General features: G+C 39.0%; 1 protein-coding gene across 1 annotated transcript; it reads left to right on the top strand.

Annotated features, from left to right (window-relative positions):
• Positions 1 to 79,236: 79,236 nt before the first annotated feature.
• On the top strand, positions 79,237 to 233,421 carry FREM1 (FRAS1 related extracellular matrix 1). Its single transcript, XM_060101238.1, has 36 exons — positions 79,237 to 79,476; positions 84,345 to 84,439; positions 87,383 to 87,684; positions 89,060 to 89,256; positions 93,610 to 93,933; positions 94,332 to 94,440; positions 111,591 to 111,722; positions 113,822 to 114,166; positions 119,974 to 120,116; positions 131,825 to 132,021; positions 132,926 to 133,016; positions 134,363 to 134,530; positions 138,058 to 138,266; positions 140,928 to 141,021; positions 144,387 to 144,639; positions 154,296 to 154,475; positions 158,514 to 158,699; positions 164,175 to 164,371; positions 168,065 to 168,287; positions 171,778 to 171,922; positions 177,137 to 177,278; positions 179,916 to 180,111; positions 184,357 to 184,621; positions 192,210 to 192,624; positions 198,268 to 198,469; positions 199,425 to 199,569; positions 208,344 to 208,473; positions 211,480 to 211,552; positions 218,357 to 218,506; positions 220,200 to 220,438; positions 221,134 to 221,181; positions 221,455 to 221,619; positions 221,799 to 221,927; positions 222,365 to 222,477; positions 231,321 to 231,406; positions 233,222 to 233,421. Exons 1-36 carry the CDS (start codon positions 79,237 to 79,239, stop codon positions 233,419 to 233,421), a joined length of 6,528 nt encoding a protein of 2,175 aa, XP_059957221.1.
• Positions 233,422 to 247,680: the final 14,259 nt, after the last annotated feature.

Below are 247,680 nucleotides of genomic sequence, written 5' to 3' on the forward strand. Positions count from 1 at the left end.
AACTTCATTTCCTTCACTAACAAGCTGTGTGACTTTAGGAAAGCTAATTAATATCTCTGTGCCTCAGTTGCTATCCCCTCATCTTTAAAATGGGGTTAATACTGATATTAACCCCAAACTCTGCACAGAGTTGTAAAGAGGATAAAATGAAATAATTTGTGTGAAGTACTTAGAAAAGTGCCCACCTATAGTAAAATATGAATTGTTAGCTTTATATTACTATGTATATTAAATAAAAATCAGCATACTGTAATCTTTGTAAACTTTTGACTTACTATACTGTGAACATTATTTTAGGTAATAAATATGCTTGTACCACATCATTTATAGGACCATACAGTATTCCACCTCTTTGAATATACTGTAATTTATGTAACCAATTTCCTGTTTCTCTAGGATATGAGCTTCACGAGATGGGTCCTGTTCCGAGTACTGTGGCAAGGCTAGCAAAAGGTAGGTCCTCAATAAATATTTGTTGAATGATTGAATGAATGAATATTATTGACGTTATTTCCAATTTTTCACTTTTAATCATATTTTTAAGAATTCCTGGGCTTCCCTGGTGGCGCAGTGGTTGGGAATCCACCTGCCAGTGCGGGGGAAATGGGTTGAAGACCTGGTCCAGGAGGATCCCACGTTCCGCGGAGTGGTGAAGCCCGTGCGTCACAACTGTGGATCCTGCACTCTAGAGCTAGCGAGCCACAACTGCTGAACCTGTGTGCCACAACTACTGAGGCCTGCATGCCTGGAGCCTGTGCTCCACACAAGAGAAACCACTGCAGTGAGAGGCCCGCACACTGCAGCAAGGAGTGGCCCTGGCTCGCTGCAACTAGAGAAAGCCTGCGTGCAACAACGAAGACCAGACGCAGCCAATAAATAAGTAAGTAAGTAAGTAAGAATTCCTTTCTTTGCAGGAGGTTTTGAAGTTTTAAAATTTCCCTAACCTTCTAATTATTGCTTAAGAACCAAAATGTAATTCTTACACTGAGGTAAAGATATGTTTTTTTAAAATTAATTAATTAATTAATTTTTGGCTGTGTTGGGTCTTTGTTGCTGTGCGCAGGCTTTCTCTAGTGCTGGAGACGAGGGGCTACTATTCGTTGCGGTGCACGGGCTTCTCATTGCGGTGGCTTCTCTTGTGGCAGACCACAGGCTCTAGGCGCATGGGCTTCAGTAGTTGTGGCTTGCAGGCTCTAGAGCACAGGCTCAGTAGTTGTGGCACATAGGCTCAGTTGCTCTGTGGCATGTGGGATCTTCGTGCACCAGGGCTTGAACCCGTGTCCCCTGCATTGGCAGGCGGATTCTTAACCACTGCGCCACCAGGGAAGTCCCGTACAGACATGTTGAGTCTAAGGATACCCATTTGGTCCAAGAGAAAAAATACTGCAGCTAAAGTAAAGGTGCATGGTTACGTTTAAAATAATAACTTTTAAAAGTCTCTTCCATGAAATTGTTTTCAAAGATTATTTTCCCATGGGGTAAATTTTAACAAAAATTGCTCCAGTTAACTCCAAGTGACATGCATAATGCTTTGATTACACATACGAAATTCATTTAGTCAAAGAGATTGAGTAGGAAAAATGCAAGTTTGTGAGGGAAAAAAAACCCCATTATGATAATGATAGAGTAGTTCCCCAAGATCTAATCACATGCACATTTAGAAGAAAGCATTTTAGATTCTTTGTCACAGCAACATGTGGTGACTTTCTAACTATTCCCAAACAGCTTCACTCTTGCCTTCAAAATTCCATTTTGTGTTATACAGATCTGGGAAGTTGCCGGCAGAGACTTACGAAACTTGGACATTTTTCAATTTAACTTGAAAAATGTGCTACTTTTCCTCATCCCTTGACCTAGGGTGGAAAATAGTGATGAATGGAGAGTAAAGATGAATTGAGGTGAGGAGAGCCACTTGACGTATTGTTCTGATGTAGTAAACACCTCAGAGAATTTCTTTAGGGAGGTGATGAGCCTGGCCAACAGAACGTATTGACCAGAAGGAAGATAAATAGACAATGACTACCTTGAGGAACAGCTGTAGCAAAGGGTTGCTCCAGAAAGGGAACAAATCTAGAGTCCAGCCAAGAATATCCTTTTTGTCAGTTGAGATTGTGTCATGGTTTTATTATGCTTCTGGGTAGATTTAATTTAATTTTATTCTGTGGCCTTGAGCTCAAGTGTAAACGACATAGTCCAATCTGCGTTGTAGGATAGCATTGAAGTTGCTTTGGATTTGAGTGTCAGTTTCGCTTTCATTTTGGTTTTGTTCAGTGTAAAGTGGTAGTCCCTGGCTACCTGCAACTGTAGTTACATCACTTGGAGCCAAGACTCTGAAAACATAATAAGAGACATTGGAGACCTGTGAACAGTGGTTAAACAGTTCACTAGGCATCTTAAAGGGAGATAACTTATGGATATTTTGGCCTAAAGTCCACTCACAACCTAACTGAATAGCAGAGTGTGACGTAAAAATAATCTTCCTAGGTTTGCCTTTCCTTTATCTTTTCCTCTTTTTGTCTGCTTCTCAGTTTTTTCTCTTGTTCTCTCCTTTCGATTCTTTCTCTTTTCTCCCCTTCTCCCACCTTTAAATGTGTTTCTCCTTTTTTCCTATATCCTCCTTGTCCCCCACTCCCTCACTGCTGCTGACCTTTGCCTCTCTCCCTCTCTTATGACTTCCCCTTTCTTCTCCACGCCTGCCCGGTTTTTAACTGCCAACTTTTTAACTTCATGGAGCTGAAGTATTGTTTTGATGGTAATTGTGAAAAAGAATTTTACTGTTTGTAATTTTAAAAATAGTTTGAGGAAAGTGTTTATTTTTCCAAGGAAAAAATTGTGCTCCACTTTTTCTGATCTTAGTTTTATTACCTAATATAAAGCACTTGAATAAAGTCTGGCACAGGAAAAGCACTACATTAAATCTCAGCGATTAGTATTCCCTTGATTCAGTTTTTCTCTATGGATCGGTCAACCTTGAAAGAAAAAAGATTTCCTCTGTTTTCCTTAAGCAAATCAAGATGGGCTGTTGCTGTTGCCCTTATAGATGCTCTTAAGGATGGAGCATTCACCCTTTTTCCAGCCCCCTGTTTTAGTGGATCATTATTAACTTGTCTACCCAAACTCTTTCCACGTAATTTAAGCTCACCTTCTTTTGTTTGAGCCTTAGCAGAAAGAACAAATAAATAATGCCTCCATGAGGTAACAGTCCAAGTTCTAGAAAATCACTCTTAGGCCACCTTTGGACATGTTGTAGCATAGTCCACGGACAGAGCATGGGCTCTGGAGCCTGACACTCGAGTCCATGGCCAAAGCATTTAACCCTCTCAGCATATGATTCTTCATCTGTTGGGAAACATTCAGAGGACTGTTGTGATAATTAAAGAAATCCAAGCTGACAGAACACTTAGCATAGTGCCTGTGTGTGGTGAGATCCTGATAAATTGGCAGCATAAACCCCTGGAGCTCCCACTGTGGGAGATTCTTCTCATGAAAATGCTACCAATTCTCTCTCCTACCTCTACATAACCCATAAATAATGAGTGTGGTCTGGGAATATTAAAATCAGAGAGATCAAAGATCATTAGTTATGGAGAGAGAGGGAGAAACAGAGACAGTCAATCAGCCTATGTACCTTGTGCCTCTGGGCACAGAGACCGCCTCTTTCACACCTGAGTGACTAAACTTGGGGGCTTCCCAATATAGAGCCAGGAGAAGTAGTGGGCCTATCATTTGCTGAACTGACTTCTTTCAAAAAATCTTGTGGAGGAGGGTCTGCCCCTGGGGTTACCCCTCCTCCATTTCCCCACAGGCATTGCACAAGTATCTGGTTGTTGGAGAAACCAAGCAAAGGTGATAAACTGTCTCTTTTTCAAGCATAAGGGTTACACAAGACAATGTCGTGTGTGTGTGAGAGACAAGGTAATAGAATTAAACCCTTCTCTTAGCAATACTTGAAGTGCCCCTAAAACTTAATCTCAGGTACAGTTTCTTGATACTTTCCTCAAAATAACCTAAAAATGCTGAGACCAAAACTGATCCAGTCAGGAAATGTTTTTTATAAAAACGTACATTGGATACACTCCTAAGGTTTCAGTGGTTCTTAATTGCAGGTCAGTGTTCACTGCTGTGCTGCCTGCCGTCACCTGTGAGCTGCACTGCCAACTGTTTAACTTTGGGTTTTGTTTGTTCTTCTTTCTCTAGTTGCTTTCTCTAGGTGTAAGGATAGGTTGTTTATTTGAGATGTTTCTTGTTTCTCTAGGTAGGACTGATTGCTATAAACCTCCCTCTTAGAACTGCTTTTGCTGCCTCCCATAGGGTTTGGATTGTCATGTTTTCATTGTCATTTGTCTCTGAATATTTTTTGATTTCCTCTTTGATTTCTTCAGTGATCCATTGATTATTTAGTAACATGTTTTTTAGCCTCCATGTGTTTGTATATTTTATAGTTTTTTTCCTGTAATTGATTTCTAATCTCATAGTGTTGTGGTTGGAAAAGATGTTTGATATGATTTCAGTTTTCTTAAATTTATCAAGGCTTGATTTGTGACCCAGCATGTGATCTATCCTGGAGAATGTTCTGTGTGCACTTGAGAAGAAAGTGTATTCTGCTGCTTTTGGATGGAATGTCCTCTAAATAGCAATTAAGTCTATCTGGTCTAATGTGTCATTTAAGGCTTGTGTTTCCTTATTAATTTTCTGTCTGGATGATCTGTCCATTGGTATAGTGGGGTGTTAAAGTCCCCCACTATTATTATGTTACTGTCAGTTTCCCCTTTCATGGTTGTTTGCATTTCCCTTATATACTGAGATGCTCCTATGCTGGTTGTATATATATTTACTATTGTTATATCTTCTTCTTGGATTGATCCCTTGATCATTATGTAGTGTCCTTCCTTGTCTCTTGTAACAGTCTTTAAAGTCTATTTTTTCTGATATGAGAATTGCTACTCCAGCTTTCTTTTGATTTCCATTTGCATGGATGCCAACTGTTTAATAGTAACATGATTAGTAGTTAAAGTGATCAAGCTTGCAAATGATTTAATTTCTAACCAGATAGATGAAAATGAATTCAAAATTTTCTCTATAATGACATCACTTTCACTTGCTTTCATTATGCTTTCTGGGTGAAGAAAAAGAGGTTGGCATTGTGGCTGGCAGGTGGGAATCTTTCTTGACCCAAGATGTGAACATCATTGGTCATGGCTGTTGTAAACAGTGGTATAAAGATGAACCTGGCAGAAAATGGGATGCATTGGGCCACTATTGATTCTGAGGTGAAACCATAATGCTTTAATAATTCACTGTTTTGCTTACTCAAATTCATCTTTCTCAGGTATGCCTATAGATACAGTGTCTTGATGATGAGTCGCAGTCTGAGGAAATAGATCTTTTGGAGGATCTGTATATGGAGGTTTAAGATGTTTCTAGTTCTGTGAGGACAGCAGGGGAGAGATGAAAGTTAGACACCAAAAGAGGAGCAGGTTAAATCTGTAGGCAGCTAGTCTTTAAAGAAGCCAAGAGAAAGAAGCACAGCCACCTTTCCTCCTCCGTGATCATAGAAGAGATCCTGTGACATGATGACCCATTTCTCAAATCTGAAATGGTATAAGAACCTCTGAGTCTGAGGGATTCTTCGCAGGCTGCAGACTTCAAAGATGTGATGAGTTAGGCTGGGGAAGGGGTCTGAGTCTATTCAGTAGAGTTTTCTTTTTCCTACAGTTTCAGGAGGATTGGGTAAGAGAATGGAATAGTGAGAGGAAATAATGGGAGAGACAGTCTTCCATAGGCATCCTGTACTCCTATGCATCTTTGCTGAGCATGCCAAGAATGCAAGGCCAACATCACTTTATACCCAGGCCATTGCTCAGGACGGTGTTTGCACTGAACAGGCTTGAGGCATGAAGTAAAATCTCCCTCTGGGACGAAGCAGGCTTGGTTATTGCTTCCTATGACATGGTAAGTTCCATGGAGCTCAGTGTTCCTCTCCTGTAGAGGAGTGCCTGCTACCCACTCTGTGTGGGCATCCATCTGGCCTCCATGTTACCTCTATTTGGAAGCCAAGTGGAACTGATGCAAACATACTAATGCTCACACTGCTTGCTGTGCCATGAGTAAAGTCCCTTTTCTCTAACCAGATATCTCGTGTCTTTTGCTAGCATCCACGAAAATGGTAGCAGGGTAACTTGTTAGTTTGTAGACAGGTTAAAATCAAATCTCACCTAACAGGAAAGGAATACAAAAGTTTACAGAAATGTCTTAAAACTTGAGCCTTCACCAAAGCACTTTCTTTTTCTCTGTCCTTCATGAAGTTGTTCACCCATCCTTAAAAACCAACAATAAACTCTGAGCTTCTTGGCAAAGCTGTAGAATTCTTGGACTCCTTAAATTTGACCTCAAAAGTCACTGAACTTCCTGAATTCTTCCCTAGGCACAAGAAAGACGCCATGAGACCACTGATGCCGTGTGTTTGATAGTGGGCGACTGGGGTCTTGGAGAGGTCAGCCAGCCCTTCTTGCCCTCAGGCTATACTTAAGTCAGTCCAATTTTCAGACATCTCCAAAGAGTGAGTGTGTTTAGCCACATTCCCTCAGTAGTCCGTTGTAACATTTTCCCTTTTCCCTTTTAGGACATTTCTCTGTTTTATAATTTAAATAGAATGAAAAGGCTTATCATTAAAAATTTTTCCTTTTGTGGACTTCTATGGGTGTTTAGAAAACTGGTCAGACCCTGAGAGAAAGACAGAACAAAACCTCTTGATGTTCACTGTCATCGTCTTTTCTCAAGGCTGAATGGTGTTCCAATTTTCTTTAAAAATCTTTCTCTGTGAATCTCATTCCCATAACTGTTCTCTCTGTTGGTTTCTTCAGGGAAAATAGGAAATGAACTCTACTTATACCATCTCAAGATCTTCTTTCCAGCCTGCTAATCCTTACATACACTTTTCTTTTTCTGCCAGAGACTTCCATGAGTACCATCTTCTAGGGATTGTATTAAGTGGATCCCTCAATTGGGACACTGGAATGATCAAGTTCTAAGACTATTTCCAACATAAGCGTTTTTTTGTTTGTTTGTTTTGGGTTTTTTTTTGCGGTATGCAGGCCTCTCACTGCTGTGGCCTCTCCCGTTGCGGAGCACAGGCTCCGGATGCGCAGGCTCAGCGGCCATGGCTCACGGGCCCAGCTGCTCCACGGCATGTGGGATCTTCCCAGACTGGGGCACGAACCCGCGTCCCCTGCATTGGCAGGCGGACTCTCAACTACTGTGCCACCAGGGGAGCCCCCCATTTGCCTTTGTTTTTACTCTCATTATTCTAGGAGGTGGATCAAAGAAGATATTGCTGTGATTTATGTCAAAGAATGTTCTGCCTGTGTTTTCCTCCAACAGTTTTATATTGTCCAGCCTTACATTTAGGTCTTTGATCCATTTTGAGTTTATTTTTGTGTATGGTGCTAGAGAATGTTCTAATTTCATTCTTTTACATGTATCTGTCCAGTTTTCCCAGCACCACTTATTGAAGAGGCTGTCTTTCCTCCATTGTATATTCATGCCTCCTTTGTCATATATTAATTGACCATAGGTGTGTGAGTTTATTTCTGGGCTTTCTCTCCTGTTCCATTATACATATTTCTGTTTTTGCACCAGTACCATACTGTTTTTTTTTTTTTTTTAGTACCATACTGTTTTGATTGATTTAGCTTTGTGGTATAGTCTGAAGTCAGGGAGCCTGATTCCTCCAGCTCCATTTTCCTTCCTCAGGATTGCTTTGGCTCTTCAGCATCTTTTGTGTTTCCATACAAATTAAAAATTTTTTCTTCCCAGTCTGTGAAAAATGCCGTTGGTAATTCGATAGGGATCGCACTGAATTTGTATATTTTCTTTGGTCCACATCCACATTTTAAATCTCCTGTTTGGCCAATGCCACAGACAAAAGGATTTTGGAGACTAACAGTGGATTTTCTTAATCTTAATTAAGAGATGACTTCAACTGCATCCTGAATATAGTGGCCAATGCCACAGACAGAAGGATTTTGGAGACTAACAATGGATTTCCTTAATCTTAATTAAGAGATGACTTCAACTGCATCCTGAATATAGTTTCCTTACCTGGAACAAATTGATTCTGTCTTGGCTACTGGATTTAACAATTGAACTGGCATTTCTCTTCAGTATTCAATTAGTAGAAAATATCAGGAAACATTTGCTTCCAACTGGAACAACAATAAACTTTGCCTAAATTACATCAGCTGATACCAACTTCATGACTTTATGCCACTCCACAGTGGTCCTGGGACCTTGGCCATTCCCACTTTTCAACAAGATGTTATATTGGCCCACTACACTGATGATGTCATACTGGTAAGACCTGAGGTGCAGGAAGTAATGAACACCATGGATGCTTTGGTAATACACTTATGTGTTGGTTGTGAGACAATTGTATGTCAAAGGGTAGGAAACAAAGTCCTAAAATATACAGGGCTTTCTTGTTTATACTTTAAATCCTCTCTGCCTCATTGACCACTGTAAAATAAGATCACCAGATGTGTGTGGGCAGTGACCAGCATCATGCAGTTACAACCTAACAATGCCTCACCCTGGGCCTCTGGCACATGCCTCTTACTCCTCACACTGGAGATTGTCTCACACTCTTACCTGGGATACCTGCAGGTGCCATTGTGACATTCATGCATATGTAAACTGTTAGGGTGAGGGAGTTATGGCTCCATAGCAATGTGACCCTGGATTAATTCAGTTGGCCAGTCCTGCCTAGGACTTTGACTCTTCCAGGCGTAGCACAGAGATGCAAGGACAGCCAGAGATTATTCATACGGTAGTGGAGGTAAGAGTCCTTGGGTGTAATGATGAGTGTTCAGTGTTGGCTCCCCCAGTGGTAGAGTCCAAAACAGTTCCTGTGGAATGAATTTGGCTGTGTCTCACTTGGCTACCTTCCTTGGTTCCTGACCATTGTTTCAGCTTTGTTTTTCAGTCTTCATGTTGATTCTATGAGCTATCCAGTACTTGTTGTTTCCAACAACTTTTCTGCTTAAGTAGTTTCTACTGTTTGCCACCCTGAACCCTGGCTCTGTAAAGAGAGTTAGACTAAATGACCTCTGCAATGATTACCTCATCTTTTTTTTTTTTTCACTCTATTACTATGCTGTTCCATTTCATCAATGGGTATGCTTTTGTGAAGTTTTTTTAAGAAATAAAAGCACCTGAAATTAATATGATGTTGTAAATCAACTATACTTTGATGATAGTTAATAAAGAATTAGAAGTTATGCTTTGATAGGCTTAAGTTTTTAATTTTTCTTGGGGTTGTCTTTTGAGAAGATGTGTGTAAAAAGCAGAGAATTTATAAATATCAGTATGATTCTTAACACTCATGAGGCTTTTTTTATTGGACGTTTTGAAATAATTTTATTAATTAAAATCCAACTGGGTGATTTATTTTAGAGTTAATGGTGTGACATTTTATCAGGAGGTTAGTTCTGGTTGTTAATGACCACAAAGGTAGAATGTAAAAATTTCCATAAGAAAATTTTGTGAGCAAGAAAAAAGCAAGATTTTGTTGTTGTTGTTGTTGTTACTATTGTTATATACTATTAACTCAATTTAACACTTGGTGACTGAAGGATCTGATGTTTGCTGGTCTTTTCACACATGAAGATAGTATGAAGGATCTGGTATGGACCTAAATTGCTCTGGTTAAAACAAGAGAGAGATGCAGGGAGGCCCAGAGGAAAGATCACAGCCAGGTGCTACAGCTTGAGGCGATTTGAAGTCTACATGGGGAAAGCTAGAGAGAGAGGCAATCCTTTGGATGGTAGCTGAGGATACATTTTGGAGAAATGGAGATGTAGGATGGGGATTTTTGGAGAGAAATACTTTGTGTGTGATAAAAACAATCTCCATCTCCCCCAAGAAATCATAAATTCCATATTGCTTACTGACACCTGTGGGTGGAAGTGTCTTCATTTTAAAGGAGATAGGAGAAGTGTAGGGTGAAAATAGAGACAACATGAAAAGGCAGTCAACACCTGGATTACAGAAATCATATTTATAAAATCCTGTGTCATTTTTCACTGTCCTTAACTGAGGATCAGTTGAGCTCTAGTAGGATTCTTGCTCAGAGGCTCTTTCCTTAAATTATATCTATTTTCACAGATTTGGCCCATTTCCACCAAGAAAGGAGTAGCATTTCCTGAGGTCCTACAATGCACCAGTCACTAAGCCAGTTGCGTACCAAGGTGGGGGAGGAGGACAGTGGGAGTTGCCTGCCTGGGTGAGAGAAGTAGCTGATCACAGCTTCTTTAGGGTTGTCTGTGGATTATAATAATAAAAAGAAAGTAAATTTTAGTCGGTTTTATTATTGTTTTAAAATTCTCTGTAGATAATGTACCCCCTTTTGACTTGCACCTGGGTGCACATCTTCTAGTACCCCTTTGGTATGCCACTGCTCTCTATATTATCTGTTTTACCACTTAGAATAACTCTACAAGGCATTGTCACCCCATATTATAGATGAGCCTTGAAGAGATTAAGAACTTCATTGGAGACAAGAGCGGAGTCATGATTTCAACCCAGCATCTTGGCATGAAAACCTTTTCTGTCCCCAGTACATTGCCCTGTCCTCCTCAAGGCAGCCCGGACAGTATATCTGCGGGCAGGTTTTCTTCTAGTCTAGAATTTGATAGATGACCACGCCTCTTTCTTCCACTTTACCCTCATGAAGGGTAGAGGACCACTTTGGGCAATGGGCAAGTACTCATTCTGTCCCTGGTGACAAAAATAATTTGGTTGTCTTTGGTCTATAAAGCTCTTAGAATGTCAGCTTTGATTGTGAAAAGGACTTTATAAAAGCAGTGACTAAATTCGGAGCCACAGGACAGGAAAGCTGTCCTACTTCCTAATGCATTTAGCTCATCCTCAAGAAATAAACATAAATAGCACTGTAGCTTGTTTACGATTAAAGGCAAGTGTCTTGCATGCAAAAGTTGATCTTTTAAAAAATAGCTTAAAGCAATCCAACTATCCTGATAAAGTATCAAAACTAATTTACCCTTGGTTAAAATGTGCCCTTTATATATGCCCCCAGTGAAAGGATGGATGCACTAGAGCAGTAAATTAAGAGTTCAAAACACTTGGGAATGTTTGCTTTGAACTGAACTAAACATTAAGCAGCAATAGAAAAAAACGCTTCTTAACTGCTTTTGAATTGCAACCTTCTTTTTCCTGTTTTCCCCATTTTAGGCCCCCTGTCTTCAATTCTGAATATTTATTGTTAAAATATACTTACCAAAGATAGATTAATTCTTCTTTGCAGTTTTCTTGGTGAAGTGTTTCTCTTGCTTATAAATTAACAGGCAAAATATTTTTGACTCAAGTCTGAACAAGACAAACATATGGATTATATTTGTTTTGAAATAAACATGGCTTTAAGGCTTGTCTGTGGCAGTAACAGCACAAACAGAGGGAGAGAAAAATACATTCTGGCCTTTTCTAACATCAAAACACTTAGAAATATTTGGGGTCAGTCATAACCCCAGCAGCACAGATGTTTTCATTCTTTGAGTTATCCTGCCATTCAGCCAGAATCCTACAACTCGAGTCAATTGTAGGGGATTGGTTGGAAACTTTCCTGCTCACCTTCCATCTACCTCCTACCCCCTGGCCCTCCTTATTTTATGGTGGAAGTTAACTAGAACTATCAACTTCTTAATCTAATTTCAGATTAAATTATGCTGCTGCCCTTAGTATCATTTTTGTCCAAGTGTGATCTATAGACGCCCTGCATCAAATGACCCAAGGAGCATATTAGAAATGCAGAGCCCCAGGATCCACGCCAGTCCTAACGAATCCATACCTTCATGGGTAGAGCTCAGGGATCTGCATTTTAACCAGATTCCCAAGCACACCAAAGTTTGAGATCTACTGTTCCAATCACTTAGTATTAGCTAAAGGTTTCCTCTTGTTAAATTGTTAGCCTATTGAAATCCTTGGGCTGTTATCTAGGTAACAATAGTTTTAGTACTGCTTAAGCTTTCTGTTCCACTAGTATTTATTGATCCCCTACATTTGTGCCAAGACTTTTCATGTTCATGATTTCAGGTAATGATAAATTGGCCAGTGAAGTATTTTATTCCACAATAAAGATGAGGAAACTGAGGCTCTCAGATATTAAGTGACTTGCTCACCCAAGTTTACACAACTAGCTAACAGTGGAAGTAAGATTTGGATCAGGTTTCTGACTTCATAGCTCAACTTATGTTTCTATTATAGCTGTTCTTTTGGTGAAATACAGGTGTTTATTGAGCTTCTACTACAGACCAGGCACTGTTCTAAATGATGGAGGTGGAGTGAGAGCAGATGAGACCCCCCAGACCACATTCTAATAGGAGAAGACAGACAGTAAAAAGCTCAAATGCACGTAAGTACCCGCATTAAAGAACACGTGACAAATGGAGATTCTAATTCAGAAAAAAATGTCATTCTTATAATCTTTATTGTCACATAAAACTAAATAAGACATTATTAGTGTTTAGGGCTAATAAGGTTCTCAGTTATTATATCTAGCAGACGATGTAAGAATTACCCATAAATGTTAATTAATGAGAATTGTTACCAAGGAAATACATAATCTGGAAATTCACTTCTATCTCATCAATAGTCTTAGTTACCATCAACTTGTCAGACTGGAAAGAATTTTCAAAGTTTTTAAGCACTTAACCATGTAACACATCAGGCAAACATTCTTCACCGATCACCTTGAGCATCTCAACCTCCAGAAATGGATTTGAAAAAGGACAGAAGTAACTGTCTCCATGCTTGAATTAGTCATGGAGTCACATGGGCTTAATGCTTATTATATTTTGAAACAAGCTTGAACAAATGCCTTTCTAGCACTCACCAGAGAGCACTTTTATTTATTTATTTTACCTCATTTGTGTTTCCGTTCCTCCTGAAAGCAAAATTAAGATGAGTGACTAGTGAGAGAGAGAGAGAGATCTCCCACATGTTTCCTTGAATCCAATGAGGTTGCCTGAAAACAATGCACTTAAATTCCCTTCACCTAGTTCCCGGCTGAAGTTCCTTCTTTGAGTTTCACTTCTCCATGCTGTTGAGGGAGTCTATGCAAGAAATAATTAGTTGAGGACTCTTTCTGCCTCCTCTCAAAATGGCTTTTGAGACATTGCTCCTTCTGTTTTCCTGAGCTGTTCTAAAGAGTTATTGGAACTTAATGCTCAGAGCAGTTTTGTTGTCCTGACGAACTCTGCCTGGAATGTCTCTCTCTTTGTGAATGCCTGGCTAAACCTTTCCTTCAGCTCAGTCCCCTCTTAATTGCTGTCCCCCTTCTAAGGAGCTAATCATCCCACCTGCCTACCCAGGCTCTGCATCTTGAACACAGCTTCTGCAGCTGAGATTTTCACAGTTTCCTTGTCTGTCTTCTTCAGTGTTACCCTGAGTTACCATAAGGATCATAATCATGACTTAGCCATCTCTGAGTTCTTTGCATTCATCACAGCAGGAGCCACATATAACATTTTTTGAATTCAATCCAATTGGTGTAAGTTTGAGAAAAGGATTAGGCTTTGAATACTGGGAAGAAGTTGTTCTGATAATTGAGAGCAACTGGGAAGGTATAGAATCTGTCCCAGATGTCACCAAGGGACCTACAACTCGGTGGGAAAGGGGGCACAACACAATCAGGGGGTACCTAATGGAAGAAATTGATCTCTTTCCTGTGAATACTGCTAGACGGTTGAGACTGCTCAACAAACTGGTTGCAGTCAGGGTGGCTGTAAGTTACTTTATTCTTCTTGCTGCAGTGGTAAATGGGACTGTTTCCTTAATTTCTCTTTCTGATCTTTTGTTGTCAGTGTATAGGAATGCAAGAGATTTCTATGTATTAATTTTGTATCCTACAACTTTGCCAAATTCCTTGATGAGCTCTATGAGTTTCCTGGTAGCATTTTTAGGATTTTCTATGTATAGTGTCATGTCATCTGCAAACAGTGACAGTTTTACTTCTTCCTTTTCAATTTGTATTCCTTTTATTTCTTTTTCTTCTCTGATTGCCATAGCTAGGATTTCCAAAACTGTGTTGAATAAAGGTGGTGACAATGGACATCCTTGCCTTGTTCCTGATTTTAGAGGGAATGCTTTCAGCTTTTCACCATTGAGAATGATGTCAACAATGTGTTTGTCATATATGACCTTAATCACGTTGAGATAAGTTCCCTCTATCCCCACTTTCTGGAGAGCTTCTATCATAAATGGGTGTTGAATTTTGTCAAAAGCTTTTTGTGTATCTATTGAGATGATCATATGATGGTTTTTATTCTTCAGTTTGTTAATGTGGTGTATCACACTGATTGATTTGCTGATATTGAAGAATCCGTGCATCCCTTGGATAAATCCCACTTGATCATGGTGTATGATCCTTTTAATGTATTGTTGGATTTGGTTTGCTAGCATTTTGTTGAGTGTTTTTATGCCCATGTTCATCAGTGATATTGGCTTGTAATTTTCTATTTTTGTGGTATCTTTGTTGGGTTTTTGGTATCAAGGTGATGTAAGCACCGTTCCTCCTGAAAGCAAAATTAAGATGAGTGAGCCTCATAGAATGAGCATGAGAGTGTTCCTTACCCTGCAATTTTTTGGAAGAGTTTCAGAAGAATAGGTGTTAACTCTTCTCTGAATGTTTGATAGAATTCACCTGTGAAGCCACCTGGTCCTGGACTTTTGTTTGTTGGAAGTTTTTTAATCATTGTTTCAATTTCAGTACTAGTGATTGGTCTGTTCATATTTTCTATTTCTTCCTGTTCAGTCTTGGAAGGTTGTATCTTTCTAAGAATTTGTCTATTTCTTCTAGGTTGTCCATTCTATTGGCATATCATTGTTTGTAGTTGTCTCTTATGAGCCTTTGTATTTCTGTGGTGTCAGTTGTAACTTCTTTTTCATTTCTAATTTTATTGATTTGAGTCTTATTTATCTTCTCAAAGAACCAGCTTACTACAGTGTACTTTATGCATAGTTGAAGGCTAAGGTCCATCACTGGACTATGGCCTCCCCAACACAATGTTTGAGTAAGATGGGCCACTAGCCCCAGTTTTCTGGATGTTTCTGAAGTTGCCTCATCTTTGAAGTAGCTGGTGGAAGAGAAAAAGCTATCTGTAGCTTAACCTTCTTGCTGTACCTCAGTTTTCCCTCTATATTCCATCTACTCCTCGATCCAGGAAGGGTGGATATTTTTGTGCCTCTCCTTCCTGATAGGCTGGAACTTTGCCTCTCTCATTTTCTCCTCCTTCCTAGCCTCATGGCTTGTTTATCTTTTATGGTAAAAGGGGATCAGGAAGAAAAACTAGCTTCTCCATAAAGGAAAAAAATTGGGAAGCAATTAAAAATATTTGCTGTACTTGTCCCTGATTATAAATCAGAAGCTCCTAGAATAGGTAGCCTACTGAGTCATACCATTAGTATTTACCTTACTGGGAACAAATGAACAAAGATATTTTCTTTGAGAGCTGGTTTTAATAGAAGGAGGGGAAAAGAAATGTTAAAGTCAGAAGTATCTATGACCAAGAAAAGTGCAAATGAGAGGTTAGGGAGATAAACTCACACACTTCCTGCTGAAGATACCAAATGGATCTGACCCTACTGGTAAAATTCATGTTTTCCTCCCTAGATTCAGATGTGGGACAAGCCTTATCCATTTATAATATTTATTTAGGACAGTGCTTCATGCTGAGCTGTTTGAGAATCCAGTTGTGTTTTATTTTCTGGTATTTTGAGCTAAGTCAGGATTTTTCATCCCCTAACATTTCAGTGATAAGAATACTTTATTTTCCAGACACTGGTTTTTACAGACATTTCCATTCTGTGCATTGCCTGGTCTGGTTTTTGTCTAGAAAAGACAGTCCAGTCAAGCCCTTGCCAAATGAGAGATAACGATGGAGACTTTCTTTATGCCCCTGGGGGTAGCACTTTGAGAAGAACTAATGGGGGAGGCATGATGTGTGTGTGTGTGTGTGTGTGTGTGTGTGTGTGTGTGTGTACACGAGGTCTTTGGTTTCTCCATTCTTTAAATCTCAGTTTAATACTTTAGTTGGGAGTAAACATGGGAATTTCCTGATTTACCCATAGGAAGGATGAGAAGCCTGGGAAAGCAGAGTCTTCATATGTTTAGGAATAAGTGAAGTCCTAATAGCTGTTCATAAAATTAGTGGTGGGTTATTTTTCCTGATGGAGAATAAGTGATTCCATTACTGGTACAAATAACAGTATAGGTAGAAGTCTGGCCTCCACTGCTTCACTCCGGTGGGTAAAAGCCATCTTTCTCTGGGAGTGAAAGGGAATTATCAATTGCTTTAGAAAATGTGGGGTCATGGCCATTACCTGGTGGATGAGAAAGGCATGGTCTTTGGGTTCAGACCTGGGTTCCAGTCCAGGCTCCATTACACACTAGCTGAGTGACTTTGGGCAGGTTACACACCTACTCTGAGCTTCTGTTTCTTCATGAGTACGAAGGCAAAAATAGTACATACCTCACAGAATTGTAAAAGGGGGATAGTTACAGAGCCTGCTTCCTAAAGGGGCTTCATTGAACACCTTTCTATTGTGGATGCTGCTTTTCTTTGCAAAGAAGGAAAGCTAACATCCAGAAAATTAGTGAAGACAAACTCCCAAGGGCTGATTTTCTCTTAATAATCATCTACAGTAAATGGCGACTCTTTTCTCAATGCAAGGAGTTTTATTCTATGAACTTCCCTCCTAAATAATCTTAGAGGTCTCTCTGAAAATTTGGTGTGTCATGTGTCATAGAAGTTAGTTTTAAGAAAATGCTAAAAGTTTCATATTGTGCTAAAGGGGAAGAAAATGAGAAACACTGGGCATGTACATAATAAATGGTGTCTTAGTTCAGGCTGTTATGACAAAGTACCAAGAACTGAGTGGTTTATAAACAACAGAAATTTATTTCTCACAGTTTTGGAGGCTGGAAGTTTGAGATCAGGGTGCCAGCATGGCTGGGTTTTGGCGAGAGCCCTCTTCCGGGTGGCAGTCTGTCATTTTCTCATTGCATCTTCCCATGATGGAAGGCGCCGAGTGAGATTTCTGGGGTTCCTTTTCCATTCATGAGGGTGTTGCTCTCATGATCTCATTACCTCGCAAAGGCCCCATCTGCTAATACCATCACACTGGAGTTTAGGATTTTAACAATGCATTTTGTGGGGGGCAGGAGTACACAAACATTCAGTCCGCAACAAATGGTGATTTTGTACCAAATTTGCCCACATTTGGTAGTTTCTCCTTGGAAAGGAAATCACCAATAATAACAGGCCATCTACTACATGCTAGGTATTTTCATTACACATACCCTCTTTCTAATCAATGTGAAATACATACAAGAGTTATTTTTAAACATTTGCCTGTGACCCTTAGCAAGAAATACATTTGAATTATGCGTGTGTGCATATGTAACATAATTATATATGAAGTTAAAGCAAAAATTTCAGGAAACAATACTGACCCTTATGCCATGGAATGCAGCCTTGATATTTTCTATTCTATACCATTTCATTTGGTTAAAATGTTGATTGTAACTCAAACTGGTGTTATGACCTGCTAATGTGTAGCAAATTGCATTTTGAAAACCCCTGCCCTACATTCTAGGTACTGGTATCCACGTTTTGTTTTTTATAGTGGAAAGGACGTTCCAAGAGTGTGTAAGGTGTGCCCGAGGCCACATGGCCAGGAGGTGTCAGAGTATGGATTTGAATCCAGAGTTCTGATTCTGAACTCCATGTTGCTTATACCATACTACGCTGCCTTTTGTGGAATTTTCCTCTCTTCTTTTGTGTGTGTGTATGTGTGTGTATTTGTCTCCCAAACACACTTAGCTATTCAGAGACCATGAAACCATTTGTTAAACCAATCCTGGCAGCTATTAAAATAATTCCACTAGACACAAAAAGCATGGCCTCTAGAACTTTTCTCCTTTGCAGGGTTCTCACTAAACATGCTCTATATGCAGAAAAACTGGTCTCTTTATTCAGAAGTTTAAAAATATCATTTTATTTTCTTCCCAAAGGGAAGCACAAGTTGCTGGTTTAAACTGAAGAGAAAAATACTGCTTTGTGTTTGCCTTTTATTTTGCACCCACTTGGCCTATAAAAATGAACGAAACTGACACCAAAGTAAAGAGGGCAATGTTGCACCCCTGGATTCATTCTGATGATGTTTTACTAACACCTTAAATCAGATAATATGACACACCCACATTTTATGGCTTATCCTTTTATTACAGTACCATGTTATTTTCTGGAATTCTTAAAAATAATAAGGTTTTCAAATACAATGTGAAAAATAGCTAGTGTGTTTATTTAAAAAATATTTTATTTGAAGAGTCTGGAAAGACCGTTACATGGCCTTTCCCCATTTGCAGTTACATGGAGAGGCTTACCTTATCTGTGTGATTTTTCATTAAAGAGCTCGAAGAGTCTGACAAGCGAAAGCCCACCAATACCTCACAGACAGCAACTGCTTTGATAACTCTGTTATGTCCAGACCAGAGCTAAGCCTGGTTAAGTCAGGCATATATTTTGACATTCGAATTCTAAGCCTTCTAATTGAAATGGCCAAAATGTATATGTGATTACTGCAAAATACTATAGTTTGTTTTAAAAAAAGAACAAAAAAGAAATGAAGAAAGAGATTGCAGGCTTTGATATAACTCAATAGCTACTAAAGATTGGACTACTGCCCAGAAGACCAGAAAAATCTCCATTATGACTGGTCGTTCATTCAGTCAATAAATATGTATCAAGTATTGGGACTTCCCTGGGGTGCAGTGGTTAAGAATCCGCCTGACAATGAAGGGGACACGGGTTAGAGCCCTGGTCCGGAAAGGTCCCATGTGCTGTGGAGCAGCTAAGCCCATGTGCCACAATTACAATTATGCTCTGGAGCCTGCGAGCCAAAACTACTGAGCTTGTGCACCACAACTACTGAAGGCTGCATGCCACAACTACTGAGACTGCGTGCTGCAACTACTGAAGCCCTTGCGCCTAGAGCCCATGCTCCTCAACAAGAGAAGCCACTGCAATGAGAAGCCTGTGCACTGCAATGAAGATCCAATGCAGCCAAAACAAACAAACAAACAAACAAAAAACACATTATGTATCAAGTATTCACAATGAGCCCTTCATATTCCCAGATCCTGCATCCATGGATTCAAGCAACCATGGGTAGAAAATATTCATTAAAAAAAATTACAGAAAATTCCAAAAAGCAAAACTTGAGTTTACTGCATGCTGGTAATTATTTACATGGTATTTACATTGTATTTTCAACTATTAACATAACATTTACATTGTATTAGGTATTATAACTAATCTAGAGATGATCTAAAGTATATGGGAGGATGTACCTAGGTTATTATGCAAATGCTATGCCATTTTATATAAGGAAATTGAGCATCTGTGGATTTTGGTATCCACTGGAGTCCTGGGACAAATCACCCATGGATATTGAGGGTTGACTGTACTATGTGCTGTATTCTGTGGCAGGCTGTTTATTCTCAAGGAGTGTATTCATTGCAAAATTAATTTCTTTATGCCTCCTCTGTTCAGAAAGCATTTTGGGTGATTGGGAGCTTCCTCTGAGCACATTTCTGGTTCTTATGCAAATGATGCAATGGTATCTCATGGGAGGTCACTGGAGGCAGAGTTGGGGTTATAGCAGAAGTGGAGTTGAGCAGTCTTCTTTCCTCTTAGCTCGTTTACTGGGTAGTTGTCTCCGTGCATGAGGATGAGAACAGCGACTATTAAAATTCACTTTGCTCTGTAGAGTAAGAGCCCTTTTCTTAGACCTTTAGAGTTCAGAGAGGTTTGGGAAGGGATCCTGATTAAGTATAGCCTTCGGGATCTGTGTATGTGTGTATTTTCATTCATTCATTTATCTTTAAAAAAGAGACAAACAAAATTAAAAACCAAAACAAAACACCTCTACCCTCAGGAGCATCTGTTTACTTTTGACATGGTAGTACTTAATCCAGGAGCCATGTTCCTGGGGAAAACTAGTTGTTTCATAGGCTTCTTTACAGACTTTTGGTTTCTTTGGAATAAAGAATTCCAGGAAACAATGGGCTACATGTAAGAGAGCACAACAGGGCTTTTTAAAGGTTCACTGAACCGACCATTGTGTTGCAATTGAGTTTTAGGGCCAGGATCAAGAGTTCTTTTAAATAAATTTTATTGAACTTCTGCTTTGTCTGAAATAGATCCTACGTGGGCAAAATACCTGGAACACAAGAGAAGCCTAATAAATATGTTTTGAAAAAATAGATGGATGGTTAATTCTTGGTCCCAATCTCAGTGAAGCTCGAAATCTAGTGTTGAAAACAGACACTGATTTTCAGTGAATCATTTATTCAACAAATATTTATTAAGTGTCTACTATTGACTGGTACTTTTCTGAGTTCTAGGCAACAAGATTATGTTAACAACTAGGAAAGTATTACCTTTGTGACCATTAACCAACCTTGAAATTGTAAGTTGAAACCTTAGTGTCATAGTAATGTCTGTAATAGATAGCTATTGTTCAGTAATTATTATGTACCAGCTACCATACAAAATGTTTTACATAATTATCATATGTTTTACATAATTGTCATATGTAATCCTTATGACACTCCTGGGGGGTATTGTTGTACTATTTTAATTATTATGTCATTTTTACTGTTGAGGAAACCGAGGCTTAGAGAGGTGAAGTAACTTACCCAAAGTGATAAAGCAAAGAAGCAGTGAAACTAGGATTTTAATCTTTGTGGTATTTTTCCATTCCTAATAATTTTTTAACCTAAAAGCTAAAAGTAACTCTTTGCAATTAAAAAGTAGTCTCAAAAAAAAAAAAAACCCTAAGAAAAAAGTAGTCTCATATTCTTTTACTGAAATCATTCTGTAGGTGAAGAAGCAACACTTTAGTTGATGGTTGATTCTGCTTGGTCTTATTAACATAGGAGTCCAGGCCAGTGCCCGCATTTAGAGACCTTGAGTAATACCACATGAGTTTTATTAATGACTGCTCTTTAGTTAAACTTTATGAGTCTATGTAAATCTCATCACAAGTGAGACTGAGCCTTGTTTTGAAATATTTCCTTTCTTTTTTTTTTCAAGTACTTAAAGCCTTCTCCTGCCAAATCTGAAGCTTTTAATTAAAAGTGCAGTGCCCTGGAAAGGATGAATTCTCTCCCTGGCCCTGCTCAGACCTACAGTTTATGGCCTCATTGGAGGAGAAAGAGCTTATGCAGCTGTAAGAAGAGTGAAATGGTGGTCAGAGAGAAATAGCTTTTGGTTTCCTTCATTTTCTACTCATCTGATCCTCAAGCAACCATGCCAAATGCTAGGGTGGCTGCAGACTGCTGTTAGGTATTGAAGTTTAGTCAGATCATAGGCTGAAAAAACTACTGGTACAACTACTGGGGAGAGTATCTGTGACTTTCAATAGTCTTGCTTCATGAGAAGCAGAGAGAGAAGATTAATAATATTTATAATCCTCCGTGCTGGGCTGATAATTATTTCCTTGGGTTACACTCTCTGAAACCATTTACTCTACCTCAATCCCTCTTTCCCTATCAAAGGGCAAAAAAAGAAAGGTCCAGCTGAGTTTTATTTATTTTTATTTTTGATATATTTAAAATTGAATTGTAGTTGAGGTACAGTATTATATAAGTTGCAGGTATACACTGTAGTGATTCACAATTTTGAAAGGTTATATACTCCATTTTATAGTTGTTATAAAATATTGGCTACATTCTCTGTGCTGTACCATATATCCTTGTAGTTCATTTTACACATCATAGTTTGGACTCTGCCTCTGTATTGCCCCCCCGCCCGCCTTGGGGATTGGTCACAGTGGCACAGGTACCTCTGGCTCCTCTTCTCCATCTTCTCTCTCTCTTCCTCTTCTGGTCCTTCTGTCAGTCCCTTCCCACCATTCACTTAGAGCAAAACCTTTCTTTGTTGGATGCCTAAATGTCTAGTTTTTATAAGTATCTACCTCATGCATTAATGAGAATGCAATGAAATAAATAAGAAGTGAAGAACTTAGAAAGAATTCTGAATATGTCAGTCACAGGATTGACATTGTGGTTGGAAGTCCTGTGAATTTGCCCAGAAACCTGGACTTAGTCTGATGCCCTGTTGTCACTGTCTTGAAATTATTAATAATTTTTGAATAAGGAGACCCACATTTTCATTTTGTAACTGCATTTCACACATCCTGGAGCTGGTTCTGCTTAGCGGTAAAGAGGCAAGATCATGCTTTTCTCAAGTGCTGTCATTTAACGCAATGACTGTTTTTGACAGTAAAATGACTTAATATCCTAAAGATTTACCTTTGTGAATGTGTGTTAGCACACCAAACTTCCTTTCCCTCTGTGACCACTACAAGGGAGCTAAAAAATAATTGCCTTGTGGTATGTTTGACGTAACTGGCTTTCACATACCACAAAGAAATTTGAGCTCCTTTAAAATTGAAGGATCAGCATTGTTAGGGGATTTACAGCATTTTCAAAAAGCATGCCCCCAGGTTCACATGCTTTCCTGATTCCCAGGACAGAGGAAATTCTGTAGAGAAGCAGTGAGAGCCCCTGCTCTCACCTTATAAAAAGAACCACTGTGGAGTGTCATCTTTATTCATGAATCCATAAATCCCACACATATCTTTTGGGTGCCTATGAGGTGCAAGACACTCTCTTACCCACTGGGGTTCTAACCATGAACAGGACAGACCTGGCCCCTGCCCTCCCCAAGCTCCCAGTCTAGTGGGAGAGATCAGATGTTACAAGAGGTGCTGTGAGGAAGAGGTATTGAGTGCTATTGTTACTGAACCAAACTTGGGTTCGCTCCCCTGTATGCAGTAAAGCCAATCTACTGACACCAGGTTGTGGTGAAGGAAAATGCAGCGTTTATTGCAGGCACCAAGCAAGGAGTCCAGGGCAGCTAGTGCTCAGAACACTCAAACTCCCTGATGGGTTTCAGGAAAGCATTTTTAAAGGCAAGGTGAGAGAGGGGAGTCCCAGGGTAAGTCATCAACTTGTGCACAATTCTCTGATTGGTTGATGGTGAGGTAACAGGGTGGTGTCATAGGCTTAACATCAATCCTTAGGTCTGGGGACTACATGTTCATGGTCATCAAGTAGTTAATTTCTTCCATTTGGTGGTGGTTTTAAGATCTGTAAAACAACTCAGGAAATGTGCCTCAGATACTATTATCTAGGTACTTCAGAGAGGAGCTACAGCAGAGGGTATGGACGAGGGGATCTGTCCTGGAAAGGCCCCATATGGTCCTACTCAGTTACACTATAGGAGTACATGAGGAAGCCTAAGGCAAGTAGGGAATCAAGGGGGACTCCTGGAGGAGGGGACTTCTAAGTTGATACCTGAAGGATGAAAGGAAAAGAGAAATGTGATCCCCTTAGAGCTGACTTTAGGGACAGCTGGCCCAGGGGAGTGTAAGGACCTTGTATAGCGCTACACTAAGCATGGTTTTGAGGTCAAGTTGAACTGAGTTTGAGTGTTCTTTTTGCTGCTAACTAGCTGTGTGACCACATAGAAGTTACTTAACTTCTCTGAGCCTCTATTTTTCATCTGTGAAATGGGCATAATTATGGTACCTACTTCACCTGGCTGTGGTGAAGATTGAGGAGCTAATTTCCCCAAAATCTAGCAGAGTGCTTGGCAAAATTTAAGTGTTAAATAAATATTGGCTGTATTGTTTCAAGACATATTAGCTGTTTTCCTGGCATAGCAGCTGTTACTTTTATGATTAAGATATGAAGTTCTAAAGCAGTACCACAGAGACTTACTAATAAGCTTGGCTTCTTGTCATTTATGGTTTGGGCACACATTCACTGCTTTTTAGTGCCTCACCATATCTGAGCAGCATTTCTACTGCAAGGAAGGGATTTTCCCTTGTCAGTGGGGAAATGCAGTGGCCAGGGACCTCAATGAGAGGGTCAGTCAAGACATGAGATCTGCTGTCCTGCGGGAGCCAGAAGTCTGAATCTCATTCACTGTGCTCAGTTGTGTTGCAAACAGGAAATGATGTGGTCATTCTCAAAGGATTAAAACCAGGGATCCTTTTTAATATGGGTATTCAAGATGTTGAGGTCATAGCCCTGAGGAAGAACTGGGAACCCTCATAATCCCTTTGAAAAGCATTGGTTGTATGCAATTTAGTTGTGGTTTTAGCATATAGCATCTAAAGGATGCTGGAAACATAAACATCAGTACTCACCCCTGTCACCTGGCCTCCTAATTATTACTGTCTGTCGTCACTTCATTGATTCCCTGTGACAGAGTCATACCTGCTCCATGATGGCCTAACCAGGTCAGTTGGAACAACAGCAAAAACCATGACTGATGTTTGTGGCGCTCTGCCTAACAGTCTGCACATCAGAGTTGATTTCCTCCCAGAAATAGGATGCAGGACTGTTTGGTTTTTCTGGCCTAAGGTTTAAAAAAGTTCTGAGAGTAGGGCCAGGAACCTTTGGCTCTGATCTGGATCATCTACTTTGCAGAATTTGTTCTGAAATATCAGTTTCAGTTTCTTGAAACACTTTGGACTTTCTGTCCATAGCTTTTTTTTTTTTTTTTTTTTTTTTTGCTTCTTACTCATCCACTGATAAATAATAAAAACTTATGTCCAAAGCACTCTAGAAAAAGGAAGCTCTATTCTCTGTGATCAAGGAGGTACAATCTGATTGCAGAGATGGAGCAAGCTCGTATGAATGGTAATTTGTCCATCTGTGGCTGATGTATGGGCTATTAAATCCCTCAGTTAATACAATGGAAGATGGAATTCATGCTGCAACTTTGATTCATATGTAATTCTAAGATTTCATTGGTCAGGAATCCAAGGGTCTGAGGGAGAAGGCTGATTCACCAACTTACTCAGTAAAGCTGAGTGACTTAACAATGGTACTGCTGCTGGTAATAACATCTGGGTTATCTGTTACTAACCCAGTGCCCATCTCAGCTGTTATATGTGTAATCTTCCCAACAACACATGTACTATTATTACCTTTTCACAGAAGAGGAAGTCATCTCAGAGAGATTGAGCAATTTATTCAAGTCCACACAGCAAAAAAGTGGCAAAGCCAGGGTTGGAACTCATGTCTACCAGTCAGCGATTCATCAAACGTGTTTCTTCCTGTCTGTGTGATGTTGTAGACACCTTGAAGACCGCATTTCCTTTTCTGTAAATGGGATAAAAAGACAGTTGGGTTGTTGTGAAGATTAAAAGAACTGATACATTTAAAAGGGCTTGGAAAACTGTAGAGTGCTATCAATATATAACTTAATATTATAAAGAAAACTTACATATGATCTACCAAACTCATAAAGTGAGCTGTTTTATGCCAAAGCAGGCCTGGGCTCCCTCCCTTAGAATCTGTTGGTGACACAGCTCTACACATGTTCAACAACTTCTGTGATATTTGCCACCAGATGAATAGGTCACTGGTCACATTTGAGAAACATTTACTGAGCTCATTTGTGTCAAGCAAAATGCTGGTTGCCTGCTATGTGATGGGGCAGTCCTGCTTTTCTGGAACTTGTAGCTCTATGGGGGAGGTTAGGAGTAAGTCCATAAATTTGCATATATATATATATATATATATATATATATATATATATATATATATATATGAAATTTTTGATGGCTTCTCCAGGAGGGAAAAATGCCATTTTTTTTTGAGAGAAAACCAGGAGAATAGGCATAATTAAAATGGGCCAGGAAGTAACTTTTGAATAAATGATGTATAAGCTGAAACTTGAAGGTTGAGTAGAAGTCAATTGAATGCAGAGCAGGCAGCATAATCCAGGCATAAAAAAGGGCAAATCTGAAGGCCCAGTGTAAGGAAATAATAATAATACTTAATTATAGTAATTATAAAAACTAACATTTAGTGAAATCTTACTTGTGTGCCAGCTACTATACCAAGTGCTTTCCCAGTATTATCTCATTTCAACCTTAAATGCCCTCTGGGGTAGATGCTATTTTTATTCCTGTTCTACAAATGAGAAAACTGAGGCTAAAGAGATGAAGTAACTTATCCAAGGTCATATAGTATGTAAGTCCTGGAACCAGGATGATTACAAGCTCACATTGTAAGCCATGATCTTGGTTCAGCTAAATAATGAAAAGTTGGCCAGTCCATCTGTTAGGGCTCAGTTGCAGACAACAGAAACCACCTTAGCTAGTTTGAGGAAGGAGAGATTTACCAGGTACTCAGTGGTTTACAATATCACTGAAGGAGCTGAAAGGGAAGCTCCTGGGCTTAGAGTCCAGGCCAAGTTTGCAGAGACAACCTCTTACCCCCAGAACCACATTGTTACTTCTGTGATTAGGAAAACTGCTGCTGCAGCAGCAAATAAAATCTGGAAGCCAGTGACTGCAGAACTGTGCTGATTCCGGCCCAGTTTGTACCAGCAAAAGGGATGCCTCATCCTCTGCCTCTCCCCTGCTTAACTCCCCTCAAGTCAAGTCTCACACAAGTGCTTGTGATTGGCACAATGAATTCACATGCTGGTTTCTAGCAGCAAGGGGGATCCAGGAACTGCAGTTCTTAGCTTTCCTAACATTCATTGCAGGGAGGCATGCTCAACGGGAGTGGGCTCCCATCAGTGGGCAGTCAGTCCATAGGCTCCAGCTCACCAGTGGGGCTGGTCTGCAGGAGTGATGGGAAGGGTAGATGGGACCACATCACGAAGGCCTTTGGGCTATGTTAAGGAATTTATATTCTGTGTAGAATACAAGGGGAAGCAGGGGACTGTCAAAGTCAGATAATTTTTTAAAAAGACTAAGCTGGCTGATGTGTGGAAGGTGGATTGGAGGAGACAGGAGTGAATGCAGGAAGATTATTTACAGGCTGTAAGATGGAAAGAATTGGACAGATTTGAAATATGTTTTGGATACTGAATCAATGTGGTATGGTGTTGAGTTAGATATGGGAAGATGGGAAGACCAGTTTTCAGGCTTGAGAAACTGGGGAGATTGGGGAGAATTTGCTAAGACAGAAAAGGCTGAGGAGTGACTTGCTTAGGTGAGTGTTGGGGCAAGAATTGGAGAATCAGGAGTTCTGCTTTGTAGATCTCAAGTTTGAGATCTCTCTTATGCCAGTGGAAATGTTAAATGATCAGTCGTGAATGACTCTGGAATCCAGAGAATCAGGACTAGAGACAGAAATTTAGGAGTCATCAGTGTATTTATTTAAAGTCAAGAGACTGGATGGAATCACCTACACAGGATGGTGCAAGAGAAGGGGGCACAGGGCTGAGCCCTGAGCCATTCCAGCTGTTATGCAGTTAAGGTAGAGGAGGTGGGACCAGCACAGTACAATGAGAAACAAACACAGAGGTAGGAGGAGAACAGAAGAAAGTGGGAGAAAGTGAAGGAGAGTGTGACTTTTTAAGAAGACAATTGTTAAGACATATTTTGGTCCCCAGTTTCTATGTTCTTTCCAAAATCTCCATCTCGATTATTCACAGCTTCCTTCTTTCCTGGTGGGGGAACTCCTTCTCTGAGGGTGGTAGAGAAACTCACTAATGAGAAATATTAGAATATTAAGAGCAGAAGACAAGCATTACAGAGAATCTTCTGGCAGTGGATCCTAATAGAGGAAATGCTGTATCTCCATGTGGAGAATAAAGAAATCACATCCCCTGAAGCAGTTAAAAGGAGCAAGTAGCCAGACTATACAGGGTGTGGGTACCCTGTCCTGGCCCCAGGCAAGATGTCAAAATGACTGTTTCCAATCAGAAGTTCCCAAAATATTGATACTATGATTTAATGCCTGTTAAAAGGCCCGTGTGAGTTGTGATTGAGTATGAAATGGGACACATGATTTGCTTTATAATCCATCTGAAGCCCTTATAAAGGCCAAATGTTTTGGAGAATATTTTAAGCTCTGGTGAAGGTCACAAGGTTTTAATTGGCAGGAAACTCAGGCGAACTTTATTAAAATAGCAGTTCTTGTGTAGCTCCCTGAACTAGAAGAAATGGTACAACAAAGAAGAGGGGGAGCACGGGTAATTATATTTCGTTTACTTTTTCCAGTCCCTTTCTTTAATTTATTAGTCAGTCTTTCTTTAGAAACTGCTTTTGCTATTACATTAGCTGTTGGCTTGTTACCTCAGCGATTTGTGGTCAGAAGACATCTCACTATCTCACTCTGGATAGTTTCACTGTGTTTCCTCCTTCCTCACCTCGACAACATGGGGTGTCAACTCCTCTGCCCCTTTTCAGAAGATTTGTCATTATTTTGTACATGAACTTGGGGGAAAAATCCTATTTTTTTTTTAGTGTTTTCTTCCCTCTGTCTCCTCTAATTATTGTTGTTGGACATCTCTCTGGGTTTTCTGTTTTTTGCATTTTCCCCCCTTTACAATTCACTTTGAGTGTGTTTCCTTTGAGCTGAAATCCCCAGAAGCTGGAGGACAGGTGAGGTGGCATCAGCTATACCCTTTCATTAAGGCTAAACTAAGAACTGGGGAGCAGTGCTCATTTCTCCAGCCTGCATCAGGAATGGAAGGGGTTCCTGGGAGCAGGTGGAAGCTCTTCTCCACCAGATGACTCAAGGTCACTGGGATTTCTCCTTACCCTTCTGAACTCAGGGCCTCACAACTCCCAAACTTCCAGTCCATTTTTAGGGTATGTGAGGTTTCCTGGAGGCTGATTGGGTAATCCTTGGTCCTTTGATGCCTGTGTAACCCCACCCACTCCACCCTATAGCTCTGTGATGTTCAAGACAACTAGGGAACAGAGGAACGGCTGATTGGTTCAGGTCCTGGGGCTTGGTCTTTAGTGAATTTTCTCATTGCTTAAACCTCTGAATGTTTGTAAAGTAGGGTGTTTGTGCATATGTATTTTTTTTTTTTTTTTTTTTTTTTTTTTTTGCGGTAGGTGGGCCTCTCACTGTTGTGGCTTCTCCCGTTGCGGAGCACAGGCTCCGGACGTGCAGGCTCAGCAGCCATGGCTCACGGGCCCATCCGCTCCGCCGCATGTGGGATCTTCCCGGACCGGGGCACGAACTCTCGTCCCCTGCATCGGCAGGCGGACTCTCAACCACTGCACCACCAGGGAAGCCCATATGTATGTTTTTTAATAGCAGTATTATAATTACAAATTTTGAAAATGGGATATCTTCATGGGTACAAAGGAAGGAAGCCAGGATGGTGGTGTGTGTGCAATGCCCCGGTCAAACTCCCTTCCTGAACTTGGTCACGTTTGAGAAGCTAAAGTGGGCTCTTAGTAACAGTTGAAGCAAGAGCCTTTGTTTTTCTCTAAGCCTGTTCCTAGGATTCTCTAAACTTTCCCCAAAACATGCCACAGAGGACACCACTTTTCATTTGGAAAAAACAGGTTTGGGAATAAATATTCCTGGTTAGGAGAAACAGAGACCTTCCTCTACAGAGGATGTGGTAATGTGAGAATGAATTCATTTTCTCTAATTGCATTTCTTTGAAGAAACTTTTGCTACAGGTAGGGGTTGGAGGAGAATTTGCTGACTCACCCAAGAGACAGAGTCTGGGGCTCTGGTGAGTGTGGCATTATGGCTTGGGCATCCCTGGTCTAGGCTGTCAAGGCTTAGCTGGGGACATAGGCTCCCAGGGAGCATGGAAGAGGGTTGTTTCAAACATAGATGCTCATGCTGTGTGGTTTTCTGCCTCTCTCTGTGATCAGCATTATGCTTAGTGCACTCAGACCCTTAGGTTGCAGGATGTGGTCCTCAACCCTACCTTTGCTCAGGGAAGGAAGGAGCCCTGTCATTGCAGGAATTTGTATATTTGGCTCTGCCGGGTGCTCCAGTTCTTCACTCAAGGAAGAACTCTCTTTCCTTGAGTTATCTTCACACACACACACACAAGTGCCACTTTCTTCCTTAGGATCTGGCCATAGATGGACTTGTTCTTTGTGAGTTTCAATATTCCCTTTGCCCACAGAGGCAACTCCAATATCTAGTGGGCCTGGGCTGGGCACAGAGATGGCCATTGTTTAGTCTTTGAGCTGTAGGTCTCCTTGTCCCTTCTCTTTCATCTAAGGATGAAACCTGTGAAACAAATGCCTCGTGCTATTCTAAAATTTACTCTTTGATGGAAACTCAGGCAGGACCTGGGTGTCAGGTTGTGCTTTCCTTCCTACATGCCTCTCGTTGAAGGGCTCTGCTTTTTAAGGACCAGCTCTAGGAATTGACGTCTTCAGTCATGGTGGCCCTGGGACCTCATGGAAAGGAGAGATGAAAGATAACCCTGTTAGAGACAGGGGTTGAATAGTAGAACCTTACCTTTTAAAGTTCCCATTTTGTTCTTCCTGCCTCTACATTGATGCTGAAAGACAAAGAAAATGAGAGGCTGGGACCCATTATTCACTGTCCTCTTCCTAAGCAGGTAGAAGACATTCATTATGGAATGAATGATGTGATGTTCATTAATGAATTATGTGACTTTCTGCATTGATTTAATTGTGACTCTCCATGCTATTCATTGTTAAAGTGGATAAAAATATTTTCTACTGACCTTCCTGGAAAATTCAAATGAAGAAGGGTTTTCTGCATGTGGTCCCGATTGGTATTTCAGACAGTGGTCCTCTACCAGAGAAAGATAGAATCTCAGGTCTTCAGGAACATGTGTGCTCCTTTCTATAGGATTCTGCTCCCTTAGCACAGGTGGAATAGTATCTGATCTCAGGGGCTCAGCATTGCTCACAGATCAGCTCTAACAAAATGGGGAGGCTTGGCTCACAGACACCTAAGATGAGAAGATGGCTGATGAGCCATTTTGAGGACCCGTTCACCTCAGGTGTTCTGAACTCTCCTAATAAGCCATTCAATGGCCCCTGAATCACAGTGTTTGGGGTTACTCTGGAGCCCTCTGCCACATGCAGGTGGATGGTCTGTGAGCTTTGGAAAGAAGCCCTGGTCCCCGTTGCCTATTCCCAGCTATTCTCCTTGACTAGATGTCCTCATCTTTGCCTGGAGTTCCCATTCTTGATGTCATTCTGTTTCAATGATTGATTTAGAAAAACATGAAGAAAGAGAAAAAGAAACAAGAGTCAGTCTCTTCTGTGAGATGGACCTAGAGTTCCTCTACCTGATTGGTGTCATGGTCTTTTTCAAACGTGGAATGCCACTGAATTCAGTAGCAAGACAAAAGGAAGACCCTGACCCCACACAAAACAAAAGCCCCAGGACTCACTAAAAGGCAGAAGAAGCCAGCCAACGTTCTTCATCATCTGACGTGCATTGCTGTCTCAGGTGATGGGGCACAGAGAATGCATGCTCCAGTCTGAGGTTCCAGGCCCCCATCAGAAGGCTATGGGATAGTCGCAAAGGGCTCCTGAGGACAAATGAGAGGCCAGCCCCTCTGCCACCATCCAGCCTAGCGCATCCCACCACCAGCTCATGGCTGCTAGATATCTCCACCCTCCCCTGGTCCTTCCTATTTTCCTCAGCATTCTGTAAATTTATATGTATACACCTGAAAACAAAAAAAATTAATCGTAGTCAACCTAAGAAAGTAATGGAAAGTTTTATTCGAGCCAACCGGAGGATTATAATCCAGGAGACAGTCTTTCAGAAAACTCTGAGGACTGTTCTTCCTGTTAGAGGTCAAGGCACAGTTCTATGAGTTTTGGAGACAAAGGGTTATATACCAGAGTAACATATTGACAGTTTGCATAGTCCAACAAGGCAAGTAGTGGGTTATTGTGACCCTTTACAGGATTGAGACAGGAATGTTTTATCTTAAGGTGCTACCTTGCTGGTGTCAGGAGGAAACTGCTTTTGTTTTTGGCGACTAGACATCCCTGTGTCTCCTAAGGGGATCTAGTTAATGTATAATCAGATGCACAGTGCACACTAAAGGGGAAGGGGTAGGGGCTCAAATGGGCAGAGAGAGGATTTCATGTTTAAAAATGTTCTTGTCCTGCTTTAAAATAATTTTATTTCATCACACCTTAATGTAATTTTCTCTCTACTCCACCTATAATCCAGTTACTACTTGGTTCCCTTTTACTCCTTCAAAATACAGGTTTGGACAACACCATTTCCACAGCCTTTGGAGGTCTGAAGATCTCTCAGGAATTTTTACTAATTCCCAGGGACCGTTTTTTGTTTTTCCTTGTATAAAGTTCATTATTAGATGGGAAAAATACTATAGACTCTAGGGTTTGAAAAAGTATAACAGGTGACAGATGAAGAAACGTGAAATTAAAGATAATATTTTTATAAAACCTTTCATTAATGAATATTGTCAATCATTAACACTATCTTCTAAATACAATTATTACATTTATATGGTACTGTGACTTTTTTCCTGATCATTTTTACACTCATTATCTGGTTTGCTTTCACAACTATTCTATATTATAACTACTATTATAATTACTTTCCTCATCTTAAAGTTGAAAAAACAAAGGACCTTTGTCAAAGATGTTATAATGTTCACAAAAGTATATATACACACACACACACACATACATGCACACATACACTCAGAAGTATATTCTAATATATTGGAGGCATTCAGAAAGTCCTGATTTGGTTTTGCTGTTGATTATTTAAGATCAACTATGTCTACAAAATTTATTTAATACTGTTTATTAAGTGCATGCAGTATGAATGGCATTGTTCCAGAGACTATGGTAAATATAGAAAGAATAACGTAGCCTCTGATCTCAAGACTTATATAACTTAATTGGAGAGAAAGCCATATGAATATGTGATTTTAAGGAAAGACTAAACAAAATAAGTAGCATAATAAAATATTAGTCCAAATTAGCAATTATAGGGAAATTAAAGTTATGTTATCTTAGTTGACAGGGATCGTTGTTTTAAAAATGTTCTTGGGAAACACAATACAGTTATGATCTAATCATGTATAGAATCTACAGTATATTTTATTTGGAAATAGATCCTACACATTAGATTTATAAGGATCTTGTACACATCTTAATAATGGCTCTTATTACTTTCCTGATTTCTTCTAAGTTTTTTTCTTTCCACTATAGCAGCCAACATCTCCGATACTCCCCACCTCTCCAAACCTTTTCATTCTCTGCATTTTTTTATTTAGAAAGGCAAAACCATTTCTTCCAAAATATTAAACTTCTTGAAGATTTAGATATTGTTGCATTTCCCTGGGTTAGGGATAAGAGTAAATATTTGCAGGTTGTGCAAAGAACTAAGAATGAGTTGCTTGGTACAGATGGAGAAATGTCAAGGATTCACTCAATTCTTCTTGGAAGAAGGTGGACATGCATATTTACAAATAGAAATACATATTGAGTGAAGTGGGGATTTCTGGCAAGTCTCCATTTCCTTTTTTCATATGTTTTCTAACTCAGTTTGCAGACTCTGTTTTGCAATGAAAAGTTTCCACCCAGATTCCATCAAATGCTAGCAGTTCTGAGTGCCCGCAAACTCCAATTACTACGGGAAATTGTATGGGATGGGAGAGACTCTGGATATCTCACATTCAGGTGTTCAGTTGGTATATCTTAGTTTGTTGTTTTGTTTGTTTGTTTGTTTTTTTAGATTTTCTCAGTGAATAATAAAACAGGAGCGTACAAGCTCCTGGAAGCAATGAAACCCTGCATGTCATGAAAAGGACTGTAAGCTCAGATCACATCCATTATCATGGGTAAAAAGTCTTTGATACTGTCTGTGTAATTCCTTCTGTGTAATTACATACACGACTCGGGTTTATGGTATATAGAGATTGAATTACAATCCTTGGCTACATGCTTACGAGTTTTTGTTGTGTCCATCCGAAAGAAGTTTTTAGAGTCTATAACTCATGTACTACATATTTAATAAGCGCCACTAATGATTCTTTCAATTTGTGTGCAGAACTGGCTCTAACTGACTGAACAAGTTATTTTTGCTCCAGTTTCTTTATACTTGTTGAAATAGGCAATTGTTACTAACTTAACTACGGGAAGAATAATTTCATTTGTATTGCGTGAAAAATATTGACTGGTTTCTAGTTTTATTATAGGTGTTTCCAGTAAAAATTATTAAAACATGTAGATAATGCTTGCCAGTGCTAACTCAATAAGTAGAAAATAATTAGGATTATCATTAAGCTAGAGATCTCTAAGTGTACTGAGCAATTTTGGAGGCTGCACTGCTATACCCTCTATAACACTAGAAGCTATCTAGCAAATTGTAGATGTTGTAACAGATTTGTAGTGTAGAAAAGAGTTAGTGCAAAACTGAGTGAGAGGATGACATAAAGAGTAGGTAAAAGCTTAGCAAGTCAACAGGGCTCTGATGAACCCACAAAAATTGTATTAAACTTTTTCAGGGATTCTTCTACTGATGGCATTAAAAGAAAAAAAAAAAAAGAAACACGCAAACAAAACAAACCAAGAAAATCCCCCAAAGAAAAAACAAAAATCATCCCATACATCCCCAGCTCCAAAGGGGAAAGAGGTATCCCTTGGTTTGTGGCCACATGATTCCAGTGTCTTCCTCTGTGTTCATGTCACCTGCTCCTCTTCTGTGTCTATTCTTCCTTTGCCTCCCTCTTATAAGAGCTTTCGTGATTGCATTTAGGACTCACCTGGATAATCTGTCTGTTTCAAAATTCTGAATTTAATCACACTTGCAAAGTCTCTGTTCCCATATAAGGCAACATTCACAGGTTCCAGGAATGAGGACGTGGATGTCTTTGTGGGTCTTTATTCAGTCTACCCCAGCCCCACCTCTATCTTTATTCTTTTTCTGAACGCTAACTAGTTGGATTGACTCTTTACTTACCTTCTCTCTCCTATTTCCCTCATCTGTCTTTGTGTTCTAACTTCTGTCTTTCTTATTCTCAATTATATTTTCTAAACCTTCTTTTGAAATTTTAATTTCTCCTGTCATATATTTAGTTTCCAATATTACTTCTTGCTTTCTTAATACTCTTTAAAGTATGGCATTGTGTTCTTATTTCATGGGTGTAATATTTCCTCAAATGTCTTGTGGATTTTTGGCTATCAATTTCATTCATATTTAAGAGTGAGGCATCTAAAGGTCATTTCTGTGTATGGTTTATTGACAGGTAAGAAGGTGCTAAGACTTCATGGGTAATTATTTTTTACTCAGCTGTTAATTTTCCCTAGAGAAGAAACCTCCTGCATTGCACATGTAAGTTTTCATTTACTCTGTAAGTCAATTGTCATTTGTCCATTTATTTGCCATCTTCTAGATTTTGTATTCATCTCTCATCTGGTGTCATCTTTAAAGAAGTGAGATAAAATTCACGTAACATCAAAGTAACCATTTAAAAGTATGTAATTCATTGGTATTTTGTACATTCACAATGCTGTGTGACCACCACCTCCATCTAGTTCAAAATATTTTTATCATCCCCCAAAGAAACTCCATACCCATTAAGCAGTCATTCCCCATTACCCCCATAACCACCCCAGCCCCTGGCAACCACTAATCTACTTTTGGTCACTATGGATGTACCTTTTTAGATATTTCATATAAGTGGAATCATAAAATATGTGACTTCTGTGACTGGCTTCTCTCGCTCAGTGTTAAGTTTTCAAGGGTCACCCATGTTGTGGCATGGATTAGCATTTCATTATTTTTATGGCTGAATACTATTCAATTATATGGCTGTGGCACATTTTGTTTATCCATTCATCAGTTGATAGACTCATCTGCTGTCATCTTACTATTCTGTTTGCCTGAGTGGACTTGTGCCACTTTATACTTTTATTGACATTTTTGTAGGATTTGGGAAAGAAGCAAAGAAAAATGTATGTGTTCCAATCTGCCATATTTAACCAAAAGTGTATGCCATTGTTTTAAACTAACAATACAGACATATTGTGCTTCTCTTGAATAACACACAAATAAAAAATTGAGCTTGTACAAAACAACCTGGAATGGGCATTGTCCTCTAACAGACTACAGCTGCAAGCAACAAATAATGACTCATACTGGTATTCCTTATCAAAAATTCATATTCATATTCTTTAATATACTAGAGTTAGCTTTTCAAATAGCCCCTTTAAAATATTTTATTATTTGTTTGTTTTTACTTTTCAGTTACATGTAGTTATATGTTACGTCATCATTAATTTTCAAATTAGAGAAGACTGGCTCTAAAACTGGTCCCACCCAAGAAACTTCAGTTACTGGAAGAATCAGACTAACTTAACAGCCCCACTCACCCTCCAGCATAATTCTGGATCATAATAATAGGGTGGATTCTAGATAGAAACTGTTAGATTCATTTAATTGGAAATATGTTGCATAATGATTTTAAAGATTTTATATATATTGTGTCCTTAATAATTCATTGTCAAGACAATACTGTAACAATAACGATAATCGAATACCCAAAAATCAGCCACAGTCTCTCAATTACAACAGATTAAGAGTTTTTAACGCTCCCATCTAGCTCTTAGTTATTAACATTCCTAATGCTTACATAATTATAATCATTTAGATAGATATAATTCAATATTCTGCTTTATTTCACATATATTATATCATAAGCATTTGTTTTTATTGCTTTAAAATCTTCATAATCATCATTTAGTGGCTGAATTATATTTCATTATGTGGGCATACCATAATTTACTTAATCATTCTCCTAAGATTAGGCATTTGGGCTATTATGAGTTCTTTTGAATAACTGTGAGGCTTGAATGGAAGCAGTTAATACAGAGCTAGAAGGAAAGTGGTCCTATTTATAGATCTTAGGCTTTGTCTCAGACAAGCCTGGGTTCTCTTGTGTTGGCTCAACCACTAGCTTTGTGCCTTGAGTGAGTTTCCTTTTATTTACTTTTGTAATTACAGCACTTGATTGAGGTCTTTTTACATGCAATAAAATGCACAGATCTCAAATGCCTAACAATGAACTTTTACATATGTACACACCTATGTGACCACATAAACACCTCCCCCCAAGTGTAACCACTCTTCGATTTCTGGCACCTTGAATTAATTTTGTCTTTCAAAATTCATATAAATGGAATCACACAGTATGTGTTCTTTTGTATCTGTCTTATTTTCTTTGAAATGCCTTTGAAATTTGTCCATGTTGTGTATATCAGTTTGGAAGTTTGTTCCTTTTAATAGCTGAGTATTTTTTCAGGATGTGGATATCCCACAATTTGTTTATCCTTTCTTCTGCTAATGGAATTTTGTGTTGTTTCTACTTTGGGGCTATTATGGATAGAATTGCTCTGGTTGCTATGAACATTCTTGCACAAATGTTTTTTTAGATACAGGCACTCAGTTCTCTTGGGAGTCTATCTAGGAATGTAATTGTATTATAAAGTAAGTATAGTTGGTGATGTTGACAAACATGGAACAACATGGTGCAATCACAGTACTGAATGAATGGAAAATATGCCAAGACCTGACTTGAGTAAATCTTTTAATCTCTCTGAACTTTAGTTTCATCAGCTTTAAAATAAAAATGATAATACCTTCCCTGAAGAGTTGCTATGAAGATTAGAATATATGTGAAGAGTGTAAAGTACCTGGCATAGGACCCGGGGCACAGTAGGGATTCACTAAATGGGAGCTATGATGATGATGACGGTGGTGTTTGTGTGGTGGTAGTGGTGATGGTGGTGGTGACGATGAAGAAGAAGATGATGGTAATATGATCTCTTTATAGGCACTGTTGAGTAGACTTGTTGAATTAAATATAGAGCTGACCTCTTTCTCTAAACCTTGAGAGAAAGTCTGAAAACGTTCAAGAAGGTCCCTCTTGCATTATACATCGGCTAGACCTATGGTTCTTAACAGGATGCCAGCAGCCCATCCCTGAGATTCCTCTTTAATTTTCTGAAGATGGGGCCCAGTCTAATGTATGTTTTAGATGTTCCTCTGATGGCATTAATCTGCTGTCAGGGCTGAGGACCACTGCTTAGCAGAAGAATTAGTTTATAGCTCACTGTGTCAGACTTTGCCATTCCTCAGTTCTTCGAGGTAGCAGACTGACTGTGTTACTTTTACATTCTTCTCTATGCTGACCACTTCACCCTCGTCACCTCTGAGACCCTGAAACCATCTCTGAGATTTATGTCTTTTTGGTAAGCTGCCTCTCCTCCTTTTCTCTTGTTTCTCTTACGAATCTCAAGCTGTTGATTTTAGAAGACGTGCCTTTGTTCCCCATTTGCTGCTTGGCCTCAATATGCAGTCTCAGTCTTCTCAGATGTCACCTTCTCAATATTTTTTTCCTATTTGTCCCGATATTTTTACCTTTTCATTTAAAATAAACACAAATATGGCAAACTCCTGCAGCCTCTGGCAGCTGGCAGCCTGCAAGCCTGGCTGTTCCCACCTTGGAGGTACAGATTATCCTGGCAGACTGTTGAAATTTGTTGTGACTTAAGGAGCAGCTGGTTTTTCTTCTCTTTCTTTCTTTTTTAAAATATTTAAAACTTAGTTTATTTTCACTTTTAATTGTCAAATTAATGTATGTTTACTGTGGCAGAAAATTTGGAGAGTTAAGTCTAAAGATCCAAAAACAACAACAAAAATAATTTGTGCAACTTTGTCCCTTATATAGTCAACATCCAGTTTCAGCTCCAGCAATTCCTACATGTATGGCCCTGGGTTACTTCTCTTCCTGAGTCTGTAGCCTCATATGTTAAAGAGGGAGGATAACAAAAACCTGATAGAAAAATGGGAAAAGACATGAATGATAACTCACCAAAAAATAGATAAAAATGGCTACTGAACATATGAAAAAACATTCAATTTCTCTTATCTTCAATAAGATAAATGCAAGTTAATGGCAAAAAGTTTAAGGCTTGACAACACACTTTGTCAGTGAGGTAGGGGACAAACAGGCACTCTCAGATACTGCACACCCTTATAGAGAGGAATTTGGCAACTCTTAAACAGACTACATATATGTTTACATTTTGATCCAATAGTCCTACTGCAAAGAATTTACTCTGAAGATGTATCTTCACAATATGAAATATACATGCACAAGATTACTCATTGCAACATTATTCATGATTGCAAAATATTGAAAATAAGCTAAATCCTCAAATGTAGAAAATTTTTATTGAATAAACTATGAAACATTTAAATTAAGAGGAGCCATGCAAGTTTAAGAGAAAAGGATAAATAGCTCCACAAACAGAAATGAAGTGACGTCTTGTGAAAGAAGCAAAAGGCAAAGGAGTACTATATATACAGTATACTACCTTTGTGTAAGAAACGTAGGTAATAATAAAATATACATTGCAATGGGCTTCCCTGATGGCACAGTGGTTGGGAGTCCGCCTGCCGATGCAGGGGGTACGGGTTCGTGTCCCTGTCTGGGAGGATCCCACATGCGGTGGAGCGGCTGGGTCCGTGAGCCATGGCCGCTGAGCCTGCGCGTCCGGAGCCTGTGCTCCGCGATGGGAGAGGCCATAACAGTGAGAGGCCCGCATACCGAAAAAAAAAAAAAAAAACATTGCAAGAAGGATAAGTCAGAAACTAATGAGACTGATTACCTACGGGGGTGGATGGGAACAGAGTAGAAAGTACAGGACAGTGAGTGACACTTCTTTGAGTATATTCTCTTGTGTAGTTTTGATTTGGAGCATCATGCTGATGTTATTTCACTCTCAAAAAATTTGAATCAATAAGAATGTAGGGGAAAAAACCTTAAAATGGAATATAAATAGAAGTAGATGAACACAATTTTCAATAAATTAATATAACTGCTTAGAAGGGTGAAGAAGAGCTAAACTGAGTAACTTTGAACGTGGTATTTTGGCTATTGTTAGTCAAAAGACTTTTTTTTCTTTTATAAATTTATTTATTTTTGGCTGTGTTGGGTCTTTGTTGCAGCTTGTGGGCTTTCTCTAGTTGTGGCGAGCAGGGGCTACTCTTCATTCCAGTGCACAGGCTTCTCATTTAGGTGGCTTCTCTTGTTGTGGCTCTAGGTGCGCGGGCTTCAGTAGTTGTGGCATATGGGCTCAGTAGTTGTGGCACATAGGCTTGGTTGCTCCGTGACATGTGGGATCTTCCCCTACCAGGGCTCGAACCCGTGTCTCCTGCATTGGCAGGCGGATTCTTAACCACTGCGCCACCAGGGAAGCCCCAAAAGACATTTTTGAACTATACTTATTAGGTTACTTTTTTTTTTTGCATTGTATGGGTTTAGCAATTCTGAAATTACTTTCTGTATATGGTAGGACTGAGCAGTTAAGTAAATATATTGATGATGCTGGCAGCCAGACTTCTCACAGTTGGGGAAGAGGGATACAAGTGTGGAATAAGGGAAGGCTAGGAAGAACACTGTGGTGATTGGTGTTGGACTGCAATTAGTGGTATCAGTAGGAATGTCTATATATCTATACATATACATATGTGTTGTTTAAGTCTGTTAGGCCACTATAAAAAATTACCATAGAGTAGGTGGCTTGTAAACATCAGAAATTTCTTTCTTACAGTTCTGAGGCTGGGAAGTCCAAGATCAAGGAGTCAGCATATTCAGTGTCTAGTGAGAACCACATCCTCATAGACAGCTGTCATCCGACTTTAATCTCACATAGCAGAATGGACTAGGGAGCTCTGTGGGGTCTCTTTTATAGAGCACTAATCCCATTCATGAGAGCCTCACCCTCATGATCTGAGTACCTCTCAAAGGCTCCACATCCTAACATCACTTTGGGCATTAGGTTTCAACATAAGAATTCTGGAGGGAATAAAAATGTATGTAATCATACATACATACATATGATACATATGTAAGTGTATTTATATATACTCATGCTATTTATATATACATATATAAATAGTGTATATTTATATATACATATATAAATAGTGTATATTTATACATATGTAGATACACACATATGTGAATGTCTACACACACAAGCATTTCTTAAATACACACTGAAAAGACATAGAAGCAACCCCTGCCCCCAACAGATTTTGGTTTTCAAATATCATACCACATTAAAAATAGTTAGTGCTTCTTGTATTAATGGCCAATTCCAGGGCCAGGGAAGAGAAACAGGGCCTGGGACATATTTTTGTCTAAAAAGTAAGGATGTACTTAAGGAATAATGGGAACTTGTATTACTCAGAGTTCCCCAGAGAAACAGAACCAATAGGATTTATATATTTATATAATATAAAATTTTGTATATTTATTAGAAGGAATTTAAGAATATATTTGGTAGTATATTTATTGTAAAGAATTAGCTCATGTGATTATGGAGGCTGGCAAGTCCCAAGATGTGCAGAGTGAGTAAGCAAGCTGGAGATTCAGGGGAGCTGAGGTATAGTTCCAGTCCAATGGCTGGCAGGCTTGAGACCTAGGAATAGACAGTGTTTCAGTTTGAATCCAAAGGCAATAAAAAGATGATATCCCAGTTTGAAGACCACCAGGCAGGAATTATTCTCCTTAGCTGGGAAAGGGTCAGCATTTTTATCCTATTCAGGCCTTCAAGTAATAGGAGGTGGCCCACTCACATTATGGAGGGCAATCTGCTTTACTCAGTCTACTGATTTAATTGTTAATAACATCCAAAAACACCCTCCCAGAAACACCCAGAATAATGTTTAACCAAATATGTGGGCACCCTGTGGCCAAGTCAAACCAAAATGAAAATTAACCATCATAAGAGCTATGAAAAAAGAAAATAATGAGAACAATGGATTATAATTCATTGAATAAAATATAGATTGTGAGTCCATATAGACAGTAAATAAACAAATAAATAAGTAAAAGAAAAAGCAAATCTCTTCATTAAATGAGAAAGCCAGGAATGATGGAGGTAGCTCACTATTTTATGACCATTATAGTAAAAACTGATTCAGACAAATATCTATAAATATTACAATAGTAGGTGAAAGTTTGATGAGGTGATGCATATATACATACTCTCAAAGAATCTCCCTAAAAAGAAAGGTAACTATAGTGGAGAAATCTGGCTGACACTACCTGATGGTTTCAGCCTTATTTAACATCTCCAATTATGTGATAAATGGACATCATGTACCTCCTGATGTGATGCATTGAGGACACAATATCACATATATAGCATTCTTGCCAAACATGAAAGAAAAACAAATTGTGGGGAAATCTACACAATACATGGCCCATGCACTTCAAACATGTCCATGTCATGAAAAACAAAAGTTGAGGAGCCGCTTCAGATCAAAGGAGACTAACTCTTTGGTCCAAACATCTGAATGGAGTGAGTGATCCTGGATTGGATCCTGGATCTGAAAAAAAAAAGTGCTATGTAAGACATTATGGGGACAATATATTGTATAGTATGAATGTGAAATTTTCTGACTTGATCATTATACTGTGGGTATGAAACAAAATGCCTGTTGTAAGGAAACACACAGTGAAGTGCTTAGGAGTAAGGGGGCATCATATATGCAACTTACTCAAGTTGTTCAGAAAATGTTTGTGTGCCTGTGGAGAGAGAGACAAAAAGAGAAAGATAAAGCAAACATGGCAAAATGTTAGTTGGTAAATCCAAGTGAAGGGTATAGAAGTGTTCTTTGTAATATTCATGAAAGTTTTCTTTAAGTGCAAAGTTATTTCAAAATAGTTATTAAAGTTAAAGACAGAATAAGAGTACCTATAGTATTTTTATAAGGATTAAATAGAATAATCTATAAAAATATTTCAACACAGGGCCTGGCATAGAGGGGGAAACTCAATTAATTGCTAGATATTATTAAACTAAAATGAATATAATATCACCATATTAATATTTTATTAATATTGCAATTGATAGTCACTATCAATATATTAATATCAACATATATATCAAAGCACTTGATATCAATATTATATTAGTATTTGGTCAACATATATATTTACTATATTGATAATAGCATTGATACATTAATATTACTACTATTAATATCAATATAAAATATTTACTGTTGCAGTAACTAATTTTATTAAAATAATATTACAAAATAATTATGCTTTTTCACTTAAATTATGAGTAATTTTTTAATGATGTGTGATATTTTATTGTTTGTATATTTCACAATGAAAATCTTTTCTAATTTTGAATGTTTATGTTGTCTCTACTTTTCTTTTTTAATTCTTTTATAAGTAACATCTTGCTTATAAATTTATAAAATAATTTATAAAAAGTAATATAAATTTCTGTCCCTCTTCCTGATTGTGTAGGACAGGGAGTAATATTGCAAAGTCAAAGGGACAAACATTTTAAAAACTCTTTTGTTAGCTGCCAGAGGATTTCCAGAAAGATTTTTCCCCCTTTCTCTTTCACCAGCAGGATATAAATATGTCTGTTTTATCTGTCCTCACCAACATTGCATATTATCAATTATTTTGCTCTTTAGAAGGAGCTGATTTTTAGGAATTGAACTGTTTTTGAGTGGTAGAATTCTGTTAGTTTTTAAAACTTTCCATTTTATACTTTTGCTTATTGCTTGACATTTTCCTAAGAAGAATTACCAAAAAAGAACCCCAATGAAATAATTTTAAAAAAAAAGATGACCTTAGTAAGCCAAAGTAATAATGGGACCAACGTAGATTGTATAGTTTCTATATTCACAAGGAAAATCATGCTGTCACCCAGGAAAATTAGCTTCACAGGTGACTAGACTTGAGATAGATTCCCCATGAGGACAATAAGTTTTTGGCATCCGATAGACATGGGTTCAAATCTTGATTCTTTCATCTACTAGCTTCTCAGTTTGGGCAAATTATTGGACTTTTCTAAGCTTTTGTTTTCTACTGGCAAAATAAGAATAAAACCACCTTCCTCATAGTGTTTTTGGGAAGTTTAAGTAATGTGGGAAAAATGCTTGGTAACTTACTGAATGCTTTATAAATATTAGTTTAAAATTTTATCATGCAGTTGACAATGTTTTCAGTTACAATCTTATAATAAATAAAATAGTGGGTACTGTAAGCTTATAGGCAGTGTCTCTTAATCTGAGTCAGGAGGAGAATATTGCCAAAGTGTAACACAGAAAGTGAATTATCTGGGAGGTTAAAAGTTGTCCTGGTATTAGGATCCATGACTCCAGTAATTGTAGTTTAATAATGCACTGAACCAAAGGTCTGCAGGTTGGATGACCACATCCTAAATGTTTAATTATCTTCCTGCACTTTCCCAGGAGAGAGACCACCAAAAAACAACTTCTTGCTAATTTGATGCTGACCTAAGACTTTTAGATAGGAGAACATTGATTTGATTTGATTCTGAAAGTAACAAAACCAATGGCTTTGTTTGTATCTAAAAATGCTATAAAATGGTACTTAGATTGCTTAGGAATCAAACATGTTAGAAAAGATATGGCCATTTCAAGTTTCTGTAAATCAACATTGCCTTGGGGTTAGATTGAAAAAATGTGTAATATATTCCACCACCAAAGATGTCTTCAAAAGGCAATTGTCTACTTTTAAGTGGCTGGAAAAAAAAAAATTTCCCCTACCACTAGGTTATCATTGTAAAGCTGGATTATCAGTTGTAAAAGTGCTCTTAATTTAAGGTTTAAAGGGAATGGATGTTGAAAAATTAAGTTTCTATTTATCTTTCCAGGAAACAGTCATCATAAAATACATTCCCTTGCTTCTTGATAATTAGCAGATGCTACTAACCCCCCACAAAATATGCCCCCAAAGCCTAAGCCTGTGGAGCAGAATCTGCCACAAATGTCAGAGGATATTTACCTGGCCCAGATTTACGTTACACATTGAAATTAAGTCTTATATTAAGGGAAATAATCTATTTGATTAATATTTATGCATACTAGTGAATAATTTGAAAACACATGCTACAAACTTCTAAGATAGAGTGGTAAGACAGTGTGCAGAAATATGCATTGATGCATAGGTGTAGAAATGGAACTTGGTTTGAAAAAGAAATTCCATCCCTCTTTGGGTAGTGCCTCTTTTTTGAATTCCTGTTTCAATCTGTGGAATAGGATGCCATTAATCTACACTGATGATAACTTGTTTTAAATGTCAAAATAAACTCAGTGATACCTGAAAATACCAAGGTGAAGGGCCTCTTTTTGTGGGAAGCTATGGAAAGAGATGGAAATTTTCATCAGAGTCTCTAGTAAATTGCCTCCCTCACTAAATATCCAGGAGCATTTCATTATGGTGGTAGTTTGGGGAGTGTGCAAAAGCAGTGTAGTTCACAATTTCAAAGCTTGCATTATCTTCAAATTCCACAATGATCAAATGGCCCAACCTGTGACTGTGGTGGTTGGCCTTTCAAAGAAGGGAATTTATGATTATTTTTGCTGAAACTAAATTACTTCTGAAATGTTGTGACTTGCTTGGGGGAGAGTACAACTTGGTGTTGACTGGCCATTCCCTTGCAAATCTAAGAGCACTTCATTAAGAGACTGAGGGGTTTCTCCCTTCCCACTCTCTTGTTTTGTTCTTGGCAAGTTGAGTGTTGCATCATTCTGTTATAAAAACAGCTCCAAAGCACCAAAATTTGGCAAATTCGTCATCTTCCATTGTAATCATGATGGGGATAGTTTGGGATTACTCTAGTCAAATTTGAGAAAGTAGTTTCAAAAGAAAAATTATTACCTCACTTTCCATTCCATCCCTCAAACCCCACTCCTTCTCTCTAATTCCAGTTTTAATTATAATACCAAGATGACTAATATCATCTGAATTTTTTCAAATATAAAAGTTGGAAATTCACACTTCACGTTTGACATTTATTTGGAGAAGTCAGAAAAGCTCCTTGTTAGTCCAAGGTATTGACATATTTTAAAAGTGATTGATAATTTGTTAATAAGTGTTAAAATTGAAGAGACTGTCTTTCCAGTGTAGTCTTGCTTTCTTTGTCGTAGATTAATTGACCATAGCTGCATGGGTTTATTTCTGGGCTTTCTATCCTGTTCCATTGATCTATATTTTTATGCCAGTACCATACTATTCTGATGACTATAGCTTTGTAGTATAGTTTGAAGTCAGGGAGCCTGATTCCTCCAGCTCTGTTTTTCTTTCTCAAGATTGCTTTGGCTATTCAGTGTCTTTTTTGTCTCCATAAAAATTTTAAGATTTTTTTGTTCTAGTTCTGTGAAAAATGCCATTGGTAATTTGATTGGGATTGCACTGAATCTGTACATTGCCTTGGGTAGTATAGTGATTATGACAATATTGATTCTTCCAATCCATGAACATGGTATATCTTTCTAACTGTTTGTGTCTTCTTCGGTTTCTTTCATCAGCATCTGGGAAGACTGGACAGCTACATGTAAAAAAATGAAATTAGATTATTCTTTAACACCATACACAAAAATAAGCTCAAAATGGATTAAAGACCTAAATGTGAGACCAGACACTATAAAACTCCTAGAGGAAAACATAGGCAAAACACTCTCCGACATAAATCGCAGCAATACCTTTTGCAATCTGTCTCCCAGAATAATGGAAATACAAACAAAAATAAACTAATGGGACCTAATTAAACTCAAAAGCTTTTGCACAGCAAAGGAAACCATAAACAAAATAAAAAGACAACCCACAGATTGGGAGAAAATATTTGCAAATGACGTGACTGACAGGGGATTGGTCTCCAAAATTTACAAACAGCTCATGAGGCTTAATATCATCAAAACAAACAACCCAATCAAAAAATGGGCAGGAGACCTAAATTAGACATTTCTCCAAACAAGACATACAGATAGCCAAGAGGCACATGAAAAGATGTTCAACATTGCTAATTATTAGAGAATGCAAATGAAAACTACAATGAGATATCACCTCACACCAATCAAATTGGCTATCATCAAAAAATTCACAAAGGATAAATGCTGGAGAGGGTGTGGAGAGAAGGGAACCCTCCTACACTGTTGGTGGGAATGTAACTTGGTACAGCCACTATGGAGAACAGTATGGAGGTTCCTTAACTAAAAATAGAGCTACCATATGACCCTGCAATCCTACCCCTGGGCATATATCTGGAGAAAAACATGATCCGAAAGGATACATGCATCCCAGTGTTCATTGCAGCACTGTTTACAATAGCCAACACATGGAAGCGACCTAAATGTCCATTGACAGAGGAATGGATAAAGATGATGTGGTAAATATATATGATGAAATATTACTCAGCCATTAAAAAGAATGAAATAATGCCATTTGCAGCAACATGGATGGACCTAGAGATTGTTATACTGAGTGAAGTAAGTCAGGCAGCGAAAGAGAAATATCACATGATATCCCTTATATGCAGAATCTAAAAAGAACTGATACAAATTAACTTATTTACAAAACAGAAACAGACTCACAGATTTAGAGAATGAACTTATGGTTACCAGGGGGAAAGGGTGGGGAGTAAGGATAGTTAGGGAGTTTGGGATCGACATGTACACACTGCCATATTTAAAATGGATAACCAACCAGGACCTACTGTATAGCACAGGGAACTCTGCTCAATGTTATGTGGCATCCTGGATGGGATGGGATTTTGGGGGAGAATGGATACACGTATACGTATGGCTGAGTTGCTTTGCTATGCACCTGAAACTATCACAACATTGTTAATCGGCTATACTCCAATATAAAATAAAGAGTTTAAAAAAAGTTAAAAAAAATCTTAGTGATTATGAAGCTTAATTAGAAGAAATTTTACAAAATAAAAAATATGGAATAATGAAAGAAAAAATGTTAAAATTCTTTTATATTTAAGAATATTTGAAGCCTTTCTATCAGCCTTGTCATTTACCTATGTTAAAGATTATCCTGGCTCTACCTGGTTCAGTCTCTTCAGTTTATTGGTATTCCTGTGAATATAGAAATAATAGAACTTGTCTTCATGATTTGAATCTCTTGTTCACCTAACCTCAAATTGAAAGTAAGATTCTTGTCTGCTTAAAGCCAGACAAGCTTAGTCAGCAAAGAGGATTAAATTTTTCTATTTATACGCCATTTTTTTGTTGATTCCTTAAATTAGAAGTTGGCATGCCATTAATCTCAAGCAGAAATAGAAGCATCAGGCATCACTTAATCATTCATTTAAGAAATTAATCATATTATAGGGGAAAATCCATCAAACTATGCAGAGCATTAGAGAAAAAATAAAATTATCAGTATATCACAAAACAACCAATGGCTGATTTTAGAAAATAATTGCAAAATCTGACTTTTTAAATTTAAAAACTCACTTGGTTTTCATAAGGTATTTAACTGCTATCAGTTTGCTGTGTTAAAGAGACAGCTTGCATTCTTTTTATCCAATATATAAGCTTAACATGTAGTCTGTCTCAGAAGATATATATTTGCTTCTAACCCAAATTAGACCATACTTACTTCTAGTGAATGCAAAGACAAAATGGACATCTGATTTTTTATTTTTACCCTTGAAGGATAAAGATACTTCCAGATAATTCGCTTCTTTGAAGATACTTTCAGGTTTGGTAAAAGTAGGTTTTAGAGAAAAGATTATCTTGATTATTTAGAGAATATTCAGATACAGTTTCTTCCTTCTGCTACATGGAAAGCACACTAGATTGGGAATCATAAACATCTACATTCCAATCCCAGTCCAGCCAGTTGGTCTCGCGGCCATGGATCCATCATGAATTTCTCTAGGTCAGTTTCATCATCAGTAAAATTGGAAGGATAATGCCTTCTCTATTAACCTCAAAGTTTTGAGGATTAAATAAAATCATGAATATAAATGTGGAATCATGAACCATGACACTATTTTGGAGGCAGGAAAAAATATATGCCCAATATTCTTTGAGGGGAAAGTATAAACTCTATATTCTTTAATTTATTCCTTGCTTTGCAGAAGCCCTATTTTCTTTGAATCAATCTTGGCTAATGTAATCACAGCTAAAGCCAGCCTGTTGATCCAGGACTCGTTACATAAGGAGATTGGGAATGTTTGCAAGACATTGGCTTAGATCAATAGTTCTCAAACTTTTTGGTCTCAGGGTTGCTTTACATGCTCAAAAAATTATTGAAGGTCCTGGGACTTCCCTCATGGTCCAGTGGGTAAGACTCCACACTCCCAATGCATTCGATCCCTGGTCGGGGAACTAGATCCCACATGCATGCTGCAACTAAGAGTCCGCATACTACAACTAAAAGATTCTGCATGTTGCAACGAAGATTCCCAGGTGACCTGGGGCAGCCAAAATAAATAAATATTAAAAAAAATTATTGAAGGTCCTAAAGAGCTTTCATTTATTTGAGTTATACCTATATTTAGTATATTAGAAATTAAAACTGAGAAATATTTAAATACTTATTAATTTCAAAGGAACAAAAATAAATTTATTATATGTTAACATAAATAAATATTTTGGTGGAAAATAACTATATTTTTGAAAGCAAAAATACCCTGAAAAAGTGGTGGTGTTCTACATTTTTGCAAATCACTTTAATGTCTGACAATGCAAAACAGCTGGATTTTCACAGCTGCTTCTGCATTCAATCTCTTGCAACATCACATAGCCTCTGAAAAACTGTTTTATACTCATGAGAGAATGTGAATGAATAAGGAAGAGAATATCTTAATATCATAAAAATAATTTTGATATCATAGAGGCCCTGAAATGATTTTGAGAACCCCCAGGTATTCCTGGCTACTTTTGAGACTGCTGGTTTAGAAGGTACTTAAAAACATTCATCCTGTGTTGTGATGAGGGTAAATCCTATTAGCATGATACTTGAATCTGATTTAGTAATCAAAAACATTTTTCTAGGCTGCTGTTTAAAGACCTGTTAATGATAATCTCCTATGAATTTAACAATTATTCTTTTTAAAAATTGAGAGGTAATTGAGATATAACACTGTAAGTTTGTGTACAATGGGTTGACTTGGTACATTTGTATTTTGTGAAATGATTACCACCGTAGTGTTAGCTAACCCTTAACAATTATTCTTATAGCTAAACATACTAATTTGTTTTCAGGGAAGTGAGTTTTCTATACTTCACTTGTATATAAAGGGATTAAAACTATCTTTTTATTGTCAGAGAACTATCAGTACTTCTCTGACTTATTTCTCTAGTGGCTTTTTGTATAACTGGTGACTAGATTATAGACTTATTTATCCAAACAATTTAAGAGGAACAATTTACTTTGATACAAATGTAAAATGGTATTATTATTGTGAGTGAGACCCAGGAAGGCAAGAGATTTGCCTCAAATCACACAGCTGCCTGATGGGAAAACTACAATAGAACCTGATCTTCTGACACCTGATTTAGCACTTATATCACAACTCATTCTTAACTCTGTTGGAACTCTTTTAGTAGAAGCAGGGAAATCCCCCCGTCTTCAGACCAGTCAGACCCCTTGTTTGTATGCTCCCATAGTGCCTTGCACTTCCCCCTTCATAATACTCATCATGTTCTAATTTCTAGTTCTGTTCACCACCCACCAGATGGTGAGCTTCATGAAGGCAGGGTTCACATCCACCTCTTTCACTGCTATGTTCCTGATATGTAGCAGACTCTGAACAAATTTTTATGGAGTGAATTGCATTGTGCAGAATCCACAGAATTTAAAGTCAGGCTAGGTTTGACTGGACTTCAAAGTTAATATTATTATTTAAAATTCTGCTTAAAATACTGTAGCTAAAATATACATTACTTTATGACATAGCAATTTCAGACCTGAAATATACCCAAGAGAAATTAGTACATAGGTCCACCTAAAAACAGGTACAAGAATGTTCAGAGCAACTTTATTCATAATGGTCCCAGCCTGGAAACAACCCAAAAAAGAGAAATAAATAAATTGTTGAATATTCATACAGTACTATAATATACTATAATAAAAAAAGAGAAACTATTGGTGAAAAACATGGATGAATGTCACAGAACTTATGCTGAGTGAAAGAAACCAGACACAAGATAACATACACTGTATGATTCCATGTATACAAAGTTCAAGAAATGGCAAAACTCATCTATAGTGATTGAGGCCAGAACAGTGGACACCTCTGAGTTGGGGAGGAGGGTGTTGACTGGACAGGGAAATAAGGGAACCATTGAGAGTGCTGAAAATGTTCTCTGACTTGATCTGGGTGGTAGTTACATGAGTGAATGTGAGCGTGTAAATTCATCATGTTCTATACTTAAGGTGAATGTACTTTACTATATATGGATGGTCATTTTGGTTGTTTCCACTTCTTGGCAACTGTGAATAGTACTGGTATGAATACATGTGTGCAAATATCTCTTAGAGATCCTGCTTTCATTGTTTTTGGGTGGGGATATATATCTAGAAGTGGGATTGCTGGACCATGTGTTAACTCTATGATTAACTTTTTTGAAGAACTTCCATGCTGTTTTCTATAGTGGTTGCATCATTTTACAATCCCGTCAACAGTGCATAAGGGTTCCAATTTCTCCATGTGTAATTCTTAAAGACTGTCTTTCCTCCTTGAGAGATTCTCTGGGGATTGTGAAGAGAGGTACCATTTTTTTTGACACTTTTGAATTTTAAAAATATGCTTATTAGATTTTTTTTTTTAATTTATTATTATTATTTTTTTTTTGCGGTACGCGGGCCTCTCACTGTTGTGGCCTCTCCCGTCGCGGAGCACAGGCTCCGGACGCGCAGGCCCGGCGGCCATGGCTCACGGGCCCAGCCGCTCCGCGGCATGCGGGATCCTCCCATACCGGGGCACGAACCCACGTCCCCTGCATCGGCAGGCGGACTCTCAACCACTGCGCCACCAGGGAAGCCCTGGATTTTATTTTTTGAAGAAGTTTTAGGTTCACAACAAAATTGAATGGAAGGTACAGCGATTTTCCTTATACCTACTCTCCCAACACATGCATAGCCTCCCCCATTATAAATATCCCCCAGCAGAGTGGTATCAGTATCACCCAGAGTCTATAGTCTATGTTAAGTTTCACTCTTTTTAAAAAAAAAGATTTATTTATTATTTATTTATTTATTTTATTTTATTTTGGCTGCATCAGGTCTTAGCTGCGTCATGTGGGATCTTCGTTGAGGCATGAGGGATCTTTCGTTGCGGCGTGCGGGCTACTTCTCTAGTTGGGTGCGTAGGTTCCAGAGTGCATGGGCTCTGTAGTTTGCAGAACGTGGGCTCTCTTACTGAGGCACACAAGCTCAGTAGTTGCGGCGTGCAGGCTTAGTTGCCCCGCGGCATGTGGGATCTTAGTTCCCTTACCAGGGATGGAACCTGTATCCCCTGCATTGGAAGACGGATTCTGTACCACTGGACCACCAGGGAAGTCCCACAAGGTTCACTCTTGGTGTTGTATGTTCTATGGGTTTGGACAAATTTATAAAGACATCTATCTACCATACAGAGTAGTTTTGATGCCTTAAAAATTTTCTGTGTTCTACTTATTTATCCCTCCTTTTCCCTATCCCCTTATTCTTTTTTATTGTCTCCATAACTTGGCCTTTTGCAGAAGTCCTGCAGTCGGAATGATACAGTATGTAGCCTTTCAGAATGGCTTCTTTCACTTAGAAGCATGAACTTAAATTTCTTCCCTGTCTTTTCATGGCTTGATTACTCACTTCTTTTTTAAGCCCTAGAGATCTAATGCACAATGTAGTCAAAAGAGAAAATAATTTTATATTATAACCATCAAACTTGCTAAGAGACTAGAACTTAATTATTCCAACCACTAAAAGGAAAAGATATGAAGTGATAGCAGTGCTAATTATCACTACAATAGCAATCATATTACAATATATAAGTCTAACAAATTAACATGTTGTACACCTTCAATTTACACTGCGTTATATGTCAGAAATATTTCAATAAGAAAGGGTTCCTATTGCCTCAAAGATAGAAATGGATGTCTCTCATGGTGCCTGACTGTCCTGCCCAGCTGCTTCCCCATCCCTATTCCCTGTTCCCATTCAGAAAATCTTTCCCCACTCTACCTTGTCCTGTTGAGCCCCTAGATCCATTCAAGGTATTAGAGTTGTCTAGATTAAATGAATTAATAAATGCATGTAAGTAAAAATGTACATTAGGGATACATGTTCAATAATTATTAGTGATCCTTAATCATATCACAGTATATAACATCTCTATATAGTTTTGTTTTTCCAACTGCGCTGTAAGGTTTTTGAGAGCAGGCACTAGGTCCTACTCATCTCTGTTCCTCCCAAGATTAGCATGGGGCCTACCTTACACTAAGGTACAGTAACTCTTGTTGAAGAGAATTTAACAGATCAGCATGTTCTGATTTCTGTGAGACATATTTGTGTGACTTTAGCCTCATCTTTCTAAACAAGTCTTGGATTTAGTTAGTAGATTTGCGCCGTTTACTCCTAAAATGAGAAAATCATCTTTTGCCTGTGGGTGTGTTTTGTTACTTTCAGTGTACTCTGCTTAGACTAAGCTGCCATGAATTTTTTAAATGTAATAACTGTTTTTATTTTGACTTTTTATGTTACAAAATACATTGTCTTTTGAGACAGTTGGAGTTAGACTTTTTTTCGGAATCAGTAAGCAAAGACTCCCAACTGCTTGAGTTATGCTTGGAAATATAAAATTGTTCTTGGTGCTAAGCTTGTAAAGAGCAAATAACTCCCAAATCTCACAAAGACAGTGAAACGTAAAACATCTTAAAATTAAATTGTTTATGCTGCTTTTGGTGCATTTCCCCCTTTGCTGTAAAAGATGGAGATAAAAAGAATTCTTGATGATTTTTTCATGTTTTTAATGTATGTGTGGAAATCCTAATGTCTGTTTACTTTTTTCTTATTTATTTATTAAAGTATATTTGATTTACAATGTTCTGCCAATCTCTGCTGTACAGCAAAGTGACTCAGTTATACACATATATACATTCTTTTTTAATATTCTTTTCCATTATAGTTTATCACAGGATATTGAATATAGTTCCCTGATGTCTTTTTACTTTAATGCTAGCGTTTGAAGCTGTGTTCAAGTTAATTATTAATGAGAAAAATGCAGCACACTGGAATGAAATGAGTCAGTTTATTGTGATTCCTGCCTCAATTTAGTGGACAAATGTGGAAATGATAATGCGATGAGTAAAATTTTTAGTCTAAAGTTTCCACTTCCACAAGCAATAGCCTTGAATATGGAGGATGGGAAATATTTTCTCAAATAGATTCCATGAAGTACATGTAATCTGAGTATTAGTCCTCATAAAATGAAAGAACCTGAATCTTTCATTCTTTCAGATCTCCAGCTGGACCCTGGCTCCAGACCTAAAACAAAGTGCTAGGAGAAGGATTTCTTTGTTATTAACAGCTGTACTGCTGAGTGTGTGCATGTGTGTATTTGGAAAAGGCTGTCCTTCAGTGTCTCTCCTGTCAGGACACTCTCTTCCAGTACCCTCGTTCAGAAGATTTCTTTAATATATTTTATAAGGAGATTCTTTTAGAAATCTTTTATAAATATCTTTTAGATTTAAAAAAAATAAAGTCTATTTTAAGAAAAAGTTTTAGAAATAAAAGGCTTATTTTCTTCCTTTCCAATCCTCATGCCTTATTATTATTTTTTTTCTTGACTTATTGTATTGGCTAGGGTCTCCTATCCAATATTGAACTGTGGGCATTATAGTAGACATTTCTGTCCTCTTCCCTCTTTAGTGGTTACTAAAAATTTACCATTAAGGATGAAATTTCTGATAGGGGTCTTTGATTTGGTAAAAAGTTTTCCATTCTATTCTTAGCTGGCTAATAGTGTTTTTTTGTTTGTGTGTTTAGTGAATCAGTGTTGACTTTTACTGAATACCACTTTTCTGCATTTATTAAGATGATCAGATGGCTTTTTATCTCCTTTAATATATTAAACTGCTAGATGTTTTTATTTATTTATTTATTTTATTTATTTATTATTATTATTTTTTGCAGTACGCGGGCCTCTCACTGTTGTGGCCTCTCCCATTGCGGAGCACAGGCTCCGGATGCTCAGGCTCAGCGGCCATGGCTCACGGGCCTAGCTGCTCCGCGGCATGTGGGATCTTTCCGGACCCGGACATGAACCCGTGTCTCCTGCATTGGCAGGCGGACTCTCAACCACTGCGCCACCAGGGAAACCCTAGATGTTTTTATTTTTGAACCATCCTTGCAATCCTGAAATAAACCCTGTTTGGATACAGTATATTTAAAAACACATAGGTAGATTAGATTTGCAAATGTGTTATTTAGAATTTTGCACTTATGTTTAAAAAAGTGATCTTGGTCTATACTTCTCAAATTTCAGGCAGAGTGCATGGCTCCTCTTCCTTCCTTGCTGGGGTTTGTTTCATTCCCTGTTATCCCCTAGCCACCCTGAACTTTGAGGTCTGCAAGCCTCTGTCTCTAAACACACTCGCTGGGTTGTGTTTCTGTTCTTTTCTGGTACACAGGGGGTGTTGATCTTACTTTAATTTCATTTACTTTTTTAAAAAAATTTTTATTGGAGTATAGTTGATTTACAATGTTTACTTATTTGTTTTAATACTTTAATTTCATTTACTTTTTAAAAATTTTTTTTATTGGAGTATAGTTGATTTACAATGTTTACTTATTTGTTTTAAGTTGATCTATTTAAAGTGTGAGCCCTTCCACTCCTGACCAATAGTCTTTTTTGTTTCAGCATTGCTTCCCATGGCCATCGGGTTTTATAGATTCAGTAGAAAACCATCTTCACAATGTGTTGGATAACACCTCGGTGCTTGGTGCCATCAACAACATTTAATAGAAACACTCCTAATATTTTTATACGGGTTTTCGGTGAAGGTGTTGGCTGTGCTCCTTACAGAATGCTATATTCTACAGCAGTTCAACAAAAATCATTCATGTTTACAATCCAAAAAGGTATGGTCATCTCCAACACATTACATTTTATATTTTTCATATCACGTCAACCCTAAGGTTAGAAATAGAATGATTTCTTTAAAATGTGTTTCATTTCAGCACTAAGTTCAATGACACATGCTTTTAGGGGAAGAATTCTTTGTTGTTTCTATGGCTAACTCTTTTAAAATATTCTGGCTTTGCACTTCAACTTGTTTAAAGATTATTTTAGTAAAGTTGATAACTGTATTATTTCAACAGCCCCTATCCATCTGTGGAAGATATAAGAGAAAGACTGTATTTATATAAGCAGGTACTTCAAATTTCAAGATATTTTGGCTAACCTAAGTCTAGCTCTGTCTATTCTAGAATATGTTCAGCACAAAGTTAGGCCAAGCATCATGTATATAATTAACTTAATGAAAATTACATTTCTTGCAGATATTTTGAAATATGTTGCAATTTAAATTTGGGGGTTTTTTTTGCTTAGAATGCTAAAGGTATTTTTCCCCATAGAAGTGGCATGAAACATTTATTTCTGTTTCTAGATGCATCCATAAACTTTATTTAGCCCAGATGTTACAAGAAGCACATCAACGCAACTACCTACTATCATTCCTTTATCAAAAGAGTTTTGTGTCTCGACTAATAGCGTCTAGAATCATCTTCATTTCTTTTCAGGTGAGATATTCACAAGCTGGGATTTTTTTTTTTTTAGCTTTATTCTAGACATAGAATATTTATTTGCAGATAAAAGGACAGATAGAACAAAAATTAACATACTATAATAACATTTTGAAATAAATAAAATAGAATTTTACTTGGAAGAAAAGAAATTAAAGCTATGCTGAACTTTAGATAATTAACTTCCTTATCCCATGACATGTTAGTTCTATTTTTTAAAATTAAATTAAATTTATTTTTTTATACAGCAGGTTCTTATGTCATCCATTTTATACACATCAGTGTATACATGTCCATCCCAATCTCCCAATTCATCCCCCCCCCCGCAGCTTTCCCCCCTTTGTGTCCATACGTATTTTCTCTACTTCTGTGTCTCAATTTCTGCTCTGCAAACTGGTTCATCTGTACCATTTTCTAGGTTCCACATATATGCGTTAATATAAGATACTTGTTTTTCTCTTTCTGACTTCACTCTGTTTGACAGTCTCTAGATGCATCCACGTCTCTACAAATGACCCAATTTCATTCGTTTTTATGGCTGAGTAATATTCCATTGTATATATGTACCCCATCTTTTTTATCCACTCATCTGTTGATGGGCATTTAGGTTGCTTCCATGTCTTGGCTATTGTAAATAGTGCTGCAATGAACATTGGGTTGCATGTGTCTTTTTGAATTATGGTTTTCTCTGGGTATATGCCCAGTAGTGGGATTGCTGGGTCATATGGTAATCCTATTTTTAGTTTTTTAAGGAACCTCCATACTGTTGTCCACAGTGGCTGTATCCATTTACATTCCCACCAACAGTGCAAGAGGGTTCCTTTTTCTCCACACCATCTCCAGCATTTGTTGTTTGTAGATTTTCTGTTGATACCCATTCTAACTGGTGTGAGGTGATACCTCATTGTAGTTTTGATTTGCATTTCTCTAACAATTAGTGATGTTGAGCAGCTTTTCATGTGCCTCTTGGCCATCAGCATGCCTTCTTTGGAGAAATGTCTATTTACGTCTTCTGCCCATTTTTGGATTGGGTTGTTTTTTTTTTTTAATATTGAGCTGCATGAGCTGTTTATATATTTTGGAGATTAATCCTTTGTCCGTTGACTCGTTTGCAAATATTTTCTCCCATTCTGAGGGTTGTCTTTTCACCTTGTTTATGGTTTCCTTTGCTGTGCAAAAGCTTTTAAGTTTCATTAGGTCCCATTTGTTTATTTTTGTTTTTATTTCTATTACTCTAGGAGATGGATCAAAAAATATCTTGCTGTGATTTATGTCAAAGAGCGTTCTTCCTATGTTTTCCTCTAAGAGTTTTATGGTGCCTGGTCTTACATTTAGGTCTCTAATCCATTTTGTGTTTATTTTTGTGTATGGTGTTAGGGAGTATTCTAATTTCATTCTTTTATACATAGCTGTCCAGTTTTCCCAGCACCACTTATTGAAGAGACTGTCTTTTCTCCATTGTATATCCTTGCCTCCTTTGTCATAGATTAGTTGACCATAGGTGTGTGGGTTTATCTCTGGGATTTCTATCCTGTTCCATTGATCTATATTTCTGTTTTGCTGCCACTACCATATTGTCTTGATTACTGTAGCTTTGTAGTACAGTCTGAAGTCAGGGAGTCTGATTCCTCCAGCTCTGTTTTTTTCCCTCAAGACTGCTTTGGCTATTCGGGGTCTTCTGTGTCTCCATACAAATTTTAAAATTTTCTGTTCTAGTTCTGTAAAAAATGCCATTGGTACTTTGATAGGGATTGCATTGAATCTGTAGATTGCTTTGGGTAGTATTGTCATTTTCACAATATTGATTCTTCCGATCCAAGAACATGGTATATCTCTTCATCTGTTGGTATCATCTTTAATTTCTTTCATCAGTGTCTTATAGTTTTCTGAATTCAGGTCTTTTGTCTCCTTAGGTAGGTTTATTCCTATGTATTTTATTCTTTTTGTCGCAATGGTAAATGGGAGTGTTTCCTTATTCTCTTTCAGATTTTTCCTCATTAGTGTTTAGGAATGCAAGAGATTTCTCTGCATTAATTTTGTATCCTGCTACTTTACCAAATTCATTGATTAGCTCTAGTAGTTTTCTGGTGGCACCTTTAGGATTCTCTATGTATAGTATCATGTCGTCTGCAGACAGTGACAGTTTTACTTCTTGTTTTCCAATTTGTATTCCTTTTATTTTTTTTTTCTTCCCTGATTGCCATGGCTAGGACTTCCAGAACTAAGTTGAATAATAGTGGTGAGAGTGGACATCCTTGTCTTGTTCCTGATCTTAGAGGAAATGCTTTCAGTTTTTCACCGTTGAGAATGATTAGCTGTGGGTTTGTCATATATGGCCTTTATTATGTTGAGGTAGGTTCCCTCTATGCCCACTTTCTGGAGAGTTTTTATCTAAATTGGTGTTGAATTTTGTCAAAAGCTTTTTCTGCATCTATTGAGATGATCATATAGTTTTTATTCTTCAGTTTGTTAATATGGTGTATCACATTGATTGACTTGCATATATTGAAGAATCCTTGCATCCCTGGGATAAATCCCACTTGATCATGGTGTATGATCCTTTTAATGTGTTGTTGGATTCTGTTTGCTAGTATTCTGTTGAGGATTTTTGCATGTATATTCATCAGTGATATTGGTCTACAATTTTCTTTTTTTGTGTATCTTTGTCTGGTTTTGGTATCAGGGTGATGGTGGCCTCATAGAATGAGTTTGGGAGTGTTCCTTCCCCTACAATTTTTGGGAAGAGTTTGAGAAGGATGAGTGTCAGCTCTTCTCTAAATGTTTGATAGAATTCACCTGTGAAGCCATCTGGTCCTGGACTTTTGTTTGTTGGAAGATTTTTAATCACAGTTTTAATTTCATTATTTGTGATTGGTCTGTTCATATTTTCTATATCTTCCTGGTTCAGTCTTGGAAGGTTATATCTTTCTAAAAACTTGTCCATTTCTTCCAGGTTTTCCATTTTATTGGCATAGAGTTGCTTGTAGTAGTCTCTTAGGATGCTTTGTATTTCTGCGGTGTCTGTTGTAACTTCTCCTTTTTCATTTCTAATTTTATTGAGTCCTCTCCCTGTTTTTCTTGATCTGTCTGGCTAATGGGTTATCAATTTTGTTTATCTTCTCAAAGAACCAGCTTTTACTTTTATTGGTATTTCCTATTGTTTTCTTCGTTTCTATTTCATTTATTTCTGCTCTGATCTTGATGATTTCTTTCCTCTGCTAACTTTGGGTTTTGTTTGTTCTTCTTTCTTTAGTTCCTTTAGGTGTAGCGTTAGATTGTTTATATGAGATTTTTCTTGTTTCTTGAGGTAGGCTTGTATAGCTATACACTTCCCTCTTAGAACTGCTTTTGTTGCATCCCATAGGTTTTGGGTTGTCGTGTTTTCATTGTCGTTTGTCTCTAGGTGTCTTTTGATTTTCTCTTTGATTTCTTCAGTGATCTCTTGGTTATTTAGTAATGTATTGTTTAGCCTCCACGTGTTTGTGTTTTTTACGTTTTTTCCCCGTGATTGATTTCTAATCTCATAGCATTGTGGTTCAAAAAGATGCTTGATGTGATTTCAATTTTCCTAAATTTACTGAGGCTTGATTTTTGATCCAGGAAGTGATCTATCCTGGAGAATGTTCTGTGTGCACCTGAGAAGAAAGTATAACCTGCTGTTTTTGGATGGAATGTCCTATAATATAAATTAAATCTATCTGGTCTATTGTGTCATTTAAAGCTTGTGTTTCCTTATTAATTTTCTGTTTGGATGATCTGTCCATTGTTGTAAGTGAGGTGTTAAAGTCCCCCACTATTATTGTGTTACTGTCAATTTCCTCTTTTAGAGCTGTTAGCAGTTGCCTTATGTATTGAGGTGCTCCTACGTTGGGTGCATATATATTTATAATTGTTATATCTTCTTCTTGGATTGAACCCTTGATCATTATGTAGTGTCCTTCCTTGTCTCTTGTAACATTCTTTATTTTAAAGTCTATTTTCTCTGATTTGAGTATTGCTACTCCAGCTTTCTTTTGATTTCCTTTTGCATGGAATATCTTTTTCCATCCCCTCACTTTCAGTCTGTATGTGTCCCTAGGTCCGAAGTGGGTCTCTTGTAGACAGCATATATATGGGTCTTGTTTTTGTATCCATTCAGTAAGCCTGTGTCTCTTGGTTGGAGCATTTAATCCATTCACGTTTAAGGTAATTATTGATATGTATGTTCCTATGACCATTTTCTAAATTGTTTTGGGTTTGTTTTTGTACGTCCTTTTCTTCTCTTGTGTTTCCCACTTAGAGAAGTTCCTTTAGCATTTGTTGTAGAGCTGGTTTGGTGGTGCTGAATTCTCTTAGCTTTTGCTTGTCTGTAAAGCTTTTGATTTCTCCATCAAATCTGAATGAGATCCTTGCCGGTAGAGTAATCTTGTTTGTACATTCTTCCCTTTCATCACTTTAAGTATACCATGCCACTCCCTTCTGGCTTGTAGAGCTTCTGCTGAGAAATCAACTGTTAACCTTATGGGAGTTCCCTTGTATGTTATTTGTTATTTTTCCCTTGGTTCTTTCAATAATTTTTCTTTAATTTTTGCCCTTTTGATTACTATGTGTCTTGGTGTGTTTCTCCGGGTTTATCCTGTATGGGACTCTCTGCACTTCCTGGACTTGGGTGGCTATTTCCTTTCCCATGTTAGGGAAGTTTTCGACTATAATCTGTTCAAATATTTTCTCGGGTCCTTTCTCTCTCTCTTCTCCTTCTGGGACCCCTATAACGCGAATGTTGTTGTATTTAATGTTGTCCCAGAGGTCTTTTAGGCTGTCTTCCTTTCTTTTCTTTCTTTTTTCTTTATTCTGTTCCACAGCAGTGAATTCCACCATTCTGTCTTCCAGGTCACTTATCCGTTCTTCTGCCTCAGTTATTCTGCTATTGGTTCCTTCTAGTGTAGGTTTCATTTCAGTTATTGTATTGTTCATCTCTGCTTGTTTGTTCTTTAATTCTGTTAGATCTTTGTTAAACATCTCTTGCATCTTCTTAATCTTTGCCTCCATTCTTTTTCTGAGGTCCTGGATCATCTTCACTATCATTATTCTGAATTCTCTTTCTGGAAGATTGCCTATCTCCGTTTCATTTAGTTGTTTTTCTGGGGTTTTATCTTGTTCCTTCATCTGGTACATAGCCCTCTTCCTTTTCATCTTGTCTATCTTTTTGTGAATGTGGTTTTTCTTCCACAGGCTGCAGGATTGTAGTTCTTCTTGCTTCTCACAAGCTGGGAAATTTTTAAATTTAATCTGAGAAACGATTGTCTGTCACACGGTGTTTCCTGTTATCATTAAGGCTTTATTTCTTTCTTTTTCAAGATCAGTACATGAATCATACACTGTTACTATATTTTATGTGTTTAGTAAATAGTGTTTGTTTACTTATAAAGAACCTAGTGGTTCTTGGAGAGGTTTCACGCATTTATTCTTCGAGCAAATGGAATGAATCAAGAGATTCTTGAAGATCTTAAATTTCTGGTGACTTTGAGTAAGTGCATATGTACCTTTCCTTGCTAAAGTATCTATAAAGCATGTTTTAAAATGAAATAATTGTGCTTCCCTGGTGGCACAGTGGTTGAGAGTCCGCCTGCCGATGCAGGGAACGCGGGTTCGTGCACCGGTCTGGGAGGATCCCACATGCCGCGGAGCGGCTGGGCCCGTGAGCCATGGCCGCTGAGCCTGCGCGTCCGGAGCCTGTGCTCTGCAACGGGAGAGGCCACAACAGTGAGAGGCCCGCGTACCACAAATAAATAAATAAATAAATAAAATAAAATGAAATAATTGTTTTCTCTCTCCTTTTGAATTATTTTTCATTTTTTTCTTTGCTTTATTCCTTCTTCACGTAATATACTTCTCTTTCTTTTCCATTTTCTTTTCTCTTCCTCTCATTTTTCCAAGAGAGAGTGTAGTATGTGGTGACCTTGTTAAGGGAAACCACAGTCTAGGCTTAATTGGATTTACAGTGCCTTGTACTTCTGGCTAAGGTTTAGAATAGCTAGACATGTCTCGATATAAACATTTTCCCCAAAGCAAGATAATACTCCTACTCCTCTGTTTATGGTCAGTTTGAAAGTTAGCCCAGATACTATGCCATTATTATTAGTTTTTTTCTGGTGGAGATGAAATACAGGAAAGCATTTTATTATGCAGTTGTTAAGGAACAAGACTTTCACTCACCCACGGAATCCTGACCAGTTTAACTGAATGAATCTCTGCTGAGAGGACATGTCTTGACCTGTGATAGAGCTGAATCAGTGCGGTCATAAACTATATGCAAATGAGCTGGGATTAATAGAGTTTTTCTGGATTTTTAAAAAAGAACCAGACACATTAAAAGCCTTATAAACTGAAGAACTAAGGTGGTACTTAAAAACAGCCCCCTAGAATCTCCTCTTTTCCTTTAAAGGCTGTGACCAAAGTTCAGAGGGGCCAGGTCTCCTCTCTCCTCCCTTCTGAATGCTGTACATCTTGTCTGAATTTGAATAAAAATCTTTCTGGATGGAAATTTGTTCCAAGAAAGGTTCAGGAAGAGTTTGAAGTTTCTGGACAAAAACTTGTGTGAGTATGAGTGTGGGTGGGTATGAGCAATGTGTGTGTGCACCTACGTGTATGTGTGTTTGCATGCACATTGGTGTGAGGGTGTGCACACGTGTGTGCATGCCTGTGAACTCATTTGTTTGTATGTGTGTGTGTGTGCGTGCACGCGTGTGGATGCCTGTGTGTGGTGTGTTTGGGTGAGTGTGTGTATGGGGTGTGGGTGTGTGCCCATGTGTGTGTCTGTGAGCGCGTGTGCCTGTGCACTGAGGGCGGGAGAGGCAGCTTCAGCTCAGCCAGTGGCGGAGCAGTTAGTACAGAACTAATAGTGAGAAAGGAAGCTGGGGAGAGACTAGGAAGAGATGCAACCAAACTTATTAACGAAAGCTCAGTTTTGTCCCTGCGGACCCTGCCAGCAGAAGGGACTGGAGAGCTTGGCTCTCTGCCAGGGAGGTCGGGCTCCCTGCAAGCAGTTGCAGGCATCCTTGATCATGCCCTTCTCCCAGGGAGCCCTGAGCTTGGCAATCGGGAAGTTTTCAAAGCCGCAGAAGCTGCAGCCCCGGAGAAGACCAGCAAAGACAGTGGAGTGTGTATGTGACCTTCAGTTTTCTATTTTCTTGTTGGGTGGGTTAATGGATTTTTAGTACAAAGAAAGCTAAAACTCAGCTGACCTGAAAGACTGGAATTTCAGCTCTCTTTCCCTCCCTGGGCTGTTTTTCCTCCCCCTTCCTCTCAAAGCCCTTTAAACCAGAGATTACCGGGTCAGTGACTCTTATCCTGCCTGCCTGCGCCAATGGTTTCTAGCTCTTTGGCTTGGCAAGGAAAACCACTACCTGTAAGTATCTGCTTTATGTATTTCCTCTCATCTTGACTATGAATATTCTGCTAGAATGCCCCAGAGGTTATCTGTGTGGTAGCTTCACTCGAGTCTACTTGCAAAAGTTTAATTCTCATGTAAACTCCCAAGGTGGCAAATTGCGGTGTTAAAAAGCCATATGCCCCAAGTGGGAGGCTCTTTATTATGTAACACAAGTTTATAACTCTCTTCTGAATCCATCCCCAGTAGCACTCACCAGTGAAATAAACATTTTTACATTCTGTAGTTGTCCCCCTCAAATCAGAATGTTTCTTTTCAGCTAAATGAAATGGCAAAAAGAAAAGATGCCCAAATTAACAAAATAGATAATATTCTCATGGTATAAAGATATAGAAATTTGGAGGAGGTGATTTTTGGATACCTTTGCTTTAGTTTAGTTATATTTGGATATATATTTTTTAAAGCATGGTTTCTGTTTTTATGGGGATGAGAGCCGGTGTTGGAGAGGTAACGAAATCATATTGTTCTGAAGTTTCTGACTGATTTTTAAGCTCTTTCTTCTCATTCCTCGGATTTGATCCAGAGACTTTGGTGCTGTAGTAAATAGTTTCCTTTAGTTGTCATGTGGTTCCCCAAAATAATTTTCAAGGCATTTAAATTTTGTTTCTGTATTTTTTTTTTCTTTTAAAAACTATTGTGTGCAGTCTTGTTGTGTGGTGTGAATTATAAAGCTTCAAAAGAGCATTTCCGAGGGCTGGTTGGAGTTTATGGCCTGGGAATCTTGCTGGAGAGATTAACCTTTTCAGGACTGTTTCACAGACCAGAACTAGAGATCCAAATGCTTTTCAGGTTTCTGCTCCTCAAAACTGATACCACCATACCCTGCTCCGGTTAAAGCTTGAAGATTTGCTTCTTAGTCCCCTGCCTTCCTTTGACACAAGTGCCTTCAGCATAACACTAAGAAAATGTTAACTACTTTTCCTCTTTCTCTCCATCAGAGATCCTCATAACCCAGTGTACCTAAGAACCACTTGGGTGCTTGGTGTAAGGCAGGTGCTTAGGCCACACCCCGAGAAGAGTTTAGACTTGGGGTGGAGCCAAGAACTTACCCAGGTGATTCTGAGGCAGGCGCGATCACACTTGGATGAGCAGTGCTCTACATCGTCCTTGGCAATTAAATTCTTGTCACGTCCTTGGTTAATGTTAAACCTCATACCTAAATAATAAACTTGAGTTTGAGCTGATGTTGAACATAAGTTACATGAAGCATGGTTTGGCACGCTTGGCCAGCAAACCAGAACTTTTAACCAGCTCTCCCACCAAACTCATCTTCTTTTTTTTTTCCTTTGCTCCCCCTTTCCATCCTGCCTCTCCTTCCCATGAGTGAGAAAGGGAGTCAGGGAAAGGTACCCCAATTCTGTGTGGCTATGTGGTCTGACCTGCTCCGCATGGATAAGCTATGTTTGTCTTGGAAACTTTAAACCCAAGGGTATTCTTAATTCTTTATCAACTTGCAGGGAATACTGTGCTCCTGGGGCTGAGGCTGAACTGAGCTGGATTATTTCTGGGGACTGTTCAGGATCAGTTTAATTCCTAGAAATTTGTTTTGATTGGACCAACCCACAAGGATCGGGAAAAATAGGAAATGATACTTCCATCATGTTGAGGTCCTCATTTAACAGCATATGAAAGTAAGAACTCAGCTTCCATCCCCATCCCCAATGACATTGAATGGCTTGTATATTTATAGTAAAAAGAAAATAGGATGTGGTCATCAGCGCCCCTTCCTTTTTTTCCCTCTCCTCATTCCAGATATTTGTAGGTGCCTGCTACATGGCAGGCTCTGTGCTAGTGCCAAGGACTTAGAAAGATCAGTGTGTATAATATGGATAGACTCTTTGTTTTCCTGGTGTTTCACATCTTAGGTGTTGCTAACCAATCTTGGATGAATCACCTATTCTTTTTCTTTTTCCACATTTTACAACATCTTTATTGAGATATAATTTCTATGCCATGAAATTCATTATAAAATGTACAATTCAGTGGTTTTTGTATATTCACAAAGTTGTGCAACCATCACCAGAGTTTGTTTTGAACATTTTTGTCACTCCAGGAAGAAACCCTATATTAACAGTCACTCCCCATTCCTCCCCACCCCCTCCCCTAGGCAACGCCTAATTAATTTATTTTCTGTCTCTATAGATTTGCCTATCCTTGACTTTTCATATAAATGCAGTCATGTAATACGTAGTCTTTTGGAATCACCTATTCTTGCTAACCTTCTCTTCTTCTCTTAGTATAACAAAAGGGTTGAATTCAGTGAGTTTTGATATCTTTCTATCTCTGACATTCTGACATTGATGGATATAGCTCAGTTTCACTGTTTGCTTTGACAGCAGGCCCAAAGATTTGGCTTACAGCTTTTCTTAAAAATTTTTAGAAATACCCTTTAAGTTTTTTTCTCTCACAAAGAACCAAGACCACTGATCTAGTGAGTTAGACAAATGCCACCTTTCAGAGCACACAGTCATTCCACACAATGGGATCCTGTAACTCTCTAGAAAGGCTTTTCCCCTGGGCCAGGTTACATGGGATGGCAGCCTCTTATCTTGTCTGAATCTGGTGTTGCTCCCCCTTTGGAGAGCTGGGTGGTCTGAACAGGGCTTGCTGGCTTCCATACTTGCACAGCTTGCTCCCTGACCCTTTCATTCAAGTGATTTAATAGCTTTTGTGCAACTAGGTGAGAGGCTCAAACAGAGACCTTTGAGGGGCTGGAGAAAAAAAAAACAACAACTCCCTAATGAAATCTCGCCTTTTGTCTGTACTCGAGTTTCTCTTACTGCAGTGACTGGGGCAACATTTCAAAGGGTTCTAAAACTTGGCCATCAAGATAAGAATATCAAAATATAGCTGTGATCTATGTATTTTTCTGACAAACGTAGCCTCCAGCTGTCTGAAGATACTGTGTTTGGATGGGAAAGTGCTCACTGGTGGACAGAGTACAGGGATCTTGCAAAGTTAGGATATTTTTGACAAAACGTTCTTGGCTTCTCATTGGTAAGCTTAATGGAGATGGCAAAATAGACTTTGGTTTCCCTTTTATCCCTCCCTATTTCTGGATTTGCTGATACGGTGTCAAAATACTCCTTTGGTGCATCATCAAAGGCTGCTAAGATTGTCACTCTTCACTCTCAACTTTATCCTTGAAACCTTCCTATCTGGCTTCCTTAGAGACGGGGGCAGGTAACACTCCAGGACTCACTAAGCTCCAAGTCCTTCCATTGGCGCAGTCCACTTCCCTGGGATCCCATCTCTGCATCCTATCAAGTGTTACCAGCTGCTCAGTCCTTATAGATGCTCCCTGAATCCTTCTCTTACAATAAATAAACCAGGGCTTTGCCTCATGAGGTCACACTCAATGCCATGGTGTTTTCATTCCAAAGTCTACATTTCTTGTTAGCACAAAAATTCTTAATAAGTTATTGATATAATTCTTATAAATTATTGATATAAGCCAAAATCATAAGTAGTTAGGATAATTTCAGAAAGGATCAGAATTCCCAGATGAGGATTCATCCAAATGTTTAAGAGTTGTTTCCTATCAAATCCTGTTCATTGCCTAGATTTCCTTTTTTTTTTTTCTGTGAAAGTGATTCTTCTCATAAAAACAACACAGCAACAACAGAAGACCAGTGCTTTAGTTCTGTTTTATATAAATCTTCTCTTTTGTTATAACATGGTAGGATGAAATAGTTTGTCAAATAGGCATTAGTGATTGTTTTGAAACCAAAAGGTAGTGTTGATAGGAGAGCCCTATCAAATATTGAATCAGAGGGTGGTGTAGTAGAAAAAAAGGATGGCCTTTGAATAAATTTCAACTGGGTTCCAACCTTAGGCTGTGATGTTCTTTGGTTCTGTGATGTTGGCCAAATTACATACCAGTTTCCTTGGGAGTAAAACAAATACATTGATACTGACCTCACCAGGTGTTTGGAAGGGCTAAAAGACATTTGGAAAGCACCCAACATGGTGCATGGCATATGATAAGTTCTCAATAAATATTTCTTCTTTAGGAGAGGACTAACAGGTGTGAAGGCTGGAAAGAATCAAACATGTGGCGAGCCTGGCAATTTATAGGCGAAAAGAAAAGGGAAATGGGAACTAGAACTTTCTTCCAGACCTCATGGACTGGGCAGGATAGGTCTCCATCCACCACTTCCTCTGCCTATAACTCTGGGCAGCAGCCTCGTACTCCCTTGATTCCTTCTTCCAGATTAAGTGGAAGCATGAAACCAATCCATGAGCTCACACACTACCAAAGGGATTTGTTAAGGAGAAAACAAAGGCAATGTGAATATCATTTTCTCCTTTTCTTCCTGACCCTTCAGAACTGGAGACTTGTATAGCCATTGCACGTAAATATCTGAGGCGAAGAATCATTTTGTTTCTCTTGGGATTTTTCTCCACTGTAGCAAGCGACCTAACCTCAGGGGAAAGTATTTGTGTGAGATTTTGAAGCTCTGCAATTGCCCCATGGTCAGCTTACGAGCTATCACCAAGTGGAAAGACACAGCCATTCAAGCATGTGGCATGAGCTCTTGCTCTCCCTGTCTCTGTCTCTCACTCTTCTACCAGTTTTTCTTTTAAGTCCAAAGTTTGCACTGGGGTAAGTCAGTCTCTCAACTGATATGTATTGATCTTCTCTGTACCAAGCCCTGTGACCAGGTCTGGAGATGTTTGAGTGAGCAGAACAATCATGGTTGTTATCTTCAAGAAGCTTACGGACTAAGGTCAAAGGCAGACATGTATAAATGACTGCAAATAAACATTTAAATGCCTGTAGGTGTGCAACATGTGATAAGGGGTATTGCAGGATTCTATGCAAGCAGTGAAAACTGGTCTGGGAGGTTGAGACCTGAAGGATGGGTAGAATTTAGCCAAATGGAGTGGTAGGTGGGAGAGGGGAAAAGGGCATTCATGGCAGATGGGACAGCATGGATGAAACATGTAAAGGCCTAGAATGGGCAGTGCCGCGAGTTTAAGGAAGGAACAAAGACCTGAGTGACTAGCTTGTCCATGGCAAGGAGGAGAGTCATGTGAGAAGAGGCTGGAGAGGTGGCAGGGGACAACCACACAGGGAAATCCAGTCTCACAGTTAAAAGGGACCCCAGAAAGCACCTAATCCACACTCCCTCCCTGAGACAAAGACCCCTTCCTGTGTCTATACCTCAGCCCTCACCATTACTGGACAGCTCTGAAGGAAAGTTCTTTCTGAGGGGAAGCTGAGATTCACCCATCCTCCCTGTTTCTGCACACGGGAACCACAGAATAAAGTCACTCCTCCTGCAGGTGTTTGAAGACAATTTTTTTTTCATAAATTACTGCCCAAGTAGATCTTCTCTTTCCCATATATTTGCAATTGATTTTTTGGGATGTAAATTTATATGTTTGTGCTTGTTGAAAATGAACTTGCTGGCTTCAGCCCATCATTCCAACCTCCATTATCCAGGACGTCGATCTTGATTATGCCCTCGGTGGTAACAGTTAACCTTCCTGGATTTTTGCTGTCTGTGAATTGGATAAGCTTGTCTCTATATCTTTGTTTAGGAATTTGGAAAATTGTTTAACCAGAAGGAGCCAAAAATGGATCTATGGGCACCACTCAAGATGTTACTCACAGAAATGTCTAGGTATAAATGAGAAGAGCTCAAAGATGTTACTGTGTGTTGATAGTCTTGTTTTGACAAGAATGCTAAAAGCACAGTTCAACTATCATTGCTGATTTCATTTATTGATACATGTGTTGAATGCGTATCACATGCAACAGACAGTTCTGTCCTCCTGCCTTCAAAACACAGAGTCACACCATCATGTAGGACATGATAAATGCCCCATGTTGGGTTTCAGTAAAATGGGACTTTTCTGCAATCGCAGAAACCAAATGGAATGATCAGGTCTTAGGGTATCTTGGAGGAGGCATTTCACAAGGCATTGATATGTGAGAAAGATTTTAATCAGGATGGAAGCAAGGACATTCCAGGCAGTGGGCAGACATGAGCAAGGGCTTACAGGTGGGAAGTGTCAAGCCAGTCACCGTGAATGTGTAACTGAGGTTATGGGAGAGGGAGGGCTGTGGTTTGGGGCTACATGAGCCTAGAGGTGATGGCCAAAGACGATGGGAGTGGATATGTAGTGAGAAGACAGTTGAGGTCAGATTTTTAAAAAATGTCGTATTTTCTATGATACAATGTGACCAAGAGAGGAGAAAACAGAGGGTGGAAAGAAAAGGAAGAGAAGATAAAAGAGACAGAGGCATTGGTGAGGTAGAAGGAGAAGTGGGGAGTATACTGAGTCCATAAACTAGGGGAGAAGAAATTGTGCAGAAAGTGTGGGTGTAGCACATTGTTGGGCGCTATAGAGATCAGGGAGGATTGTTGGAGAAAAGTTCAATTTGCTGTAACAATTAGGAGGTCACTGGCAGCCTTTGAGACAGCTATTTCAGTGGACTGGGGGCAATCAAAATCAAGGGTCCTTTTAGGAAATACAAGGCTGGTGAAGGAGTGGGTAGAGACAGCGTTTTAAGGAGATAGGATAGTTGGTCAAGACGAGGTATATAACGGGAAAGGGGAATAGAAAATGTTTGATGAGGATTAGTAGTTAATAGTCACAATAAGAATGTGCTTAGATGTGCCCACCCTAATGACCTCATTTTAATTTTAATTTTCCTCCTTACAGACTCTATCTCTAAATATAGTAACATTCTGAGGTACTGGGGGTTAGGAATTCAATATATGAATTTTGGGGGAACAAAATTCAGCCTATAACACCATACCAGCACATCAAGGCCTCCTCCTGGCGTTAGTTCGCTGATCTTCCAAATTCTCTAGACATTACTGCAGCAAAAGAAAATAGAATAAAACCTGTAGCCACATAAACTCACATTTAAAAATCAGTTTAGTTTCTGCTTTAGATGTTAAAAAAATCAGTTTATAGTGCACTCTGGATTTAGAGTTTTGCTTCAGGATGAGGTGACAGAGAAACTTCCTCAAGCAGGACTACCTTTGCACTTTCTGGTTTTTTTTATTTAAAAAAATGGTTTTCTATAAGTTTGCAAACTTTGGGCTTAAAGGTTTTCTTTCTGCAGGAATTCTTAGAGCCTTTAGTAAGCTCATATTATATTGTAAATCTTTAAAAGAAGATTTTGGCATTTTGTGCTTCACATATATTTGGATATAGAAGACTTATGTGGAAAACTTTTTAACGTCTCCAACATGTGCATTTTAAAAAACACAGTTTGCAAAATGTGGCCTTTATCAGCCAGATAGACATTGAAGTGTTGAAAAATCTAGGAAAGGAGACCTTCTAATGAGTTTGTGTGGTGGTCAAAGATTCATCTTTGCAATTTTGCCCTTGAAGGTACAGCCTGAGGGACACTTTCTCTCCACAGAGTGAAAATTAGGGTGTAAATTAGTACCATCTTTCCAAGTAGCATGCATATCAAGAGCCTCAAAATAAGTTTTATATTCTTTGATCTTATGATTCCACTTCCAAAAAACTATCAAAAGGAAATAACTAGAAAAATAAGCTGATTTAATGAAGGATTTTTTCATCACAATCTATTGACATAGTAACTAGTTCAACACAACAATGAAATGACTCTAGAAATCCATGTAGAGGATGTAGTGCACAGATGAAAAGTAAGATCACAAGGAATGTTTAATAATATGGAAAATGGTTAGAATAGAATGTTATGTAACTGGAAAAGAATGGTATACTACTCTTTTTGTAGTGTGGTTCTAATTAAGTTTAAAAACTGTAGATACATATACATACTTATGAAAACCGAAGGGCATTTTCTTTGAGTGTTGGGAAAGTGTAATTTTTTCCTTTTCTTTATGTCTTTATATTTTTATCCTTTAGTTAATGAGCATGCATTTCTTTTATACACATAAAAGGAAGTTATTTTCAGAAAAAAACAGGTAAATAGATAAAAAGAAGGATATGGACTAGTTGATTTCTGAGTTTTCTCGTAAACCACACATCTGTGATTTAGATTACATTTTAGAAAAAGTTGCAGAGTGGAGGAAGCAGAATGTTATAAACAAAATCAACATGTATTTTATTAATTTAATAGACTGGAATTTTGAAGTGGCCTGTTTGCCTTGAGGCCTTTAAACTGCTTGAAGTGTAAGGAGTTGGAACACTCAGATGCTGGTAGGCAAGGTATCTGCATTAATTATATGTTCTTAAAGTAACAGCTACTTCCTTGAGAGAACATTGCTTCCACTGAAATATTTTTTTTTATAATTTATTTTATTTATTTATTTTTGGTTGTATTGGGTCTTTGTTGCTGTGTGCAGGCTTTCTGTAGTTGCGGCGAGCGGGGACTACTCTTGCTGCGGTGCACAGGCTTCTCATTGTGGTGGCTTCTCGTTGCGGAGCACGGGCTCTAGGCGCGTGGGCTTCAGTAGTTGTGGCTCGTGGTTTCTAGAGAGTAGGCTCAGTATTTGTGGCTCACGGGCTTTGTTGCTCCGCAGCATGTGGGATCTTCCCAGACCAGGGATCGAATCCATGTCCCCTGCATTGGCAGGTGGATTCTTAACCACTGAGCCACTAGGGAAGACCACCTCCAGTGAAACTTTAACTCCTGCAACAGCCATCAGTTGCTGTCTGGGACCATAAAGGAAGTTGTTAAGGGTTTGCATACTGTAGGAAAAAGACTCCAGGGATAGTGAAGGAATTGCAAAGAGTATATGATTTTGTTGTAATGCAAAGTGGTATAATATAGTAGTTAAGTGCACAGGTCCTGGGGTCGGCAAATATGGGTTATAAGACTCTGGAGTCAAGCTGATGACTTCAGGCAAGTAACTTAAACCTTTTTGTACCTCATTTTCCAAATCTGTAAAATCACTGTCTACTTTCTAAAACCATTATAGGAATTAAACAAGATAATGTATGTAAAGTCCTTTGAACAACGCCTAATCCATAGTAAGCACTTAATAAATGTTTGTTTTTATTATGATTATGATGTCACTTCCTTAAGTCACTGTTTATAAAATCAGAATAATAATAGAAACTGCTTTATAGGTTTGTTGTGAGAAATAAATGAAAACAAATATATAAAGAATATAGCCCAGTACCTGTATACAGTAAGTAAAAAGTACTAGTAGACAAAAAATGAGAAAAGGAAGATACAGTCAGCCTTCCATATCTGTGCATTCTACATCCGTGGATTCAGCCAACTACGATTGAATATATTTGAAAAAAAAATTCCAGAAAGTTCCAAGAAGCAAAACTTGAATTTGCCTGGCAACTATTTACACAGCATTTACATTGTATTTACAACTGTTTACATAGCATTTACATTGTATTAGGTATTATAAGTAATCTAGAGATGATTTAAAGTGTGTGGGAAGATGTTCATAGGTTATACGTAAACACTTTGCCACTTTATATAAAGGACTTGAGCATCATCGTGGCGTTTGGTATCTGTGGAGGGTTGGGGGTTACTGGAACCAACCCCTGTGGATACTGAGGGACAACTGTACTATAAACTGTTAAGGAAAATCAATCTTAGAGGTCACAAGTTATTTTTTTTCTTCTCCACGATTCTATTCTCCCTAGAAATCCTGTGTTGGGTAAGATCGCCACGGATTCTCCACCCCTGTGGGGGGGGGGGCATTGAACCATTAAAGCTCCATAAGAGGTGATGAGCTTCTTGAAAGAGAAGAACCTGCTTTGTATTTGTGTGTTCCCAGGGCTGCTTTTGCAGTGAGACTGTCGGCATAGAGGAGGAAAGAGCCCTTCCCCAGGGTGCCAGAGACCTGCTTCTCCCAGGCTGTGCTGCCTCCGGCTGTGACCTTGGGCCAGCCTTAGACTGACTCCTTGTTGCTTATAACAAGGTGCAGTTAGACTTCTCTGTCTCTCTCAGGGAAGGAAAGTCAGAGGAGGCAGTGGATCTGAAGTCCTTGGTAAAATCCAAATCTTAATTTCCTCAACTACTACACAAAGAAGAGAACCACTTTCTCTGAGTTTAGACAGTTAGTTGTTCCCTTGGGGGACAGTTCTCCTGATTTCCAGTTCATTGCTCTTGGGTGAATCAATTTATGTCACATATGATTTAGAATCATTTCAGTTATTCTATGGATAATTATATTCAGCTATGAGTTTATGCTTGAAACTTTTACATTTGATTCATATGAATTATTTTGGAAATCAATTTGAGTGAAAATCATGATGATTTAAAAAATTCATTATAAGTAATTCCACGATGGCTTCTATGTTTCTTCTGACTGGTATTTTAAAGATTTTAATGTAGAATACAAGTCAGAAAGTCTTCACGGGCTTTCTTACCAGTCTAGTCAAGGATATCAAAATCTCTCTATGTTTGAGTGGGTGGGAATGGGTTGATCCCGAGTTGCTATTTTTTTACTCAAAATGCCACTTCTCTATTAGTTTATTTTCTTTCTTAAAGACTATAGGGGGGCCTCCCTGGTGGCGCAGTGGTTGAGAGTCCGCCTGCCGATGCAGGGGACACGGGTTCGTGCCCCGATCCCGGAGGATCCCACATGCCGCGGAGCGGCTGGGCCCGCGAGCCATGGCCGCGGGGCCTGTGTGTCCGGAGCCTGTGCTCCGCAACGGGAGAGGCCACAGCAGTGAGAGGCCCGCGTACAGCAAAAAAAAAAAAAAAAAAAAAAAAAAAGACTATAGGGTACTTGTAAGATCTGAAGCTGTGAGTCATGAGGTGCTTCAAGCACAGGGAAGATAAAATGTTCCATTGTTTACATCATCTTTAGTTGATTGGTAATAACTACCTGGAGTGCTGAGAAGAGTATCAGACCAGTAGGAGTTCTGCAAATAGCAAAGCAAGCCAGCAAAAGGCTATGATAGATTATTGATATCTTTTGTTTTTTTAAATTAATTAATTTATTTATTTTTGGCTGCATTGGGTCTTTGTTGCTGCGCGTGGGCTTTCTCTAGTTGCGGCGAGTGGGGACTACTCTTGCTGCGGTGCGTGGGCTTCTCATGGCGGTGGCTTCTCTTGTTGCGGAGCACGGGCTCTAGGTGCGCGGGCCTCAGTAGTTGTGGCTCACAGGCTCTAGGCACGTGGGCTTCAGTAGTTGTGGTGCACAGGCTTAGTTGCTCCGCAGCACGTGGGGCCTTCCCGGACCAGGGCTTGAACCCGTGTCTCCTGCATTGGCGGGTGGATTCTTAACCACTGTGCCACCAGGGAAGTCTGATTATTGATATATTGATATCTGTGCTGCGTGCAGGATGGGGAAGGTGCTTCTCTTGTGTCATGTAGCTTCCATTGTAAAATTCCACAGAGGAACAATAGTAAATATGATTCTCTTCAGGGCACATCGTTAACATTGACCATCAAGAAGTTCCATTGCAGAGAGAGCCTGGGAGGACAGCTGGGATCCTGCTTTTCCTGTTGTGCACAGATTACCTAAGATAAATGACAGGAGTACCATGTTTATATCAGCATGGAGAATACATCTTCCTGTGGTTAAACTGAACGTGTAATTATGAAATAAAAACCAGCTCAGCTCTACCAGATGAAATGTTACTGAATCATTTTCTTCTGTTCAGGAATTTACTAAGAAAGAAAGAAATTTACTAAGAAAGAAAACTTCTTGAATTTTTATAAGGAAGAACTCAGAGCAGGATGGTTTTCCACTTTCCAAAACATCTTTTCACATTTTTATTGGCTTGTAGAGATATCCTTCAAATACATGATTTCCACATGAAGAAAAAAGGCAAGGGTGGGAAATGGCCTGTAAGAGCATAACTGATTTGCAGGATGACGTGAGGACTGTGAAATGCTGAGAAGCAGCTGAATCACACAAGCAAGCAGACAGGATTTGTTTCTATTGCAGCATCAAATTAAGTCCCATGTGGCTAAAAGTCAGTTGGTTTACAAGCTCCCTTGTAGAATCTGGCCACCTTTCTACTTCCCCTTCCAAAGCTCCCACTGATTCTGCTGACACTGTGGCTGCCCACATCAGTGATGAGAGCAAGCTACTGACAGCTAGATTCTGAGGATCTGACTTGGCCCTATATTGGGATTAAGCAAACAGAGTTCTCAAGATGTGTTAGGTTTCCCACTAGGGTGTTGTCAAGTAAATGTTGGCTGCCTCTGGACATTGTAATTTTGTACCAGAAACAAGACAATTCTGTCATCTTCTTTGGTGGAGATAAAAAATCCATCATCATCTGAAATCTTGTTTGACTTAGAATCCTGATTTCCATTGCTATTGTTCTGTGTGGTTTTTGTTTTTTTGTTTTGCCTTTTCCCTCTCTGTTCATCCAAATCCTTTTCTCTTTCCCCTCCACTGCCACCTTCTTCATGTGAAAAATCAGAGCAATATTTTCCATGCAATGTCTACATACTTGGCATTTCCTAACACCAACAGAAAATGCAAGCGCAAAATTAGAATGTAAATAAAACACAAATAAAGCATACTCTTTTTGATCTTTATGGCAGCTAATTTGGTAGCCCAGTTGATTGAAGGCTGAGTTTTGTTTGATTTTGAACTTAGAAATTGTTACTCTTGCACTCTTTACCTCCCAGCAGTGTTGCTTCAGGTTGTTTCTGAAATATTAGCATTCAGTTTCTTACTTCGACCTCCTGTTTTAAGACTGTGAGGAAGAAAAAGAGAAATTCTGAATGTCATTAAAACACACTTTGACTTTTACTGAACCTAATTCTGCCTCCTTCATCCAGGACCAGGTCCTGTCATTCTATTTTTCTCGAGACAAGCTTTACTCTCTTATTCCTTTGACATATTTTATAATAATAACATTACATTTATATGGGGCTTTGTAGTTAAGAAAATATTTCCACATGGACTATTTCATTTGGCCTCACAGGGGAACTGGAACAGGCAAGACGGATGGCCCCATTTTTGAAAGAGAAAACAGATGTTCAGAAAAACCAGGGTTAGAATCCAGATCTTCAGATGCGGGTCTTCCCTTCCCATATCACTGTGGCATGGGGAAGCCACAGAAATAGATTTCCTTTTCTTTCTCTCTTGTCTCTTCCTGGTAGATGAACATTAGAATCTTGGTCTTTGACCTTATCTGCTCATTAAGGACTTACTATGCTATGATTAGAGAATGAGCTATTTCCCCATATGCTGTAGATAAGAAGTTAAAATATTTACCTGATTTGTGACTAAACAAAATTAACAGAAAAGCTTGAAGAATAAGGTGGTTATTAACAGTGTAAAGTTATACTGGTTTATTATGCCCATTGGAAGGTCTTGCATTTTCATGATTTTAATGATCTCTGCACATGGATACTGAAATATTTGTTAGAAGGTGTAGAAAAAAATGCCATCTTTCCTGTTTAACAGTAGGTTAAACAGGAAAGAAGTTTACATTCTCTGCCATGTAAAATTCTGGCAGAGTGGGCTGGTGTGGTGACTTCACTTTGCAAATGTCCCAAACACCCAGGCTCCTTCTGGCTCACAGCTCTGCTAGCCTGAGGTGTGGCTCTCTTTTTTTATGTGCAGGGCAGCCTCCTCAATCTGGGTAACAAGAGGGAGAGAAGCATAAGGATAAATCCATGCAAAAAAAAGGAAGAACGAGGTCACTAGGGAGTGAGTGTAGACAAAAAACAGGTCCCAGTACTGGACTCTAGGCTCCCCAACATGAAAGATTCAGGGATTCTAGGAAGAAGCAGCAAAGGAGAAGAAGGGAGATGAGAAGAAGGCCTGAGAGTATAGAGTCCTTGCAGCCTTTATGGGTTAATTTAATTCATTTAAATCTCAGAAAGCCAAGTTTTTTCTCTTATCTCTCAGTTTTGGGTGATGCCTACCCACCCTGTTGCTTCTCTTCTTTGTGAAAGCACTGCTTTTTTGAATGATCTTAGATGCCAGAGGTGAATGGAAACAAGTTGTGAAAGTTCAACAAGCAGGTTTGCATTCTTGCCCAAACAAGCCAACCTAATTCAGCCTGAGCGTGGGCAACATGGTCAGTGGGAGGATGGGACTGTTTTATTTGGGGACCGACACCATAAAAAACAGGCTGCTCTGTGAAGTGTGCACCCGCCCGCCCCCAGGTGTTAGGTGACATGTCACGCACTGTCTCAAAAGTGAAAGGTTTCAAACAGGGACAAGAGAATGAGCCTTCCCTTAATATATTAGAGGTGGGCAATAGTGGCATTTTTGTCTACACCTTCTGACAAACATTTCAGTATCCATGTGCAGAAATCATTAAAATCATGAAAATGGAAGACCTTCCAATGGGCATAATAAACCACCATTATGGTCTATCATGGATAACTAATTGTGGATATGATTGTTTCACCTAATCATATCTTGGAATTAAAGATATATTTCAATACCTTGCACTTTGGATAAAATCATTTCTGTTCTTATATGACACAGAGAAATAATCATGACATTCTAAGTGGTTAAAATAGAAAAAAAGACTCCACTTGTGCGAATTCTATACTTTCTATGTAATTAGCATTGCAGATGATGTATAAATGCATGTACATCGCCGTGTCATTAGCTGTGTATGTTGAAGCTATGTTACTGGATTCCTAGTCCTTGTTACACCTAAACAAAACGCCAAATGTTCACTTAGAAAAAATATCTTTTCTCCAGTTTCCACTCAAGCGTTTCTTAGGTGTCTTCATTGCCCAGCAAAGTCAAAATTGTGCCCATACGACAAATTATTAAGCCTTTTTTTTTTGAGTGGGTAGCACTGATTTAGAATTAATCATGTTTTCAAACAGTGGGTAAGTAATTCTATCAGCTCTCTTGCACAAATGAGGTTACAGTCCTCATTTATCAAGTGAGAAGACAAAAGCAAAGAGTTCAGCAACTTTCTCTGAACGCAGAGGAGCAAACACTGCCCGTGGCCGTGAGTCGGGCTGCCTCCTGTCGGACCACACAACTGACGTCCCGGTTGGGACCCGTTGAGTCCGGAAGCAGGAGTTACCGCCAGGGAATGAAATGGCTGCATTGCCTTTCAGATGCCCCTGGAGGTCAAGTTAGTTTATTTGTTTTTAATTTAGCTGAAATTACAGGCTGGTTGAAAGATTCCTTTGTCGGTGGGGGTCTTTTGAATAAGCCACATAAACCTTTTGGTTTCTCTCTCTTTCCTCCAACTCCTCGTCCCATTTGCAGGATTAAAAAAGCACTTGGGAGGCACATTAATCTTGCCGGGCGTTGTCAGGAGTGATCAGCGAGTTTTATTAAAAGCTCTGGGACTGCCTGAAAGACCTCCTTGTCTGAGTTTGAAATGAAAGGGACGTGTTAAGATCTTGGGGCACATTGTCGGGACCCCTTGCCCTGCCCCTTGGACTATGAGCTGACACCCCCGGAGAAAGCACAGAAGCCCTCCTTTGTTGAAGGGATTTCACTGGTGGATGGAAACGAGTTGGCCCCTGTCGGCATGAGCTCTCTACGCTGGGGTGGGCTCGGTGCCCTGCTGCTGCTGCTGAGGCTGCTCCCAGGCTGGGCCAGCCCCACCCTCATCCGTGTTAACCGAGGGGTCAGGGTGATGAAGGGCAGCTCCGCCTTCCTGTCTCAGGATGACCTGAAGTTCGCCATCCCCAAAGAGAAAGATGCCTGCAAAGTGGAAGTTGTGATGAATGAACCAATAACCCAGAGGGTTGGGAAACTCACTCCACAGGTAGGTCACATCCGAGATTTGCTATTTAGTAGTGTGTGTGAATGAGAGTGTGTGAGAATGTTGGGGGGGGGGAGAGAGAGAGGGAGGGAGGGAGAGAGGGAGGGAGGGAGAGAGGGAGGGAGGGAGGGGGGGAGAGAGAGAGAGAGAGAGAGAGAGAGAGAGGTGGAGGGAGAGAGAGAGAGAGCGCGCGCTCTTCCTTCAAGCTACCAGAGGTGAGTGTTGTAAGATGTTCAAATTTGAAACGGTGGAGTTGCAGTTAGCGGGCATAATACTGCACTGTTTTTTCTATGCAAGGTGAAACCTGTTAAAAAATTTTTTTTGAAGTATAATGACATATAACATTGGTTTCGGGTATAGGAGGTAATGATTTGAGATTGGTCAAACCTGTTTTTTGAAGTTCTTGGCTGACTGTGGATTACAGCCTTGAAACCAACAGGAGTTACTCCTATTTATGTCAACCCCTCTGGAGGAAGAAGGCTGGTTCAAACAGATATGGATGGATACATTTTTTAAATTAGTAATGCACCAAATTGACAAGTCTTTCCAATTTATCCTCTCTTATTGACGAAAACTTGTGTAAATATTACCAGCTCTTTGACCTTATAAAACAGCTAGTCACCCAGGAAAAGGCATAATGGTAAGGGAATCACATACTTCTTATTTTAGGTACATGGCCACTCTATGAGAATCTTAGGGGAGAGAGAGAAAAAAACAGAGCGAGGGGGAGAGAGAGAGAAGTAAATGAGAGGGAGAGAGAATGAAAACGGGTTAGAGTGGGCAGTCTCCTGTGTGGTGTGATATGGTCAGTCTTTATGGGACTATTCCTGCCCCCAAATTATCTCACCCATGGCCAGAGTGCCTTTGGATAAGATATCAGGGTTTCAGGACATCTTTAGGACACATTTGTGACTGCAGAATAGCAAAAGTTAAACACAAAGACATTTTTATCTATTACCATCCCTTGAACATTCCCTTGAGTAAGGGAAGAGATCTGGAAAAGATATATGAAGACACTTCATTTTAAATATTCATTGTTCTTCAAAAATGTCTTCATAAAATTTTTTTTCCCTTTAATCACCATGGAGACCTTGTCATTTAAGGGTGTTCTGTGCTCAATCCTTTTGTAGGGTGGAGTTACCCTCTAATTCATTGGGTTTAGGAAAATCTGTATTATCGTACATTTGCTTAAAGAGCTTATCTCTATACACAATAGAAAATTGCTTCTGGTCTTATTACTTGTTCCTACTGTAGTTTAACCTTCTTCTCAAGGCAAACAGTTTTCATAATATTCAACGCTGGGTGTGGCTGCTGCTCCTAGCAAAATACAGCATTTCTGTTTGCTGAACTGTGAGCATTAATGTTCTTCCTCTCTATTTGGCTAAAAAAATAATTCCATCGGCTTATTCAAAAGTGGTATTAGATGTCATAAAGATGAACTAAAGAGACTGAGATAGATGCTAGCACAAATTGACATCTCTAGACATTTCCTTTACTTCTGTTACAGTTATAGTCTGATTCTGAAACACATCAGAATGCTGTGGCAGGCTCTCACATTGGGAGTATGGCTCATGTGACTGTGACTAAATGTCTCCCTCCAGTTTCATGTGAGTTTTTCTTTTGTCAGTCAATGAGCTTCAGATGGGCATCTAAAAAATGTTAGTATATGCTCATGGCCCCAGGTCACCCTGGTATTCCCATTTGTGTGGTAATTGCAACATCTCCCCACTTTCTCCCAACATAACTTATGCTGGAAAGTGTGTTTGATTGGCACCTATAAGTTAGGGAAAAAGGAGACGCCTGGGATAGCTCATGTCTGGAGCCCCAATGCAGTAAATGTGATGAGTAGGTGACATGAATAGGCTCAGCAGCAGGCCGTGGAGCCCTAACTACAGGCACTGGGGTCAAAAGCAAATGCTTGGGGTTTTGGGGAGCAGCTAAATAGGACCCAGATCCTAGATGTCTGGGATCCCTGATAGAGCAGGGACCCAGGGCTATATGGAAAAAGGTGGATGCCTTATAAAGACTGATGAACTGATAATTTGGTAACCCTTCCAATCAATATATTAAAAAATGTGTTCAACATTTATTTAGAAGTAAGGCTGAATATAGTTTGTGAGGTAAGAAGAGAGGAAAAATTCCTCCTTGTAGCGCACTGGGGTAATCTATGGTCCAGCTGTATTAAGCTCTGGCCCCAAGCATGCAAAACCAAAGGCCTATTATTCACCAGATTCTCCCTCCTTAGAAAGCATTTTGGGGAGGATCTCCTGTTACTTAAACCAGCCTCTGGGGATATCCTTTCCCCATCCCAAATAGCCTATGACTTCTAAACTTTATGACTTCTAAAGTGCTTCATATAGCACTTTCTATGAGAGTAATGAAAAATATCATCATTTTCAGTGATATTTTAATGGTCTTCACCATGTGGCTAGCTCTGAGGCACTGGAGAGCAAAAAGGGATCCATGTGACTAGAACTAGGTAAAACATTTATTTGGTCACAAGGGTCAAGTGTTGTGATAGATCTCTAAGTTGTCTAATTTTCAAACTTTCTCTGATTTTCTGGCAAAAATCCATTACTAGAAAGACAGTGTGGAACAGAAACAACATATCTGTCTGATTTAGGGAAGTCTGCATTGCAAGGCAAAGGGACAGGGCTCCAAACATCCCCAAAGTGTCCCCTAGTGTGCTGATTAAAAGATAATGTTTAGTGTATGTCTATCCAGAGGTACATCTGACATCTCAAACAGATTTATATCATCTAAAATAAATATGTGATTTATAGCTGCTAAAAGTTATTCTGTGGAAAGGAGTCCATTAAAATGTGGAGTTTCATTGCCTTTTGGTCAAATATGAGAACTGTGTACTATCATGAAATCTGTATGTCCGGAAAACTTTGTTTCTCAAACCACCTGGTGATCTTCCTATTTTTTCATTATGATAATTTCAACAAAAACAAAATCCCTAAGTGAAAACTGCTCTTTTGCAATATGTAGCTGTACTAAATCCAGGTTGATGCAGTTCTCCCCAGGGATTTATTTCTTATGGAGTTTTTGAAATTAAGCACAGCCAAGCATAGCCAAGCCAATTATGCACACACAGACACACACACACACAGCCTAAACATTACTCTTTAATAGAGCTTACTAGTAAGTTGAAAGCAGGCTTATTTGGGCCCATTCCTAGCTAGATGACTGTATTAACAACACCCTGCTGTGTAATGAACCATTTCATGTGAGTTGTACAGAAAATGTTTTGTTTAACATCTGTTCAACCAGTGTTTTCATTCCATTACTGAAGTTTGTCTTAGGACCAACAGGTTCATTTTCCTATTGGATATTTGGAAAGGGATTTCGCTTGGTGCACACGAGTACCTTCTGTCTCGATAACCTTCTCGAGATAGTCAATTAGAGAAGGTCGATGGCAATATGTTTTCCTCATGTTTTAGGACAAGACTTACCTACTCACAGTACTTCTCACACCTGACCCAAAGCAAGAAATTTCCTGGGTGGAAAAGCACCCCCGTTAAGCACTGAGCTTGCTCTTTTGAATAGGAAATGCAGAAGTAAGAAAATATCTCTAGTTTGAACCAGTTTGCTGTCATTAAAGTGAGTAATGAGTTAGGAATGTGTGACAATTTAATTATAAATTGTAATTGAAAAGCAGTTGAAGTGGAAAAAAACAAAGCTAGACAGTAATTAGGAAAGGATTTAGCTCTCCTTTGTTTTAGTTAGTAAATTTATGGAATTATGGTTGTCACCTTTTATAAAAGGAGCACATATTATGAAACATAAAACAGATGTTTCTTTTAACAAAGCAGATTGTCTTTTTATTACAGTGACTATTTGTCAATGATATGGGAAAGGTCTTTCCTTTATCTCCTTCCCTCTTGTCAATTAAAAAGAGGAACCAAAGATGTCTGTAGGAAAAGATCATTTGTATTAGTGAGAAAGTCTTCTCAGGGAGGATTATGTTGTTTGTAAATGTTTGAGGCTGTAACAAGGTACAGGCTAAATAGCATGAACTCAACAATGATGATATGTGAATACCTTGAGGGTATTTCTTAGAACTCTACCAAGTCAGATCCGGCAGAATGAGGGTCATGGTGTGAATGGAAGAGAAAACTCTTCTTTTAAAAACTATGACTCCCAGAATCTAACAATTAGCAATCCTTAGTAGTTCTGAGTGAGGTGATACAGTTAATTATAATTTTGTTTGAATAGAGAAAATTGCCTTGACATTGTTATTTGTCTCATCAGTCATTTCTGCTATTACATAACTAATAAAAGCAGTCTTTTGCAAGTAAATGAGAAACATCTGTGGGTCGTGTTTGGCTCTGATCGACAACAATAATGTCTGTAGTAAGTGGCTTCATTTTTAAATATAAAAACACTATTTGGAAAAGAAAGCAATAAAAGGAGAAGAAAAAAATACAGAGCTAATACAGCGTGTTTGTATGTGGGGTAATGCATGCCTGTTTCTACATACACAGAGGTAGACCTCTCTGACTCAGTTGCTATGGTGTTGGTAAATAATATTTTGAAAAATGGAACCATATTTTAAATGTACTATACACTGGGAAAAGATAATTATTTAGAGATAATCACTGCTTAATTTATCTGCCTGATCTGCTTGGATTTTCATAATTCAGATATTCTCAAAGCAAAACACAGCTATATAAGCAGGATGGTCATAAGCATGGAGGTGGGTAGAGGTGGTGATGGTTAAAACACACACACACACACACACACACACACACACACACACACTGCTAAGAGACCATAATTTCTTCAGGCAGTACTTTACAGCTGGAAAAATTAAAAAGTGTACCAGTTTTCTCACAGATATGTATCAATTTCTTCATGTGAACTAGGTCTTTGACTGCCATTTCCTTCCCAATGAAGTAAAGTATACTCACAACGGTTGCCCAATTCTTGATGAAGACACAGTGAAGCTTAGACTTTACAGGTAAGCAGCATAGAAGCATTGTTCATTCCTTAGCAGATAACCGCTCTGTGTACTTCTTTTTCTTTGGATAAGTATTATCATGATGGGAGTTACTAGATTTCAAACAAGTAATTCACAGTAGGAACTGGAGACCCGAGTGGGTGAGGCAAGAATTGTAGCAACCTTTCAGTTACTTTTATTTATATCTTCCTTGGGGCATTTCTGTGGCAAATTATTAGCCCTCTCCTGTTTCCCTTTAGAGTTCTTGTATGGGTATCTCTGGTCATTCAATTCCCCACTTATGATAAAAAAAATGGAGATTATAAACTACAAATTTTTAATGAGAATTAGGAGGAAAATATATTCCCAAAGTGAATGAAATTCTTCTTTTTGATTATCAACTGCTTATTTATTAGAAGTGCAATATCTTCTATTTTTCAACATACTATATTTTAAAAAGGTTCAAAAAATCAATTATAGAGTTGGACAAAGTGACCATATGACCCAGCAGTTCTACTCCTAAATATACATATATACATAAGAGAAATAAAAGATATGTTTACACAAAAATTTATACACAAAGGTTCACTGCAGCATGTTTCATAAATGCCAAAAAGTTGAAACAATCTAACTGATGCATGTGTAAACATGATGTGGTATATCCATACAATGGAATATTATTCAGCCATAAAAAGGAATGAAGTACTGATACATGCTACAACATGGATGAACATTGAAAACATTATGCTAAGTGAAAGAAGTCTGACACAAAAGGTCACATATTGTGTAATTTCATTTATGTGATATGCCTAGAAAAGGCAAATCCATGAAGACAAAGTGGATTAGCGGTTGCCAGCTGTTGAGGGAGGGGTGAATGGGGAGTGAATGCTCATGGGTGTGGACTTTTATGGGGGGCATCATAAAAATGTTCTGGAATTAGGGAGCATGATGGTTGCATAACCTTATGAATATACTAGAAACCACTGAGTTATAAACTTTAAAAAGGTAAATTTTAGGGTATGTGAATTATATCTAAATAAAAAGTTAATTTAAAATTACATAGCACAGGGAGATCAGCTTGGTGCTCTGTGACCACCTAGAGGGGTGGGGTAGGGAGGATGGGAGGGAGACTCAAGAGGGAGGGGATATGGGGATATATGTATACGTATAGCTGATTCACTTTGTTATACAGCAGAAACTAACACACCATTGTAAAGCAGTTATACTCCAATAAAGATGTTAAAATATATATAAGCTCATGGTTATGGTATTGCTCACTTCATAGAAGCAACTGAGAATTCAGTGTAGGTGGAGTAGGCCTTATATAGTTTTTTACTTGGTTTTTGTTGCTTTTAAGAGTATTTGGGGCTTCCCTGGTGGCGCAGTGGTTGAGAGTCCGCCTGCCGATGCAGGGGACACGGGTTCGTGCCCCAGTCCGGGAAGATCCCACATGCCGCGGAGCGGCTGGGCCCGTGAGCCATGGCCACTGAGCCTGCGCGTCCAGAGCCTGTGCTCCGCAACGGGAGAGGCCACAACAGTGAGAGGCCCGCGTACCGCAAAAAAAAAAAAAAAAAAAAGAGTATTTGGCTAAAATATGGCAGCATGAATTTGCCTTAAGTACTAGGCTAATATGAGTCGAGAGTTTTGTAGCACAGTGAATCATCCTATGAACACTTATGATCATCTGCTATAGGTTAGGCCCATGCTAGACATAGGAAACAAAAACAAAACAAAAACAAAAACATGAGGAGACATAGACTGGTTCTTATGGGCTCATGCAAAAGATGGGTCGCTAACTGTGATTCAGAATGACAAGTGCCGAAAGAGAGGGGTGAACCAAATGCTGTGCTCAGGAAATGCGATGGCACCAAAGGATTCCTAAGGAATCTATGCAATCAGCATACAAGGCTGTTTGATTTTCCTAAGACTTTAAAGTTAAAAAACAAATTAGCTTCAAAGAGCTTGCTGGGAAGGGCTGGAAAAGCTAATGAATTCTAGCTGTTCCTACTTCTTTTTTTCCTTGAGTTTCTAAGGGATGGGGAGGGTAGAGGAGCACGCATGAAGGGCAGAGTTAGAGGACCTGTCAATTTCCCTGGTCTTGAGGATTTAAAATAGAATATTCAGAGGAGTTGGAGGCAGAAAATCAGAGAGCATGTTTATTACCCTCTTACCTCGTCTCTAGCCCTTTTGACAAGCTACTTGACCTCCCTGTGCCTGTTTCCTTATCTGTAAAATGGGATTAACAACACTTATGATAGATTCCTGTGAAGACTGAATGATATACTCTTCATAAAGAGTTTAGTATCTGCCCGGGCCATCATGAAAGCACATCAATTAGGAGCTGCATTATTGATACACACCCATCACCCATTAATTTTCTCCCTTCAGTAAAGAATGACAACCCATATCTGCTAGTCTCTGTAAGTATCCAGAAAACATAGTCGCTAAGGGAATGAAGAGAATGGAGGTAACAATCACTGAATACCCTTTATATGCCAAGCGCTGAGCAGCTCACCCCAACTAGACTATAAATGACTATTCATGTAGTGGCATTTCTGTAGAGCAAAAAGGCCTTGATGCTTCAGAAACCCCTCACCCTCTCACTCCTGAATTAAAAGTCAATCCATAAATTATACATGCTGGATACTCTTAAGTTGCACACATGCTAGAGAAGGGACTATGAGCTCATAGCAGTCATTAAATACCATTATCGATGATAGATTTGAGAGAAGGTGTTAAAAGAAGGGTCATTGGAAAGGGAAGTAACAGAAAAAGGAGTTGTCACCAAGGTAAGGAGAAGAAGGGAAGAGAAGAGAGAGGTTGAGAGTAGAGTATAAAATAAAATCCAAACTCTACCTGATACACTGTGTGAAAGCCAGTCTTTAAGCTTCCAGCCAAGTTAGTACACAATATCAGAAGTACCTGGGCACCAATAATATTGCCTTTGCTCTGTTCTGTCCACAGATTGACTGAGACAGACACCTTCACGGAAACCTTTATCCTGCGGGTCTATCTCCTGGAACCAGACTGTAACGTCATCCGTATAAGTGACAATGTACTGGAGGTGTCTGAATTCTATGGCCTGTCCCGAGCCATTGATAAAAACCTGCTCAGATTTGATTATGAGAGGACGGCTAGTCTGGAGTGTACAGTCAGGCTGGACCCTGTGGGAACTCGGCTGCCAGCCCATGGCCAGCTGGTTCTGGTGGAGCCCCGGCCGGAAGAACCTCGTGGAGATCACCCACACAGTTTTTTCCCTGAGTCTCGTATGATATGTTTTAATACTTATCTGGATGTTACTAAAACTGACAGATCTGTAAATGGTCATCTTCTACCATGACAAAGAGTTTTACTTAATATAATTTGTAGCTGGTTGAAAAATGTAAGTTAGTGGTTAAGAGTGCAGACTTTGGAATTGGAAAAACCCAGGCTTGAAAACTGCCTCTGCTATTTATTCCCTGTGTGCTTTTAGGAGAGTTATTTAACCTGTTTAAGTCTCTGTAAAACGGGCAAGGATAGTGGCTGTTCCATAGGGTTGTATAAAGATGGGAGTGAATGAGATCACACACACACACAAAGCGCTTAACACAGTGTCTGGCTCATAGCAAGTGCTCAGTAACTGTCAGCTGTTATTATTAATAGTAGGTAGCAATAGCAGTGGTAGCAAAAGTAGTTGGTGAATTTACTAAGTATTACTAGACTTGGAGCAGGTTTGAGGTAGAGCTGGTGGGCAGCAGCCATGGTTTAAATCAGGAAGAGTTAATGGATAACGTTCTTTCTGTTATTCATTTAATTATCACATTTTGGGCACCTCCTAGATGCATAATAGTATTCTAGGCACTGTGGGAAGACCAAAAAATATAAGGGAAAATCATGATAACAGTAATACCTTGAATTTGGACAGAAATTTATAGCTGAAAACATGCACAATAAGTCGTCTCATTTGGTCTTCACAGCCTTCACAGGGTAGGAAGTAGGATACCCATTTTGTACATCAGGGACATGTGCAAAAGGCCACTAGAAAAATAAGTGGCCTGTGAGTATCATATACTGTGCAGGAGTGAAAAATGCAGTTGGACAGAGACAAAAGACTATGTACTGGAGAGATGACTGTGGTTTTCAGTGGGAGACAGCAGGATGGCTCAGGTGGTCAATGAATATTTGAAGAAAGGTTTAGTAAAAGATTAAGTCGACCTGAAAAGGTTTGCAGGATTTGAGTGTGTGACAAGCACTGAGGGGAGTGAATTTCAGTGAGTAGAATATTCTAGCAGAGATGGCATGATGGTACCATGGAAGTGGATGCTGTAAAGGAAGACAAGAGCAGGACGGTGGAAGGCCTACAGTGAGCCTATTAGTCAGAGATGGTCCAGCACCAGAAAATGCATTTTATATATTTTTTCTCTTGGTCACTTTTGGTGGTTAAGAACCTGATTGGATAATTAGTCAACTGTTCTTTTCAGTAAAAGCAATGACAGGTTTTCAAGAAAATGACAACCTACTCAGTGAATGATTGGAGGGTACATGTGAGTAGTCTTTGGGCAGTGAGAGGGAATAAGTACCCATGGGAGGGAGGATGGGTTTTTAAACTTTACAATCATTAATGTACAAGTGACTCTCTTAATTCACTGCTGTACATTCTAGAACTGGGAACAGAACTGAAGTGTCCAGGTGGCAGATGTCCCCTGGGACTGAAGAAAATAGGAAGTCTCAAAGTGAGCTGTGAGGAATTCTTGCTGTTGGGGCTTCGATATCAACATCTGAGTCCCCCTTCTCCGCACATTGATTACATCTCCATCCGACTGGACCTCACAGATAGCAGGAGTAAAATCATATACAAGGTAGAGTCTGTGGGGTTATGTGTCTGTGTCCCCAGCTGATCCACAGCAAGAAAGCCAGTTCCACGGGGGCGCTCGTGCTGGTTCCTGTACGGTTGTGGGTAGAACAGCTCAGCGAACTGCAGACTTGTTCTGCCAGTAAGTGCTTGAAACAGTAGCTTTTGTATATAATATCAGTACGTAGTTTCCCTTCTCTGGCTCTCTTGTAGCTCTGTCATCCCTAAAGTAACTTAGAAAGGACCTGGGTCAGGTTACATGCTAACTTTCTTCTCCCATTCCCTTCAGTATTCTTCAGCTTCCCATTTCTGCGTTTTTAACTCCTACTCTTTGATGCTTCATTTACTCCTTTATTAGAACCTCTTTTCATCTGTTAGAGGAAATCAGAGGGTCCACACACCCACTCTGCAAGGCCACAGGAATCTGGGAGAGAGGGGGAGTTCAGTCCCACTTTTATGGCTGTAGCAGATGATATCATTTTCACTCTTTCAGACTTTGAGATGGAGGACTGGGTTGTCAAGGAGACAACCCCCCAAGGGCTTCCTGCATTTTCCAATCTCTTTTACATTCTCCTGCCCTTTCTTTCCTTTGATCTCTTCCCATTGAAATGACGACAGAAAGTGAAATCAGCCTATATGAGAGATTTGACATGCTATTCTCTTAACTCATGTACGCTGTAACGTGTTTATTTGGGAAGCTGGGGTGACTGTATACCTGCTGAAACAGCTCAGATTTTGTGCTGATTTAAGATGATATGAGATGACATTTGTGGAAGACCTCCGTCTTTCACAGGCTGACTTCTCACTAGGATTCCTCCTAACAGACCCAGTCAAACATTGAACATTATTACCGCAGGAATTAATAAAACATGGAATGATAAGGAAATGAGTAAACAGGATTATAGAATTTTATAATTGAGATTTGGAAAAACCGTGGGGTAATCTGGTCAAACTGATCAGGTAAATCACTTGGGGAGCTTTGAAAGAATAGATTTGAGTCTAACATTAACAGTTAAGAGCATGACTTTGGGCCCAGGTTGCCTGAGTTCAAGCGTTAACTAGCTGCGTGACTTTGTACTTTATGCCTCATTTAAAAAATCTTAAAATGGGCATAGTAGTACTTACTTCTTATCGAGAGGATTAAATGAGATAATGCTTACAAAGCACTTGGCACAAAGTTGGACACATAATAACCTCTATACATATTTTGCTAGTGAAAAAACTGATCATCAGCCAGGTTTGGAAATGGCTTAGCCCAAGCCCCTTATTTTATAGTGGTAGCCAGAGAACTCGTGAACCTCGCAAACCTTGACTATACATGACTGGCTGAGTCAAGACTAAACTTTGTCTCTTAACGACTAGTACATGTCTTCTGTTTGTTTTGACATGAAAGTCCTTTCCCTTTTAATGCTTTTTTATATCTGTAAAAAAAAATTAGAGCCATTTTTCTTCCTAATTGATTTTTCTTCTTTTTCCTCTGTATATTGATATAGGGTTTTATGTTTTCAGATCAGTTTTATTAGGAGTTTCCCCTTTAAAATGACCTTCCTGTATTATTTAGAATTAACCTATTCCATAGTCAATTTGGCATGTCACAAACAGATATAAAAGTAGGTATACAGGTATAAAATCCTATGCTCAACAGCAGAGGATTTTTTTTAAAAAGCACAGAAAGAAAAATAAGAAAACAAAACTAGGGGTATTTCTACCATTTTTATATATATACACACTTACACACACATACAGAAACACACACACAGAGTGAGTGGGGAGGCATGCACACCAGAGTTAGTTTATGGAACTGAATTTATACTATATTTGAAGTTTTGTATCTTGTTATTTTTTTATTTTTATGCTGGTATAGTCCATCCTCATCAAGTGACTAAATGACTGTTCACCCATTATTTCTTATAGATTTAAAAACATTTTCCTGTTTATATTTGCCTTTTTATTCTGCCTGAAATGAATTTTATCATATTGTGAAACACAGAACAGTTTTTTCCAAGTAGCCAAAATTTTCGACACTATTTGTTGCATAATGGACATGTTTCCCATCGATTTTAGATGAGTCTTCTATTTTATAGAAAGATATTATGTGTCTGTTTCAAGGGTAGCTCTTTTGTTCCTTAGATTTGCCTACCTATTCTTGTGCCAGTACCATATTATTCTAAATATAAAAGGTCTATAATAGACTTTAACATTTTATAGGCAAGTCCTTCCTCATAGCGATGAGTCCTTCCTCTTCAAAATTTTCTTATCCATTCTCACCTATTCTTAGTTCTAGGTAAATAATTAAATATTTATGATAGTTTTTTCAAAAAGCCCCTAAATATTTTTATCAGGATTGGATTAAAACTATAAATTATTTTGGGAAGAATTGGAATATTGGAACATTTACCACATTGAGTTGTCTCATCCAGACAAAAGTTATCTAACTTCATCGAAGCAAATGATATTTGATATGTTTCTGTAAAGTTTGTAGTTTTCTTCATGTCAGTTGTGCACACTTAAGTCCAGTCCTAGACAATTTGTTTTTGTAGAATTATTATGACTAGTCTTCTTTTCCTCCACTATTTCTTCTCATTGGTTACTGATGATAGATAGGAGAGCTATTTCTTGGACTAATCTTCTTTTGTCTGGCTTCTTTCTTGAATTCAATTATTCTAAAAATTTTTCAAGTCTTTGGGCTTTTAAAGACCATAATTACATCTTTCACTAATGATGATAATTTTTTCCTTTCTTTTTCAATAATTATTCCTCTTTTTTCTACTCTTTTCTCCACTGGTTTGGCCAGAATAGTATTAAATATAGTGATGCTTATAAGAATCTTTGTCTTGTACATTTTATCACTGTCAACTGCCCACACTGTCCTTTTTAATGTTTCTTGCCTTGAATTCGTCTCTCTTTGAAATTCTTACAGTTACAACTGCAAACTTTACATGATAAGTCAGGATCATTCTTTTACTTTTAATCTTTGTATATAATTTTAAGTGCCTGTCTGGTAAGGCAGATATAATTGGATATTTAAATTTCAGAATATTTGTCTTGAACAAGAGAATATAGGCTATAATTATGTAATAATGGATATCTGTGGGTATTTTTCTATCATCTTGTTTTCTGCTTTCTTGCTAGTTAAAAGAAATTATCCTGCACTCTAGTTTATATTTCCTTAGCCTTTATCTTTACTTATTTGAAAAACCTTTATCCCACTTTAAAATTTATTTCTAAATTAAAAAAATTCTTTAACCTATATTTTTAACATTTAAAGTAAAAAATGAAGTCTTTTGCCTCCTTCCTATATGTTATGAGGATTGATCCTATTTATCCTTTCTCACTGCAGTTACTCACCAACAGGCTTGGTTAATATAATCTGCAACTTTAGTTCCAGTTTATCATTTTTATACCTTATGATTGCTTGCATCGTCTTTTATTTCAAGTACACTCTTTTGATATTTGTATCCATTTTGTTAGTATGTTTCAAATAACATTTATTTAGGCTTAACTCTAGGTTTAATTGGTCTTATTGTTCGGCACCAGTCCTTTCATACTGTAATTTCCCCATTCTTGTTTAAATTATAAATCTTCAAATGTTTTTCAATGGCTCATGAAGACTAAATAGTGTAAACTCTGTGCTGTCTCAGCATATCACTCCTTTATCTTTATAAACCACGCAGTGAGAAGGGGGTGAGGTTGTCTTCTTCTGTTTCTCTCTTTCTTTGAGCCTTGCTGACTAGTTTCTGAACTTCCAGACTTGGGGGTGGGTGGTTTGGAGAAGTTTGGAGAGAGAGGTCTTACTTGACCAGGCACTGATGGAATATGACTTCATGCTCTCTGAGTCTGGCAGATATTTCAAGCTGCTTCTTAGTCTCGGGGCAATTTCATGGTTCCTCTGGAGATCCTCCATTGCAAAGGCCTCTCATCTTGGGAGAGTACATTTCTAGCCTTATTGGTCAATTGTAATTCCTCCCGACACTCCTAGGATATGATTTCCACTTCCAGGTTCTTTCTGCTCAGATCCTTTGGCTTCTCACAGATGCACCCTAAAGGTCAGGGTCCAGGATGACCCTAGACCAACCCTCTGTCCCACTTGCTCCACATCTGAGAGCACTCGTATATTCCTTCCTGCTGCAAACAAGGACTAGAGACTGATCCCAGCACAGACACCATTATTCTTCTGCCTCTGGCCACTGAGCTTCCTCAGGTATGAGCCCAGCATTAGTTCTCTGTGTGCTCCACCAGTAAAAGACACATATTTAGGCTGGCGTGAAGGAAATTAGTGTTAAATATCATACTATTTACCCTGATTTTACAGCATCATTTATATTGTTTCCCCTTTCATCTTTTCTTTCTCCTTCAAAAGTCAGAGAGTGTGTGGTTACCCGTCTATATGAGAGCTGGCATCCCTAATCAGATTCCAAGGGCTGCATTCATGGCCATGTTTATTCTGGAAGTGGATCAGTTCATCCTGACCTCTTTGACTACATCAGTTCTGGACTGTGAAGAGGATGAGACCCCCAAACCCTTGCTGGTGTTCAACATTACTAAAGCCCCGCTCCAAGGCTATGTGACTCACCTGTGGGATCACACCAGACCGGTGTCCTCCTTCACCTGGAAAGACCTAAGTGACATGCAAATTGCCTATCAGCCACCAAACAGCAGCCATTCTGAGAGGAGACATTATGAGGTAAGAAGGAAGAGAGACAAAGCTGCTAGCCTATTTGGTATTCATAGAGTCATTGAAGAGGCTCTGCCAGTGGAGAACCACTGCTTTGAGAGAGGCTCTAGTGGTCTGATGCTGGACTGACATAGTCTTCTGAGCAAATGCATGGAAACATGTCTAGCATATTTGCTTATTTTGGGTTAAGAACTTCTTTCACAGAGAGGAAAAGTTAAAAACACTGATAAACTAAGGAACAAGACCTACAGCCTGAAAAAGTGAGAGTAGGTTGTCATAAATGAGATCAGGCAACAGCAGAAACCTGAATCAGTTTTGCCTCCATCTGTGGTGTATAGCCCAGAAATAATGGTATTTTATATTATAAATGGTCAATGTATGGTTCATAAGCAGTTGTTTGTTTACAGGTGGAGTTGGAAGTGTATGACTTCTTCTTTGAAAGGAGTGCACCTATTACCGTCCACATCTCCATCAGAACAGCAGACACAAATGCCCCGAGAGTGTCCTGGAACACAGGTGAAGTGCAATATAGGAGTCAAGCAACATAGCCTTGAAGGGAAGACAAGAAAGTATATGGGTCAGGAAAAAAAGGTAGCTTTATTCCTATTTTACACATGAGGCAACTGAAACCAGACAGGTTAAGGGTATCAGATAGTTATTTTTTTGGTTTTGTTTTTCCTGCTGTCAGGGTGAGAAATTTAAATCCAGGATTCTTGTGTCCTGAAACTAAGTTCTTTCCTTCAGAGGAGATAAGCCAAAAGATCCCTTTCCACTGATTGAGGCAAAAAAGTGACTATTTATGATACTGAGCATAGTTGGACTGGGAGAGAAAAGGTCTCCAACTCAAAATTGTTCAGAAGCATCGAAGGAAGGCATAGACTGTAATCCATTGTCTTATTGTTAAGTGGGTTGCATGGAAATGAAAATGCATAAATAAGAGTTTAAACTGCTTTGTTTTATTTTTTATTTTTTTTAAATTGTGTAACTGACTTACAATTTTATATTAGTTTCAGGTGTACAACATAGTGATTCAATATTTTTATATGTTATACTCCATTTAAAGTTATTATAAAGTATTGGCTGTATTCCCTAGGCTGTACAATATATTCTTGTATCTTATTTATTTTATACATAGTAGTTTGTACCTCTTAATCCCCTCTCCCTATCTTGCCCCTCCCTGCTTCCCTTTCCCCACTGGTAACCTGTAGTTCTGTATATCTGTGAGTCTGTTTCTGTTTTTTCATATTCATTTATTTTTTAGACTCCACATATAAGTGATAACATTGAGTATTTGTCTCTCTCTGACTTATTTCACTAAGCACGATATGCTCTAAGTCCATCCACGTTGTGGCAAATGTCAGAATCTCATTCTTTATTATGGCTGAGTAATATTCCATTGTATATATAAACCACATCTTCTTTACCCATTCATCTGTTAATGGACACTTGGGTTGCTTTCATATCGTGGCTATTGTAAATAATGCTGCTATGAACATTGGGGCACATGTATCTTTTCCAATTAGCGTTTTTGTTTTATTCAGGTATACCCAAGTAGTGTAATTGCTGGGTCACATGGCAGTTTTATTTTTTAGTGTTTTGAGAAACCTCCATACTGTTTTCCTCAGTGGCTGCACCAATTTACATTCCCACCAATAGTGTACGAGTGCTCTCTTTTCGCCACATCCTTGCCAACGTTTGTTATTTGCATTGTTTTTGATGATAGTCATTCTGACAGGTGTGAAGTGATATATCATTGGGGTTTTGATATGCATTTCTCTGATGACTAGCAATGTTGAGCATCTTTTCATGTGCCTGATTGCCATCTGTATGTCTTCTTGGGAAAAATGTTAATTCAGGTATTCTGACCTTTTTTTTTTTTTAACATCTTTATTGGAATGTAATTGCTTTACAATAGTGTGTTAGTTTCTGCTTTATAACAAAGTGAATCAGTTATACATATACATATATCCCCATATCTCTTCCCTCTTGCCTCTCCCTCCCTCCCACCCTCCCAATCCCACCCCTCTAGGTGGTCACAAAGCAGCGAGCTGATTTCCCTGTGCTATGCGGCTGCTTCCCACTAGCTATCTATTTTACATTTGGTAGTGTATATATATGTCCATGCCACTCTTTCACTTTGTCCCAGCTTACCCTTCCCCCTCCCCGTGTCCTCAAGTCCATTCTCTAGTAGGTCTGTGTCTTTATTCCTGTCTTGCCCCTAGGTTCTTCATGACCTTTTTTTTTTTTTTTTTTTAGATTCCATATATATGTGTTAGCATACGGTATTTGTTTTTCTCTTTCTGACTTACTTCACTCTGTATGACAGACTCTAGGTCCATCCACCTCACTACAAATAACTCAATTTCATTTCTTTTTATGGCTGAGTAATATATATATGTGCCACATCTTCTTTATCCATTCATCTGTTGATGGACACTTAGGTTGCTTCCATGTCCTGGCTATTGTAAATAGAGCTGCAATGAACATTGTGGTACATGACTCTTTTTGAGTTATGGCTTTCTCAGGGTATATGCCCAGTAGTGGGATTGCTGGGTCATATGGTAGTTCTATTTTTAGATTTTGAGGAACCTCCATACTGTTCTCCATAGTGACTATATCAATTTACATTCCCACCAAGAGTGCAAGAGGGTTCCCTTTTCTCCACACCCTCTCCAGCATTTATTGTTTGTAGATTTTTTGAGGATGGCCATTCTGACTGGTGTGAGGTGATACCTCATTGTAGTTTTGATTTGCATTTCTCTAATGATTAGTGATGTTGAGTATCCTTTCATATATTTGTTGGCAATCTGTAAATCTTCTTTGGAGAAATGTCTGTTTAAGTCTTCTGCCCATTTTTGGATTGGGTTGTTTGTTTTTTCTGATATTGAGCTGCATGAGCTGGTTCTATATTTTGGAGATTAATCCTTTGTCAGTTGTTTCATTTACAAATATTTTCTCCCATTCTGAGGATTGTCTTTTTGTCTGGTTATGGTTTCCTTTGCTGTGCAAAAGCTTTTAAGTTTCATTAGGTCCCATTTGTTTATTTTTGTTTTTATTTGTTTTTATTTCCATTTCTCTAGGAGGTGGGTCAAAAAGGATCTTGCTGTGATTTATGTCATAGAGTGTTCTGCCTGTGTTTTCCTCTAAGAGTTTTATAGTGTCTGGCCTTACATTTAGATCTTTAATCCATATTGAGTTTATTTTTGTGTATGGTGTTAGGAAGTGTTCTAATTTCATCTTTTACATGTAGCTGTCCAGTTTTCCCAGCACTACTTATTGAAGAGGCTGCCTTTTATTGGCATATAGTTGCTTATAATAATCTCTCATGATCCTTTGCATTTGCAGTGTCAGTTGTTACTTCTCCTTTTTCATTTGTAATTCTATTGAGTCTTCTATTTTTCTTGAAGACTCTGGCTAATGGTTTATCAATTTTGTTTATCTTCTCAAAGAACCAGCTTTTAGTTTTATTGATCTTTGCTATTGTTTCCTTCATTTCTTTTTCATTTATTTCTGATCTGATCTTTATGATTTCTTTCCTTCTGCTAACTTTGGGGTTTTTTGTTCTTCTTTCTCTAATTGGTTTAGGTGTAGGTTTAGGTTGTTTATTTGAGATTTCTCTTGTTTCTTGAGGTAGTATTGTATTGCTATAAACTTCCCTGTTAGAACTGCTTTTGCTGCATCCCATAGGTTTTGGGTCATCATGTTTTCATTGTCATTTGTTTCTAGGTATTTTTTGATTTGCTCTTTGATTTTTTCAGTGATCTCTTGGTTATTAAGTAGTGTATTGTTTAGCCTCCATGTTATTGTATTTTTTACAGATTTTTTCCTGTAATTGATATCTAGTCTCATTTCAATTTTCTTAAATTTACCAAGGCTTGATTTGTGACCCAAGGTATGATCTATCCTGGAGAATGTTCCATTAGCACTTGAGAAGAAAGTGTATTCTGTTGTTTGGGGATGGACTGTCCTATAAATATCAATTAAGTCCATCTTGTTTAATGTATCATTTATAGCTTGTATTTCCTTATTTATTTTCATTTTGGATGATCTATTGCTGAAAGTGGGGTGTTAAAGTCCCCTACTATGATTGTGTTACTGTCGATTTCCTCTTTTATGGCTGTTAGTGTTTGCCTTATGTATTGAGGTGCTCCTATGTTGGGTGCATAAATATTTACAATTGTTATATCTTCTTCTTGGATTCATCCCTTGATCATTATGTGGTGTCCTTCTTTGTCTCTAGTAATAGTCTTGGTTTTAAAGTCTGTTTTGTCTGATATGAGAATTGCTACTCCAGCTTTTGATTTCCATTTGCATGGAATATCTTTTTCCATCCCCTCACTTCCAGTCTGTATGTGTCCCTAGGTCCGAAGTGGGTCTTTTGTAGACAGCATATATATGGGACTTGTTTGTGTATCCATTCAGCCAGTCAGTGTCTTTAGTTGGAGCATTTAATCCATTTACATTTAAGGTAATTATCGATGTGTATGTTCCTATTACCATTTTCTTAATTGTTTTGGGTTTGGTATTGTAGGTCTTTTCCTTGTCTTGTGTTTCCTGCCTAGAGAAGTCCCTTTAGCATTTGTTTTAAAGCTGGTTTGGTGGTGCTGAATTCTCTTAGCTTTTGCTTGTCTGTAAAGGTTTTAATTTCTCCATCGAATCTGAATGAGATCCTTGTTGGGTAGAGTAATCTTGGTTGTAGGTTTTTCCCCTTTATCACTTTAAATATGTCCTGCCACTCCCTTCTGGCTTTCCGAGTTTCTGCTGAAAGATCAGCTGTTAACCTTATGGGGATTCCCTTGTATGTTATTTGTTGATTTTCCCTTGCTGCTTTTAATATTTTTTCTTCGTATTTAATTTTTGATAGTTTGATTAGTATAAGTCTTGGTGTGTTTCTCCTTGGATTTATCATGTATGGGACTCTCCATGCTTCCTGGACTTGATTAACTATTTCCATTCCCATATTAGGGAAGTTTTCAAGTATAATCTCTTCAAATATTTTCTCAGTCCCTTTCTTTTTCTCTTCCTCTCTGGGACCCCTATAATTCGAATGTTGGTGCGTTTAATGTTGTTGCAGAGGTCTCTGAGACTGTCCTCAATTCTTTCCATTCTTTTTCTTTATTCTGCTCTGCAGTAGTTCTTTCCACTATTTTATCTTCCAGGTCACATATCCGTTCTTTGCCTCCGTTATTCTGCTATTCATACCTTCTAGAGAATTTTTAATTTCATTTATTGTGTTGTTCATCACTGTTTGTTTGGTCTTTAGTTCTTCTAGGTCCTTGTTAAACGTTTCTTTTATTTTCTCCATTCTATTTCCAGGATTTGGGATCATCTTTACTATCATTATTCTGAATTCTTTTTTAGGTAGACTGCCTATTTCCTGTTCATTTGTTTGGTCTGGTGGGTTTTTACCTTGCTCCTTCATCTGCTGCCTTCTCATTTTTCTTAACTTACTGTGTTTGGGGTCTCCTGTTCCCAGGCTGCAGGTTTGTAGTTCCCGTTGTTTTTGGTGTCTGCCCATAGTAGCTAAGGTTGGTTTAGTGGGTTGTGTAGGCTTCCTGGTGTAGGGGACTAGTGCCTGTGATCTGGTGGATGAGGCTGGATCTTGTCTTTCTGGTGGGCAGGTCCATGTCTGGTGGTGTGTTTTGGGGTGTCTGTGGCCTTTTTATGATTTTAGGCAGCCTCTCTGCTAATGGGTGTGGTTGTGTTCCTGTCTTGCTAGTTGTTGGGCATAGGCTGTCCAGCACTGTAGCTTGTGGGTCGTTGAGTGGAGCTGGGTCTTGGTGTTGAGATGGAGATCTCTGGGAGATTTTCGCCATTTGATATTATGTGGAGCTGGGAGGTCTTTTGTGGACCAATATCCTGAACTTGGCTCTCCCACCTCTGAGGCACAGCCCTGATGCCTGGCTGGAGCACCAAGAGCCTGTCATCCACACGGCTCAGAATAAAAGGGAGGAAAATAAAAGAAAGAAAGAAAAAAGAAGATAAAATAAAGTCATTAAAATAAAAAGTTATTATTAAAATTTTTTTTAAGTAATAAAAAAAGAAAGTAGATAGCAACCAAACCAAAAAACAAATCCACCAATGATAACAAGCACTAAAAACTATGGTTAAAAAAAAAAAAAAAGGACGGACAGAACCCTAGGCCAAACGGTAAACGCAAAGCTATACAGACAAAATCACACACAGAAGCATGCACATACACACTCAGAAAAAGAGGAAAAGAGAAAAAAATATATATATATATTGTTGCTCCCAAAGTCCACTTCCTCAATTTGGGATGATTCATTGTCTATTCAGGTATTCCACAGATGCAGGTACATCAAGTTGACTGTGGAGATTTAATCCGCTGCTCCTGAGGATGCTGGGAGAAATTTCCCTTTCTTTTCTTTGTTCGCACAGCTCCTGGGGTTCAGGTTTGGATTTGGCCCCGCCTCTGCGTGAAGGTCGCCTGAGGGCATCTGTTCTTCGCTCAGACAGGACGGGGTTAAAGGAGCCACTGATTCGGGGGCTCTGGCTCACTCAGGCCGGGGGGGGGGGGGGGAGGGAGGGGCACGGAGGGCGGGGCGAGCCTGCGGCGGCAGACACCGGCGTGACGTTGCACCAGCCTGAGGCGCGCTGTGCGTCCTCTCGGGGAAGCCATCCCTGGATCACGGGACCCTGGCAGTGGCGGGCTGCACAGGCTCACGGGAGGGGAGGTGTGGAGAGTGACCTGTGCTCGCACACAGGCTTCTTGGTGGCGGCAGCAGCAGCCCCAGCGTCCCACGCCCGTCTCTGGGGTCCGCGCTTTTAGCCGCAGCTCGCGGCCGTCTCTGGAACTCCTTTAAGCAGCGCTCTTAATCCCCTCTCCTCGCGCACCAGGAAAGAAAGAGGGAAGAAAAAGTCTCTTGCCTCTTTGGCAGGTCCAGACTTTTTCCCGGACTCCCTCCCGGCTAGCTGTGGTGCACTAACCCCTTCAGGCTGTGTTCACGCCGCCAACCCCAGTCCTCTCCCTGTGCTCCAACCGAAGCCCGAGCCTCAGCTCCCAGCCCCGCCCCCCCCCCCCCCCCCCGGCGGGCGAGCAGACAAGCCTCTCAGACTGGTGAGTGCTGGTCGGCACCGATCCTCTCTGCGGCAATCTCTCCGCTTTGCCCTCCGCACCCCTGTTGCTGCGCTCTCCTCCGTGGCTCTGAAGCTTCCCGCGCTCCGCCACCCGCAGTCTCCGCCCGTGAAGGGGCTTCCTTTTGTGTGGAAACCTCTCCTCCTTCGCTGTGGGTACCGTCCCTATTCTTTCGTCTCTGCTTTTTCTTTTTTCTTTTGCCCTACCCAGGTACATGGGGGTGTTTCTTGCCTTTTGGGAGGTCTGAGGCCTTCTGCTAACGTTCAGTGGGTTTTCTGTAGGAGCTGTTCCACATGTAGATGTATTTCTGATATACCTGTGGGGAGGAAGGTGATTTCCACCTCTTACTGTTCCGCCATCTTTAAGCTCCTCCTTCTGACCTTTTTTTTTTTTTTTGCGGTAAGCAGGCCTCTCACTGTTGTGGCTTCTCCGGTTGCGGAGCACAGGCTCCGGACGCGCAGGCTCAGCGGCCATGGCTCACGGGCCCAGCCGCTCCATGGCATGTGGGATCTTCCCCGACCGGGGCACGAACCCGTGTCCCCTGCATCAGCAGGCCTACTCTCAACCACTGCGCCACCAGGGAAGCCCCTTCTGACCATTTTTAAATCAGATTGTTTGGTTTTCTGCTGGTGAGTTGTGTGAGCTGTTTATATATTTGGATATTTAGTAAGTTGTCTTTTCATTTTGTTGATGGTTTCCTTTGCTGTGCAAAAGCTTTTAAGTTTGATTAGATACCATTTGTTTATTTTTGCTTTTGTATCTGTTGCCTTAGGAGACAGATCCAAAAAAATATTGCTATGGTTTATGTCAAAGAGTGTTCTGCTATGTTTCCTTCCAGGTGCTTTATGGTTTCCAGGCTTACATTTAGGTCTTTAATCCATTCTGAGTTAATTTTTGTATATGACATGAGAAAATGTTATAATTTCATTCTCTTACATGTAGGGGCCTGGTTTACTGTAGGACTTTGCCTGAATTGAGCCAGGGACCTGTTACTGTTCCTTCAATCTCTAGACTGACTTACTTTATAGACCCAGAGCCCTTTGAAATGGAGGCAGGCACACTTGAGGAAGAAACTTCAGTAATATCACAAACATATAAGGGGACTCCCCTTCCCCAGTGGGACCTGTAGACATTTTTCATGGTCACTGCACACTGAGACTAGGCAACTACCTCCAACTTCTAGGAATTATTGAACAGTGACTTTGCAACAACACTGGTACCCGGGGACACAGGATGCCATTGTAGCGTGAGTTCACGGAGTCTGCGTTTAGGAGATAAATGGATTTTTAACCAGGATATCTGTCAGCGGTCTCAGTGGAACCCTGATTATCACTCATGGTTTATTTTGTAGTTTCTGCGTGGTAGTTTAAATAGCGACCCTCAGCAGATAGTAGAATCCTCGCTTTAGCTCCCAGACTCTTACAATAAAGGCTATTATGGTCTAAAAGACCAAAGGAAGCATGTGGTATTTCACGTGCCTAAAAAAATAATAAATCAAAAGCAATACTACATTCCTTGGGGGAACCGCAGGTATTAGAACCACCACCAAAGATGTGAAAAGAGTGGTGCGGTCTTACCACATCCTCATTATTTATTTATTTATTTATTTACATTTCATTTTTCAGAAAAATTTATTACAGTATAGCTGATTTACAATGTGTTAGTTTCAGGTGTACAGCAAAATGATTCAGTTATACATATATTCATTCTTTTTCAGGTTCTTTTTTCATATAGGTTAACACATAATATTGAGAAGAGTTCCCTGTGCTACATAGTAGGTCCTTGTTGGTTATCTATCTTATATATAGTAGTGTGTGTATGTTAATCCCAAGCTCCTGATTTAATCCTTCCCCACTTCTTTCCCCTTTGGTAACCATAAGTTTGTTTTCAATATCTGTAAGTCTGTTTCTGTTTTGTAAATAAGTTCATTTGTATCATTTTTAAAAATTAGATTCCACATGAGTGGTATCATATGATATTTGTCTTTCTCTGTCTGACTTACTTCACTTAGTATGATAATCTCTAGGTCCATCCATGTTGCTGCAAATGGCATCATTTCATTCTTTTTTTCTGGCTGAGTGATATTCCATTGCACATCTTATTTATCCATTCCTGTGTCAGTGGACATTTAGGTAACTTCCATGTCTTGGCTATTATAAGTAGTGTTGCAATGAACACTGGGGTGCATGTATCCTTTCAGATTATGGTTTTCTCTGGATATATGCCCAGGTGTGGGATTGCTGGATCATATGGTAGTTCTGTTTATAGTTTTTTAAGGAACCTTCATACTGTTCTCCATAGTGGTTGTACCAATTTACGTTCCCACCAACAATGTAGGAGGGTTCCGTTTTCTCCATACCCTCTCCAGCATTTATTGTTTGTAGAGTTTTTGGTAACGCCCATTCTGACCAGTGTGAGGTGATACCTCATTGTAGTTTTGATTTTCATTTCTCTGATAATTAGTGATGTTGAGTATCTTTTCATGTGCCTATTGGCCATCTGTATGTCTTCTTTGGAGAGGTGTCTATTTAGATCTTCCACCCATTTTTTGATTGGGTTGTTTGTTTTTTTGATATAGAGCTGTGTGAGCTATTTGTGTATTTTGGAGATTAATCCCTTGTTGGTCGCATCATTTGCAAATATTTCCTCCCATTCTGTGGGCTGTCTTTTCATTTTGTTGATGATTTCCTTTGCTGTGCTGAAGCTTTTGAGTTTAATTAGGTCCCATTTGTTTTTGTTTTTATTCTCATTACTCTAGAAGGTGGACCAAAGAAGATATTGCTGTGATTTATGTCAAAGAGTGTTCTGCCTTTGTTTTCCTCCAACAGTTTTATATTGTCCAGCCTTACATTTAGGTCTTTGATCCATTTTGAGTTTATTTTTGTGTATGGTGTTAGAGAATGTCCTAATTGCATTCTTTTACATATAGCTGTCCAGTTTTCCCAGCACCACTTCTTTTTTCCATTGTATATTCTTACCTCGTTTGTCATGGATTAATTGACCATAAGTGTTTGGGTTTATTTCTGGACTTCCTATTCTGTTCCATTGATCTATGTGTCTGTTTATGTGCCAGTATCATACTGTTTTGATTAATATAGGTTCGTAGTATAGTCTGAATTCAGGGGGCATGATACCTCCAGCTTTGTTCTTTTTTCTCAAGATTGCTTTGGCAATTCTGGGTCTTTTATGGTTTTATGTTAATTTTAGGATAATTTGTTCTAGTGTGAAAAATGTCATGGGTGTTTTGATAGGGATTACATTAAATCTATAGATTTCTTTGAGTAGTATGGACATTTCAACAATATTAATTTTTCCAATTCATGAACATGGGATATCTTTCCATTTCTTTGTATCATTTTCAATTTCTTTCAGCTTTCTGTAGTTTTCAGAGTACAGGTCTTTCACCTTCTTGGTTAAGTTTGTTCCTAGATATCTTATTGTTTTTGATGCAGTTTTAGAAAGGATTGTTTTCTCTTTATGATTGTTACTATTAGCTTATAGAAAAGCAACAGATTTCTGTATATTAATCTTGTATCCTGCAACTTTACCGAGTTCACTTATTAGTTCTAATAGTTTTTTGGTGGAGACTTTAAGGTTTTCTATATATAGTATCATGTCATCTGTAAATAGTGACAGTTTTACTTCTTCCCTTCCAGTTGGATGCCTTTTATTTCTTTTTCTTTTCTGAATGCTGTGGCTAGGACTTTCATTACTGTGTTAAATAGAAGTAGGGAGAGTGGGCATCCTAGTTTTGTTCCTGAGTTTAGCAAGAAGTCTTTCAGCTTTTCGCTGTTTAGTATGATGTTAGCTATGGATGTGTCATAAATGGCCTTTATTATGTTGGCACATGTTCCCTCTATATCAACTTTGTTAAGAATTTTTGTCATAAAAAGGTGTTGAATTTTATCAGATCCTTTTTTTGCACTTATTGAGATGATCATGGGATTTTTATCCTTCCTTTTGTTAATGTGGTATATCATATTGATTGATTTGTGGATCTTGAACCATCCTCACTTACCTGGAATAAATTCTACTTGATAATGTTGTATGATCCTTTTAATATATTGTTGATTTGGGTTTGCTAACATTTTGTTGAGTAATTTTGCCTCTATATTCGTCAGGGATATTGGCTGGTAATTTTGTCTAGTTTTGGTATCAGGTTAATGGTGGCCTTGTAGAGTTAATTTGGGAGAGTTCTCTCCGTTTCAATTTTTTAGAAATAGTTTAAGAAAGATAGGTATTAGCTGTTTTTTTATATATGTTTGGGATAATTCCCCAGTAAAGCTGTCAGTCCTGGGCTTTTGTTTGCTGGCAGTTTTTTTTTTATTATTAAAAAATTTTTTTTATTACTAATTCAGTTTCACTACTGGTGCACAATCTGTTCAGATTGTCTATTTCTTCCTGATCCAGTCTTGGAAGAGTGTATGTTTCTAGAAATTTATCCTTTTCCTCTAGGTTGTCCAATTTGTTCGCATATAACTGTTTGTATTATTCTCTTATGATTTTTTTCTCTGTGATATCGATTATTTCTCCTCTTTCATTTCTTACTTTGTTTATTTCAGTCCTCTCTATTTTTCTCGGTGAACCTGGACACAGGCTTAGCGTTTTTGTTTAACCTTTCAAAAAAGATTTTGGTTCCATTGATTTTTTTCTTTTTTTTTTTTTGTTCTCTATTTTTATTTATTTCCTCTTTGATCTTTATAATTTTCTTCCTTCTGCTGACTTTGGGCTTCCTTTGTTCTTCTCTTTCTAATTCCTTTAGGTAGTAGGGTAGGTTGTTTTTTAAGATTTTTCTTGTTTCTTAGGGTAGGCCTGTATTGCTATAAACTTCCCTCTTAGAACTGCTTTTTCTGTGTTCCATAGATCTTGGAAAGTTGTGGGTTTTTTTTTTTTTTTTTTCATTTCTCTAAAAGTATTTCCTGATTTCCTCTTTGATTTCTTCATTGACCCGTTGGTTTTTTTAGTAGCATGTTTTTTAGTCTCCATGTGTTTGTGTTTTTCTCATTTTTCTTCCTGCAATTGATTTCTGGTCATACCACTGTAATTGGAAAAATGCTTGATATCATTTCTATCCTCTTAAATGTTCTGAGACTTGTTTTGTAGCCTACCATGTGATCTATCCTGGAAAACATTCTCTGTACACTTGGAAAGAATGTGTATTCTGCTGTTTTTGGATGAAATATCCTGTAGGTATCTATTAAGTCCAACTGGTCTAAAGTGTCATTTAAGACTATTATTTCCTTGTTGACTTTATGTCTGGATGATCTGCCCATTGACGTAAGTAAGGTGTTAAATTCCCTTAATATTATTGTAACATTGTCAATTTCTCTCTTGATGTCTGTTAATATTTGCTTTATATACTTAGTTGCCCCTATATTAGGCATATTTGTTAGCAAATGTTATATCCTTTTCTTCTGTTTATCCCTTTATCATTATATAATGCCCATTTTGTCTTTTGGTAAGACTTTGTTTCAAAGTCTATTTTGTCTAATATGGGTATGCTTACCCCCTGCTTTCTTGTCATTTCCATTTGCATGAAGATATTTTTTCCATCACCTCACTTTCAGTCTGTGTGTTTTTAGCTCTGAAGTGGACCGCTTGTAAGCAGCACATGGATGGATCTTGGGTTTTATTGTGTGTTTTTTTTTTTAATCCAATCAGCCATCCTATGTCTTTTCAATGAAACATTAAGTCCACTGGCATTTAAAGTGATTATTGATAGGTATGTACTTATTGCCACTTTGTTACTTGTTTTCTGATTCTTTTTGTTGTTCCTCTCTGTTCTTTTCTTTTAGTTTCTTCCCTTGTGTTTGATGATTTTCTTTAGTGGTATGCTTGTGTTCCTTTACTACATGTTTGCATTTACTAGTGGGATTTTTCCTTTCCTACAGATTCTTACTTCTTGTTGTAGCCTATTCTTTTCCACTTAGAAAAGAACCTTTAACACTTCTTTTAGAATTGGTTTTGTGTTGATGTACTCTTAGTTTTTGCTTATGTGAGAAGTTCTTTATCCCTCCTTCAATTCTGAATGATAATCTTGCTGGATAGAATATCCTAGGTTGTAGGTTTTTCCCCTTCAGCACTTTAAATATATCATGCCACTTCCTTTTGGCCTGCAAAATTTCTGCAGAAAAATCCATTGGTAGCCTTATGGGGGTTCCCTTGTATGTGATTCTTTGTTTTTCTTCTGATACCTTTAGAATTCTCTTTTATCTTTAACTTTTGCCATTTTAGTTATGATACGTTTTGGTGTGGTTCTCTGATTTCATCTTGTTTGGGACGCTCTATGCTTCCTGTACCTGGATATCTGTTTTCTTCTTCAGGTTTGGGAAGTTTTCAGCTATAATTTCATCAAATAAATTTTTTTTTTTTTTTTTTTTTTTTTTTGCGGTATGCGGGCCTCTCACTGTTGTGGCCTCCCCCGTTGCGGAGCACAGGCTCCGGACGCGCAGGCTCCAGACGCGCAGGCTCAGCGGCCATGGCTCAAGGGCCCAGCCGCTCCGCGGCATATGGGATCCTCCCAGACCGGGGCACGAACCCGTATCCCCTGCATCGGCAGGCGGACTCTCAACCACTTGCGCCACCAGGGAGGCCCTCATCAAATAAATTTTGACCCCTTTTTTTTCTCTCTTCTCCTTCTAGGACCTGGGTAATGTGAATGTTATTATGTTTGATGTTCCAACAGTCCGTTAAACTGTTTTCAATTTTTAAAATTTGTTTCTCTTTTTGCTGATCTGATTGGATGTTTTCCATTATTCTGTCTTCTGGAACACTGTGTGTTCCTCTGTAGCACTTAGTCTGTTGTTAATTATTTCTAGTGTGTTTTTCATTTCAGTTATTGTATATTCAGTTTGGACTGTTTTTTTCATATTTTCTAGTTCATCTATTCTTTTCCCTAGTTCAGTCAGCATTCTTATTACTAATCTTTAAACTCTTTTTCTGGTAATTAATTCATCTCTGTTTCACTGGTTGGTTTTTCAGTTTTTTTTTTTTCTTTCGTTTGAAATAAAATCCTCTGTCTTCTTGTTTTGGTTAACTTTCTCTATCTCTATAAAATTAGGTAAAAGTTACCTATCCTGGTCTTGAATGTGTGTCCTTGTGTGAGAGCATCCCTATACAGTCTGTGTGTTCCCAGTGGATTTCACGGGAGAGCTTGATTTGGTGTGAACATAAGTCATGTCTTTCCCCAGAGTGTGCTGGCAGCTATCAACTTTGTAGGGGTTGGGGCTGGAGATGGAGGAGCTAGAGCCAGAGCCAGGTGTGAGTGGTAGCTTCTCCTCTGCTCAGTGGCCAACACCACCCTGGAGCTGGAGCAGAAACCCTGGGCTGGGCTCAAGCCAGCTCCCTCCCCCGCAACTGTGCACTCTCCTCAGCTATGGCAGCCCTGGTTCTAGTGGGGAACTGTGCCTCAGAGCAAGAGGGGCTGGAAAGGGTGCTTGGCATGGGCCAGGGCATGCACTGAGGCAGTTGTGGGAAACCAGCCAGAGTCCTGGGCAGTTTCAATCTGCTTTCTCTCTCTTGTTATGGGAGTGAGCAAGAATGTGTTCTTCATGAGCAGAGTCTAGATTTCTTACAGCCCTGTTGTCAGTCCTATTGGTTTTCAAACCATCTAAGGGCACTTGGCTTCCCACTGTTGGACCCCAGGTCTGGGGGACCCAGTATGTGGTTCAAGCCACTCCCCAGGGATATCTCCACCCTTGTAATCCCCCTCCTCTTCTGTGTCCCCTCCTAGGGGTGTAGGTCCCAACCTGATTGATTCTCTTCCTTTCCTACCCAACTCCATGTGGATCTTTTTTATAGCCCTGGTTGCATACGGGTCTTTCTGTCAGTCTCCAGTCCATTTCCAGTGAGAATTACTCCACATGTAGATGTATTTTTGATGTATTCACAGGAGTGGGAGGAGGACAGGAGGTGAATTCTGCATCTTCCTACTCTGCCGTCTTGACCTCCTCCTGCTTTATTTCTTTTAAAAGAAGGCTTTGCACTGCCTCTCATTCCTGAGTAGATTTAAAATGCAATGTATATATCTAGATCAAATGTAAATGTGAAATGTAAATGAAGATTTTTTTCCTTTCCCATTAATACCATCAAGAGCATTCAAAACATACTTATAAACAGTGTTGGTAGGTTCAGTTAACACAGAAAATATCTGTCTGATTTAAATACTCAGGTGGCAGCTTAAACCTATTACCTCTTGTGCTTGTGTGTGTGTATGTGTGTGTGCTTGCACATGGGTAACATACTATGTGTGTGTATTTGTATGTATGTGAGTTTCAGTAGAGATGGACAACGTTGGTTGGGCATCCTTGATTTATAATCTGGCTCTCTGTCCTACTCTACCTCTGTTTGAGGGATAATGAGAGAAAAGAATGAATTAGTGATCTAAAGTTTAGTAATAATCAAATATTAATTACATTATTGCTTGAGTATAGAGACTTAATGGTCTGCATGTGTGTGTGTGATCTGTGAAATCAGGCTTGTTAAGAGCTCCAAACCTGGTTTTGACTAGTTTGGACACCAGAGTTCTTTTTTTTTTTTTTTTTTGCGGTATGTGGGCCTCTCACTGCTGTGGCCTCTCCTGTTGCGGAGCACAGGCTCCTGACGCGCAGGCTCAGCGGCCATGGCTCATGGGCCCAGCCACTCCATGGCATGTGGGATCCTCCCGGACCGGGGCACGAACCCACATCCCCTGCATCGGCAGGCGGACTCCCAGGCACTGCGCCACCAGGGAAGCCCCAGAGTTCTTTTTAAAATGAAATTTTATTTATTATGAACTTAAGTTCATCATTGAAAACTTGGAAAGCACAATAAGTAGGATAAATAATAATGAGTTAATAGTAATGAATAAATGAATGAAATAATAATGGGTGAATAAAATCACTCATTACTCCACTACAAAGACATAACCACCATTACTATCTTGCTATATAAATTGCTAGTGTTCTCACTTGCTCCTTTCCTGCATCCCATGATGCCTTGTCCTGTGTTGTACTGTGCACTCTTGGCTTCAAAACCCTTATTACCAGTCGCAGAGATTCTTTATATGTGCTTGTCCTCCCTCTCTCCCTCTTTCCCTGCTTCCCTTCCTTCTAACCATCCTTATTTCTCTCTCCCGCACTACCTCCTCCCTCCCTCCCTTCCTTCCTTCCTTTCTCTCTTTCTTTCAATATGCCATATGTCTTAGCCCAGGTACCATAGCAAACAGCCCCTTAGGCAGATTACATGCACTAACCCTTTACTGAAAACTAGAGTAAGGGGAAGGGAAGTTGGGAGTTTGGGGGCAGCAAATAAAAAGGTGGTGTGACTGAGCTGGTCATAGGTTTACAAGAAAATAAAGCTGATTGCTCGATAGTGCTGATACCTCCAGTAGGAGGTGAACCCACTCTGTGTGGGAAGAGTCAGGGGTGGGGTTGAGAAAGTGTGAACAAACACATGTCAGCTCCTTCCATCTCCTCTCTCACCCTGGTCAGTTTGCCTCACTGGATCTTAACTCCCCACACGCCTAGGTTGTGTTACCTGGCTCTTCTTAACAGCCACTGTACAAACTCCTTGAGTCCCATGGTGTGGGACCTGGCCATGGTCACAGGGAAGGTCACGCCAAAACCTCATCTGGTGGGCAGTTGAGGGCAGCAGCAGAAGATGAGGCAGTGGTGGCAGCCAGGGCTTTACAGTGTGGGGACTGTGGGAAGCTTATTGGAACTGCTGCAGCTAGAAAGCAGGCAAATGGTCAACATCAGGAGGAAGGGGAGCTGCTTAGATTCGAGGGGAAGCATTAACTGGGTCCACCAGTGCACTATCTTTAAATTTCATCACCTTGCTTCTTTAAAAGGCTTTGCTCCTTTTCGAGCGTCTCTTCAGTCTGTTGGCCCCCAGCTCTACTGGGTAATGGGAATGGGATGATGCTGCTGCCTGTCTCTAATGGCCGTGTTCAGTCTGGAATCTGTATTCTTGCTCCGAGCAGCACTCATTCTCTCCCCATTTTCCCTCCAGCATGCTGGGTCCAAGGAGAAGGTTTTATTTTTAATTCCTTTAGTTACAAACGTCCCTTCCTTATTAGAGTCTAGATTAAAACACAGCCCTCATTATAAAGTGTCAGAACTTTCCTGTCTAATCTCATTAAATATTCCCTAGCACAGTAACTCTGTATTTGACCACTTTAATTCTCTATCCCATGGGATACTTATGCTCTTATAATTTATGTGTAAAAGTACTTCTGACTCTTTCCCACTTAAAATATGTGAATGCAGCCTTTGAAAAATTCCTTGTGGACCTTTTTGAACTAGAGACCACTGTGAACATAACATCTGTTATTTCCTTCTAATATTTATTTTTGGCACCATCATGCCTCTAAAGGATATGTCATAAGGAACCAGTTGTCAGGTTGGAGTTAATAGTACTAATAGTAAAAATATTACTTAAAATAAACACTAAATTCCAGTTTCTCGAGAAGCTTTTGAAGATACAATTTTTACCTAGTTTTGTGAGTGAAAATTCTTTAATCTTGTCTTAAAGTAGGCATCTTGGCATGTCATAGAACTTTCCAGGACAATTTTTATGCTTTCTTTTGTAGGTCTGAATCTCCTAGAGGGACAGTCTCGGGCCATCACTTGGGAACAGTTTCAGATTGTTGACAATGATGACATTCATGCTGTCCAGGTAGTCACTGGGGATGGCCTGCAGCATGGACAGCTTACTCTGAGAGGTGAATGAACAAACTTTGTAACTTAGAAAAAAGCCCAAGGAGTATTTTCTCCAAAAGCAAATCATATTTAACAGGATATGTGTAGTATCTCTTGGGCTTCATTTCTAAATGAATTATCATAATCCCCAGATCCGGAGATCTTGAAACCATTGGCTTTTGTATTAGGATGCTCAAATCAATGGATGACATTTTATGAGTGCTCTTTTGTACTTGAGTCATTATTTAAATCTCAGATTTGCTTTCTGGAGCCATGTAGGGCTCCTTCTAAATATACTCCTTAACTGATTATCTCATCCTAGTTCAAAGACAAAATATTTCCTTTTCATTTCTCTGCTCCAGAGAGATGCAGTGAAAAACAGGAAAACTTATGTTTTTTAATTAGTCATAATTATGCTATTATGTTATTAGTAGCAGTTGCTGCAGTTTAAAAGAAATGAATTTATAGTTATAAGGATGGTAGTTAACAAGGTAATGGCCCTAATAAAAATATCCATACTTAATGATAATATAGTCCATTCCTTGTAATGAGCTCAGAGGATTTAATTCTATTATCTCTTAGTTTGCCTAACTGTTAAGTAGAAAGAGAGCTCTTATTTATCATTGTTTGTGATTAGGAAATTCTGAAAAAAATAAAATCAAAAATAAAATGATAAATTCTCTTGCCTAATCCCAAGACAATGGGAGTTTAGCTTAAGCTGGATGTATTAGTTAGCATGGATGTTCAGCTGCATGTAAGGAAAACCCAACTACAGCAGCTTAAAAATTCAGGAGTCACTCTCTCCTTGTGACAAGTTGCACAGAGGTAGGTATTCTGTATCCATGATGCCAGCGGCTCTTTTCTGCTCTGTCAGTGGTCACAGGATGGTGCCTACACCTCTAGGCTTTTAATCAGTGTTAGGGGAAGGAAGAAAGAGAAGGAACAATAAAAAAAATTAGGCCATCTAAGTTTGCTCTATTTTACAACTTTTCCTAGGAGCCTGATACAATGAAGTCTGATTATATCTCTTATCAAGTTACATACTATCCCCCTAGGTGCAGCAGAGTCTGGGAACCTGAGTATTTTTAAATAGTCATATTACCATTCTAAATAAAACTAGGATTCTTGTACTGAGGAAGAAACAGAAAGTTCCTGTTGGGCAAGTAACTCATAGTGTTCATTATACTCATGTTTAATCCATAAAACCATATGGAGTGGGGAAAGAAATAGGACACCTGCCATCAAGAATTGTAATAGTTTGTGCAGAGTGAAGCAATGTTTATCAGTACTATAGAAATGAAGTGGAGAGTCATAGCCCATAATGCAATGATGTTCTGGCTCAGAGGAAGAAAATGGTGTAAACATTTATTAAGCATTTACTTTGTGCCAGATCATACAAAACATTCTACATACTTTATCTCACATCAGCTTTATGAAGCAAGGTACTATTATTACACTCACTTTGCATATGGGAACCTGAGACTTAGAGAAGTTGACTTGTCTGTCTGGAAAGTGGCCGAGCTGGGATTCGAACCCAGGCCATTTGCTACCAGAGCTCTAGCTCTTGCTCATTAAGCTATTGATTCTCAAACTTTAGTGTGCATTAGACTCCTGAAGGGCTTGATAAAACATAAATTGCTAGGACCCACCAGCAGAATTTCTAATTCAGTAGGTCTGGGGTAGGACCTGAGAACTTGCATATATAATGACTTCCCAGATGGTGCTGATGCTGCTAGTTCGAGACCACTACTCTAAGAAGTGCTGTCGGATGATGATAATGAGTCGAAGAAAAATTAATACTTATTGTAGGTACACTATTGTTTGAGTTCTCTCATCCTTAAGAGGGAATGTTAGGTAGGTATTATTATCTCTGTTTTATAGATGAGTCTCAAATAAATTAAACACCTTGCCCAAGTCCACCCAGCTAATAAGTATTACAGCCAGTATTCAAAACCAGGTCTTTGGAGCCCCAGAACCCACTAAACAATCTATGGTTTTTCCAGGCGAGGGAAGCATTGGCTGCACCACTTTGCATTTCACACCCTCTCCTGTAGTGCTGCTTTCACTAACCTGCTGCCTCCACACCTTTTTCATTCCGCTCCACCTCTCTTCTTTCCATCAGGGGGGAAGGGGTTTCTCTTCACCGTGGCTGACCTTCAGGCTGGAGTCGTTCAATATCATCATGACGACAGTGACTCCACCAAAGACTTTGTGGTCTTCAGGATATTCGACGGCCAACACAGCATCCGACATAAGTTTCCCATCAACATCTTGCCCAAAGATGATAGTCCACCATTCCTCATAACCAATGTTGTGATTGAACTGGAGGAGGGGCAGACCATACTGATCCAAGGTTCCAAGCTGAGAGCTTCAGACATGGACTCCAGTGATGACTACATCTTCTTTAATATCACGAAACCCCCGCAGGCTGGAGAGATCATGAAGAAGCCAGCACCAGGACTGATAGGTAAGTTCTGGGCATTTAAGATCATTTGTGTCAGAATTTGTGCTAAGGGGGACATCAAGTTAATGGTGTAAGATTCTATTATTATTATTACCATTTCGTAGATGGGAAGCCTGAGATTTAGGTTAAGTTGATCTATCCATATGGAATCTAGAAAGTTCCAGAGCTGGGCCTCAAGATAACTGTTACACCATGAAAAATTAAGTCTGCTATGCAAGGTAAGAGAACAAATAAGGTTGAAGAGATATGTTTGACCTATTCTAGATGATTGATAAAGAAATTTCATGAATAACGTTTATTTACATTTTGTTAGAATAATTTCATAACTACTTTTTGAAGTAAGTAGGTCAGGAGCGTGACAAAATAGGTATCAAGCAGTTTTACTTAAGACTGTTTCTTTTTTTAAACATATTTAATTTTATTTTTAATTAATTAATTATTTAAAAATTGAGATATAGTTGATGTACAATATTATATGTTTCAGGTGTATAACATAGTGATTCACAATTTTTAAATGTTATAATCCATTTATTGTTATTATAAAATATTGGCTATATTCCCCGTGTTATACAACATATCTTGAAGCTTATTTATTTTATACATAGTAGTCGGAACCTCTTAATCCTATATGCCTATATTGCTCCTCCCCCTTCACTCTCCCCATGGGTAGCCACTAGTTTGTTCTCTATATCTGTGAGTCTGTTTCTTTTTTGTTATATTCACTAGTTTGTTGTATTTTTTAGATTCCATGTGTTAGTGATATCATACATTATTTGTCTTTCTCTGACATTTCATTTAGCATAATACCCTCTAAGTCCATCCACATTGTTGCAAAATTTCATTCTTTTTAATGGCTGAGTAGTATTCCATTGTATGTATATATATGTGTGTGTGTGTGTATACACACCACATCTTCTTTGTCCATTCATTTGTTGATGGACACTTGGGTTGCTTCTGTGTATTGGCTATTGTATTGTAGATAGTGCTACAATGAACATTGGGGTGCATATATCTTTTCAAATTAGTGTTTTCATTTTTTTCAGTCATATATCTAGGAGTGGAATTGCTAGGACATATGGTAGTTCTATGTTTAGTCTTTTAAGAAACCTCCGTACTGTTTTCCACAATGGCTCACCAATTTACATTCCCACCAACAGTGTACAAGGTTCCCTTTTCTCCACATCCTTGCCAATATTTGTTATTTATGTTCTTTTCGATGATAGCCATTCTGACAGGTGTGAAGTGATACCTCATTTGCAATTCTCTGATGATTAGTGATGTTGAGCATCTTTTCATGTGCTTTTTGGCAATCTGTATGTCTTTGGAAAAATGTTTACTCAGTTCTTCTGCCATTTTTTATTCAGGTTGTTTGTTTTTTTGCTGTTGAGTTGTAAGAGCTGTTTGTATATTTTGGATATTAACCCCTTATTGGTCATATCATTTGCAATATTTTCTCCCATTCAATACGTTGTCTTTTTGTTTTGCTGATGTGCAAAAGCTTTTAAGTTTAACTAAGTCCCATTTTATTTGTGCTTTTATTTCTTTTGCTTCAGGAGACAAATCCAAAAAAATCGTTACAATTTATGTCAAAGTGTGTTCTGCCTTTGTTTTCTTCTAGGAGTTTTATGGTTTCAGATCTTACATTTAGGTCTTTAATCCACTTTGAGTTTATTTTGTTTATATGGTGTTAGAGAATGTTCTAATTTCATTCTTTTACATGTAGCTGTCCAGTTTTCCCAGCACCATTTATTGTAGAGACTGTCTTTTCTCCATTGTATATTCTTGTCTCCTTTGTTGTAGATTAATTGAACATAAATGCATGGGTTTATCTCTGGGTTCTCTATTTTGTTCTATTGATCTGTGTGTCTGCTGTGTGCCAGTATCATACTGTTTTGCTTATTGTAGCTTTGTGGTACAGTCTGAAGTCAGGGAGTGTGGTTCCTCCCAGCTCTGTTCTTTCTCAAGATTGCTTTGGCACTTCGGGGTCTTTTGTGTTTCCATACAAATTTTAAAATTATTTGTTCTAGTTATGTGAAAAGTGCCCTTGATATTTTAATAGGGATTGCATTGAATCTCTAGGTTGTCTTGGGTAGTATGGTCATTATAACAATTTTAATTCTTCCAATACATGAACAGTGCATATCTTTCCATCTCTTTGTGTTGTCTTCAATTTCTTTCATCAGTGTTTTAATTTTGGATACATTTTAACAACCCTGCATTTGTACTCTCCTCCCCTCACAGCTACTGTTTTTGATGTCATATATTACATCTTATTTTTTGTATATCCCTTAACTGCTTATTATGGATGTAGATGATTTTACTACTTTTGTCTTTTAATCTTCCTCCTATCTGTGTGTGTGGATGATTTACTACCTTTATACTGTGTGTTTGCCTTTACCAATGAGCATTTTGCTTTTGCAGTTTTCATGTTTCTAGTTGTGGTATTTTCTTTTTCTCTTAGAGAAGTTCCTTCAACATTTCTTGTTAAGCTGAACTCTTTTAGCTTTTGCTTGTCTGTAAAGCTATTGATCTCTCCATCAAATCTGAACAAATCTGAATTGTACCCTTGCTGGGTAGAATATTCTTAGTTGTAGGTTTTTCCTTTGCATCACTTTAAATATATTGTGCCACTCTCTCTGGCCTTCAGAATTTCTGTTGAAATTGAGCTGATAGCCTTATGGGTGTTCCCTTGTATGTTACTTGTTGCTTTTCCCTTGCCATTTTTAATATTCTCTCTTTATCTTTAATTATGCCATTTTATTTTTATTTTATATTTTAAAAAATATTTATTTTATTTACTTATTTTCCTTATCATTATTATTTTTTTTGGCTGTGTCATGTCTTAGTTGCAGCACATGGGATCCTTGTTGAGGCACTCTGGATCCATTATGGCATGCGGTCTCTTCATTGCAGTGCTCGGGCTTCCTTCTAGTTGTGGCATGTGGGTTTTCTCTCTCTAGTTGTGGCGAGTGGGCTAGAGGGTACGTGGGCTCTGTAGTTGTGGTGTGTGGGCTTGGTTGCCCCATGGCATGTGGGATCTTAGTTCCCCGACCAGGGATCGAACCTGCATCCCCTGCATTGGAAGGCTGATTCTTTACCACTGGACCACCAGGGAAGTCCCAATTTTGCCATTTTAATTATAATATGTCTTGGTGTGTTCCTCTTTGAATTAATCCTATATAGGACTCTCTGTACTCCCTACACTTAGATATCTGTTTCCTTTACCAGGTTAGGGAAGTTTTCATCTATTATGTCTGCAAATATGTTGATAGGTTCTCTGTTTCTTTTCCTTCTGGGACCCTTATAATGTGAATATTAGTGTGCTTGAGGTTGTCCCAGAGGTCTCTTAAGCTGTCCTCATTTCTTTTCATTCTTTTTTCTTTTTTCTGTTCAGCATCAGTGATTTCCACTACTCTGTCTTCCAGCTTCCTGGTCATTTCTTCTGTATCATTTAGTCTACTGTTGATTCCTTGTACTGTATTTTTCATTTCAGTTATTGTATTCTTTATCTCTGTTTGGTTGTTCTTCATATTTTCTAACTCTTTGTTAAAAAGCTTCTAACTTCTTGTTCTATGCATCCATTCTTTTCTTGGGTTCTTTGATCATCTTTATCATCACACTACCCTTATCTCTTTCTCAGGTAGATTGCCTATCTCCACTTCACTTAGTTCTTCTTCTGGGGTTTTATCTTGTTTGTTAGAAACACGTTTGTTCCTTTGTTGCCTTATTTTGCCTAGGTTGCTGTTTTTATTTTTATGTATCTGGTAGGTTAGTTACATTTCCCAATCTTAGAGAAGTAGCCTTTTGGAGGAGACATCCTGTGTGTCCCAGCAGCACATCCCCCTCTCATCACCTGGGCTATATGCTCTAGGGGTTCCCCCAATGAGGACTGAGTGTGTCCTTCTCTTGTGGTGGGCTGACTATGTAGGCAGTCTTGTAGGCTTGATTTGCACCCTGTCCAGTTGGTTGCCAGGCCCTGCCTTGTGTGGAGGTTGCTGACTGCTTGTTGGTGGGACCGGGTCACAAGGTGGTGTTGACTACAGAACCCCAGGGGGCCCTGGGGCTAGTGCTGGCTCATTATTGGGTTGAGTCAAGGTCCAGGAGACTCCAGGGCTGTTACCCACCCACTGTTGTGTTGAAACAGGTCCTGGGGCTAATGCTGGCCTACTGGTGGGCAGAGCCAGATCCTGGAGTCTGCTTGCAGGACCCAGGGGTCCTAGAGCTGGTTTTGGATCACTGGTGGGTGGGACTACTTCCTGACACAGTTGGGTACAGGGTCCAGGGAGTCCTGAAGCTTGTGTTGGTCTACTAGTAGGCGGAACCATAGCCCAGTTGGTCCCCGTGCAGGTTCTGGCCTATTAGTGGGCAGGTCATGTCTGCAGGCCGCATATCTGTGGCTTTCTTTCAGCTAGTGTCTGCCCCTTGGTGGATGAAACTAGTCTGGAAGCTAGAGCAGGCTCCCTGGAGGGTGGGGCTGGGGCCCAGGCTATTCTGGAGCTGGTGCCTGCCCAGTGGTGGGTGGAGCTGGATCCTGAGCTCTCTGGTGGACAGGGCAATGTCCAGAAACAGCTGTTCACGCAGGAGGTCTTATGACAGCCTGTCTGCTGGTGAGTAAAGATGCGTCCCCACCCAGTTAGTTGCTTGGCCTGAGGCATCCCAGCATTGGAGCCTACAGGCCTGTGGGCTGTGTCAGGACTGGGTCTTCACCCTAATAAGCTAAAGAGAAGATTCCACAATGGCATTTGCCAGTGCCAGTATCCATGTGGTAGAGAACAAGTTCCCAAAATGGCTGTTGCCAGTGTCTGTGTCCCTAGGGTGAGCTGCAGTTGCCTCCTGTCTCTCCAGAGATTCTTCTAGATCAGCAAGTGATTCTGACCCAGGCTTCTATCAAATTACTGCTTCTTCCCTGGGTCCTGGAGCATGAGAGATTCTTTATGTACCCTTTAAGAGTGAAGTCTCTATTTCCCCCAGCCCTCTGGGACTCCCAAAAGTCACCCCACTGGCCTTCAAAGCCATATGCCTGGAGGCTCATCTTCCCAAGTGTAGGACCCCTGGGCTGGGGCTTGGACCTCTTACTCCTTTGAGAGACTCTGCAGTTGTAATTATTTTCTTGTTTGTAGATTGCCCACCCTGGGGTATGGGACTTGACTATTTTGTGACTTTGCCCCTCCTACCTATCTTGTTGTTGTTCCTTCCTTATATCTTTAGTTGTAGAAGCTCTCCTCTGGTGGGTTCTGGCCTTTTTCACTGATGGTTGTTCTGCAGATAGTTGTGATTTTGGTGTGCCCATGAGAGGAGGTGAGCTCAGGGTCTTTCTCCTCTGCCATCTTGGCTGATGTTAAGACTATTTCTTGAAAATATTTTTCTAATGCTAATTTTTCTATATATTAAGGCAGATGTAGTAACTTTAATTTTTCTGCTTTATTATTTATAAGCTTTGATAAGAGCATTTAATAATGATTCCATGGACAAACTACTATACATGAAATAGATAAGCAATAAGGATTTACTGTGTAACACAGTGAACTATATTCAGTATCTTCTAATAATCTTTAGTGGAAAAGAATCTGGATATATATATAAATATATCTCTCTATATATCTATGTATGTATATATCTGAATTCCTTTGCTGTATACCTGAAACTAACACAATATTGTAAATCAACTATACTTCAATTTAAAAAAAGGATTCCTTGGGTACATACAACATACTAGACTGAGAAAACTTCTGGAGATAAATCCAATATCATTATACCCCAACACCTGGCAGACTGTTACAAAGGTATGTGATATTTTGTGGACCCAATAGGCTATCCTGTCCCTGGCTTCCTTCAGATGGATCTGTTCAATGGCATCATTTACTATCGTCATTTTGGTGGAGAAATCTTTGAAGATTCGTTTGAATTTGTGCTGTGGGATAGCCACGAACCTCCAAATCTCTCAGAGCCACAGGTAAGAGTCCATCTCTGAACTCTTTCCCAAAGTCTTGTCCACAGATATCAGTTCTGGAAGATGTAATTAGAAACTACAGGAAAACAGATTTCAAAGCTCGAAGTTTGAGAAGCAATGGAGTAAGCAAAATTAAGTCAGTTTCTCTGCAACATAATTGCTCTCTTACTTTTCCACAGTTATGTAAATTACCATGTATGCAGTGATTCCAAGGTTATTTAACCATCAGACCCTTCTATAAAGAGCACCTCACAAAATTTGCTTGCTTCATAACAATAACAAAACCCACTGACTTATTTTGTGTGTAGTGGTTAAAACATAGGCTCTGTAGTTAGACTGTCTTTGTTTTTGTCCTGTTCTTGACATTAACTGACCTGTGACTCGGTTTCTTTATCTGTAAAACAACATCCTTATAAAGTGATTGTGAGGGTAAGTGGCATAATACATGTAAGTATTGAGAACTTTCTGGCACATAGTAAGTACTCAATAAATATATTAGCTATTATTTATCATTGCTTTTGAAGAACTAAGAGTTTTACTACCACTCAAGGATATTATTTAAATATATAGAATACAAAAATAGGCTTAAGGAGCCATCATCCTATACAAATTACAGATGAGGAAGGGTCTGGGCAGCTATAAAGGAGTAGATGCCTTGCAAGAAGAGGATGATTGGTGGTAAGGATGGGAAAAAAAGCTTCTGAAAACAAGTGGTACCCACTACATATAGTGTCCCTATTGCTTATATAATATCATCTTATAGTGTCATGGTCACTGACATTAGCCAATGCATAGATGATTGAGCTATTCATCTGTCTGCCAAGATAAAGTTAACAAATGGAAGAAGGACGTTTAGACCCCAGAAACTGAAGGAAGTAGGTGCTCCTATTAAGAGGGAATGGAAAATGAATCAGAAAATTCTCAATTCTCCTGCTTATTGACTGAAAAGAAATCAATTCCTTTATAAATAACAGCCTCCTCTTTTCATCAATGCATATAATTGTGCCATTTCTAGATTACATTTTTGCTTGAGACCTTAGATGATTTGATAATCCAAAATGGAAACTATTAGTAGAATTTATTTCTAAATCTTTTGTTGTATCCATTCAAACTGAGCTATGTTTCTGACTAGAATACCGTATCGTTTTTAGCAAACTATAGGCCTTTTTAAAAACAGAAAATTCAGGACTCCTTTTTCCTTTTCTGCTATTGTATATTTTATAGGTCATATTTTTCATACCCACAAACACGGATGTCAGTTTCCTCTACAGTAAAGACCACAGTAATGAAAACTTTATTGAAATAAAATTATTTTTAAATCTTGGCAAATATGTCAGGCTGAATTCTACAGATCCAGTTATTCCTCATGATGGATGGTCTTCTAAAGAAGTCATAATCATATTTTTCTCTACTTTTATTCATCTTCTTAATTTATGTTGGGGAGAGGGAGGGAGGGAAGAAAGAAGGGAAGGGGGAGAGAGAGAAAGAAAGCAAGGATAGGGAGAGGGAGGGAGGGGAAAAGGAGAGAGGGAGAGTGAGAGAGAGAAACAGAGAAACAGAGAGAAAAAGAAAGACTTTTGCTCTGTTTTCATGTACTGCCTATTTTTTGACTCCTAAATATTCTCCAGCTCAGACTTGTGTACGAAAATCTCTACCTGACATCTCTACATTCATTTTATTTATTTATTTATTTTTCTATTTGGAAGATTTATTTATTTTTTAACATCTTTATTGAAGTATAATTGCTTTACAATGGTGTGTTAGTTTCTGCTCTATAACAAAGTGAATCAGCTATACGTATACATATATCCCCATATCCCCACACTCTTGCGTCTCCCTCCCACCCCTCTAGGTGGTCACAAAGAACCGAGCTAATCTCCCTGTGCTATGTGGCTGCTTCCCACTAGCTATCTATTTTACATTTGGTAGTGTATATATGTCCATGCCACTCTTTCACTTCATCCCAGCTTACCCTTCCCCCTCCCCATGTCCTCAAGTCCATTCTCTACATCTGCATCTTTATTCCTGTCCCGCCCCTAAGTTCTTCGAAACATTTTTTTTTTTACATTCCATATATATGTGTTAGCATACGGTATTTGTTTTTCTCGTTCTGACTTACTTCACTCTATATGACAGACTCTAGGTCCATCCACCTCACTACAAATAACTCAATTTCATTTCTTTTTATGGCTGAGTAATATTCCATTGTATATATGTGCCACATATTCTTTATCCATTCATCCATTGGTGGACACATAGGTTGCTTCCATGTCCTGGCTATTGTAAATAGAGCTGCAATGAACATTGTGGTACATGACTCTTTTTGAGTTATGGCTTTCTCAGGGTATATGCCCAGTAGTGGGATTGCTGGGTCATATGGTAGTTCTATTTTTAGATTTTGAGGAACCTCCATACTGTTCTCCATAGTGACTATATCAACTTACATTCCCACCAACAGTGCAAGAGGGTTCCCTTTCCTCCACACCCTCTCCAGCATTTATTGTTTGTAGATTTTTTGAGGATGGCCATTCTGACTGGTGTGAGGTGATACCTCATTGTAGTTTTGATTTGCATTTCTCTAATGATTAGTGATGTTGAGTATCCTTTCATATATTTGTTGGCAATCTGTAAATCTTCTTTGGAGAAATGTCTGTTTAAGTCTTCTGCCCATTTTTGGATTGGGTTGTTTGTTTTTTCTGATATTGAGCTGCATGAGCTGGTTCTATATTTTGGAGATTAATCCTTTGTCAGTTGTTTCATTTACAAATATTTTCTCCCATTCTGAGGATTGTCTTTTTGTCTGGTTATGGTTTCCTTTGCTGTGCAAAAGCTTTTAAGTTTCATTAGGTCCCATTTGTTTATTTTTGTTTTTATTTGTTTTTATTTCCATTTCTCTAGGAGGTGGGTCAAAAAGAATCTTGCTGTGATTTATGTCATAGAGTGTTCTGCCTGTGTTTTCCTCTAAGAGTTTTATAGTGTCTGGCCTTACATTTAGATCTTTAATCCATATTGAGTTTATTTTTGTGTATGGTGTTAGGAAGTGTTCTAATTTCATCTTTTACATGTAGCTGTCCAGTTTTCCCAGCACTACTTATTGAAGAGGCTGCCTTTTATTGACATATAGTTGCTTGTAATAATCTCTCATGATCCTTTGCATTTCTGCAGTATCAGTTGTTACTTCTCCTTTTTCATTTCTAATTCTATTGATTTGAGTCTTCTCCCTTTTTTTCTTGAAGACTCTGGCTAATGGTTTATCAATTTTGTTTATCTTCTCAAAGAACCAGCTTTTAGTTTTATTGATCTTTGCTATTGTTTCCTTCATTTCTTTTTCATTTATTTCTGATCTGATCTTTATGATTTCTTTCCTTCTGCTAACTTTGGGGGTTTTTTGTTCTTCTTTCTTTTATTGCTTTTGGTGTAAGGTTAGGTTGTTTATTTGAGATGTTTCTTGTTTCTTGAGGTAGTATTGTATTGCTATAAACTTCCCTGTTAGAACTGCTTTTGCACATCACATAGGTTTTGGGTCATCATGTTTTCATTGTCATTTGTTTCTAGGTATTTTTTGATTTCCTCTTTGATTTCTGCAGTGATCTCTTGGTTATCTAGTAGTGTATTGTTTAGCCTCCATGTGTTTGTATTTTTTACAGATTTTTTTCCTTTTGTTGATATCTAGTCTCATAGAGTTGTAGTCAGAAAAGATACTTGATACGATTTCAATTTTCTTAAATTTACCAAGACTTGATATGTGACCCAAGATAATATCTATCCTGGAGAATGTTCCATGAGCACTTGAGAAGAAAGTGTAGTCTGCTATTTCTGGATGGAATGTCCAATAAAAATCAACTAAGTCTCTCTTGTTTAATGTATCATTTAAAGTTTGTGTTTCTTTATTTATTTTCATTTTGGATGATCTGTCCATTGGTGAAGGTGGGGTGTTAAAGTCCCCTACTATGATTGTGTTACTGTCGATTTCCCCTTTTATGGCTGTTAGCATTTGCCTTATGTATTGATGTGCTCCTATGTTGGGTGCATAAATATTTACAATTGTTATATCTTCTTCCTAGATTGATCCCTTGATCATTATGTAGTATCCTTCTTTACTTCTTGTAATAGTCTTTGTTTTAAAGTCTATTTTGTCTGATACGAGAATTGCTACTCCAGCTTTCTTTTGATTTCCATTTGCATGGAATATCTTTTTCCATCCCCTCACTTTCAGTCTGTATGTGTCCCTAGGTCTGAAGTGGGTCTCTTGTAGACAGCATATATACAGGCCTTCTTTTTGTATCCATTTAGCCGTCTATGCCTTTTGGTTGGAGCATTTAATCCATTTACATTTAAGGTAGTTATCGATACATATGTTCCTATTACCATTTTCTTAATTGTTTTGGGTTTGTTATTGTAAAGTCTTTTCCTTCTCTTGTGTTTCCTGCCTAGAGAAGTTCCTTTAGCATTTGTTGTAAAGGTGGTTTGGTGGTGCTGAATTCTCTTTGCTTGTCTGTAAAGGTTTTAATTTCTTTGTCGAATCTGAATGAGGTCCTTGCTGGGTAGAGTAATCTTGGTTGTATTTTCTTCTCTTTCATCACTTTAAATATGTCCTGCCACTCCCTTCTGGCTTTCCGAGTTTCTGCTGAAAGATCAGCTGTTAACCTTATGGGGATTCCCTTGTATGTTATTTGTTGCTTTTCCCTTGCTGCTTTTATTATTTATTCTTTGTATTTAATTTTTGATAGTTTGATTAATATGTCTCTTGACATGTTTCTCCTTGGATTTATCCTGTATGGGACTCTCAGTGCTTCCTGAACTTGATTGACTATTTCCTTCCCATATTAGGGAAATTTTCAACTATAAACTCTTGAAATATTTTCTCAGACACTGTCTTTTTCTCCTCTTCTTCTGGGACCCCTATCATTCGAATGTTGGTCTGTTTAATGTTGTCGCAGAGGTCTCTGAGACTGTCCTCAGTTCTTTGCATTCTTTTTTCTTTATTCTGCTCTGTAGTAGTTATTTCCACTATTTTATCTTCCAGGTCACTTATCTGTTCTTCTGCCTCAGTTATTCTGCTATTGATTCCTTCTAGAGAATTTTTAAGTTCATTTATTTTGTTGTTCATCACTGTTTGTTTGCTCTTTACTTATTCTAGGTCGTTGTTAAATGTTTCTTGTGTTTTCTCCATTCTATTTCCAAGATGTTGGATCATCTTTACTATCTTTTCTCTGAATTCTTTTTCAGGTAGACTGCCTATTTCCTCTTCATTTGTTTGGTCTGGTGGCTTTTTACCTTGCTCCTTCATCTGCTGTGTATTTCTCTGTCTTTTCATTTTGCTTAACTTACTGTGTTTGGGGTCTCCTTTTTGCAGGCTGCAGGTTCATAGTTCCTGTTGTTTTTGGTGTCTGCTCCCAGTGGGTAAGGTTGGTTCAGTGGGTTGTGTAGGCTTCCTGGTGGATGGGACTGGTCCCTGTGTTCTGCTTGATGAGGCTGGATCTTGTCTTTCTGGTGGGCAGGACTGTGTCCATTGGTGTGTTTTGGGGTGTCTGTGACCTTATTGTGATTTTAGGCAGCCTCTCTGCTAATGGGTGTGGTTGTGTTCCTGTCTTGCTAGTTGTTCGGCATAGGGTATCCAGCACTGTAGCTTGCTGGTCATTGAGTGGAGCTGGGTCTTAGCATTGAGATGGAGATATCTGGGAGAGCTTTCACTGTTTGATATTATGTGGGACCTGGAGGTCTCTGGTGGACCAGTGTCCTGAACTTGGCTCTCCCACCTCAGATGCTAAGGGTGGCACCCGGCCAGAGTACCCAGATCCTGTCAGCCACATGGCCAGGTACGTGGGGAGTTTCTTGCCTTTTGGAAAGTCTGAGTTCTTCTCCCAGTGTTCAGTAGCTGTTCTGTAGGAGTTGTTCCACATGTAGATGTAGTTTTGATGTATTTGTCGGGAGGAAGGTGATCTGCACATCTTACTCCTCTGCCATCTTGAACGTGCCCTCTCTGGCTGGCGGGTGGCTGCAGCCAGCCATCTCCAGGTGGCAGTGAAGTCGGGCAGCTGGTCTCGCTGGCTCTGGCCGACCTCTGCCTTCAGTTTAAACTCAACATGTTCACAAGACATTTAGCATATTTCCCTGAAAATTTGCATGAAACCACTGTAACTAGAGTCTTTGAAGTCATCCCTACCCCCTTTCTCTTGAGTATCTGCATAACCAGTTGGACAGCTAATCTTAATAAATCTACTTGAGAAATTTCTCTCATCTGTCTCTACTTCCCCACCCCACCGTCATTGCTTTAGTCTCAGCCTTCATCTTTTTTGGACTAGATTATTCTCCAAATCTGTCACATGGTCTCTTAAGAATAGACGAGATTAGCCACATCCTTTTTTTTTTTTTTTTTTTTTTTCTTTTTTGCGGTATGCGGGCCTCTCACTGTTGTGGCCTCTCCCGTTGCGGAGCACAGGCTCCGGATGCGCAGGCCCAGCGGCCATGGCTCACGGGCCCAGCCGCTCCGCGGCATATGGGATCCTCCCAGACCGGGGCACGAACCCGTATCCCCTGCATCGGCAGGCGGACTCTTAACCACTGCGCCACCAGGGAGGCCCTAGCCACATCCTTTTAATTGAGGATAATTAAAACTCATTGATGCAGTAGCAGTATGTTTAGTAGAGTACATCTAGTGTCCATTTTTTCCCAGCTCTCCCTCTTCTGATGTGTGGAGGCTTTAGCTTATTCAGACTGTGGACTGGCTCTCAGCTATAGAATCACCTGCTCCAGGAATCATCCTCTGATGCTCCTATTCCATACCTGTTTCCCCAGGCTTGATCATCTGGTCCTTTTATATAATCTGATATCAAATTACTATAATGTGAGTCCATTATTTATTTTATTGGATCAACTGTGAGCTCATTTATGACAGGGATCCTGATTTATTCATCTCTCTGTCTTCAGATCTTGGTATCTGACTCAGAGTAGAACCTCCAGAAATGTGTGTTGGTTCCAAAATAAACTCTGGTTCTTTCAACTTTTATTGAAATGAGGGGGAAATAAGAAGACCCAGACATGTGGTAGGGACTGGGGAAGGAGTAAGATGCAGAAGTAATAAGTGTAAATCTTTAGTTTTCAGAGTTTCCAGGAATTAGTCGTGTGCATAACAACAAAACAAATATTTTGTATGTGTGAGTGCTGTTAAGAATTACTGTGTTGTAAAACCCTGATATCATCACTGAAGCTCCAATTTTTAAGGGACTCAAATGATCAGGTGGTCTGTTTGATGACTGCATCTTCAATTTGGATGAGTATCTGGTCATGTCTTACAAATATAAATGTATTTAAAATATTCAACAAAATCTGTAACTTTCAGCTGTTCAACTACAAGTACAGATGAAATGGTTACTTGATGGGAGATTTTGTGATCAGAAGGTTCCCCAGTCACTGAAGATTAAACTCAGGCCCAGGATTGTTTTGGCCATGCTGTTAGAACACTTCCTTTCATAGGGGCAGAAATCAAAGATCTCAGGTGAGAATCTATTTAAAATAGGAAGGAAGTTACACAGGTGGAGATGCTTCTTACTTCTTCTCATCTTTCCCATTTAGATACTCCTACTGAGAGATCTACCTACACATCAACAAGATGTTAGCAAGAACCCCCCTCTCTTTCTACCTTGGTTGCCATGACTGTCATCAAATAAAACCTCACCTACTCAATTTGCTTTTGAAAAATATTTTCTTAGGTTATTACAGAATTGTTTGTATCACTACCCAAGTGCTTATCAACAGAAGACTGGTTTAAAAAACTATATCTATATGATGAAATACTATCAAACAAACCAACCAAAAAAACCAGTAAATCCATGGAGAATATTCTGTATCTTAACTGTGGTGGTACCTTGACAGGTATATAAGATTGTCAAAACTCATCAAATTATATACTTAAACTGAATGCAGTTCATTGTATGTAAAGTAGTTCTGACCAGAAAAAGGAAAAAAAAAAGAAACATATTTTCTTCTTTATTCCTCTCAGTAGTGGGCTTTATAGAATTTATACCTTAGATTTTAACCCGGGAGAGAGTAACGTTAGCAGTAAAATGGAGAGCGAAACAGAAGGATAGAAGAGAAATGGAGAAAGAGGACTAAGAAACAGGAAGAAAGGAGCAGATGCCACAAAGGCCTGGGGGCAAAGTGGGAAGAAGGAGTGCATCATGACCAGAGGAGAGAACAGGCACCCAGAGTGGGCATTTATCAGAAGTCAGACCGGAAAGGGGAGTGGGCAAAACTATCATTGGAAATAACTCCTGGGGGTGAGAAATAGCACTGGATAATCTCAAAGGAAGATGCAAAAGAAGGGATCAGGCAGAAAGCAAAGCTCAGTGCAGAGAAGGGATCAAGAACCCAGGTCTATAAGGAAGGCAGATAGTAGCCAGTGGAGTATCATATTGTGAGCTGGATTCTGAGGGTCAAGTTTAGTGGTTGTCATTTTATATACTGATTTATTACTTTATGTTCCAATTCCCTGCAGATCTGTCTGTGGGTGCTTGTGGCCGTAAGTAGACTGGATGCATGTAGGGGAAGGCAAGAGTCCAGTGACTAGTATGGGCACTAGTTTTCCACTTTGTGGGAATGGGTATTTAATTAGGTCTTTTTTACAACCAAATATCAGTTAAAATGAGAACACTTTATTTCTCTATGGAGTTTATTAAAATAGGATCTTTCTCACCCGCAGAACACAGACACAGTAATTATTTGGGCATGCATAAATATGTAAAGACACATCAACTTAAGCGATCATAAAGCATGTTGAAAAATGTGCCCACCATGAATTACTACTGGGGTATAGAAAAGCATGCTTGTACATTCTTTTTGCACAAAGAACACACTGGAGAATAAATTAGCATAGAAAATGGTCTCATTGAAGGCACAATAACTATTGTTTCCTTATTAACTCTAGTTTTTCAATTAAGTGGAGCCTCACTGATCCACACCATGGCTGGGATGTCCCATAGAGAATTTCTGAACTTTAGAGATTAGCAAAAAACCGTAACTGGAAAAAAAATCATGACACAGGTTCCAGGAACTGGAGAAATGACTGTCATTGTGTTCCTTTATTTTGATTACTGAGTTTAGTTTCTAATTATTGAAATGCTTCATAATGGAATAGTAAATATGCTGTATGCTTTTGTAAAAGTAATGAAGGATGGAGACGGAATTAATTTATTGAACACTTACTATACCAGGTACTCACTGTGCTATCAGCTATCTCATTTGATCTGACAGCACTTCACTATAATAGTCATCCTTATTATTCCCAGTGTAAAGAGAGAAAAAATGAGCCCCAAAAGGGTTAAATGATTTGCCCCAGGCAGCAAGGTTTGTAGGTGGCTGAGCTGATGTTCCAGTCTTTTTCGTATCATAGCAAAAGCTTAACCATGTTTTAGTTTTTGCTTTGTATGTTAACTTAAAAAAGAAATTCTCTTCATTTTCAAATTGGTTATTGTGAACACCATTATCTTAGACAAAATTGGCATTGCTGATCTGTACTTCAGTGACAATATTAAAATAAATCAAAACCAGAGTCAGAATACTTTCATGCATCAGGCTGTGCAACGACTCATGATGCCAAGCAAATGTACCATTTCGAGAGAGAGTAATTGCTTTCTCCCAACCAATCATGGATTTTTTTTTTTTTTTTTTTGCGGTATGCGGGCCTCTCACTGCTGTGGCCTCTCCCGTTGCGGAGCACAGGCTCCGGACGCGCAGGCTCAGCGGCCATGGCTCACGGGCCCAGCCGCTCCGCGGCATATGGGATCCTCCCAGACCGGGGCACGAACCCGTATCCCCTGCATCGGCAGGCGGACTCTCAACCACTTGCGCCACCAGGGAGGCCCCAATCATGGATTATTGTAAAAAAAAAAAATGTGATGATAAAAAGCTGTTTGGCAAAGTCTCCTTGCCCTCTTGCAAGATCCAAATCTATGAATGTTTGAGAAAATTCTTAACATCACAAACAGGGCGTGTTGACTCATTCAGTGAGGAAACACTTATAAGGTGCCTCCTACCTACAAAATACCATGCCAGATGTGGTGGAGTTATAGAAATGAACAAAATATTTATTGAGCACATAATATATGCCAGACATTTTATCTTCATAGTGATGTTTGATCCTCATAAAATTCTGTGAAGTTGTTGATATTATGCTTAATTTACAGATAGGAAAATTGACACTCAAAAAAGTTGAGTGACCTGTTCAAGATCAGTAACAGCTACTTAGTGGTTTACCCAGGACTTTAACTGTCTGTTCACTGCCAAATTCCATGTGGTTTGCGGTATACTATGATCCTCCTCGTGGAACTTTCAGTCTAGGAGAGATTTACATGTAAACTACTAACTAATAATACAAGACAATGAAATAATGGTGTTTATCAAGGGATAACCAAAATTCAGGAAAAATTAATTCCAACTGAGAAATTGGAGAACGTTTCAAGAAGAACCTTCAAGGGTAAGAAAGACTCAGGTTGCTGGAGAGAGCAGGAGAAAAGCATTCCAGACTGAAGGAACAACAGGATTCAGAGCATAGAAGCATGTTTGAGGACTAGGACTGGGTCCACTGAGTGCAATCAGGATTCTGGATTAGTGTTGAAAGGTCGTAAAAGATAAAGTTGAAATAAAGAGTGTGTTTAAATTGTGAGGGGTCTTGAATACCATGCTAAGGAGATTGAATAATTCTATTCCTCCTGGGGGGTTAAAATTTTTTTTTAACTTTCTTTTTTAAAAAATTTTATTGAAGTATGGTTGATTTACAATGTGTTAGTTTCAGGGGTACAACACAGTGATTCAGTTATTCATATATATATATATATATATATATATTCTTTTTCAGATTCTTTTCCCTTAGAGGTTTTTGCAAAATATTGAGTGTAGCTCCCTGTGTGATACAGTAGGTCCTTGTTGGTTATCTATTTTATATATAGTAGTGTGTATATGTTAATCCCAGCCTCCTAATTTATCCCTCCCCTGCCTTTCCCCTTTGGTAACCATAAATTTGTTTTCTATGTCTGTGGATCTGTTTCTGTTTTGTTGATAACTTCATTTGTATCTTTTTTTAGATTTTTGAGGAAGTGAATAACCTGATTTGACTTGTATTTTTTAAAAGATAACACCAGAGGTATGAAAAGTCAAAATGAGTTATTGGAGTTAGGGCTGATGGAAAGCCGTTGTGATGATGTAAGGAAATTATGAAAACTGGAGCAAAGTCAGGGACAGTGGGAATGACAGCTGTGGGACTAGGGTGTGGTCACTATTTAGAAAATTTTGTAAGTACAAACTCTGGGACTTGGTGATGTGTTATATGTGGGTAGAGAAAGAGGAACCAAAAGTAATGTCGAGGTTTCCAGGATCTATGACTGAGTGGAAAGAGGAAGAGAAAGCCCAGGTTGCTGGTAAAGGGAGGTGTAGAAATAAAACCAGGAACATATTTTGTGTATTATATGCCTATTCTATAGCACTCATGACTGCATTAACTATAATTGTGATAATCATATTCTTAAGATAGGATGAAAAATGGGTGGAGAATATTCCATTTTTCACGTTCCTAATAACTCCCCAATTTTTTCACTGGAAGTGTATTACAAAATGGCAGTTTTTGAAAATCATAACTTGACTGGATGATAGTGGGGTGGCTTTCTTTGGTGTCTTTTTGGTATTTCAAGTTAATGGTAAAGATAATTTCTTTCCAGGTGGTGACAATCCATATCACTCCAGTAGATGACCAGCTTCCAAAAGAGGTTCCTGGAGTTTCTCGACATTTGGTTGTTAAAGAAACGGAGGTGGCCTATATCACTAAGAAACATCTACATTTTGTAGATACGGAATCATATGACAGGGAGCTGCTCTACACAGTAACCACTCCTCCATTTTTCTCCTCTAGCCTCAGGTATCTCTACGAAGAGTCATCACCTGGGCTATTAGTTGAGGGTTGCGTTCTAGGATTGAGTTGAAAGTGTCAATGTATACTGCTGTGGTTCACTTGCTTTGTTGGTCACACATGAACTTATATTCAATTCAGCATTTATTCTAATCTCAAACTTGTCTCATACCTCCCTTCAAAAGCTGTATTAATTGGTAAGTGGCCTGCAGCTTGTAGTGTCTTCAGCTTAGGTAGGCTTAAAACAGTCTTTAGGGCCTCCCTGGTGGCGCAGTGGTTGAGAGTCCGCCTGCCGATGCAGGGGATATGGGTTCGTGCCCCGATCTGGGAGGATCCCATATGCCGCGGAGCGGCTGGGCCCGTGAGCCATGGCCGCTGGGCCTGCGCATCCGGAGCCTGTGCTCCGCAACGGGAGAGGCCACAACAGTGAGAGGCCCGCATACCGCAAAAAGAAAAAAAAAAAAAAAAAAAAAAACAGTCTTTAATCCCTTTTTCTAAAGAGAACACTTTTTTCTCTTTAGTAAAATGTACTGAGTCTTCATCACTTTATTTTTAGATATTGCAGCCCACAAAAGTGGTCATATTCTCTGATTCCAATCCAGATAGTGAGGAAACATTTTTAAGATGAGTATCTAACTACATCTTATTGTAGTTAGATTCCCTTTCATGATGTCAGAGCAGAAATTCTGTACATACTTTCTGCAGTCATGATGAGAATGGCATTCATGATACTAGACTTAAGGCTAGAACCTCCCCCCGCCTTGATATAAAGAGAGAATATAAAGATGGGACATTTGATTTTTTCCTACAGTGAGTACTTTTAGCTTCAGGAAATTTGGTTGTGGGCTACTCTTTGATTTAATTTTTCTTACTTGGAAAGTTAGCTGATGTGTTCTCTTGTATTTTTGTGTAGACACTTGGATGCTGGGAAATTATTCATGGTAGACAGCATACCAAGGCTAACCAAAAACCCTGCAGCTCCAGGGTTGAAGTCATTCACTCAGGTATGATGCTATGCTCAAATGTTGACAAACATGATGGAAGTGTCCTCTGAGAAGGTACGGTGCTCCTAACATTGCACTTGAGAGTATTGGCCTTTGACATCTGTCACAAGCAACAAATACTTGATGTCTGTATTCTTTCTGCTTGCACATTTCCATTAAGCAAGTGACATGTAACATTTGAAAATGCTTGATCAAGCTGGATATGATTGTAAAATCTTGTTATAATTCAACACAGTCTTTTGCATCAATTTAGGTCCCTGGCTTAGGGCTCTGATTTAGGGACCTGGTGCATATGTTTTTACTCTGTCAAAGTCAGTTCATCCAATATCCTACCATCTTAGTTTCCTAGGGCTACTATAGCCCAGTACCACAAACTAGGTGGCTTAAAAGAACAGAGATGTATTGTCTTACAGTTCTGAAACTAGAGGCTAGAAGGCTAGAAGTCTGAAACCAAGGTCTCAGAAGGGCCACCATCCTCCAAAACCCTGTTTGGTCGGGGGGCAGTGGGGTCTTACCTTACCTCTTTCCATCGTCTAGTGGTTTGCTGGCAATCTGACATTCCTTGACTGGTAGATCATCACTCCACTCTCTGCCTCTGTCACACCATGGCTGTGTTCTCCCTGAGTCTCTCTCTTCTTATAAGGAACAAGTTATATTGGATTAAGGGCCCACCCTACTCCAGTATGGCCTTACCTTAACTAATTACATCCGCAACAACCCTGTTTCCAAGTAAGGTCACATGCTGAGGTACTGGGGGTTAGGACTTCAATGTATCTTTTTTTGTGGGGGACATAAGTCAGTGCATGCTATCTACTGCTTTCCAAAATCCTTCATTAGCCCTCTCCCTGCTCCTGTGGCTTCTGCTCTGCAGGCCTGACTAGAGGCACAGTAATGATGAGTGCTTAGGCAGCAGCTACCGCTGAGCTGCTGAATCTCACTGTAGTTAGAGGTTGTATTAAATGAGTATGTCAACCTATGTGCTAAGTACTGTTATTTTTTTCATTTTATAGGTAGGGAAACAGAGACCTCGCAAGTTTAAGTAGCTTGACCAATATCACACAACTACTTTGTGGCAGAGATGGGTTAAAATGCAAGTCTCCTGTCTTTCACAGAGTTGCCTGGCTTCAAGCACTTGATGTAGCCCCTTAATTTCTTTGTTCTTTTCCCTCCTGCTTTTAGAAAATGCGATTTGTAAGATAGAGCTTTTTAGGATCTTCAAATTGATGATGGTGGCATTTACAATGTTCCCTATCAGTGAATGAGATGGGTATCTTAGACTTAGGTCTCTAAATGTCTCTCATCCTGGGAAATCGGCACCCACATGTCTGTCTTGATTTGCTTTGCAGCATGCTGTGAACTATATGAAAGTGGCCTACATGCCACCCATGCAAGATATAGGCCCCCATCCCCGACACGTCCAGTTTGCCTTTTCTGTCAGTAACCAGCACGGTGGCACTTTGTTCGGGATCTGCTTTAACATCACGATTCTTCCGGTGGACAATCAGGTCCCTGAGGTAGGCATAATGCTTGATGGGAAGGATGAAAAGGGGGGGAAGACCTAAGGAAAGAAAGTTTTTTTTTTTTTTTTTTTTGCGGTACACGGGCCTCTCACTGTTGTGGCCTCTCCCGTTGCGGAGCACAGGCTGCGGACGCGCAGGCTCAGCAGCCATGGCTCATGGGCCCAGCCGCTCCGTGGCATGTGGGATCTTCCCAGATCGGGGCATGAACCCGTGTCCCCTGCATCGGCAGGCGGACTCTGAACCACTGCGCCACCAGGGAAGCCCGGAAAGAAAGATTTTGTTACTCAAAATGCTAACTTCTCTTTAGGCTCTTTTAAAGAACTTTTTTATTTTCCAGCTACAGTGTAGGGAAAAAAATCATGGAGTGGGGAGTCCTTCACCTCCTATGGGACTTTCTATCTAAAAGATGAGATTTTCTAGTTGCTGAATTTGGCATTATTTTCAAAGCTTTATCAAAATCTCTTTCCTTTCCTTTCCGCTGAGTTTCATGTGTTGATCGGGTGAAGGGGATTAAATTAGGAGTCTCTTAGCAACCAGAAAGGCTTATTTGCTCTCTCCGCAGGCCAGCTATGCTGTTCTGTCATCTAAATAAGCTCTTTAATTTTCTAAAATGAATTAAGATGGACCCTTGCATCCTATGCTGTTCCACTCCCCAATGTTTGTGTAAGCTTTAAAGCACTTGGGTCTCTCATTAAAATCAAACTACAAAGGCGATGCTACCTTGTGCATCTTATCTGCGAGGCTGGGATTCATGGTGAGAATTTGTTCCCTACCTGCTCCCTCCCCATCAGAGCACTAGAGTTAATGAGGGTGGCTATTCCTAGGTTTGCTTTTTCCCTCAAAAGCGGAAAGTGTGATTACTCACTCATTAGGAGCCAGAGGGGACTAGAACTCACATGTGTCATCCCTAAGGAAAGAGGCCACCTTCCCAGGCAGCCACCTGGAATATAGCCAAGAAAGCACAGATACTCCTTTTCCTTTGCCCTCCTCACCATCTCTACAGCTGCCCAAAGTTGTGGAGCAGTCTCACCCTGCAGGACCAAGAGGCTTACCCAAACCACACAACTGTTTTGATGAGTCTAAATAATATTTGAAAATAATGAGTTGCCAACACTTGAACATCAGGAGGTTTTGTATCAAGTTTGGATTTCTGGCTTCTCTTGAAAATTTGGAAGCTCTGGCAACACTGAGTCCACTTCCCTACCCCCACCCCACAGCAGCTGAACAGGGCACATTCCCCAGTCACCCAAGTCCCCACCCAACTCAAGACACCCATTTACATCACTGGCATGACCCCACCAGCCTCTGAGCTTGCAATATTTGGTAGAAGATGGGCCCAAGAGCTCACAAAAAAGGAACGTAAACTATGTTCTTTGCCTCCTTCCCTGTCAGGGACCAGATCACGTTCCCTGTATAAAAAATAGTTTAGAATGGCTCTTAATTTGATTAGATTTTATTCAGACCATCCTTTTCTATGTATGAGATACATGCCCTGAAATAGCCCAGCATCTAAAGAAACTAATGTATGTTATAGAACAACCACAGAGAAACAATTTTTTATGCCAAGCTGTCCAGCCTCTTGCTAGAGAAAGATGATCTGTGGAAAAATGAGAAAGGGTGAAGTGAATAGTTACCTCCATCATTTGAAGGTAAATGGAATAGTTACGAGGACTTGGGGCTCAGGAGGCTTAGTGGCTTCTGTCTTTTTTCTACAGTGGACGGGACAAATGAAATAGTACTGTAGAGAACTGAGAATAGTAGAAATAAAATTAATTGAGTGGCTTCAGTGAACCTAGTTATGGGAGTGGTTCCCTGGTGTGAAAATCCAGTTATCGCTGGCTAAGTGATAACCATTAGGGGATCTTGACACCATGCTGACCTGAAGTTCCAGAAATCCAAGCACTGGGTTCAGTCAGGGACTAGAAAGTGAATAATTAATGGGGGGGCAAATTAGCTTTTAGTTTTTTAAAGTTGTCCTGAAATACATATATGTTTAAAAATCGTCTAATGAGGCAAAGTATATTCCTTGAAACTTAGCATCTTGGGATATTAATCGATGCAACTCAGGACAAAATGAGATTGGCGGACATGGACCGTGTTTCAGTGGTAATAATCCTCTTTAAATAAGAGCTCCATTTATTTCTTTCTACTACAAACGGTGAAAATGTAGTTTTGGCAAAATCAGAGCAAGGCACTTAGGAAGGGTGTGGGTGAGTGGCTGCAGGGAGAAAAGGCTCTTACTTTATGTCGTCCTTTGCTGGCAGAAGTAGTTTATTACAGAATACAAGGCAGCTGTCCCAGGGAGCATGGTCCCATCATTTCCATGATCCAAGGAGCTGCCCTTGGGGCGGCTGTGCCCTGGTGGGTGGGAGGATGGAGCAGGGCTCTGGGTGGAGGCTGTGATTTCTTGCTCATTTCCCTTTCCTCTGCCCATTTCTCAGGCCCCCCCTCCTCTTTACCAGCTCTTGCCTCAGGGAGTGCTCTCCTTTCTAGGAGTGGCAGCTGCTCTGAAGAGAGTAGCTGCTTCCTTGGAGAACCCTGTGTCCTCACGTTAGCAGAGTGCTCGCCCCAGACCATGTGTGAGGAGCCTTCAGAGCCCATGACTTGGTAGCCCAACTGTATCTCCCTGTTTTTGCTTCTGTGTAGTAATACAAATGTGAGAAAATGATGGGTTAAACAAAGTTAGCAGATTTTCCTACTGTAGGGTCTCAGAATACTGAATACACTTACGAATCTTATAAATCTCCAAGGTGAAGATACCGTATGTGACTATTTTCTAGATGTGTTTGACCATGGAACACTTTTTGCCAACTCCCAATGTGATGATAAAATAGCCCAAGCCCTTCTAACTTACTTTTTACTTTCAAGTAAATTTTTATTGAGCGGTGAGTTTTTCTGTTAGAGAAAGTTATCTTTATGGCTTTAATATTTAAGTCTAATGCTTGAATAAATCTATTTCCTATGAAATCTTCAATTTCTAGTCTTTAATTTCTCTGTTCTACTTCCATATTTAAAACACTCACTAGCTTGATGCTTAAAAGCTCCAGTCAATTTCCCAAGTCTTTAAGAATTTTTAGGATGTAAAAAGAGATGGATTCTTTCTCTAGGGGAATTTGATGTAGGTTTTGTTCATTTTGTAGATGAAGGTACATATGTGCCGAGCAATGGTAGGTGTGGACATGATGAGGAATGTTATTATTTTCTCAATTTAGCACCAGTGATAGTAAATCTGACAGCTGCTTCTACTCTACAGGGTCTGAGATCAATGAAATGCAGATGCTTTCAGGTTTCTAGATCTGCCTTGTTTCTTTGTGTCCATCAATGTTTAGAATTGGAAGCATTTAGTAAAAAATACTTTTCAGCCAGGATGTTCAGCTATGAACTTGTTCCCTTTAGCACATTCTTGAAAGTTTGATTGACATGTGAAAATGGTGCTGGAAGTTTTCTGTTGGTTTCATGAGCTCTGTCTTCAGGTACACCTCATGTAACAAGGCTTTAAATGTTTCCTTCCTTCTTTCTAGGTATTTACCAACCCTCTGAGAGTGGCTGAGGGAAGTCAGTGTGTCATCAGCACAGAGCATGTCCTGGTTTCTGACGTGGACACCAAACTGGACAACATCCACCTCTCCCTGCAGAGACAGCCTCAGCACGGAAGGGTGGAGCTGAATGGATTTCCTCTAAACACAGGGGCCATATTTTCTTGGGGAGACCTCCAGGCCTTAAAAGTTAGGTCAGAACATTTCCTGGCTTCTTTGTTTTACATGCTTTGGCTCCCATCTGAATCAATTGTGAGGCAGTGTAAGAAGTTTGTCCAATTCTTTCAGGTGTAACAACATGCCACCTAATACTTTTCCAGGGTCAGTTGAAAATTAGAATGACAATCCTTTAGTTTTCCCCCCAAGACATTTTCTTTCCCTCTGGCTTGCTGTACTGGTAGGAATGACATGAATATTTGAGCAACAAAAATTCAATTATCATGAATATTAAATTTGCTGCAACTGCACATATCACAAGGGGTAACAATCAAACTAGGTGAATAGAGTCTGAAATAATCTATAAGGCTTACCTACATAATTGAACTTGGTTTTAAGAAAAGCCAATTTCTTAAGCCTGGCAACTGGGGGATAGAATTCTGTTGATCGAAGTCTTTAGTGTGAATTTTTAATCCATTCTGCTGGGGAGGAGATTTGAGGGCAGATAAGTAGGGTAGGTTGGGTAGGTAGGACATGGAATAGTACTTGGGTCTCTTAACAGTCAGGGGTGGAGTAATCCCTGTCTTATGGTCCTACAGTAGTTCCCCTCACCTTGAGGACTTTAATTTCTTCTACCTAATGCAGTTATGTAAGAAACATTTTCTTTAAAATCTAGTAAAACACCTTCTCTGTAAAACAATGCAAGATACTCAAAAGCAGTGGTCAGGTAGACAAACATACTGGTTAATTTCTCACTTGTACAAGTTCAAGTTACAAAGGGGAATTTTGGCCTTTTTGATAAAGTGTAGTAGAAGGTATTAGGCATCAAATGCTTAGTTCTACATTTAGAAATTGATGAGGAAGGAGGATTTGTGTACAGGAAGATCATTTTCATCCAACAGTTTATTTACACTGCTTTATTTACAGTTTCCAATATCTTAACCTCTTTTCACTACTCTTATCCTCATTAAAATTTCCTTTTTCCCCCCAAGATCTCAGCTCTTTCCTACCTGTTAGAAAGACAGCTCTGTTTAGGTAATTCTTAGTAGGGAACGAATGATGGATAGAAAAAAAAAGTACCAGTGTTTGCCAGCACGTATATTTCAAGCATTCTTCTAGAGACTTGCAATTATGGTTTTTTTCATTAAACTTCACAGCAGTCAAACCTGATAAGGTAGATGGTTCTATTCTCATATTATAGTTGAAATAACTAAGACACGAAGAGGTTAAGGTCACTTAGCTAGTGTGTGCAGGACTCTGGTTTTGAAAGAAGTTCTGTTTGATTCCATAGCCATGCATTTGGATGTGTACTCCTAGACCTATTTGGCCCTTTTAGAGGTATTAGCATGGTAAGTATATTTGAATTAGCACATTATCACATACCAATCTATTTTTGATGAAGATATCAGGGAATATGACAAAATAAAGCATATGAGGCAGTGTTGGGAGGGAAACTGGGAGTAGGAGGTGGGCTTTCTCCACCACTGGAATCGAATCCCTAGCTAGTGTATGAGGGAGTCTAGTCCTGAGTAAAACACGTTTTAGCCCTGGAATTTTTTCATATGTAAACTTTACATATGTTCAATATACAGTACAATTTTTAAAGCAACTTTTAATTTCATTTCCTAGAACTTACTTCCATAACTGAGTGTCTTGAACGGATCATTGATAAGCTGAAAATTTGACTCAATTCAACAATTATTTAGAACTTACTGTGTATCACTACAGTGGACTGAACAGTAAATGGAAAGTGTAGAATTAGACAATTCCTTTAAGAAACTTGACTGAGAATTAAAAGGAAATAGGGTCAAGGCAAGACCTAGAAAAAATATATATATACATTTTTTGTAAATTTATTTATTTATTTTTAGCTGCGTTGGGTCTTCACTGCTGCGTGTGGGCTTTCTCTAGTTGCGGCGAGAGGTGGCTTCTCTTGTGGAGCACGGGCTCTAGGCACACGGGCTTCAGTAGTTGTGGCACATGGGCTCAGTAGTTGTGGCTTGCAGGCTCTAGAGCACAGGCTCAATAGTTGTGGCATGTGGGATCTTCCTGGACCAGGGATTGAACCTGTGTCCCCTGCAATGGCAGGTGGATTCTTAACCACTGCACCACCAGGGAAGTCCCGAAAAAATACTTTTAAGTCTAGAGAAATTCAAGAATCTTTATAGGTTGAGAGGAAAAGAGTTAGTAAATGGCAAGGGGGAAGTGGCAAGAGAGAGGCAATGAATAATCCATAGATAAAGTTTTAGGGCAGAGCTGAATCAATCCAGAGCACAGGTAGAAGGAATAACCTTAAAAGTGGGGGAGGAGGGAGAATTACCAAAATCCACTTAGTGTCCCACTTTTACCTGTCACTGCTCAGTCTCAGTGTCCCCTTTGCCCCTGGCAGTGTTTTCAGTAAGTAGGCAGAGCTACACCCACTGGTTCCCATTTTTACAGTGACAATTTGAAGAGCTGCTTTTTGATTTGGGGACAAGTTATGAATGCATAAACACATTTTTCCAGGGTGGAGCAATTTTACATTTAAGGATACTTGAGTACAGTAGTTACATATGTGACTTCATGATTATGCTGGGGTTTTGGTTATTTATTTATTTGTTGAACATATGGCCAAAACCATGGAAAAGCTCTTGTCACAGGAATCTCAGTGCACTCTCACAGTGGCCTTGAGAGGTTAGTGACAGCTATCATCCCCACAGGTATCAGCATGATGGATCTGAGATACTTCAGGATGACATACTACTGGAGGTCACAGATGGCATAAATGCAGCAGAATGTGTGCTATACATTGAGGTACGTGGTAAGTTTCCTCCATGGTTCATATAGAAACAAACCTTCTAGTTTGGAAGCCTCTTGGGGTCTCTGATAGAAATTGAAGCACATGGACTTCAGAGCAAGAAGGTGTCTGCTTACATCTTTGATTATGTCAGGACAGGCAATAGAGAACAAAGTTATATTGGTGAAATGGGCATATGAGTTTCTTGTGCCAATCGATTTAAAGGTAGAACTACTCTGACCTCAAACCCAGAGACTTAATTTAAAAAGCCGTCATTTCCATGTATAAATTATTCCTAATATTTTTGAGCTGTAACGCCCAGAAATATTTAGCAGTTGGACAGGTTAGGCTAGCGTCGCTGGGCTTTTCCCTGTTGTGTGCAAGGAGCCATATCTATATGTGCAATGTGACCCTTTGTGAATTCCTGTACTATATACTCCTGGCCTGTTTGAGATGATTATTTTCCCCCTTTTAACAAATGAAGGAAAATCTGCACATAAAGGTTGAGTACATGCTCAAAGGCCTGATGGGAACCCCCGAGTTTCTCTGTTGGGTGACCATCCACGTCCACAAGCATAGCTCACAGGATTTGCAGGTATTTATAGTTAGTGACAAAGGAAGGTCAGCAGAAGACTTATCACACTTCATGAAGATCCACTAATTATTCTTACCGTACCAAATTTTATTTCTGTTTCAATTTTGTCAGTTCTTTGTAGTATGAAATTATTATTAATGGTCATAATAATGTGTTTGTAAGATATTTTACAGTTAATAATAGAACGATCACATCCATCTAGTGTTTTAAGAAGTACACAGAAAAGGAGTTATCCCCATCCTATAGCAAAGGTCTGAGAAGGTTGAATGACTTGTCCAAAGCCATTAACTTGACCATGTAGACCTGGGCTGGCATCTCCACTCTGGTACTCAGGCCAGCGTTCTTTCCTCCTTGCCACTGCCCAGATCTAAATTAACAGGTGATTGTAATTACCATCCTTGCTAACATTTCCTGAGCACTTATCCATGCCAGTCATAGTGCCTAGCCCCTTCTTTTCATTTTTTCCAGTTAGTTCTGATGATGTTCTTATATCGAGATGAAAAGCTGTATGTTATTTCAGCCTCAAAAAGGAGAGTTTTCTTTATTGGCAGACTTTTGCATATAAAGAAAGCTTTTCTGAGTTAACTTTTTTCCTGAAAAGCAAATTTCCAGTGAAAACCCCAACTCTGTCTTCTGTCCATGACCATCTTCTCATTAATGACCCTAAGCAGTGAATTTGGGGAAAAGAATTTGTTTATTATTACTTTTGAGACAAAAGGGCATAGCCTTTGGAAACCAATCAGAGCTTCAGGAAATTTTTGGACAATTATGTGTGATTTTTTTTTTTCATTTGGGAGGAATGTTTTTAATTCTATTGCCTTTGGACTTTTTATGCATTTGAAAGCTGAGGATATTTTGTGAACTGCTGCAAGGTGATGATCATGAATGTATTGGTGAGATTGATCAGATGGAGTCAAGAACAATAATAAAGAAGGTCTTCACTGAATCTACGTAGAGGACTTGAACAAAGATATTGTTTCCTAATAAGCCAGTAGAAAATGGAATAGAGTATTGCATACTTTTCTATCTTTAGTTAAATAAGTAAACCTGGGTTTCCATCACCCCATCTCTCTACCTTTTAAAGGAAAGTGTCTTCATAACTTCATGTATATTTGTTGTTGAGTTGTTAGCCTGTTGAAACAGTAGGGTAACCAGGGCATATATACATAGTTACATTCATTCATTCATTTATTCCATAAGTACTTAATAAGTGCCTGCTATATGCCAGGTCCTATGTTAAATTCTTGGACTATGTTGATGAACAAGATAAATAAACTTCCTCTTCTTTTAGAGTTATGGGCAAGGGATGAAGGCAGGCTTTAAACAGACTATCACTGAAATAATTAGTTAAAATGTGGATGTGTTCTACAAGTAAACAGGGTACTAAAAGAGAGTAAACAAGGGAAGTTTCTAAGTGAGTCTGAGTTGTCAAGAAGTTTTCCTGGAGGAATCCATATGTAATGTGAAGGAGGAGGTAGCCAAGCAAAGAGCTACAGGAGAACATACCAGGCAAGGGACAGAGAGAGGATGCAAAGACGGGGCAAACGCCTGACGTGTGTGGAACACAGTGTCTTGGGGGTAGAAATGGACAGGAGTGGCAAAGGAACCCCATAGCATGAGATGAAGCCGAAGACATCCTAGGAGAAGCTTTGGGAAGCCATTGAAGGTTCCCACAGTGTGATGACTTGATGAAAGCCACGTTTTAAAAAGATCACATTGGCTGAAGCGTGGGGCAAGGAAATGTAGGGGTGAGGGTATTCACAGGCCAGACTTGATAAATAAATGTGCAGCACACACTGAGTTGTGGTCGTGAACTCAGAGGAGGACTGTCCTTCATTCCTGTTTAGAAGACATACTTTTTCAAATTTCTACAAAATCTTTAAAATTTGGACAGCCAGTGTGATCCAGTGTTGCTTTTTTTTTTTTTTTTTTTTTTTTCTTTTTGCGGTATGTGGGCCTCTCACTGTTGTGGCCTCTCCCGTTGCGGAGCACAGGCTCCGGATGCGCAGGCTCCGGATGCGCAGGCCCAGCGGCCATGGCTCACGGGCCCAGCCGCTCCGCGGCATATGGGATCCTCCCAGACCGGGGCACGAACCCGTATCCCCTGCATCGGCAGGCGGACTCTTAACCACTTGCGCCACCAGGGAGGCCCAGTGTTGCTTTTTTTCCCTTTCTACTTGGAAATTTATTTTCATGACAGTGAGAGAAAGATGTTTTATCAAGTTGAAAACTGGTATTGATTTAATGGTTATGGGGTTTCAGATTTAACTCAAAATGTTTGAAATGCAGCTGCTGCTTATTATAAGTCCAAAGAAACTTCCTGGGTGGCAGGAAGTTGAGAGTAGAGGAAAGCCTTGTAATCATCAAGTAATTTGAAATATAAATAACTTTGATGTGGTAAATGTAAATGCTCAGACCACAAGGACTAGATTTCCTCTGGAATATGGGTAAATTTAGCGAAGGAGGATAGGGGTTTGGGTGAAGGATGCTTTATATCACATTTGTATTTTGTCTGTCTTGAAACAAATGAGAGCTTTGAGTCCCAAACCATAACCATACTCTCCCATTCCTACCTAAAATGTCTCTCATGTGGGTCATTTCTTGCAAGTTGGTTCATATGGGGAAAGTTAAAAGATACAGATGGCTTGGCCAAATTCCATGGCTATTGTTTCACGTGTCTGGAAGATTGAAAATGCCTGTCATTCCAATTATGAGCTATGAGTTACCAGTTGGGCAATTTGTCATTGCTCTTTTTTCTTGAAAACATGAATTTTTTTTCCTGCTTAGGTGTTCCCTGTAAATGATGAGCCACCGGTCCTAAAGGTAGACCTCATTCCAATGATGCACTGCTCAGAGGGCGAAGAGGTGGTCATTACCTCTGAATACATTTTTGCTACTGATGTGGACAGTGATGATATGAAACTGATGTTCATGATTGTTCGAGAACCTCAGCATGGGACAGTGAGGAAAGCTGGGGTCACAGTGCATCAGTTTTCTCAGGGAGATGTTATGGCAGGGGCTGTGACGTACAAACACACAGGTAAGTGACAGTATTGTGACTAGTCTGAGAGTGGGGATGCAGCAACATGACAGAGTCAGCCCACTCCTTGCTGTGGGCTCTGATAATCTAACAGTCTTAATGCTTGCTTCCACTAAAAGAGTGGCAGCCCATCTCCCATTTTCAAGTATGATCACCATATTCAGAAGTATTTCTTGATCTCAGTAATATAATGAATTTCACAGAGTTGAGAAAGATCAAGTGTTATTGCTGCTGTGCTCCTGATGCTTCCACATAGACCTTCAATTCACCCTGGCTTGTCCTCATTCATAGTTTGGTCAATATGAAGAAGACTATTTGACCACCTCAGCTTCTGGCTCCCTAAATCATAACAGAAATGCCTGAAGTAGGCTCCCTAAGATAATTATCTTATTAATTGTAAAAGTTGCCTGATTATCAGCTAGCTCCTAAGAAGTAACCAGTCTGCCCCTTGAGTTCTTGAAAAGCAAAGATCGTGTCTTACACTTTTGTGTAACTTGTCCACAGCCCATGACAGTGGTGGACATAGATGAGAGATACAGTAAATGCTAGTTTATTAGCACTGTAATTACATTTCTGGCATTGCATTATATTGTTATCTGGATGGCATTTGTTCCTTATGTAAAATGTTCATGTAAAGAAGATGTGAATTCAACATTTGATGTCTGCGAGGCACAGTAGTAGGCACTGTGGCTTTACAAAGGAGTATAACCCAAACCCTAATATGAAGGACTTCTGATTTAAAGGAGTAAGACAAACACATTCCCATGTAAAGATGACAGTGTGACACATCTGCCCATCATCACATCACCACCCCTCCCACATCTGATTTCTGGGTTGGGGGCACTTCCTCAGTAATAATACCATCTACTTCCTCTACCTAAGTTTTATCACACTCCATTACCACTTCACGTTTACTCATCCATATGCCTCTCTAACCTGGAAATTGCATGGGGGAAGTATGATTGGGTGTGGGAGGCCAGGTGAGTGATACAGACTTAAGAGATATCAGAATTCAAATCATTTTCTTATTTGAAGAGACAGAGAGAGAGAGAATACAAGCAGGGAGGTGGGAGGGAATTCAAGGAGGGGGATTGAGATAGCTAAGGATTCATTTGGACATGGGAGGAAACATTTGGAAATATTTTTATGTGTATTTTCAAAAACAGTGATTCATTGGGATACCAGTTCTTAATCACTCCACTAAACATCTTTTTTCTTTCAATGGTATCTCCTTATCTTCTTCTCTATGTTAAGTCTTAGGAAAGCTTTCATTGGCTCTTTTCTTGTCCTGAGGAGCTTAGCCCACTTGTTCGATGTCTCTCAATGTAAGAGTTCCCAGCTAGGTGCTTCTTTTTAATTTCCCTAATAGTTCTCAGACTAGCAGAAAAGTGATCCAAAGACCAGTGATTGTTGATTTTTACATAATTTTAACATCTTTGGCAGGCTCACACAGCATAGATAAATTAGTAGTGAGATGAATCTGTCTTCTCTTCCTGCGCTTTGTTCCAGATGTTAAGCAACAGGTGTACATATGTATAACTCTCTTCTAGTGTGGTGGCCATAGAAGAGAGTGTTGACACATTTTTTTCATAAGACATAGTGGGACACTGGGGCACATTGTTTCAGATAGACTTTTATGTTAATAAATTAACAGGGGGCAGAGTCAAGATGGCATACTAGGAGGAGGCTGAATTCGCATCTCCTCACAACTAGGGCACCTACTAGGCACCAGTGGGACCATGGACACCTAAGGGGATGGGAGGACCCCCCAGTGACTGGGTAGGATGCGGGGTATGGGGGAAGTGAAGGGGGAGAAGAAGTGGAGATGGGATGGGACTGGCACCCCTGCTGAGGGGCTGCTGGGGGAGGGGAAGTGATCCCACAACTGAAGGGGGAAATTGGGGGACCCTTGGGAGGGCAGAGGATCAAAAGGGAGCGTGGCCAGGTTTCCTCTGCCCACTTGGGCCCCCAGGAACCTGCTGAGATCCCAGGCCTGATCCTCTGCCCACCTGAGGCCCCCTCCAGCTGCGCAGGTCCTGAGGGAGTAGTGGGAGGGAGGGAAGGGGGAGCAAAAGTGGGACCGGCAGCCCTGAGGGGCAGCTGGGGGAGGGGAGGAGTTCCTACACCCAGCAGGACCCACCCACAGTTAGGGGTCCAGCAGCAACAGGGGAGACCCTGGGGGAGATGGTGGGGGAGGGGAGTGGAGGAATGGAAGGGAATGGAGCCAGTGCTTTCCCTGTCCACTTAGGCACCGGGGAGCCTACTGGGCTCCTGGGCCTAATCCTCTGCCCTCAGAGCCTCCCTCCTGCTGCTCAGAGCCCAAGCCCCGCCCCTAGACCCCCCCCAGGGCCCCACCTCTGCACACGGAGACCCCCTCCAATGTCCTGGGCCTAAACTCCACCCACACACCCTGACCCAGGGCCTTACCTCCAAACTCCAGAACTCCACACTCCAGAGGCCCTCCTTTCCACGTGCTGCCTCTCCCCTTCTGAGCAGGTCCTAAGCAGAGGCCCTGCCCCATGCTTGAATGTCTCCCTGCCTAGGCTCCGCCCCTAGGGCCTTTTTTAGCTATGTGGGTCCTGAGCCTAGGCCCCGCCCCACTCTCAAATGTCACCCACCCACCCACCTAGGTCCCACCCCACCCTAAACCACTCCCCTGCCTAAGTTCCACTGCCACCTAAACTCCACCCCCATAGCCCAGGCTTTTTTTTCTCTTTTAGATTGGGGTTCTGTTTTATGATGTTGATTCATTGTTGTTGATTCTTTTATATTTTTATTTTTCCTACTCTTTTATTATTCTAATTTTATTTTATGCTTTATATTTTGTTATTGTTCTCTCCTTTTGGCTTGTTCCCCCCCACCTTTTTTTTTTCTTTTTTCTGTTGTGGTTTTATTTTACCTTGTTGCAGGTGTTTTGATTATAGTTTTATTTTTCCTAATATATTTTTTATCATTCTAATTTTATTTTGTTTTTTATTCTTTGATATTGTACTGCTCCTTTTTTTTTTTTTTTTTACTGTGCCATGAAGCTTGTGAGATATTGGTTCCCAGGCTAGAGGTTGGGCCCGAGCTCCTGTGGTGGGAGCTCCGAGTACAAACCGCTGGACTAACAGAGAACCTCACACCCCAGGGAATATCAATCTGAGTGAGGCCTCCTGGAGGACCTCATCTCAGCACCAAGATCAAGCTCTATCTAATTGCCTGCAAACTCCACTGCTGGACATCTCAGGCCAAACAACCAGTAAGACAGGAATAGAGCACCACCCATCAAAAAAAAAAGACAAAGAAGGAGACTACATAATGGTCAAGGGATCAATCCAGGAAGAAGAAATAACAGTTGTAAATATTTATGCACCCAACATAGGAACACCTCAATACATAGGACAAATGCTAACAGCCATAGAAAGGGAAGTTGACAGTACACAATCATAGTAGGGGACTTTAACACCCCACTTTCACCAATGGACAGATCATCCAAAATGAAAATAAGTAAGGAAACACAAGCTTTAAATGACACATTAAACGAGATGGACTTAATTGATATTTATAGGACATTGTATCCCCAAACAACAGAATACACTTTCTTCTCAAGTGCTCATGGAATGTTCTCCAGGATAGACCATATCTTGGGTCACAAATCAAGCCTTGCTAACTTTAAGAAAATTGAAATACTATCAAGTATCTTTTCTGCCCACAATGCTCTGAGACTAGATATCAATTACAGGAAAAAATCTGTAAATAATACAAACTCATGGAGGCTAAACAATACACGAGTAAATAACCAAGAGACCACTGAAGAATTCAAAGAGGAAATAAAAAAATACCTAGAAAAAATGACAATGAAAACATGAAGCCCCAAAACCTATGGGATACAGCAAAAGCAGTTCTAAGAGGGAAGTTTATAGCAAAAAAAATCCTACCTCAAGGAACAAGAAACATCTCAAATAAACAACCTAACCTTACACCTAAAGCAAATAGAGGAAGAAGAACAAAAAAACCCCCAAAGTTAGCACAAGGAAAGAAATCATAAATATCACATCAGAAATAAATGAAAAAGAAATGAGGGAAACAATATCAAACATCAATAAAACTAAAAGCTGGTTCTTTGAGAAGATAAAATTGATAAACCACTAGCTAGACTCATCAAGAAAATAAGGGAGAGTACTCAAATGAATAGATTTAGAAATGAAAAAGGAGAAGTGACAACTGAAACTGCAGAAATACAAAGAATCATGAGGGATTACTACAGGCATCTATATGCCAATAAAATGGGCAACCTGGAAGAAATGGACAAATTCATAGAAAAGCACAACCTTCCAAGACTGAACCAGGAAGAAATAGAAAATATAAACAGACCAGTCACAAGCACTGAATTCAAAACTTTGATTAAAAATCTTCCAACAAACAAAAGCCGAGGGCCAGGTGGCTTCACAGGCGAATTTTATCAAACATTTAGAGAAGAGCTGACACCTATCCTTCTCAAACTCTTCTAAAATATAGCAGAGAGAGGAACACTCCTAAACTCATTGTACGAGGCCACCATCACCCTGATACCAAAACCAGACAAAGATGTCACAAAAAAGGAAAACTACAGACCAATATCTCTGATGAACATAGATTCAAAAATCTGCAACAGAATGCTAGCAAACAGAATCCAGCAGCACATTAAAAGGATTGTACACCACGATCAAGTGGGGTTTATCACAGGAATGCAAGGATTCTTCATTATACACAAATCAATCAATGTGATACACCATATTAACAAATTGAAGGATAACAACCATATGATAATCCCAATAAATGCAGAAAAAGCTTTTGACAAAATTCAACACCCATTTATGATAAAAACTCTCCAGAAAGTAGTCATAGAGGGAACCTACCTCAACATAATAAAGGCCATATATGACAAGCCCACAGCCAACATCATTCTCAGTGGTGAAAAACTGAAAAGATTTCCACTAAGATCAGGAAAAAGACAAGGTTGCGCACTCTCACCACTATTATTCAACATAGTTTTGGTCACAGCAATCAGAAGAAAAAGAAATAAAAGGAATCCAAATTAGAAAGGAAGAAGTAAAACTGTCACTGTTTGCAGATGACATGATACTATACAGAGAATCCAAAAGATGCTACCAGAAAACTACTAGAGCTAATCAATGAATTTGGTAAAGTAGCAGGATACAAAATTATTGCACAGAAATCTCTTGCATTCCTATACACTAATGATGAAAAATCTGAAAGAGAAATTAAGGACACTCCCATTGACCATTACAACAAAAAGAATAAAATACCTAGGAATAAAGCTACCTAAGGAGACAGAAGACCTGTATGCAGAAAACTATCAGACACTGATGAAAGAAATTAAAGATGATACAAACGGTGAAGAGATACACCATGTTCTTGGATTGGAAGAATCAACATTGTGAAAATGACTCTACTACCGAAAGCAGTCTACAGGATCAATGCAATCCCTTTCAAACTACCAATGACATTTTTCACAGAACTAGAACAAAAAATTTCACAATTTGTATGGAAGCACTAAAGACCCCGAATATCCAAAGCAATCTTGAGAAAGAAAAACGGAGCTGGAGGAATCAGCCTCCCTGAGTTCAGACTGTACTGCAAAGCTACAGTAATCAAGACAGTATGGTACTGGCACAAAAACAGAAATATAGATCAATGGAACAGGATAGAAAGCCCAGAGGTAAACCCACGCACCTGTGGTCAACTAATCTATGACCAAGGAGGCAAAGATATACAATGGAGAAAAGACAGTCTCTTCAATAAGTGGTGCTGGGAAAACTGGACAGCTACATGTAAAAGAATGAAATTAGAACACTCCCTAACACCTTACACACAAAAAAACTCAAAATGGATTAGAGACCTAAATGTAAGACCAGACACTATAAAACTCTTAGAGGAAAACATAGGAAGAACACTCTTTGACATAAACCACAGCAAGATCTTTTTTGATCCACCTCCTAGAGTAATGGAAATAAAAACAAAAATAAACAAATGGGACCTAATGAAACTTCAAAGCTTTTGCACAGCAAAGGAAACCATAAACAAGACGAAAAGACAACCCTCAGAATGGGAGAAAATATTTGCAAACGAATCAACAGACAAAGGATTAATCTCCAAAATATATAAACAGCTCATGCAGCTCAATATTAAAGAAACAAAAACCCAATCCAAAAATGGGCAGAAGACCTAAATAGACATTTCTCCAAAGAAGACATACAGATGGCCAAGAAGCACATGAAAAGCTGCTCAACATCACTGATTATTAGAGAAATGCAAATCAAAAGTACAATGAGGTATCACCTCACACCAGTCAGAATGGCCATTATAAAAAAATACATAAACGATAAATGGTGGAGAGGGTGTGGAGAAAGGGGAACCCTCTTGCACTGTTGGTGGGAATGTAAATTGATACAGCCATGGAGAACAGTATGGAGGTTCCTTTAAATACAGAACCACCATACGACCCAGCAGTCCCACTACTGGGCATATACCCTGAGAAAACCATAATTCAAAAAGAGTCATGTACCAAAATGTTCATTGCAGCACTGTTTACAATAGCCAGGACATGGAAGCAAGCTAAGTGTCCATTGACAGATTAATGGATAAAGAAAATGTGGTACATATATACAATGGAATATTACTCAGCCATAAAAAGAAATGAAATTGAGTTATTTGTGGTGAGGTGAATGGACCTAGATAGAGTCTGTCATACAGAGTGAAGCAAGTCAGAAAGAAAAAAACAAATACTGTATGCTAACACATATATATGGAATCTAAAAAAAAAAAAGGTTCTGATGAACCTAGGGCAGGGCAGGAATAAAGACGCAGATGTAGAGAATGGACTTGAGGACATGGGGAGGGAGAAGAGTAAGCTGGGACGAAGTGAGAGGGTAGCATTGACACATACACACTACCAAATAGATAGCTAGTGAGAAGCAACTGCATGGCACAGGGAGATCAGCTCAGTGCTTTGCGGTCACCTAGAGGGGTGGGATAAGGAGGTTGGGAGGGAGACAGAAGAGGGAGGGAATATACGTATGCATATAGCTGATTCACTGTGTTGTACAGCAGAAACTGAAACAACATTATAAAGCAATTATACTCCAATAAAGATGTTAAAATAATTAATTAACAGAAATACTGTATTCAGAAAGGTGTTTCGTTATTTGAATGCTATGTTGTAATGTTCACTCAGTTACTCAGTTGGTAGTAATTTAGTGCTCTTCTAGTATGAGTAAAGAGAACTTCAGTACTGTAGGGTCTAAAGTTTCAGTGGCCCTGCTCTTGCCTCCATACATTGTTTATAAAGATCACCAGAGAACAATTGTGTCACCATTATTTTACGTCATCGATTGATTTATTTTATCTTATTTCAATGATTATGAAAACAGTACACGCTCATTGCAGAGAATCTGAAAAAATATAACAAAGTTTTGAAAAAATTACCTTATTTACCTTTCAGAGAGAATCACTTAACATTTCAGTGTTACAGTATTTTCTTTTTTATAATTATAATTTTAACATAGTTGCAGTCATGTTATATATGCAGTTTTGTAGATTCCTTTATTCATTTAGATAATCAGCTAAAAATGTTTATTAAAATATTTAGTAAATATTATAAAGTTATTGTAAACATGTTTTACTAATTGAATAATATTTTATGATATAAAATTACATTATTAATTTGCTATTCTCCAAACATTATATATGAGGTCATTCAAAAATTTTCTTTCAAATAGTGGTACAGTTAACTATTTTAAGTATAAATTATATCTTTAGACTGTATTTCATTTCAAGGTAAAGAATTCTTCCACCAATGTTGTAGCCTTTTTAGTGGTTTAACGCTCAGCCAAAATTTCCAGCTCTTCCTGTAAATGTATCCTATGCTTCCATTATATTGAAATTACAGTTATTGAATGTACTATGTTTGCTTTTTTGATTAAGCTGTTTTCATTTCCTAGATGTTTCTACTTCTCTTCCAGGTCCCTCTCCCTACCTGTCCTCTCTCCTCATTTCCCAATTCTCTGCCTTATCTGCCTTATAAACTACTCGTCCTTTAGTGCTCAGTACAAAGCCAGCAAGGCCATCTGGAAAGACTTCTCTGACTTTCTCTGGTGTGTGTGCCTTGCCCCCTATGCCATCATCAGCCAATATTCTCATCCTCGTTCACCCTCAGCACCTGGTACATAATCAGGCTGAGATAGATGAATTTTCCACTTAATAGGTAAAAAAAGGCTTAATAGTAGCAATTTCATATGGTTCCACTTAATGCATACACATATCTGTGATATTCTAACTGAACTGCGTTTCTTTCTCTACCATTAGACTGTGTCAGCTCCTGACACATAGTGGGTCTTTGGACATTTGACATTCTTTTGAACTGTCTTTTGACGTTTTCAACACGTCTGCCTTTTTCTCTGCTGAGGCACCCAGAACACTAATTTTCATATAACAGGCATTAAGTATATATTTATCAAGTGAATGTTGAATAAACAAACTTCATGCCAGTTTGTTTTTTATAATTATGAATAGATGAGAGGTGTCTTTTTTTTTTAATTTTCCTGAAGTTGAAGGCTGATTGTTTAATTTTAGTTCTCTTAACTTCACTGTTTTTTTAAAAATAAGTCTAGTTATCTCATCCTTTAATCATTTGGTTGCTTAATAATATCATCTCAAGCTTTTCCTTGTCATTTTTTTCAAAAAGGTAGAATAATGCCAAACACAATGCTCTGTAGATTTGACCAATATGTCTTGTGAAAAGAGATGACATCCCTGATCTTTTGTGTCCTAGACCCATCAAAACTTCAAACATAATTGCTTCCCTCTTGGCACTTTCAGAGTGATGCATGAGAATTATCAAAGGCATATCTGCAGAACTTTCCTGTCCCCTGGACAGCAAGCATTCCCACCTCTGTGCTGTTAGTTAGTAATCCAAGAGCAGATTGTTCTGTTTACTGGTAAACTATCTAGTCCTGACATTTTCTTCCTTCTTCCTCTCATTGCCTAAGTTGGGGCCATTTTGAATCCCATAGATGTAAGCTCTAAAGAGTAAACAGAAAATGAAAATAAATGACACTTCTTTTCCAGGTGCTGTTGTTATTTTGCTAACATCTTGGCTATTATGTAATGAGGAAAATACTGAAACAAATCACAAAAATGTGGATTATATTTGTATTTCACCTGTTCTGCTTCTTCTGTAGTGAATGGTTGTTCATTTAAGGTGGTTAATGCAAATGGGGAGACAATTACCAGAGGGAAAAGGGTGCCTTCTGTTCTCCCTGAGGTTGGTCCTAACACTAATAATTATGAGAGAAGAGTAAAGCCATCACGATCAAGCTTCATGTCTATCCCTTGTTCATTTATGAACTGTCAGACCCTTGTTAGCCCTGTTTTGCCTCTCCATATCGTGATAGATGGCTGGCAGGGAGTTCACCAGAGGCAACAGGTGGGCAAGCATTTTTGCATTATTTTTATGACTCTATTTAATTGCATAGATAAAATTGAGTTTTACCTTTTAACCACATAAGTTCCTTTCCTTGCCATTTTATGCTTGTAGAGGAAGTGTGAGTGGGTTTCATCTTGGTATTCTATGTTTTTAAAAGTCAGGCTTAAACTCTAGTTGTGTCTTCCAGGTGGTGAGATTGGCCTGGTGCCCTGTTTTGACACCATAACGTTGGTAGTTTCGGACACAGAAGCTGGCCCTTTTGTGAATGGACCTCATCCATCTGTTCCTCTTCATGAGTCCTTTCCAGTGTATGATCTCAACATCACAGTGTATCCGGTGGACAACCAATCACCTTCAATTGCAATAGGTGACAATTTATTCTTTTAAAGTTCTATTATTTCACCTAGTGTCATACCCATGGTCCAGTGAAATGATGTGCTTTACATATAGTCAAAATAAAAAACCACCATACAGAATTGCTTCCAATAATTGCCTCAATACAAATTTGTGGAAACCCCCAGATCTATGAAAGATTACAGGGCCAAAGAATTTACTTGTTTAAAAATTCAGATAAATCTGAGGGACCTTCAAGATGGTGGAGGAGTAAGATGTGGAGATCACCTTCCTCCCCACAAATACTTCGGGAATACATCTACATGTGGAACAACCCCTACAGAAAACCTACTGAATGCTGGCAGAAGAACTCAGACTTCCCAAAAGATGTCCTCAGGCGACCTACACGCAGAGGCGGGGCCAAATCCAAAGGTGAACTGCAGGAGCTGTGCGAACAAAGAAGAAAAAGGGAAATTTCTCCATGCAGCCTCAGGAGCAGCGGATTAAATCTCCACAATCAACTTGATGTACCCTGCATCTGTGGAATACCTGAATAGACAACAAATCATCCCAAAATTGAGGTGGTGGACGTTGGGAGCAACTGTAGACTTGGGGTTTGCTTTCTGCATCTAATTTGTTTCTGGTTTTATGTTTATCTTAGTTAAGTATTTAGAGCTTATTATCACTGGTAGATTTGTTTACTGATTTCGTTGCTCTCTCCCTTTTATATATATATATATATATATTTCCTTTTTCTCTTTCTGTGAGTGTGTATGTGTATGCTTCTTTCTGTGATTTTGTCTCTATAGCTTTTGTCTCTATAGCTTTGCTTTTACCATTTGTCCTAGGTTCTGTCTGTTTCTTTTTTTTTTTTTGCATAGTTTTTAGCACTTGTTATCATTGGTGGATTTGTTTTTAGATTTGGGTGCTCTCTTCTTTCTTTTTATTACTTTTTTATTTTTATTTTTATTTATTTATTTATTTATTTTTTGCGGTACGCGGGCCTCTCACTGCTGTGGCCTCTCCCGTTGCGGAGCACAGGCTCCGGACGCGCAGGCTCAACGGCCATGGCTCACGGGCCCAGCCGCTCCGCGGCATGTGGGATCTTCCCGGACCGGGGCACGAACCCGTGTCCCCTGCATCGGCAGGTGGGCTCTCAACCACTGCGCCACCAGGGAAGCCCCTTTTTAAATTTTTAATAATATTTTTTATTTTATTATTTTCTTTCTTCCTTTTTTTTTTTTTTTTTTTGTCCCTTTTCTTCTGAGCCATGTGGCTGACAGGGTCTTGGTGCCCTGGCCAGGTGTCAGGCCTGAGCCTCTGAGGTGGGAGAGCTGAGTTCAGGACATTGGTCCACCAGAGACCTCCCGGCTCCATGTACTATCAAATGGTGAAAGCTCTCCCAGACATCTCCATCTCAACGCTAAGACCCAGTTCCACTCAACAACCAGCAAGCTACAGTGCTGGACACACCATGCCAAACAACTAGCAAGACAGGAACACAACCCCACCCATTAGCAGAGGGGCTGCCTAAAATCATAATAAGGTCACAGACACCCAAAAACACACCACCAGATGCGGTCCTGCCCACCAGAAAGACAAGATCCACTATCATCCACCAGAACACAGGCACCAGTCCTCTCCACCAGGAAGCCTACACAACCCACTGAACCCACCTTAGCCACTAGGAGCAGACACCAAAAGCAACGGGAATTACGAACCTGCAGCCTGCGAAAAGGAGACCCCAAACTAAGTTAAGTAAAGAGAGGAGTCAGAGAACACACAGCAGATGAAGCAGCAAGGTAAAAACCCACCAGACCAAACAGATGAAGAGGAAATAGGCAATCTACCTGAAAAAGAATTCAGAATAATGATAGTAAAGATGATCCAAAATCTAGGAAATAGAATGGAGAAAATACAAGAAACGTTTCACAAGGACATAGAAGAACTAAAGAGCAAACAAACAATGATGAACAACACAATAAATGAAAGTAAAAATTCTCTGGAAGGAGTCAATAGCAGAATAACTGAGGCAGAAGAACAGATACGTGACCTGGAAGATAAAATAGTGGAAATAACTACAGCAGAGCAGAATAAAGAAAAAAGAATGAAAAGAATTGAGGACAGTCTCAGAGACCTCTGGGACAACATTAAATGCACAAACATTTGAATTATAGGGGTCCCAGAAGAAGAAGAGAAAAAGAAAGAGACTGAGAAAATATCTGAAGAGATTATTTGAAAACTTGCCTAATATGGGAAAGGAAATAGTCAATCAAGTCCAGGAAGCACAGAGAGTCCCATACAGGATAAATCCAAGGAGAAACATGTCAAGAGACATATTAATCAAACTATCAAAAATTAAATACAAAGAAAAAAATATTAAAAACAGCAAGGGTAAATCAACAAATAACATACAAGGGAATCCCCATAAGGTTAACACCTCATCTTTCAGCAGAAACTCTGCAAGCCAGAAGGAAGTGACAGGACATATTTAAAGTGATGAAAAAGAAAAACCTACAACCAAGATTACTCTACCCAGCGAGGATCTCATTCAGATTTGACGGAGAAATTAAAACCTTTACAGACAAGCAAAAGCTGAGAGAATTCAGCACCACCAAACCAGCTTTACAAGAAATGCTAAAGGAACTTCTCTAGGCAGGAAGCACAAGAGAAGGAAAAGACCTACTATAACAAACCCAAAACAATTAAGAAAATGGCAATAGGAACATACATACCGATAATTACCTTAAATGTAAATGGATTAAATGCTCCAACCAAAAGACGTAGACTGGCTGAATGAATACAAAAACAAGTCCCATATAAATGCTGTCTACAAGAGACCCACTTCAGACCTAGGGACACAAACAGACTGAAAGTGAGGGGATGGAAAAAGTTATTCTATGCAAATGGAAATCAAAAGAAAGCTGGTGTAGCAATTCTAATATCAGACAAAATAGATAGCTAGTGGAAAGCAGCTGCATAGCACAGGGAGATCAGCTCAGTGCTTTGTGACCACCTAGAGGGGTGCGATAGGGAGGGTGGGAGGGAGACACAAGAGGGAGGGGATCTTGGGATATATGTATATGTATAGCTGATTCACTTTGTTATACCACAGAAACTAACACACCATTGTAAAGCAATTATACTCCAATAAAGATGTTACCAAAATATTTATATAAATCCATGTGGAGAGAGGATGCAAGTGTGAGTGTGTGTATATATCTGTGTGTGTGTATCTGTGTCTGTGTGTGCACACACTTGGGAATGAAGACAACATTGCAATCCTCAGATATTCTGGTTTTATATCACATGGGAAAATATCATTTGCCTGCTGGAGAGCCAGTAATTTATCTTATCCATAATAATTTGTATTAGAATTGAATGAGTATATTAGCGAGACCATTTATATATACTTGACCTTATTTGCTTTTTAGAAAGTCATCTCTTCATAGGCATTGTGTATATGTTCTGTGTCTCAAAAAAAATGCAAACATATGTATGAATGTTATTGTAATTTGCAAAGTATCTCCTAAGCAATGTTCTGGGGAGGAACCATTATCCCTGCAGAATAATTAAGCACCAAGGCATGAAAAAATGTTCATTACGAGCAATTCATAATAGTTCTCAGGCAATTAATGCTCTGACAAACAGAGGTAACAACTGATCTTGAAGAGTACATAAACCACATTTAGTGACTTATCCTTAAAACAGTTTGGCAATTCTTAGTTTCATTTGTCACTTCTATAGACACAAGGGAAATCAGAGTTCCTTGATAGTGACTAAAGGGCTGTACTGAAGCATTTAGTATTTCTGCTCTCTTTCCATTATTGTCTGGCTTGCTTATACAAGAAAAAACTATAATTCCATTAAGTCGAATTAAATTCCCCCCATTACCCCTGAATATATTCACTGTAAGGAGAATTATGCCAAAGGAAATGAACATCTCCCATGGAAGTATATTTGCATGTAGGAGGCTTCTGTGAATTTGAATTTCAATCACTCCCTTTTGTTCTCACTATTCTGATTAGAGGATTTCACGCTAAGTCATAATTGTGTTATTATTTGTATGCAGGTACCATGTTCTTTGTAGATGAGGGTTTCTCAGCAGCCCTTACTATTAACCATTTGTCTGCCACTGACCCCGACACTGCAGCAGATGACTTGGAATTTGTTTTGGTTTCTCCTCCCCAGTTCGGCTACCTTGAAAACACACTACCTTCTGCAGGTTTTGAAAAAAGCAATATGGGCATCAGCATAGGTAAGTCATGGCTTTGTGTCCAGCAATAATTAGCCTGTGTTTGTGACTGATTGGTTAGATCATGTTTAATAACTGGGTTAGGACTTCAGAAATGTTCAAAGTACTGTATACACTCAAGGAATTATTATTATTAACGATACTTTTGAGTATTATTGTTTTTTATTCTAATTTTTCATTTAAAATTTCCCCATGTATGGGAGTTTACTTCAAAACAAATGGAAATTTCAGTTATGAAAAATATAAGAATAAATATTGAAGAAATAATGTTTTTAAAGGCTCTCATAGCAACACAGAATACTGTGATAGAATAAATCTGGTGGAGCTCACTGGTCTCATTCTCACAGTTTTTTTTAACACTTTTTAAAGATATGGGCAGAAAAGATTAGGAAACATACCATGGAAATGTTGAAGGTAATGACATTAATTTTGAAACCAAAATGCCTCTCAGATACTGAAATATCTCTGATATTTCAGGCAAAAAGAAAACAACCAAAACAAAAACAGACACCAAAAACACAATTGTCCAAAGGCAACACTTTAGAGTTATTCTCTAAGCACCTTTTGGGGTACATCTATCTTAAATATGAGAGAATCTGGGTTTAAGATTAATTGCATTAATAGAGTGACTGAATGGATAGAAAAATAAAAGACCCAACTACATGCTGCCTACAAGAAACTCACTTCAGCTTCAAGGCCATACATAGGCTTAAAATGAAGGGAAGGAAAAAGATATTCTATGCAAATGGAAACCAAAAGAGAGCAAGTAGATATACTTATAATAAACAAAAGAGACTTTAAGTCAAAACTGTAACAAGAGACAAAGAAGGTAATTATATAATGATAAAGTCTTAATTCATCAAGAGGATATAATAGCTGTAAATGTATATGCACACAACATTGGAGCACCTAAATATATTAAGCAAATACCAGTAGATTTGAAGAGGATAATACACAGCAATACAATAATAGTAGGGACCTCAGTACCCCAATTTCAACAATGGATAGATCATCCAGATGGAAAATCAATAAGGAAACATTAGACTTGAGCTATATGTTAGAGCAAATGAACTTAACAGACATATACATACATTCCATCCAACAAAAGCAGAGTAAACATTCTTCTCAAGTGCACATGAAACATTCTCCAGGATAGATCATGTGATGAGTCAACAAACAAGTCTTAGCAATTTAAAAAGATTGAAATTGTACCAAGTATCTTTTTTGACCGCAATGATATGAAATTAAAATCAATAACAGGAGGTAACTAGAAAATTCACAAATATGTGAAAATTAAACAACACACTTCTGAACAACCAATGGGTCAAAGTTTAAATTTAAAAAAGAAATTTAAAAATCTTAAATAAAAATGGAAACACAACACACTAAAATGTAGGGGATGCAGCAAAAGCAGTGCTAAGAGGAAAGTTTTATAGTGATAAATGCTACATTAAAATAGTAAATCAACTAGAACTAGAAAAACAAAAACAAACTAAGCCCAAGTTTAGCAGAAAGAAGGTGATAACAAAGACCAGAGCAGAAACAGAGAACAGAAAAATAGAAGAGATTAATGAAACTGAATTGATTTTTTTAAAAGATAAATGAAATTGGCAAACTTTCAGCTAGACTTAACAAGAAGAAAAGAGAACTCAAATAAATCTGAAATGAAGGAGGAAACATTACAACTAATACAGAAATACAGAGGATCATAAGAGACTACTCTGAACAATTATACACCAACAAATTGGGCAACATAGGAACATAACACTTAACAAGTCTGGATCATGAAGAAATTAAAAATCTGAACAGACCAATAATCAGTAAATAGATTTAATCAGTAATCCAAAACCTCCCAAGTAAGAAAAGCCCAAGATCAGATGGCTTCACAGGTGATTTCTACCAAACATTTAAAGAAGAATTAACACTCATTTTTCTCAAACTCTTCCAAAAAGAAGAGGAGGGAATGCTTCCAAACTCATTTTACAAGGCTAGCATTACCTTGATACCAAAGACAGATAAAGATACTACAAGAAAAGAAAACTACAGATCAATATCTTTGATGAATATAGATGCAAAAATTCTCCACAAAACATAAACAAGTGGAATTCAACAGCACAGTAAAAGGATCACACACCATGATCAAGTGGGATTTATATCTGTGATGCAAGGGTAGTTCAGCATATGCAAATCAATAAATGTGATACAACACATTGATAGAATGAAAGACAAAAACCCTATGATCATCTCTATAGGTGCAGAAACAAACATTTGACAAATTTCTACATCCTTTTAAGATTAAAAACTCTCAACAAATTGTGTATAGAAGGAACATACCTCAACATAATAAAGCCTGTATATGAAGAACCCACAGCTGGCATCATAGTCAACAGTGAAAGGTTGAAAATTTTCCCTCTAAGATAAGGAACAAGACAGAGGTGCCCACCCTCATCATGCCTATTCAGTATAGTACTGAAAGTCATAGCCAGAGCAATTAGGCCAGAAAAAGAACCAAAGGATATCCAAATCAGAAAGGAAGAAGTAAAATGTTTCTGTTTGCTGATGATATGATATATAGAAATTCCTAAAGACTTCACCAAAAACTGTTAGAACTAATCAACAAATTCAATAAAGTTTCAGGGTACAAAATTAACATACAAACATCAGTTGTATTCCTATACATGAACAATAAGCTATCTGAAAAAGAAATAGAGAAAACAATCTCATTTATAATAGCATCAAAAACAATAAAATATTTAGGAATAATTTTAACCAAGGAAGTGAAAGATTTATATGCCAAGAGCCATAAGACATAGAATTGATGTCTTGATGAAAGAACTGAAGAAGACACAAATGGAAAGACATTCTATGTTCATGGATTGAAATAGTTAATATTGTTAAAATGTCCATACCACCCAAAGCTATCTATAGATTCAGTGCAATCCCTATCAAAATCCCAATGGCATTTTTTACAGAAATAGAACAAACAATCCTAAAATTTGTATGGAACCACAAAAGACCTCAGATAGCCAAAGCCGTCTTGAGAAAGAAGAACAAAGCTGGAGGCATCACACCTCCTGATTTCAAGCTATTATTACAAAGCAGTATGGTATTAGCATAAAAACAAACACATAGATCAATAGAACAGAATAGAGAGCCCAGAAATAAACCAATGCATATATGGTCAATTAATTTTTGTGTGTGTGTGTGTGTGTGGTACGCGGGCCTCTCACTGTTGTGGCCTCTCCCGTTGTGGAGCACAGGCTTTGGATGCGAAGGCTCAGTGGCCATGGCTCACGGGCCCAGCCGCTCCACGGCATGTGGGATCCTCCCAGACTGGGGCACAAACCCGTGTCCCATGCATCGGCAGGCGGACTCTCAACCACTGGCTACCAGGGAAGCCCTGGTCAATTAATTTTTAATGAAGGAGCCAGGAATATACAATGGGCAAAGCACAATCTCTTTGAGAAGTGGTGTCGGGAAAAATGGACAGCCACATGCAAAAGAATAAAACTGGACTACTATCTTACGACACTACAAAAATTAGCTCAAGATGGATTAAAGACTTGAACATAAGACATGAAACCATAAAACTCCTAGAAGACAACATAGGCAGTAAGCTCCTTGACATGGGTCTTGATGATGATTTTTTGAATTTGACACCAAAAGCAATGGCAGAAAAGCAAAAATCAACAAGTGGGACTACATTAAACTAAAATGCTTCTGCACAGGAAGAGAAACAATCAACAAAATGAAAAAGTTACCTATAGAAAGGGAGAAAATATTTGCAAACCATATATCTGGTAGGAGATTAATATCTAATATATATAAATTACTTATACAACTCAATACAAAAAGCCCAAACAATCTGATTGAAAAATGGGCATAGGACTTCAGTAAACATTTTTCTGGAGAAGATGTACAAATGGTGGAATAGGTACATGAAAAGGTGTTCATCATCACTAATCATCAGGGAAATGCCAGTTAAAACCACAATGATATATCATCTCCCACCTGTTAGAATGGCTATTATCAAAATGGTAAGAGATAACAAATGCTGGTGAGGATGTGGAGAAAAGGGAACCCTGGTGCACTGTTATTTGGGAATGTAAATTGGTACAATCACTATGGAAGTTCCTCAAAAAATTAAAAATAGAACTTCCGTATGATTCAGCAATTCCACTTCTGGGTATATATCCAAAGAAAATGAAAACAGGATATCAAAGACATATCTGCACTCCCATGTTCACTACAGCATTATTCATAATAGCTAATATATGGGAACAACCTAAATGTCCATTGATGGATGAATGGACAAAGAAAATGTGGTGTGTGTATATATATATATATATATATATATATATATACACACACACACACATACATTAGGATATTATTCAGCCATGAAAAAAAGAAATGCTGCCATTTGCAACAACATGGATGGACCTCTGAGAGAATTATTGTAAGTGAAATTCATCAGACAGATAAAGACCAATACTGTATGGTCTCACTTATATGTGGAATCTAAAAATATTGAACTCATAGAAACAGAGAGTACAATAGTGGTTGCCAGGTGCTGAGGGTAAGGGTGAGGAGATGCAGGAGATGCTGGTTGAAGGCTACAAACTTTCAGTTATAAAATGAATAAATTCTGGGTATCTAAGGTATAGCATGATGACTATAATTAACAATACTTACTATACACTTGAAAGTTGCTTTGAGAGTAGAGCTTTGATGTTCTCATCATATCAACAACAGCAAAATAGTAATTATATGAGGTGAATGATATGTTAATTAACCTTATTGTGTTAAACACTTTGTGGTATAGAATGTTTCAAATCAACACATCATACACCTTAAACTCACACAATGATATGTGCATTATATCTCAATAAAGTCGGAAGAAAGAAAGATTAATTGCATTAAAGTTTATGCAGTTTCTCCTGTGACTCATACACAACACAGAGCATTTTTATCTGTTGATTTAAGGCAATGTCAGAATACCAAAATAACAGGTCAGTTAATTCCACTCATTCCTACCAGTAGATATGTAGTCAAGTAGGCAGATGATTGATGGACTCTTGTTTTGCCTTTGTATGAAAGAGATGGTTCCTTTCTTGTTCAAGCATGACAAGAACTGCTCACACAGGAACACTGGTTTTAATCAAGGGCAGGAAAGTCTCTCTGACATTCATTCCAAGTATATAAAGAATGGTCATGAAGTCCCTATAATCCTAGTTAGCAGTTATTGCCCTTCTGTTCTCCATGAAAATTTTAATTGTTCCTTATAATTTATGGATATCTGTTTTTATGTTGATGGTTATAGTGATTATAGCAGCCCCTGAAGCTGATTGTTAGGTCAACTGCTATGACCTCTTATTTCCTCTGCTGAGAAATAGGCTATCGGATTAAGGATTAAGGACCAGTACCTTGGAAAAAAACGTTTTTCTTATTTATGTGCTCCATCTTGGTGTGCTCTAGCTTCGTTTCAGTGGAAAGACATGAAGGCTTTACACATTAACTATGTGCAGTCCAGGCATCTGAGGATGGAACCAACAGCCGACCGGTTCATGGTGTATGTCACTGATGGGAAACGACGCTCCTTGGAGATACCATTTTACATTATAATCAACCCCACAAATGATGAAGCTCCTGATTTTATAGTGCGGAATATTACTGTAAGAAAGATATCAGAATTTTCAATTTCTCTTTTATCATTTTCTAATTTTTATTTTCACCTAACCCATTTACATTAGTCTATGTGCACTTAACACTTTAAGTTGATGAGAAGTAGAGAAGGCAGTAACCTGTTATGTAATGCAATCACTTGAAAAGTATTTTTCTAATAATAGTGATGTTGGTAATAATAATAATTGCTAACATATAACAATTGCATGGTTACAATTATAGTTGCATATATATAGAATGTAGTACTTACTAGGTTGTAGGTACTATTCCAAACCCTTTACATGTATTCATATTGAATCCTCGCAATAGGCTTTTAGAGTAATGGCATTATTATTGCCATTTAATAACTGCAAAAAATGAGGCTTAAGAGGTTAAGTTAGTGGCCCAAGATCACAGAGCTTGGAAGTAAGTAGCAAGTAGGGGATTTGCACCCAGGTGCTCTGATTCCACAGAGTGCCCTTTTAACCAGTGCTGTAATAGCAAGGACTCTTAATTCATGAATCACAGGCATCTTTTTTTTTTTTTTTTTTTTTTTGCGGTACGCGGGCCTCTCACTGTTGTGGCCTCTCCCGCTGCAGAGCAGAGGCTCCGGATGCGCAGGCCCAGCAGCCATGGCTCACGGGCCCAGCTGCTCCGCGGCATGTGGGATCCTCCCGGACTGGGGCACGAACCCGTGTCCCCTGCATCAGCAGGCGGACTCTCAACCACTGCGCCACCAGGGAAGCCCACAGGCATCTTTTTTTATACAGCTATTTATAAAGATATATGAAATGAAAAAATACAATTTGGACCATTATTTTTATGCAGTTTAAAAATGTCTTTATATTATATAATAATATTTGTTTTATTTAAAAATTCAGACATATACTTAAAATGGCCCAGCATATCACTGCTGAGACAACAACTGTTGTATTAAAAAATAATAATAAATATCTATGGTTAAATAAGTTAGAATGTTGAGAAACATACACAGTGAAATATGAAATTCTCCCTCTTTGACAGCCCCTACCCATAGTCACTCCCCATCAGTTGAGGTTTTAGTAATTAATTTCCACAGAAATAATTTGTGCACATGCCAGTGATATGTGTGTGTATATGATTTTTCTGTATGTTTTTACCTACAAATCAGGGATCATACTATACCCTACTCTCTACTTTAAAAGCCTTAATTGCATATATTGTAAATATTTTCATATCAGCATATAATCCTTTTAAAACAATTCTAATGTTTATACAGTTATTTAAAACAGACATGCACATAGCATATCCTGATTAAATGAATGAGCACAGGCTTTGGAGTAAGAGGGACGTGGTGTAGCTGTTTACTAGTTGTAGGGTCCTGGGTAAGTTATTTCTCTCTGTTCCTGTTTACTCATCTGCAAAATGTGTATCAAATCTTCATTTAGGGTAGCCATGACAATCATGATGGTCAGGCACATAGGAAACCCTTAATAAATAGGTGTCATTCATATTAGTCTTGTTATGTTTGTCATCTTTTTTCAGACATTGACCAAAGCACATATTATCTATTTTGAAATCATTATCTTGCCTTATTTTGCACTAAAAATCATCAAACTCTAAACGCAAAGTCTTTATTTGATTTTAATTTTCTACTTAATCTTAATGGTATATGAAAGCCACCTCAGGATGAGACTTAAGAGCCAGCTCCTGCTTTTCCTCTTCTGTTGGCACATAGATTTCTCCAGAGAGTACTTCAGTAATTATGAGAGAGAGAAAAGAATTACAGATGATTCCTTCTATACCTACCTCTATTGTCTTGTATCTATCTAGGATTGGGGTTTCTGAAATAATTAGGCCACTGGGAATTTGTCTCTTGCTCTTCTCTGAAAGCAATCATGCTTTTTTTTTTCCCCTGTGCATTCCTTAGAGAAGCTGTTGAAGAGTAACAAATATGGAGCCCCATGTGTTACTGGCAGAGCTGGCTTTAAGCTTCAAGTGATTTTTTAAAATAGTCATATTTATTTTGCCTTCTTGTGAAAAGTGTATTTATTTTGTAGCTAGCTGGGCTTCCATCAAGTTGTGCTGCAACTTGCAAAGAAAAAATTGAGGTTTTAGTTTAAGTTATTATAATCCATTTCAAAGCTGTCTACTAGTGAGTTTCTGCATTTTATGTCTCTTGATCTAAACCTATTATTTATAATCTCAATAAATAATTGAATGTGCAAAAAAGAATCCCACATTTTTTCAATAAAATTTCCCAGTCATCTTGTGAACGAATTTACCATTTTGTAAATGAGAAAGGTTGCCATACAGTGAGTCCAGGAGCCCCAAGCTTTATAAAGACAGATAATTAGAACATCTTTTTAGGTTGCTTTATGAAAGTTTTTGGAGAAAAAGGCAAATTATCATCAAAGATGATTCCCTAATTCTATCATTGTGTATTAAATTATGATGCCATCTCAGTTTTTAATAAGAAAACCAGCATAATTTTAGCCCAAATATCAGACATTATGATTCTTTTTTATGTACGTTCAAGGAAGAGTGGTTGCAGAAAGGCTGTCTTCAAAGTCCTTAAGAGAGGCTGAAGGGAAAGGCCGTTTTCACAAATCTAAACTATATGTCTTCTTCAAAGCTAAAATGTCCACTCAGCCACGAAGACATTCCTGGGCTCCTCCACTCTTTTGCACTTCTTGTTTATCCATACTTAGTAGCACTAGATATTTTCTTCCTTGTGTTATAGTTATTGATGGACAGGCCATCACATTCTCATCTGACTTTGATTCTTTAGAGTATTCATATTCCCACAGCATCCAGTGAGCTGCAAATGCCCAATAAGCACATGTTAAACTTATACACTCATATTATTTAGATCTTGCTATATTTCACAATAGGAAACAGAAATACTTCTTTGTTGCCTTGCTATGAGAAAAAGAAGATAAAAGATGACTAAGCACCATGTCAATGGTACTCATGGTACTAATGGTTTTAAATAACTAGATCCTACATGAAATGAAAAACATTCAGGTCTCTTTATGCTTAAGGGATTATGAGACCTGAAGTGGGGTGCAGGGTCATTCAGGAAAATTAGAGGTGTGAAGACTGGGAAGAGATGAGGGACCCAGAATTAAAATATATTCTATCGTGCATCCAGAAGCATCTTCTCAACTGTTGTTGACTGTAATTGAAATATAGAAGATTTTACTACAATGACAAAAGTTAAAAACACCTAATACCCCCAGTGTGCCTAGAAGATATTTGTGCCATTTCTAAAACAGAAACGTAAGAATCATGAAAGCAACAAGGTCCTGGAGATTAAAATAACAGGTTAGGATCTGAAGGCAGGGTCTATACCTGGTTTTACAACTGAACTCTGTGACTTCCAGAAAGCAAGCATCCTTTTGGTTGCTTTTTCCCCCAACCTTTGAATTATGAAATATATATATGAGATTCTATGTATCTCTCCTTTAGTCCTTCATGTAAATAAAGTGCTTTGAAATCTTCAAAAGAAAAATGTGAGAAAGATTAATAGATTTGTTGTTGTCTTCAAAGGTCGTGTTGAACCAGCAATTTCTTTTTAGGACTCATTACACACACATCTCATGGAAAATTTGCATGGGTATCTTAAAATTATATAGGATATGTTAAAATTATTTTTTGAGCAGTTTGCCAAAAGAAAGACCGGTTTTATTTAGCATGCAGCTGACTTTCCTGTTTTTGTTTAGGTGTATGAGGGTCAGATGAGAGAGCTGGATTCTTCCATCATTAATGCTATTGACCAGGACATTCCCAAGGACCCCTTGCTGTTCAGCGTCACTCAGAAGCCACGTCATGGCCTCCTCATCAACGGGGTGTTTAGCAAAGACTTGCCTCAGTATAAGCAATCACCCAACCCTGGCCAGAAGCATGAAGTTGTTTACAACTTTTCCATGGAGCTTCTCAAGAATGGTATATAACGCTTCATTTCAATCTGTTTGTTGTTGATTTAATAATTTAACCCAGAAAAGATAATAATAAATCACAGAAAGAGGAAGTGAAGAAATGGCATTCACCTACATTCATTATCCCTCAAGGGTTTTCTCTGGGCTCTGGATTAATGCAGGGCATGAAGCCCCAGCTAGAGATAGTGGGTAATTGAAAAGGAAATAATATGTTTTCCTTCACTTTTAGAGCATCAATAAAAATGGTATTTGTGATTTTTGGTAGTTTACCCCAAGCTTTTAATGTCATAATAAAAAAATTTTCTTTTTAAAACTATTGAGATTGTGGAACTAAATTGAAGAGATTTGTCTGCCAAAACATTTGAAACAAATATAGAACAAATATAATAATAACTCATTATTCTCTGAGGAGATAATTTGCCTTTTTTTTTTTTGCGGTACGCGGACCTCTCACTGCTGTGGCCTCTCCCATTGCGGAGCACAGGCTCCGGACGCACAGGCTCAGCGGCCATGGCTCACGGGCCCAGCCGCTCCGCAGCATGTGGGATCTTCCCGGACTGGGGCACGAACCCGTGTCCCCTGCATCGGCAGGCGGACTCTCAAACACTGCGCCACCAGGGAAGCCCGATAATTTGCCCTTTAAGGAAATGACACATTGGAATAGCAGCCTGAATTATTTTTTCATTATTCTTTCTGAAAAATTGATCTTATCCCATTTAACATATATATATAAATGCTTTTAAATATTTGAGAAAAGTGTGTTGGCTCTAGAATCACTGCTTACTTGCATTCTCCTTCCTGCCCTGCCTTCATGTATTCTGTTTACCCTGCCTGAGGTGTCCTTCCCTCTCCTTCCCCTGGCCACCCAGTACCAGCCTTCAGAACCAGTTCACTATCGACCTCCCTGTGGAGCCCACCTGCACACTCCAAACTCTTCCTTCTCTGTGTTTGATTTATCTAGCACTTGTTCCACATTTTTTTCTACTGTCTTTTAATTTTTCCTTTCCCCAACTAGAGCTCTCTGCCCCAAAGTTTATTTTGCAATAGTTGCACAATATCATTTCATGTTTGAATTGAAAAAGCTAATTAACATACTTCTCAGTTTTATCAATTGCAAAGAAATAAATTCCAGAGCTTAAACGATGGTATTACCAAATGAATAACCCTGTGTAGGAAATAATACAATATATTGTTACAATATTTTTTTCAAATTTAAGGCCAAGGAAAAAGAAATAATAAATCAAATTTTACTCTCAGGAAAGTCAGTTTTTTGGGACTTCCCTGGTGGCACACTAGTTAAGAATCTGCCTGCCAATGCAGGGGACATGGGTTCAATTCCTGGTCTGGGAAGATCCCACATGCCACGGAGCAACTAAGTCCGTGTGCCACAGCTACTGAGCCTGCTCTTTAGAGCCCATGAGCCACAACTACTGAGCCTGCATGTAACAGCTGCTGAAGCCTGCACACCTAGAGCCTGTGGTCCACAACAAGAGAAGCCACTGCAATGAGAAGCCCGTGCACCGCAACGAAGAGTAGCCCCTGCTTGCCGCAACTAGAGAAAGCCCGCGTGCAGCAATGAAGACCCAATGCAGCCAAAAATAAATAAAATAAAATAAATAAATTTTTAAAAAGTCAGTTTTAAAAAAATAACATTCATTGTTTATTATTAGGTTAAATAAGTATTGTATGCATATTGTGTGAAGTTTGCACTACACGATCATTTTGAAGAAAAAATTTTTAATTTTCATCTAAATTAATATTTTGGTGACATTCTCAGAGATTAGATTTTCACCTGTATTTTATTTTTGGTTCATTTATGGCTACATTAAAAAAAAACTTTAGTATATTCTAACCTCTGCCCCCACCAAACATACAGAACTTAAAAACTACCATATTATGTAATCTGTTTTTTTCTTATCAATTATTATAAGCATCTTTTTACCTTTTAAATACTGAGAACATGATTTGTGATAATTACAGTGTTTCATTTTATGGACATACTGCACTGTAATTTTATACAACTATCTCCTATTTTTAAATATGCAGATAACTTCATATTTTGATATAAGTTACATATCAATAACATATTTTACATATATTTATGTAACATAAATCTTGGTGCCCATCTCTTAATATTTCTTTTGAATAAATTTTTATAATGAGATCACTCGGTACAGAAAGGTCAGCATTTATAATACTTTTCAGGAAAAAGAATGCCATTGCTACCATGTGCCTGGGTATGCCTTTTGTCCTAATCAATAATGGATATTATTTTTAAAAACCTTTGCAAACTTGGTGGTCAATTAATAGTCTCTCATTGTTATCTTGATTTGAAGTTCTTAGATTATGAGTGAGATTGAACATATTTTCATGTTTATTGACCAGATATGTATGTTTCATCTTTTGTGAATTGCCTGATATTGTCCATTGCCCATTTTTCCATCAATTTGTATTGGTTAATAAGGGATTGGTAAATACTGATGCTTTGTATTTTTGTCACATTACAATAAGTTTTTCCATGTTTTATTTGCCTTTAATTCATGTTTTTAAATACAGAAGTCAAAATTGTAGGTAGTAAAATTTATTGTTATTTTTCTTTATGCATTTTTCTTTTGTTTTTATATTAGGAAGATCTTCTACATCCAGGAATAAGATACTTATTTGTATTTTCTTCCAAATCTTTTAAAACAGCTTTATTGAAATATAACTCATGGGCTGTAATATTCACCAATTTAAAGTGTGTAATTCAGTGGGTTTAGTGTATTCATCATCACAATTTAGAACATTTTCGTTACCCCAAAAAAGTAATACCATACATATTAGCAGTCACTCTCATCCCTCCCTCCCCAAAACCCTGGGCAACCACTAACCTATTTTTGCCTCTATAGATTTGTTTGTTCTGAACATTTTACATAAGTGAAACCATATAAATGGAATATGTGATCTTTTGTAACTGGTTTATTTTATTTAGCATAATGTTTTCAACATTCACCCATATTGTAGCATGAGTCAGTACTCCAAGACTTTTAGCTATTCTGGGTCTCTTGCATTTCCATATAAATGTTATATAGGTTTTTAAAAATAGTTTTATAATTAAGTTTTGATTCATCTAGAGTTTATTTTGGTTGTTGGCTTGAGGTAGGGATCTAACTATAAATTTCTCTATGTAATGAACTAATTTTGTTTCATTTAAACATTCTGTCACCATTTTTCTCCTGCAGTTTATTAAATAATATATTACTTTCTCACTGATTGTAAATAAGACCCTTATCAAATACTAACTTATTTAAATAGGAACTTTTATTGAATGAGGAGGGGTGCTCTTACTTCATAAAACAGTTTGATTTATGCATTTATCGATGCAACCTTATTGTATTGATTAATGAGCTAATGCTAATACCAATGCCTTGGAGATTAAAACAAATTATCTGTGATGTGCTTTGAAGTGGTTTGATCATAAAAAAGATTTACTTTCTCTCTTTTTTCCCTTTTTCCAGGAATGAGGTTGATGTATTTGCATGATGACTCAGAGAGCCTTGCTGATGACTTTACAATCCAGTTGTCGGATGGGAAACATAAGATACTTAAAACCATTTCTGTAGAGGTCACCCCAGTTAATGATGAGAAACCAGTGCTGAGCAAGTAAGCTACCTGAAAAGAGTCCCTTTCAAATTCTGTATAAAATTCTGAGGTCTGGAAGACCAGATGCAAATGGAATGTGTGTCCTCAAGAGAGAAACCAGTCTTTGACAGATCCTGCCTGTTACAACTTGCCCCACCTAGTCAGGCACCTAGAACCTTTGGTGCAAATATTAGTTAATATAACTTCTCCTTAACAATTCTCAAATTAGCCTTTTTAAAATTAATTTTTATTGGAGTATAGTTGCTTTACAATGTTGTGTTAGTTTCTACTGTATAGCAAGGTGAATCAGTTATATGTATACATATATCCCCCCTTTTTTAGATTTCCTTCCCACTTAGGTCACCACAGAGAATTGAATAGAGTTCCCTGTGCTATATAGTAGGTTCTCATTAGTTATCTATTTTATATATAGTAGTGTATATATGTCAATCCCAATCCCTCAATTCATCCTACTCCACCTTCCCTCCTGGATATCCATAAGTTTGTTCTCTACATCTGTGTCTCTATTTCTGCCTTGCAAATAAGTTCATCTGTACCATTTTTCTAGATTCCACATATAAGCGACATTATACGTTATTTGTTTTTCTCTTTCTGGCTTACTTCACTCTGTATGACAGTTTCTAGGTCTGTCCACATCTCTGCAAATGGCACTATTTTGTTTCTTTTTATGGCTGAGTAATATTCCATTGTGTATATGTACCACATCTTCTTTATCCATTCCTCTGTTAATGGACTTTTAGGTTGCTTCCATGTCCTGGCTATTGTAAATAGTGCTGCAGTGAATGCTGGGATGCATGTATCTTTTTAAATTATGGTTTCTCCACCTTTTAGTTATTTGATTTTCCTCTAAAAGTTTTATTTAGTTGTCAATAATTCAAAATAACCAAACATACAATATAGAAAGAACAGTGTACTAAATATTTAAACACATGTATGCACACACATCAGAGTGTAATTAATATATAGATTCAATTAAAGTGTGGTAATATTAACTGCAGACAGTCCTCACTGTGGATTTGGTCAAACTTTTTTTTTTTTTTTTTTTTCTTTTTGCGGTATGCGGGCCTCTCACTGTTGTGGCCTCTCCCATTGCGGAGCACAGGCTCCGGATGCGCAGGCCCAGCGGCCATGGCTCACGGGCCCAGCCGCTCCGCGGCATATGGGATCCTCCCAGACCGGGGCACAAACCCGTATCCCCTGCATCGGCAGGCGGACTCTCAACCACTGCGCCACCAGGGAGGCCCCGATTTGGTCAAACTTTGAACTAAGAGTGACTGAAGGAAATATATCACTGACACTTCTTTCATCATCTTGGTATTTCATTGTCCTCCAGTCCTCTACTGTGTTCCATAGGGATCAATGCCCCCTTGCCACCTGTTGTCAAAATGATCACTTTTCAAAAATTCTGTACTGATATTATTAATTGCAGATTTTCTCAGTGTCTCCCTCTGTAGCTGATCAGAGTTTGGTCATAGGGTACAGAGTCTTCATCAATTATATTTCTGTAGCTCTAGCCATTTCTCTTATTATTGGAAACTGTACAGAACTGTCCAAGGTTAGAACTTTAGGAAATCTGACTCTTCTCAGGTGCTGGATGGAGAGAATTGTCTGCTTCTTGGTACCTCTTTGACCATTTTAAGGGTGTAGCAGTGAGGGGCATTGAGTAGACAGTCCAAGTCTTTATCAGGAAGTGAACAATTTCCTGAAGTGTGTAAACTCCCAAAGTCTCGTCCACTTTGCAGAAAAAAGGACCTTAAACAAATCCCTTCCTTATTCTGCCAATTCTCCTGCTGTTCCCTATGGGCCACCAAGGCCCTTGGAAAGCATTATGGGAAATACTGAAGATAGTTTTTTGGAGGATTGCATCTCAGATATCAGTTTGACAAGGAGTATTCAATAGAAATTTCTACTTCCTTATTCTCTAGCTGGAATGTTGGATTGGTAAATCTTGATTTATAAAAATGAAAATATGAAGGATATTGTGGTATTATGAAACCTCTCTTCTGATTACCTCATTTTACCTAAAAAGGAGGGAGAGAGGTGAAAACTGGTGTTTATTAAGTGCTTACTATGTGGCAGTATGTTGGCTCCTTTCACGTATATTTGTTCCTTAAGTCCTCACCAAAACTGTGTGAAGTAGGTATTGTTATCCTCACTGAGAGAACTGAGACCAGAAAGGTAAAATAACAAGGCACTCATTCAGTCCTATCTGATTTACTATTTCTTGCTATGTTCTTGCTATTAAACTTCCTGGCATAGCTTCGTCTACAGAATCACCAAAGCTCCTCTAACTTTGCCTCGAAATTCCTCCTTCTTCTTTCTTTTCTTTTTTCCTTTGCTTTTTTCCCTTCCATATGTGCCCTTGGGCATATCACCTCTTGCCTTCTCCCAGAACTTGCTCCATTATTTTTTCCCTACTGCATCTTCCATCTCTCTCTTTTCATTCCTTCTGCTAATAAGACACAGGGATATGGTTAGTGTGAAGGGAGCAGATTCTGGAGCCAGACTGCCTTGGTTCAGCCACTTAACGGTGGTGTGACCTTGAACGTGTTACTTAACCTCTCACTACCTCTTTGTCAACTTCTTTGTAAATGGCGATAATAGCAGTATCCTCTTCATGTGGTTGTTGAAAGGATTAAAGGAATTAAAATATGTAAAGGTACCTCAGAGACTAGTACCTATTAAGTTCTCATAAGTGTCAAGTTATTAGCGTTATTCCAAGCAGGTATTCTCATTCTAAAATTACAACGATGACCGAGTCCCTCATTTATTTCAGTGCCAAAATATTTGGAGGAATAGCTTGTATTTGCTTCCTCTATTCCTGCCCACTCTCCAACCTCCCTTAAAAGTTACCCTTGGGGCCTCCCTGGTGGCGCAGTGGTTGAGAGTCCGCCTGCCGATGCAGGGGATACGGGTTCGTGTCCCGGTCCGGGAGGATCCCATGTGCCACGGAGCAGCTGGGCCCGTGAGCCATGGGCCCGTGAGCCATGGCTGCTGAGCCTGCACATCCGGAGCCTGTGCTCCGCAACGGGAGAGGCCACAACAGTGAGAGGCCCGCGTACTGAAAAAAAAAAAAAAAAAAAGTTACCCTTGGATTTCCCACCAAATCTAATGGCTCTTCTTATCTTGCTGGACCTCGTGAGGTCATTTAACACCATTTCTTTGATATTCCTTTTAGATGCTGTGCTTTTGGCTCCTGGGGTTACACCCCCTTAGCCCACCTCTGATTCTAGTTGCATCTATGATGGAACGTACCCTGCACGCTGTCTGTGCCCCATCTAAGTGCCCGTAGTACTCTGTTTTTTTGCCTCTGGGCTTTCTCTGAAGCAGCAGTGGCTCATTCAGCCCATGTCCAGGCACAGGGGAGAATACTTTGAGGGCAACCCTCCACCTATGAAAGGTAGTGGATAAGATAAGTATCCCAGCCTCCTATCCTTCTGAAGCATAATTTGAAGCATATTCTACATGGCTCTTCAAAGGATCCCCAGCAGGATTGAGCCCTATAGCAGTAAATACACCGTTTGTTGCCTTTTCCTCCTTCCCTTCCTCACTCCTCCCTCCCTCTCACTTGTTCCTGAGATCACTTCCCAAATAAATTACCTGCACCAAGGTCTTTGTCCCTTTCAGGGTAACTCAGACTATGACATACTTTCTTCTCTCTTGGACCCTCTGAAATTTAATTCTGACCCTTTCTTTCTACCAGACTCCTTATCATCTTCATTGTATTGGCTTCCTGTTTTGATTCATCTGTTTCTATATTAAAAGTGCCACTGGGGGGACTTCCCTCATGGTCCAGCGGTTAAGACTCTGTGCTTCCAAAACAAGGGGCCCGGGTTCAATCCCTGTTCAGGGAACTAGATCCCGCGTGCCGCAACTAAAGATCCTGCCTGCGGCAACAAAGATCCCCTGTGCCACCACTAAGACCCGGTGCAGCCAAATAAATAAATATTTTTTAAAAAAGGGAGGGGAGACCTTTCCACACAGTCATGTGTTATAAAATAAAAAAAAAGCACCACTGGGAATTCCCTGGCGGTCCAGTGGTGAGGACTTCATGCTCTGACTGCCAGGGGCCCGGGTTCGATCCTTGTTCAGGGAATTAAGATCCCACAAGCCGTGTGGCATGACCCCCCCCAAAGAAACCACCCACCACTAATCTCAATAAGCCCTAAACCATCATTCTAGCCTTCTAAAATGATAGGATTAATATTCTCTAGTAAAGAGGTGGGCAAAATCACCTCCTATGGCCAGGGAAGATGTCAGTTATGAGTAGGCAAGAAAAACCTAGTAAAAGAGGTTAGAACTGAGGTACTTGGGCTGTGGGTTGTCAGCAGAGGAGTGGAAGGCTGTTGAGAATGACCAGTTGATGCTACACAAATGTTCTTAATCTGAATCCCAAGGAAACTTCCCAGTTTTTCTCAGAAACAAAGTGTCAAGTTGGACACAGGCCATGTGTGATGACCAAAACCAAGAGCTAGAAACACAGGTGAAAAGAAATCTCTTCTTCTCTTTGGTAGGACCAGGGAAAACAGCCATACTGGCTGTGAAAGCAGCAGCCCTTTATAGGAGACACAAAACCCATAGCAGCAGCATTTATGGTAGAAGCAGCACCTGCTCTCTGTCCGAGCCTTCTCCAAGATGCCAGGAGCTGACCGGGCAGCTGTAGCATTTGGAAAAGATGAGTTACTGTGAAGAGAACACTAGTTACCCAGAACATTACCAAGGAGGAGAGTAATGTAGAGGGCTACAGATTACCCAAATATCACCAAATTCATAATGGTCTATCATAAAGGGTACCAGAACACCCGTGAATAAGTCATTTCATTTCTTTAAGTTCCTGTCTGTAAAATTAGAACAATAATACCTAGCCCACTTACTTCATGGAGCTGTTGTTGTATCAGATAAAATTTTGGAAACAAAATCAGTTTTAAAATAAATTTTAACAAAAAATTATAAAGTTCTGTACAAGTAGACAGAAGTATGTAATTACCTCATGCCATACTCATTGTTGCTGACTAATTGTCTTTAGGACGTTCACATGTAAGGTGAAATGGAAGCTTATTTTACAAATCTGACTCATCATTTTCAGTACTTTGGATATTGAATATCATTTCCTAATTTTTTAAGGTTGAACGCTGTAATAGTCATTATGAGTGTCCCCTCCTAAGGTGATGTCTTCTATTTTTTATATCAACCCAGACATCTTCCTTTTTACAGGAAAGCTGAAATTACAGTGAATATGGGTGAAACTCGTATTATTTCTAGTGCAGTTCTCTCAGCCATAGATGAAGACTCACCCAGGGAGAAGATTTACTACTTATTTGAAAGGCTTCCCCAAAATGGGCAACTTCAGTTTAAGGTTAGTGACCTTTTTACTTTTATTTTTCAAAATGAATGTAACAGATATAAATTTTCTAAATGCACAGATTTCTATAACTGAATTTATTCTGTAATAGCCATATTTTGCTCAGAAGTAGAAAATTTAATTTTCCTAGTTTGGGGTGAACTCACACTATTCTAAATTTACTTCCTCAATTCAGGGTAAATTCAACCAGAATTAAGGTTCATCATTGCTCCTTCCCCATTGGGATTGTACCTAAATTGGAGCATAGGGAGTTACTGGGGTAAAGCAAGTTGTCTAGTTACTGATGAGAACCAGGCATCCTTTGAGATATCTTTATTTCTACTAGATTTTGATTTTTTAAAAATAGACTTTATTTTTTAGAGCAGTTGTTGTGGGTATCAACAAACTGATTCTAAAGTTGATCTAGAGAGGCAAAATACCCAGAATATCTAACACAATATAGAAGAATAAAATCGAAGGACTGACACTACCTGACTTCAAGACTAATATACAACTACAGTAATCCAGAGAGTGTTGGTTTGGTACAAGAATAAACAAACAGATCAATGGAACAGAATAGAGAGCCCAGAAATAGACCCACACAAGTGTAGTCAACTGATTTTTGACAAAGCAGCAGAGGTAATACAATGGAGAAAAGATAGTCTTTTCACAAATGGTGCTCACCAGTCTGATTCAGACTTTGTGTGTGTGATGTCCAAGAATCAACCCAATACAAATTATAGATCAGTCACTTGAGAAGGTCACTTGAGTAATCCATCAAAATGTCTGTTTGAATGGTAGATTAAGGCTAGCAACAGTAACCACCAGCCATCTCCAATGTGATTGATTATTTGACTGAATGCTTAACTTTTAATGTAATGTAGGTACAGCCTGAGAAAAGCAGCAAGGATTCATTCTGTGTAGAACAGCTTGATTGTCTTAGATTGTGGGCACCATAGAGAATCGAAGTGAAGAGCAATCACTAATTTAAATTGAGGTGCAGCTGTGTCCTTATTTCATTTCAAAGAGTAATGAAGCAGAAATGCAGTGACAGCTCACACATTTGGGTGACATGGGAACTGAAGTGTTTTGGTTATGAGAAAATCCAGATGGGTCCGTGTTCCCAATATGGCACCACAGAGTCCTCTCCCAACTCTCTAGGGGTTTTCCAAGTCTCTCCAAGACCAGGGTCCAGGCCTCCTGGACTTTCTCACGCATCCTGGTTTTCTGGTTGACTTTCCTGCGTTTTCCCCACCTTGAGACTGAATCTTATTTTCTTCCTCTTTTGGGGCTTGCAAATGATTTTGTCAAGTCAGAGCTCACACTTGGGAATGCAAGTGGGGAATTAAATGGAGATGATGGAGAGCAAAAGATATCATCTTCTGTATTTACTTTCTGGGAAAAGATTATAAAGAAAAACATTAAATAGAATTGCAGCCTGTTTTGTTTAAAACCTGAAAGAGAATCTGTTTTAAAAATTAAATTTACAAACAGATCTTATGATGCAAACAAACAGTATGCTTAATTATTATAATATAATTAACTTACACCAGTGAGCACTGGGGCAGAGCATACCTGTGTGCAAACATCAGATGGGCACAAACATTAAAGAGGAGGGAACTTTATCAAATAGAATGACAAAAGGAAGTGGTAACACAGTGAGGGGAGAGAAGGCATGTGGAATAATGTGACAAAGGAAATTTTTTAAAAATCGTTTAAATTTCTGTTATAGTCTCTTAAACCAGACAGGAAAAGCACAAGATAATATCATATAGTAAATTTTTAAGATGACATTTTGCTTGAATTACTTCAAATGACTTTTATGAGCCCTTCTTAGGGAAAGCTATGCATTTTTAGGAGAAAACAGTAGAATTATTAATCAGAGACAGATTTATTATTACTGTATTTTCTAATAGTCTCAGTTCTCAGCTCTCCCTCAGCATAAGGACCTCTTTTAATTGAAAATGCCAGAATTTCTGCACTGAGTTCTGTACAGAATATATGCTTAACTAATGCCAGCTTATTATTAGAAGAGCATGATACATAATACATATATGATATTTGCAGTTATTTTTGTGCTGACTCAGGGTATAAATGTAGGGAGTGATAGGGACTTTGATCACTTTTGGTCTTTAGGAAGCCTAAAAATGTGCGGACAGTAAATACACCCATTCTATTTATGTTTTATCTACTTCAGATAAGCCCAGTGACAAACCAGTTTGAAATAATAGGTTTTATTAGTTGTACAATGATAAGAACTAAGAAGAAAAAAGGAAACCCCAAATGAGACACATTTAATTTTTAAAGAATCAATTCCAACAGCTCGATTACCCACCTGCTCTCAATAATTGAAATATTTAATCAGCTATGATTGCTTGTGTTAAATACCTTGGAAATAGCACTGCAGTTGAATTGCCACATGACTTTGTCAAAAATCCTTTGGTTAAAGCTCGTTTTTTCCCCAAGGCCTGAAATTGTTTTAATATATTTCTTTAAATGGAAAATATGATGCAGAATGGCAAAAAAATAAATCTAGAGTTTTCCTGAAATATCATTTATATTGGAAGTTTTCAGAGGATATGGAAGATGTCCAATGACACATCGTGGGGGGAAAAAAACCCTGGGCAGCTGACTAATTCTGACACCTTTCAGATAGGGAGGGACTGGGTCCCTCTCCATCCTGGCATGAAATGCACTCAGGAAGAAGTGGATCTGAACTTGCTGAGATACACACACACTGGCGCATTGGATTCCCAGAACCGAGACAGCTTCACCTTCTACCTCTGGGACGGTGACAATAGGTCCCCTGCATTTGACTGTCAGATCACCATCAAGGATATGGGAAAAGGTAAAGCATTTCTATCAGGGTTTATTGGAACCAACTTTTACAACCAGAAGTGAGCTGGTAAGTAAGCCCTTAAAGGTTTTCCCCTCCCTCTCTTCCTCTCTCCCTCCCTCCCTCCCTCCCTCTCTTCCTCTCTCCCTCCCTCCCTCCCTCCCTCCCTCCCTCCCTCCCTCTCTTCCTCTCTCCCTCCCTCCCTCCCTCCCTCTCTCCCACCCTTTCTCCTTCCCTCCTTTCCTTTCTTCCTTCCATCCTCTATCTTGAAATTCCATCATTTATGATTTGATCCTTTGACTCCTCACTTGCTTTGCCTGGGACCTATGACGTTTATGAGTGTAGCCAATTCATTTGTTATTTTCAGTATTTCAAAAAGCCTATTAAAAATCCAGCCTTGCCCACAATATGGCTGCACAGGCTACTTTAACTGTCAGGGTTTTAAGCTTTAAGTAAAATTTTACCAAATCAATGTGGTGACTCTAGTTTTATCTTCAGGGATTGAGTTATTACTTGAAAACAGGGTTTGAAAGGAAAAATATTTTCAATACAACAATAATAAAGAAAATACAAATAAATGTGTCTTAAAATAAAAATATAATAGAAAGGAATTTTGTTATTGTAAAGGTTGGAAGTTATTTCTTTGTTCACTTTGGAAGTGCTGACAATACTCTTCAGGGACAAGGGAGAATGCTGTAAGATAATTATCTTCTTGAATTAATTAAAGGCCATTTGCATGATAGGACTCAGCAGCACATAAATGGCAGAAGAAAGAGATTGAAAAGAAAATACTGGAAAGGAATCTCAGCAAGGGAGAGTGTAAGCCCTTGATTCCCAACATGTCACTCACTACCCCATACTTTTCCTTAGAGCTTATGTGAGGAGGGTAAAGATCCTATCTTATTCATCTATATAGTCCAGGATCTATATATTCCTAGGACCAAGCATAGTCTTAGATCCTCAGTATGTGCTTGATTGACAGAGTGCTTTCTTTTTTGCCTTGGCTGCCAGGAAGCTCAGAGCTAAATTAAATTGGATGCTTAGGTACAGTAAAAGTCTTACTTCATATGTATGGTAAAATTACAGTTGTTCTGAATTTTTTAAGACAAATTTTAAGCTAGCTTGATTGATCTTCAGATGTTTATTTTGGGGCTGTATAATAATATATTTTATTTGCTTGTTTCCTTGAAGATGTCTAATAAGTGACTCTCAGATAAGCTACATGTTACTGTACACATTTATTTCTCTCTGCAAAAGTAAGACTGCATTCATCATAAGTATTTGTCCAGGTGAAACGTAATACAAGTAAAATGCACCTAATGTATTAGGGCAGGTTATCCTGTCATTGCCTTACCGAGATGCATTCCCTAGCATGGTGGAGGAGAGTTCTGTTCCAAGCAGCCACCTAGGGATTCTTTCTAGCTAGGGGATCGTTTGTCTCAGAAGTCCTTGGAGTCACTTTGAGAGTGAAATATGGAGGATAATGAGAGAATTTCATGGGCTAGGCTTGGAGGTAGGGTACCTGTGGCTGAACTGCAGTCACGGGCCAAATTAAGGAGTCAGGGCAGTAGAAACTGGAGCAGTGCATCCAGGAAGAAAAGACATTGAGGCTGGTGAGTGCCTCACTAGTCTCTGCTACAACTGACACGTGATTATTTTCTAAAAGTATTTGTGAAAACTTACATCAGGTAGATACATTAACCTGTTAACATTTTCAGAAGTTCATAATTTCCTTTTTTTTTTTTTTTTTTTTTTTTTTGCGGTATGCGGGCCTCTCACTGTTGTGGCCTCCCCCGTTGCGGAGCACAGGCTCCGGACGCGCAGGCTCCGGACGCGCAGGCTCCGGACGCGCAGGCTCAGCGGCCATGGCTCACGGGCCCAGCCGCTCCGCGGCATATGGGATCCTCCCAGACCGGGGCACGAACCCGTATCCCCTGCATCGGCAGGCGGACTCTCAACCACTTGCGCCACCAGGGAGGCCCTCCTTTTTTTTTTTTAAACGTAGTGGTGTTTTATCTCTGTACAGTGTTCTCTCCTTCCCCTCCTCCTTCACTGTTGCTGTCCTTCCTTCCTTCCTTCCTCCCTTCCTTCTTTTCTTTCTCTCTCTCTCTTTCCTTCCTCCCTCCCTCCCTTCTTGCTCCCTCCTCCCTTCCTTAGCATCAGTTTTCTCACTTTGCAGTGTAACTTTATAGCTGTAATTGTTCATCTCTAAATGAAACTATACTGAATTGTTAAACTAAATCAACACTAATATTAGCATATTGAACACTTGGGTTATTTCCATTTGGGAGCTATTATAAATAACATTATGCCTTCCCATTGTGCTGTGTCTTCTGGTATGTGCAGTGGCAAAAATGACATGGACATCTTTGAGAGAAGTTGAGAAGGACATTGTCTGTAGTTGACCCTGATCCATACTCTGTCATTACAGTGCTGAAAAGTTGGGTTCAGGCAAAACCTAGATGCTCTTCCTCCACTCAGCTCTATCTTCTGCTCCTGGTGAAGCCTCCTGTGCGTGATTTTTGTTTCCCCAGCCTTGTTCATTCTTCTTACTTCCTTGATGTATTCATCTTGACTCCCTCTGAAGAATCTGGGGCTCAGGTTTTGATTTAAAATTAAGTTGGTCATTGATTCTTAGGTTGGACATAAGTTGCATAGCATTTTGACTTAAAAGCATAGTATACAAAAAAGACTAATTTGATCATCTAAAACAGGGTTTCCCTGTCTTGGCAATATTGACATTTTGGAAAGCATACGTCTTTGTTGTGCATTATCAGATTTTTAGCAGCATCTCTGGTCTCTACCCACTGGAAGCCAGTAGCACCTCTCAGATAGGATAACCAAAATGTCTCCAGACATTGCTAAATGTCCCCTGGGGGGCAAAATTGCCCCTCATTGAGAAACACTGGGGTAAAATTATACATCCTTGATGTTTTATTTCCTTCTAGGACTAAATATCTTTTCAAGATTTTATTGACTGTATTTTTAATTTAGAAATGACTTGGCATTTATTTTACACACATTTCCTTTTGGATATTCACCGTTTTGGTGTTAATTTTCAAGAATTCCTTATATATTAAAGAAAGGAAGCAAAATAATAAAATGTTTGAGTGTGTGCTCTTGGGTCAGATATTCAAGCTCCACCTTTCATAATTGTGTAATCATTAGCAAGTTGGTTAACATTTCTACACCTTAGTTTCCTCACTTATAGCCTGAGAAATATGACAATACCTTAACCCTGTAACTGTACAAAGTAGAAACTCTATAGTATTTTAGTTGTGATCATTTTTTTAATGAACCTCAGGTGAGCAAAATTGGATTATAATCGTTAGTTTGTGAAACACTGTATCCTTTGTCTATGTGTGATCCTCTTCTCCTTTGCTCATTCAGACACTCATTCATAGTCTTTTAAACACACATAAGAACACCTATGTAGCCACCACACATACGAGGACTGGAATGTTAACAGTATCAAACATCTACCTATGTGCTCTTTCCAACTTCCAGTGAGAACCACCATCCTGAATTTTGTATTAATTTTCTTACTTTTGTTTATAGTTTTCTGGGACTTGCTCACTCAGCTAATAAATGTTAATAAGCTACATCTTGTGTGGCTGCATAGAGCTCTAGTGCATCTGTTTTGCTACTGTACAAAATTCAGTTGTATGAATAGACCACAGTTTGTTTATACATTCACCTTTTGAGAAGGCATTTGGGTTGTCTCTGTTGTTCTCAGTTACAAACAGTGCTGCCATGACCATTCTAGCACAGATCTCCTGGGTACAAGTGTATGTGTTTCTCTCCAGCATGCAGTTGGAGTGGAATCACTGGGTCAAGGCATAGGTGAGTATCCAACTCTTTACAAAATAATACCAGATTGTGTACCAGTTTACACTCCTACCAGACTCATATGCAAGATTCTACATCCTCTTCAACACCTGGTATCATCAGGCTCCTACATCCTTGCCAATCAGAGGGTTACAAGATGGCAACTTATTGTGATCTTGATTTATATTTCTGTGACCATTCATGAGATTGAGCATCTTTTGTGCCTTTATTGGCCATATTGTTACGCCTTCTCTGTGATATCTGCTCATGTCTTTGGTTGAATTCTTTTATTAATCCTTGTTATAGAAATCTTGCTATGTCATATTAGTTTTGACTTCTGCACAGTTTGGCCTTTTGCTTTTTACCTTCACCTTGGACATTTTATTTTTAAAAATTTGGTTCTTGACCACAACCTCTTCTGCCACGCAGGTGATATTGTCATCCGGGCAAAGCCACTTTTGGTGTCTAAAGGTGACAGAGGTTTCCTGATGACCACCACCCTCCTTGCTGTGGACGGAACAGACAAGCCTGAGGAACTTCTCTACATCATCACCTCCCCACCGCGATATGGCCAGGTCGAATACGTGCACTATCCTGGGGTCCCCATTACAAGCTTCAGCCAAATGGACATAGCAGGACAGATAGTCTGCTACGTACACAAGAGCACAGCAGCTGCCCACAGGGACACGTTCAGGTGAGCCCCGAGGAAACTTTTCAGAACTCCTTCTTTGGATTAGTGCTTAGAAAGACAAAGGAGGGGAAAAAATGGGTCCTTTTCCAGCTCTGGTGTAAGTATGCTCTTCATCCACTCCCTCGATGGATGAAAGGGAAAGGTGCACAATTAAAATGACAGCAGCCAGCCAAGAAATTAGGGCTCGTTGTTTAAAAATAAACACCTAAGCAGATCTCAATGCAAGCTGTTCCATGAAGAGACACGTGAAGACCTGAGGATCCCCGCTAATGAGAGCTGTGGAAAAGTAATTTACCTCTTTTTGAGTATGTTTTTCTATCTGAGGAAAAGGAATTTGCTAGTAAACATTTGGCATAAGCAGACAGTGCCTTTTGACACAATGTGTTCTGGTAACTACATCATAAATCATGTTGCCATAAAGTGGATCGTATTTCCCCATAGAAACCGTGTTATAATTGGGAGCTGTGCACCTGTTCAAGGATTCTGTATCAGATAAATCACTGGAAGGAATAACAATCTGTTGAAAAGGCAAAGATACAACATTAATGAAAGTCTACATTCATTTAAAATACTGAAATCTGTTTCCAGTCACAGAAAGCAAGAAAAACTGCAGAGGATCTATCATTTAGCAGTTTTCAAAGCTGGCTGAACTTGAGTTTCCCCAGGGACCTCAGGGCTGGGATGAGAACCCAGAAATCTGGGACTAGCCTTTGGGGGACCAGGGTACACATCTAACCCTGAATTTTACCAATTAAGAAGGAGGCCCTGAGAGCATTGATTCATTTTCCATACACATAGGACTTCTGGCCTCCAGTATAATTTTTACCATGTCAGAAAACAACCTTCAAAAGAATGCTATAAAATAACATAAATGTCGCAGACTCCTGTGTTATTTGACAGGCTCCCATAAACTATCAATTACACTGATATACCCGTGTCCAAATACCACTCTCCTCTATCATATATCTTACCTATCTAAATTCAATATGTCTGCTATGATAGACAGTATTTAAATGTCAATAAAGATGATTTTGCTTGCCTTTTTGGCATTTGGAATGATGATTTGAAAAGATGATTTGGATAGTTCAACTGTTAAACAAAAAAATCCAGGGGAGTTTTAACTAATATCTTCTTTTTTCCCTTGACAAATGTTCTTAACAAGCAGATAATCATTTGGTTGGTCACTCTCTCAATAACCAATTCAGTGCTTGAGTGTTGCTCAGTATTAACTGAAACATCAGAAGTGGGGAATACTTTTCCCACTGGTTCTTTGGCTTGGGAAGGCATAGGCCTGGGGTCAGTTCCTGCCTTCATTACGTCACATCTCTGGTTTTCCTCAAGTCACACATTCTCCTGTGCGCGCATTAACTCTTCCATGAAAAAGAATGATACTCATAATAGCTGCCTCAGAGAGTTGCTGAGAGGTTTAAATGGGCTTGCGTACATAAAGTACTGAAAACAATACATGGCACACAGGAAGAACAAGATAAATATTGGTTTCTATTTTTACTGTTACTATTGTTGTTGTCATTCTTGTTGTTATCATTGTTTACTATATTCTTTCCTTGGCCCCATTTTTTCCTCTCCAATCTTTACAACACTAAGATTAATCTTGGAGGAAAGAAGGTATAAAGTGCAATGATGATTCTTTTTTTCCTGTTTGTTAATGGAGGGTGGATGCTTCTTGGCTTAACCTAGGTATATCACATTCAGGGCTTTTCATTTGACACACATTTCTGGGACTTCTTGTTCCTGTCCATTCCTGCTTTCCCCCGTCAACGCCTATGGGAGAGTCTGTTGAAGACATTAATGACCGTATTGGAGAAACCAGAGATCCTACTGGTGAAGCCAAAGAATGAACATGTAAAGATGTTGAGAAATAACAATTAGGTCTTAATCAGATGTTAGTGATGAGCTGAAAATGAAAAACAAAATCCCTGATGTGAGGATTGGTGATACCATAACAGCTTCCTAATTCACATGCATAGAGAATCATACTAGATGGTGTTTTAGAAATCATTCATCCCAGGAATGTCTAACTTTCTAGATTCTGAAGAGACTTACCTGAGAGGTTTAAAAAATTCAAATTCTTGGGCCTTACCACAGAGAGGCGACTTTGGTAAGTCCAGTTTCGGGCCCAGGAATCTGTATTTTTAAAAGCTCTCCAGGTGATTCTGATGCTGTTGGGACTAGCCATCTCCAGTCTGGTCCAGTCCGTTGTTCCAAGTATGTTCTGAGGAGTTTGAAGATTTACAGGAGGCTTCTGAGGGCCTCCCAGAGACAGGAAATGAAGGGGCTGAGTTGGTGGGACTCTGCAGCTCACATCCCAATTTTCTGAGATAACTTTGTTTGGTTTAGTTTTTTGGTGGTTTGACTTTTAGTTTGTTTTGCACACTGAGCTTCTGGGCAAGGTTTTCTTTTAGCAAAAAATCTGTGGTTCTGTTTCCTAAAATGAGTGATTAGTAGCACCAATGATACAAAGATGCAAAATGATGTGGGCTGGTACAGGAAGGAGACAATAAATAATAGGGATTGAAGAGTGGGAAACTACTCCCTTTTAATTCTCTCAGTCCTTCTGTTTCTAGAAGGAAGTCTCAGGCCTGGGCTCATATGTCCTTAACACCTCTTCAGTATTAACTGTTTCCCCTTTTTAGCAAAGAGTGTACAGGCCTCAGGCTCCAAGCCATTGGCCAACAATATCTAGCTAGAATGAAAAACAGTTTGTTTTCCTGTATTTATTTTTATAGTATTTGTAGTGATTAAGTTTTTATGAGTGAAAACTTTGAGCTTTTAGTATTTAAAAGGTTTCTTTTCAAGTACATTTACTTAAGCAGAAAAGTGAGTTGATATAAAACAAAACAGTAGGTAATAAGAGTACAGGTAGTACTAGAAAATGACAACAATTGTGATGATGGTGTTTGAATGACTTAAGATTAGGGAACAGGCCCATAGGGAGACAGTAAACAAACAGCAAGGGTTGAAAAGCATTGATTTAATCCAATCCCTTCATTTATATGTAGGAAAGCTAGTATTGCTTGAACACCTGTAATGCATCAGGCAGTGTTCTAGACCCTTTTTTGTGTGTATATCATTTCCCTTAAGCCTTACACCACCACCTTGAGAGAGATGTCTTGCTCCCATTTTATGGATGAGAAAACTGAGTTTCCAAGAGACAAAGAAAGTCACCTAAATTGACATAACTAAGTATCAGAGCTGAACTTGGGCTGAGATCTCATTTTGGAGAGGTCTTTCCATTATACCTGGTTGTACCAAAAATTTGTGGACAATTTGTGCTTGTGGGAAGGAACCTTCTCAATGTGTCATTCTGATGTTTGGCCAGCAGTTTTACATATTTATAATGGAAGAGCCTAGCATCTGCTGAAGACCCTCCTTTTAATCTTGTCATTTCACTAACCCAATCATCGACTGCTGTGTTGTTTGTCAAGTGGCGCTCAACCAAAGCTGAAAGCCTGTTTTAATGAAAGTGTGATTATGGTGCTTTTTAAAAATTAAATATATGCAACCAATCTAATCACCTAAATTTATGTTGCTTGCTGTTAAATCTGGCAAGGAATTTGGCTGGGTAGAAGAGATAAATTCTGCGGCAGAGAATTTTCCCCCTTCTCTTTTTAATGTAAGCTATGGCAGCATTAATTAAACGGGGGAGTTTCATGGTCAGATTTTACCTTCTGCAAAACTATTTTGTGAATCATAAATTTCTCCTGTATTGTTTGGTGCTGCTGGCCTGGAAGAAAGATTTGGCATCGCATTCTGGGACAGATGACACCAAGTGATTAGCAAGCTGACTTCAGCTGCTGGCAGCCGGGGACTAAAAGAACATGCTAATGTCCTCCATTTTGACATGCCGGCTGGACTTTTTTTTTTTTTTTTTTTTTTTCTGAAGAACTGGCTCTATTTATGATTCCATTTTTATCTTTTAAATGCCATGACAGATGGCAGATTCTTCAGCCAACTCTATTGCCAGGAAATGCAGAAAGCTTGAAAGCACCATGGTAATGGTGAAATCAGACCAGGCAGGCACCCCAGACAAATCTAAGAGTCATTCCCCAAATTTCACGAGACAGTGGTCATCTTGGCTATGTCTTTTCTCAAGGGAGGGGGGGTAATAAAGGAAATGGAACCCACAGAAGGAGCTGCTACCTCGATACCACCAGCTTCTTAAGCTTGGAGTGGATGCCATAACAGCAAGGGCACTATTGTTTTAGAACTTGAAAATATGTTTGGAAGGTTTCTTTTGAGGGGGGGTGGTAGTGCAGCATTTGTAAGATCATCTGGTCAACCTTTGCAGACACGAAGCACTGACCTTGTCTCACTGGTTCTGCTAGGCTTTTTTTTTTTTTTTTTTACTGGGAAGCAACCATGACCATCCTCCCTGTCTCTCTCTCTCTGATAATGTTCTCTGCCTGTGAGTAGTTTGCATTGTTACTTGTGAAGGTGGAATGATGATCCAGTCATGTTGAGACGTTGTGTCCTTTTCACCGCTGGCTTCTTAGCTTTCAGTCAGTGCAGACAGCTGCCTTGGGGTCCCAGCTGGGAACGCTGGCCTCAGTAAACATATTTCTTACCCTTACATGGTCCCTCTCCCGCTCGCCCTCATTCCCATCTGTCTGATGGCAGGCTGCCGATTTCCGACATGGTCAAATGCCCGTCAGAGGCAGGGAGGAGTCTGCGGTGGACTGCCTGGATCAGGAGAAAACTTCAGTGCCCCCCACACGGGTCACACACACACGGATAAATGCGGCCGCCTCGAGACTGAGCTTGGAGGACCTTGTTGGGCGTTTTTGGAATTCAGTCTCCAGAGAAGAAAGTTAGAATCTGATACTCAAAATGATCGCCTCTGATGAGCCCCTGGCAGTCACTGGGCCTCCCACTTCACCTCCTTGCCCCTGATGGCTGCCTCTCCCCTTCCTTCTTCTTCCTTCTCCACCAGTATTTGACCTGCTTTTAATGGGGCACAAAGACTTTAATTCCACAATTAATGCTAATACTAGAAATACATGTCCTCTGGCTTAAATTTTTTGCTCAACTCTAAATGGCTAATTTAAAACTCTCCACAAGAGCGTGTGTTGATATAGGGATCTGGTAGGGAATAGACAGCCACTTTATTGTGAAAGAGGGCAAAGTTGGAAGCATGATTTCACCATTACCATGGTGCTTTCAAGCTTTCTGCATTTCCTGGCAATAGAGTTTCTGGAGGGGTGTTTCTGGAGGGATTAAGTGAAAAAAGGAGAAATTGGAGGCCCTGAGGGAATGCCTAATCTCCTTATTTTACCTCTGGTCAGATGATAGGCTCCAGGGAGGAAACATGAAAAAGTTAACAGGAAAACAGTGGAATAAAGGCATAATTCCACGAAAAGCTTCCTCTGAGAAACAGACCATGATTTTTGTACCTAAAAAATGTATATCGCTTGATCTTTGAAACTGTCAAGGTGACTAGTAAGTAAAAAGTTGAAGTACACACACAAATATTTTTCTAGGTGTGCTTTTTATCCTTTTTAAAAAATAATGAATTTTGCAAACACTTCATGATCCAGCAATGAAATTGCCCTCTTTGCTTAGAATATATTTATCCAAATGTATTGTTTTGTTTTAAGGAAACTATGTGATTTTGCTCAATCTACAATTCTAAAGCTAATTCAGTATTCTTTTCCAAACTGTAAAAATAATGCTGTGGACAAAACCAGGTTATATTCTTTACAAGACAAGGTGTGTGAAATATCAAAAATGTGCTTTATCTGTAGTATTTCACTTAGCAGTTTTAACTTTTTAGACAAGGATTTCTATGCATCACATCCTATTTTCCTTGTAGGCAGTCTTATCAACTAGATAATTAGAAAGCTCAAAATTTTTAGCCTAGCCTTCAAAGCAAAATCTGTATCAGCCAAACTCATCTTTTACTTTTTGTCCAGCTGCTCTTTTCCCTGAGTCCTTCGCCTCAGGCAGGCTGGCTGATTCATGACGCCTACACAACCTGGTTTCACGTTCCCTCATGTTCAAAAGCAAAGCATCAACCCTCCAACCCTGAAGGATAAGACACATTTTGTAAAGAATGAAAAACTTGGTAGTCACATTTGTCAGATTAGTAAAGTAAATATAAACCCCATATCTTCTCTAGTTTTGGAAAAGAACCTCCAAAGTAAATTATTATATAATTTAATGTTATATGCCACTGCAACAGTTTTAGACATGTTTACATCCACAGAATATAAGAGTATCTCTCTCCCCCATGAATATTTCAAGCACCTGGTACATGGAGAAAAACGAATAAACACAACTCTGTGATTATTTCAAAGTACACTTCTTTGGCCTACGGTGAATGTGTCAGTTCCATTTGAGTAGTGATTTCCTAACTTGTTGGAGTTTTAATAGTGCATTCTGTGGGCTTAATTTCACGATGGTCTCAATTGTCCTTCAAATAGAAATTACATGGTGAAATGTTCTAAAGATCATTTCAATTAGTTTAATTTTGAGATTGGCAGTGCTGGGTGGAATGTGATTTAGTGATCAATATAATCAGAAGCACATCATGGTATCACAGAACCTGCGATTGTAAGAAAGATTTTGCTCACCTTGGATTTGTATCATTTCAGTTTTCTCTTTGTAGGTCTGCAGTGGTACTCAGGCACCACAACTCTTTCTTAGTGGACTGCTAAACCAGCACTTATTAAAAACTCTGCAAGAGCAAAAGGTGTGAGGTCAGAAAACCTGGGTTCTGGTCCCAGCTCTGTCTCCTACCTGCCTTATGATCTCCTGCCACGTTTCTGAACCCTTGTGCTCTAATTTTCTTTTCTTTAAAGCAGCGGAATCATCATTGTCTAATGGCTCTCCCCCATATCTTGTCAGGGGCAAATGTGGAAGCTCAAAGAAAAGTATATGAATTGAGTGAATTAGCCAAATTTAGCCCACTCAGCATTTTATTGGATGAGCTTCCAATGATCCGTTGTAAGAGTTTAGCTTATTATAGCACAGGGAGATCAGCTTGGTGCTTTGTGACCACCTAGAGGGGTGGGATAGGGAGGGTGGGAGGGAGACGCAAGAGGGAGGAGTTATGGGGTATATGTATATGTATAGCTGATTCACTTTGTTATAAAGCAGAAACTAATATACTATTGTAAAGCAATTATACTCTAATAAAGATGTTTTTTAAAAGTTTAGCTTATTAAATTCTCACCAAAAAATACAGTTGCAAAAGTCTAAATATATAAAATGAGTGTACTCTTCAAACTAGTGCAGTGGATCTGAAAGGATGTGAAATTCCTATTTGGGGCAAGGAATTACACTAAGTACTGACAAGCCTGAGAAATATCATTGGCACACTCTGCCCCATCATGTGAGTTACCATCAATGTTGATGAAAAAATAGTTTGGGAGTTAGAATGGTCCATTTGTGCATTACCTAGTGATTGGTTTAATGGATAGAATAGTGTCCTCCTGAAAGATCTGCCCTTGAGTTTTCATTTGCGTCCCAACACGACATATCCCTTAGTAAAGGTGTGTACTGTTATCATTTCATTCCAGTAGATGGTGACACAAGAATCCATGTTGAAGGCTGCCTTGCCTCTCTTTGCCAGATTCATCGTGAGCAATGGACTGCAGACCAAGCCTGGGGTGTTTGAGATCACACTGGAGACTGTGGACACAGCATTACCTGTGGTGACCAGGAACAAGGGGCTGAGATTGGCTGAAGGGGCCACAGGCCTCCTCTCCCCTGACCTCCTTCAGCTGACCGACCCTGACACTCCAGCGGAGAACCTCACCTTCCTTTTGGCCCAGCTTCCACGACACGGCCAGCTCTACCTGCGGGGGACAGTGCCGCTTCCACACAGTTTCACTCAGCTGGACGTGGACAGCGGGCATGTGACCTACAGGCACTTGGGAGGACACTCTCCTACCGACCGCTTTACTTTTGTGGCCACGGATGGGACAAACCAAGGCTTTCTTGTGGATGGAAGAAGGTGGCAAGAACCTGTTTCGTTCACCATCCAGGCAAGTATGACAGATACATGGTCCTTGGCCAGAGATGTGGAGAGAACGACTTCCAGGAGAACTGTTGTCTTATTTCCTTCCTTCATTCAAATGTGTAGCGTGTGTCTACAGTGTGCCAGGCACTAAGGAAGGCACCAGTCATGTTAATATGAACAAAATAGTTGTGCTCCCTGTATACGGGCTAATGACTGGCCTTTGGAGTCAGTGGTGGTACAGAAAGGACCACAGAACATGGGCTTTGGAGTCAGACACACCTAGGTTGGAATTTATGTTTTAAACATTTTAATAGCTGTGTGACCTTAAAAGAGTTCTTTGACTCTTCTGATTCTACTTTGCCTTCTTTGAGAAACAGTCCTTACGCATTATGGTGAGAATTAAATAAGATTAGGTATCCAATATTAGCATATTGCCTGAAATACATCAGATATTCTGTCTCTTGTGATTACTGTTACAACATCTAACTACACTGTTACGTTGATGCCTTTTGGTCTGTGTTATCTACTGGCATTTTAATGGTTTTCAAGTAAACACATGGAAACTTACGAAGCAACATCAGTATTACACATGTATTTATGGTGGGGATAATAACGGTAGCAGCTACAATTTTTGGAGTGTTAACTGTAGGTCGGACCCTCTTTCCATAAATCTTATTTAATTTTCATAAAAATCCAATGAACTAAGTTTTATTACCTCCACTTTATGGATGGTCAGGAGTTCAAAAGTTAAATAATTTGGTCAAACACACATAAAGTTCTCAAGTCTTTTTGATCCCCATTGCTGTGTCCTTTCTATGGCACTATGCTGCCACAGTTGTGTTGACTGTTACGATGGTTCTTGGAGGGCATAATGTGTGTTTCTTTTTTAGTCAAAACACATCAAGTCTGTTCTGGCTCTCAAAGCCTTGAATCCAGTCTCCTTGGATATAGTTCACCCTGTTCTACACACTTCTACCAACATCAAAAAAAGATGTAAATCTGTCTCTTAATTCAGGATACATTCTGATTATGTAAAATAATAATAGTTTTCCCTTGCTCTTTCATCTCTGTCTTAGAGTTCTCCAGAGAAACAGAACCAAGAGGATATATATAATTTATATACATATAGATTATGGGGTGGGGGGAGAAAAAGAGAAAGGGAAAGACTGATTCAATTGATTTATGTTCAGGAATTGGCTCATGCAATTGTGGGGTCTGACACATCCAAAATCTGCAAGGCAGGCCAGCAGCCTGAAAATTCCAGCAGGAGTTGATGTTACAGTCTTGAGTCCAAAGGCAGTTTGGAGGGCAGAATTCCTTCCTCTTCAAGAGACTTCAGTCTTCTTTTAAGGCCTTTAAATGATTGCATGAGGCCCACCCACATTATAGAGGGTAATCTGCTGGACTCAAAGGCAACTGATTGAAATACTAGTCCCATCTAAAAAAATAAATGCCTTCACAGGAGCATCTAGCTGGTGTTTGACCAAACAACTGGACATCAAACCCGGCTAAGGTGACATATCCAATTAACCATCACAGTCTTTATTTAAGGTGGGATCTGAGGAGGAAGGTGGGGAGTTATGATAACATGGAGTGGATACAAGATGAATCTTTGGCATGAGGGAGGTCCAGAAAGTGGAATGAAATTATGATGTACTGGGAGAAAAGAGAAGGTGTTGATAATATTGGTACAGTATGTAAGAAGTACTTTGTACATAGTAAAATTACTCTGTTTCTTTTTAAATTATGTTTTACTTGTTGTTAGTTTCATCCCACTCTTCAGTCTGTTAATATCTTTTTCTTGACCCCTGACCCCCCACACAATGTAAGGAATGTCACTGTACTGCCCCACCTGGAATAATGTTCTGGTCTATTTGGTTGCAAATTTGTAGGAGTTATTAATTCTGAGTGCAGGCATAAGAGTTCCGCACTACACTCCAGAACAGAGAGGGAAGAGGGGGTACAGTTGGAAGAGAGTACCAGAACTTAAATCAGGTTTCTCCCAACACCAAAAATATCTTAAAGAACATGGTTATCGTAGGAGAGTTATCTCTTGGAAGTTGTAGAGTTTACTGATAGGGAAATATTCAATACATGTTGTAAAGGTTTGTCATTAAAAGTACAAGGGTTTCCTTGCCTTGTGTGTTAAAAAGCAAGCAAGCAAGCAAACAAAAAACCTCACAAGGAAGGCCTCAAACTTTCTCCCATAATTCCCCTGAACTTCCTGGTGTCTCTGAGCCAAGAAGTCAAACAATTTAGGAAATGACTCACCCCTCCAGCAGTGCAGGAGAGTGACCTCCTCAGTCTCTTGCTTTTAAGAGCTTTTTCTGGCAAGACAATAAGACGTCAACCACCACTGAGTGATGAATTGGTCCAAATAGGTCTACTAAGCATGGGTGCACTACCCTTATGGTCCCAACCTGGGTAACTGAGGGCACAGCTACTGGATTTAAACACGAAACTGATACCAGCAGGCACTAACCTGACGTTCATTTTGTAGGAAATCATGTCTATCTGACCAAGATTCTGCAGTCTTTTTTTTTAACTGAAGTGTAGTTGATTTACAATGTTGTATTAATTACTGCTGTACAGCAAAGTGATTCAGTTATACATATATTTACATTCCTTCTTTTTTAAAATATTCTTTTCCATTACAGTTTATCATGGAATATTGAATATAGTTCTCTGTGCTATACAGTAGAACCTTGTTGTTTATCCATTCTGTATATAATAGCTTACATCTGCTAATCCCAACCTCCCACTCCATCCTTCCCCCAACCCCTCTCCCTTAGGGAACCACCAGTCTGTGCTCTATGTCCGTGAGTCTCGTTCTGTTTCATAGATAGGTTCATTTGTGTCGTATTTTAGATTCCACATATAAGTGATGTCATATGGTATTTGTCTTTCTCTTTCTGACTTACTTCACTTAGTATGATAATCTCTAGTTGCATCCATGTTGCTGCAAATGGCATTATTTCGTCCTTCTTTGTGATTGAGTAGTATTCCATTGTGTGTGTGTGTGTGTCTGTGTGTGTATATGTGTATATATACCACATCTTCTTTATCCATTCATCTGTCAGTGGACATTTAGGTTGTTTCCATGTCTTGGCTGTTGTGAATAGTGCTGCTATGAACATAGTGATGCATGTTTCTTTTTGAATATAGTTTTGTCCAGATATCTGACTAAGATGCTGCAGTCTTGGTGTAATGATTCCTGTAATCTTTCTTAAAAGGAGACAATGGGAGTGGGGGTGAGGGAGAAAGGACCAGCATCACTGCTTTCTAAGGTTTAGGCAACTGTGAGATGATTTTTAGTAAATCCAACACAAGTGATCATAAGGATGTAGCCTTTTTAAAAAAAGTCTTATACTCCAATATTTTAAAATGCTTCTGTTATACTGATCCAAAAGACCTGCTTTTGAAGAAACTAGAAATTTAATAAGACTGGAATAGATTTTAACACAAAGTAGGACTGAAGACACAACAGGGGACCATGTAACCGGAGTGTAGATATTAACAATTTTTTAAAAACAAATGAACACAACAGACATTTATTCATTTTGTAATACTTTTATTTTTAAGGAAAATATAACATTAAAAAAAATCCCTATACTCAAGTATTTACCAACTTTGAGGATTACTTACATGGCTTGAAGTATTTGTATTTTTCCTCTCTTGACATTGACCATCCTTCCTACTAGTCACCTTGGAGCTTCTCCCCCAATGGCCATGATAAGTGTTTGACCCTCCACTTCCCACCCAACCTCACAGCTCTGAGGGTGCCATCCACACTTTTTTAGGAGAAGAGAATGACTAACTTTTGAAAATGTTTGTTGCTGTTTCAGCTTATAAAATAATTGTTGTAAAGAATTCATAAACTACAGAAAAGAACAAAAAAATAACCCTTCATCATCCTACTGCTGTCAGTGGCTTCCTTGCATTCTTTCATTGCAATAAAAAAGGGATGATATTATATGTACTATTATGCATATTGCCTGTTTCCACTCATAAAAATTTCCTCATGTCATTAACTCTTCCTTGAAAACACAATTTTTAAAGGCTGCATGGCACTCAATCTCAGGCAGAGATGGTTTATAAATCCCCTGTTGGACTTTTATGTTTTATGAAATTTTTTGTTAATTGCTATTACAAATTATATTTTAGTCAACATCCATATATATATATATTTGTGTACATATGTATTTCTGTAGGATACATTCAAAAACTGAAAATTTTGGATCACAGTATGTGCGCATTTTTAATATACATATACATCTAATTTATCTCCAGAAAATTTTCACTAATTTGCATTTCTACCAGCAAAATATAAAAATGTCTGTTTTTCCAAACATTTACCAACATGAGGTATGATTAAGTTCTTTAATCAAAAAGCAGCTTGCCAACTTAAAAGGAAAAAAAATATTTGGTTGTTACAAAATTCCATACAGAAATACTCAAAGGAGAAGCAGTAATTTTTCCTCATCCCAAGACAAATGAACAGGTTTGTGCAAATGCTCCCAGAATTTTGTCTATGTCTGTATGAACATATATACGTATTTGTTTTGATCAAAAATGGTAGTGTAGTTGTCTCCTATTCCGCAACTTGCTGGGTTTTGTTTTTTACCAGTTAACGTTGAATTGTGGGAATTTTTCATTACTAGTTTATCCTGCCTCCTCTTCTTACTAATAGCTGAATAGCAGTTTATCACATGATCATACACAAAAATATATATAGTCTTATCATTGACACTCTTTGGTAGAATTACAACAGGATCATTGGGGTAAATAAAGTTAAAATTTGAATGATTAGGAGTGAAGGGTAGTACAAGTGTCCTTGTACCTCTTTTGTGGTATCAGTGATGGATTGTGCTAATTCATCCTAAAATGTTCCCTCCCTAACCTATAAGAGTCATTTTGAAGAGGGACTGAGCTCCATACAATACCTGAATGAGGCCCTTTGTAGTGTTTGAAACTATGTATCTCTTTCCCTCATGAGTAGTTGCCCATCACAATCTTCACAGATTGAGTCTACCTGTTTAGTTGCCCGGTTCTCACTGTCAATAAAACAAATATGCAAGTGCCTATAGATAAGCACCTTTCACTTTTTTTTACTGAGGTATTTTTATTTCTACTCAACGTTTTTGCTATCTTAACAAAGACACGACAAAAAAAAATGTTCAATGCATTTGTAAAACCTTACATGTTTTTTTCTGTAAGTCACCAAACACTGGGAAAAAAGGGGAAATCCTTCTGTAGAACTAATATTAAGTTTGCAATACAATTCTCGGGTCAGTTTTAATGTATTCATTCAACAAGTATTTCTTGAGCTTGTTATAGCTGGGCACTGTGCCAGGTGCAGGGAATAGTTGGGGAGAAAAAGACATGTATCTGCCCTCAGGGAGTTTAGGTCCTAATGGGGTAGTCAGACTGTGGACAAATAAATAAAGCTGGCTCAAAGTTTACAGTAGAAAGTTGGCCTCTCTTCCTGGCACTATGATGTTTGCTGAGAATACTGTGAATGAGATAGTTTTCAGCAGAAATTAACCAATAAGGAGGATAAGGAATCTGAAATTCAGGAGCATTTGTCATTGCTGACCCATTAAAGCCCTGTGTGGCTTGGGGATGAGAAGCCTTTGTATAACACTGTGTGTAATTATTGATCATGTAGGTGGACCAGGTGAACAAAGCAGCCCCCCACATCACACATTCGCATTCCCCTTCTCAAGTGGGGCTCCTGAAAAATGGTTGTTACGGGATTTACATCACTTCCCATGTGTTGAAGGCATCGGACCCTGACACTGATGACAATCAGATCATCTTTAAGATTTTACGAGGCCCCCAACATGGACATCTGGAGAATACAACAACAGGTACTGCCTTCCTTCCTCCTTGTAATTGCTCATTTAAAAATACCCAGTGGCGGGCCTCCCTGGTGGCGCAAGTGGTTGAGAGTCCGCCTGCCGATGCAGGGGATACGGGTTCGTGCCCCGGTCTGGGAGGATCCCATATGCCGCGGAGCGGCTGGGCCCGTGAGCCATGGCCGCTGAGCCTGCGCGTCCGGAGCCTGCGCGTCCGGAGCCTGTGCTCCGCAACGGGGGAGGCCACAACAGTGAGAGGCCCGCATACCGCAAAAAAAAAAAAAAAAAAAAACCCAGTGGCTGGCAATGCTAGACAGTAATTTAATTAAGTGCAGGCCCATTTGGTAAACACTCCCCAGGGCTTCCTGATAGATGCAGTTCATAAATCAATATCGGTGCTAAAGAGGGTTTGAAGCTGAGTTTTCCTAAATTCATCTTGAGTGGGAGAACTAAATACTGATACATAGTTGTTTATTGTTTACAATTTTTTTTCAATAACCAGATCATAATATATTGACAGGAACACACATTGTCAGGACCAAATTCATATTTGTGACTCATTTTTTTCTATCATGAATTCCAAGGTGATTTAAGTTCATTAAAAACAACTTTTTTGGTGAAAGTTTTCCCTGGATTGTATCTTATTTCTGCTTTCTGAAGACAATGATCACAATATGTCACTAAACAGGATGGCACAGAATTTTAGATTTTATTACTATATCTTCCTACTCCCTCTCTATTTTCATATTTAAGGTACAATATTTCTGAGACAAAGTAATTTGGAAGCCTAATTTAAGTTCATTGAATTTGAATTTTAAGATAGTTACATTTTATTAATTTCTTTAAAAAATAATACTTTGGCTATTTTTAAAGAGGAGTTTGAAACAATATAGCCATAAAATTGTATCAGCTCTTACCTAATATTTTGTTTGATTACCAGTGAAACTCATTTACTTCTTTTTTGTAGGTGAATTTATCCATGAGAAATTTAGCCAAAAGGACTTAAACAGTAAGACCATTCTTTACATCATAAACCCATCTTTGGAAGTAAATTCAGATACCGTGGAATTTCAAGTCATGGACCCCACAGGGAACTCTGCCACTCCTCAAATGTAAATTCTTTTGCTTATTCAATAGTCCTGCATATAATGTCCAGAATGTATCTGACTAGGAAATCAAAATTTATTTTTTAATCAGAATCTAAGAGGACAAATTGATAGATTATTTCACAAGCTCATAGAATTGATTTTGGAGAGGGAAACTTCTATTACTGCTTGATAACGGGAAAGCCAGTAGCTTCACAGAATATGGAAACGTTAAAAAGTTAAGTTCATTAACTGGGTCATTCATTTTATGCATGCATTTACAAATGCATATCCTTTCACACCCACAGAGGTTTCTGTCTTGACAATTCACTGGCATCCAGGACTGAGCTTGTAGGCTCATGTACAAACCATGCAGCAAGAGGTCACTCTAGGACCGTGTTAGTAACCACAGTCTCCTAAATCTAAATCTCTAAAATATCTAGAACTGGGAAGAATGAGGAAGTCGGGAAATGCTAGCAAAACATCTTCTCTTCCCCAAAACCCAAGCAATAGCTAGTGACTGCTTTTGTAAGTCAGTAAACCTACCATAGGTAAGGTGAAGACAGTACAAAGAGGAAAACAGACTTGGGGAGATATTAAGTGATACTTAATTTGTATATTTTGTATAATTTGTATACTTAATTTGTATAATTTGTATACTTAATTTGTATAATTTGTATACTTAATTTGTATAAAGTGTATGACTTTCAGAATAACCAGAGTAACAAACCCTCAAAATTAACAATATTAACAGACCATAGTAATTTCACTCACCAGGTCCCTTTTCTAAACTTTTTTGGAAGGTATACCTTGAATAACTTACCAGCTGTCAGATGATCACAGAAAGGTTAATCATAGCCCAGTTCTCCACCTGCAGTGTTTTTTCTTTCTTTTTAAGTTTGATACCCTTCCCAGTCACCTCAAAGGAAAGTTGTTCATTTATCCTAGTTTTAGTATTTAACTTATCCTAGTCAAACTACGTACCGTAAGTGAGGACAGCTCCTTTACGGGGCTTTTATGACAGAATATGGACAAAGGAAGAAAAGAAAAATTGAGAAATTCACCTCTGCTCCCTTCATTCTTGCTTTTTCTTTCTAATCCTGAATTGTAGTCCCAATATCTGCCAGCAGAGGTCTCTGTAGTCATTGTTAGAAAAACACGTCTTTAACAAAACATGTTCCCAGGGTCCCACCTCTATTGCCTGCAGTACTGGGTCCACATTTTTACCGAGTGGCTACTATAGGCCAGGTGCGCAGTACAAGAAGCTGGGAAATAGGTATAAGCAAGGAAGTCCTGTCCCCTGACATTAAAATACAATCATGGCGCTATAAAAGTAAAACAGCTGCCCACCTACCATTAAAATGTTCTTGCCTCGGGATTACAATCTTTATAGAAAATATATTACCTACTTGCAATTCAGACAAACATCTTCCAATTTTCAAAGAAATGTTTTTTTAAAATCCTGCTCCAAAAATATTAATAAATTGATTTCACTTGCTTTTTAATAGTTCAACTAAAAAACCTAAGAATATTGATCAGACTTGCTACTCATCAAATGCGGACTGCTGGTCTTCCACATGAGAACACAGCATAGGTGCCAGAGAATTTTTTTCCCAAAATAGAGCTAGATTGATACTGCTTCACCTACATACCCTTTTCAGTCCTCACTGTTACCAAGGGCATTGGTTTTGAAGATAATTTATGACTTTAAATAATTCTCAAATTTATTGCAGAATCACAGAATTTATAACCTTAATTGAGGCTTTTAAAATAGGCTCTTAACTTGTACTGGATACCTCTTTTCAGGTACTTAACGCTGAAGTTGTTTCTAATTCAGCTTGTAATGATTGGAACCAGTGGAATATAATGTAAAATATGCCTACTGTTGGTTAATCCCAAATAACTTTGATTTGATCTGACATATATTAAGTTGTCTCCTCTAGAGTGGGTGGGGGGAGGTGGAAACTACTCAGCGCTTATCTTTATAAATTTTGAAGGATATAGTTGGCCCTAACCTCATTTTTAAGTAGATGTTTTTTGGAACAAGAAGAACTTTTTTTTCCCAGCAGGAAACAAATGTTATGAATAGTGGTCTGTCTTCCCATGACAGCCAGCAGGAAGCTACTTACACATACATTATAAATCACAGGCATTTACGATATAGGTTTCTGCTCTAGTTCATTGCTCTTCGTTTAATCGTCAAAACCACCTTTAAGTTAGGTACTATCATAATCCAGAATTTACAGGTCTGAGGCAAGGAGATAGGAAGTGACTTTTCCAAGCTCATACACCTAGCTAGTGAAGGAGCTAAGATTTAGGTCCAGAAAGTATGGTTCTTGAGTCCATGGGTTTCCTCACTGCCCTAAAGGACTTTTTGCCCACTTTTAATGAGTGTGCAGAAACGACCTATAGGAAAAGAAGCAACAGACTCAGCTCCTTTCTTTCTCTCCAGTCTTCGGCCACCAAAGCAGCAAGAAAGGGGGAATACTTACTCCTCAAGACCTTAAATGTAAATTACATTTCAATACGAGTGTGTACTCCCTGGCTAAGGCACTGGGGGTTATGGGATAGATAATAGTAAACCACTGGACTGAGAGCCAAAGAACAGGGTTTGAGCTTTGGCTCTCCCACTGACCTGGGTCAAGGCTTACTTATCTTAGTTATCTCATCTGTAAAGTGGGGACAGTACTACAGTTTCTTCAGTGGAACAAATGAGATAAAACATATGTAAGCATCTTCTATATTTAAAGTCATTAACAAAAGTGACCTGTGGTGGTGATTACTATTGTTGTTCATTCACATGGGGGCAACAGTTGACTGAAGAAAGATCCCAGAGACATTTGGTGGCCAGTTCAAGCCCGTCTCTAGTTAGAAATTGACTCTGCCTTGATTCACAAAGTGAATAATCCATATGCTTGTTAATCAATCAGCTAAATGCTGTGCAAGTTTGTGTTCTTTTCTGGCTTAGACGGGATTAATAGATTAATATTCTGCATGTTTAAAGGGGTGGCACCTTCTATAACACAGCTGAAGAGACAGGTGGGTGCAATCTGGAGCAAAATGGAGGCTCTTTAAGGAACAAGAAGGACCCATGTTCAGTGGGAATTGTCCCAGAATCTTGATTGCTAGTAAGTTTTTGCCATGGCAGCATTTCTATAGAATATCATTCCTGAAGGGTCAATAGATATTCCCTTAGAAATAGTGTTTGCAAATCTTAATGTAATCAAGTTATTGCTAGCTAGCTTGCGTGCTGCTTAATGCATCAAATGCCAGAGTCACGAAGATGCTTGTATACACTGGGGATCTTTGAGAGAGGGGTATAGTATGCAACATATCTCAACCTGATTTGACTATAGAACCAAGACCACCCTGCCCCAGAATAGCTCATGAAACAAGTTTTTCATGGGATACATTTGGGAGGCATTTTATTGTAAATAGAAGTTATTTTAGAACACTGAAATCCATGGACATTTGCATCAAGATTTAGATTTGGTTAAGTGCCAAAATTTCAGGCACTGTGCTAGGCGCTTTTACATATGTTGTCCAATTTAATCTACAAAACACAATCCTCCGAGGGTAATAAGAAAATCAGGCTCAAAGCATTTAAGTAATTGGCCAGAAGTCACTAAGTGAATGAATGGCAGAGGCCACAGTGCACCCTGACCTCAATGTGAGTGCTCATCTTACCGGCTCACGCCTTGGCGTGATTCACTCATACGCTCACGACAGTTCTCTAGTCTGACGTGAATCTCAAGATGGTCTGCATACCGCCCAAACTCAGTTACACGGGACCACATCATTCATCAAAAACACCTCTGCAGACCACAGAATATAGCTGACTTCTGACCAAGCCAGTTTGTTAACATGCATTCAGGGTTGACCTTTCTTGTGCCCACTGCAAAAAGGTGAACTTCAAAAAAAAAGTTGACCCTTGCTGAAGTTCTGCATAACTCAGTAGCTGCTTCTCCAGCTGCTTCATGATTCTAAGCACTTTGATTCTTCTCCTCCCTTTGGCTACCCTCATTCTAGCTGTTCTTTTATTCATCCTTGGCCTTAAAAGAGAAGAGCCAAAGAAATCAAAAAAGAAAAGGAATTTCTAGCAGGTGAACTTGGCAATGCTTTAGCAGCTTTTATGAAACACATTGTAGGGGAAGAGTTTGAAACTCTTAGTTAGATTCGGCTTTCATGTTACCTGCAAGCCAGAAGTTAAAAGAGGAAGGGAAGGGAAATAGCCCTTATTAAGCACCCACTGTGTACAGGTGCTTTATACATATTAACAAATTTGAATTTGCATCATTTGACGTGAATATAATTCCCCTCATTTTAAAGATAATGAAAACTGAGGTCCAGAGAGACTAACTGACCATAATCACACACTAATAAGTGGTTGTGAGATGTGTCTGACTCCAAAGCACTTGTTTGGGGTACTAGCTGTGCTGCTTCCTGTCTAAACACTGTTTCCCCATTATCATGAGAGAAAGACAAATATGAAAACGCAGGTGTTCATAGCATTTTTACTGAGCTTAATAGCATCCTCTTTGAGTTGATGTCTTAGATTGAACACTTGGAAAAATATTTTTTACCATTTCGATTTTCTTAAGTCATGTGCTACTTGATTATAAGTGAAGATCTAGTTATAAGAATAATTTAATCACAATTTTAGCTACTATGAAACCTTTCACTGAGAAGCTCAAAGTACTTAATGAGTATTCATTAAGGTTCATTTAACCTCTTTGAAGTACAGACTCATTATTATTGCACTTCGGGAAGTGAGGAAACTGAGGCATAGAGCAGCCAAGTACCTTTTTTTACACACTCTTGTTAACCTGGATTAATGTCCCATATCCCAAAGTAGAGTTTTAATCCCAACTGGTTCTTTTGGTCCATTGTTCCTTCATATAAATGAACCAAGTAGCCACAAAATAAAATATCAGAAAGTATAAATTTTTGACTCTACTTCAACACTATTGACTACTTGGTCCAGACAATTCTTTGCTGTGGGGCAGTGGTGGAGGGTGAGTTGGGTGTCCTGTACATTGAAAGATGCTTAGCAGCGTCCCTGGCCTCTACCCACTAAATAACCAGTATCACCCTCCTCCCATTGTGAAAAACAAAGCTGTCTCTAGACATTGTCTAATGTTGAGAGGCATGCACAGGCCTTAGAAAACAAGAAATCATGCTTGATGACAGAATGCTCTTTTACCAATGCCACCTTTCTCTCTAGTCCAATAGGAGCTAAAGAATCCAGAGTAAGTCAGGGCTAGGAAAAAACGTGAGGATCATCTAGTCTAGCATTTTTTTTCAGACTGTGTGAAATACGTTAATAAGGCTGGGGAGAAAAAAAGTTTCAATGGTCAACTTAGCTTTTCAAACAGGAAGCTAAACAAGGTTTATTATTTCCTTTAACAAATACTTATTGAGCTCTTCCTATGTCTCAGTCACTCTAGAAGGGACTTGGTGATACATCAGTGAACCAAAGACCCCTGTTTACTTAGCACTTAGCTAAGTTCCTTGGTACCTAAGTAGATTAAATAGTATGGTATACACGATACGTACTTTGGAAAATGAAAGTTGGTCAGATTAAGGGGGATCACAGACACTGGATTTTGGGGATGGATTGCGATTTTAAATTGAGTGATTAAACAGATTTTCTCATGCTTGACTTAGAGTTAGAGAGGGACCAGAAGTCCCATCCCGTTTAATTTCTACTCCCCCATCCCGTGTCTTTCATTCACGATAGTTGTTGGGAACCAAAATTTAGCTTATACATTAAATAAAATGTTCTATTGTTTTGAGTCCCCACAATCACTTAGGGAAGGTTTCTCCCCCTGGGGATGACTTTCCCCATGAAGGACATTTGGAAAGTTCTGGAAACAGTTTTGATTGTTGTAACCAGAGGGGAGTGGTGTGGCTAAATCTGGTGGATCTCATGAGTAGAGGCCAGGGATGCTGCTAAACTTCTTGCAATGCACAGGACAGCCTCCCACCACAAAGAATCATCTGGTTCCAGATGTCGGTAGTGCCAAGTTTGAGAAGCCGTGACCTAGGGCCTTAAGGAGTTCTCATGTCCTGCTAAGTGACTTGAAATGATTGCCTTGTGGGCTTCACAGAAAGTGTATCTATAAACTTAATTTCTGACTTTAGAGGGAGCTTTACTTTGTGATAATAGAAGGGAGGGATCATTAAAATGTGAAGATTTGAACCAACTCTTGTCTGCATGACACCTCGCAATCCAGAGCTTCCCACATTTCTTTCATGGGGTCCTGCACCTGGTTACCTACATGATGCCAAGCATACGTCTGTGTGGCTTCTTTCAGGGAGAATTCCCAAGTGATTGACTACATCTCTTACTTTTCTTTCAGGTGTTTGTGTAGAGTTTTAGCAACTGCAGTCTCAGTGTAGAAAGATCTTCTTAAATACAATACTGCAGAAAACAAAAAACACATTCAAAACATGTGTCACACATATCCTCTAGGTATGCAAGTGCTTCCTGACTTAAGCATTTTTCTGGAAAATATATAGCCCGGCTTAAATTTCATGGCTTTTCAATAGATCTTTATTATTTGTAGGGGGTAGTTTTAAGAAAATAAAGTAGAACATTGTGTAGTGACGATCTTAACCTCTAAGCATTATGAAGCATTCTAACGGTGCATCAGGGTTATGCATGCACTTTCCCAAACACCAAGACCCTTAATGCTTTGAAGCTGAACAACACTCTGCATGGTCCCCTTATGGATCTAGATCAGCAATCAAATCACACTTCACTTTAGGCCTTGCGGTCACCTGGACCTGCAGAGTGACACTGATGAATTTTTGCTGGTCATGGTTAGCATTAGAATGAATGGATTCTTAGAAGGTTGAACATTGAAACTCATTTGAACCTTACTGAGACTTAGCTGAAATCCATCCCTGTGTATCTACTTCACTCCTTCCCGTTGTTCCCCTTTCCTCCTCTTTTATCTTTCTGTCTTTTCCCCCAATCCCTCTTGCTGATTTTGTTCTCCTTTCTCATTTATCTGGATCCTTTAGGAATTCTTTGCAATGTGTTATTTCTATTAGCATTTATAACATCCTTGTCACTTGTTATCTTGTGATTCTTTAAGCATAGTCACTTATTTCTTTATTTCTTGATCTGTTTCATGCCAGATTTGAAATCAGTTGCATCAAAGACCCATGAGGGGTCTTTGAATACTATTGAATATAAAGATCCTATTTTCATGTCAAAATTTTGTGAAGCCCAGCATGCCAATAATAATAAATTGCATATGTATTGATTGAATAAACATTCATACAAATTCATTCCACACTCCCACACTCCCCTTGTCCCACTGGCCCAGGGTTGGTGGAGTAGGAGACAGTGCTATTGAGTTTGTTTCGCTCGTGACCTTAATCTATAGGATGTGACTGTGACACGTGACTGGTACAAGGACATACAGTGATTATTAGAGGATAAACTTACTTTCTAATATGAATGATCTACAGGAAAGTCTGGAGAGCCCTGTGAAATTTGTGAATTCTGTGCTCTACATAGTAGCACCCAGAATTTCTAGTTCTGAAAGGAAAAGAAAATTGTAAAGTAACTTTAAAAGTCTAGAGGAAAGAGCCTGAATCTAAGTGAAAGTTTGGGAATATAGCAAGGCAACCACTGAAGGTTTTGTGAATGGAGAATGAAAGGGAAATGAATAAAACACAAGCAACGGAAGTGGGTTAAATGATCATAGTGAAGATTGCTCATGTCTTTATTGCTGAAAGGTTACAGGGGGTAAAGAATGTAAGAACATATTTGAAGAGAAATGTTCAGGTGAAACATTTCAAGTTTTCTCACCTCAGAAAGGGAAACACTTCAGGGTAAAGACAAAATTGTAGTCCCCTGCTTGAGCTCAGACTGCAAGAGTCATGAAGAACTTCCGTTGGGAAGAAGAATGGTAGAGAAGGAATAGGACGTTTGGTTTCAGATTTATACTGGGGATTCCATCTCTGCTGTCTGTTAGCTTTGTCATAGCTTTTTGCCTTCGAGGTAGTTATTTAACCTCTCTAAGCTCAGTGTTCTTTTCTGAAGAAAAGAAAAAAAAAAGTCCCTCTCCATGCCATGAGGATTAAAGAAGTCAGTTTCCATCAAATGTCGGGCTTACTAAATATAGCATGGGAAAAAAGACCACCCTGTATTTAGCAAGTTTATTCAGTTGTATAGCTGCATCCAAGGTACATATTAGCATAGCCCTTTTATATGCACAGAGGAAGGGACAGATAATGCTTTAAAACACATGCACATTCTAACTCCTAGGCACATCCTCAAAGATATCTTGTTATTAAACTGAACCCAAGTTCAGAGAAGACCTGTGCCTGGAAATGATCTTGTTGTATCGATGAAGGAGGCCAAAAGATAGGAGAGAAGATTTCATATCAATGTCCTTTCCAAAAATGAACGTCTCCTTGAACTTAACACCTGCTCCTTTTCCTTCTGAAGATGCAAGTAGGAGTCCCCTTTCTATCACTAATAATTGTAAGCCCTCTGATAGACTTTTAACCTTATTTCTGCATTTGTAAAATGGAATTCTAATCCGTGCTCTACATCACAGCATTGTTGAGAGCAATAAATGCGACAGTGATAGTAAAAGTTCTTTGTGAACTAAAATGTCCCAAACAAGTGTAAGGAGCTTATAGCACTGGTGTAGGTTGATGAACCACTTCTGCCTCCCAGTGTGGACCAGTGGTTCAGCCTCCTACCCAGCAGAGGAGCCCCTCAGGCATCCATTATGCATTTCTCATGATTTTCTTTCTTCTTTTCCTTACATGCATAGCTTGGAACTGAAGTGGTCTCGTATCGAGTGGTCACAGACTGAATATGAGGTCTGTGAGAATGTGGGCGTATTGCCCTTGGAAATTACCAGAAAGGGATATTCCATGGACTCGGCCTTTGTGAGTGTAAAGGTAACAACTCTGTCAATTTTCAAGCTAAAACCTCGGTTGCTGGTTGGTGCCTTTGATTATTTCCTTAGAAAAATTCAGAGTGAGTAAGGAAATTTCAAACTGCACGAGTGTTGTACTATTCCCGAGAGTCTAAGTACAAAATCTCCTTGTCCCTCCATCACTTATCTAGGTGCATTAGCTCCTAGATAGGATATTTCTAACCCATTTTTAGTTTTTAAATCTGGTCTTTAACTCTTGAAGTTTGATTTCACAAGGGAGATCTATCCAACCTAGTGAACTTGGGCCAAACTCTGCTTTGGAAAGGAAAGTTGTAGGCAAGTGTAAGTCCCCAAATGGCTTTCTCTTGGTATGCACCAGGACCATTTCCTGTGGTCTCAGTGGATGAAAAAATCAGGGAACACACCTATCGTAAGCGTCACCCAAGTCATGCAAAATTAAGAGACCATGTATCAATACAGGCACCCTGAAATATAAGGAATTTTCAATAATTATTTTTGGACTAGTTACCTGCTATTTCTTTACACTGCCATGGGCCGTGGAGCACAACCTATGGCTTCTAGAATTGAAAGATTTTTTTAGGAGTCACTATAAAAATTGCACTTCAGGTGAATGAGAGCATGAAAATCCTGTACATACGAATGCTGGTGAATGAGCCTGAGAGACTCCCCTCCTCAATCTAAGGAAAAAAGCAGTGATACTAGCTTCTGGGAAAAAATGCCATCTCAGTTAAGTCTCAATTACAATAATAAGTTCAAATCACCCTCACAACCTTGTGCACATAAATTCTACTATATCCAGACTCAGTATTTATCTTTCTAGTGGGCATAGGGTCTTTTCCCCTGATCTGGGATGTTTTCAGTGTTTTTTTTTTTTTTTTTTTTTTGCCGTACGTGGGCCTCTCACTGTTGTGGCCTCTCCCGTTGCGGAGCACAGGCTTCGGACGCGCAGGCTCAGCGGCCATGGCTCACAGGCCCAGCCGCTCCGCGGCATGTGGGATCTTCCCAAACCGGGGCACGAACCCATGACCCCTGCATCGGCAGGCGGACTCCCAACCACTGCGCCACCAGGGAAGCCCTGGGATGTTTTATTATTGTTAAATCATCAGACAACTGAGTATCCCCTCTACCTTCCCAGTAGATAGTTTATGGAAAAAGAAAGAACCCGCCTGGATGGTTTTCTAATATTCTTCTGGTCCTCCATAAAAAGCACCATATGCTCTAGTCTGGAGTTTTGGGCCACAGAACCATTCACCTTGCCAGGTAGAAACAACAGACGTAGTGTGACGGAACCTTTTGTCTGCTTAAGCTGAGTGCACACAGTGAAGCTGCCAGCTGAGTCTGCAGGCCTTTCGCAAACAGCCCGAGTCCTTCAGGGACCACTCTGCTTGCAGCACAGCCTGCTGCTTTAGACTGGAGCTTACTGGCTGCTTGGCTGGGAGGAAGGAAAAGAAAGCACTCTTACCCTACGTTGTTTGCCCTGGTTTGAATCGCACACCTGCACCGGACTGATTTCTGCAGCCACCTTGACTCAACCCATTCCTTTTCCCACGTAGGATTCTGTAAGCTCAGTGGTGGTAAATACTAGGTAATTGCACGTGCAAGAACCACATGGGGAAATGTAACTCCCTGCATATGATGGGTACAGGTGTGCAATGGGCTGCCTTTCCGCAGTGAAAGGTTGTTGGGAAGGAGCCTTGGCATTGCGGAGAAAGAACAAATGGGAGCTTAGGAGGCAGTAGTCTTCTTGAGCAAAATGTTTCCACTGCAGACCACGGGCAGATGTCAGGGCCTTTGGTTAGAAATGCAGATAATGTCTGAGGCCAAAGAAATAGGAATTTGTAGGTTTTTACTTGTACCCTTCGTCCCTTTGTAAGAAAGTGAAGGAACAGAGTAACTCACTTTCCCGAACATCTCATTCAAGGACCTCTTTTTCTAACCAGCTGAAGCTTCTTTTTCAAACTCCTTTTCAACCATATTTCAAACTAAATATGTGTTCTTCACACATATTTACGCTCCTCTGGGGGAAGTTAAGGGCACGAGATGTCAGAGCCCTTAAATCACCTCTGTTCTTCAGCCCTGGGGGACGGGAAAAAGGGGTCAGCCAATTGTCTCTTTAGATTGGACCAATTTTTTTTTTTTTTTTTTTTTACAACTTACTTGAAGGAGCTTCTGAAGCCCTTGGTTCTGGGTGTGGATGGCCTTTGTGTGGCTGTTCCCCAGGACTGTCATCCCCACAGAGCCCTCATTCATGTCTGTGAAGAGGGATGGTTTCATCCAGATGCGAAATGGACCAGACTTGTTTTAGTTCATCTGGTCTAAAGGCTTTCAGTGCCCTGAGCTCGCAGGATAGCTCCAAGCCGGCTGACAGGTCAGCACCCCGGCTGTCAGCAGTACCCGCTTTTCCTTCGCTTCACTGCCCTTCTCCCTTTCCTCCAAGGCATTATTTTAGGGCCTGGTTGGGGTAGAGGGAAGGCCATGAAATAAAATATTGTAACAAAGAGAAATACAGTGTTTAAAATTCACATTACTTTCTCCAATAACCAAATCATTTATAAAGGAGAAGAAAAAAATAAAACTAAAGTTTTATGTTTACTTCCATTGATATTAGTCTAGGAAAAAGTTAACTTTAAGGAAGATGGGGGCCTCCCTGGTGGTGCAGTGGTTGGGAGTCCGCCTGCCGATGCAGGGGATACGGGTTCGTGCCCCGGTCTGGGAGGATCCCATATGCCGCGGAGCGGCTGGGCCCGTGAGCCATGGCCGCTGGGCCTGCGCATCCGGAGCCTGTGCTCCACAACGGGAGAGGCCACAACAGTGAAAGGCCCGCATACCGCAAAAAAAAGAAAAAAAAAAAAAAGGAAGATGGGTCAAAAATGATGTATTATAATAAAAAAATGTTAAAAACAGATTTAAGAGCATGAGTTTAGTCTAGTATGAGATTAGACTAGATGTTTTTTATTACAGAATATTTATTTTTATTTAAAAAAAAGATTTTTTTTCCCCTCTTAAGGTCAACCAAGTGTCGGCTACAGCTGGAAAGGATTTCACTGTGACTCCATCTAAGCTGATTCAGTTTGACCCAGGTACGTTTTGTGTCTACACTCTGTTTCATGTTTTTGTAAGAAAGTCTGGAGATTGTGGAAAAGACAGACTATTACGCAGCTTCAGCCAGCTAGGAACTCCTCAGGGAACGGGATCACCCCTCTCCCAGAGAGACGAGTTTGTACTTGAGGTTTTGCCCCTCATATTTTATGTTATTACTAGTGAGTATTTATTTAAAATGAGAAGAGAGATCGTAACAAAATATATAAAATATTAAAGCAAACATCCAAAAATCCAGAAAAAATGCCATTTAAAAAAATTATTCAGAGGTCTGACACAAAGCTGAAATAATGTAATTGCCTCATATTTTAATGGAAATTTTTTGAATGTTATAGTCTTGTGGGTTCCTAAAGGGTCATTTCTAAATTATCTCTCTTAGAATAGGCTGATATGAACAGATTCCAGGGGAAATTATTATTTAATTAGATAACACCTGTTTTGTTTTAAGCATTTTGAAAAATTTTGGTAGGTGCAAAAGGGAATACAAAAACATGGGGCCTGTTCTCAAGGATGTTCTATCCTGTGAGAAATATAGACATGAAAACAACTCACTGATAGAGTACATTGTGACCCCAAGGATGTACCATTGTTCTGGCTAAGGAAAATCCTGAAAGACTTCCTAGGGGACTTGGTAGCAGAAGAAGGGGACTTAAACTGCAGGACAGACATACATTTGGCTAACTGTGCCTTAAGCACCAAGGCGGGAGTCATGCCCCTTTCCCTGGTTTCTGTAGATGGGAACCAGTAGCTCTCCCTCACTGCACTGCATGGTTGTCTCTCTTTCCCTCTGGCATGGAATGGACCTAGATCACCTGTCCAGGAACAAAAGGAAAAGGCCTTGGGCTTCCCTGGTGGCACAGTGGTTGAGAGTCCGCCTGCCGATGCAGGGGACACGGGTTCGTGCCCCGGTCTGGGAAGATCCCACATGGCACGGAGCGGCTGGGCCCGTGAGCCATGGCTGCTGAGCCTGCGCGTCCGGAGCCTGTGCTCCTCAACGGGAGAGGCCATAACAGTGACAGGCCCGCGTATCGCAGGAAAAAAAAAAAAAAGGAAAAGGCCTTGAGAAGCATCCAGGGCGTGTGGCTTTCTGCTCCCCTGCAGAGGAGGTGTTCTGCATTCTGAGAACAGGCCATCCAATCAAGACTTTAGCCATTGGGGCCTCCCTGGTGGCGCAGTGGTTGAGAGTCCGCCTGCCGATGCAGGGGACACGGGTTCGTGCCCCGGTCTGGGAGGATCCCATATGCCGCGGAGCGGCTGGGCCCGTGAGCCATGGCCGCTGGGCCTGCGCATCTGGAGCCTGCGCTCCGCAACGGGAGGGGCCACAGCAGTGAGAGGCCCACATACCGCAAAAAAAAAAAAAAAAAAAAAAAAGACTTTAGCCATTGTCTGCCACTGACGCATGAAGTTTTGGGCAAAGGCAAAACAAAATGGCCTGAATACCGTTACCACTCCAAAACTGACAACCTTAATAGTAAACGTAGAGGAGACTTCCCTGCTGGCGCAGTGGTTAGCACTCCACGCTTCCAATGTGCGGGGCCTGGATTCAATCCCGCATTGGGGAACTAGATCCTACATGCATGCCATGACAAAGAGTTCACGTGCCACAACTAAGTAGGCTGCATGCCACAACTAAGGAGCCAGTGAGCCGCAACTAAGGAGCCCACCTGCCACAACTAAGACCCAGCACAACCAAAAAATAAAAAAAATAAAAAAATAAACGTAGAAAAGAAATGCCTTTCTGCAGTTCACCACAAGTTGTACGATGTTTAGTGACTGTATTCGTTTGCTGGGGCTACCCTAATAAAGTATCACAAACCTGGTAGCTTAAAAACAAGAATTATTTTTCTAATAGTTCTGGACACTAGAAGTTCAAGATCATGATGTGGGCAGGGTTGATTCCTTCTAAGGGCTGAGAGGGAATCTGTTCCATTCCTCTTTTCCATGCTCTGGTGCTTTGCTGGAATCTCTGGCCTTCCTTGGCTTCTGTTGCATCACTGGATCTCTGCCTTTGTCTCCATAGGATGTTCTCCTTGTTTGTGTCTGTGTCCAAATTTCCCCTTTGTATACTGACACCAGTCATAATAGACTAGGGGTCCACTCTACTCTAGTGTGACTCCCATCTGAATTACATCTGTAATGCCCTTATTTCCAAATAAGGTCACAGTCTGAGGTACTGAGAGTTAGGACTTAAACATAGGGATTTTTGAGTGACACAACTCAACCTATAACAGAGAGCCTTACATTTGACATGCAACAATCCCAATATTGTTATTGGCCTCCTTCCTGTGATATTTAAGTTTCTGACTTGCATAATTTTGTTCCTCAGACTGACCACCCTTGATGAGAAGAGCTATTCCTGATATGTATTTGAAGTTTACCCTCGGGTTGCTGCAGGCTCTGGTTCTGATCAACCCTAAGATGAAAGGATTTGATGCATTGGCTCTGTGCTCTTTATGTACTTCATGTTAAGGCAGGTCCAGCCTTTCTTCTCTTCAAGAGGCAAGAGTCCTTGTCATATATCATCTTTATTATTTGAGGTCTGTTTGTCACAAGATCAGGAGTGATTTTGGCTTTTGGTGGATTTTGAGCAGCCCACCAGGTTCTCTGTTTGGTTTGATAGGAACCAGAAGATATCACACTGGAGGAGCTCCGGGAAGCTAACTCTTGCAAGCCCCACTGGGTGAGGGAGTGCCCATTTGCTTTCAAGAGTTTACATGCTGCTTCCAGTAGATACTAAAGACTTCTGAGGATCTAAATAGTCATGATTTTAGAGATTATTTAGACTTTTTTTTGGCCACGCCATGCAGCATGCGGGATCTTAATTCCCTGACCAAGGATTGAACCTGTGCCCCCTGCAATGGAAGCGCAAAGTCTTAACCACTGGACCACCAGGGAAGTCCCTATTTAGACTTTTTTTTTTTTGGTGGTACGCGGGCCTCTCACTGTTGTGGCCTCTCCCGCTGCGAAGCACAGGCTCCGGACACGCCGGCTCAGCGGCCATGGCTCACGGGCCCAGCCGCTCCGCGGCATGTGGGGTCTTCCCGGACCGAGGCACGAACCCGTGTCCCCTGCATCGGCAGGCGGACTCTCAACCACTGCGCCACCAGGGAAGCCCTATTTAGACATTTTAAGAAAATAAATAAATATAGCTTATAAATGAAAAAGAAACAACACTTGGCTGTTCGTTGCTTTGGAACTTACTGGCCAGAAACTTTTATAAGCTGATGTCTTCCTTTAGAGAATGTTAGAATTCCCCGTGTCCACAGGTCCTGTAAATACTTATTTACTCCCATCTTGTTCATCCTTGCTTCTTTCAGATCTGGTGTCTTCATCCCCATTCCCACCCCTTTCACCCAAAGCAGTCTGTTCATTTCTTTAAAAACAGCAGCTTCCATGATTGGTGAGGAAACAGAGGGTGAGAAATCAAAGACAGTGGAATATCATAGGGTTTGAGAGCTCTTGGAGTGAGCTGAAGAGAAACTGGGGGACTTTTCAGTCTAGTGAGCTACACTCAAGCTTGCCTTGCAGCTTTGTACCAAACCAAAAGCTAACCCTGACTACTTTGCCTTCTGCTATTGTGAATAATCTGGAGTCAAAGTGCAAATATTCTTAAGAAAATGATTGTTTTCCTTTAAAATAAGTGTTCTTCAAAGGTCTGCTGCATTCTTAATTGAGAGTTCATTGTGCCTGAGTCAAAATGTTTTCCAAAGAACAGCTCTCTCACATGGCATTTGCTGAAAAACATTGAGAATATGTCTTTCAATAGTGAAATGTGTTTTGCAGGAAAATATCCACTCTGTAAAGTGGGCTATGTCTGCATAACCTGACACCTCTCTCTCCTCTTCAGCACCTTTTGTTTCATGGGAACAGGGAGCCAGTTCATGCCTTCTGAAATTGTTTATAATCACCGTGATTTCACAAATACTTTGCACCTTGAAGGCTGGAGAGGAAGGAAAAAGAAAAACTAAGAAAGTTCTGATTTCTAATCTCATTAACCTAAAAAAGGAGGTCCTATGTGCATACCTGGTAGACATATAAACAAAGTTGAAATGCAGGCAAACAAATCAAAAGTACTTAAATGAAACGTGGAATAGATCTTCTCTAACCATCTGGTTCTACTTCGTAAGGTTTTACAAAAACTTTAAGGTTTTTTGGGGGTGGGTGGGGCAGTGGGGGGAAGGGTTACTATAATTTATTAAACAGTTCTTAAAATAAGAAGGCAAATGGTTGGGGCTTGGGAAAAAATTTTTTTTGTATTGGATTTTTATTTGAATAACACTTAACTTTATGGGCTTTGAGAGTCAAAACAGCTCTCTGAATATTAAAACCTTAGTATTCATATGCCTTCTTCATTGTCAAGTCTCTTTTCTCTTCATGCCAATTTATTACAACAGCTGCCTACGTGGATTCCCAACTTCTAGGCTCTCTGCTTGTCTGCCTGGGCCCCTAAATCTTCCCACATAACACTTTCAGGTTCATGTTTTTAAGACATCCATTTTCAAGAGCCTTCCCTGTTGCCTGTGGTTTAAAGTCTGAGTCTGACCACCTAGTGTCGAGGGCTCTCTGCAGTCTGGCTACAAAATGCCAGCGCTACCTACCACCTCTCTTCCCTGGCATGACCTCTCTACTCCAGCCAGGTAATCTGCTCAGCCCTCCTGATCAAGGTCTCTGCTTTGCTATCTAACTGACTTTGCTTCTGTTGTTTTCCCATTTCCTCCCAGGTCCTTCCAACTCTGGAGCTCACATACATGTAGTATTTACCATCTATTCTGTATCTTTTGGCAGCTAATTATACACAACCTGGAATAATTGACTTTTCTGGTATTTACATCTTGTCTCTTCAAGAAGGTTTTAAATTCCTTTATGTCAGGGCTTCCTTATGTTATACCTCTAGTATTCTCCCTAGCATCCACCAAAGGCAAGCACATAATCAATACAAAATATATATTTTGATGGACTGATTCATCCAGCCATGAGGTGGGAGTTATGTAGTTTATATTAAATGCTTCAAATTTTGTCTTTGTAAAGGCTATGTAAGTAATTGATTTAAGAACTCAGTGGAGGGACTTCCCTGGTGGCGCAGTGGTTAAGAATCCGCCTGCCAATGCAGGGGACACGGTTTCGATCCCTGGTCTGGGAAGATCCCACATGCCACGGAGCAGCTAAGTGTGCCACACTACTGAGCCTGTGCTATAGAGCCAGCGAGCCACAACTACTGAAGCCTGTGTGCCTAGAACCCATGCTCCGCAATAAGAGAAGCCACCACAATGAGAAGCCTACGCACTGCAACAAAGAGCAGCCCCTGCTCGCTGCAACCAGAGATAGCCCGCGCACAGCAACAAAGACCCAACGTGGCCAAAAAAAAATCAGTGAAGGACTAATACATGTTACAACATGGATGAGACTTGAAAACATTAAAAAAAAAAAGTTCAGAAAAAAAAAAGAACTCAGTGGATACTGAAAGCTTAACAAATTACCTGTCAGCCTATTTTTTTTTAATAAAATTATTTCAAAGACCCTTAATTTTTCTCTCTAAGTGCAGGCAAGAGTAGGATAAGTGAACAGTTTCCTCTTTCCATTGGATTCTGTTGGGTATTGATGAGACTTTGATTCCATGATGAACTCTATAAGCAACATACCTTCAAGAAGGAGGCCATCATCTAGCTAGCACAACTGAGAGGCATAAATCTGTAGAAAGCAACCTGCAAGGAGAAAAGAATCCGATTTTCAGATGAGAAGACTAGAAAAAAATGTTTAACTGCTTATACAGATGGGTTTATGGGAATAAAAGCACTCAAATAGCCAATGAGTAAATGACACAGAATAAAGTTTCAGAACTTAGTCCTCAAAGGTTAAACCATAAGTTTATCTTTTTCCCCTTAAAACTGAGCCATCTTTCTTCACTAAACAGTACTTTCTTTCCTGCCAACTCTTTTTCTTCTAAAATAAACCCATGGGGGATGCCCCGCTATCCACGTCATGGAAACTGGTCAAGATTTGACAATCTCAGAAGTTTCTTCCACCTTTAATATTTTGTGTTTCTGGGGTTGCTTTGCATCCCATCTTAGTGGTGACAGGAGAGCTGGGGATATGTTTGTAACATCAAAACTGTTTTGCATTAAGTTCGCAAAGTTACTGTGAACCAAGCTTGATTGTAACTCGATGAACAGAGGCAGACAGAAAGAGAAAAAAAAAATTGGCTCCGTCTATTTCAAGAACCCCCCAGCCTATAAATTCTCTGTAGGAGGTTATCAAACTCCTGAGTATTACATCATCAGAAAAAGCATTTGTGGGCTAGAAGGATCTCAGGAAGTAGGGCAGCCGATGGAAGCAGCTGTCGTTAGAAATCAATCATTTCTGTGAATAGCATGAAGTACCATCCAATAATCACTTCTGACTGTCTGCATCAACATCTTAAGGTTTTTCAAACTATTAAGATTTAAAGATTGCAGTACTTGTTTATTCTTAAGGAGAGAAGGGGCAGGTCAGGAAAAAATTGTCTTAGATCTCAACTGCTCACCATTTTTTGTTCATCCCTTTCCTAATGCAGCTTGCCTTTTTCGTTACAGTGTTTGCATTTAAAGGGAATCATCATTGTCCAGGAACAAATGTGGTCTTTTAATATTATTTAGGAGAACAGCACGACTTCAGCGAGTTGGTAGCAGTACAATAGCTCACTCAGGCTACTGCAGTCTAGCTGTAGACATGTTAATTAATATATTTCTCTGACACCTAGGTGATTGAAATAGCAATTAAAGAGTAATTAAAATGTTTCCTTCTTGTAGGAATGTCAACTAAGATGTGGAATATAGCAATTACCTATGACGGATTAGAGGAAGATGATGAGGTCTTTGAAGTAATTCTGAACTCCCCCGTGAATGCGGTTCTTGGCACAAAGACAAAAACTGCAGTGAAAATTTTGGACTCAAAAGGAGGTATTCTTTTGATCCTCATCTTGAAATCAGGAGCAGTCCTGGCACTGTAGCTGCTTGCTTTCAACAGCCAGCGTGCTTGATAACACCTTCAAATCAAAATGCTTAATTTCTTGTCAAGAAAGCAACCTCAGTCGTGATGTAGGCCCTTTATTCTGGTTTCTGCTTCCTGCGGTTTTCCTCCTGCTAAGAATGCCCATTTGAGAAAAGCAACAAGTCAGTGCTTCGTTGTTTTTTTCCTCACCCGTTTGTTGTTCTCACCAAGGGGGAAACAATGTTGGTGAGAATCTATCCACAATTATTTTCCCCCAGAGTTTATAGGGCTGTAATTATCTTCCTCTGTTAAAGAGAGCTCTTAAGGCCTAAATTCTGAGTCCCCACTGTAGTGTGACCCTGAAAATTCTGACAGGAAGGAATTGGAGAAAAATAGATGTGAAGGTTGCAGCTGGCTTGGGGATTCAGGAGCAGCTGGAGAATATTAATGAATAACCTTGGATTGCAGAGCCAAATAGGCCCTGGATAGTATATGCTAAAGAACAACGTGTGAACTAAATAAAATAAAGAGCAGCCCAAAGCTTTGGTGCTCTGACATTTTTCCTGCCAAATACCTTCTACTTATTTGTCTATTTAGCAGTTGACAAGTGTCCAGTTACTATGCTTGGTCTCACCTTCCTATTTTTACACGTCATGCCCTACAGGCCGCATGTTTTTCTTACCTGAAATTTATTATCTCCTCTTTCTCATCCTATAATAAAAATAGACACTATCCTCTTTCCTTTACCATAGCATCTCTCCCATACCCCCTTACCTTACCAAATTCATTTCTTTTTCAGTAGAATTTTCTGGTCACATTTAGTACATAAATACATAAAATACACACTTTACGCATGAAGTGTAAAGTATCCAGACGAGGCTGCTAGGTTTAGAATTTTTTCATACTAATTGGCAATATTTCTAATCAAAGGAGCTCCATTAAGATTTAGTGGATCTTTGTTCTGTAACAGTTAAATGCTCATTTTTATAACTGTTACTTGATTTCGCTGACATCTTCAAACAATTCCAGTTTCTACCTCTGGGAGATTGGGGAAAAGATGAACACTTTAAAGTGTTTGTGCAATGATACTTTTTTTTTTTTTTTCTTTTTGCTGTATGCGGGCCTCTCACTGTTGTGGCCTCTCCCGTTGCGGAGCACAGGCTCCGGATGCGCAGGCCCAGCGGCCATGGCTCACGGGCCCAGCCGCTCCGCGGCATATGGGATCCTCCCAGACCGGGGCACGAACCCGTATCCCCTGCATCGGCAGGCGGACTCTTAACCACTGCGCCACCAGGGAGGCCCTGTGCAATGATACTTGATCAGGGAGTAAACCTGATAATATGGAGGAGTTGTATAATATGAAGGGAGGCTATTGCCCAAGTAGATGGGATGATTATAAAATCATGACAGTGACTTTCATCTGTGGTTCGTGAAATCAATTTCATGACTTATAGTCACCCTGTAGATGTGCAGAAGGGCACAGCTTTTTTGGATGGACACTGATGAAGAGTAAAGGGGTTTCTGGCAAATGGCAGAAAGGCAACATCTGGTGGGAAAATCATCCATCTGAGTTTAATGACAAGCTGCTCCAGGGACTTTCTCCATGTGATCAGTTATCTGTTTGTGTAAAATGAACTGACCTGCCATGTTGTGTGCCTCCAGGACAGTGCCATCCTTCATATGCCTTCAATGCAAACATGCCCAATGCATGGGAGAAGGGCATTTGGAGCCTGCTCTCCCCAGGGGCTTCCTCACGCACCACTTCTGGTTCCTTTCATCCGGAAAGAAGACCCCTTCCATCTTCCAAGCAGCTAGCAGTCGCCAGGGGAGACACCCTGCGGGACTTTGACTCTGAAGATCTTTCTCTAATGAAGCTTAGGACCCAAGCAAATGGCAAAAGAGTAAGGATGGGGACCTCTTTGGTTTTGATGTGTGGAGTGCATACTGAAAGGATCAAAAGATCTTAATAAGTATTCTGAAACACTGTGGAAGCTGTTCTGGTTCTCACAGTGACTGAGGGCCATGGTGATTTTCACGGTTCCTTATACCATCATGAAGTGCCTTTTGTATACAAATATCATAATGCTGCCCTACTTCATTTACTGTACTGACTGAGGTGATAGATATTCTGACTCATCCATATGATTTCTGCTTTGGTTCCTTTTGTGATCAAGACAGATAGGGAATGACCAGTGACGCTGAAATAGAATGAGATTAAATGATCTACTTGGGTGTGGAAACAATGGCTTTGACATTATCAGCATAGTTTTCTAACCAGGCACACACTCATGGGTGTGCGTGTGTGTGTGTGTGTGTGTGTTTTCTTGGACCTCTGTGTACTGTAGATGTACCAAGAAAATAAGGATGTTTTTTCTCTCTAACTGGGACTAAGAATAGATGAGTCAATATTGATAAAGTGCCATTTGGTCCAGTGATTTTATAAAAATTCCAATGATTTAGGCATGGAAAATCTTAAGAAAAACATATGTTTTAAAATTTTTCAATCATTAAAAATATCTTATTGGAAGGGTTTTACCCTACTGCTAATTATTATTCAAGTCAATTTTTTTCATATTTTGTTCTCTCTTGATTTCAGGTCCATCCATCCTCTGTTTATAGAAATGGAACAGACATCATCTACAATGTAAGCATAGTCTGAGAGAACTGCTAAATTTCTTATATTTATGGATACAAAATATTTAGTGAAACTACCTTTCCTAACTATTATATTTATGTATTTCTCTTAAAAACATGTTTTGAAATTTGTTTTAGAGGCTTGGGTGGTCAGAAAAGAAAATACACCTTTTATGTTTTTGTTTTGATCCAATTTTTGGATTGCTCATTTTTGCCACAAATGTTTCTGTTTGCTCTCTTGGTGTTTATTTTTTCTTGATTGTTGTTTGTTGATTTCCTCAAGTATCATGGAATGATTTCCCTGAAACTGGAGGATGACAGTTCCTCAACTCACAGAAGTAAGGCCAAAGTATCCATTGTTAGTCAGCCGCAAAAGACAATCAAAGTGGCAGAACTGACTCAAGCAGATAAGGAGGAATCCACAACCGGCTCACACTTCCCCCAACAGGTATGAAAATCTCTTCACTTCCTATTCACTTTACAACAAGCTGTGTTCTGGGTCATAAAACAGCCTTCAAGCTTGGGGATAGTTGACACAACACAAATGCTACTCAACAAATGATGACCTAAAAGAGGTACGAGTGTGATCAACTTACATCAGGTCTAAATCACCTTTCCTTGCCATAGGACCGTTTGCCCTCATTTCCAAAGAACTGCACACTGGAATTAAAGGGACTCTTCCACTTTGAAGAAAGCCTCCAAAAGCTGTATAAGTGCAATGGAATTGCCTGGAAATCTTGGAGCCCTCACACCAAGGTGGGACACAGGCCGAGCAGCCAAGTACCTTTACTTGCAGCATGTCCCATGATAAGCTGAGAGAGAGGGAGTGCCCTGTCCACTCCTGCTACCTCGGCCTGCTCTGTTACACTTCGAAGGTGAAGAGGAAAAGATGGCCAGTTGGTGTTTTAAAAATCACAAAACACATTAGTTAAGCAATACAATTTGAAAAGATGTTTACTTATTTTATTCAATTATCATAATGTCAAAGTGTAAAATTAAAACACTGCTGACTTTACCAGTGTGTTCCATAAAAAACCATTGCATTTCTCAAAGTGGAGGATCGGGATTAAGGCTGACCTCCTTTCTGGTGACAAAATTACTCACATTAGGGGACTCATAGGACTCTCTATGCTGAGAACAGACTCTAGATTGTAAAGACCATTATAATGTGAACATGGACAACTATTTTTCAGGTGGAAGATAAATCATGCCCAGCTGGGTGGCACCATCACTTAGGCTACTGCCACTCCTTGATCACAGAGCAGAAGGGCACCTGGATCATAGCCGCCCAAGCTTGCAGGGAACAGTAAGAAACCCTGTTTCACATTTGATTGATGTTTCTTTGCTGATGTTTCTCTGTTTTCTCATGGAACTGTAATGTTGCTTCATTTATTCAAGTGTTGAGTGTCTGATGTCTACCTGGCTTTGTTTTAGGAGCTTAGAGGGAGCTCTGTAGTTCAGAATGGATTTGGGCTGACCTTAATAATGTATTTTGACTTAGCTCTTTTATGATAAAACTGTGCCATTGCCACAGTTCTATATTTTTTAACATCTTTATTGGAGTATAATTGCTTCACAATGTTGTGTTAGTTTCTGCTGTATAACAAAATGAATCAGCTATATGTATACATATATCCGCATATCACAGTTCTATTTTTTAGACTCTCTGTCTTAAACTTTTGGGGAAAGTCAGAAGGAGATTCTCTGAGTCAGCAGTGTTGCAGATTCTATATTTATTAAACAGTAATTCCTGCCCACTGATTTGAAAATACATAGCAATGAAAAGTCTTACAGCATCAGGCCTATAACAATGTAAGAGGCATTGATGATTATGAAACCAGACGAGTTGGACAAAGGGTGATTGGATAACAGAACACTCAGTGAAAGATGACTCGTGGTCAGATAATGACAACAAAATTTATCTAGCTGAGGCGGACTTTAAAAATGCATATGTAACTATCCCTGACCCTCCTTTTTGCCTCCCTGGATATTATCCAAAGCAATGCAATTAGACTAATATGTTCCATGGCTAGAAATTGAGACTAGGTAAATCGCTGGTAGATATCAGTCAGATTTTGCACTTCATCAAATTTTAAAAGTTATGTTCACCTAAAGACACTATTAAGAAAATGAAAGGTTAGACCACATTTGGGAAAAGCTCATCTCAAATCATGTATCTGATAAAGGTGTCAAATCCAGAAAATATAAACATCTCCTACAAATCAATGACAAAAAGACAACCAGATTTTAAAAAAATAGCATATACACTACCAAATGTAAAACCGATAGCTAGTGGGAAGCAGCCACATAGCACAGGGAGATCAGCTCGGTGCTTTGTGACCACCTAGAGGGGTGGGATAGGGAGGGTGGAAGGGAGGGAGATGCAAGAGGGAAGAGATATGGGGATATATGTATATGTATAGCTGATTCACTTTGTTATAAAGCAGAAACTAACACACCATTGTAAAGCAATTATACTCCAATAAAGATGTTAAAAAAAATAGCAATTGACTTAGAGATTTCACAAGTAAAGAGAGACAGTTGGTCAATAAAGACATGAAAAGGTGCCCACCACCATTAGATGTCAGAGAAATGCAAATTAAAACCACAATAAAATACCACTTCACACCCACTAGAATAGTTAAAATCACAAAGACTATGTTGTAGAGCAAATGGAATTCTCATTTATTGTTGGTGGAATTGTAAAATGGTACAACCCCTTTGTAGAACTGTCTTGCAGTTTCTTATAAAGTTACATGCATCTGCCCTGTGACCTAGCAATTCTACTCCTAGGTATTTACCCAAGAGAAATAATAATATATGTTTAAAAAAAAGCACTTACAAGAATTTCATTAGTAACCTTTTTAATAACAGTAGTTTGGGTCATTTGTCTTCTTGTTATTGATTTATAGGAATTGTGTATATTTTCTCCATCAAAAAGGGAATAGACAAATTTTCTTGATAAATTAATTTTTTCTTTAGAATATAGAAACATTATTTTACAAATTTATTTTTTATGGAAGTATAGTTGATTTACAATGTTTCAGGTATACAGCAAGTTACATATATATATGTATATATATTTATATTCTTTTTTCAGATTCTTGTCCATTATCCGTTATTATAAAATATTGAATATAGTTCCCTGTGCTATACAGTAGGTTCTTATTGTTTATCAGTTTTTTTTTTTTTTTTTTTTTTTTGCTGTATGCGGGCCTCTCACTGTTGTGGCCTCTCCCATTGCGGAGCACAGGCTCCGGACGCGCAGGCTCAGCGGCCATGGCTCACGGGCCCAGCCGCTCCGCGGCATATGGGATCCTCCCAGACCGGGGCACGAACCCGTATCCCCTGCATCGGCAGGCGGACTCTCAACCACTGCGCCACCAGGGAGGCCCTATCAGTTTTATATATAATAGTGTGTAGCTGTTAATCCCAAATTCCTGATTTATCCCTCCCCCCCTCTTTTCCCCTTTGGTAACCATGAGTTTGTTTTCTATGTCTGTGAGTCTATTTCTGTTTTGTAAATAAGTTCATTTGTATCATTTTTTTTCAGATTCTGTACATAAGTGATATCATATGATATTTGTCTTTGTCTTACTTCACTTAGTATGATAATCTCTAGTTGCATCCATGTTGCTACAAATGGCACTATTTCATTCCTTTTTATGGCTGAGTAATATTCCATTGTATATATATACCATGTGGCTGAGTAATATTCCATTGTATATATATACCATTTCTTCTTTATCCATTCATCTATTGATGCACATTTAGGATGCTTCCATGTCTTTGCTATTGTAAATAGTGCTGCTATGAACACCATGGTTCATGAATCTTTTCACCTTAGAGTTTTTGTCTTTTCCAGATATATGCCCAGTAATGGGACTGCTGGGTTATATGGTAACTCTATTTTTAGTTTTTTAAGGAACCTCCTTAGTGGCTGCACCAATTTACATTTCCATTAACAGTATAAGAGGGTTCCTTTTTTCCCCACCCACTCCAGCATTTATTATTTGTGAGCTTTTTGGTGATGGTCATTCTAACCAGTGTGAGGTGATACCTTATTGTAGTTTTGATTTGCATTTCTCTAATAATTAGCAATCTTGAGCATCTTTTCATGTGTCTGTTGGCCATCTGTATGTCTTCTTTGGAGAAATGTCTATTTAGGTTTCTGCCCATTTTTCAATTGGGTTGTTTGGCTTTTTTTGATACTGATCTGTATAAGCTCTTTATATATTTTGGGAATTAATCCCTGTCGGTAGCATTATTTGCAAATATTTTCTCCCATTCTGTAGGTTGTCTTTTCATTTTGCTATGGTTTCCTTTGCCATGCAAAAGCTTTTAAGTTTAATTAGGTCCCATTTGTTTATTTTTGCTTTTGTTTCCATTATTCTAGGAGACAAATCCAAATATATTGCTGCGATTTATGTGAAAGAGTGTTCTGCCTATGTTTTTCTCTAGGAGTTTTATAGTATCCAGTCTTACATTTAGATATTTAATCCATTTTGAGTTTATTTTTGTATATGGTGTTAGAGAATGTTCTAATTTCATTCTTTTACAGGTAGCTGTCTGATTTTCCCAGCACCACTTATTGAAGAGGCTGTCTTTTCTCCACTGTATATTCTTGTCTCATTTGTCATAGATTAATTGACCATAAGTGCGTGGGTTTATTTCTGGCTTTCTATCCTGTTGCATTGATCTATGTGTGTGTTTTTGTGCCAGTACCATAGTCTTTTGATTACTATAGCTTTGCAGTATAGTCTGAAGTTAGGGATCGTGATTCCTCGAGCTCCATTCTTCTTTCTCAAGATTGTTTTGGCTATTCAGAGTGTTTTTTGTTTCCATACAAATTAAATTTTGTTGTTGTTGTTCCAGTTCTATGAAAGATACCATCGGTAATTTGATAGGGATTGCACTGAATCTGTAGATTGTCTTGGGTAGTATGGTCATTTTAACAATATTGATTCTTCCAATCCAAGAACACAGTATAAGTTTCCATCTGTTTGTCATCTTCAGTTTGTTTCATCACCATCTCATAGTTCTCTAAGTACAGGTCTTTTGCCTCATTAGGTATTCCTAAGTATTTTATTCTTTTTGATGCAATAATAAATGGGATTATTGCCTTAGTTTCTCTTTCTGTTATTTTGTTGTTAGTGTATAGAAATACAACAGATTTGGGTAATTAGATGGATCAGTAAAATAAAAAAGATATTGGGGGCTTCCCTGGTGGCACAGTGGTTGAGAGTCCGCCTGCCAATGCAGGGGACACGGGTTTGTGCCCCGGTCCAGGAAGATCCCACATGCCCCAGAGCAGCTGGGTCCGTGAGCCATGGCCGCTGAGCCTGCGCTCCGCAACGGGAGAGGCCACAACAGTGAGAGGCCCGTGTACCACAAAAAAAAAAAAAAAAAAAAAAAAGATATTGGGCGACTAATACAGGGTTGTCAAAATGAAGACATCAACAATATTACCTTAAATTGCCATTATTTCATAAGAAATGTTTTTTGACACCAAAAACCTAGAAGATCATAATCTCAGAATAATGGTATTAAGAAATACATAAATAGGTATTTTGTTCTGCAGTAAACTATTATAAAATCCAGTATAATAGTGATGGAAATTTTCTATCTCCCCTATTAATTCAAGAGGATTAGTGATCATATATAGCAGATCAAACATTATGTTATAAGCAGCTTCAGAACTAATTTTTTCGTATCACTGTGAAGTTAATTTTATAAACCTCTGGTTTCAGGGAATTGTTTTAACTGTAGTACTGAGACTTTTTTTAGATGTAAAACTGAGAAAGCTTTCAGAACAAGAGAAAGTTTTCAGGGGGCAACTGGAGTTTTTCCATCATATTTTAGAGAGTGATATTATGTATCTATCAGTAATATAAACTATTTTGACTTACATGTTATGTATTTACCATATTGATCCAGAAATTAAAGCATTTATCAAACACCATTTCTGACAGTATTCCAGGGTGTTTAAGAGGTAAAATATATTTGGTGTGAGATTTTTTTTTCTAAATTAATCAGTTTATTGTTAGGCAGATTGTTCTATTTTTTTTTAAATAAATTTATTTATTTATTTTTGGCTGTGTTGGGTCTTCGTTTCTGTGCGAGGGCTTTCTCTAGTTGTGGCAAGCGTGGGCTACTCTTCATCGTGGTGTGGGGGCCACTCTTCATTGTGGTACGCGGGCCTCTCACTGTTGCGGCCTCTCTTGTTGCGGAGCACAGGCTCCAGATGCGCAGGCTCAGTAGTTGTGGCTCACGGGCCCAGTTGCTCCACGGCATGTGGGATCTTCCCAGACCAGGGCTCGAACCCGTGTCCCCTGCATTGGCAGGCAGATTCTCAACCACTGCGCCACCAGGGAAGCCCGAGATTTTTAAAATATCATAAAAAGCTTCTAATTTTCAAATTTTAGGTGAAAAAAGGCTATGAATATTTGACCTGATGGCTTTTGTATGATACTTCAATATGCATTTTATTTCAAAAGGACAATAAGAATGATTATCCCAAGAACAGTTAATACTAGTTACAGGCATTCCAGCAAATGCCTAGCAGCAGATTAAAAGCAAACTAAAACAAAAATAAAAGATCTGCACATTCTTTTGGATCAGTCATTTTAAGAGAAACACTTTTGGATGACAAGGCCACCTCCTCAGTATAATTTTTCTCTGAACCCCAAGACCTCCCCTGTCATTCAACATGTTTTCATTCATTCTATGGGCCTCTCTGCTTCCCTTCACCCATTACTTTTCAGGTTCATTTAGTCCTCTTCTCCAACCTCTTTCCCTTGAAAAATAAATATTCCTCTGGGAATTATCGATTCCTTCTGTGATGTAAAATTAATAGTTTCAACATTTTGTAATCTGGCTATTTACCTTCTCATGAATATTTTTAGGAGATGGTTTTAGATTCTATAATTAGAATTAATATGCATCTAGAGTGTTTTTATTTCATCTCAGGGACCATTTTTCATTTCTAGGTTATGTTTCCTCAGGCTCCCTTGCTACCTGGTGGTCCTTTACATATGGTCATTTACAACACCCGTGTTTCAAGAAGAACAGCAAATTTTACTCTATCCTTTGTCCTTAATCAGATTGCTAACTCAACTCAATCTTTATCTCCAATCTCCTTTGCTCCCCATTGGTGTTTTATTATTTTTCTAGCCCAGAGGAGCCAGACTCCTAGATTAGGTATTTCTTGAATTTACATACTGTAATCTCATCTGCTCATTTCCTTAGGCAGTCATTGTACATTTGGTAATTCTATTATTATAGATCATTATCTATGAAACCATTTTGCTTTCCCACAGGAGTGTCTGGAACCCCTGCTGACCTCTCCTTAAAGATTTAGTCTAAAATACATCTATATTTAATCAAAAAGTTTCAAAGAAGTAGATGTTTATTTCTGTAGCTGAAAAAATTAAGGTTTCTGTTCTTAATACTACACTTTGAATGCCTTCAACTTTCAGAGCTGTCAAAAGATTTTTATTTGTGTGTGTCTCTATATTTTATTTTTATATCTCTATAATATATACATATCTATATAGTTAATATTCTCTATTTTATTTGTATATGGGTATAAAAGAAAATGAATGGTATTTTTATAAAATAATCATCATACAAATGCCTAAATATTTCTTTTTGTAAATAACTATGGTCTAACATTTTACCTAGCCTAAACACAGCTGTTTTCCCCTCTTTGCTCTTTTGGGACTTTTTGCTTCTCATAGCATCAAAAAGGAAATCAAACTTGTACTTGACCAGCTAAAATGGATTTTACAAAGTATCTTTTAAAGATAGTTTCAAGGATCTTAAAGCAGGAGGAGATGTTAAATATCCTTGAATAAAACCTGTTCCTTCCTGATAAAGACATTGAGGCAGAAATTACATCCATAAGGAAATTGGGGACAGAGCAGGAAGTGGAACCCAGGTGTCCCACATTCTGTCTAATACACCACATTGACTGAAGCAGCCCCTCAAGCCCTCCCGCAGTCTATATTTTATACACATTTCATATTCCATGTTCTAAACCCGCAGCACATCAGAATTACCATATTCGATGTGAGAGAGAGGGGAGAAAAATTGGCTATCATATCTGCTGTAACTGTCAGACAGGAGCTGACAGTAAGTAATAAAGTCAGAACCAAGTCACACAACCCAAATCCGGCAGCCCAAGGACATTCAGAGAAGTGGGAAAGAGCCTACATATCTCAGAAGGCCCAGAAGTCACCACTGCATCATACAAAACTAAACTACTGTATTAGTAGGAAAAAAATCATTAAGAGACAGGTTAGATTATGTTCACTCTACGTGATCTGGAAAAGCAGAGAAATGAATCTAAAGTTTGGAAAGATACAGGCAAAATGAAAAAAAATTAAACAGTCTAAACTTGTGACAAGTATGTATTACTAATGATGTTTCCTGCTTTTTAAAATATCAGTAGATATTAACCAGGCAAGAAGATCAAGGTGATTTTGTTTGTTTGGTTTTTTTTTTTTTTGAGACTTTCTGTATTAGAAAAAGAAGAAAAGAAAAAAAATAATTATTTATTGGCTTTTTACTTAAAGCATTTTAAAGAGCTTTTAATGAACACTGTTGGGGAATTAGATAGAATCAAATATTGCTTATAGGAATAATTCAGCTAGCTGCGAAAACAATTCATAAGGAATTCTTATGCCTGTTAAGAGTGTCTGTCATCAAAAAGACAAGAGATAACAAACACTGGCAAGGATGTGGAGAAAAGGAAACCTGTGTAAACTGTTGGTAGGATTGTAAAATGGTGCAGCCACTATGGAAAACAGTATTGAGGCCCCTCAAAAGTTAAAAATTGAACTGCCATATGACCCAGCAATTCCTCTTCTGGGAATATGTCTGAAGGGAATGAAAATACTATGTCAAAATGTATCTGCACCCCCATGTTTATAACAGCATTTTTTACAACTGCCAAGACATGGAAATGACCCAGGTGTCCATCAACAGATGAACAGATAAAGAAATTGTGGTACACACGTGCGCGCATGTGTGCACACACACACACACACACAGAGGAATATTATTCAGCCATAAAAATAAGGAAATCCTGCCAATTGGGACAACACGAGTGGACCTTGAGGGCATTATGCTAAGTGAAATAAGTCAGACAGAGAAAGACAAATAATATATGATCTCACTTACATGTGGAATCTAAAAACAAAAAGTCAAAGAAAAAGAGATCAGATTTGTGGTTACCAGAGGTGAGGGATGTGAGGTAGGAGAGTTAGATGAAGGTAATCAAAAGACATAAACTTCCAGTTATAAGTAAATACAGGGGATGTAATGTATAACATGATGACTATTGTTAACACTGCTGTGTGGTAGATTTGAAAGTTGTTTAGAGAGTGAATTCCAAGAGTTCTCATCACAAGGAGAAAAGCATTTTTTTCTTTTCTTTTCTTTTTTGTAACTGTATGAAATGATGGGTGTTAACTAAACATATCGTGGTAATCAAAGTTCACTATATATGTAAGTCAAGTCATTATGCTGTATACCTTAAACGTATTAAAAAATAGAATTATATTTTGGGGAAAATATTTATATATATTTGTAAGAACAGGTGCTTTAACTTTTGCACAACATACGAAGGTTTGACAGTGCGGCTGAGCCTGTTTCTCTGGGTGGGAAGAAAGAGTCACAAATATTGGGGTATTTGACTAGACACACAAAGCTCAAAATGTCGGCTTCAAGTAATTTTATCCAAATAGTTTGGGTTACCTTACTGGTCATATTAACTGGGAAATTGCCAAATTTATGCCATTTAGAGATAAACTTCCCATGAGAAGAGTCATTTTTTGGCATTAAGTAATTAATCTATATAAGTAAGCAGTTGCTGATTTTCTCAGAAGATGTTTAAAACCCATTGAATTTGTGCTTTAAAGCCCAGATATTATAGTACAATATCACTTTCTTTTCTGTCACCTACCCCACCCTGCAGATACTCATTAATATAAAAAAATAGAGTATTAAAATCTTAGAAATTTCTTTCTACATACATAGCTTTTTTTCTATTTTAAACTATCTTTGATTTCCATTATGCATTTCACATCAGCAGAAATGTTGAACTCCTTGTCACTGACACTCTCATTTTCGTGTGTTTGCACCTAGTCACCTGGGCAGCCTTGTAACTGTCCTCTCCAGGCAGCATATGCAATGGCTTTGGGACATCAGTGGAAGAAAGCCCTTTTGGATAGGCAAGTATCCGTGCTGCCCTGAGGGGGGAGGCAAGAACGCGAAGAGAACGTCTGCCTTCCATAGTCCAAATAATTGTGGTTTACAATAATAAGCAATGGTTAGACAGTTGGACAGCCTGTCTTTTAAAACTCATCTTAATTACATAATACTTTCATTTATAGGCATCTATCTCCAAGAAATAATGTGGAATGTGATTCAATTTATAAGTAAGAGAATTTTTAAAATGTTATTTCTAAAGGTAAAAAATTAGAAACAGTTGTAAATAGGGGATGGTGAAATAAATTATAGTATAGCCATATGAAAGAGTATTTAATATTGAATGCTTTTGTAAGGCATCAAATATTAAAGACATGACAAAATGCCTTATGTTTATGAGTTCATTCAATGTTGAATGCATATTGTATATAAAATATGTAATGCACTGCATTTGTGGCAAGGTGCTAAGTGAAAAAGCACTGTCTACAGCCATATGAAGCATGAAATAATTAAGAATAAAAAAGAAGTGTATATATGTGTGATATACATACATATATACTTATATGTATAGACATAAAAAGAAATAAGCCAAAAAGTTAGAAATTTTTTTGTATCTCCAGTTAAGAATTATAGATGATCTTAATTTTAGCCTTTGTTTTCTGAAGTTTTAATATTTTCTACAGTTTTGACAGTAATACAAATCTTTTCAAGCCAGTTTAGAAATAGAATTCTTAGGGTGCACTGAAGTCACTATTCTCACCATCTCTCCTTAAAGGTATTGTATTTCAGGGAATTATAATAAATACACTCTTGGCTTCTCAAAATCTCTGTAATACTCAGTGAGTGTCTAATTCTGAAATCATCTGAGAGTATTAAATTAAGGCTGGAAGATAAATTTTCTCTATGTCCACAATGACTGATGTCAAGGCTCTATGCCCCAAAAGTTCTTGGGCATAGCATCATCTGATCAATAATTCAAACAAACAGTCCAGAGGAGACAGTCATTCCCAACCAAAAATACTTCATTTTATTCTACCCCAAAATATAGAATGAGAACCAGTGGGGAGAGGGTTACATGCTATGTAACAAAGACTGTTTTCATGGTCAAATTTGGTTTGGGAGCTGCCAGGCCATCCTATTGCAGAGGATTCTTTTCTCATTCTATTATTTTTATTTCTATTCTGAAAGACAGGAGGAGGAATGCTTCTTTAAGAAAAATTACAAGAGCTTTACAACATTGAAGTGTAATTTTCAAAAAACTGCCAGTGGGAGTAGAGAGACAAGTTGAGAAAAGCTGCTTTTTATTAGAACTGTAGCAGATTGAAAAAACCTTAAGCTCCAGACTAAAAATAATACTTAGTAAACCACTTTCAAATATGAAAACCGAGACATTTAAATCGTGAGGAAGAAGAATAGACAAGAGTGTGATAGGAGTTCTGCCTGTAGGATACTATGAATAATAATTGCCATTTATTAAACACTTATATGTCTGAGTTTTATATGTGTTATCGTTTTAATCCTCAAAACAGGCTTAGATATATTTAGATATACACTTCTGAGATGAGAAAACTAAAACTCAGAGAACTCAGAGAGGTTAAATAACCTGCCCAAGGATGTTCAACTAGCAAGTGGTGGAGCTAGGATTTGGATTCCAATCTGCCTGACCCCAAAGCCTTATGTTCTCACTTGTGTCTTATAGGATTCCCAGGTCCTAGTCCTTGTTTTAGAACGTAGGCCTACATTTATATGTGATTACGTAACTTTGAATAACAGGTTGATATGATGTCCAATTGTAAATGTAATAAAATCCTATGGCACACTTCTTTGGTTCACATTAGGTTTGAATGACCAAGTGCATGCTGGCCACTGGGAGTGGATCGGCGGTGAACCTGTGACCTTCACCAACTGGAGGAGAGGGCCTCCTCAACGTTCAAAGCCTGGCAAGAACTGTGTTTTGGTTCAAAGACAAGGAAAATGGCAAACAAAGGACTGTAAGAAGGGCAAATCTCACAATTATATGTGCTCCAGGAAACTCTAAATGTAACTGGCCCTACAGGTGCCCACTTGGGATTTCTTACCTATTTATTTCCAGGATTTGTGCACATGGCTCAATAGAAAACAGGGTGTCATGACTGACTGGTACTTTTTTTTTATCATAATGTTTGAAGGATTCTATCTAGTAAAGAAGAAACACAGTTAAATAGTTCCAGGAAGATTGATAAATGAATGTTTCTTATAGGAATAGATAAAATTTTTGCATCTCAATACCTTCCAAAATAAAACCCCAAGTATTATATGGCACAAGATTTGATTATTCTGGAGACCTCACCCCATATTTCAGTCAACATGAATTTCATGGTCCTTGGATGTTTTTGGTCCCAATACCTCAAATGAGTCCATTCTGAAATCTATATTGCAGGTGCTTCTACCACTTCAATCTGAGGGAAGCTCACCCTGCCAGTTCATTAAATCAAGGTTGAACTGCAAAGGGTTGCTTTGTCCCTTTGGAGCCCTTTCAAATGTGAAAGCTGAGAGGCTGTGGATAAAAAGGAGACTTCTCTGTGGTGAAAAAGGAAGGCTTTAGATGGAAGAATCTGGCAGATGGAAACTCATCTGCAAAGCTCTAGTTCAGGTAAGAATTCAGGGTCTACCTGTCCGTCAGAGGTCTACCCATCACTACTCACAAGACAGATCTCCTTTTCCAATAAGAATCGTGCACCATTCCAAAGCAAATGATTGGGTTTCCCCAGCTTTACAGGGTCATGATAAATTTGAAGTAACATGAGCCTTTCTCTTCATTCATGTTTATAGTACTGACAGGCATTTCTCAAGGACATTTGGAATAAAAAGCATATATGAATGATGATTAACATATGGAAGAAAAATATGACTTTCTCAAAAGTGTCCCAATGAACTATGCTGATGAACAAAGAAAAGTAATACTGAAAACAGAGCTCTTGAACGCCTATCTTCTCAGAAAGGATTTTGATACAATTTTGAGCCCTTAAATATTTAATATTTGTAGAAATGCCATGTTAACCTGATTCTCTAATGAAAAGGTACCTTATTAATTTATAATGGCTGCTGAGTGAAACATTTTGTAGCAGTGATGCATGTTGCAGCCTTTCAAGGACTCCCTTCTGAAATCAAGGTTTAATTACAGGAAATTAAAAATTAATTTCTAAACCATTTACTCAAAATTTTCCTCTTTTCATAATCCCTGAAAAATATGGTTACGCCACATGTGACTTGCTATATGAGCACCAGGGTCACTTCAGAATCAAAATGGAGTTATTAAGTGGACCAAAGTTTTGGTGCAGGTTTTATTATAAAAATACCCCGAGAGAAACTAAAAGTGACTGAAGAAATTCAGTCCCGTTTCTGGTTATAAAACATGACAAGCTTGTTTTAATTGTGCTCATTTATCAAGATTTTGGTTAATAGAAATATTTACAAAAAGAGGTTGGAATAAGATTTAGACATTCTACATCTTATTAAATTCCAGCATCTTTGTGGAGTTGGGAGGCTCCTTACCTTAGATATCACAAGTAGGCTCTGGACTGCTGTGATACACAGGTTTTCTGTATGACACAAGTAGTTTCTGGTGTTTAACCAAAAGATGTAAAACCCATTCTCTGTATCAGTTCAAATCCCTTCTGATCCACTGGCTTCCGCAATGTGGAAAGGTGGGATGCCGAATAAAGAAATGAAGCGTTGTTTACCTAAAGGGCTATATCCTAGGAGGGAAAGTAAAAGTTCAAGGAATGAGGAATATATTAGAACTATAGAACTATATTAACTATTTACAACTGGAAATCCAGAACCATGGCAACTGTGTAGAACCTGATCAGCATGGTAGATTTTATTTTACATTCCTGCCATGACAGTGATATTTAAATGTAATTGCAAATGTTAGTACAAAGAGAGACTGCTTTGATTTTTATAGCAACTAGAAATACTAGAAGAATATTTAAAATATTCTTGATCATGAAAACATTAATTCAGGCAAGTGTAGGTGCTGGGCAATATTCATCATGACCTTCATCTCCTTCTCATGATTGGGCTTTGACTGATGGGGGAATAGAAGTAAATGACGGTCATGGTTCTTTCCACCTTGATTGGTTACTGTCATCCTTTAGGTTCTGGTGGGAATGGGAAGGAAGGAAATAGAGTGATGGTAGAATGGCGATGGGAGGTTATAGGAAAGGGGAAGAAAGGGGAGAGTGGAGGAAGAGATGAGGGTTGATTTGTAGCTGTGAAAGAGAGCATCAGAAAGAAAGACCTGAATGCCACCCAACTCTTCTCCCTAGACTTGAATACCAACTCAGGAAAAGTCCCAGTTAATCCAAGGGCATTAACTCAGCTCAATAGCGTGTAGCTTTTCAGAATCTTGTACCGTTGGTCTTCAACAAAAACATACATATATATATATAGTATATATTTGCTAAGCATAAACTTAAAAAACATATGACAATCACTTCATCTCCTTCCAAGGAGTGGTAAAAATGAACTAGGTGACATTTACTTACATTTTTGTTTGTGTTTATTTTTAAGACAGCCAAAAAGAATATGCACATATTTTCATTAACACTGTGGTTCTGTGTAATTTAAACCATAAGCTGGTGCTGATTAATTTCTGCGACAAAGCAGCTTACTAAATATACTGTATCTAGTGTTGTATAAAAATTAATAAAACAAACTTATTTCTAGTTCTGAATCACTGTCCCTTTAGTGTTTAGCATTTTTTATTTATTCTACCCATGTAAGAAGAAACGGAGAAGAAAAGTCAACATGTATTTTTCATCCTTACTGTTTGGATTAGCCTTTCATTATACAGCTTCCATCCATCCATCCATCCATCCACCATCCATTCAACAAATATTGAATATGAAGTGCTAACCCTGTACCTGATAGTGTTCTAGATACTGGAGATGTGGAGTGAATGAGATAGGAAGGTAAAAGTATAAAAGCATAGTGAAAATATGCAAATTTCTAATAGTTTTTTAAAGCATGGAGCTTTTTTTCTTAATCAGGGAGGAAGTCATGATGGAAATCATTGATTACACTATCCCTTTTCAGAACTGGAGGGAAAGCCACACTGATACAAACAGCTCAGGCTGTCTTTTATTTTATTTCTCAACTGATTAAGAAGCTGGTATTAACTTCCTGAATATATAATCAGGTCAAAGTGTTATTGATAGCAGCTGTCTCAGATTTTCTGTCTCCAGATCAAGTTAGGAACTAAAGTTTTCAAATCTAGGTAATTAATTTTGTAACAATTATTTTTTCCAAGAAGACAAGCAGTGTGTGTCTGTGTGTCTTTGAGATTCCTGGAGTAACAGGAATAAAAATGAGAGACCTTTGATGTCATCTCATCTAATGTCCCTTTTGTATAGCAGAGGAGACTGAAGTCCTCAGAAGTTAAAGTAGGAAGAGATCAGCACTAAAGCTACAGTCTTCCAAATCGTAGGCTGGATCTCTTCTAATTTTTCCATGTATTTATTACCACTCTGAGCAAATGGTTTTATTATATTCAAGTAAGATATCTTTCAATGATGATTATGATGAAGTTCACCATATACTTGAAAACATTATTGTAAGTGAAAGAAGATGGACACAAGGCTGCATACAGAGTGATTCTGCTTATATGAAATGTCCACATTAGGCAAATATATAAAGTCAGAAAGTAGATTAGTGGTTGCCAGACAGTTGGTGGAAGGGGAAATTGGAACTAACTGCTTATAGGTACAGGGTTCCTTTTTGAGGGAATGGAAATGTTCTGGAATTAAATAGTGGTGATGGTTGCACAACCATCACTGAAGTGCACACTTTAAAATAGTAAAGGCTCGCACAGAGCCCTCAGCCACACCAAGGTCTAGGCCACTGCACAGCTGGGCTGTATCCAAAGGGTGACCACTGCATGAGCCACGCATCCAGAGATGCCCTTGCTGTCCGCAGAGCCACCCGCAGCTCACAGCGACTGCAGGAACTACCGTCACTACCACCTATCGGTCACTTTCAAAGAATTACAGTACTGTACAGTATGCCTCTCTCTTGGAATTGGAGAAACCGCGTTATCAGCCCATTATCACAGTAGGTGGACCTTCAAGATGGCAGAGAACTAAGACGTGGAGATCATCTTCCTCACCACAAATACATCAGAAATACATCTACATATGGAACAACTCCTACAGAACACCTACTGAATGCTGGCAGAAGACTTCAGACTTCCCAAAAGACGTGTGGCTGACAGGGTCTTGGTGCTCTGGCCTGGTGTCCCTCTGAGGTGGGAGAGCTGAGTTCAGGATGTTGGACCACCAGAGACCTCCCATCCCCATGTAATATCAAATAGTGAAAGCTCTCCCAGAGATCTCCATCTCAACACTAAGACCCAGCTCCACCCAACAGCCAGCAAGCTCCAGTGTTGGATGCCCCATGCCAAACAACTAGCAAGACAGGAACACAGCACCACACATTAGCAGAGAGGCTGCCTAAAATCATACTAAGTTCACAGATACCTCAAAACACACCATTGGACGTGGCCCTGCCCACCACAAAAACAAGATCCAGCCCCACCCACTAGAACACAGGCACCAGTCCTCTCCACCAGGAGCCTACACAACCACCGAAGCAACCCTACCCACTGGAAACAGACACCAAAAACAATGGAAACTACACACCTGCAGCCTACAAAATGGAGATCCCAAACACAGTAAGTTAAGCAAAATGAGAAGACAGAGAAACACACAGCAGATGAAGGAGCAAGGTAAAAACCCACCAGACCAAATAAATGAAGAGGAAATAGGCAGTCTACCTGAAAAAGAATTCAGCGTAATGATAGTAAAGATCCAAAATCTTGGAAGTAGAATGGAAAAAATACAAGAAACATTTAATGAGAACCTAGAAGAACGAAAGAGCAAACAAACAATGATGAACAACACAATAAATGAACTTAAAAATTCTCTAGGAGGAATCAAAAGCAGAATAACTGAGGCAGAAGAACGGATAAGTGACCTGGAAGATAAAATAGTGGAAACAACTACTGCAGAGCAGAATAAAGGAAAAAGAATGAAAAGAATTGAGGGCAGTCTCAGAGACCTCTGGGACAACATTAAATGCACCAACATTCGAATTATAGGGGTCCCAGAAGAAGAATAGAAAAAGAAAGGGCCTGAGAAAATATTTGAACAGATTATAGTTGAAGACTTCCCTAATATGGGAAAGAAAATAGTCAAGTCCAGGAAGCACAGAGAGTCCCATACAGCATAAATCCAAGGATAAATATGCCAAGATACATATTAATCGAATTATCAAAAATTAAATACAAAGGAAAAATATTAAAAGCAGCAAGGGAGAAGCAACAAATAACATACAAGGGAATCCCCATAAGGTTAACAGCTGATCTTTCAGCAGAAATTCTGCAAGCCAGAAGGGAGTGACAGGACATATTTAAAGTGATGAAAGGGAAAAACCAACAACCAAGATTACCCAGCAAGGATCTCATTCAGATTTGATGGAGAAATTAAAACCTTTACAGACAAGCAAAAGCTAAGAGAATTCAGCACCACCAAACCAGCTTTACAGCAAATGCTAAAGGAACTTCTCTAGACAGGAAACACAAGAGAAGGAAAAGACCCACAATAACAAACCCAAAACGATTAAGAAAATGACAATAGGAACATACATATCGATAAATACCTTAAATGTAAATGGATTAAATGCTCCAACCAAAAGACATAGATTAGCTGAATGGATACAAAAACAAGACCCACATATATGCTGTCTACAAGGTACCCACTTCAGACCTAGGGACACAGAAAGACTGAAAGTGAGGGGGTGGAAAAGTATATCCCATTCAAATGGAAATCAAAAGAAAGCTGGAATAGCAATTTTCATATCAGACAAAATAGACTTTAAAGACTCTTACAAGACACAAAGAAGGACACTACATAATGTCAAGGGATCAATCCAAGAAGAAGATATAACAATTTTAAATATTTATGCACCCAACATAGGAGCACCTCAATACATAAAGCATATGCTAACAGCCATAAAAGGGGAAATCGACACTAACAAAATCATAGTAGGGGACTTTAACACCCCACTTTACCAATGGACAGATTATCCAAAATGAAAATAAATAAGGAAACACAAGCTTTAAATGATACATTAAACAAGGTGGACTTAATTGATATTTATAGGACATTCCATCCAAAAACAACAGAATAAACTTTCTTCTCAAGTGCTCATGGAACATTCTCCAGGATAGATCATATCTTGGGTCACAAATCAAGCCTTGGTAAATTTAAGAAAATTGAAATGATATCAGCAGTTCTAAGAGGGAAGTTTATAGCAATACAATCCTACCTCAAAACACAAGAAACATCTCAAATAAACAACCTAACCTTACACTTAGGGCAATTGGAGAAAGAAGAACAAAAAAACCTGAAAGTTAGCAGAAGGAAAGAAATCATAAAGATCAGATCAGAAATAAATGAAAAAGAAATGAAAGAAACAGTAGCAAAGAACAGTAAAACTAAAAGCTGGTTCTTTGAGAAGATAAACAAAATAGATAAACCACTAGCCAGACTCATCAAGGAAAAAAAGGGAAAAGACAACAGAATTAGAAATGAAAAAGGAGAAGTGACAACTGACACTGCAGAAGTACAAAGAATCATGAGGGATTACTACAAGCAACTATATGCCAATAAAATGGACAACCTGGAAGAAATGGACAAATTCTTAGAAAAGCACAACGTACCAAGACTGAACCAGGAAGAAATATAAAATATAAACAGACCAACCACAAGCACTGAAATTGAAACTGTGATTAAAAATCTTCCAACAAACAAAAGCCCAGGACCAGATGGCTTCACAGGCGAATTCTATCAAACATTTAGAGAAGAGCTAACACCTATCCTTCTCAAACTCTTCCAAAATATAGCAGAGGGAGGAACACTCCCAAACTCATTCTCTGAGGCCACCATGATGCTGATACCAAAACCAGACAAAGATGTCACAAACAAAGAAAACTACAGACCAATATCACTGATGAACATAGATGCAAAAATCCTCAACAAAATACTAGCAAACAGAATCCAACAGCACATTAAAAAGATCATACACCATGATCAAGTGGGGTTTATCCCAGGAATGCAAGGATTCTTCAGCATATGCAAATCAATCAATGTGATATACCATATTAACAAATTGAAGGATAAAAACCATATGATCATCTCAATAGATGCAGGAAAAGCTTTTAACAAAATTCAACACCAACTTATGATAAAAAAATTCTCCAGAGAGTAGGATAGAGGGAACTTACCTCAACATAATAAAGGCTATATATGACAAACCCACAGCCAACATCCTTCTCAATGGTGAAAAACTGAAACCATTTCCTCTAAAATCAGGAACAAGTCCAGGATGCCCACTCTCACCTCTGTTTTTCAACACAGTTTTGGAAGTTTTAGCCACAGCAATCAGAGAAGAAAAAGAAATAAAAGGAATACAAATTGGAAAAGAAGTAAAGCTGTCACTGTTTGCAGATGACATGATACTATATATATAGGATCCTAAAGATGCTACCAGAAAACTACTAGAGCTAATCAATGAATTTGGTAAAGTAGCAGGATACAAAATTAATGCACAGAAATCTCTTGCATTCCTATAAACTAATGATGAAAAATCTGAAAGGGAAATTAGGAATCACTCCCCTTTACCACTGCAACAAAAAGAATAAAATACCTAGGAATAAACCTATCTAAGGAGAAAAAAGACCTGAATGCAGAAAACTATAAGACACTGGTGGAAGAAAGATTATACCAACAGATGGAGAGATATACCATGTTCTTAGATTGGAAGAAACAACATTGTGAAAATGACTATAACCCAAAGCAGTCTACAGACTCAATGTATTCCCTATCAAACTACCAGTGGCATTTTCCACAGAACTAGAACAAAAAAATTCACTATTTGTATGGAAATACAAAAGACCCTGAATAGCCAAAGCAATCTTGAGAAAGAAAAATGGAGCTGGAGGAATCAGGCTTCCTGACTTCAGACTATACTACAAAGCTCAGTAATCAAGATAGTATGGTACTGGCACAGAAACAGAAATATAGATCAATGGAACAGGATAGAAAGCCCAGAGGTAAACCCACACACACATATGGTCACCTTATCTTTGATAAAGGAGGCAAGAATATACAATGGAGAGAAAACAGCCTCTTCAATAAGTGGTGCTGGGAAAACTGGACAGCTACATGTAAAAGAATGAAATTAGAACACTCCCTAACACCATACACAAAAATAAACTCAAAATGGGTTAAAGACCTAAATGTAAGGTCAGACACTCTAAGACTCTTAGAGGGAAACATAGGAGGAACACTCTTTTACATAAATCACAGCAACATCCTTTTTGACACACCTCCTAGAAAAATGGAAATAAAAACAAAAATAAACAAATGGGACCTAATGAAACTTCAAAGCTTTTGCATAGCAAAGAAAACCACAAGCAAGACGAAAAGACAACCCTCAGAAAATATTTGCAAATGAAGCAACTGACAAAGGATTAATCTCTAAAATATACAAGCAGCTCATGCAGCTCAATATCAAAAAACAAACAACCCAATCCAAAAATGAGTAGAAGATCTAAATAGACATTTCTCCAAAGAAAATATACAGATGACTAACAAACACATGAAAGAATGCTCAACATCACTAATCATTAGAGAAATGCAAATCAAAACTACAATGAGATATCACCTCACACCAGTCAGAATGGCCATGATCCAAAAATGTACAAACAATAAATGGTGGAGAGGGTGTGGAGAAGAGGGAACCCTCTTGCACTGTTGGTGGGAATGTAATTTGATACAACCACTATGGAGAACAGTATGGAGGTTCCTTAAAAAACTAAAAATAGGGCTTCCCTGGTGGCACAGTGGTTGAGAGTCTGCCTGCTGATGCAGGGGATATGGGTTCGTGCCCCGGTCTGGGAGGATCCCACATGCCGCAGAGCGCCTGGGCACGTGAGCCATGGCCGCTGATCCTGCGTGTCCGGAGCCTGTGCTCCGCAATGGGAGAGGCCACAACAGTGAGAGGCCCGTGTACCGCAAAAAAAAACCAAAAAAACTAAAAACTAAAAATAGAGCTACCATACGACCCAGCAATCCCACTACTAGGCATATACCCTGAGAAAACCATAATTCAGAAAGAGTCATGTACCACAATGTTCATTGCAACACCATTTACAATAGCCAGGACATGGAAGCAACCTTAGTGTCCATTAATAGATGAATGAGTAAAGAAGATGTGGCACATATATACAATGGAATATTACTCAGCCATAAAAGGAAACGAAATTGAGTTATTTGTAGTGAGGTGAATGGACCTAGAGTCTGTCATACAGAGTGAAGCAAGTCAGAAAGATTAAAACAAATACCGTATGCTAACACATATATATGGAATCTAAAAAAAAAAAGGTTCTGACGACCCTAGCAGCAGGACAGGAATAAAGACGCAGATGCAGAGAATGGACTTGAGGACACGGGGAGGGGGAAGGGTAAGCTGGGACGAGGTGAGGGAATGGCACTGACATATATACACTACCAAATGTAAAATAGATAGCTAATGGGAAGCAGCTGCATCACACAGGGAGATCAGCTCGGTGCTTTTTGACCACCTAGAGGGGTGGGATTCGGAGGGTGGGAGGGAGATGCAACAGGGAGGGAATATCGGGATATATGTATACATATACCTGATTCACTTTGTTATACAACAGAAAGTAACCCACCATTGTAAAGCAGTTATACTCCAATAAAGATGTTTAAAAAACGGTAAGTTGGGGCCTCCCTGGTGGCACAGTGGTTGAGAGTCTGCCTGCTGATGCAGGGGATATGGGTTCGTGCCCCGGTCTGGGAGGATCCCACATGCCGCGGAGCGGCTGGGCCCGTGAGCCATGGCCGCTGAGCCTGCGCGTCCGGAGCCTGCGCGTCCGGAGCCTGTGCTCCGCAACGGGGGAGGCCACAACAGTGAGAGGCCCGCATACCGCAAAAAAAAAAAAAAAAAAAAACGGTAAGTTGTATGTTATAGGAAATATTTCTGAATAAAAAACGCTAGTAAAAATCACCACATAAAAATGTATTTTAGAAAGCTATAAGTGTGTTGATGTATTATAGCTGTGTGTTTACGTAATTCATCCAAGATACTTTTTCCAGTCTTTGTCCCAAGTCTCTCTCAGGTTTTTTATTTGTTAATACAGTTGGTTAAGAGAAAGAAAATACTGATTTGACATATTTTAAAATTTAAGGTACTGCTTTATTGATCTTCCTCCTCTTTCCCGCTATTAATCATGGGACAACAGTTACTGATGGCGGAGTGTGTCTGGATGTCTGTAATATCCAGAATGCCATGATTTTCTTAAAATTAATTTTATAAGTCTTCAGAAAGGATTGTGCAAGAAATGAATAGACTATCCTCATAACTTACACATACAACTGTTCATTTTGAACAGTTTTTATGGGTCTTATATTCTGCTAGGCAATAAAATTTAGTTTATCCTAAGACAGAAAGGAACAAAAATCAACCAACACTTCCATTAAAGGCCTTATGGTAACCTGCAATACTTTTTCCAAGCAATGAAGTATGAGTTCACCTTTCACTTCTATCCCCATCTGTATTTTTGCTTCCTACAGGTAACCACTGCCAACTTATCCTACAGAAGAAAAATGGAAAACGATACACTGTCCTAAAACTAGTCAAAAAGGAAGCTGCAGTGGCTATGTTATCAGAAAATTTTAGAGCAAAGAGTATTTACCAAGGATAAATAAGGTTATTTTATAATTTAAAGGAGCCAGTACATCAACAAAACATAATAATCCTAAATAACCATGCAGGTAATAACAAAATTTAAAAATAGAGGTGTAAGGAGACGTAGACAAATCTCTATAAAGGGTGTGTGTGTGTGTGTGGGTAATGCACAGCACTTGGAAGAGGGTGACAACTTCAAGCAGTTTTGTCCTCACCAGTAAGCAGGGAAGGAGGAGCTGGGGAGTAAGACAGTTGGGGTTTTAATGTTGCATATTACCGGTAAGAACTTTCCCATGTATTAGGATATTTTGTTGAATGTAGAAATGTTTCCATTTGTTGGAAAAATCCAGAAGACTGATTTCTTTATTTTTAAAACTTCAATATGCCTTGCTTTCAGGCATGATTTATGATACACAAATCTCCTTGTAAAGAGAGACAAGTTAGGGGATAGTTTTTCCCCTGACAGAAAGGATTGTTTATTTTGCTAAAGGATTGTTTGTTGCTAAGGACTTGGATGATAGTTATTTTCTAAGAATGGCTCTGCAGTGCGCCCATATTTTCAAAATTCCCTTTTACATACAGAAGTAACAAACTTGCTGCATATACTGAGTGTTCATCAGGCCTCCAAATGAACATGTAAATGGTGCTAGATGGAGAAGAAGGTGGTTTGGGGTGTACAGGAGTCAGGGAGGATTCAGACTGGAAGCTGAAGGACAGAGAAAGCCAGCTGAGACTGGCTCCCAGTAAATCACCTTGCCTACAGATTTCCTACCCAGCAGAATCCTTAGGTCATTTTGGTGACTAGCTGTGAATAACAGGCTTCTAAGAGTTTCAGATTAGAATCAAGAGTCACATTTGAACTTTTGCAAATGTGATTAAGGTGTGCCTAATTTTATAGCAAACTTGGACCCAGGGTCAGGTACACAATAGAAGGCAAGACTTAATGGAAGTTTCTGCTTTGCTTTTGCATTTTATTGTCATAATTTTTCAGTTTGTCTTATACCACCTTGTTACTTAATTCCCACACCTTGGAGGGAAAAATGTGTAATATTTTAATATTTATGTTACAGATACTTAGCATTATGTTTCTGCATAGGTGTTGCCAAGATAGCAAAGCCAACCTTTATTTATAGAGGGTAGAAAATATAAATCTGTCTAAAATCTTTCGTGAAATAAAGGTCTTAATATTTCCAGAGTTGATTTTGGTGCCTACTCTTGGAGAGGCTTAGAGGAGTTGTCAATACAGTGTGCCATTGTTTTAGGTTTCCTATCCACGACTTGCTTTTTTCCCCAACTTCCCTCTCTTTTGGCAACTTCTCCTCACATTCTGTCCTACATTTGGCCCCGAGACAGTTGAAAGCTTTGCAAGTTGATTTTCCATTCCCATCTGAATTTTAGCTTAGCCGTGGAACTGTTTTCCATGTGTTTTTAATCATTTGTCCATGTGTTATGAGCTTATAGGGACAATATGTTTCCCCCAATCTGCCTGCATTGTATAAGCAGAAACTGGCAAGGTGGCCAGTGGGGGAACAGTTTTCAGAAGTTGCCCCCTACATTAATTTCTGTTGGTGATACACCATCCCCATCTTCCAACTGGAGGGAAACAATTTACAAGCTGCATAAAGTTAACTAACACAGAGTCCATTGGCCTGAGCTGCCTTTTTTCAAAGTATAATTATCTTTCAGAAGAGATTTGCCTGGGAACCATGGCTGGTATGACAAAGTTCAAAGACCTACTCTGAGACTGTGGCCAGGCTGGGAAGTAAAGTTTTATTCTGAGTCTTCCGAGATTCAGTGGAAATTTGATTTTAAAATAGGGTCTAAACACAGAGAATTAAAGATAAGTTCTCCAGGACAAAGAGATACCTCTTAGAAAGTAAAGCACAACCAGGACCCATGTCAGAAGTTGCTGTCCAAAATTTTTACTGGATTTGGTATGTTAAAGCAAACATTCATTAAAAAAAAAAAAAAGCAAACATTCATTAACTTAAGTGTAGAGCAAGGAGCCAGGAACAGGAAAGAAACAAAAATACATTAAGCAAAATCCCTGTTCTCAAAGTCTGTGTCAGACTGCTGTCAATGCAGTCTCCAGCAAACACAGACCTTGCCTCCAAGGAGCCTTCTCCCCCGGTTGGGAAGACACACATGCATCCAAATTAAGTCAATGCTGAGGAATTGCTAAATGGCAGAGTAAAGAAGGGACTTGGCTTCTGGAGCCCCAAATAAATCCTGGTGTTATGGGAGAGGTGACTCCCTGTAAATCCTCTACTCCCCAGAAAGCTGGCTGGATGGCAGGTCTGCTCTTGGAGGTTAAAATTTCAGGTTTCTCATAGCTCTTTTGCCTACTCTGACCTCCCTATCTTTCTCCATTGTATTTAGGACCAAATTCATGAGAAGTGAGTTTAATGTTGCAGAGAGTTCCAATAGCTACACAGAGGCATGGGTGGTCCTTGGAAGAAAGATTTAAAGAAGGGCTGCAGCAAAAAGCTAGACTTCGGTGGGTTGATACGTCAGTGGACGTCAGAAAGTAGAGTTTGGGTTTGGACAATTCTTTCCAAAGTTTGCCTGGGAAGGCAGAAGACAATACTGAAGAAAAGAACCTGGAAACCTTTATGAAATCAAAGAGACATTTTTAAAACTTGAAAACAAACACACACTATATAAATGCTAATAAGAGGCAGCCAGTGGAGTGAAGGGAGTTTGATGATATGGGACGAGACTATTAATAAAGTAGGTTGGAAAGGGTGGGTTTCAAGAGCAGAGTGGAAAGGAGGAATGAATTGTTGTGGTTTGATGATCAAGTCAAAGGAAACGCTCCCATCTGATGGCTTCTATCCTCTGTGGAAGAAGGGGTGAGTTCATTTGCTGAAAATGTTGAAAGAGGCAGAGCAGTCAAAGGTTTGAGATTATCAGAGAAGATTTTTCAATAATCTACCTGGAAAATGAAGAGAGAGTTGACTAGAGTCATACAAAAGACTGCTGGGCAGAAATGAGCGTTCAGTTAAGATGGGAGATAATTTATATGGAATCAATTTTCGCCATTTTGTAATTGTCTCTGCCAGCATTCCATAGCCCAGAAGTGGTCCAGGAAAGAGGGACAGCTGGGTGTTTCCAGGGTTGGAATTTTACTAGATCATGCAAGAGAAAGAAAAAGGGACAAGGAAGTTGGGAATATTGCAAAAATTTGAAGTGATGGGCCATGGATACGAGCTGGATAGGGAAGGAAGTGAAGACCGGAGGATTTATATTCATTCATTCACAAATATTTTGAGCATTTATTACACAGAAGGAACTATTTTAGGGCCTGAGATGGTGACTAAGAAAGGCAGAGCCCCTACTGTCATGGACTTTAAAATCTAAAGTGGAGACAAATGTTAAACAAATGTTCATATAAGTAATTATTTAACTGCAATTGTGGTAGCACTATTATAAGAATAAAGCAGAAAACAGATGCTGTGGAAACAACTGAGAGAACGGAAACAAC

The sequence above is a fragment of the Mesoplodon densirostris genome, chromosome 6, assembly GCF_025265405.1.
Source record: "Mesoplodon densirostris isolate mMesDen1 chromosome 6, mMesDen1 primary haplotype, whole genome shotgun sequence".
NCBI lineage: Eukaryota > Metazoa > Chordata > Mammalia > Artiodactyla > Ziphiidae > Mesoplodon > Mesoplodon densirostris.

Bases quoted from the DNA above. Each gene is read 5' to 3' on its own strand.
- FREM1 (XM_060101238.1), top strand. From the start codon at position 79,237: ATGAGCTCTCTACGCTGGGGTGGGCTCGGTGCCCTGCTGCTGCTGCTG. The intron at 111,723-113,821 runs GTGAATGAACAA...TCTTTCCATCAG, and splicing joins TGGACAGCTTACTCTGAGAG to GGGGGAAGGGGTTTCTCTTC. The intron at 132,022-132,925 runs GTATCTCTACGA...ATTTTTGTGTAG, and splicing joins TTTTTCTCCTCTAGCCTCAG to ACACTTGGATGCTGGGAAAT.